Source organism: Cheilinus undulatus, linkage group 1 (genome assembly GCF_018320785.1).
Source record: "Cheilinus undulatus linkage group 1, ASM1832078v1, whole genome shotgun sequence".
NCBI lineage: Eukaryota > Metazoa > Chordata > Actinopteri > Labriformes > Labridae > Cheilinus > Cheilinus undulatus.
In genome coordinates this window covers 19,064,002-19,306,940 of record NC_054865.1, presented here as the reverse complement: position 1 = coordinate 19,306,940, position 242,939 = coordinate 19,064,002, and the positions used below count along the sequence as shown (strand labels likewise).

Here is a 242,939-nt window from a genome sequence, read left to right as displayed (position 1 = left end):
ATTTTCAATCTTTTCTAGGGGTACCATCATTTTTGTCCAGGCCTGTTTCATGAGTTTGTTTTTTAAAATAATTCTGTTGAACCACAATTCAAAAGCAATGTCTGATTTTCATTGGTTAATTTTCATTGAATTTTTATTTATTATCACTTTAGTCACCAACAATTTTGTCCACGTGTGTATCATAGGCATACCATCTGGAAAGTTTTACTGTACATGCTATGATTTTCACATGAATTTACCATCATCTGTCATATTTCAAGTGTAAGATTTATCCTAGGGTTTTTCTTTAAATTTCCTTTTTCTTGTTTTCAAGTCCTCTATCACTGATTGCAACCAATCCAAATTCTACAGTAGTTCATTTCCTTTGGCCTTGTTTTCCTTATTGCACTGGTAAAGAAGAGGGGATTACTACTAAGTGATACTCCTCCTTTTTCCCCTAAACTGTGAAGTATCATATATTGAATTTGTGGTTTCCTTCCTTGCCAGATAAACAGAGAAATCCATTTATCTCATTCCCTTAACTGATCATCATTTACCTCTATTGGTAAAGTGCAAAAGATGTATAATAGGCGAGTAAGTATATTACTTTTGATGGCACTAATCCTTGAATGCTCAAGGAAGGAGACATGTATATCAGTATTTATCTTTGAGGATAGAGGCCCATAATTTGCTTGAGGAAAATTTGACTGACAGGCATCAATGCATCTGTTTTGATCCAGACCAAAAGCTGAGGATAGCTGAAACATTCTTCCTCAGAGTGGTAAAGTAAACACAAAAAACTACAAAGACAGCTTTTTGAATTGCTAGTCATTTTTATTCATTTTTTGCATTGCTGGTACACTTGGAAAGATTCAGTTGCCAGCTCAAGAGAACAATAAGCAACATAAGCCAAGCAGTCCCCCTTCATATCTTCTATCAGGGCAACATGTTTTTAATATTATTTTTTCTTTTGTAGAAGCCACTAGTAAACCATTTGACACAGCTGAGAAGCTAACAGTTACAGTCCAAGGTCTGTAATGATGTCTTTAAAAAAGGCTGCAACAGTTAGGGAGAGAACACAGACAAAAAGCAACAAACCCTATATCTTGATTGTGCAAAGCACATTAACTATAAAAAGATATATATTTATATGTATATACAGCAAACAATTCTCTGTAAACATGTTAAGTATGTTAGTTTTCTGAAAACATGGTGTCATTTCATAAATACAGGCAACATTGGCATCCGCAAACATCACAAAAAGATAACATTCTGGGCTTTTAAATACAGCCCATTGCCATAAAAACCAAAGAAACAAGGGCTCAAAAAACACCCTCATCACACAATGTTTTAGTGTTTAGCATGGCATATTTGGTAACCTTTATAGATAGATGGTGTAGTTCAACTCTGTAGGAAAAAAATGTGCTTTTTCACATATTGGGAGGTGGAAAATAATGATTTATGTAATATGCCTACAAGAATACTAACATACAGTAATGGTATAACATGTAAGAAAATACAAAAATAAGATTAATACTGTCAATGAATTGTACAAGAAAATATTGTATTATTAAACAAAAAAAAGGTTAGGGTTATAGGGGTTAGTGTCAAACAACCGCCAATTAGAGAGGAAGAGGAAATGAATGGATGTGAAGATGTTCCCTAATGCTCTCATCCAATAGGGTGTGTAACTTCACCATTGCTCTATAATCTCAGACCGCCTCGTCTCTTCAGCACCATTCATCTTCTGAACAACGCTTTGGTTGGAAATAATATTCTGCAAGTGCTATCAATACCAACATGGCACATTGTTACTGCTATAACTCTAAACTCTGGTCAGTTGTTGAAAAAGTAGTGTATTTCTCTCAAATGACACCTCTGCAGTGACTTACTATATTTATGCTGAGCCTGCTCAAAGCCTCTTAATAAAAAGAACTAAATATTTATATTTCAACTTCAGTATTTTACAAGCTATGAAACAGTAGATGCTAGCTGTACTCTGAGTCATCTTGCGTGAGATTTGGCAGTTACAGCTATGTAGACACAGTATATTTAATATGGGCAAAATGAGAGCATTAGAAGCCCCTGCCCCCTTGTAATCCGCTCCTCTTCACATACACGCACACACACGCACACACAAACACATGTTCAGCTGCAGAAGCAAGTGGGTGACGGCCGTGCACGTCTCCAGCTCTTGTCTGAGGAGACATCAGCTCAACAGACAGAGAAACAACCACTAGACTGACTGCTGCTAGCATGATGCATGCACCTCTCGTAGTTAAAACATGGCAGTTCAAAAAATTTCAAAATACGTCTCTTTTTCAAATGTGGGATGTCTGACATGGAAAAATATAGTTACAAAAATGTTGAGCCAGTGTGTTTACTTAGATTTAGCCTCTATATTCAGCTTTGAAATCTTCCAATTGAGTGGGTGTGGGCTGTGACAGGTGCAGCTCTGCCCACTCGTCTAACAGAGCCGCAGACCCTCGGTGGCCCTTCACCGAGCACTTGTTAGACATTAGACCGCAATCAGTACTGGTGAAGGAAGGAGGGCCTATGCTCGTGTTTGAGCGGGAAGGATTTAAAGCCCTTGGTCATGGGTTTGTGTTGCTGCTGCTGTTGTTGTTGTTGCTGCTGCTGCTGCTGCGGCTGCTGGGTGAAGGAGGGAAATCCAGAGGAGATGCCGGTGGAGGGGGAGCAGTCGCTGGCAGTAGACCAAACGGGAGACTGCAGCATCTGCATGGAGTCGCTCCACTGGGAGGATGGAGGGATGTTCATCTGGTATAAGGAAGAGCTGGGATTGGGCATTGTGTTGGTGTGGGTGGAGTGCTGCCATGGCGCTTTCGGGGGCCAGGTTTTAGTTTTGCTCTCCTGTGGAGAACAAGGGACATTAATCAGTGAAGTCACAAACATCAACAACCAAGAAATGACATACAACCAGCTCCAACCAGTGATTAAAAAAAAAAAAAAAAAAAAAAGATCTTAAAGCCAAACTTTAACGTCCCATTTGATATTAATTTGAGGTGTTCAAAATCCTAAAATTTTAATTGCAATCAATGCACTTTTTGCATTAAGACTGTTGTTTGATTTTGGATTTTTGTACCGTCTTAGAGTAAGGGTAACTGACTTCTGACCTTTTTGGATACAGACCTGCTTTTATTTTGAAGGAAAACAAGGAACCTGGGTAAATTGAGGATCATGACATGAACTTATCCATGGAAAAAAATCTGTTGTTATGGACTGAAAAATGGAAATAAGGGAACGGAACAAGGTAGATGTTTATTAAAAAAAAAAAAAAAAAAAGGTGCAGATGACTTTTGACTTGTCCACTGATCCGTCTGAGGTTTTTTTTTTTGTTTTGTTTTTGTTATTTTTTTTTTTAAATGAAAAGAGACATTCATGCTGATAGCCCTTGTTACCATGTTCTAAAAATTTTCCAAAACTCTTGTGCTTCAGCCTTAATTACCAGATTTTTCTGCAAGAGATTTGATGTTTAGCCCATTTAGACCTGATGCAATGTTTCCTTAAGAGTGGGTGCTTCCCAAGACCTGAAATTATTTGGGTTATCTTACTCTTTTTAAGAAACATGGCTGTCACACTGCAATATATCTGGCTAAATTGCAGGATTTAACCTCCCTTAATGAAATTTAGCCTCTTGGGATTCTACTCTTGAGGTGACGGATGAAAAAGTTTACAGTTGAGCAGTTAGTGGCACAGACGATGACTGACAACCTGAGTGAGGGGAACAACATAGAGGTGACTATAGTGGTATCTTAGACGATGAGAATAACAATTATATACAGTTTTAAAGTACAGGATTAAAGCTTTCAGATTTTATTATATCCATGTCTCTATCCACTAAGAAGGCTGAGGAATGAAGATTTTAGAAACGTTAGAATTTGGTGCAGTTTTCCAGAAAACCCTCTGATTTTGGAAGGTTGTTTTTCAACAATACTTGGGTTTTGGATAGTGTTTTTTATAGTGACCTTAGGTCTAAATTGGTCAAAACTCACTGTGGTATTTTACTTTTTAACTTGCATTCTGTTAAAATCATTTATGTATTGCCCTTTCATTTTGTTATGCAATCTTTTAACTCTCAAATCTTAAAACTGTAAAACACTAGCTTGTGAAAATAAAGTGGCATGTCCATCAGTATGCGCTGTGTGTCAACATATTTTTAGATCAAATGTACCATCAAATCATATAAATTCTGAATAAATATGTGACAGGATCAGTGTCTCCCTTCTGTTGTTTGGATATTTTTCCGCCGTTTTAGATACAACTATTTATTTATTTAATTTCATCCTTTGTGTTCTTCCTGATCACATAATAACAAATGAGAGACATCACCCAGCGCAGGTTTGTAGTTTAGAATTATTATGAGTACTGATGCTTTATACAATAAAAGTGATTAGCATGTTGGAGTTTCACTTCCTGCAGTTCCACCTTCACTACAGAACGATCAGTGGATCTTTATTTGTAAAGCACCAATTCATTACCAAAGTTATCTAAAGACTCCTGACAAAGAAGGCAGGTCTAGACTGTCTACTGAAGTTTTTCTTACATTTGGAATTAGAGTGCATCTTCTTATATGTAAATTTGCTCCTTCTACACGTCTCTATTTCTGTTTCAAGTCTGTGTGACTTCTGCGACTGCCAGTGGCTCTGCAGTCTAATGCCCTTATGTGGACAGTATTTAATGAAAAATAAGAAAATAAAGCTGCATATATCTGATCAATTACTACCAGACAAGAAATTAAATCCAAACGTCCATGCCCAAATGAAAATGGTTTCACTTTGTAGCATCAGGAAGCACAGTTTTAACACACCAGTGACTCATATAGCAAGTTCTCCTCCACAGGGTTATGACTGTTCATCAGTTGAGACATTTTTAGAGAAACGTCCCGAGTGGATACTGCCTGTAAAAAAGCACATCAATGTTTGCACTTTTAAGAAGCGGAGGGATTTTAATGTTGATACTTTTATGAAGATGTCTTACTCTTTGTCTTATTTAATCTCTTTTAACCTTTTCTTTTATCACTTGGTACAGGTCCCTCAGTATCAAAATCACTACAGATTGCAGGGCTTTTTAAAAAAATCTGTGGCAAAATTTCAGGTTGGACCCTTAATGACATGACTCAGTTGTACCATGATAGGACCTGCAAAAAGGCCCAGTCAGCCATGGCTGATCACAGCCATCCTTTATTTTAGGAGTTTAAACTGTTACCGTTCAGTCGCAAAATCAGCCTGCCAGCATGCAGGACAAAAAGGCTAAAAAACTAATCTGGTCCTGCTGTCATTGGCTTATTAAATGATTGGTTGTAAGACTGTTATTTCTTACTATGTATACTTATTGTTGTATTGCACATTGTGTCTTGAGCTTCTATTTATTATGTTTTTTATGCTGTATTTATGATTGATCTGGGTGTATGTTGGACTGCTGACTGCAAAACAAATTGCCCTTGATGGGAATAGTTGTGTGACCTTGAAAATATGGGATCTTTTTTGTAACATCTCTAAAAATATCTCAAAAATGTCTCTAAAAAGGAAAAACTTAAATAAAAATTTAAATATTCTTTGCTTACAAAAAAGTTGAAGTGTGCACAAGAAGGCTCAATGCACACGTTATATAAAGAAAATGTACCTGGTTATCATCACCGATGTGATGAAGGGGAGGTGAAGGCAGAGTGCACACCTCTGGCTCACCACAGCTGTGTTTTCTGAGGGCAGAGAGAGAAGAAGTTTTTGTCACAGCGGAGCTTTAACATTCTCTTTATGCAACAATAATCATTACGTGGTGAGAAGGTGTGAGGAAAAAGACCATAAGTTTTGTAGGAAACTAACAAGAACATCAGTAATTTATTCAAATGTATTCAATCACACAGTATGGTCCATTTTTTTATAATTCAATGAAGATGGCTGACAGAGACAAATCCTGGTTAGTTTGGGAGTCTGGGACTCACCTCCTTTGCTTAACTGCCGCTACAAGGTCAGGCCCAGAAAACATGGAGAACAGGCTGTCACCATTGGCAGAAGACGTCTCGTCACTGGAGCTGGCTGAGTCCCCCTGATTGGCTGACCAGCTGCTGTTAACAGCATCCCTGCGGACACAACCAGAGGAGTGAGCGCTGTCTGAGTGACACTTTCAGTGAGGTGGGATTTAAAGGTATCACAGGTTTGACACGACAGACCTCTATGACACACTTTAATAAAAATCTGTTCATATGATAAAGTAAAACCTGGCCTGTCATCTCTGAGTGCTGGTGACTAAATTACTGCCCAGGGTTTCTACCACAGCAGTAAAAAGTTTCAGCCTGCCTACTCTCTCTGATTAGTCTCAGGAGGATGGTGCTGTCTCACACTTGTGGGCTGAATTTGATGACTACACTCACTAAGAACGTGGTGAATGCCTCCCATATCGATGATATCTGCTGCATAAGTAATTTAATCAAACGTTGCTCACTGATAAGTGCACAGTGAAACTAAGCTGTAAAATATCCCTCTAGCAGTTTAGCACTTCACTGCTGTTCAAAACTTTCTATAAAACTTTGCAGCAGGGATTTCATACATGTGTATCATATTTTTTAAATTTAAAAACATCTGTCTGATTTGTGAGGTAAGAATATCACAAACATACTGAGCTGGAAACATCAAAAGGAGGGAGAGCTTAGGAGACTGACAGAAACTGCTTGGAAAAACTATTTGTACTGAGTAGTTCAATCAGCATTTAAAATGTGGCACAAAGTAAAAGCCTTAAAACAGATCAAACCAAAGCAAACTAGATCACACTGCAGGTGGCTTCTAATGCTTCCCCATGGAAACATTAAATTAACTGATATTCATTCAATTCAACGGTTAAAATCCAGTATCAAAGCTTTGGCAAAAGCATTAAAGGGGACATATTTTACCCTTTTAAGACAAGTTTATATTGGTTTCAGAGGTCCCCAAAAGCTGGGAAGTTTGTTGCTGAAAAAAACACTCCAGTATTGGATTTTTGCATGTCTAAAGAGCCATCTGTTTCAGCCCTGCTCAGAACGAGCTGTTTCTGTGTCTGTGGCTTTAAATGTTGATGAGCTGTCTGACTCCGCCCCTCTCAGGAAATGGATATGGCACTCCTGATGATACAGTATTACCCTTTTATCCAAAGTTAAGGACCTGACTGGGATTTGAGCCATCAATCTCCTAAAGTCAGCAGGGTAACCCACTCAGCTATCCAGCATCTCAGCTGGCAGCTGAGAGGAAGATCAGGAGAGGAGGGTGGAGCTATCTTCCGAGCGGGGAGGGCCAACCAAACCTGGGGGCAGTGCTTACTCCCCACATGAGTCATGAGGGGAAATTCTGAGAATGGCTTGCTTTAGCACACATTTTCTGAAAGGTGGAGAAAGAGGGGGGATGGATTTTTCTGGTACTTGAGGGGATTGTGGACCGGCCAGGGGGCACTTATTTTTGTTAGAAAAGCCTGAGAGAGTGCCCCCTTTGAATCTTGTGATGCTCTCAGATGCACAAACTTTATTTTTCTTCACTGATCTTCTCAACTGCAACAGAAGAGATTAACATCATTTAACGATTTGTCTTATAGATCTGGAATTAAACCTAATTCATTGAAAGCACTGGGGCCTTCCTTTTTCTCAGTCATTAAGTCCGCATTACAATGGCCCTATAATAATATTACATGTGCTCATTTACAAATCATAATGCTCATAGCTTAATGCTCGTCTTCATAAGCCCATAGGCTACTTGCTGGTTTTAAGTGGTAGGTCCTGTTACCTAGGCGGGGTGGACAAAAGCTGCTGACATAACTTGCACTTTTACTTTCTGGGGATCATCTTTAACTTGTTCAAAATAAAGGTCGGCTGACTATTGGCCAGGCCGATTTGTTTTTTTTTTTTTTTTTTTTTTTAGATTTATTTTTGGGCCTTTTCATGCCTTTATTTGATAGAGGAAGGACAGTGGATAGATTCGGAAACAGGGAAGAGAGTGGGGAGAGACATGCGGTAAAGGGCCACAGGCCGGATTCGAACCCGGGCCGCCTGCGTACATGGGTAGCCAAACCACTCGACCAGCTGCGCTCCCGCCAGGCTGATTATTGTGGTCGATATTCAGCACTTGGCTGATTAGCTGTATCAGTATTTTATTCTACAAATCACCAACAAACTCAAACAGTAAGAAAGTGTACTACTCTGGCTTCACTACAGGTTGTGTTGTCCCCTCTGGCTCTAGCTTCACTCACCAGGTCTCCCTAATGTCCAGCCTAAAACATCTGATTGGCTAGTTCTGATATGACTAAGTCATATTCATCTTTAGTTTGTAGTAATGTCAATTCTTGGTCTTAATAACTACTACTAATCACTAACGGTATTTGACTCCTGGTTCCAATTACCTCCATGCTTTTGAAGTTTGTTTTTCCCTACAGTAAAAGCAACTGGTAAAAATAAAACAATTTAAAGGCCTGTCGAGATGCTTCTGCTCTAATGGCCATATAGAATGGGACAGTCTACCTTAAAGTTTTTCATGCAAACAATAAGGACATTGATTTAATGCATGAGTCATTTTCAGAACTGTATTTAAAGTGTTAATAAGTTGATCTTAATACTCAGATAAGCAATGAGCCATGATTTATTTGGAAAAAAGAAGGCGAATCATAATAAAAACAAACATTTAAATTCAAACCCCTATAAAGCAATAATGGGTTGATCATAGTTTCATAAGCAGATGTTTGACTGGTAGTGGAATGAGGCTCTTAAGAACATATAATTGATTATTAGACTATCTGGGACCACTCCTAATAAATACACAAAAATTGTTTTTGTATAGTCATCAAACATAAGGAAAATAGTAGTTCAAATGATTTTGTAACTACTTGTATAAAAGGGGCCTATAGTAATACTTTAACTGATCAGGGGCTCCAAGCTTGATTTGAATGGTACCCAGTCAGATTTTGTGATATCAGCAATGAATGTTCTGTCTGTCAGCTACTGAATAACGTGAAACATGGCGACTATAGACATGTAAGTACTCCACTTTTGTTGTTTTTGAAAAGAAAACAACTCAGTGCTGTTCTTTGTTCTTCTTTTAACAGAGAAATGTTGTCAAGTTCTGATAAAACTGGCGCTTTAGCAGCATCCATGCTAATCTCTTCCTCCATAACTGCACCAGCTCTTGCTGCTGCTTGTTTACGTCACAACTCTGCTGCACCTGAAAGTACTGCCCCTCTTTGTTGATTGGTCCTGTCACTTTCTAACCAGGCCCATACGGTACAGACGAGAACTTTGCAAGATGGATTTGCCAGTGAAAAACAAGGAAAAGGGTGTATCCATCTGCTTTGCAAGGTTAATTTATACACTGTATGGACAAAAGTATTTGGCTGCACATGTTAATTTAGAATTCAGGCTTTTTAATCAGACCTGTTGCCACAGCTGTATAAAATCAAGCACCTAACCATGCAGACTCCATTTGGAGTCAGTTGGCCAAATACTTTTGTTCGTATAGTGCATCAGTAATCAGTAAAGCAGACAAGAGAAACACATTTTGAATGATTAGTTAAAGAAAAATCTCTTGTAAATGTCATGTACAGATACGTACCCCTCGCTGTAGTACTCTGGGTGGGGCCAGGTCCTGTGCTGCTCATCAGGCATTGGCCAGTTGCTGCGTGGGTTGCTAGGGCGACGGATGTGCTGCACCTGCCGTTTCTGCTGCATGGCCTGACTGACGCCGGCAACATAACGTGCAAACTCCGGGTCAGAGCCAACTGCGCATGGGGGGAAAAAAGGGAGGATAAACACAACTATGAGTTTCTGACACCCTCAGCTTTTCTCTTTCGCTCCCTGGAGCTCAATCCGTTTAGCCAGACTGTTGACCATAGCAGAAAATCACAATGGCCGCAAGTCAGCTCAGCACAATAGACCTCAGCTGCAATCAAAAGAGCCTGCTGCACTGTAAAAATAGCAACTGACACAGGCTAAATTCACCATAATTTGTCAGTGTCAATCAGCATGCAGACAGGAAAAGCTATACATACTGTCTGACCTACATTCGTTATTTCACTTAGATTAAAGTAAAAAGTTTTCTGGAAACTGCTAAAATGGTCACAAGATGGTTTCCTAAAAACAGATTTTGTGTCAGATAAGTCATCAGGATATCTCCACACCTGAATTTTAACTTCAACACGATATCAGAAAATCAAACATTATAGATTCCGGTCTTGAAAGCATGCAAACAAAAATAGAAGTCCTAGGCACCCATTCTAAGCCAATTTTTTGTTTTAATGAGAAAAAAAAAGAAAAAAAAGAAAACAACTCTTGCACAATCTTGAAATTTAATAAATACATGTACAGAAAATGTTAGAGGCAGCTTTCAGTGAAAAATAAGACTTAAGTGTGTGAAGTTTTTATAAAGCGTTGATGCTTTTTAGTGTTACTGAGCAGTAGAATAACAGAGCTCACACTGTTTTAAGACCCATCCTATAGAGAAAAGATAACAATCCTAACAGGCACTAAAGAGGGGGAAATGTTTTTTGATGTAGTCTGATGCAAACTGATTAATTCTCTGAAATCATCAGAGGACTTGAATGTAAACACAGCAGGGATGTCATTGATCCACACTGCCATTACAATGATGTTTTATCCGGTCTATGATAATAATCTAATAACCTCTGTCTTGTAGCATCTTCATGCCTTTATCAACTCTGTGAAAATTAATTTTCTTTTATGAGACATTAAAGATTTGAGTCTAGATGAGTAACTTTTTATACGTCAGCTGGAAACCATTTCAAGCAGCATAATGGTTTCAACTGGATTACACTGACTCAAAGCCCCAATACCCTGCTCTGCACATTGGTCTCCAGGTACGATGAATAACTTACTAATAACTGCAGCGTTAGTCAAAAAAAACACTGTGAATCTGCTTCTCTGAGGTCTTTTATAATAATGAAATGATAGTGTCAGCAAAGCTTCAGGCCTGCCCCCTCCAAACACACACACAAAGCTGACAAAACAGTTTGAGGAGCATTAGAGATGTGAGCAACACTTCTGTTTGGACGTTTCTTCATGACTAAAAAGGATGACAAGCCATGACTTCCCTCAAATAAGAATGAGGTGCAAAGCACAGAGTTATGGTGAGTGTTTCCCTCAGGGAAAAAAGGTATGAATTTCAAAAATTCTTACACCAGTTCTAAGTGACACTATCAAATGTGGCATCATTTTTAGACAAGAGCCCAACAGGTGCTTGTTTTTCCCAGTTTAAAAACAATGCTGCCATTATCTGCTCATGTGGTGTCAGCTATGACTCTCTAAAAGCTTCAGCTTGAACAAACAGTGTGTAAGCCCCTTAATTTTTCCATTTGCCTACTTGTATGCTATTAAAATGAAAAGAATCAACTTTGGCAAAAGTCACATTAGAAGAGAAACAGATCTGGCAGGTACGGTGCACTCAGGGTTATTACAATACCAGAATTTTGAACTTAGACACAATGTTAATGAAACTAATGATAGTTATATCTGTTTTGACACAACCAGAACAAAAAAAAATAAACAGAAGTCCAAGGAACCCAGTATTGGGCAATTTCCTGCTTGTAATCGCCGGTCAGTGCAAGCAGATCCCTGCACACAGTCATAAATGGACAAAATATACAATACATTTGGAAAGTATTCAACCCTGCCATTTTAACTCCCTTAGTGAAATTTACAGTGTTCTTTTAAGGGTCTGAATACTTATGTCAATGTGATATTTCAGTTTTTTCTTGTTAATACATTAGCAAAAATCTCAAAAATTCAGTTTCCAATTTGTCGTAATGGGGTACTGAGTGTAGATTAATGAGAATAAAATAATATCATAAAATTTTTTACTGTAGCATCGGGCTGCAACATAACAATATTAGAAAAATTAAAGGGGGTCTGAATACTTTTCAAATGCACTGTATAGTCAGTGTTTTGGTTTTGAAATGTTGCCAACACATTTGTGCAATTTAAGAGTTACTGTTCACATGTTCTACGAAAAATAAATGTAAATTTTGCAATTTTATAAGACACCCAAAGGAATTGAGAAATGTCAGTATTTGCTGAACTGTGCATTTAAATTGACCTCTCCTCTCACTCTTTATTTTGACAGCTCTAAGTTAACAGCTGTTTGACCCTGTGTGAACAGCTGTTCACACAGGGTCAAATTCCAAAAGATCCAATATGTATCTGATTTAGTACCACATATGAAGGTGGCTTGAATCTGGTGTGAAAAGATAAGATTCAATGTAACTTGTGCTGTTTACACTGTCAGAAAAAAAATCACATATGGGCAAAGACTTAGGTCACTTTTACCTGCAGTGTGAATGTACCAAAAATCTGGCAGGAGATCTGTAGTTTTATCAAGGCTCTGGTGCTATGGATCATTAAAGTAGCAGATGGTATGAGGTTGAAACGTATGAAAGTTTGGAACATTTTGACAATGTTCAGCAACTGTCTGAGAGGAGGGTGTAAGACATGAAAGGCTAAGCTGAACTTTTTGTCATTAAAAACAAACACTTATGTTTAGGATCATGACTTCAAATATCAAGCAAGTTTTTACTGTAAAATAGATCTATAAATAAGCGATAATAACCAAAATGATGCTTTTTTTAACTTCAGTATTGATATGGCCGTTAATGTTCTGAATAATTGCAAATATTAGGAGCAGAAGCATTGCAGGGTTTTTGGAGTAATCCCGTACTAGTGCCCTCAGGGTGCTTTATCTCTACTATTTCTACCATGCTTAATTCATCTTGTGAAACGGTTACATCAGTAGAAAATGAATACAGTAAAACATTAAAAACTGCAGCTGTCCCCCCACTCAAAGAGAGAGAGAAAATGTAAGCTTTGTATTGACTCTAATGCCCTTGTTTCATATGATAAAATATGTCTGATATAAATCTAAGTAAACTGAATACATACAATACTATAATCAATCAATATTAATTAAATATGTTCACAACCATCCACTTTTTCCCATGTTTTACATTATATATTCAATAAAAACTGACAGATTTTTTATACCCATGCAACCTCTCCACATTAGTTGAATCAAACACAGATATAGTTCAAGATTATTGGAAGTTTTTAAACTGGATAAAAAGTAAATAGGCCATTTAAAAACAGGTAGATACAGATATCTGTCTTCATTTATTGTACATGGAAAAATTAAAAAATGATGGATGATAAAAAAAACACCTTCTCACAACTTCTCGACTAAGTTTAACCTGAACTTTGATGTCTATATATTCTATGTGACCGCACCTCATGGGCAATTAAAAGGGAGGTAGATCTCACCTGCGGGGTCAAATGGCAGTGTGTCTCCCAAAACTCCAAACATTCCTTCGCTCTGGTCCCTGTTTGGCCAAGTGTTGTTTCGGGGTCCCTGTGGCTTCTGGCCCAGCATCTCTGACATCATGCTGTCCATGTAGGTGCTCACCAGGCCCAGACTGTACAGATCTGAGCTTAGATCTGGGAGCCCAGGGGAGCTCCACTGACCGATTGGACCCAGAGGTGAAAGCCCTGCAGGGGGACCCTGTGGGGGAGGCTGCTGCCCGGAGGTGCTGAGCCACTTGCTTGCCACTCTTTGTTGTGGGAGGACCTGGGGTGGGGTCTGTTGAGGAGGAAGCTGAGGAGGAGGAGGCTGCTGCTGGCTGATGGGCTGCAGGAGGTGCTGGTAGTACTGCAGGGCCTGAGGGGAGGGCTGCTGAGGTGCAGGAGGGGGCTGCTGCTGGGGCTGGGGCTGCTGCTGTTGTGGAGGAGGGGGCTGCGGTTGTGGCTGAGACTGCTGTTTCTGCACTGATGGTGGAGGCTGAGACGGAGGCAGAGTCTGAGTGGGAGGCTGCAGGGCGTTATGAGAAATAGACTGGGATGTTGGTGGGGGTCCACTCGGGGGCTTCAGTTCAGCAGGGTTTGCAGACGCCACAGAGTTCCTCCTCTTGACCAAGGGTGAGGCCTGCTGGGATTTCCCCATGTTGAAACCTGAGAGAAAGTCAATGACGTCCTGCATCTCCTGGTCAGTGGGCAGGTTCATGCCCTGGTCCTCTGACACCAAACCGTTGGCCAGCTGACTCTGCTGTGGAGAATCCGGGGTGCAGGACAGGCTGCCCATCTGCAAGATGCTCTGGATCCTCCCATCGCTGTGGCCCAGGCTCTTGGCCTTTTCCTCAGAGCTGCTGCTTGTTAGCATGCTGCGAGACGGGGTGCTGGGGATGGAGTAACTTCCACCACTGTTTGAGCTGGATGACACCTTCTTGGTAAACTTGGAAGTCAGCTTGGATATTGTTTTAGGCAGTCCACTGGAGGTCTTAGAGCTGGTGCCTGGAGGCAGGTCTGCCTGGCTGCCAAAGTCTGGGCTCTCCCGTTGCAGCTGTATCTGAATAGTTGGAAGTACCTGCTCTCTGTGGAACGGACAGGAAAGACAGATATTCACTTATTTTTCACTGCACTTATCAGAGCTTTAAACCTGTAGAGTGGTTCATATTACATTGTGTTTCAGATTTTATTGAGGGCTGCAACTAAAGGAAAACCTTTATCAATAAAACAGCTATAGATTGTTTTTTACAATAAATTCATGCACCTGTATAATATATGTCTGTAGGTTATAGCATATCAAAAAGTCCTGATTATTATTGTTATTGTTTTAAATAAATCTTTCACAGAACCAATACTCATCAACTCCAAACATGTAAAGTTTATGTCATATAGAATGAAGAAAAGCTGTACATTTTCTCTTTTTTGGAGAGTAACTCTATGTGTTTGGGGCTTAAATAAGTATGGATGAATAGATGACTAACAGATTTCATATATTTAATCAAATACACGTGTTATAACCTTATATCATGACTTGAGATTTATATTATATTTCTGATTACTATCACTTTAGGACAGAGACAATTTTTAACAGATAAGATCAATTCTCTCAATTTTCTGCACCAATTAATTTCTCTGGTTAGTTGTTTATATTTCTTAAATGAGGAGGCTGGATGTGTATCAATAAATTACTTACTGAAGAAGGGCGGGATCAAAAAAGTCTGTTCTTTGTACTTGATTGATTTCAATTTTTTTGTCTCTGCTTGTTTGTATCATCATTTTTTTACATGTTTGGATAAAATAATCAAATACCAAAACTGCTGGCTATTCATTTTCTTTGAATAAATTTTCCATTTATTACAGCAGCTCCGTGCACAGTCTTCTATAAAACATACCAAGGAAACTGAAATTAACACAAACATGATTAACACACATCATCTGTGATCTGTAACACAAATAACGAGTGAAAGCATTTGACTCACTTTCTCTCCTTCCACCTGTTGATGTCAAACACTGCTGTGTAGAGCACGTCTACCAGTCCGAGGGTTTTCTCTGGGTCCAAGCTTCGCTGGAGCAGGGACATAGTGGCAGGGTCCTCCTTCAGACACCTGCACTCACACAGCAAGACAGGACAAGACATGACCTACAAATCCCAACACACTGTGTTGCACACAAAGGCCCAGGTGCATGTGCTGAAGAGATGAATATGTTAGAAAGGACACTGATTCGTAAGAGATTATTACCGTACAGGCTTTTCATTTAGCTCAACGACTTCTTCAATTTTTATACCTGTCCATATTTCTGTGGCTCAGAGGTGAAAATCAAAGAGACTCCCTTCACCTGCATATCCAGCACAGAGTACAGAGCATGATGCTTCTTTTAAAAAACAAACAATTCTGAATCTGCTTCTGCCATTGCCTCATTTTAATACAACTGAAGTACAGCTGATACAAAGGTGCTGAATGATTTAAATGTAAACTGGATCTTTCATTCACAGTCCTTCAAAGGGGAAGATAATGTGGTTCTAGGACTTACAGGGTTTTTGTTGTCCTTTAGGGAAGCCTTCTTGTGTAAAGCATTAATTAAAAACATGCTGCATTTTCACTCTCCTATCTCCCATCTTTGAATGTTTACTTTAGATATACATTGTCACTTGCTATGCTAAACTTCAATGATAATGTAAGCACAAAATCAAATGATCAAATATATTTGCATGTAACCACATCTTGAAAAGGTTCAATTTTTGTGCCTTGATGCTGGTAAAAGCCAGGGCCGGTGGTACTGTCTTTTCAGGTTGTCTGTCTATTACAAGATCATAGATTAAGAGTCAAGGTCAGTGTTTCTAGTTTCCCTCCCTTGATTGCGAAGAAATTATCTCAAAAATTTTTTGAAGGTTTTTCTTCAAACAATGCACAAATGTTAACTCATAATCAAGGATGAACTGATGAGATTTTGAAGGTAAAAGTTAATGTCACTGAGACCTCAAACGAAAACATCTTTCCCATCATTAAAAACCTTCTAGTGTCACTTTTGTTCTTTATTCCATGCAGAAACATGGTCAATTTCTGGTCAAATTGGCGCTATGCTAGTGCTACGTCGGAGCTAATCCCTGTACTGGAGGCAGGAGGTACAACTTGCTCTCCCCAAATGACACTGACTGGTCCAAACAGTGTTCAGTTCGGCACAAACATCGTAGATTGGAGCTTTTTAATACGGATTTGTCTGATGTCAAAGATGGAGTCTGGCAAATCCATCTGCTTTTCAAGATTAGTGAATGAGTAACTCAGAATACAATATGATGTGAATCATTACAACACAGCAAATCTGCAAAAATCAATATACTGCTAGGCTATCATATTATGATATACCATGAGATCTGATAATCTGAGGAAAATTAAATTAATAAAGTGCAGGATTAATGTAAATATCCACTGCAACTTGGTTTCAATTTCCCGCTTTTCTTTTCATCACTGTCCTACATTTTCCTACTATCAACTTCTTTAGCCAATTAACTCGTTCAGGTTAGCCTCATTCATGTCGTTACTGATACCATATGGAGACAGACTGAGTCAACTGCTAAGAGCATTTTCCTTACAACTCTACTCAAGGGAAATATCCATTTAGAAACCATTTACATGTGGCTGTGGGTTCTTTAAAAACCCAGTTTCTTGATGTGCTTACCATGTAGAGGGAACCTGGACCACAACCTTGGAGCCCTCAAGAGTGATCTGAGGAGCATAGGCCTCCTTGTTCTCAATCTGAGCTGTGTCAACAACCACCTGCAAAGACACAGAAACAAACCTGTATGAGTATCTCCTGGCACAAACACTTTATATAGGTCACATTTCAAAAATAATTAAGCCTCAAATACACTTGTGCAGATGTCCAAGACTCACTAAAAAGATATTCATTTGAGGTACTTATTGTCATCCCTGGGCAACAAGTAAAAATTTGAATGATGTAATTTATCTACAACAAAATTTACAATTTACCATTTGCAGACTTTTTCAGTCATAAATCATGAAAAATTTGGCTAGTTTTATCAAGCTTTCACCAGCCATGCTAATATAAAAACTCAAAACATACAAGCCTTTTTATTTGAGTCCGACATTAAATTCCCACTGAGCAGAGAAAGGCAGTTCAAGGTGAGGAAGCTTGGTGGGCTTAGTCATCCCTTGATAACACATAGGCTCACCTTCCTGCCTGCTACTGGTCAGATTTATTTCTACGTTTCTTTGAAAGTGGCCTTGGCTTCTCAACACCCATGCAACTGGGTCAGCAAAAGGGAGAGAAGGTGGGAGGAGTCTATTTCCTGTATTGCAGGAAGTTACTCTATTGTTGTTAAAATAGCAGGTGTATCCTCGGAAACCCTGGGCTGCTCATGTGAGAGAACCGTAAGTACACAAAAGCAGTCTGCCGGCTATGTTGAAACACATATGAAGAGGTCATTGAGGGTAGAAGGAAGGAGGAAAAGCAGCAAAATAGACACAGTCAAGTTTGTTGCTGCTCTTGGAAAGTCATTAATTGCAGGAAAAAGGAGTTACTGGTGAATGATGATTCCAGGAACAACAGCAGGACAGACAGTGAGTATTGTGTGGATGTAGAATTAAGCCTACACAAAAGAGAAGGCCTGCAAACAGAGGTATGAATAGTGCATGATGGTAATGTTTGAGCATGTATGGAGCGTGCTTAAAGTGTAGAGAGGATACGGTGTGTGTTTTTATCAGTGCACACTGCTATGTGATCTATTTTGAGTGGAGTGGCCATAGGTTCAGATAAGGAGCTAATGCAAAGCGCTCATCTATCATCCAGGGATTGTTTTACAGTTAGCACGGGGCTGGCAGAGCTGGATGGGAACACTCCCTCTGTTTGACACACAAAATAGGACAGACCACACAGAGGAAATAAACAGCAGAGCATAAACACTCTGGTGTGACTGTGAGCTGAGTCCAGCAGCTCACTCACCCACCCACCCTCCCAGTGTCTCTCCTTTTCAACAGAAGAGGGAGGGGGTCTGTGTTTGCAGACCCACCCAGGCGAGCCCATCCTTCACCCAGATGCTGCAGGAATGTTTCTTTCCTTTTGTCTCTCTCTGGTGTTTGTTTACACCTCTGGCCTGCCTCAAAGCAAGCAGACAGATCTCCTCATCTCCATTACAAATCTGATAAACAATGAGATGCAGGTTGCCAAACCCACAGACACACAAAAGGACAGGAGTGGGTAACTGATGCAGAAATGTCAGAGAACAACAGGCCTGTTCATGTCACCATGCCATCTCCTCTCTGCTAATCCTTGGAATCAACTAAACTGTGATGATGGATGTTAAAAAGAGCAAAACACTACATGCAAGAACTTTCTGCACAACTTTTTATCTCAGTCTAACTTTCACAAATAAGATTAACAATGTGAAGAAGAAGGGTCAGAGCTAGTTCTGTTACACTTAGCTAGGGTTGAGTACCATTTGGGTTTTTTTCCGATTCTGGTGCTAAATCGATACTTTTTAAAAGGTGCTGGTGCCCAAACGGTGCCTCAATCAATGCTTTTAAGAGAAGAAACCTGAATAAAAGTCGTCTCTGTGTTGTTAATGATTTAGAAAAAGAAGCCAATAGAACATAAAAGTTAAGGAAACAACTGTAACTTCTTCACCTTACTTATTTTGTGCCTTTCCTTTGGAGTACCAGTGATCGTGTTAGGGTGATGAGGTATTGAAAGAACCAAAATCTGTCTTGTAAATCAGTACAGTGGGTATCGGTGGTGCTGGTACCAGTACTGAGTCAGTAGCAGATTTCTATACTCAGCTCTATACTTAGCAGCTCTCACTTTAAGGACATACTTGTAATAATGATATGCTAAAAAAATTTAAATCTAGGGCAGAAAATTAGCAACAATCAATGCCATTTTTCATGCGTTTCTTTCCATCTACAGATGATTCAGGCATATTTTGATACTACTTGAAATCTAGGGCTGTCAAATTTAATACATTAATGCATTAACTTGAATTCAATTTAACGCCACAATTTTGTTGGTCGCACACACATGCATTCAGTTTGACCCTTAACCCATCATCATCAACCCATTGTGAGATCAGGAAGCCGTTGTGATGCGGTGCAAGTGAACATAAATAGATAAAGGTCAGAGACTTTTGAACGGCAATGTCAGCTTCCAGATCTTGCTAGATAAGACGACGTTATTGGCACCTACTGTCGACATGTACTGAGCTAAAGGTAGACCATGCTGAATTGTTTACAACGGAGACGTTCAGACAAATCTGCAAGCAACAAACTTTAAACAGTGTTTGCTAAATGGGTGGCTAAAGATTGCAGGTTGATTAAAATTGTGAAGGATGGCGTTTTGCTAGAAATAATTCATATCCAACGGCTGCACTTAAGAATACTAAAAGGCTCTCTCGTCTTCGTGTATACTCTCACTGGAGACTTCTCCCAATAATCTGTAGTGTAATTCTTTAATTGTATTTATTATCTCTTTTTTTTAATCCTGTGTTTATCCTGTTATTATCCCACAGGGCTGTTCCTTTGAGCCTTTATTTCCCCTTATGTTAGGTTGAAATTCTCTACTTTAAGTGTGAAGGATCCAAGAAATTATCTTTAAGTAAATCCAAACTCAACTGACTATGTTCTTTATGTACATGTGTGATGTATGAGATCTGTTCTGTTTTAAGCTGCTGAGAACAACAGAGGAGTTCACATCTATCTTTTTTGTAAGACTAAAACAGTAAGAGCTACAGCTAGTATTGGGTATAATGCTCATTGTGAATTGTAATTCAAAATGGTAACTATTATTTTAAAAGATTTACAGTCCAATAAAATCCATTTGTTTGAAAGAGAACAGGCTGAAAATTGGAGAATCATGAGATTACTGGATTGATTTTCAATGTTTCCACGTCTGACAGTAATAATCTAGGAACACAGGTTGACTGTAACCAACTTCTTCATCTCTACTCACCAGACCAGCCTGAGCAAACAGCAGCTGAACAGCCGTCTTGCAGGCTCCTCTCCAGCTGGATGGACAGACTTGGTTGAGGACCTCGGTGACGGGAGAGTCATCCCTGGGGGTCACTCCATTCTGGCCCAGCGCCTCCTTAATGAGCTGCAGCATTGTGTGCTGAGATGACAAAACAATACGGGAAATCAACAAAGGCAGTCAGCTGATGTTACTTTAGACATGTCACCAACTAACAAAAGCCCTCGGTCGTAAACATATCTGATGTGGTTACTACTCAAAACAAAGAGTTAACTTCTTAAACTATCCTCCCAGCAACACTGAACATGATATGATGGATACTTAAATCCTTTTTAATGCCCCTGCACCAGCAATGGGCCATTTTGTGAACGCTTTATCTCTTGAACACTTTGACAGATTTTTTTCAAACTATGCACAACTGTTCACCATGACTGAAGGGGGAACAGATACAATTTTGGAGGTACAAGGTCATGGTCAGCCTTGGTCAGAAACACAGAAATTACCACAGACCTTCTTCTTTACAGTACTTAGACTGTCCTGCAACTGAATACCCAGTGGCAGCATGTAATCTCCAGATGGTAGTGTTAGTTGGTGACTGACATGAAGACTTGTAGGGAGTAAAGTGGTATGAATCTGGTGAGGTGGGTCAGAGACTTTACCGTTTTCAGTTTGAGGTTGTCAGCCGCTGACTCGTTGAAGGAAACTCCTTTGAGGAAATGTGAGCCGATCTGAACAGGGATGGTAGGCAGCTCACACTGGATGGGCTGGGAAGTGGTCTGCATCCTGCCTGCCTGCTGAGCCTCTGCCTCACTGCAGCAGCTCTGAACACACATGCAGCACATTAACACATTAGATACAAACACCAATGAATAACTTATAATTTTATAAATCTTTTAAGACTTTTACTGACTTTTTGAGAACGAACCCACCTGTAAGGCAGCCTCCACAGCTTTGGGGTTAAGATGAAAGCCAGCTTTGAGTGCGTATTCACTATGGCCCAGACTCTCTAGAGCTGCTTTGTAGGCCTAAAGAAAGAGGAAAACAGTCGAACATTGCTTATCTCACTAAGATTTTTACATTTAGTTAAAATATAGTTACTATATTATTAAACATTATTTCAGACTGCATGCATTGCTTGCTGTTAATTTCTGCATAGCTCTATAAGCCCATGGAGTTACAGTGACAATACTTCCCTGTCTTAATCTTTCAAATGACACCTTACCTGTAAAGCATTGTCAATCTTCATGTTGAGCTCCTTCAGCTGGTGCTCTGGTATGGAGGTGTTGTTGGAGCAGAAGAGCTGCTGAACCTGGATGCCTGCCAGGCAGCCGTCCTGGCCCCTCTCTCTCAGCCTGGCCATGGCCTTAAGGCACAGTAGAGTAAAAAAGTCAGGAACACAGCAGTAGAAAATTCAATACCAGTAAATTCAGACACAGAAATGTGGGAACGACTTCAGAATGAATAAGCTGTACAGCAAAAAGTTGGTGAACATTTTATAAAAGCGACTGCTGGCAAGGACGAAAAGGGAGAGGGTCAAATCAAGTGTGGTTATAAAAGTTTGAGCAGGGCATCCCTTTAAATAATGCTAGAATCTCACAAGTTAATAAAAAGTTTTGATAAAATAGAGATACAATGTTGCTAAAAGCATCTGCATGTTTTCGGAGTGCTGGTCTCCTCGCTCTTCAAGCACCACCCCCCTTCTCCCACCCGCCAGCACATTATACCAGGGTCTATCCAGGCCTAGACCCCTCCAGGGCTAGCTCTCTGCATGCCGGGGCTTAACAGATCAATCAGCCCACTATTTTCCTCTCTGCCTCACTTTATTCAACACAGCTCAAAATGGGCCAGTGGGGCTGATTAGCCTGGGGATTAGACAGGTCCTCTTACAAACCGCCTCCCTTACAGCAGTTGGGGTTAAGAAAGGTACAGAATTTAACACTGCAGGTTCACAGACAAACTGCAGCCAGAAAAGAGGAAATAGGAAATTGGGGCTGGAAATCATAAACAGCTGGCATTTCTCAGGAATGTCTAACAAGTCTGCGTTTCACCTCACACAGACAAACGCCATATTTCCGAGTTTCAGACTAGGAAGAGTCCCGGGGCGCCCTGCGACTGCATACCTGAGCTGCACCCTTCCATGAGCGGGAGGCTTCCTCCAGCTCTGTGAGAGGCCCTAGATCAGAGCTTTGGGAGCGGGCGTTGGCACAGCGCTCCTGGGCCTGGGCAAGAGCCTCAGCCAGGCAGGACTGAGCCACGGGCTGGACCTTCTGCAGAGCCTGTGATAGAAACTGGAAATGGACCTGCATCACCGTGAGGAAGCACCGACCCAGCACCTGGAGAGACACAATAATAGATTACTGTCACAACATTCATTGCTGTCATTCTTCACATGCTCGGATGGTTGAGTCAGGGAGTTAGAGACACCTAACAGCGTGGATGTCTACAGGCTACAAAACTAACATGTATGTCCACATGCCTGTCTGATTGGTTAACTGAATAATTAAATTCCTCAGCTGATTTACAATCATAAACTAATAGACAAGAATTTCATAATCACACCAACCAGTTATCTCTGCTCAGACATCTGGTTGGTTTCCGACCAGTTAAACCAAAATCTTCTGCATCTAAGAATCCAAAACAAAACTCAGGAACTCTACATACCCCTTTGCTTCGTCAGTGTGACCTTTTAACATAATAACAGAGACAAAAAGCTAACAAAAGACAAAACTGGTCCAGTCTAGACCAAACACAGTCAACACAACAAGCATTGATCCCAACCAGTCATCGAATATTGTGGTTATGACTGTCTTCATGATTGTGCACAAGTTTATAGGTCATCTGAGAGACAGGCCAAGGACGAGCAGTCATAGCTACAACAGAGGTGTTGTGTGTGATGCTAGCAGTCATGCTTGCAGGCTAGCAGCAGGACTGTGAACTTGTCCCCACATACAAACAAAAGATAAATACGTACCGGCTATCCTTCAAATATGGTTATAAATGTGATAACGTGAAGAAAATCCGTCCAGTTCATTATTTAGCCAAAATTGTCTAAAAAGTTAGCCCAAAAGTATCCTATTGATCAACTTCAGGATTCACATCAATGATGTAAGGTTGGGTGTCAAACCAAATGGAAGATTCAAGATCCCATCTTGTTGAATTGGGGTCATGGAGTGTCCCAAAAACAACACTGATGTGGGAGTTTTCCACTATGACTTTTGGCTGTTCCGAGCCAAACTAAGCTGTGCTGATTTACTTTTCCATCACCAGTTTGGCCACGCCAGGCTGCGCTGAGACGTGCCAAGAATGGTCCTGCTCTTGAGCAGGGCCTAAGCAAGCAAGCCCCGACTCCAAGTATGGTGCGCTGACATCAAATTGGTTCGCAGGGTGCGATTTGCCGGGGGAATTTCCCCCCTTCTGCGTCTGATTTCCCGCCCTCTAATGATAAATTTTCAGCCCATGGGGAGAGATGTTTTATCCCTGCCTCTGCTTGGGCTGACTGACTGCTGCTCTTTAACTAATCTCAGCATTCAGTGTGCGACAGAAACACGTGCTATGTGCTCATACTGCCGTCCGATAGTTTTGCACAGCTGGAGTTCTCACACGAACAAGTGAAATCAGGACAGACCAGGCACAGTGCCAGAATTACAACTTTGTCTGGGTCTACTAATTACAAAAGTTTAACCCTTTCCACAAATAACTTCAAGACTAAAATACTAGAGAGGTTGAAACATTAGCCCATGATACAGACAGTATTAACCCATAAAAGCCTGAAAACACAAATTATGGACAGAAAATTCAAATTTCTTGGAAATGAAATGTTTATTTAACTTTTTTACTGAAATCCAAAAAAATCCAAATTTCCATGAAATTTAACATATATATTTTTTGTATCTCATTTCATACATTAGGTGTTTTTGGTAACTGATAATCCACTTGGGGGCATTTTTATCATTTTATCAGATTGTATTCAGAAGTTTGTTTTTAGTAATTTATAATCATATTGATTAGATAGAGGTATCATAAAAGTATGTATCAAATATGTTACAACAGGCTTTAAGGGGTTAATTAATTACCTGGCGCTAGTAAGGCGTGCAGTTTTTAATTGTCCAATCCAAAAATATGATTGTGTTCATTTCTGCTATCCTAGAGACCCATAAATCAATCATCAGAAGACGGTTCTTTAGCTTCTATGTAGGAGAATTTTCTCTTTTTGCTGATAAATGTGAATTATTGTTTGTTTATTGATTGCAGAAAGAGAGAAAGAGACAGAGAGAATGGGAAAAGAGTGGCGTGCAGCATTGTCAGCCTACAGTTTGATTTTTGCTTTAAAACAATGCAAAGCTAATCAAATCAGACAGTGTGGATGGAGACTGTGGATGAGATGGAGGGCTCAAACCATCACTTCATGAGCTGTAGTTCGATCTTGCCACAAGGTTGTATAAGTTATCAATACTTTGATGCTTTGTTAGCTCCACATGTTGAAAAAACAATATAATCCCTGCACTGTAAGTAAAAAACTTTTTAAAAAAGTAAATCAATTTCATAAGATGAGCATAGGAGGGGAACAGATCCCTGAGAAACCGCAGGGAAACAACTATACACTGTCTCAATTTCACACTTACATTTACTTCAGTTTTCCGGGGTTAGGGTTTGGGAGAGGAAATGACAAAATATTAGGTGCACCAGACTTCTCTTAGTCTTGTATCAAAACTTGTATCAATATCATCTGACTTTTACTAGTATTACTTCAAAGTTTAAAATTCTGCTGCCATGAAACCCTACAGAGACTTTAGGCCTGAAGGAAAAAGCACAGGTATTGCTGTGTCAAACAAATTACATTAACTGTCAAATATACTTGGGGGATTTTAAGTATTGAATGTCCTAAGAAAGAAAAAGGAGTATATTAGATTAAACACATTAAACAGCAAAGTCAGCTGTCATCAAATAATGTCAGACCAGGAAAAGGTGACTCATTCTTCCCTTTTGTTTTTCTACCAAATCACATGAGCTACATGAGCACATTGTCTTCAAAATGCTCCTATCATTGATGATAAAATGTGTCATTAAAAACAAACCAACAGAGAAGATAAGGATATCCTCCTTGTTTCTTACAGCAACTACCATAATAGGAAAGTTAGGCCTACTTCTGTATGAAAAGGCAGAGCAGCCAAGGACGTGTCATGAAGCACAAATCACATAATGAAGCATCTTTTATAATAAAACATCTTTCAAGGGCAGATTTTCAGCAAACTACACATGCCTGTGTTTGCATTTGTGGTTAATTCTGAGCTTTAAACTGATACGAAACATCTGAGAATGAGCATACTGTGTATTCCACTTTGCAAGCCAAAGACAGATGGAGAGCATATTGGGTTGAATATATATGTCAGCGTGTGATGTCTCTGAGAAACAGAGAGGGAAGGGTTAAGTTTACAGAGGACTGAAAAATTGCAGGGAGGAATGAAAACTAAAAGCTATCTGTCCAGTTTCATTTATTAACAACTGCCTGCATCTATAATAACTTCTGACTTTTTTCTGGAGAAAAATGGAGAAAATATTCATCAGAATTTAAATAGTTCCTCAACAGACAAGAAAGAAATATCCAAGAAAAAAGGGGAAATGATTTGAGTCACACTATGTTATTCTGCTGACAACTACTGAAGCCATATCAGGAGCTTGAAGGGTAGAGAAAGATTTCACTGTCTTCTGTAAAAGTCAGAAACAGGATTAAGCCGAATCGTCACTTTTTTTAAAACCTTCTTGAGAAAATTTTATCTTGTGTTGATTTTGGTGATACTTGTCTTTACTGGTTTTGTCCTGCACACGTGTAAGCTGTTTGTCTAAATATTATTGCACATTATTTTAAGATTGAATTTTATAACTAAATTGAATATTTTCAGAAGAAAAAACAGGTGGTTTCTGCAGCATGCTGCTTTATCATCTTACCTAATAGCTAACCCATAGAAGTGGCTTATTTATAGAAGCATATCAAGGCTTGTTTATAGTTTTGTTTTCTTTAGTTGGTCATAAAGAAACTTCAATATTAATTTCAGTCTGTTTCATATTCCGATATCTGATTGGCCAATATTTACAAATCAATCTTAGCTGATACCGATATAGAAGACCCTGTAAAGTGAAATCCAAAGTTTTTGTCTTAACACACTAGATATGTTGTATGGGCCCTCAGCAGGGAATGACCTAGCCCTCCTAACACTACTATTTAAAATCACAGAGCAGTTCATCTCAGTCCAGTCTGTTGTTAGCTGATGTCACTGCCTTTATTGAAAGTTAACAGTCAGTTAAATGCTGTTTTTTGTTCATTGTGAGGTACATTTATCAAATCTATCAGCCACAGTGGTCTGTGGATCATTTAAAGCATCTTAACAGAGATTTGAGACCAAAACAGACCTTGTCTCTTCTCTGCCACAGAGCCAGGCAGCTGGCTCATCTGGAGCAGATTTTACTGCCTCATTTTTCATGATTTTTAAGCTTAAATTCATTAACTTACTGATGTTTTATTTGACTGAAATTTGATTGAGGGGTTCATAACACAGTGACCTGTCATAAAACAAACCTAAATATAGATTCACTTTCACTTTACAGGGTCTTTAATACTGATATTTAAATGTAGTTCAGACTGAAACTTCCTTCCATAAAACACACAATTTAAAGTTTGAGGATGAACAACTAATTGAATTCCTTCAAAAGCATTTGTAGTGTAAGGAATGGTGATGACTACAGAAAAAGACCTCAGCTGATGTTGGTCTGTTGGTCGAGCCTAAAACTCCACTAACTTGCTTGTTCATGCGGCCAAAATTTACAGCTGATACAGGCAGTTTTTATTGCCAAAATTTCAGTTAGAAAAATCAGCTGAAAATTGAACGACAATAATATCATGCATCCCTAATTTAAGCTAATCCATGTGAGGGGTTTTTAGCTGATCATTAAACATTGTGACTGAGGCTGATACTGATATGTCTCTTAATGAGCTTCAGCAAACAAGACCGTCAGTGCAAAGTAGGGATGCACAGATGCAAAGGTTTAACATCGATACTGGTCAATATCAGCTCTCAGACATCGAACACTGGCAAATGGTGTGGGCATTAACTGACAGTAGCAGATGCTTATCTGTTGTGTCAAATCAATTTAATGATGGTATTTCGCACACCCAGCAGACGATTTAGAGAACAGATTTTATGTTAGGCAGACAATGTCAACTGTTGGACAAACTGCTCTGTTTTCGTAGTCAACCTTGAAATGTTGGCACTGTAGAGGTGTTACACAAGAAGAAGTGATGAAAAAAATCAGCATCAGTCATCAGCTAAATTACTATTTCAAATATCTTCAACAGTCCTGATTTATACAATTGGTGTATAAATCTCTAGATTGATCATTTTCATACATATTTTGAATGCCTATGCTTCTATGGCATTGGTGTCAGGTGATACCGTATATCAGGTTTCATCGGCAGCCTACCTAAAATTTTCAAGAACTCTTCAGGAGTGCATGTTTAAAATTTCAGTAATATATTTGACCCTTTAAAGGAAATCTGGATGGTTTTGTTGCAGGGATTTTTAATGAGGAAACACTTTTACACATGTACAGGACAAGGTCAGCAAAGAGACTGGAGGAACTACTGAGCCCACACCAAAACCGATGCAAACCTTAAGTTACTCAAGGATGTTTTTAAACACAGCAGAATTATTCACACTCACACAACTTTAAATATATTTGGATGACGCACATCTCTCCACATCTACTGACCTGAATGACAAAGTATGTGCATTTGTGTGCTTGTTGTGTGTGAGAAAAGTCCAGCTTTAGAGGCTATGTGTTGTCCTGTAAGCAAAATAAGAGAAACAGGACACCACAGGATCTGCCTCGGTCATAGGGTTTTCTGTTTCAGGTACCTGCTGAAAATATCTTGAGGGGTAAGCTGAGTTGTAAAGACAGAAATATGCTGCTGCGCCCCAATGGCAGACAGGAACAACAGGACACAGTTACTTTCATTCCTCTACGCCACACTGAATGGAGAACGACACTGTGCCAATAACTCAGAGGCAGAAAACTTTGTAGTGATGGTTGTTTTCATAACAAGTACATAACAGGATGGAAAGCAAATTCATCATTCTCTCTAGAGTGTTTGAGTAATGACTGAGGAACTTTAGAGGCTGCTTTAACGTTGTGGAGCTTCATGTAAACACACTGTGAGAGACGATGGGCCATTATTTCTATTAGACACCATGCATCAAACTCACTGAAATATTCATTCCCCATCAGTTTGATGATTACAACAGTTTCTTTACTTTCTGTTATCACAACATTTTCTATTAAATCTTAAAACTACCCCTGGCTCAACACTAAGAACAAAACACTTGAAGCCCATTTCCTGGACATGTCTGTGTGTGGTGGCTCTTGATTCCACTGATTCCAGCCTCAGTCCACTCCTTGTGAAGCTCACCTAAGTCCTTGAATCTGATTTGTTGGGAAATCCTCTGAAGGTTGCACTCATCCCTGTTGCTTGTGCACCTTTTCTCTTGCAGTCTAGATGCTTTGGAATAGCCTGCTCTTCCAGCCCCGACCTTCTGTGGCTTACCCTCCTTGTGGAGGATGGCAATGATTGTCTTCTGGACAAAAGTCAAGACAGGAGTCTTCCTCATGATTGCAGTCGTGTGTACTGAACCATAGTGAGAGAATGAGGGCTCAGTAAGCCTTGGCAAATTGGACCACAATATTCTAATATTTTGAGACTGTCCATTTTTTAATTTTTGAGAGCTGAAAGCTGTAATCATCAAAATTAAAACAAAAAAAGTCCTAAAAAGAATTTAATTTGTACAAGATGAATCTAGAATTTGGGAAAGTTTAACTTTTTTAATTAAATCATGGGCAAAAGTGAACTTTTACATTATTTTCAAATCTTTTGAGCTGCACCTGTGTAAGTCTGGGCCTGTGTTGTATCAATCAGTGTCTTGGACAACTATTTTTACCATAAGTGTTTCAGGGTTTAAAAAATTGGTATTACAATCATAACTTCTACACATTTTCATGATAATTCATCAAATAATTGCTGAAATTTTTTACTTTGAACCAAAATGGCAGACCTATTGACCCCTGTCTGAATGTCTGGCAGGATTGATAAAGGCAGACATCAAAACTTCACAAGATATGAAATGTTTGCTTCTGCCATTGAAGTAGAGCAATAATAAAGAAAGAATCTTGAGAATTATTTACAGTATTTACAGAGGTGGGAGAGGAAGCTTCACGCTACATTTGGAAGCAACTTACAGGCCATTTGATGCAAGCTCATACCATCCGTGTTGAGTCTAACGAAGATCATAAGTAGCTCAAACACAAGCGGACAACAATGAGATAAAAAGTGAGTCAAAGTGTTACAAAGTTGACTTCTACAACCAAAAGAGGAGAAAAGAATGAGGCCATGGCTGCAGCGCTAGATAATGGATAACACATGTGATTGGTCGTGCAGTATCCCACACAGTCATGGAAAATATGAGAAATAAGAGCGCAGCAGAGCCAAGACGACCCCTCTTAAGCCCAAACAAGGCAAATCATGAATCTATCAACATTTATACTTCTATTTTCTGAGAACACCTGCACTATATTCTTGCAGTGTTTTTCGGGCTTGTAGTGTTTTTCAGGACTTGTAGTGTTTTTCAAAATTAGGTTGACAACATATGTTTAAACTTATGAAAACAAAGAAGATGGATGGTCCAAGACATCTTTGAGAGAAATTTCCATCAAGAAAAACCCCAAAAAATGGTGAAAAAGAAGACCTCAGTCTCAGCTCCAACTCCTGGCTAGCTTAAAAGCTAACAACTGCCAGTAACTGCAACAGAACACTGCCTGATCAACAGGAGACTACTGAATGCTACCTATTAAGGTAGCATGGGGTGGTGTGTACAAACGCAGCGGCCCAGCACTCCATCACTAGCAGCAAAACAAAGCCCTACACTTACACCAGAACTGACAGAGTGCCCACGGAGTTTTCATCTTTCCTGATAGAGATTATCTGGAGAACGGGGCGCTCGGAGACTGAAAGGAGGAGGACACGGAGCAGCACGGCACCTCCAGCCGGTGGCGATGAGGCTGAGATGACATTGTGTGAGAAGGCGGAAGCAGGGAAAACAAGTCAGGCTGCAGGCTAGGCTAAGAGCAACCCCACAAAAAACCCTACCAAGCATCTTTCTCCTGGGTGCCCACTCCCTCGCCAGCAGGACAGATTTCTAACCACCACTTGGATGACTGTGATTGCTGCAGCAGAGGAGACTGGCAAACGAAATTTCGTTGTGTTTTTACAATGCAATGACGATAAACGACTATCTATCTGTAAGAACACCAAATCTAGGAACATTTTTTTCTCTGAGAGCTTTTCAAGAAAAAAAGGGAGAGTGATCCTGTTATACCAATAAAACTGTTATGTTCTGACTGCTGTCTTGACTGTTAAGAAAAACAGGCAGCCTATCTTGGTGGATATGTCAATCTTGTGTCTTTTTCTATGGCTGGCTCAGAGCCTCTTTTTCAGTTGGTTTCCTGAATCTTCCCTGTACAGAAATTAATCCAGGGGAAAAAGGTCACAGTGCTCACAGTGCCTGAATATCTTAGGACTGGTGACTTGAATATGATGGTGTTTAAAAAACAGACTCTAAAGAAAGATAACCATCAAGATTTCAGTTTGGTTAATAATATTTTAAGGTGTTTATGGACTCTTCCTGGATAGATTTTTTCCTAAGCATACTCTTATTAACATTTTGCTATAAACTAACATAATTAGTGTTTACATTTTGTATTTTTCAAATCAGTAAAGAAGTGCAAATCCCAATCAGAACAAAAGATTGCCCCTATCTGGTGTTGTATACATTATTTACCTGGAGTTCAACTCATAGTTATTATTTTGCTTAAGTTTTAATTGTGAATGCCAACATCAGGAAATGTGGTGTAGTTGGTAGTAGCTTGACTCAGTAGGAGATGAAACTCAAAAGTACAGGTGCAGTTACAAAGGACTAAAGTTATAAAAGCATCTTTCTGAGATGTTGAGCACAGACATGGGTTGAGTATGTCGTCATAGGTTTGTTTTAGCGAAACAAACACCTGAATATGCATTAAAATGCATTATTATACCTTTTAATTCTGTAATACAGCATACTATTATCAAAACATATTGTTATATAAATTTTAGGCCATGTCACCTAGCTCTAACCTGAACTGTTTTTTGGTTAAGGGGCCCAGACCATCCAGCAGACTTTGTGTTTTGTATTTCTTTTTTTGTACTTGAAAGTACATGTAATTTCACAGCTATAAAATGATTGTCCCTGCTGGTAAACTATTGTGCTTGTACATTGTGGAAAGAGGGTTTTGTTGGACAGACAGGTCAACAAGAGGAAGACAGGAACTAAACTTTCACCTAGGTCAAATTCAGGTCAACTTCTATTTTCAGTCCTTCATCGATACGATCCACAGTGACTGACACTGCTTCTTATGGAAGAGTCACTGTCGGGTTTCACAGCTATAAAAACATGTCCAACTGAGACTGACAGATCCTAGAAACCTAGAAACAGCAAAGACAAGACATGAGGAAGTGCTGAAAGTTCCTTCCTGGTCAGATTGTTTCTAAATTGTCTTGTCTGCTGAGATGTGCTCACCAATGACAGTGCAATGCACTGCTCAGTCTCTCATGATAAGCCAAGCTATATCACCAATTAATATGTCCTACCCTCCCACTGCTATAAATACATAAACAATAATAAGTCACCTAAAGAAGAAGGGGTTTTCTTAAACTGAATCAGAATTACAGTGCAGTGAAAACACATGTACTGGTCTACTATTTTTAATTTAAAAGAGCAGTGCTGTTCTTGCTTGAGTCGATTAAACTATTCAAAGTTGTTGGGTGCACAAAAGCTGTCTGGCCATCAAAAATGTTTTAAAGAAATCTTTAAAAGAAGCAAATAGAACACTGAATAAGAAAAGGAAGCCATTGTAACTTCCGTAGCTAAGAGGCTCAGGCAAGTTCATTTCCTGATGCTGAGTCAGAGACAGACCATAAAGGAAAGGTGTCAGTCTGTATGATTATGTCAAAGATGAAAACACACCCTCAGTACAAACACACAAACAAGTCAGTGCAACAAACAAACGACATTCATGTTCTGCTGAAATTTAAAAAAGTCACATACAATATGTAAATTACATTAAGTGCTTTGCACCTTTCTTTGTAGTGGGGGGGGGGGGTGTATTAGGTAAAGGGAATGCTGTTGGGGCTCACTCTACATCAGTGGTTCTCAGCTGGTCTAGTATCAGGACCCACTGCCACATCCTTTTTGACAAATTGCAACCCAAATTTCATAATCAAGTGTTTTTCATGAAAAAGTGGGTTTATGGACTTGAGATGGAGCAAAATATGTTTAAAAACAAAGAAACTAGGAAATGTCCTTCAAAATAAAAGCATATCATACACTTTTTGTCAAATATTTTTTCTAGGCACAGATCCGCGACCCACTGAAAATGGCTTTGCAACCCACTTTTGGGTCCCGACCCACCCATTGAGAACTACTGCTCTGCATCCTGAGCTTTTCCTTGGTTTGACTAAAGTGTAAGAAATTTTAAGAGGTCTTCATCAAAAAAAAATTGTAGCAGATAGAGAAATAATTGACCCGTTTTACTCTGATGTGTCCTATTATCATCTTAAAGAAGATCTCTTTTGGATGCTGATGGGTAAAATTATTTTAAAGCCACAGAGTTTTTTTTTTTTTTTTTTTTTTAATAATTGGTGACACAGTATCCATCATTTTAATAGATGCATGCTGGCTATCTTTACATCTTCTGAATGGGGATACGTAGCATTTTTTAAAATGTTCTTAAACACACACAGCTCTTGAAAGTTTTCTCAAATGTTCAGGACAAGCTGCATGTGAAAATGGAAAGTTGCTTATTATTCACCATGACTTTATCCAGATTTTTCCCAAAGCCTGTGAAAGTTCCCATATAGCCGAGTTAGCCAGTGTTGAGGAGGATTCTCAAGCAGATGGGAGTATTGCTGTTTATATTACCCGACCAGTGAATAACCAAGAGTGATTTTTGTGCGCTTAAGTTGCCTCATACTTTTTTATGCATCTCTATCACTCATTTGTCCATGCTGCAAATATGTAGCAATGATATAAAGTCTAAATCATAACATTGGATGCTGTCTGTACTTTCCGCAAAATGCTTTTAAGTTCACGTCTATCCTCCTAAGACAACCCCCACCTGGAGCAGAATGACAGACATCCTAAGTTTAAACTCAGCTGATTACATATGTATTATGCCCTTTACTGTTTGCCTCATGTTTTTCCTCTCTGCCTTTCCCTTAAAACAATACACAAGTAGCAAGTAAAGTCCTTAGAATAACTACGATATGTTTCACTGCAATCAGATAAGGCCCCAGCTTTACAACCACATTTCATAAAGAAATCAGCAACTATATTAAAAGAAAGCCAAGGGTTTTTAAACCATTTATGACCCAATGGTTGCTTTCCAACATGTTTCCAGTCATAACTTGGATTTGCTGGGAAAGCTCATGCATTTGTCTAACAAGAGCAGCCATGAAGTTGTCTCTGGTCACGGAGACCCTTTCTGTCTGCTTCTGGTCTTCACTCTGTGGTTTCAAACTTACAAGCTTGGCAAACGGCCTCTAAACAAACCATGACATTTTCATGCATACTTGGCAGCAGAGTCACTCTGAGCAGCCAGGGAGCTGGGCTCTGATTGGTTTGTTTGCAGACTGCACTGACCTAACCTTTAAGAGGGTTTTGGTTGAAAAAAGGAAAAGGAGGAAGGGGGCATGAGTGAGGGGGGGAGAAAAGGGGGAAAGCTTCACATACCACAACTCCCAGAACTCAGAAATGCATTTGGTTCTTTTTCAATACCTCATAACATTCAGCTGCCAAACAGCATTCCTCAACCCATGCAGACAAAAGGAAAATCCCTTTTACAGTAACTCATCAATCGCATCATAGACAAAAGACCAGACTAAATTACTAGTAAAAAAAACAGGTCTAAATAACGTTACATACACAAAACTTAGCACAGATGTTAATTCAAAAACACTGAAAACTGATGACTCATCACAATAGCATACAGTCTGTTTCAAATTAAATTGTAAAGCTCTGTACTATGAATAAAAACATTGTTCGGAAATTCTCCTGCAGTAATGTCCTACTATACCAAAATAATATTATTAAGGATACGCTGTGATTTTTCTGAGGTTAATATAACAAACTCACTCAAATAAGGCCTTTGTAAAGTTAAGTATTCAGTGCTTCCTTCTCTTCTTTTACAAAATGTACCCTTTGTGCCCGGGGCGAGACAGCAAAGTCAGTGCCAAACCATGTGGTCTAAACTTTCACAGACTTGGGCTTCCTCTAATATTCATCTGTGCAGATCCCAGACCACAGAGAGTCAGATTTACTGACTGCGGTGCAGAAGTGTTTCCTGTTACTGGCCTAGCCACATCCACTGAGGTCCTGTTGCCCCTCCAGTGTAGTGGCCGCAGTCTTGTACCCAATCACTGTTACATGCTAAAGGGTTATTGAAACATTGATCCGTCAGAGGTTAACACACAGACAAAGCTAGGGATGGAGATCATTAATTTTTATTATTGATGATGATACTCTTATTAATACTCCTTATTGGTCCGAGTCCTTATCAACACCACTATTGGCCATTGAGTCATGTTTTGAAAAATGCAGGGCAGGGTTTTTACATACCTGGGTTTCAATCTCCATCCATTGACAAAACTGCTTGGTTTGCAGATTCTTTTATTTTAGTATGATAATGACAATTTATTTTAATATGAAGGCCCAGCGTTTCTAACAATAAGATTCTGCAACAATGTTGCATTGAAGCTCCATGACCCTTTGGTACTCTTACATTGATTCTGCTACGTCATGATATTGGTGTCCCAGTGTGGGATTTGCATTGTCTTTACAAGGGTTTAAACAAGCTGCAGTAGCTGCAATTATACATACACTCAGGCACTGTTGCTATATGTGATGGTAACGCAGCACTGGGACAACTTTGTCCCACCATTACACCTCTCACGGCATTTACAACCAAGTTGAGATTTTACAGGGACATGAAAATCCCACCCTGAAATGGCAATTTAAAAGGAGCTCCACATTCAAGTTCTGTCTGCACCAAATATTAGTCTAATATCTGTTTTTCTTTGCTTGTGGTTTTCTTCTCCACATGTTTCAATGACAGAATAACTCCCAGCTGCAACATAAGAGTTTGATTTCACTGCTTCAGCTTTAAGTCTGTAAATATGTTTTGCAACATTACTGTTGTGTCTTATGCATATAAAGAGGTGGCTAAGAATCACATTGGGAGCTCCACTGTGTATCAAAAGGACAATAAATAAGCAGATGTAATAGGCAGCATGGGTGTGGTGTACAGCTGAAAATACATCTCCTTGATACTGATGGCACAACCTGAGTGACTACCTCTTAGAGCAGCAAAATCTACAACGAGAATCACACCAATTCCCTCTGTCACAATTATTAATTCATGAATATCCCATCTCAGAGCACCTGTGAATCTTCATTTATTAATCTACCATGTCTATGTCCATCTGAGATGAACCGTGTACAGGCTCAGGTCTGATAGTCTTTAACATGTGTTATCCAACTTGGTTTCATGAACCTCCTGACCTGTCTGACTGCCTGGATTTAGAAGGATGGGGGAGGGAGCAGGCGCTTGAACAACAGCTTTAAGACACACTGTTATTATCACTACTGACTGCTAGCTCACAGAGCTAAGAGACATGCTCTTTACATTATCTTCAAGGTCTTTTCTTTTCCCCTTTAATAAACACTGAGCAGATGCAGACCTGGTTCTTGTGAGAACAGTGACATCCACAGATTCACCAGACTGAAATTAATTAGTCAGTGTCCGGTGTGTGTAAATGTTTATCACTCTGGGACTTTTGGAAATCTGAAATTGTTGATTAATCAGGTGTGACAAAGATGAGTAACTACAGTGTGAAGGACCGAGAATTACAAAAAGTGGATTCAAGACAAAAAACGAAATAAATCCCACACCAAAGCTGAGTCTCTTCATTTCAAGTGTATCAGTCTCCAAATCCGCTATAAAAGTTGCATGAAAAAAACACCTCAGCTACGATGTTTCACATTTTCACATCAGCAGATTCAGTGCAGTGGAAAAATGGTGTGGTGCCCTGTGTGACAAAAGATGACTTTTTGTCTCACATCCTCATTGTTTTTCACACCTCACCTTCAGATCCTGACACTGGCTCAACACTGGGCGTGAGAATCTTATTTGAGCCAGGAAACACTGATTCATGGGGCCAGGCTTCTGACACAGTGCAGCTAAGCATCTTAGCACTACTGCTTGAAGACAAGTCATGTATAAATGAATGTGATAAATTATGTGCTGCTTTACTAATGTGCCTCAGGTTGTATACACCACTTATTCTTTCCAGGAGAGCAAACAGTGGAGATGAATGTCAATATTTGTTTTGCTTGTTGGCAAACAGTCATGAGACTTTCATCTTATTTAAGTCTACACAATGTGACATACTCCAGTACATGAAAAAGTTCAACAAGCTGTTGCAGTATAATGTGTGGGATTCTGTGTGAGCACCAACCTCAACATCCTGCAGGCTGAAGTCGTTCTGGTCTTTGAAGTTGGCGGCTCCAGCGCTCAGCTCCATCAGCATCTTGGCGATCTCAGGCTTTATTGCTGCAGTCAGCCTGCTGGCCGCCTCCATGACGTGTTCCTGCACGTCCTTCAGTTGCATAGCTGCTTTGGAATAGTGAGAGTTCCTGAACACACTGCTGAACAGGTCTGTAAGGAAGGCGCTGGCCCGGCAGAACACGTTGAGGGCATCCAAATATTTGGAGATGCCTTGCTGGATGTCTGCAACCGCAGTGGTGGTACCAGGAGGTTGTGGGTGGCAGCTGCCAGACATGACCACCCCAGTGCCGATAGGCGAAGAAGCTGAGCAAGAAGAGGCCAGGGAGGCGCTCAGGGTCCGGGTCAGCTCAGGCATCTGGTACTGCTGGTGCTGTTGCACTTTCTGCTTGGACCCGCCGAGCAAAAAGCGACGCTTGTAGTCCATTTTACTTTCCTGCGCACTACAACAATACATATGTGGTGCAACAGCACCGGAAGCTGTTTTTAGTTCAGTTTCCCCTCAAAGTGCTCTTGTCCGCTTTACAAAAACACCAAACCAAACTGTCCTGAAACCGCTGAAATTATGTTAAAAGACAGCCCAAGGCTTCAACCTGCCAGAGGCTCATCTCAGTGTGCCTTGAGGAGAGGCAGCACTGACTTGGGTGAGGTTTAGAGAGCGATCAAAAAGACTGGCAGGCTGAGTGAAATGCTTGCATGCAGCCCTGCTGCAGATTCATCAGGCCCAGCTTAAAAACAGCACAAACACACCTCCAGATTCTCTGCTTCCAGCTTCGAACAAAATAATCATATCATGGGAGGAAAAGTCAAAAACACTCCTTAATATACTTAAAGTGATACTACAGCCGTGTTTTAAAGTGCATTAACTTTCCTTCAGTATGGGAGAAAAATCCTTCTTCAATCAGTAAATATAGTATATACACATATGTACATATATAACACAGCCTGCACTAATAAAAGTAGAAAATCCTTTTAAAAGCTGAGAGCAAAAATGAATCCAAGCAAAACGAGACACTGGTCAACAGCATGGAGAAAAAGTGAATAATAAAACAAAAGAAAAACAAGTGATTGCTGGAATCAGAGGATGTGATAAGGGCTCTCCTTGTGCACTGGTTGGTAGAGGAGCTGTGGGAGGCGAGGGGTAGACAGATCCAGTCCGTCTCCAGTCCTCTTCATGAAGCAGGGCTCCACAGGCAGTGAGCAAGTGACCAGCTGATAGCTCTGTTTGCCTGTCTGAAGTCTCCAGCAGCTTCCTGGTTCCCTCCCGTCTGCTGGCTGAGGTAGATATTACTCACTGCGGAAACAAGTGTGCTCCCAGATCTCGCTGCTCTCCGCGGATGCAGATTAGAGCGACAAAAGCACAAATGTATCAGTAAGGCCTCTAGGTCATTTCCTAAGGGAAGAGAGGGCAGAGACACAGATGAGGGGGTTAGCATCATGTCTGAGAGGAAGGATGAGCTGCATTTTAACTGTTTTACTGTTAGACACTAGAACAAGCTGGAGGGCCTTATATTAGTCACTATTTTACTTGCATTTTAAAAAGTCATTAACAAATATTACAGGCACATTTGATGTTAATAATAAGCATCGTTGTTATGTAGAGAGAGAAAAAAACTATAACTTGCTTAACAGGCAACATTTCAAGTTCAGGTCCAAGTGGCTTTATTGGCATGAATGGTAGCCGTTGCTGCCACAAAACAATGAACTAAAACAAAGTACTTGACAATCATGGAACAACTTAATACTTACATAAATACTAAAGTATACATTTATACAGTCTAAAACATTGAATAAAATTAATTTTCGACCAAAACAACATTGGCTGAGCACAGTGAATGCAGCTAGAGAGAGTTTAACTATAATTAATCTGTATTAGGAAAAAAAACCCAGATAAAATGAGTTGTTGATCCCATAATATCTTTAGCCTTGTTTTTGAGAAACAAGACGCCTAGTTGTTATTTTTAAGGAAACAGGGCTTGAGCAACTGCATTTAGACAAGTAGTTTGACCATAAATAGGATTGTTTCCTCTTTTAAATGCTATTGTGTGGTCTGCTTGGTAACAGCTACTCTCACTCACCAGGAAATATTTTCCTTCTTATATTCAATTGGCTAAGGCCTTCATCAGTGTATCAGTGAGAGCTAGTGATCTTTAGTTAAAAGCTGTTAAATCCATTTATTTTTACCCAATTGAGTAGTTACAATCAGGGCTGCTCAATTACAACAAAAATATAATTAGGATAATGTGATTGATATTGAAATCACAACTATCAAATTGACCACTTTGAGTGGAAATTTCAATGATTGATTAATTTGCCTAGTTACCTTGAAGGGCATCCCCAACTCTGTCACAAATTCTGCAAGTTATGTTGCACCATCCCAAGTCTGACTCCACTAAACCAAAGTGGTTCCATTTGACTGAGGTTATTTTACCCTTTGTTAACCAACCACTCCCCTTTCTGTCATCCTCTCAAGTTCTCTCAATTCAAAAACTAACTGGACTACATGTAATAGCTCCCTTTGCTCCTCACTTACATCAAAGTGAGAACTGTTTTGGTGGGAAATGCAGACCCCATGCTGTAGGGGTGGGAATCACTAGTGGCCCCACGATGCAATATTATCACGATACTGTGATATATTGCAATATATACCATTTTTTCAACTGTTAAGCTGATTTAGCATTAGTCTTGCCCTCATGTTTGTCATATTTCTGCAGTGTTTTATTTTCATGTAGCACTTTCTGCAAACCTCATGTGTCATGTCCATCTCATTTGTGCCCTGCTTGCACTCCTAATGTCCTTCCCCTGGTGCTGCCATGTTTGTTGTACTAACTTTCTCCTGCTCTATGAATGTCAGCTCTGCCGACCTCACTGGACAAACCATTGTCCAAACAATTTGTTCTATTTTTCCATTATCATAGACTTCAGTTCATATTGGCAAATAAATTTGAAAAAAAATGTATACCTGGTGGACGAGACAATACGATATATCACCAGACTAAATATCATGATACTATGCTGTGTTGATTTTTTACTCCCACCCCTACCATGCTCTGAAGTAAAAGAAGGGAAGTTCACAGACAGAGCTAATGGTCAACATAAGTACAACACAGCATGTGGCACGGTAGTTATTAAATCTCAATCTAACAATCTTCAATGATGTTTTCATGACTGTGAGTAGTCAAAATCATAACTGGAATTAAAACTAGATTCATTGCCCTGTCAACTGTTCGATCAGGAGTACGCCCATTATAATGCGTAAATCTCTTTTACAAGAGAGTCCTGGCCCAGATAGCAACGCATTAAGTTCCTCATTAAACAAACAGATCATAGTAAGTAGAGATTATATCTATCAATAAATCAGCAGCTTTTAGTGACTTTCAAATCTTGCACCTTAAGTGCTACAGTTTGATAAGACCCCACAGCTCAGACCAAGATGATGGAACAAAGTCATGGAGCTCTTTAGCCGAAGACGGATGAGTTGGAGAAACAGTGTACATAATGGATCCATGACAACTAAGGTGATAGCTATTGACGGTGTTTTGCGTCAGTAGAAATTATAAATAAAAATGTGAATCATGTAGTATGGCTTTATAATGAAAGATGCACCACTGCTCCACCCTTCTATTGTAAAAAGAAGACCACTCAACTTCCTTATAAAAGGCATAATGATGCATGCAAAACCCCATCATTGTTTCTTTTATGATTCCTAAGGCATTTTACTTAAGATAACTTGATGTGTAACATGGATTTAATAGCATCTTTGCTGCATGAAATATGCAGAAATATTTCCCCCACTGACTGAGAGAGGACCAGACTAAGTAATATTTTCTAAACTCTGTAACATGATATCCTAGTTTGGTTAAGAGTTGTGGTTTAAAGTTGTGCATTTCCAGACGATTACTAGCACCATGTCTCACAGTGAGCGTCTCTGAAAAGAATCTGTGGCAGTGTCTGGTTTAGCAGAGCACAGCTGCACAGAGAAATTCCTGTAAGCAGCCATTGTTAGAGAGACACTGAAGGGTCTGTTGAACTATGCATAGTAGGAGTCATCATGCCTTCATTTAGCACCCAAGGGTTGTCCTTGTAAAACTTGTCCTTCTCCATTTGGCCTTTTCACTTGACTGTGAACATTATAGTTATCCAAGATCATTGTCATAGTCAGGGGAAATGTGGCATCACATATGTTTACTGCCGGTACCTGTCAAAGCTCAGACGTGAGTGGGATACATTTTTTTTGTAGCATTTTTGTGAAGGAATACTTACTATTAATAAACAATCATACTACATATACACAAAGACTGTTCAAATCCCTGCATATGTCAATGAATTTGTTGGAAACTTAGAATTAGAACAAACCTAAACTTGTATTTGAAGGATACTATATTCTGTATTTTGGTGTTATATTGTAGGCTGGTTAATGTTTTTGAAGTAAAAAGTCCATCACTAAACCTGACCCTCTGCTCTACACAGCAATGAATTTGATACAGGCACATGTGATAATACAATACTCAATGAGATGCCAAACATCAACATGACAGACTAATCTGTTAGATACAGAGCTCCCTACACAGCAGGGCTATCACTCTCTGGAAAATTTAAACTCTTATCTTGTCGCACCACACTGAAAGCTTCTGTGTTTTGGGATAAGTTACGAAAAGCAACCAAAAAAACTATCACCATTTAGTCCGGTTATAGCCGAGTTTCCCTGCTGACGTTCGCCTGACCTTCAAACCTCACTTCCTTTCCCAAACAGAGGGGTACGCCCAACAAACATCAGCCCGCCCCTCTGTGTCCCCGTCTGTAAAGAGGAAAGGCAGAGCCAAGGGAAACTAGTGACCTCCTCATGAGGGGACAACAGAGATGTGCTTCCCACTATTAACTCTTACGTTACACGGGACAGTAACCGATAAATAAGACATCATAAAGAGAAATCTCGCTCTCAGACCTATGTCCTCAGGCACACTGTAATGGGATGTTTTTGTTGTTCACACAGACTCTGCTACAACACTTTCATTTCAGTATAACTAATTTCCACTTTCCTTCTTTGTTAGGCTATGATCATTTCAATACCTACTTAAAAGCATGGCGTTTTCACCTCACAGATGCTGATGTGTTGTTCAAATCAGTAGTTCTCAACTGGTGGGCATGGACATAGAAGCTGGATGCCAAGATGATTTCTTGTAAAAAAAAATGTTGTACCAAAGAGTCTATGAAGCTCTTTGAAAGCATACTTTTAGTTGTTCCAGTTCTGTCTGTGGTCAAGATGAATAAAAGTACGATAACAAGGTGAAACTTTGTAAACCAACATTTTTTCATCTATAACACTTCTTTTGTTGATGACCGCACAATTACAATATCCTTTGAAAATGCTGAAATTAAAAAAAAGGTTAGCCGGTTAAAGGGACACTTCAACATTTTGGCAAATTCGCCCATTGCCCTAATTCCTATAGTCTTAGTAATAAGTTCGTTACCTTTAGTTGTCGGTGCAAGCTGTTTCTAGATCGGCGCCTGCTGTGCTATGAAATAATCATGGAACATTACCAGATGGAGATCTTTTAAAGCTAAATGCAAAGCCGGGACTACACTCCAGACGTGGCTGCTGCACTGTGTCACTCCGCCCAGTGGTTTACTCAAGAAATAGTTCCGCACACGCACAGCGACCCCCACTGGCCAGGATGGGAATCGATTCAGAGGATTTGCTGAATCGATATTGAATTGGGGGAGGAAATATTGCGATGCATCGATTAATCGATATTTTTACCCACCCCTAATATCCCACCCCTAATATCCCACCCCTATTACTAAGACTATAGGAATTATGGCAATGGGCAAATTTGCCAAAATGTTGAAGTATCCCTTTAAGAATAAGCTTGCAGCAAGGCCAGCATACAGTACAAGTTACATTACACACAAGAGTAGAGTATCTGTATTCTGTTAGCACCGTGGGCTTCAAACAGCCACATCTCTCACTATCGATTCACTTAACATCAAACGACTAAAGAGAAAGAGGCAAATTCTTGAGGTTCACTTGTGTTTTTGAATGCTATTTACATTTTAGCTTAAATCCTGCACTATAAACCTTATATTCTTTCTTGAAAAGCTTCCTATGTTTTTCAGTTGATTAATGCACCACTTGCATCCAAATTTTGTTAGTGGAGTGTTTCGCTTGTGTAGGTCATATTTAGGCACCAATGGTATTATATTACAACTTTAAATAACTACATAGAAGTTCCTCACAGTAGGTTTAAAATATAAAACACAAGAAATATACCTTCAACCAGCATACTAGCTACGTTCTGAGTAAGCTACAGAAAATGACATTTCATCAAGAATAAGATTTCAGTTTGCCGTATGGGCAGCACTCTCAAAACTGTCTGCTTGTTGAGAGTTGTTAACTAGTGCAACAGGCAGTCAGACTTCTAAATCCTAGGGATTACAGCCACAGTGAGGACCTGCCAGGTTCACCACAATGCCTGCTAGTTGACACACTTAATAGGATATTAGCCTTATGAGAGGTAAACAGGAAACCTGAGCTTAGCTAGCCTGAGGCTCACCTCTCTGTTTCTCACACTTTCACACTGCAGGACTGAATTACAGCAAAGCATTCAGAAATACAGAATGAGTATCAAGTTGTTTGGAAGAAGATGCCACAGGTCAGACATGCAGGCCACCAGAGGAAATTTCAGCTTTTACATTTTATAACAAAAAACATGTTTTGTTTGCATGAGGGTTGTTATAGTTAACTAAAACTAACTAAATAACTAAAACTATAACTATAAATAACTTTAGTTAACTGAAACTAAATAAAAACTAAGCTTTAACAAAAACAAGTAAACTAAAACTGTGTAGTGCGCTTACAAAACTAACTAAAATAAAATAAAATAAAAATAGACAAAATATCCTTAGTTTTAGTCTTTGATACAACAAGACTGACAGGCACCTACGCCCAAGTCTGGGGAGTGTAAAATGGCCTGATTTGATTGGCTAAGACTTCCTACAGTGGTAGTTATCGTCTGGAGTTGTATTCAAACATCGACTTTAAGTCAATAAAGTGATAAGGGAAGAATAGCCTGTTTAAATTATTCTAAAAATGTATAATGTTCACTCAGCCCTGACATCTATCCGAAAAACTAAAACACTGAAACTAATAAAAACAAAACTAAAACGAAGCAATTTTGCTAAACAAAAACTAAACTAACAAACCAGCAGTAAAAACTAATAAAAACTTAACTGAAATTGAACACAAAGCTAAAACGAAATAAAAACTAATGAAAAATCCAAAACTATTATAACCTTGGTTTGCACAGCAGCCCCCAGAATCAACATTTTGGCTGACTGCTGGGGTCAGCCCTACACATGGGTATGTATGTGTCTGCCTCCTTGAGTGAGTGACCATAAGTCCACAGCTGTACAGAGTTGCCTCCCAAAGCCATCTGTATTACCTGCCTCCAGTGCATTGATCACTTGGGATGTAGCTTTAGCATAGCGTTAGTTTTACTAGAACTTGTCCACGTTTCTGTGTGAAATAAAGAATTAAAATAACACTGAAGTTTTTCAAGATGTAAAAGATGTTTTCTCTTTTCTGCCAACCTGCTTCAGCAACAGTGTGTGATAGTTATGGGGGAAAGGGTTAATTGTGTTAGTGGTTGTATACAATAGATGCTTGTGGAGTGATTAGCTCGGGCTTAGCTTTAGCAGCAGTTTAGTAAGAACTGGATGTGTCTTTATCAAAATAAGGGCAGAGAGTAACACTGAAAGCTTTTCGTAACAGAAATAAACGACGCTTTCACTCTTCTCCCGGTCTTTATCGGTATAGCTTTGTGATCGGTAGGGGTGGGGTTTGCCGATGTATCCAATGGCTGCTGCTGCAGTAGCTTGGATGAATCTCTAGGACAACGGCAGTTTAACTGGACCTCATTTCTTTTTAAAACAAGAGCAAAGAGCCACACCAAAACTTGTCTTGCCAGAGAAAATGTTTTTACTTGTCCCTCGACTGGCCTTGGCATCCATGTTATTCAGCAAGAAGCTCCGCCATTAACAATCTAAGGCAATGGTAGGCTGTCAGCTCAAGAGTAGCCCATGTGCATGTCAATTTGTCTTGTCCCTCTGATTGGACCATCATTAATATGACAGATGGAACTAGGCCTGGGCGATATGGCCTAAAAATCATAGCACGGTATTTTTCTTGCCTTTGATGATAACGGTATTATTTCACGGTATTACAAAATTAAAAAGAGATAATGCTTTTTAATCCAAATTCAAGCCTTATTAAGCCCTTCTCCCCTTAAAACAAACCTTTGATGGCATACTCAATTTATCTCTAAGTATAGGAACACAGAAAACATGTTTTATTTTTTTTAAGTCTCTCTAGGTTTACTTCTAACTGCACTCCAAGTTTCGCATTTCATCTCTAACCTAATGACGTGTGTTAAGCTGCTAATGGCTTGAACACATTTCCTAGTGAATGCATTTACAATAAAAGCGTTTCGGAAAAATAACAGCTGCGGACTTTTATTTTGAAGAGCCTGACAGAAGTATTTTGTTTTGCACTGAGTTAGCTTAGCTTTGGCTGCCGTACCGGGGAATAGTTAGCTTACAGCAGCTTTTCTGACCCCATTTAACATCACAGCCTGGATTTTTGACTCACTGAGGACTTCGAAAAGAAAGTCATAAGTTAAAACAGACTTTTAAATGATTGTTTATGCCATTGTAAGAGGATGAGCTGCAGCGCTGGCCTCTGCGACCAGCCAAAGCAGCACTTAGCACTTAGCTTCTGTTAAAGCCCCAGGCAGGCTGAAAGAGACGGCAGCTGACTTTGTTGCGGGACAGCCGTCAAACTTTGAGAGGAAAAAACGTGTTTTTGCCTGCTAACTGTGCCTAGTTACAGCGGCACGAGTCCTTCACATTCGGTTAGTTACCTGGCTACACGTAATGCTAGAGCTAAACGTGCTATTGAGTAGACTCAGTCTGTGCTGTGTGGTCACAACTCACTCTCTCCGCCAGCTGTGGGAGTGCGTATGCCTGCCGCGTGCATCACAGCACAACGTAGTCATTTAAACCGTTGATGACGGTGTTGCGGAAATCCATTCCGTGGCAAAAAATTTACCGGTGACAGTATTAATACTGGTTTACCGCCCACCTCTACCAGATGCCATCATAAAAATGATTGGACACAACAGATAATCCCTGATAAATAATATCAGCTCATGACACATAATTTGGCAGATGTTTGTAAACAGCGCCAACATCAGCCAATACCCATGTTAAATTGATGCATCTGTGCAGCCCTATTTAACTATATTTGCAGATGGTAGAACTGTGATTTTAGTATTTGGGATATAAAGGAGTCATACATGTGGCTTGAATTAGTGGATCTTCCTGCTTTTATGAAACTTCCCAGTGGTGTGATGTATCTCCAGATAGAGAACAACAATAGAAGGAGCTCATTAAGTCCAGTGAGTCACAGTCCACTCAGCCTGAAAACAAATCCAGATTTTTAAAGAAAAGTGAGAACAGCTGGCGTGTTACACTATTTCTATATTGTTAACTTGGAAACATTATTAAAGAGAGTCAGTCGTCTACATTTCCCTCCTTGCTTTAGACTCCATAAGCCGAGGTTATCCCGAGAGGAGCAGACATGGCATCAATATTAATGAGGGTAGCTCCACTGGCTGTCAGCCTCCTGGTGTAAGCAAGGCTCACTGTATTAAGAGATTGCACCCAAACAAACACATGTGATAGGAGATTCCCTCCGGATGCACTGGACTTGTGCCAGCACACTTTAATGTCCTTCCTCCAGCGGGGGCTGCTTGAGGCTAATGTTAGCTCTACTTCCCCACTCACCGAACATGTCAGCTGCTCAGCTTCAACAGGAAAGAGGTTAAGGTTTCCTGGAGCAAGCTCCCTGTCGCCAGCAACAAGAACGTCAAACCAAGTATGCCACTGGGTAAGGGGTATGAAGGTAAATCATAGCACCAAGTGTGATTTATCTGTGTAAAGCTTTGGGCAAACAACTGACACTAACAAATAGCAAGAAGGCATTTTTACTGCAATAACATAATTGTAGCATCAAGATCTTAAATGCTTTATGTTATTCACTTCTGTTTTGTGCTGTGATTGGCCATTTAGCACTTAGCTTATCCTGTCCTCTGCATGCAAGTGCAATATTTTCTATCAAAATATGTCATTTAGCTCACTGTAAACTGTCTGAAATATAACAAAAGTGTCACACTTTGCCTTGGAAAAAATATTAAAAAACATCCTTTCAATATGAATGCTTTGAATCTTTGTTGAAACCAACCCAGTAGAAGGGACGAAACATTAAAAATAACCAGTGGCTTATTTTGTTTTAAAAGGCCACTGAGAGGTCTGAATTAAACTGATCTAGTTTCAGAGCAAGTACAAAAATTCACCATAGCATTTCTATATAAATCTACAAGCCTGCAAAACATGTTCTTTTTTTTTTGTTTAGGTTCTCTTTTCCCCTTCAATTAAATACATACACATGCATACAACTACTTTGCTCGGTTTATAAAAGGAACATTAATACAGAGGATAGTGTCGAGTGTATCTGCAGACATCTAACCTCGAGCAGAGAGGAGCCATTGCTCAAAGGCACCTTCACACCAGCTGTTGAGTAACATTTGCCTTTTTTACACACTTTCCCCACAGATTTGACAAATAAATCAGTCCACCTTGTAGTCACAGGCCCACTTTGTAACCTTCAGGATACTGCAACACGTTACACCAACTGCAGTTACTTTTGGATCTGCAGCCGTATCTGTGTGGCTGTCACATCACAGCTAGGTAGCTTGATAGCTGTGGATAGGGCAGCTGTTATCCATGCTGACAGCTCCTTATCCATCTGCCACAGTGAGGCAAACACAGGCCCTGTGACGCTCCAGCCACAGGCCTGACATTAGCTCTCTCGTGAAGTCTATTTCAGCCTCCACGGGCAAAACAGCTGCCCTACAGTCCACACCGTACTGTTTTTAGACTCTCCAAAAGGTTCAGCTCAAAGAAAAAATGCTCTCCCCTACATCTGTTGCCAATGAAGCAAAGGAATGCATTTCCCCAGAACCCTCCTCATGTGGGTTCAAACGAGCACAAAAAGCAGGTCAGGAAAACCAGCCATATGAAGCAAAAGTCTCCTCAAAACAAGTCATATACTCAGGGAAAATACTAAAGAACTAATATAGAGAGGAAAGTTAAATTGGGGCTGTTTATTTGAGAAGTTTCAGTGAAGGCATTCCTCAGAGAGGATAAGCTTCACTAAAGTCTGAGAATCAGCAGACAGGTCGAGGAGGTCAGTCCAAATGACAGGACATGTGCCGTGAGCAACTGTGTGACAGGAGCTGAGCCAGGCTCCTCTTGCCCACTGAACACAAGGAGAGTATTGTGGCAGAGCCTGGTCTCCTCATACCAGCACATTGAAAAAAACACACACTCACACATGCAGCTGCATGACTTTGAGCAAAAAAGAGGAAAATAAAAGGGCCTTGGCCACCATTTATTATTAACTGCAAGAATTGATTTTCTTCCATTGATAATTCTCCTGATTTATCTGAAGCATAGCTGGAGGTTTTTTTTCCTGGTTTGTGGTCAAAGTTGGGTTAATGTTCTAAATCTTATGGTTTTTGGTCCCAAGGGTTGGAAAAAAAACTTACTTTAATACTATGTTGACATAAAAAAAAAGGCAAGTGAAGCCAATTCTGACTAAGTATACACTTAAGATGACTTGTCCTGTAGTAAAACAAACACAAAGCGGTATGAGCTGCTTGTGTTAACACAAAAAGCTGAAGATTTTGCCTTGACTTAATACAGAATCTTTCCTGCTGGCCATTTGATAAAATTCCAACAAGTTCAGGTGAGCGCATCAGTAACTATTTTGGAAATTCACTGCAAGTTAGCGGGGGGATCATGACATTAACGTCCTGTGACCCATCTTTGTCTTATTGTAATGAGGCAACTTCATACTTTTTTTTTTTTTTTTGCACACAACAATTCAGTTCCCACTCACTCATGTTTCCTATTGTGAATATTAGGGATGCACGATATTGGATTTTTGCCGATATCTGATATGCCAATATTTTAAAACTCATTTTGGCCAACACCAATATTTAATTACATTTTTTCCACTGTGAAAAACACTAATTCCATCCTGGACTACATTCTTTTTAAATATTGGTAGTCTGTTTTTGTAGAAACTAACTAAACATTTGATTTTTATCAGAAATAAACGATATATTGCTTTTTTCAAATACAGCCATACACTAATGAAAAACTTACAGTAATGTCTTTGGGTTACATGTGCATTACATGCTTACATGTATTTTTAACAGTGCAGCCAAAGTCATCTGCATCTTTGAGGGCAATAAAAAGCAGCAAAATAACCTGCTGACACTGAGCTCCACAGTGCAAAAAAGAAATAGCTTATAAATATAGATTATCCTGATTACTCAGCCAGTTTGCAGGATGGCTCCCTGACATACTCCTGACAAAGTGCTTTAAATAACAACAAAAAGATTCTTAAATGCAAAAAAATCTAGCTTTAGTTCAGAGCTTAATTATGATTTTAAATTTTTGAGACTCAAGATGAATAGAAAAAAAAAATTCAACTGAAGTAGTTCTCCTGACTCCGCTTTGAACAGCACAAACTAACTAAGCAACCAAGTTTAATGGGCATTTCACTGTACACAGCTCTGTTACAACACAGTGACACCCACATCTCCAATGTTGGAGACACCTCCGTGCACCTTCAAGTGTGCACGGGAGACGGCACACAGAACTCTGTCATTGCTTTTGCATTGTTTCGCACATGTCACGTCAGACGACATGCATGTTCTTTATCTCTATTTTCCATATCCAAAGCATCAATATACATATATCAAAATCAGCCTTAACTGCTGCTGCTGAGTTAGCACTCATGATTGCAGGACAGGCTTTTTAAGAGTGAAATTCTCATCTACCCACTGAGGCAGAGAGGCTCAACATGCTAACAGGATGGACACTTGATGTCCATATATCCGTGGCGAAGCTAATATGCTTAGCTTTAATGAAGAGCTTCTCACGTGACTGGAAACAAAGTTTTGCAGTTCAGGTAAATGCATCATTAGCCCACAGAAGCCCGTTTATTCTACCACGCTGAAAGGCTTTTCATTAATAGCTATAAATTCAATGATTTTTCTGTTCAGCTCCTTACCTTTGGGTAGTCGCTGTTTTATTTTTAAGCTTTTTCGAATGACTTAAGTAGAGGCGCGAAGTTTTGTCATTCTTTATCTTAAGAAACTTCTTGTAGTCATCAGGTTGGCAGTTTTTTAGATGCAAAATTAAACTGGTGGTGTTAAGGGCATGTTGCTGCGCTCATCCACACATAACATGTACTTTACAAGCGATGCAAACAGCTACTTTGCTGTCTTGTTCCCACAGCTCAAACTTCTCCCACATAGCCGTCATGGTGTTTGTTGTTGGCACACGTCCGGCATCATCGCGTGCGCTTCATTATGATGTCACATTATCGGCTGAAATTTTACTATCGGCCGATACCGATATATTGCTGATAATATCGTGCATCCCTAGTGAATATGTCCAATAACATGCTAACCTTGCAAAGTAGGGGGATTTGCCAGTCTCCATCACTGCAAACAGGCAAATCTCGAAAAAGCTCCAATCTACAATGTTTATGCTGAATCAAACACGGTTTGGACCAATCAGTGTCATTCTAGGAGAATGAGGTGGTAGCTATGGGCTGGGTTTAGTTGAACTCGCTTGCATTAGCTGCCTCCAGCACAGTGATTGGCTAGGATGTAGCTCTAGTATAACGTCAATTTTAGCAGAACTTGACCACATGAAAAAAAAGAAGAAAAACAACACTAAAGCTTTTCATGATAGGAAAGATGTTTTTTCCTCTTCTGCAAATCTGCTTCAGCATGAGGTTGTGAGAGTTATGGGGAAAAGAGGTTAGTTGTTGTGTGAATGGTCTGTACATTGGCTGCTATTGAAGAGACTAGCTCAGACTTAGCCACAGCAGAGGTTTTGTCAGAACAAGACAGCATTTCTTTATTAAAACAAGGGCAGAGTGCAATTCTGGAAGCTTTAAATGATGGAAATGACGTTTGCGCTCTCTTCCCGGTCTGCTTCGGCATGGGTTTGTGACTGTTGCGAGTGAGTTTGTCAGTATATCCAATGGCTGCTGCTGTGGTAGCTGTTAGCTCAGATGTAGCTTTAGGAAAGCAGCAGTTTAATTTTCTATACCCAATTTTTCTTTTCAAAAAAAGAGCAAAGATCCACACCAAAAGCTTGTCTCAGCATCAAAGACGTTCTTGCATGTCTCACGACCGGCCTTGGCATCAATTTTATTCATATAAAAGCTCCGCCATTCACAATCTACAGCAGCGGTAGCCTGTCAGCTCAGGAGACATTGAACATACGTTCAATGTTATTTTGTCTTGTCACTCTGATTGGCCCATCATCAATGTGTCAGACAGAATGTTCCTCAAGTCCTGCCCTCCTTAAATGCGTCTTACAGGAGCTTTACTTGATAAATGCAGCATCTAGCAATGCAATAGATATTTGAAACATTTGATCTGGCCTGTCAAGTTAATAACATGCAGTATCATTGATATGAGGGCAAGACTGTTGGACCCCACTTTGTCCTCAAATTCAGACATCTTGTAAACATTTGACCTCAGCATCTTTTTCACATTGTGTCTTGCCTCCACAGACCCCTTCCCTGACAGGGTGAACTTCACGCTATGAGCAATACATGTGGATAAGAAATGTCAGTAGCATGCCTACCTCAAAGTTAATAGAAACTTTCAGGAGTGCATATGTGACAACATCTTTACACTCTTGAGAAATGGTGAAACTTTTCCTGCGGCTTATAAGCACAGTATGTAAATCCTACTGCCAGGGACTCTCAATCAAACAAAAGATAATGAGTGGACATGCACCCACCTCCATCACTTCTTTTGTTTTGAATTTAGGAAGCTATACTCCATGGGGGGTATTTAGTAAACAAGAAACCTGTTTTAATCTCACAGATTAATTTCAAAAAGCTGGTAACAGTGGCCTTCCTGGTTAGCGCTATAAGGGATCCCAGAATGCTTTGGGAGCAGTTCAGGGCATGAATCCAGAAGATTTTGCAACTTCTTAATGGCTTTACTCTCCCTTTTCATGAGAAATTCATCCATGAGACAGAGTTTTACTGTTATGTTAATACATCTTATAGAGAGCAGTTGTTAAAGGGTTCCAAAAAAGCAAGTACGCAGCTGAGTTGGCTGGTTTGTTACAGCACAGCTTAGACAGAATCAGAGGAGTTACATTGTTACGAGGAGGTGGGCTTGGCAATAGAGCATGTCAGAAAATAGTCGTGGTCTGTCACAAATAAGCATCACAAAACATGAATTAGATACAGCAACAGAGAAACAGCTTCCAGTAGCAGTTCACACTTCCCTGTGTAGAAGTCTTTGGTGTAACGTGCAGCATTTCCACGGCAACAATAAACAAGTCATGTCTGTCATGGTGGCTCTGTCATGGGGGCCACCATGACAGGTCGTGTTACAACTATAGAAATTAAGAATTTTTCTGGTTTTGGAAACGGTTGGAAATATTTGAGGTAACATGGGAGAAGTCATTTTTATAAGATTGATGTAGACATCTCAATGCAAAAATTCTCCATATTGTGGCCTTAACTTTTCTTGAATAGATACGGACAAAGGCAAGTACTTCTAACAGTAAGACAAGGCTGATACCGACAGAGAGGCTGGATAATATTAGACGAACCTGTGCTCATACAGCAGACAGTCTAAGTAGCTTATGGCTCCAATAAAAATAGCAGACAGGCCACTCTAACAAAGGATATATTTGGCTGCCAAACAGGTCTGTCACACATATTTTACAAGTGCCTTATTCAAATAATTTTATATTCAGCAAAAAGACAAAAAAATTACTGCGACCACTAGATTATTTAAGATCCCGCCAGAGGAATGAACATAACAGACTGCTGAAAAAACATGAATGTCAATAAATAAGCAGTCCAACCTGATTTGTTCTAATCAGAGCTGCTGTGCAAAGCTTTTGTGCTTTTCAGTATTTGCAAACAGAATTAGCTCAGATATCCCCACCAGAATAGAAGTATACAATAGAGTGTGTGTTTAGTGTGCCCAGCCGGTGGGTTTCAACAAGTGTGAGTGGTGATGAAAGGCCCTGACGTCAGTTCCATTCATGAAAGACTGGTGGCAACCTGTGGGGATGAAAATGCTCCTCTCAGCCTATATTGAGCAAGCGATATACTGAGGTTGCAGGTTGTGCTGCATGCCAGCCACCAGGGCACTGTATTTTTTTAGCAAGGACAAGAGCAAGTTTTTATTCCTCTACTTTAGGCACAATGAGACAGGGCATGAAGGTGCCAGAGAAGTCAGAAAACAAAAACAAAACTGATTATTTTAACAGAGGAAAAAAAATCCACATACAGTATTCCATAAACTGTGATAACTTATTTGTTATTATTAGTTAGATATGGCAATAAACCTTATAATAGAAGGACAAGTCTCCTTTTGAACAGACAGCTTGCAGAGAGTATGTAGTAAATAAATTGACAACCATTACAAAATTAGATAACGTAATGTGGTGGAGTAAAAAGCCATGCCTTTAACCGTAGGTTAGTGATGAATTAAACAACATATGAAATCTCTATCAGCTCCACTCTTCTCTGTCTGGTAGCTGACCCTGACTTCCAACCTGCTCGTGCAAAGGAGAGCAAACTATTTCCTGCAGGGGTTTATTCGCCTCTGATGCACAAGCATTCATGCATCTTACTCTGGCTGTTTGTCTGAGGGGCAAATAGCTGACCACAAACTAAGGCCAAACTGGTTTCCCAGGAGACAGGGGTGAGATTTCCCAGGCTACAAGCCCTTTCCTCCCTTATCTATAAACCTAAAAGCTCCGTCAGTCTGAGTTAGGGCTTGCTTCTTGTTTCCTTTAAAATTAGCCTAGTCGATTTAAGTACACAAAATATGCTGTGCAGAAAAATCATTAAAAAAAAAAAAAAAACAATAAACTGAGCCCGAAACATCCCCTGTTACCAATAAGGCAGACTCCCTCCCTCTGCCACACACCAGAGCAAATAGTGTTGTTAGTTTTGTGCATTCAAATGAAAATCCTGTCATACAGTACAAACACAAACTAGCTCCCCTCACTGATGCACAGGGCTGCAAAACTTGTAGTAGGTGGATTATCTAAGATGATGATGGAACTGCATCCACACCATATTTTGCTTCTAACTCTTAAGCCAGATGTTGACAGCATGCCACAACAAACACAGAATAATATCATGCTCTGTTTTTTGTGAGGGAGATTATTTGGCTTTTGCAGGAAATACTGCTACTTCAGTGTATTTTCATACAATGTAGACACACAAAAAAAACTCCAAGCCAGTTTGTCCCAAAGTCAAAGCTATTTCAAAGACAAAACATAACTGAGTATTTATGTATTAAGTGGTTATGATATAACAGTTCAACTCCATGTAGTTTGTTGTAGCTCTGCCAGAGGTTTGTGTGTCACTAAAATATGCCAAAAGAAAAAGAAAGAAATCCCTGACATGATGATGCTTATGTAAGTTCGACCAACCATGCCAAGAATAACTCAAGAATACCTCTGCTAGGTGTTGTCTGGTGGAGGCTACAAGCTACAGGTAACAATTAGCCACCTTTTTGCAACACCTGTTATCCCTTTGATCCTTGAGAAAGATTGCCTTATCCAAATATCAAACTTGAGAGACAAAATTAATGGCAGCCACACAGACACTGGCATTAAAAAATAAATGCAAAAACTATTTCTTATCTGTTTGGCTCAATCAATAGTAAAATGCAGAAAATATCAGAACTATCAAGTCCTTCAATTAAATGGCTGGATTTACTCACCCCTTCCCCCAGCAGTACCTCTTCTTTATCACCTATATGTATCATCTTAAACTGCGCAGCAAAAGAAATGTTATAAAGCTTTGTTGAAAGAAATGTATCATGCAGGTCTGAGGAGACAGTGACAAAAAAGCACAAGACAGGCCTGCGCTCCACCCGAGGCAAACGCAAACAGTAATCTTGTGACTGTATGTTGACTTCCTCACACAAGCATCCGGATTCAATGTAAGACTAAGGTTAAGTGTTTCAACTGGTCATGTCACAAGTTGACAAATACTGACCAAAAAAAGTAAGGAAACAAATGGAGGCTTAGTACCAGACTACCTGTTGTTACTGCTCAGGCACGCTGTTGAATAAGCTATTGAAAGGAATGAGTTTAAACAGAGACAGGAATTTTGCAGAGCAAAGCACGTATTTCCGTAGTGACACAGCTGTGGCAGATGTCAACATGTAGGTTCAGCGCTGCACCAGACTGTAAACTCAACTCAAACCCAAACATAACTATCTCTTTTAAGATTCTGCTCAAAGTAAATGCTGTTCAACATCCATATGATCTTGACAAAATAAACACATTTCTCTACATTTTCTCTTCAACACAAACTGGTTATATTACTCAAAAACAGACATCTTTCAACAAAATATGATAAGCCGATCAGGAAAACTACAGATATTGTATTCAATCAGCTACATTTAAAAACAGCTTTTCCCTACAAACTGCAAACTATACTTTCACAAAGAATGTGAACATTTAGGTTCAACCAGACAGCAAAAACAAAACAAAGACTCCCTCAATCAATGACCAAGAGCATGACTTCTCAGAAGCTTATAGCCAATTTTACTTTTGATAAAACTTAAAACTCTTTCAATATGATGTAAAAACACTGCTTAAATTGCATATGACTTCTAAAAATAAATGGGGCAATATCTATGTATTAATGCAAATCCAGACAGCGTGCCTGCACCGTAGAGACTCTGAAAGCCATAAATATGAAGTCACTGTGGTACAGCTCTTGAGTTGCATACTAAAATTGTTTACCATTAGTCAGTAGCTATGAATGAAAGTTAAACTTCCCAGATATATTTTTTTGTATGAGCCATGCATTAAGGCGCTATTTATGAATATACTTCTGTGAAATGTATCTGAGGATAAGATTTCAACACCTCTGCTACTGACTCTGTTATCAAACACGACTTCACTCATGCGAACAGATATATCTGCAAACACTTCACATTGCGACATAAATAATCCAGAAAACTAATTAGCTGCTTAATTTTGGGCTTGTTGTGAGATTAACATATAAATCCAGATTATTATTTAGCAGGAAGGTGTAACTGAATCCCTGCTAGCCCTGCTAGCCGGTTTTATCGAAACTCTCCGGGATGGCATGGCCCAGGTCATGGGAATATTATGTCGCAGCTATTAAAAAAAGCCTTTTAACTCTTTGAATACGAACACACATGAAAGTTTTTGGGGGAAATAGCGCATAAACATAGCAGACGAGAATAACATGGAAGCGCTGTATCGCAGTAAGGGCTGATAAGCGATGAACTGAGTCGCTTCATGCCCGAGTTTGACACTCGCCCACCGGCCACATAACACCAGACGCTGGCTTGTTAGCTTTCTAGCTAGCGCACTTTCCCCTTAACCAAGCACCGCTGTCAGTCTAACCTCAACCTCAGACATGAGATACCATGCCAGACGAGCAGTATGTGACACCTTTACCACCGTTTCACTCATTCTAACCTGCATTACGTTTCTCTTCGCCGGGAGACTACCGACTGCAGAGCGTAACTTGCGACCAAGAACGCCCAGTCCCTTTATCGGACATAGTCAAAGCAGGTCGCCGCTGGCTCTAAAGCTCATTAACTCAAACGCCGGCCTTACCTGCATTGACATAGATTTCCGCTGTTCAGACATAAATCAAATCAGGAGCATCACCCGCAGTGCTTATGAGAACAGAAATAACCGATACCGCCAGACTCTCCTCGGTCGCTAGCCTAGGCGGATGCGCCTCATCAGCAGACATCAGACTGGTTCGTACGCTAAAATGTTGAGTGTTTACTTATACGCAACGTCTTGTGAGCAGAAGATCCAATTCAAACACATGACTCAAACTTTTTTTTTGCATGTGCCTGCTATATCAACCACGACGGAATATTTTAAAAATTAAGTCATATTGAGGTGTGTCCGATAAAGGATGCATTACGGTTTCTGGGCAGGCAAGCTACATAGCGAAGAAGCTAACGCTAGCAGCATAGCTAGCACTCTGCGGCACGATTGTAAGCGTTGGAGAAAGAAACAAGCAAATGTAATCGTCCAGGATGTAGTCTAATAAAAGCTAAGAACCACCGTTTTCCAGAGGAAGGTAAACAGCTTCAGTCAAACACAAAAAATATGGTAGTACACGGTAAGTTAAGCAGCACATCGCTCACCAGCTCTAGGTATCCACCCTCTTGACAGCGAATCCCCTGTCTGTTAGCGTGTGTGTCCACTGTCAGACACACAGAAAATAAAGGCACGGACATCCTGTGAAACCTTCAAAATAAAACCAATACTGGCAAATTTCAAAACAATGTTTGAAGGGTGGGGTAAAAAGTCTTATGTGTTTTTGCTGTTGTTGCTGTTTTTGTACATTATTATAGATGTTGTTATTAGAAATGTTACCAATATTACATTATATTATATTACATTATATTAAAATAAATTATATTATATTATAACTTTTCACAACACAGATTCACTATATTTCATTTTGTTTCCTCAGGTTCATTACACATACAGAAAAAAACTTCAGCAAAGAAATGAATCCACAGGGTACACTAAAATGAAGGTAAACACAAAAGTTCCTGGCGCAGGATATCAGATGGGTCAGGCCAGTAACCTCTTCAAAAAAAAAAAAAAAAAAAAAAAAAAATATATATATATATATATATATATATATATATATAATTATTATTATTAATATTATTATTATTATTATTATTATTATTTTACTAACCACTTTGCTGCCTGATTTTACACATGTTTTTAACTGCTTTTTTGTCTTTGCTGCTCGGAAAGCACTTTGTTACTTTGTTTGAAAAACGTCCTCTATAAATAAAGATGATAATGATGATGATGATGATTATTGTTATTATTATTATTATTATTATTATTATATACATGTTAGTTAAAATATTTTGCATGTATCTTATTCTTTTCTCCCTGATCATAGGGTCATGGAAAAATAACAATGAATAGTGTCATACAGACATTGGTCTGTTAAGGTATTACTTCACAATTTTTACTCCAATTCATTAACATGTATCTGGATGCTGGTTTGTTTTGGTTTCTTTGAATAGCATTTCCAAAAAGTCACACTGATGAACAGTGATGAAAGCTGCTCACCAAAGATGAAAAATCCTCTAAAAGTGGACAAACAAAAGTTGCTTGATTTATTGGACGTGTATCACTGCAGAGCAGCCTGCACTCTCTGATTTAAGCTGCCATTCATCAGTAAAAAGAAAGTATTGGACGTTTCTTGTGTCTTGGTATTGATGTGTCAATGTACATTTCTGTTTGCCAATTTCTTCTCCGTGCAGTGCTTTCATGGTCTTTTGAAATGATCAACTTCAATTATTTATTTCTAAAATAATCAGCTTATTTAATTTATTTTAAATATGTCAAAAAAGTCATAGGCTGACCTATTGGGACCTCTCTGTGCCATAAAGGGGCGATTTTAAGTCAGAGACTGAGCTATTTTCGCCCTCTAGTGTTTAAATGAGAACATTACATCTTACACTCCGTACTTTTATAAATAACCACTTAGGGGCGTTAAAGTCAACATTAAGTGGATAAGATCTGCACAAGCTCGTACTTCACCTTCAAAAAAGCTGATTAAACTTTAGTTTATAAGGTCAAACACACAAAAATTATTTGCTAAAATCCATTTCTCTGGTTAATAATATTTGTTGCAGTGCTTTTATAAATATGTTAAAACAACCATATCATAAACTATAAAAGAAAAATACTAAGTAATAAACTGAAAGATACAGTAATAACAGAAAAGAAAATATACAAAAAGAGAGAGACCAAACACATGTAGGATTATGAAATTTAACCATATGAATATCTGTCTTCATTTTACAGTTTATATAAATTTATTAAGAATGAACTTTTGTTTAATTTCTTACCTTTTTAATAACCATCAAAAAGTTGTATCTAATCCAAATCATTGTCTCTCTTCACAATTATGCAACTTTAACATCAAACTATAATATGCTGCCTGTATAGAGATAAGGGATAATGTACATTGTAATGACTGTTTGTGTGTCTCTAAGAAGGATTTACAACAGAAGAATAATCTACCCCCTGTGTCTGGCTATTTGTTCAGCACATTTAACAACACATTATTGTGTTTCCATGTTGTCGCCCCTACCAACAACACACACAGGCTGTAACCCTGCAGGACAGTGTGGAGGTGTGACACACATGAGGCCTGCAGATAGTGTGTCTCTTGTGGGAGGGGCGAGTGTGGATCTAGACTGAATGCCCTTCAAAAAGCTCTTCCCCTAACCCGTTCTGCCCCACTCAGCCAGGAGAGTCGAGCACAGCAGAGCACAGCAAGCCCCCTGACATCATGGCATTCAATCAGGACCCAAACTTCCAAAAACTGCAGGACTGGTACACAGCCCACGCCCTCAACCTCAACATGAGGCATATGTTTGAGGCTGACAAGGAGAGATTCAACAAGCTCAGGTAAGCATCACTTTGCAAGCAATTTTATTGGGGTATGCAGATATTTCAAATGTAAAAAAACAATACATAGGCAGGCATTTCACGAGTACAAAAATCAGTGGTACAACTTGCATGACAATGCAGATTTTATTATCATTTGCAGCCAAGTTCAAATGCCAGTGCAGTGTTACATAATGTTGAAAGCTATAAGGTTAATCTCCATTCATCAATAGAATCATATTGCTTGATCATGTAATTGTTCTGTTATTGGTCACATTTTTTCCATTGATTTCCCAATGTCTTTCTGTGTTTGGACAGCTTAACAATGAAAACAGAGGATGGGGACATTCTTCTGGATTACTCCAAGAATCTCATCACTGATGAAGTCATGAAGATGTTGGTTGATCTGGTAAATCAATTTCCATTTAAAATAAAGGTGGCAGATTTATGAATTCTTATTGTTAGTCCCCTAATATTTAAAAATGATGAGTATCTGGTGGGCAGTAAGGATGATATCCCACCTGTACTTGTTGTAAACTAGAGCTGCTAATAAGAGGAGCTAGGTGTCCTTTATATACAGTATGAGTCACTAGCTATGGAATTGATGGAATTGAGCTATAGGTCATTTCATAACGGTCACATCAATCTTCATGTGTCTGCTGCTCATGTGAACATTTACTGTCTTTTCAGGGTAAGTCCAGAGGCATTGAGGCTGCCAGAGACAAGATGTTCAAAGGAGACAAGATCAACTTCACAGAGGTGCTTTTTGTTGACCCCCAGACAGCTTGAACTTGACCTAAAGCAGCTTTTACCTCTGACATTTATCCCAGTGGGGTGACATTGAAACAGCCACTGAAGCAACATTGACCTTTGCACTTTAACTCCTTTCCAAGTCTTTTAGTGTGAAACAATAAAATACGAAAATAATGAAAGACAACCTTCTTAATCATATTTACCAACAGTAGAAGCAGAGAAATGAAAAATACACCAATACCACACAGCTGAGTGTCAGTGTGTTTGTTCCCGGTGTTATATAAACGCAGGGCCGTGCTGTGCTCCATGTGGCTCTTAGGAACCGCTCCAACACTCCCATTATGGTGGATGGCAAGGACGTGATGCCAGATGTCAACAAAGTCCTAGAGAAGATGAAGGGCTTCTGTCACGTGAGTGAGATGCTACAAAATCATAAAGCTTTGCTCTGCTTTGAGTTTAAATATTTCCTAGTTGTACATTCTAGGTAGTTCTGCTCTTGAAGGTTTGATACAGCTATCAGCAGGCAAATCTGATATTCATAATGATTTTGCAGAGAGTTCGCAGCGGGGAGTGGAAAGGCTTCACAGGAAAGGCCATCACAGATGTTGTTAATGTTGGGATCGGGGGATCTGACCTTGTAAGTACAACTTAAAAGAGGCTGTGGTGAATGTTTTATATTTGTTACATTTATTCACTCCTGATCTCAGCAGCACAACCTCTGATTTGAACTCATTTGAATTGCAGGGCCCCCTGATGGTGACTGAGGCCCTGAAGCCTTACTCAAAGGGTGGACCACGTGTGTGGTTTGTGTCAAATATTGATGGAACACACATCGCCAAAACCCTGGCACAGCTGAACGCTGAGACAACCCTCTTCATTATTGCATCCAAGGTAGCTGCTTTATAAAATAGAATCTTTGAACTGAAAATCCTTCCTGGACTACATTAGGGTTCCCTCCAAGCAAATGCTTTTATTGGATGGTATGAGATGCTCTTTCCAGGTATCTGAGTCAATGTTATGTCAGATGTGGCTTCAAACCAGCCTTCCAGCCTTTGGCACAAGGCATTTTGCAGAAGAAGAAAAGGCTAAGACAGAAATACTGTGCATCCATGTTGTTATGCCATTTTTAATAAGACAGACAAGTAGAGACAGTTTGATTCTTCCACTCATGTCTGTTAATATGTTGTTTTCTAAAGAAACTGTCATTCCTCTTTTGCAGATAGATCTAAACCCAATATAGATCTGGACCCAAAAGACTCTAAATAAGAAAAGGATGTGCAATCTAAGCATGCGCAATATTATCTGTATGATATCAATATCAGCAGAGGTGAACGTTTCAGCAGACATTTACAACCCATGTTTTGGCTATAAAAATCTGCCCATATCAGATGTAAATATTGGCCGTACAAACAAATAAGTTAGTGGAGTTTTAGGCCAGACCAATGGACCTATGTCAGCTGAAGTCTTTTTCTTCATTCATCATCATTCCTTACACTGTAAAATGTGTTTTAAGGACAGACTTGTTAATTTGTTTATCCTTTCACTTTAAATTGTGTCTGAGCTACATTTGAATACCAGTATTGATATCAGTACCAGCCCTATGATTGACTGGCGACCAGCCCAGGGTGTACCCCACCTCTCACCCAGTGACAACTGGGATAGGCCGCACCCCCCCACCCATCCTGCACCCCCGACACCCAACGGAATAAGCGGTATAGAAAAAGTTTCAAGGTGGTTACGCCTGTGATACTAGCAGGCATGAGCTACAGGCAAAGCATTTTGGGAGTGTGGAGCAGCATACTAACAGAAGGCATTGCCACTTTTGAAACCAGCAGATAAATAATAAGCATTGGCATCCAAACAGCTTCACACCTTTTGCTGCACTGCTTTGTCAAAAGTCATTTCAACCTTTAATATGGATACCAAAAGCAAAAAAAGATAGATTATTGTGAAATGTCAATGGATTTTCTCAGTGCTTTGAATGAAGAAGAATCTGATATTGGCGAAGTTTCAGGATTGAGCGATCACTACTAAGGGGATCTTGGATGTGACGGATCCAACAGTGATCTAGGTCTCTTTCTGTGGTTAAAGAGCTGCTCATTGTTCAACGCACTCTAATAATGGATAGATTTGACCCAGTGGCTGTTCTAGGTGTATAGAGATCCCTGGTGGTTCTAGTGTTTAATTGACTCCTCATGTAAATCAGTGTGTTCAACAGAGTGATACCGTTAAATCTGCATAACCAAAGCCAGGAGAGAGTGCCTATTGTATGAAACCTGATGGGAAAAGTTTTAATTTGATTTGACATCACACTGACAAATACCTTTTTTTCTTAAATTTATTTTTAGGTTTTTATACTTTTGCTCAGATAGGACGGGAAATAGAGGGAAACTGCTAAGAGAGAGTGAGGGATATGGAGGAAAGGAGCCATAGGCTTGATTTAAACCTGCAGTGAGCTTTCAGGCCAACAGTTTTTTTAGTACATGGGGCCCATAGACATATCCAGTGGGCAACTGTCACTTTCACTTATAGTCTTAAGACATTGATTTTTTGAGTTATGGTCCTATTTACTGAAAATAACTGATGATAAAAAAGTAAAGCTTAGACTTCCACAGTAATCTGCCAGAGAATTAACAATGTTTATCTACCCGTTTCTGGTTGTTCTGGTTGCAAAAAAATACAACATTGCAACAGTTAAAGTGTTGAACAGCAGGCGATCACAAATCAACTGATGCCATTACATTTGCATCACACCCATGACTTTTATACAGTCTTTTTCTTTGCATAAATGTAGTTGTTTATCTATTTCTGTGATGTTTTCAGTCTGTTTTATCCTTTTTTTTTTCATTTAAAGACATTTACTACCCAAGAGACCATAACTAATGCTGAGTCGGCCAAAGCGTGGTTCCTCGAACACGCCAAAGATGTGAGTATGAAGCATAAAAAACACAACACCAGTGCTGTTAGTAAGCTGGGTGACATCTTCCAATCACACCTCTCTATCATTTAACAGAAAGCTGCTGTCGCCAAGCACTTTGTGGCTCTTTCCACAAATGGAGTAAGTCCTCAGACTTTTTTTTTTTTCTGGTTATACATTTTCTCTCTGTGTCTGAATATCTGATTCCAACTGCCCTGCTTTCTCTGTGTCTCCTCTCAGCCCAAAGTGAAGGACTTCGGCATCGACACGGAGAACATGTTTGAGTTCTGGGATGTGAGTGATCTTTAATACTCTGAGGCAGACTGTGTTCAGCTGGTCCTGTGTTCATGCACAGACTGTGGATGATGTGAGCTGTAGGCAGGAGCTAAAAATAAACAAGACTTTTGACCTGTGAAGTAGGTGGGCCGGGCACTCTGGCCGGCAGCTGCTGGGTAATCAGAAGCTCCTCTCTACAGACACAGTTATTATTGGTAGCGACCTTCTCTCTTGCAGAGGTTACTGTAAAGGCTGAGTCTCACCAAAGGTCAGGGAGCTGCATTTAGTTACATTGTTGATATTTAAAGGGCAACAGCTATAATATGCCCTTTATGTCAAAGGAAAAATGGCTGCCAGTGTTATACACTCATTATATAACTGGAGATACAGTATTATTATTATATTCTTAAGAGAGGGAGAAACTTCACCAAAGCAAGAGGGCATTAAATTAAAGACTAAAGGCTTGGTTAACATTTAGAATTAATATACAGTAATGTGCATATGTTTTAGTCAAAAACTGTGGCTGCAGTAAGGCTTCAATTTGTCAAGTAAGCTGCCTGTGGGCACCATTGGGTGGGAAGGAGAATCGACACAAACCTGGTTGTGCTCTGGATGTCTTTGCAAATTATAAGGGGCATTAGAAAATAGTTTGTTGAGAAAAACAAAGTTTGCTCCTTCAGAATGGAGTAAGGGGTGGATATGCTGAGTAAGCACAGCCTAGGCTACCGTCTGAGCAGGTAGTATGGCAACAGGTCCTTGTCACGATGATGTCCAGATGGCCCAAAAAACACCAAGTGACACATTGTGTGTGACGAGCTTGACTCTGCCCCCTGCCCCCCCTTTTCTCCAGCTCTGGGTGGTGGCACCTCAGGCCAGTGATAAATCCTCAGCACTACATGCCTAAAAATGTTCAGAGAGTGCATGGACAACAACACAAAATCAATTCTTTCTTAATTGCTTGCACCAATTATAACATAAGTTGTCTCAAAATATTACCCTAAAAGTGAGCACATCCACACAAAACTCTTCGCTTTATTACTCTAAGAATGAAATGTGGGTTTAAGGTAAAGTAGATGAATGTTTGATTTTTGCCAGTACCTTCTACAAATCTCATCCCATTAAAAAGACAAAATCTGCTTTATCAGTGAAATATTTGATTATTTTGTCATTTTTTCAGTGGGTTGGTGGTCGTTTCTCCTTGTGGTCTGCAATTGGCATGTCCATTGCCCTTCATATCGGTATGTATGTTTAAAATATTAATTTTTGATTTCTCTATTTTTCAGCAATATTAATTTTTTTTTAGTTCTTTTGCAAATATATTTGAGTATCCAGAGTATCAACAAACCAACAAAATGTGAATAGTAAGCCAACCATATCCTTTGTTCATGGCCCTTCTGTGCTTGAAAACATAAAATCTGATGGTCTGTTCAGAATCTGTGCCCATTGTGACATCATATTGAGTCACTATAATAATAACCTGCCTCTTAACTTGTATCTCTATCCATACATATTCACCCAGACCCACACAGCTGTACATCTGGTGGCATACCCCACAGAAGAATGGGGTTAGAAGGGAGTTTATTTGCATTGAAGAGAAAGGCTGATCAGAGTTGGTTTTGTCTGATGCTTGATGCATATTATATTTTGACCAAAGCACAGCACACACATTCTTTATAGACCACAGGAAATTGTGTTAAGAGGGGGAAAAGAAGACGATATGTCTCCTGTAAAAATTCCATAATAACACTAAAAGACTTGAGTCTGAAAGCAGTCCACATGGACTTGTAGCAACAGCATGCTGATATGGAGGATTGATTGCTGATGCCGATCCGTCCCATGTATTTCCCACATGTGCAGCTCTAAATAGCATCCATATGGGTAGATGTAACCCACTTGGTATCCACGTCCTACCAAAAATTTCCTCCATTTTTCATCAGTTTTGATTCATGTCAAGTTTCTTTTTACTGTTAAGATGAACTATTGTTCCTGAAAGCTGTGATGCTTGATAAGATAATTGAAGACTAAGAGAAATATGTAGTTGCACAAGATAAGAAGCAAGGTTGGAAACACCTGAGGGTAAAATGAGTCAAAAACACCTATCCAGGAATACCCAAATATCTTGAGGTCTGTGTTTGAACCATTTGGAGTCCAAGTACAAACAAGACGTCTTCAGAAAAGTAACACTGATGTTTGTTCCCAGACTGCCAGACTCACTTTATCTGCTACTGATATTGAGTAAAACAACAAAAAACAAACTACTTTTTTCCTCTCTGGATTTTTAGAGTGAAACAGAGGCCTGTAGATGACTGTAGCCGGGAGGTATTATCTGGAAACTCAACTGAACCAAGGCATGATAACAATAGAACAGAAAATTTGTATTTTACTTCTATTTTATGAGGGAAAGCATGACTAATAATTTCCTGGGGGGGGGGGGGGGGGGGGTATTATTATAGAAAATACAGTTGACTACTGAGAACAACAACAGCAAATATGAAATTAACCAAAACCAATCCATGGATCTTCATAGATGTAATCCAGTTTTTGGTGTAAAAGTCTGACTGAATTAAGACTGTGGGGACTCTTTCTGATGACACAGGACTGTTTTTTTAATGAAAATTATCAAATCTGAGTGACTTTTTCAACACTGTTGCCCACGTATGCTTCCCTAAGACAAGAACATGCACCTCTTAGCCATCTACCTCCTACAGATCTGCCCTCACAAGGCCTTAAGATACAGGAAATCTATACATTGTATTTAAACTGAATATATAGGAATTTGTCTGGGCGGCTTTTTTTTCTGGAGAAACAGACTGAATAAACAGTGTTTAAATGTTTTATTCTGTTAGTTAACTTTTCTTTCAAACCTGCTCTCTGTGCCAGGCTTCGACAACTTTGAAAAGCTTCTTTCAGGAGCTCACTGGATGGTAAGCACATCTCCATCTCCTTCATTTCTACACCTCTGTAGAGTAGAAAAACTTTCATATCACATTCACAGACAGAATACATAAATATGATTGACTATCCTGACTCTCTGCTGCAGGACAACCACTTCCGCACAGCTCCTCTGGATAAAAACGCTCCGGTACTGCTGGCTCTGCTGGGCATCTGGTACATCAACTTCTTCCACGCTGAGACCCACGCCATGCTGCCCTACGACCAGTACATGCACCGCTTCACCGCCTACTTCCAGCAGGTCTGCCTCCACAATGCTACAGTCCTTAGAAACTCTAAAGAGCAGAATACATTACTTAAAAGATGATTTTCAGTGTTGAATCTGCTTGTTGAGCTTTCTTAGAGCACATCAAAATGTTATATCACAGGCAAAAGTCCAGAAACAATTCAAGTGCATTTCTGATAAGTGTTTGTTCTTATAGGGCGACATGGAATCAAATGGAAAGTACATTACAAACCATGGAGCACGTGTAAACTACCACACTGGTCCAATAGTGTGGGGGGAGCCAGGAACAAATGGACAGCATGCCTTCTACCAGCTCATCCACCAAGGTCACACCACCAAACACCATCATTTTATCAGCAAAAATATACAGCCATGGTAAATGACGGGCAATGCAACAATATCCTACATTATGATGATAGCTTTTGCCTTTATTTCAGTGCTATATGTAGTTTGATACTCAGTATTTAAAAAGTGCAAAGTAGAACATCAGCTAACAGAAATACATGTTGACGCAGTTCCACTTTGTGTACGGAGATCCCCATAGTACTCATGTCCACTACCACTTGCTCACAGTGAATTTTCCTGAACATTTTCTGCTGCTCTAAAAATTTCCTGTAAAGTCAGGATGAGAAAAACCAAGCATAGAAATAGTTTAGGTAGGACAAAGAAGTCCTACACCCAGCTTCAATCAGCAGACTGGTTTATTGTCTACAATATTCTCAGCCAATCACAGCTCATTCTCTCAACAAGGCGATCTATTTTAATAAGACTTCCTCCACACCAATCCTTGCCACACCAATGGTGCAATGCAGGGATCACACTGCAAATAGCTTTACCTCCTCCACCCTAGCCTCCTCCTTTCTGATCTAAAGCTTTCGATGAGCCCTCGCAATATTCATTTTCTTGATGTAAAGCGGTGGATTGCTGCCAGATTTCATTTTATTGTTTTAAACATGATGTGGCTTTGATTATCTATAATTTTATTTCACTGTGCTCCCTGGAAAACAGAGGTGGACTGTCCATCAGGAATTTGGGCAAATGCCAGAAAGGCCAACGCACTTTTTGCTATTTTGGCCAGTCAGAATGGTTCATTATTAAGCTAAAAATGTGAATAAAAACATGTGAGATTGGCCTAAGTTTATGTTTTAATTTTTCTTCTTTTTTGTGATCTCCTGTGGTGGCCAGGGTAAAAAGGCCAATTTAGGATGGAGGTGAAATTAAAAGTTGAAACAGCAATGCTAGGCAAAAAGAAGATAGACTGGGGATGATGTGCATCCATGTCCACACAGTGACCACGGAGTTCTTCCTCAACCTTTCATGCATGGCTCTGATTGGTCAGAATCTGTCTCCACTTTTGTGTCTTTGACAATAAAGATATCTGATCTTAGTGGGACTGATCTGGTTGAATAAAGGTAAAAAAAACAAAACAAAACATAAAGATACCGTGTGTTGGATTATTTATGGTTAAGGGCCATACAATAATTGAATTATTTTTTTACAATTCTGGTTGGATTTATTCCCTGTTACAGAGATGAACTGTCTAAGGATTTCTAAGGATTTCTACTGATGTTTGTCTGTGTCCCATCAGGAACCCGCATGGTGCCTTCTGATTTCCTGATTCCAGCTCAGTCACAGCATCCAATCAGAGAAAGCCTGCACCACAAGGTAGCACTCAGTTATGTGTCTACATCTTGGTTGAAATGCCTTTTATGAACCTGCAAAGTGTCTAAATGGTGCTGTACAAATAAACTTGCCTTGTCAACATGCATAGGTACAGGATTACTGTCATTCGCATATGTGTCTGAATGAAGATGTTTTTATTTACTGGAATAGTTGATAGCCAAAGAAACTATGACTTTGTTTCTTTGTTACATACAAGTTTGCTTGATAAAGTTCTGATTGAACCTAGAATGATGCAAACCTTAAAATTTCTAGTATCTTTTTTTTTAAATCTCAGAATGAATACCAGGTTTCTTGGACAATAAATTAAAGTACACAAATATATAATCAGTGTAAAATTTTGGGAATTCAAAGACAGTAAAAATGCAAAAAAATAAATAAATAAAAAAATAAAAAAATAAAAATAAATAAAAATAAAAAAAAAACCCAATATGGAGTACAGAGGTGACTTGAGTGTGAACGGCTACCATCTGCAGTCTTGAAACATACACTGTACTGTGCAGAATCTGAAGGCGCATGTGTCTTTGTATGTGTGATGCACCTGTAGATCTTGTTGGCTAACTTCCTGGCTCAGACAGAAGCTCTGATGAAAGGGAAGACCACAGAAGAGGCCAGGAAGGAGCTGGAGGCCAGTGGCCTGAGTGGAGAAGCTCTGGACAAAATCCTGCCACACAAAGTGAGTTTTTAAGTCACTGATGTTATAGTAGGGATTGTGACACATCATTTGATTCAATCTCCTTCAGAGCCCTTAGCAAAGTACCTGTTCCACTATCCTTGGTATTGTTGTTAAATAGTAACAGCTTAGTCACAGCAATGGTTATTCGAACCTAAAAGTAAGATTCGTTCAGAGAAATATCTTATACTTTCATTGGAAGGAAGGTATTCATCTTGTGTCCTGAGGAAGTGTTTACAGGGGCCCACAGTTAGCATCAAAGTCAGAAAGCACAGGAGATAGCGCCCTCAGTGACCATAAAAACATGCAATGGAGTAACTCAAACTTTATTCAGAGGACACAGAAAGAGTTTTACAATAAATATTTCTCCATGTTTAACTCAGGTATTCCAAGGAAACAGGCCAACAAATTCAATCATCTTCAAGAAACTGAGCCCATACACACTTGGAGCACTTATAGGTGAGAGTAAACACTGTTTTTATTGGTTTGAAGACAATTATATTGAAAGATGTGTTAATGATAAAGTGCTGTGCTGTCATTAGTGGTGTTTTTTTTCAGTTGGTCTAATTTAGTTCTGTTGATCTCGAGAGCATGATGCATGTCTATCTTGAGCCCACATGAAAGTGAATAAAACTTCCTGAACCCAAAGCATGTAATGATCTGAAATAATATAATGCATTACTGTGGAGTCAATTCCTGCAGCCTACTGCAAGTTATGTGTAAGTTCTTAAGCGATGGCCTAAGTCCACACAAAATCCTACTTTAAAACAAGTTAAGTTATAACTTAAGTTTTGCCATTATTCATTTACACCAGAAAGATATAAGGGTCACCTTAACATCCAAACTAACCAACATTTTGTCACAGATAATGATGTTTTCGCTTCATCTGACCAATCAGTGAAAGCATTTTTATGTAGTATTACAGTGCTGACTCGCCTCTAAACAGGTTAACAGCAGAAAATAGACCGTTAATAAGAAAATAGACGTTAATACTCAAACAGGACCTAAAATGTATGACAAAACATGTTGATTAGTTGATGATGGTGAAGTAAACATCAGAGATGCTTTGCCACAAGCTGCAACTGCAGGAACTACACTAACTATGGTGATGCAGATCGTCTTCCAAGATGGTATTCCTTGGAGCATCCACGTTGTTGGAAACCCTTCTGTATCGTCAGCAGGGATCTCTGGTTCACAGGTTTTTAACTTAACCTGTACACCTCGCCTTTTATACTATTACTAAGACAATAACATTTGCCAGAGGACATTACACCTACTGGAAAATAGGTGTAAGTTACAACTTAAGCCCACCTTGAAATTATCTCAGTTTGTGCAACACCTTAAATGTAAATGGAGCATGAACTCCATTGTAAGTTGTAACTTAGGTTCAAACTAGCCTACATTTGCACTCAAGCACAGCTTGTGCAACCCATAGCAGAACATTAGGGTATCTAACATTAATTTAATTTACACTGTTAAAATGCACCAACATATTTGTACCCTTTATAATACACATTGTTATAGTTACAGTGTAAAGTCTAGTTTAGCTATAGAGACTGGAGAGTTAACGACATTCCAGGTGAGGACATGGTCTGGTTTGTTGTTTAACATAAGCCAAGTTGAGATTAGCAGTCACTTTCTTTTTCATCATCCCAGCTATGCTGAATTTAGACATGTATTTTTTAGTAAAAGTTTCTGCAAACGTGAAAACACTGAGATCTGTTTGTGACTGGATTTGGATTTAGACTGTTAGAAAGTTGTTCACCTCTTCGCTGGCTTGGTTTTACTTGAGCAGGGCAAATATAGGAGCCAATGACATCACCAGTCTTGATGGGGAATAACCCTGCTCCCCTAATGCTCCAATGATATAAAATCACTGAGCAGTTCATCTCAGTACAGTCTGTTGTTAGCTGATGCCACTGCCTTCATTGAAAGTTAACAGCCAGCTACTTGCTATGTTTTTGTTCATTATGAGGCAAATTTCCAAAATCTATCAGCCACGGTGGCTTACAGGCCAGAAAAAAAAATCATAACAGAGAGATTTGTACCAGAAAACAGTAAATTTAATCTCAAACTTATGTGTCTCTGCTCTGGCACAGAGCCAGGCAGCTGAATTCTAATCAGAAGCATTGTTTTAAATCTGAGAGGATCGTATTCCTCATGAGTGGGCGTGGCTTCAGCGCATTCAACACGCCCACACCATCCTGGAGCAGATCTTACTGACTAATTTTTCATGATTTTGAAGCTTAATTTCACAGAGATGTTGGTGGTTTAAAACACAGTGGCCTGTCATACAACACACCTAAGTAACAATTTCATTTTTAATCTCTTTACAGGGACTTTAAAAACACACTTTTTCAAGTTGAAGTGAATGAAAAGCTGGAATTATGAACCTTGACTGTAGAAAAAGTTATTTGCAAAGCCTGAAAATAAAAAACACTGAAAATTACAGTTTTTTACCTGCAGAATAACTTATTTTCTTGTGGATGTTTTTATATTTTAACTTTTAAGTTTTCAAAAGCTGGACTCATCACTCAAACTGGATTGATTTTATTCTGTGGTAATATTTACTTTACTAAAGGATGTAAATGCTTTTTCCAACACTGAGGTTCAGTTCTGCTACAATCTGCAGTCTGACTTCTGCTGGTCTACAACATACAGAGAAGTGATCAGACTATGAATTAGACAGTCACATTTAAAAGTATTTCTTATATCAGTGTGATTAGATAGAATCAGTAATGATTCAGCATCTGGGAGACAAACAAGTGTAAATTTAGATCCAGTGAAGAAGCTACATCTTGTTGCATGGTAACAGTGAGTATGCACTTTGGACTCCAAACTAAGATCACAGGTTTCATCGTCTATGGCTCCTCTGAGTTTCTTCTGAAATTATTCATGTTTAAACAAACTGCCTCTTATTTCTATAGAGACTGTAATCAATTTTCCTGTTTTACAGCCATGTATGAGCACAAGATCTTCATCCAGGGTGTGATGTGGGAGATCAACAGTTTTGACCAATGGGGGTGAGGAAGTGGTTACACTGCATTTAGTATATACTAACATCCGATAAACTCATAAGCTATTGTTCTATGTCTGCCATTCTTACCTGATATTTGTACCATTTTATTACCTTCAGAATTTTTTTTTAAATTCTAATGTAATCTTAGAAGTTTCCAGAAGTACTAAAAAATCATCCCTCAGTGTTTCTATACAGATTTTTTTTTTATCTTATGAGAGTGTGCAGCCAGAAAAACACAGGGTTTTTTTGTTTGAATGATCCAACAATCTGACAGTTTCCTTTCCCATGCACCCTTAATCCTCTTTGTATCAGTAGGGTATGCAACACACAGTTCATCATGGAGGCATCCACCTTAATCTCAGTCACTTTCATTACAATTAAAACTCACCACAGGAGCTTTAATATCTTCCTTCTTGTGTCTGTTCTCTCTCTCCACACCATCAGAGTGGAGCTGGGCAAACAGCTCGCTAAGAAGATCGAGCCTGAGCTCCAGAACACCACAGAGGTCCACTCCCACGACTCCTCCACCAATGGACTCATCAACTTCCTCAAGAAGAACTTTGCCTAAGTCAAACCCCTGACCCTCCACCCTCATCCTTTACATCATTAACTATGTGACCAGCTTCCCGGGCTGCAGGAGACCCTCATAGGCAGCTGGTTGGGCTGAAGCACTCTGTATGTTTATACTCTCATGATAACTACCATGAATGTCTACAGTGCTGTCTTTCTATGTTTGTTCACTGCAGAGGCTAAAAGCAGACATACTTTTTACTTACACTGTTTTCCTCCTCCATTTTTGGAAACTTATTTTCAGTTATTTGTTCCCAGAAAGTAAGTAAAATATATGGATGCATGTCTGCTTAGGGCTTCCGTAGTTCATCACTGTGAAGGGGAAACCCTTTTGTGTTAATGTGTTGTGGAAGGCAGAGTAAAATATGCTTTCTCTGTCTCCTAAATGTCACCATAAATGTAGTTTCTGGATTAAATATCTTTACAAAACGTCTGTTTCAGAGTCATTTATTTGCAGTCTAAAAAAAAAAAAGAATTTACAAGCATATCACCTGTTCATTTGCTGCTGTGTAAAGAAAAGCTCCTTTTTAAGATTATTTTTGGGCTTTTGACTTTATTTTGACAGGACAGCTGTAGAGAGACAGCTGCAACCAGTGCATTGAGGACTGTAGCCTCTGCTTATGCTTATGCTCTCACTGAGCTACACCAGCAATAGTGGATGATCTTATCAAACCAAATGTTGCAAAAAAAAAAGTCACAGAGTGATACCTAGGCATTTATTTCACATGTGTGTTTGACTTGAAGCAACAAACAACAGTGTAGTTCTCCTTTTTTATTGACATTTTTACATATTTTAAGCACAGTCAATACAAAATAATGTTCCATTATGTCCTACCGTAAAAATACACAAAAAAATAGTTTAGCAAAGGGTCACTAGATGGCAGCAGAGCTCTAGCTGAGTTTACTGGGGTTGAACCAGTCGCCCAGCTATCTACCATTTACTCAGTGGAACAAAGGGTCAAAGCTCAGCCTATCAGCTCTGTTCCTCCCCACAAATCCCCAGACTCCACCACATCCATTTAGAGAGAAAAACAAACAGCTGGACTAAAAAGCATCTGGACCGCAAACCCAGTCCTTCATGGGCCTTTTTGTAACTATAATCAAACCTAATTTGCTTAATGCTTCAGAGTCATTTACCAAAATATGCCTGTGAAGTTTTCCAACAGATAAAATACGACAGCAGTAACTGAAACAGCTCACATAACAAATTGACTGTGTCTATTAACAAAAGTGGAAGATGATGCATTTCTCTCCAGGGGGTTGCGATTGCTCACAGAGGTACAGTTTGGCATGAAGCTAACACAGGATGAAGCTGACAGACTTAGAATTGTGTTTAGGGTAGCACTATCTTAAAAGTGACATATTCACCCCTCCTTCACCTTTATCTGTGTCATGCTTTGGTCAAATATAATACAGATTCAGCACTAGAGGTGAGGGGCAGGTATCAATAATGGAACACTGTGATGTCACATGAGCACTGATTCAGACCAGACCATTAGAGTTTGTGTTTTCAGACACAGGAGAACCACAAACAAAGATCTGGGTTGCCGTTTTCACATTTTGTGGGTCTATATCGGGGTGTCCAAACTTTTTCCCCTGAGGGGCACATCTAGAAATATTTAAGGATGTTGGGACCACTTTAATATCCACCAGGTGAGGTATGTGAAAGTTTGTAAAACCAATATAATGTAGGTTAAGATATGCTTAATGACCAAGCAGACCGAAACGGCTAGCTCAGTCAGGACTACTTTGTCAAGAAACACATGATATGTGACTATAAATAATTCTTTATTAGCAGTTATTAATTAGCACTTATTTCTTTTTTTGGTGTCGGGGGGAGGCAGTGTGGCTATTCTGGGATCCCCCCCTGCACCACACGTTTCTACTTTTCCTATGCCGTAAGGAAAACACACTGATTTAATCAGAAGCAGAATGAAGGAGGAGCTGGGGTGGAGGAGAGAGCGTGTTAGGAGTAGCCAGGTAAGAGCAGTTTAAAAGAGGTAGCATGAAGGGATTAGCCAATAGCGTGCTTAGAGCAAATCAGCCTGCTGACAGCTGATGAGGGCTTGCGTACGATCAGCAGATCTCAATTATGGCAACACCTGGATTAACACTGTACACTTTATTTAGCTGACAACATAAATAGATGGTCATTTCCAGGATTTTGGGGATGCTAGTCATTTTTCATGGGGCCCTAGCTACCACTGGCTCTGCCTCCTGGGGTATTATTTTTGCCATCACTCATCAGGGAGTTAGAAAACAAGATATTGTTATTATTTGGGTTGCCAGTATGTTTACAAGTACAGTGTTGCAATTTTGTCTCAAAAAACATCAATAAATTCTTCTTGTCAAGATGTTTGTTTACAGCTACATGTTCAAATGTAGGCCATATTGCATTTTATTTCTAGAATTTGCTGTGGGCCAATCAAAATTGGGCAGCGGGCCACATTTGGCCCTCGGGCCATAGTTTGGACACCCCTGGTCTTTATACTTCAATTAGAACTCAACAGTGTGGTTCAAGAAGTAAAAATCCTATTAATTTTCCCCATAGCAAATCTGATAATGAGTCATGTCAGAAACAGCCATGTCAGACCGACCTGGAGCGACCTGAATGTGAAATGATGAGTTAAGCCTCTGTAGAGGAAACAAGTTTATAAGATATCAACCTCTTTTTAAGAGCTTATATGCAATCCTAGCTGAAAATACTACAGTACCCAGGTCATGGTGCTCTACAGTCTGTATCCATGAAGTTATATCATTGGTCAAGAGTTGGTGGTCTTTGGGTTAAATAAATGTATCCCAAATTATCATACCATAACCAAAGTTATCTCAAGACACTACCCCCAATGGGATAAGCGATATAGAAAATGGATGGATGGATGGATGGATGGATAGATGGACTCTACAAAGAGGGCAGGTCTAGACTGTACTTTCTGATGTATTTTTATAACGACCCAACATTACAATGAGCTCAGTACTAGCAGTATGATGCCTTGTTATAGTGGTGAGAAAAACCTTGCCTTTAACAGGCAGGAACCTCAAGCAGAACCAGACTCATGTTGACAGCCATCTGTTGAAGCCATGCCAGGGTTTGATAAGGGTAGGGGGCCTAGGGGGTGGGGAAAAGCAGGACGAGAGAACAGGGGGATGTAGATAGAGGGACAAGAAAAACAACACAACAACAAAAAGACAAATCTATGACCGTCATGACCATAAACTCATCCTCCATTTTTAAGGATATGCATGCCTATGACTTAGCGCTATGTGAAGAATTAGCCATAACAATCATGATTGACAGAAAAGGCTAACCTTGCAAAGCCGATAGATTGGCCAGATTCCATGTCTGTCATCAGGCAGATCCCTCTAGCAGTCTCAGATGTTTGTGTCCAGTCTGAAAAAAATTACTGGATCATCAGTTTTGTTTTAAGGAGAACAAGGCTGAGGTAACAGGCAGGCTTTAGGTGTAAACACTGGCTACTGCTGCTGGTGAAGCGCCTAGCTCTGATGAGGCCATTTTTCCTGAACTTGGCTATATTTCTTTACTAAATTAGTGCAAAGAACCACACTGAGAGCTTTTCTGGGCTAAAGGTTATTTTTTGTCTGCTCTTTTACAGTAATTACAGGTATGGAGTAGCTGTACTACAAGCCAGAAAACTATGGCTGCCACACTAAAAGCTTTTCTAGGTGGAGAAGATGTTTTCATTCCTCTCTTGACTGGCTTCAGCATTAGTTTTATTGGCTCATCTGTAAGGAAACAAGCTCACATTATGTATGTTGTTGTTCTGATTGAGCCTTGATGAATGTGAGGGACAGAACATTCATCCAGTCAACCTTGAGAATTCTTGGAAAGCTCTGTCCTTCTCTTGAATGGGAAGTATGGTATGCTGTATCGTATCGTTTTGTAATTTTTCATATTGTTCTGTATCGTATCATGCAATATTTTATTGTTTTGTATAGTCCCTTCTTGCCTCATATCTCACAATATTATACCATATCCAATCTTATCATATTGTAATGTATTGCATTGCATTATGGATATCATATTGTATCGTATGGCATAGAATGGTATAGTTTCTCATCATATAGTAACAGATTACAGTTATCTTCAGTGCTTTCTTGTGATTTGCTGCTTCTAACATAATGTGTTAAATTATGCTAATTTAATTGAACCTCTATCACCTGCAGCCCATCCAAACTCACCTGTACTCATAGATTTCCCATTCAGGATCAGTTTGATGTGCTTCAGACTGAACTCCTCCGCAATCCTGCAGCCAAAAAACTAAACAGCTGACATGCATTATAATCTCACACCTGTGTCCCTGTGTGTACCTGTCCATCACTTTCTGTGAACCTCTGTTTGGCGTGTCAGGTCAACTTAAGACTCAAAAATTTAAAACACTCGATCACGCTTAAAAAATAATGTTCTGATCTTCTATGTGTAAAGAAGAAAGGGAAAGGCTTAGGCAGCCCTGCTAGCTTATTGATGCCAGCGGCCCCTGGTGAGACTCAACACCGAGAAGATGAGGTACATCCACCATGTTTAAATCCTTTATCTAACTGAAAATATTACAGAGTATGAGGACAAACAGAAAGTTTAAAAAAAAATCCCAGACCCCAGACACTGCTGAGTTTCAATGCTGTTGCCAGGCAACAATACTTAACTTCAAATCGAACTTGTCCTTTTTATCTGTGGCTCTGAGATACAGACCAAAAGTGAGTTTGACTGAGTATAGAAAAAGCCTCCTCATTGTGATTTTTAGATAACAATATTTGCAATATTTCCGCAGTCCAGAACCACAGTTCACATATTTTCTCATATTCTGAATTAGTCTGGAGGAGTTTTTATATTTTTGTAAAACGTTTCACATTCATGAATGAACATCTTCACAAGGTGCTGAGTCATACGCTTAATGCTGAACGATGACTCTCCTCCACATTTGATAAAGTCAGGAAAAACCATTAGCAGAAAGTCAACACGAGGAAATAAGTGATTCAGTTTTTGGTTGGCTGGAAAGCAGAATCAAATAGCAGCATAAAAAACGGTCCTGTGTGCGTTCCTGAGATGTTTGTCGAACAATGGCTCCTCATACCCTCACATTCCACTTCATGCTTTGTTGCTCGAGCCTGTCAGTCATTTTTTTCTCCTGGTTTGTCAAAGAGCTGCCCCCTCCCCTGGCTCAATCAAGGTCACAACCTGCCACTTCGGACCGTGAAGTTCAAGGCGGAGTCAGATGAGTGTTCAGAACCGGGTTCAATTCTTATTTCTTATGGCTTGTTAAATGTTTTCTGTGAAGCATGTTCCTGCATTTGTATTCATGATGAGCTGCAGAGCTGGAAGCAGTGTGAGGGTCAGCATCCTCGCATGTAAACAAGCTCAGAAGCTCGTCAGAGCCTCTGAGCAGAAGAGAGCCTGTGGGTTGTATATCTGACTCCAAGATTACTGGAATGATTCTATTTTGCATGAATTTAACCATCCTCTATTCCCAGGAACCTTTTAGGAATATATCCTCCTGGGGTAAACATTCCCTCTGCAAATCCATGACCCCTCCAGCCAGCACACAACACCACATTTCCCCATATCAAACACAGGGCCACGTTCTCCCAGTTTCTTGTCTGAAGCTGCCATTTACAGCAGTGACACGCAAACCCTGCAGGCAGTAAAAAAACAGCCATCGAGTCCAGCCCAGCTTCATTTTTCCCACGACTACTGGAGTTATATAAAAGTTTAACTCAAGTACGTGGGCAGAGCTTGCTACTCAGCAGAAGAGTGACCAGCAGATGTCCCATGAGGCTGCAGCTGACCTCTTGTTACTCAGACCCCATGTCCTCCCTTGAAACACTCTCATTACATCCCCATTGGCCAGATCCTTCTTTAAATGCATGATTCTGGGGTTCATATTAAAGCTGCAACACAGAAAGCCTTAAAAATGCAAGAGTTCTGAGACTGCTATTGCACATATTCGTGACCATCTGGTGAGGAGAAAATGAAGCGCTGCAGCTCTCACCTCTCAGAATATCTAAGAAAACAGTCTTAAGTGAGGAAAAACACCATATTTTGATGATATGTTACTAAACACCACCTAGAAATATTTGATTACTCCATGTTTGAATAATGTTTGGATCTCATGAGCAGTAAGAACTTTCTTAAAATCAGCAGACAGCTGGCTGGGTTTGTCCTCCTGGGATGCCTCCAGGTCAGTGATCTGCTTATCTGTGTGTGGATTGAAGACTGCACTCACTGTCTTCTCCAAAGAAACACAGATATGGAACTGACATCTGTCTCTGTTTCAATATCACAATGGAAGAGATTAAGAAGACAAAAACCTCCCACGCTGAATCCAGCCTCTGTTAGTCTGCTGGTGATGAAGTATATTCACTGTGACTTCTGCTTTCTCACTCTTTAACATCAAGGCTGTTTCTTATTGTTGTCATGCACACACGACTGTGGGATTAAGTCATCAGCAGTGGAGGTAGAATATATTATTTCAGCCTTCACAGCTGTTTAAGAATGATTTATTCGAATGACTCAGTTCAGGTTTCATGAAAAAAGATGTTTCTCCTTCAGAGGATAAACAACAGTTTATTCAGTCTTCTCTTAAAAAGCATGCATGCAGCTGCTCAGCCATGGAATCCCATTTCATGAAGCTTCTGCTGCACAGTTTGCGTGCTTAGACTAACGCTAGTGGATTTTCAGAACTCTTCAGCTATGGAACCAGCAGAGTGTTTAGGCCTTGTCTTGCAGTTGTTGACCCCTCTCTGTGATTTTATGCAGCCTTCAGCTATTTGGTTGAGTTGCTGTTGTTCCTAAATGTTTCCACTTTCTAATATCACTTACAGTTACTTGCAATTACTTACAATATCAGGAATATTCTTCTTGCAAAGGTGGCATCCATTGCAGTATTACGCTTGAAGTCACTGAGCTCTTCAGAACAACCCATTTTGTATCAGGAATGTTTGCAGAAGGAGACTGCATGGCTAGGTGCTTGAATTTATACACCTGTAGCAACAGGTCTGATTGAAACACATGAATAAGATAATCAACAGGTGTGGCCCAATACTTTTGTCCATGTAGTGTATGACCAGATACTGGATTAAATAAATGGGTGAGATGAGTTTTGCAGTGAAGCTGAGCTGGATTTCTAAAATAAATATAGAACTAAATGAATGAGACAACGGTAGTGAACTTTCACTAACAACAGATTCAGAGTGTATGAGGTAATCCTGTGGCGAGCATATTTCCGCCCATTTCCTGGCAGTGGAGCGGTCTGCGAGCTCCTGCAGGAAGGTGTTCTTTTGTGCTGTGTAACAGAGCTCACCTCACAGCCGATCCCCCGGGGCTCCTCTACCTCTGGCTCCCTGAGTCACAGGGTGGAACCCTCACACACATAAAGGGTGCTTTGTGCCCCGACTCATGGAGCTGACAACCAACACCGGAGCGCTCCTCACAGCGAGCATGGTTCAGCCAACAGGAGAGCTCCGTCAGTGGGCAGACACTGCTTTCATGTACACCCACACAACATGAAGCTACATCTCCAACTATCCAACTATCTGTGGCTTATAAATACAGCTGCAGTGGCTGTAACTGAAGCCTGAGACTAACAGGGGGGAAAAGGGTTAGAATTTTTAAACTGGCCTTGTACAAGTTTTATCCTCATTGCTGGTGCAAGAATTAGAAAGCCCTATTACCTTACATTCTTTTTTCTTTCTGTTCAAAAGTTTCACTGAAAATATTTGTGGTAATTACAATGAGAGGATGACTTGATTTCTTCACACTGTGGGGGGCTGAGCCATGCAGCAGTGAGTTTAATAAGCAGTTTAAAAAACTGAACATCTCCTTCTACCAAAACTCACCCACTCACTGCGGCAGGATCTGCAGAGATGACAGCAGCACTGAGTGTGTGGCATGATAATGCTTCATTGTCAAAAAGTCTGACTTGCTGTACAACATTCAGTAGTACTGGAGGAAAAATTAAATGGATATGAATGAATCAATAAATAAATGATGCCAGCAGAAAGGCACACAGATTCTATGAAAACAAGGAGATTGACTGTACTTTATGATCTTTGGTGCTAGTTATATACTCAGCCAAAGTTACGATTAAGGAGCAACCTTCAGTCCTGACACATGAAGCCAGTGTGGAGAAAGAGTAGAGGTTGGACTTCTCAGCTGTGCCTGTGTTGCTTATCTCCTGTTTTGAACTTTCTTCAAGAAATCTCCACTCCATAAGATGTACTTACTAAACAGTACAACACTGTTTTAGTTTCATGGATGAATTTCACATAAGAGAAAAGCTGTTAAAAGTTGTCCTTTTGACTGACACTGTTAGCACTTTCAGAATGCTTAGCAAGGGAGAGAAGTCTGGACTCCAGTAGACCGTAGATCTCAGACGTCCCCTATCACAGACCGTTAGTGTGTATTTTAGAAATACACACTAAAATAAAATAAAATAAAACTTTTGGTTTGTTTACGGTAAGGGTTAGGGTAAAGGTTAGATAACAAAAGTTAAAAGTTACAAACCTGATCTGCAAAACCGTACAAACATTTAATAAAGCTAAACAGTCTGCTTAGTAACCTTGCAAAGCAGATGGATACGCCCATAACCTTGTTTTTCACTGGCGAATCCATCTTGCAAATCTCCCATCTGAACCGTTTGGGTTAGAAAGTGACAGGACCAGTCAGCGACGATGGGCAGTACTTTCATGGCGCGGCCAAATCGTGACGTAAGCAAGCAGCAACAAGAGGCCTGTGCAGTTATGGCGGGAGAGATTAGCGTGGATGCTGCTAAAACGCCAGTTTTATTAGAACTACAAAACGACAAAAGTCATGTAGCTACTGACATGTCTTCAGTCGCCATGGTTCGCGTCATTTCTTGGCAGCTGCACATGTGCACCTCAGTCGCAGCTACGTCACGTGTTTTGTAGCTCTAACAGAACGTTCATCCAATCACACTGCTAGGTTTTTTTCAAATCATCTGCCCTTTCCCAAATGCTTAATATTCAGGTTATCCGCAAAGGGGGAAAACCAAAAAAAAATCCCTCATCCTCTATGAAAACATTCTAGCATAGCTAACGTAGCTTACCTAGCCTTGCTTCATTAGCTGTGTAAGCTAACATAGCTTAAGCACACAAAGCTAATGGATATCTATACTAACAAAGTTACAAAGCTAACATTAGCTACCTATGCTATGTTATCTATGTGTCATATGTAGCTATGTTTGCTAAATCCCACATAAAGTTAACATTACGTATGTGGTTTGCTTTAGCTTTGTTAGCTTGAGCCACCGTTTGGGTATCTAAAACGGGTCTATACATGGACCTCTGACCTGTTCCCCTGTTTTGTTATGAAATGTTGCTTAGTCTGTTTGGAAAGTTATTTAATGAAAATAAATGTCAGACTTTGTTTATGAATGAAGCTGAATTAAAAAACTATTAGACTTGAAATATGTGATACCAGCAGATTATGTTCTGACAGAGAACAGTTTCCTCAGTCTAAAGATTAAATTATTTATCAGAATGATCCAGGCTAGACTTAAAGGTGCAGTATGTAAAATTGGGACTATCAACATCTAACAGTCAGTTCTGGAGTGTGATGCTCATTTCTCTGGTGATAACTGTGGGAACCAATGAAGTTTAAAAATAAATACATGCTTAACTATTATTTGGTTCCTTCTATGGTGCCATAGAAACAGGCAAAATGCAAAAATCCAAGATGGCAGCGTCCTTAGAGGGGACCCTCCCTATGTATGAATGAAAGGCTTATTCTGAGTTAATTTAAAACATAAATTTAAAAAATGTGTTATCAGATGTCAACACTAATTTAGATCAATCTACTTATAAATGTTATGTTTCATTTTAACCAAGCTTGTTTTGCTATATGCTAATAGGCTAAATATTACACACTGCACCTTTAACTATGAACTACCTTACACAGAACAGAGGGTTTTATCCCCTTAGAAGATAAATGTTGATATAACAACCTCTTTTTAAAAGGAGTGGCATCAAAGTTAGTTTATGGCTTTGCTTTTTCTTGTAATGGCTGATAACTAAGCTGAAAGACTGAATAGTTTAAGGTTGTCAAATAAAACTGTGTTGAGTTAAATTCAAAGTCCAAACTTTCTGAGTTAATAGAACACATTTTTAGTTTTAAGTAAACAGTACACAATTCCTTAAAGTATTTTTTGTAATGCTTCTGAAATTATTTGACAATCATGCCTTAATCTGCAGAGTGCAGACCTGTGTAGACCAGTTTCAACAAGGTGAGGATACTGTACTCTGTGGGAGAGGACATTCTGGGTAAAAGTACACCTTGCGGTCTTTCACTGTGGGACTAAATAGTTGAAGATTGATTAAAAAAATGAATTGTCCTAAGCTAAAAGTCCAAAACGGCTATGGTAGCTAGCATGTACATGTTTAGCCTAGTTTTCCCAGGCTCATCATGCATAAAGGGAAGACTGAAATCTCTGGAAGCTTATGCCATTACTATTGCAAAGAACCTTGTACAACCCAACTTTAAAAAATACCAAAATATCCCTTTAACCATGAGCTGCCTCAATCTGAAATAGTGAGTTTTTGTTCTAATATAAGATAAAATTGTTTGTATGATGCCAACCTCTTTTTAAGAAAAACATAGTTTGAGAAGGTCAATGGAGGGTTAGCGTTGGGGTGAATTTGAATGGCAAAATTTACTTGCAGAGCCAGAGCCGTCCTAAATGTGGGTATAGTCGTTATTAAATTCCAATGTAAATATTTTATGTGTTGTACATTTAAACGCTGGCTACAGAAACCTAGGAATTTCCACGAGGTCCCATATTAAAAGGCACATTTACAGCTTAAATAAACATGTTTGCTGCCCAGTTCATACATGAATTTCTCATTAACGGCTGATCTCTGTATTTGTGGGGTGTAAACTTTTCTTTAAGTCACCATGTGACCATATAGGCTAAATTTGCATAATGGGGGCATGGATAAGCTGACTGAGAGGTGGGCACATTGTTTGCTAGGAGGCTTGGGATCCATCCCCACTACACCTCTTCACGTGTTAAAACTGATCAAAAGTAAGGTTGAATTGTTGTTTTCAATGTGGCAGCTGCCATTGTTAAACTAACACCTCTTCAGAAACCAATTGACTAACGCCACTGAGACTACATCCATGTTTCAAACAGTCTGCTGAAATTTTCAGCAGGTATGTGGGAGAGAAGATGATGTTGGTGCTTGGTTGGTTTCATCTCAGAACATCTGGACCAGCAAAAATGTACAACTAGTAGGAGCACTTTTTCTCGTTTTTTTTTTATCAGCATTCAAAACTGTTTTCTTATGTGACCTCTTCTGTTTCTCAGCCTGATGAATTTGACCAGCATAGCTCTAATTATTTTAAAATCTAAAATGAAAGCGGTACATTTGTCCCTCTGCTGATCCTGACCTACACGTTAGAATTACTGGGTAAAGAAATCTTACTTTTTAACTGTCAACTCATCAGTGATTGGGAATCTTTTCTGCAGGAAATTCTAATAAAGACACACAAGACTTTACATAGAAATAACCTTTTCTTCTGTCTTTACTTCGCTGGTCATATAGAGGCATCAGTACTCTCTTCAGTCTTTCATAGCCACAAAAGAAAAAATACTGTCCAGAGTTTTCACTTTTTTTTAATGTCATGGAAACTTCATTCAGTATCTGTTCATCATGTCTGTGTGATATTTCCAGGCATGTTTATGTGTTGGAGCTGTTTACTGTAAGGGTCAGCATCAAGGGAACTGACTCAGCTGTAACTATTTCCGCTGGCTGATCTGTATCTTTTATCATGGGTAAATTCATGTCTGTAATCCTTGGCGTATTATCATAATGATTCTTTGGATAAAGTGTTTTTAGGATTACACTCAGAAGAACTGGAGGCTACTTTTTTTAGACTGTGGTTATCTGACTATCAGATTTAACAAGGCTGTGTGCATGTGTGTAACAGCATTTTACTCAGAGCTTTCATTACAGATCAGAGCAAATATTTCTACTATTATTATCTAATGTTTTGATTTGGAACTTATTTTCTAGTAAAGTTTATGTTATGGAAATGTTGACACACAAAATCCATCACACACAATAAACTTTGTTTCCATTTATTTTAAAGCAAACAATACACGTGGACAAAATTGTTGTGTACCCCTCAGTTAAAGAAAGAAATACCCACAATGGTCACTGAAATAACTTGAATGTATAAAGTAGTAATAAATACAAATTTACTGAAAAGCCCCCTCAAGAAATCTTGGAGGGGGCTTGTCTGCTCTGAGGTTGCCAAAATTAGATTTGCAAATATTGACTACAACTATGATAAAGCAGTTATTAAGTAGTTAATGCAAAGGTCCTTTGATAAGAAAAGCATGCATAGCCCTCTTTTTAGGGTTTTATCAGTGAAACAGTTAAAACCTGTGTTGATTTGGCAGCAGTGTGTCATTTTTTCTTCTCTCTTGGGAGCTCCGCTTTGCTTAGGTGCATGTAGGGGGGGCTCCAAGGAAAAATGGTTGGGAAACACTGAGTTACATACAAGAATCAAGCATTTTCTTCATTTCATGTCTGTAGAAAAATTCAAAAATTGTAAAAATTGATCAAAGTGTATCGAGAAGCCAGTATTGTGATACTCATTGCATCGTGAGTTGAATGCTTATATCCCATCAAAAACAAAACTTCAAACAAACAGAAGAGAAGAAACATTTGTTGCAGTTAGCTACAAAACCACTTTATTGAAAAAGCAGATTGTCATCTACAGTTAAATGATACGTCCCGATTTTTATACATTAAATAACTTTAGACTTTTTTCATGTTTAGATAAATAGATCTAGTTTCCTTTTTTTATGAACCATCTAGGTAATCAAAACAGAACGATACAAAAGATGTGTGACAGACAGGTGTCAAGATGTGCTTGTTGGAACTACCAGTATGAGAAGAACTCTTCCCTTTCCGAGTGATATTTGACAGAAAAATAAAATTAAAAACTAGCCTCTTTATGTACAGGGTAACTATGTGTGTGCTATGCAATAGAAACTGAAGTAGTACTTTTAGAAAACAGGTGTATTAAGACATCTTTAAATGGGATATGCTCTCATCTGGTTAAGTTTTTCCTGGGGGCTGATGCTCTGAAATGCCTCATTCTTCAAGTATGGCACACACTGTTAAAGCAGAGCCCCTATACAAAGCTGAGGTTATAAAATCACAAGGGGAATGTCTAATAGTCTTTTTCTCCTGCTTTTAAAAATATACAACCAGAACAGACTCATTGTTATTACATTCAAAGAGAAAGGACCCTCTGCCTTCAGTTTCGGATTCCATCTCTGTTTTAGACACATTCAGTAGTATTTATTCAGGCCTGCATGAACAGTAACACAGTATGAATGAGAGCTGGGCCAGACTTTGTTGAAAAGTGTCGGAGAATGTTTTGTCATTTAAATACCAGATAGGTGAAGTTTGGATGAATCATCAGCAACTGAAATATTTCCTTTAAACTCCACAGATATGGTATCAGACAGATGTTCAAACACACACCAACAATTGCACACAAACATCTGAGAAAAGGAGATATTATTAACAAAATGCAGTCATGAAAATCATGAGCAGGGCTTGTTTTTCTGGATGCTGCCCTGCAAACACAGTGAGGTGCATGCACCATGGCCCTGCCACTAGTGCGCGTACACACAAACAAACACACAAGCTCAAGCACACTTAACATTTACACAATTAGCCTGGACTGGAAAAAAAGCACATTTGGGATTATGTGCAGCAGCTAAATTTCTGTGTGGTGCAAGATTGAGGAAGAATCGAGACCTGCTACTCTTCATGTACAGGGAATGATGTATTTAGTGCGAATTAAGAAAAAAACATTGACTAAGTAGGGAGGATTGAGACTAGTATTTCTTGCAGCACCATAGCTCACAGTTTCAAGTGTTTCAGTCTTTAGTCGCTGTTTTGCATACTGGATATACACCAAAGACAGTCTATAAATATGGATGACACAGTGGACGCTACAAATGTTTCCAGAAAGCAAAGCCAAAATGTTTGGAGCTCCCCCTGCTGGTTGGATACAGCGTTCATGAGCTCAGCCTCCTCAGTGTTAACAGATGTGCCGTAAGGCATAAAATACATGCCAAATATGTCTCAAATGTATCTTTTATCATAGTCAGCTTTTACTTTACTAGTTTATGCCTGATTGTATGTCTGTTCTAAGAAGCTCTGTTTTAAATAGTTACTTCATGCTATTAGAATGGATGTAAAGCCAACAGCTGTTTTTAAAGGGTGCCTCCTGCAGCGCTCCTTCCTGGATCAAGAGTAAAGGAAGAAGGAAAAAACATAATAAGGACTGAAAGAAGATTTTTTGAACTTTAGCCTTCAGTTGAGACACAAATCTGTGTTATTAAGGTTGTCAAGCTATTTTGATAATATAATATCCTGTATTTTCCAGTGGTATAATCAAAAAAAAAAAGAAAAATACATTTTAAAAAAAGAAGATCTTCAGTTTTATTTTAAGGCAAACTGGAATTTCTCAACACTCTCAATCTTTACGTTCTTCTTGGTAGCAAGATGTTGCCAACTTATTTGTGCAGTTCAGATGCTGTGCAAGAGTTTACCTTAAAAGACAAGAAGCTTCCAAATGTTGGGGCTATGGGACCTCATTTTGTTGCAGTGGTACCAGAACAGGCATTAAAAGTTAATTTTGTATTAGTAACATACAAAATTGAGGAGTCAGAACTCAAAAAATGTCCCTATAAGCTGTTTTATTCTTAGGCAAGGCAGTGACCACATAAAACTGCTTGAAAGGATGTTTTTTGTGTGCTGACTTCTCAATATGTAAGTCTGAACCATAAGAAGTTTATTGTTAGAGTGCTATTTGCTTCCTTAATTAGTAATATATCAACGTTTAAAATTCTAGTTTTATGATAACTTTAAAAAAATATGGTGCCAATCTATCAATGGCCCTTTGTCAATGGGTTAAATGTGTATTCGGGTTAGAGGAAGGGGTGGGGCGCAATAAAGCCATTCCACCAATCAGATTCCGTTGTTTTGGCTTCAAATAGTCAATATCACTGTGCCTGTAAATGGGGTATTTTGGCTTTACTTTTGAACAACAAAAAGAGATCGATACATGTCGTCCATAATTATAAACAATCAATGATACACTCACAAACACACACTCACACACACAGGGGAAAATGTTGAGACTCCCTAAAAACCTGGGTGGGACCAGCAGCTCCAGGTTTTTCATGGACGTCTTCGCATCATATAACAGCAGACTGAATGGTTAACCAGAGCGAGACACACAAACATACTTGTTCTGTCTTAAGGCATGCGGACAAGTGGAGGTTCCTCGTATTAACACACTTTTCTCTCAGTGCTCGTATGACAAAGAAAAAAACACGACAGTGTCTGGGTTGCACTCCAGGAAACAGTGTCCTGAACAGACCTGGAGCAAAAGATATTTGCATATAATCCTTCAATTTGTTTGATTCCTCTGACCCCCAGACGGGCTGCGCAACATTTTCAGAAAGATAAGGGGACATAGAAATACTTCAAGTATTTTAAACACTTATATAGCTTGATCTTATTACCAAGGCATTTTTTTCTGTTTCTAAGTTGTTGCTATTGTTTAAACTATCACATTTATTTTGGCCTGTATCTTTCTTTTTAACACTGTGCATTTTCTCTGACATTTGACTTCTGTTACAGTTGCAAGTCTTCCTGTTCTTCACCACAGGGCCTAAATCTTTGTATTTAAAAACTAATTTCTAGCTAGCTAAGCTCCCAGATTTTCAGATCAAGCTTAATCTTAATCTCTGAGCTCTGCGTGATAACTTGGCAAACTGGTGGCACCCTGGACAGAAACTCAGACTGTGCAACTCTGAAAAGTCCTGTAAAAGAGCAGTGGCAATGTAATACTACATTTATAAACCGCACTGTTAAATAGTTAAGAAATCATTTAGTTTATTCAGTGCTTCACTAAGGGCCATCTTTACTTTTTTTGTTGCTTGCATTTACTGAACACTCTGCACTAAGTGTAAACAAAGACTCTGAATTGAAGGTATGCAGAAGTGCCTGATTAGTTGTGTGTTTTAATTCTGTCTGTATCTGCAAAGAGGTTGGTTGCAAAAAACGTAGTTCAAGCCTTTGGTTCTCAAAAAAAGGGAGATAAATGATGGCAAATGCTTTTTGAGCCAGGTCTGCTCCTACAAAGCCTATGGATCTACACAGCAAAATCACAAATTGTACAAGTGTTTTTATCCCATCTCCAGTCAAAAATATCTCATTACATTTTTTTTGCCACATTTATCAGACAGGACTGTATATTTACTAGTCAAGTGTCCTGAATTGAGAAGTACAAACTAGTTTAGATGTAGAAATGTCATTCCAAAATATTTGTCATCTCCGATTTTGACTGTAAATCAAAGTGGACAGAACAACAGCATTCATAGCTCCACCTACTGACTTGCTGCAGTAAAGGTCATAACCTCCTTATTAGTAACAGGTGGGCCATGTGTCAAAATACAGGATTTAAAATCCATCTGTCCATCCATTGTCTATACCAGTGGCTCTCAACTGGTGGGTCATGGAGCTTTATTCAGTAGGTTGTGAAGGTGTTCCTGGAAAAAACTGTGGTAAAAAGTCTAGGATGTATGGAAGACCTAAGCCGAAATACATCCATACATGTTATTTTTACTCTGTTCTTCCATGATAGGTGTACTTCAGACATTTTCTTATGTTCTCAACCTGTTTAACTCTTTTTCTGAGGAAAACTAGTTTTCTTAACTTAATGTCTTAATTTCTTCAGAATCTCAAGAAAATAATCAAAATGTACACCTTATTACAGGGGATAGAAGAAAATGCAATGTAAGAAGAAGCTTTCGACTGTAGGGCTCAGACTATGATCCATACTGATCTGGTGAATGTGGCTTATATTGAGTGTAATGAGATATTTTTGACAACCAATCAGGCAAAAACACTCACTAACATCTGTGTTTTTGTGGTGTGTGACCAACTGGCAGACATGAATGGGTTCTGAGTCCTGGAGGAGAAATGATACAACAGACCCAAAAATCTTCAGAAGACAGCATGGTTCACCTCTGAGTCTACTGCGAGCACAAACAAAAATCTACATCTATGATCTTATGTGGAAAACATCTGCAAAATATATATTCATATATAAAAGACAATCTATGTGCATCTAAAATTTTCTTTTTCTGTCATAGTATAATCATTATTAAGACACTGCTTGTGAATCTCTCGAGGTCTGGTCTAAGACGTCTAAGTGGAATGTCAGTCGGTCCTCTGCGCTCGTGCTGCTACAGTGCATCGGTTACGTTGGGGTGCTGCAGTTAATAGTTTCTCTCAGCCCTGGTCATGATGCTGGGTGTCCCTTGCATAGCCTTTAGCAGGACTCCTTTTCAGTGTTAGAAGCTGCTCGGAGAGCCCGCTCTGAAGGCACAGCACGCCCACCCTGGGGTCCGTCCTGTCCAGCCAGCACTGGAATGTTGCAGCTCATTCCCTGGCCATCCTGACGTCGACATCAGCAGCGATCTCAGACGGTTTAACCGCTTCAGTCAGAGCACAGGAATGAAAAACAAGTAAAGAAACAGAGAGGAGAAGGAGAGAGAAGAGTTTGTATTCTCCCCTCAGATCTAAAAACCCCTCTCCCTTTGATGAATGTGCAGGGGTCAGGAGGTGTGACGTCACCAGGGGCCTCTGGGTGAGCTGGCGTGTTGGCTTTCAGGGTTAGGCACCCCAGGGGATGGGGGGAGGAAAGGACCGCAGATAGAGGAGGAGGGGGGGACCCTTTTTTCCCAGCCCTGTCATGTGACAGCAGGGCCTGTGGTGGGAGCTGCACAGTGTGTGTTAGCCCACGGCCTGGTAGTTCAGCTCAGATGGCCACACGGAGGTTTTCCCGGCCTTTTTCCTCCTCTGTTGCTGGTGTCTCAGATCACCTGAGAGGCTGGGCTTGGCTGCTGCCCACCCTCCTCCTCCTCACAGCTCAGTGACATGGAGGGGGTAGCTGGGGGGCATGTGGGCGGGGACCTGCGACTGGAGTCGTTGGATGTGGCAGCCGTGGCAGAGCAGGTGGCCTTCCAGTGGATAACAGCGATGTCCCTCTTCATCATTTAGCTGGAGACCACAGTCCTGAAAGAGTGACATGAAATGAACAAAGAATAACAATAACAATAGTAAAACCTTCATCATTGTCAAGTTTATCTCAAAACACAGTTCTACATTTGAAAAAATCCAGTCCTAAAAGAGTTATAGAAGTAGGTTTATCCCTATTTTGGTGGTTCACACATAAACAAAAAAAAAAAACATGAAAAATCCTTTAACTCTTCAGGGTGAGATACATGCGTGAATGCAGACAGACAAACTATTAACCCTGACTTTTTAAAACAAATCTGACCTGAAAATCCCCTTAGCGTCAGACAGAGCTGATGTCTGAATACTGGAGGAAACATTCAGGAACATTCCCAGCAGATGAGTAAGGAGTGATGATGTTAAAAACACAAGACTGGTGAGCAATTGTTGGGATACATGCAAGTAGTGAAGCTCCTTCACACACCTCTTTTGTTGCCACTTTTATTTTTCTACTTATTAATTAATATTGTGAATATGTAGAATTACTTGTGGTACTGATGAAAAGCACACTTCAGCTAGGAACACTCTTGTAATACATTCACCCAATTATAGTAAATATGAACATACTGTTTTACTTGGTGGAGAAGGCTCTGCTCAAAAGATGCTCCCTAGCTTAGTCAAGCAGCATATGCTTTGACTTTTCAGGGAGCGTATGCCTAGAAATCTCCACATGGATGGATACATTAATGACAATGCGTATTGAATACAATAAAATTAGTTAAAAGCAATTAATCCATGGCAGCATGAATCTGAATTTTAGGGTGCAACAAGCTTTATGCTATAAAGGAGGAGGCTGGGGTGGAGGAGGTTAAGGTTTGCAACAGCGGTGTGGTGCATCAGCATTAATGCAAGCAGGGATGAGTGAGAAGTATTTCATAGTTAGATACATCGCTGTGTTGAGAGAAAGATCTGGGATTTTCTGTTGGAGCTGGGAGGCCATAATTAGGATCAGCTGGCCGTCAGCTGATCATGGCTGGGCATATGACTATAGTGTCCTGCACTATATTTATTTTCCAGTATTCCTGCTTGCTCCTACAGTGAAATGCGTATTTGAAGTGGCAACTGAGGAAGATTTCGGGGGCAGCCTGTCCAAAAATTCAAGAATTCTGATTGCATATCTGAAAAAAGGTTCAAGGAAAACATGAAGCTTCCAGCAGTGTGCTGCCACTTGGCATAGCTTCAAACTGATTTTTCATTTTCAAAATAGCAAATCTTGTTGATAAGATATAACACTAACTTTGTAGTTAAAATTAGCTCCATTTGATAAAATTAGGCCAGATATTTTACTCTGTAAAACATGCAGAAGCAGGGTCTCTGCAGGTTTCAACAAGTCAAATTTTAAGACTTTTTAAGACTTTTTAAAGACCATAATAAATACAATTTAAGACCCACTTCACATCCATACTGGCAAAAAAGTAAAAAAGACATGAAGGGAAATAGAAGGCCCAGAATTACTTGCAAAGCATATGTAGGGCCCTATGAAATCTGTTTTATTTTTTGCCAAATTCCATGTTTTCTGTTTTAATGTTTTTTGGAATTCTGTTTTTTAACCTCTCCACTAATTTTACCAGATAAAAGAGTGCCTTGTCTATGTAAATGAGTCAAATGTTCAATAATTTAATAGAAATAACCTTAAATTTCTCGAATAAGGGCCACAGTTGGCCCAGGAGCTGTTGTTTGGATAACCCTGATATAAATTAATTATAACCAGTCTAACAGTCAGATATTTCCAAAATTTCAAGACACATTCACATTTATAATCACGTTCTAACTGATGTTTATAATGTCAATGAAGAAATCCTTCTGTTCTCTCAAACACAGAGTGATAGTAACTTAATAAGAAGGTCACATTAAAGTTAAATGGTTAAAAGTAAACCTGTTACCTAAACTTTTCTTTACTCTCTCAGTCTGTAACGGTGCATGTAGTTTGATTATGCATTGTGTTTTACTCCTGACTGTAACGGTTCTCTTGTCATCTCTCTCCATCCTCGCAGTCATATCAGAGCGCTATGTTAATCAAGACATGTGTTGGCTCGTTGAGCAACCAAAGGGAACTACAGTATCTACAGGATGAATTATTAAGCTGTTACTCAAATTTAACATTATTTAGACTGTGGGACTTCATAAAATCTTGAGTCTGTCCGACTTGATTTTGAGCCTCCGAAGGGTGAGCGGTGCGCCTCGCGTGAGGTGAGGCACGCCGCCCAGGTGGTGTGGCGAGGTAAAATAACTCGAAGCACTGATGAGTTTTCTTGAAGGTGCAACATTAAGTCCCACGGTACTGGCCCGTATGCGGCTACGTGATGTCTGCCAGTGTTTCGTGCAGCCGCTTTGACATGCTGTTATTGTTTAAGAGGGGGCGGGGTGAATGGGGAACAAGTTGTGCCCCGCTTTAGTGTTCCCCAGAGACATATTCCTCTGATATACATTCCTCTTTCTAAAAAAACACAGCATTGCAGTCAAATTTATTCAATTTCCGCATTAAATTGTAAATTCCATTTTTATTGGCCAATTCTGCGATTCCGTCTGTGATTTTGTTATAATAATACATTAATAATACATTTTTAAGACCTTTAAAAATCATATTTAAGACATTTTATGAGATTTTAAGAGAATTTTAGACATTTTAAGGCCTTAAATTCAAATTATTGGATTTTAGATGTTTTAAGACTTTTTAAGACCCCGCGGATACCCTGAGAAGAGTGCTGATCATCTCCCTATCCCTCACTATGTTTTCTTTGAGCTTGCCTCTGCTGAACCTTTCAATTTGCTGGGTTGGTGAATATCACAGAAAACTGTAATTAGAGAGGGAGCAGTGTTTGGTCTTGTTTGTGAGTCAGTGTTCAGTGAGCTGTAGGATGGACTGATATATAAATGCATTTATGTCTTTCATGCAGATGTAAAAATGGACTTTTATGTTTCAGAAGCTGCTCAGCCTGAAGGCAGAGGGCTAAAAATTATTTTTTCAGTGAGAGTTTGTGGGTTCAGACACCTGGAAGGAATGCTGAATATAAGAGGGGCCAGCTCAGTTTGTCTGAATAGGATCTTGTTTAAAGTGTTCTTTCTATATTTTATGAGCTTATGTTGTTTTATCAAGCTAAACACAGCAACAGGGTAACAACCAGAGCACGCAGTAGAGAAGACTTTAATGTACCGAGGTGTAGAAGTGAATTTAGTAAAATAGTTGAGTCTGTTAGAGTCACACATAAATGGAAAAAATACTGATGTTCCCTGGTCTTAGAAGGAGAGGGACTATCTGGAACATTATCACCGATCAGTTTAAAATCCAGCTCTGCAATGGTATGCAGGTAACATGCATGATTGTGAAAGCTATCTTAATGGCATTACACATGCAAGTTTTGGAGCAACATATGTTGCCAAGTTAACAACTTTGTTTTTAGGGAAGGTGATGTTAATTGAATCAAGAATGCCAAAAAACATTCTACACATATAAAAACAGCAGGGCACTAGAGTAAAGGAACACAGGTGATAGATTATCCAGCCTGCAGTGCTGACTTTGGCATAGTGTGACACATACAGTATCGCAAAGGACATAACATATCCTGACATTTTTCAAACATGTTGCTGTCATCACAAACATTTTAGACATATTTTTTTTGTAAGAGGATTAAATGTCTTATTTTCAGTATCTGATCCATTGTCTCTGTTCTGTTTTTAAACAAATATGAGATTTTTTATGATTTACACATTAATAATGGCTGCGTCAGTTAAGGCAGGGTACCTTTCACATTTGAACCGGTACCGTACCGATTCCTGGTACCTGTGAACTGGCACAACAGTACACAACGATACCCATATTTGGTACTTTTGTGTCTGAATAATATGCAATAATAAATGTTATATAACCTCAAAACTTCTGAATTTTAGCTATTTATTTCTCAATATCAGAACACTATTAGATATCAAATATATCAAGCAACATCAAACACTGTTTGTAATGTAGCATCACAAGTGTTTTTACAAATTACTCCAACATGGAAAACCTAAACTACTACTACCCAGTGGTTTTTCTTTAAATTGCACAAATTTAAACTCAGCCCCACTTCCCCCCATTCCTCTAATTTCTCCTCTCGAAAAAAATGTGTGTTGTGGTCCATGGAGGGAGAATAAGTTTAAAACAAATGAATAATAGAGGATGGAGTCAAAATAACTAACTAAAAAAAGGTATGAAATTTTATCAGTTAAAGTATTACAAATGAAAGTAAACAAAGTACTTCCTCTACCATCAACTACATGTACTGCACATCTTCTTTCCTCATGCAGTTCTTTTCCAACAAAACTAAGATCTTTCCCTGGTAAGAGCAGAGTCTGCTCCTCACTCATCAATCAATCATGCGACCGTTCACCCAGAGGCATAACCGAGCCGAAAAAAATTCACACACCTGAACCGTGCACACTGAGCCTGTTACGTTCTATTTGTATTTCCTGCAAAAAATTAATAGAAAGTGGCAAATTGTTTCATTCTGCAATGTAAATAAGCAGTGAGGACGAGCCTGTGGCTCTGTCACTCCTTTAAAATCACTCTGAATCCATCCATCCTGACAGAGCGCTTCATATGGCATCAGCTGTGCCAAGTTGGAGAGATGGAGAGCAACTTTTAGGACATACTCACACTAGGCAGTCAATACTATGCCTTAATCCAGTGTCTGTTAGGCGGGCCGATCTGAATCATCAATCATCCTTGCCATGGTAAACCTTGCACTTCATGTCACAAGTACTGCAGCATATTCTGCATCGTATTTTGAAAAATGGAGCGCTACTTTCAACCGCTTCCTATTCCCGCGTGCAATGCTGCGTTCATGTCCAGCATGGAAAATTGCCTACTCTTCCACTCTCCTGCAGTCACAAGGATGCGTTTAGGTACCGAAACATGGTACCATTTGATTTTACGTGAATCGGTACTCGGGAATACTGACGGAATTCGGTTGGTACCTTTAATTGTACTGAATTCGGAGGATTTCTCTATCTTCTGTTGCATTCATTTTACCCTCTACCTTTACAAGCTTTCCAGGGCCAGCTGCTGAGAAGCACACAGGATGGTGTGTTTGTGGCGATGTGCAGTGTTTGGCTCCATTCTGGTCTCTTCAGACCAAAGAACTTTCTTCCACTTGACCATGGAGTCTCCCACATGCCTTTTGGCAAACTCTAGTCAAACTTTTAATGAGTTTTGAAAAGTGGCTTTCTTTTTGCCACTCTCCCATAAAGTTATTTACATCAATCATGATGTTTTAGGAATCAAGCTTAAACAGGGTAGAAGGTTGTTGTGGATTCCAGTTTCCATGTGCTTTAGTATTTTCTGCACTGGTTAAAAGTACAGAAGCTAAAGTAAACATTGAACTTGTGGAGTATTTGTGTACATCAGGTAGGGATGCAGCCGTGGGCCAGACCCTTACTCTACTGAAGGGATTACATAAACTGACTGGACCAAACTGCTTTTCTACTATCATGATTCAGATCTGCATGAACAGCTGAAAGTTCATGTTTTATGCATGTTTTTGAATGGGTTCATGTGAATATGCAGCTGTTTCATCTGCTCACTGTTGTTTAAAATGTAAATAATAATAATACGAGAAAAGGTGCACCTCTAATGAGTTAAAATAAACTAAAGAACATGATATATCTCTTCAGGATTTAATAATTTACTATTTCCAGGATGATTCAGCTCTGGACTTTTCCCTTCCTCTGTGACCCCCTTCCCAAAACTCAGCTAATGATTACCCAGCTCACACATAATGATCTGATTTATTTTTAAGTGGAATATCAGCCATTCGCAGAATTCTCACGCATCTTTAAATTTGGTATTCAGTGCAGGCAGGCATGGGTTGTTCATTTGTTTCACTTCTGTCACACTCAAACCACAAACATCTGATGGAGCTGAGTGGCAGCATGACTGAGATTTCACAAGTCTGGTTTGAGCAACAAGTCCCCAGCTGGGTTCAGAGCTCAGCACAGGAATGTGCTTTTGTCAATGAGTCACAATGTTGAGCTGTAACCTCGGGTTGGTATCCATCTGTCTGAGCGTGTCTCATTCATTCCACAACAGACTGTGGCGCTGATTCACTAACGCCGCTTCAAAACAGTCCAGTCTCGTCCCACGATTTTGCAGCTCTTGTACAAGTTCATTGTGTCTGAAAGAATGTGTGCGAGAGTGTGCACGTGCATGATCAGGTGTGTGTGGCTCAACAGAGTGAGATGTCTGTGTGTGGGTTTTCTGTGTAGCAGGAAACAGCTTTGTTGAATCATACACTGATACTTAATCATTTCATTGCAGACAGCCAATACTGCATGTGTATGAGAGGACAGATTGCAGGCCTCACCTCACAGTGGTAACACTCCACATGGTAGTCCTTGTCCATAGAAACGACCCGAATGGTTTCCTCTGAGCCCTGATTGGACAAACACAGAAAGAGCCTCACATTACACTTAATCAATGTGTTACACATGTCGGAATTCTCAGCATTGAAAATGTTCTTGTTTACTAGTACTAGTTTGTAGCAGTCTAAGCCAGGGGTTCTCAAGCTTTTCAGCCATGACACCAGAAATAAGAGTACCAGAGACCCCCACTGTACCTGAAGGTGGTTGAACACAGCCATGCACATTTAAGAATAATCATGTGGAGACAAGCCGTCCAAAAGGAGGTATAAAAGGGAGAGCTTTCTGGGGCCCAGCCAAATTGGGGGCCCAAGGAGGTCAACAAAATCATGGTCTATTGTAAAGTTAAGCTGTGATATCCATATTTTATATTTAACCTGAAAAAATAACCACTCTTATCAAGAAAAGTCTCTTTTATAAATCATTTGTGTAGTAAATAGCCCTTTAAAAAATATAAATCTATTTTGTTTAAAAAAAAAAAAAAAGAATTAAAATGGGTTAAAAATTGAAAAAATGGGTTAATAATGGCAAAAAATGGCAGAAAAGCTGATGAAATTGGATCTTAAAAGTAAAAGAAATGGGTTAGAAGTGGCAAAAACTACATCAAATTACAAAAATTTACCAAAAAAGGCAAAAAATGGGTCACAGTGGCAAAAAAAGGCATACACAGTGTTAAAAGGGAATTAAAAATGGCTGAAAAGGCTTTAAATTGGCAAAAATGGGTGGAAATCTGGTGAAATGGAAAGAAAAATCACTATAAATTGGCAAAATAGCATGAACTGAGAAAGAAAAAATAGGCAGATATTGGCAGAAATTGGTCAAACTGGCAAAAATGGGCATATCAGATAGTGAAATGTGATCAAATGGGAAAAATTGGGCATAGAAAGTAGTAAAATTGGGTTAATAGTGGCAATAACTGGTCAACAGAGGCAACATTAGACTTATGTGGCAAGAATTGATTTAGAAGTGTTAAAAACTGGCAGAAACTAGAAAAGCACTCAGAGAGTGCAGACCTCTGCCATTAGACCTATCTCCCAACAGTGAAGAATCCTATATATATATATATATATATATATATATATATATATATATATATATATATATATATATATATATATATATATATCTTTTATAGATAGAAATTCAAATGAAAGTTTTTTTTCTTGAACTTAAATGTTTTCTGATCTGCTCTTGAAGAAGATAAATCTCATTCAGCCTTTAAACACCCACAACAAAGATAGCCCAGTCTGTAGTATCATTATGGTGTCAGGTTGTCTGTCCTTCTGTCTGTACGCTCATACTGGCCCGTTGTTGTGAATGCAAAAATCTCAAAAATGCCCTAATGGGTTTTCTTTAAACTTTGCACAAATGTCCACTCGAGGGTAGATTCTGGAGCTCAAATGTCAAGGTCATGGTCAGCCCTGGTTAACTATGTTTCTGTAAATGCCACTACCACAGAAAACACCACACTGACTGTACTGTACTTTCAGTGTCTGGCAATGGATACCTCATACAACTACCAGCAGGTAGTTTTAGTGTTAGTGCAGTTTTTGTTTTTAAGAGAAATTATACTAACATATCCTTGTGATACTGTCCAGCTTTACTTTTTTTTTATAGATATTTTGGGCTTTTTGCCTTTATTCTGATAGGAGAGTTAAGAGTGACAGGAAATATGGGGAGAGACAGTGAGGGAAGACACGCACAAAACAGCATGAAAACCAAGGAATTGACCGGTCCGTCAAGTTCTTTAGTCTTTTTATATTGGCACCTCCTCTACCCACCGGCGCCAAGCTTGACTACTTTTTGAATAGTATGTTGTCTTTATATGCATGTTTATATAAATTAAGACAATGCCACAAAAGGCCAAACTTTAAAATGTTAATTACTTATTTGAAAAAAACTGAGATTCTCTGATGTTTTTGAATTCTTTTATTCTGGAATAATCAAGACTGTGAATATTTTTACAGATGGCAGATTTGGGTGGTAAAACATAAAATGAAGAAGGAATATTTTTTTCTTTGAATGGACAGCACTAAACAGATAAAGAAAATTTGCAAGAAGAAATCTGCTGCTTACCTGGGCTGGAAGGATGGGTTGGTTGCAGGAGGCACACTTAGGAGCAAAAACCCTGTTCAGGCAGAGAAAACAAATAAATTAGACAAGAAAAGTTCTGTCTGTACACTTTTCACCAGTTAAAAACCACAGCAGAAGCATTTATATAAAACCAGTGTTAGCAGCATTACAGTATCTTCCATATTGACAATTCAAGGCACTTCAATGATAGTGAGTATCAACAGCTTGTTTTACGTGTGATAGTCTTTGACACAGTAGATGTTGTTCTCCACGTCCACGGTGAAAGGCACCCCATCTAAACCTTCTTTACACACCACGCAGCGGAAACAGCCTGGATGGTAGGACTTTCCAAGCGCCTGGAGGATCTGGACACCCACACACAAACGCACATACATGCATATACACACAAAGACAGAAGGAACACAAACAAGCAGAACAAATAGGCAAAAGGTAACAGTGAGACTTGGAGTGATGCCATGATAAAATTCATGCAGAAACCTTGAATAAACCTCAACTCAGCTAGGTTAACTACACCTCTGCTGCTGTATTGATTAAACAGGCTGTCTACACAATGATGGTGGTTTAAGAAACTACACAAGGACATTGTGTTTTGTGTTACAGTATTGATTCTCAAAAACCGGTTCAGATTTTCACTGAGTAATTTTCATCTCAACTGTAAGAAAATGTTAATTACTTCAATCAGACAGAGCAAAAATAGAGCTATGATGCTGCCTAATACAGGGGTTGTGTAAATGTTTACACACAGTGATTGATGAGTAAAGTCATCTTAAATCAGCATAAAAATTTCAACATTTTCACTTGATTTTATTCAAATGGGGCTGTGTTCCTTACATTTCAATGGCTTTCCTTGTATAACAACTTTAAGTCACATTGTATCATAATATTTTGGACTGTATCCCTTGTATCTTGGTAATGAACAAATTCTAAGATCTTATCCGTTAAATCTCAAGAATAATGTTCAAATAATAATACTACAAAAAATGTAATCTAAAGACTAGGTATACAATTTTGAAGTTTCCCCAAACAGAAAAAAAGCTCCAGAAGATGAAATATGAAATAGATCATTCATCCTTTTTGCTCTCAATGCTCTTCTTAGTGAAGCTCTTACCATCTCCATGATGAGGTGACCGCACACAAAACACTTCTCAGCTGTCTGCTGGAAACCAGAGTACTGTGGATGAGAAAAAGCACCAGATTTGAAATCCTAAGCAGTGAATTTCTGATGAAATGTATGCTTCAAATACAGCCACTGCAGCATGTACAGCTTCACAACTGATGCATGAACTTGTATCTACGACCCATCTACAGAGGGTGCTGCTGCGCTCTTTAAACCAACATGAAGTGTTGCTTTGTCTCAGCTGACAGGTCCATCAAGCAGTGGTGACCTGTGGACTCTTACCTAATGATCTTTTTTCATGGGTATTTCTGTTTCTCTGGAACCTCATCCATCATATTTTTACTAAGGTTGTCACAAAACCAGATTGTTAAGGTTAAGATATTTTACTATTACCAGACAAACAATGTTGACCCTGTTTCAGTACTACAGCAATGAAAGAAGAACTTTTAGGCACCTGAAATCGAGTAATTCTTCAATTGAAGCTTTTCAAATTGCAGAAAAACAAGATTTTATTTTTAAAGATTTGATACCTTTTGATACTATCAATCATTAAAACAGAGAGGTTGTATCATTTTAAATAAGTGGCATCAAAATATATCAAAGTACTGAACACTTTAATAACTGTTAATCATACTTTAGATATGTCATTCATGTTTCCTATTTGTCATTAACTGAGCATCCCCTCTAAACCAATTAACGTAGATTGCCCTCTTACAAGAAACAAAACCCCTCAGCATCACATCCACAGCTCCTTTCCCTGAGCGCAGTGATGTAATGAAGGTGACCATCTGCAGCTCTCAGCCCCCTCAGGGTCGTGACCTGATGATGCAAGGGGGGCTTCTAGAGGAGACATGGCTACCAGGTGGAGGTGGGAGGTCAGCGATGAGCAGGCTGCCCCCTGCCCTCACATCCCCGCTCTAGATCTGCCATCTGCCACCACCCTCCCCCCACCCCGAGACACCCCTGGGGTGACAAGCCAGACTTCAAATCTTAGCTGCATGAGGGAGGCAGAAGAAGATTAGTCCCTCCCTGTCAACAAAACTACAGCATCAGTTTATCACTAGCTCCATGGCTTCAGCTCAAATTAGAGATTCTAACTTTGTCGCTTACATGGATGCCAAATAAAGTGGTCTGCATAAGAAGGCGTATGCATGCATCAAGCATTTAATCACAATAAAAGCACATGCCATGCTAACAGCTGTCCATATGGTCTGACAGCTCCAAAAGTGGAGAAATATATCATTTCAATGAAAAAGACACAGTTGTTATGTGAGAGTGTAAACATACATAAAGAAGATATCAAAGACAACCTCAGTTCCAAAAAAGTTGGGGCACCATGTAAAGTGTAAATACAAACAGAAAGCAATGATTTGCAAATCTCATACACCCATATTTTTATTCACAATAAAACACAAACAAACTATCAGATTTTAAAACTGACACATTTCAGTAAAATTAGTTAAAGCAACATTTTAGAGAGGCAGAGTCGCTCTGAAGTAAAGATGGGCAGAGGTTCACCAATCTATGAAGAACTGCAGATAAAATTAAGGAACAATTTCAGAAAACTGTTCCTCAACATACAGTAGCAAAGACTTTGAATATGACACCATGTAAAGTGCATAATATCATCGAACAAGGTTCAGAGAAACCAGAGAAATGTGCACAAGGGACAAGGTCAAAGGTTAATATTGGAAGCTTGTTATCTTGGGTCCCTCAGGTGGACTGCATTAAAAACAGGCATGATTCTGAACTGGAAATCACTGCATGGGCTCAGGAACAGTTACAGAAACCAGTGTCTGTCAACACAGTCCACCGTGCCATCCACAAATGCAAGTTAAAGCTGTATCAGGCAAAGAAGAAGCCATATGTGAACACGATCCAAAGCCATCTTCTCTGGACTAAAGCTCATTTAAAATGGAAAACTGTTCTGTGGTAGGATGAATCCAAACTTGAAATCCTTTGTAAAAACCATGGACACCGTGTGCTGCGGACTAGAGAGGAGAGGGACCAACAAGCTTGTTATAAGCACATGTTCTAAAACCTGCATCTCACCTATGGTGTGGGCAGCTTACACATCTGGAAAGGCACAATTAGTAAATCCTCTATCAGACATGAATGGGACAACATGCCTTTCCAAAACTCCAGCAACTTCCCAGATGTTTACTGACTATTGTTAAAAGGCGGGGTGTTACTGAATGGTAAACATGGCCCTATCCTTACTTTTTTGAGATGTGTTGGAGCCTATATCAATCTATTTCAACAATATATTGTTTATGTTTTATTGTGAATAAAATATGGGTTTATGAGATCTGCAAATCATTGCATTCTGCTTTTATTTACATTTTACATAGTGTCTCCTAAATGTCTAAGGCTCAAATTAGTATTAACCCTGCAAACACATGAGAGAAGAGAGACAGCCCCACTAACTCAGGGACAAAGTATATAGGAGCATTATGATGGAGTTTGAGCTAGTGATGTTCCTAGGGCAATAAACTCCAATTGGATTAAACACTAATTACGTATCAGGTTAGCCTAGTGTCAAGTAGATACAACAGACATTCCAACCTAAATAAAATTATCTGTTCTAAATACTTACATAACTGACTGAACTACAGGCTGCATATGTGCATAGAGATCAATCCTATAAATTGCTGAATTCAGTCCAAACACTTACGGAGGGCTGAAAGAGGAGGGGAAGGTTTGAGAGACTGGCGCTAAAGTGTGACATCCACTGGACATCTAGTTCCTTTAACATGTGCTCTAACCTGTCCAAAATTAAACTCTGGTATCGGTATATCAAGTAAATGTTTGCATCAGTGAGAGTGTTTTAATAAAGTTTTTCACCAGCGTGAGATCCAGTCCAAGCAGAGCTGATGTCCTGTTGTGTGTTTATTCCTCTGTTATTATTTTCAGCTTAGTTTTGGGTATGCACAGCAGAATCGCTGAGCCAAATGCCTCTGCTAACACTTCTGCCTGTGTTGTAAACAAACACCACTAAAGCTGCTTGCTTCAAAATACTGTTCCTCAAATTGCCCCCTTGCTGTGTGACAGAGATTTTACTTCCCCCCTCTCATATGAATTTGTATGTTACTGTAGTTCATTAGATTCTGGCTTTATGTAGCTTTGAATAAACTTGTTTTAACATTTTTATGTTATGCCTGCCATGTTTTTATTCATCCCAGCAATAACAAAAGTGGCACTTCTACACATGGGGCAAACATCAGCAGCAGCTAGGAAGAAGCAACTGAAACAAGTGTTTACAAGAATATTGATCCAAATAACAAAAGCCAGCCCTTTCGATCAGAATTAAGTTTCTTTCTGAGTGGGCCCTTCAGCTTAGTCTCATCTGATTTAAGAGATAACATGAAGCACTTAATTTCTAACCAGGCAATGTCAGTGGTCCAAATAAACAAAGCAACTATGAGGCTGTGGTTTTTCAGTTAAAAACAGGAATTATAGCACTTCCTCACAGATCACCGAGTTCAGCTTTATGGGGAAGTTGCAGATAAACAGGAAGAATGAAAGCATGTGCTGTGAGGTTGTTACAGGAAGCTTTTGTAAGCTCCTTCCTCCCAGTTTGGAAATACTTTCATCACAATTTATTTGAACAGTTTGATCCGAAAAACAGCATCAGATGTTTTTAACGTAGCATTACAACATTTGTGACAGAACATGAGGGCATCATGAGAGCCGGCCAAATGTCTGCCAGGGTAACCTGAAGCAGATGGACCAGGAGCCTGAGAGTTACAGCTGTCCTCCTCCCACTCTTAATTGTAAGTGCCGCAGAGCAGCTCATGGGGTAAATGAGATCCTTGGGGAGATTTCTGGGTAAATTAGTGTGAATTGTAGGGTTGGTGCCAAACTTCTAATTGTAGCTGTGATGTCTGTTTCCTCTGGAGGGTTTTAGAATGCAGCTTGAGATCTTTATCCTTTGCTCTCTGCTCCACCCACGTCTCTGTCACCCCCATCTTTAGTAAGAGATACGGAGCTACCGGCAGATGTTTCTATAACAAAACAAAATAAACATGATGATGACTTACCAGAAAATCCTCCTCACAGTAGACCTTCCCGTTGACGTTGTAGAACGCTTTTCCTCGCAGCCTCCGCCCTGAAAGAAATACAACAATGAGCCTGACATGTCTAAGTTTAGCACAGGGGTTGCAATATTTCTTTAACCTGAAATTTGCTTCAAAATACCAGTTAAAAACCTTTTTTGTTGCAGCAGACATGTAATATATTATATATCATGCAATAATTCAAGTGACATTTTTTAGAACGGTCTTCAAAAAATACAACTTTCTTCATTTTTGTTCCTTTTTTTTTAATATGAGAATTTAAAAAAATATCACTCCATTTAAGACAACAATTAATTTCGAATTTGCAATACGAGTCAAAATCATTACAATTAGATTTTTTTTCACAAATGTTCAGCCCTAGTTTAATCTAATATTCTGTATCAAACTGGTATTGCGACACCTTTTAGGTTAAAGAAATATTGCACTGTCTGCGATTTGAAAATTGCAGCATGCCAAATTGCAATTTAATCTAATCTGTAATTAACTGCCCAGCCCTATGTCTCAGTAATAATGCTTTTGAGTTGCTCAATGGAAATTGGAGGTGATGCTCTTTTTAGGCAAAGCAGATTGTACCAGCAGAGCCTCAATCATTTATCATGCATTACACAGTGAAAACAGGGTATTAAAAACATTACTAGGCATAAAAGATATTCAAGTACAATTTCTAGTGTTTATTAAATTAATCTAAATTCACCTATATCATTTTAATCTAAAGTGAAAATCTCCAGAATGTTGCATCTGATCAATTTAAAGCAAAGTAGGGCATTGGAGCTGTTCTCACAGCCCCGCACGATAGCATGTCAGCTCTGCCTTAAATCTGAAAGCTAAACATAAAACGCGACTGCACACAAATACTAAGAGGATGGCAAAAATTGTATCCTTTGTATTATTTTTATCTACATGTTACTTTTGTAAATATGCATATTAAGTGTGTGGTTAGTTGTCCTATATATGTATTTTGTTAGCAAAATATTCACTTACATTTGTAACTCAATAGAATAACACTAAACATAAACTGATTACACTTAGTTGTTTTTTTCTGTGTACATCCTGTGTTACATTTACTGAACCTCAACCCCCCCACCCCAGGCCAGTCAGCCAGCTACCTCCTGAACTGGCAAACTGTCTGCAGGACCACTGCTGAGTTGTTTCAGAAACACTGCGGTGTGTATTTTGTATTAATTTGTGCTGCGTATCAAAAAAATTACATCTGACTTCTGAAAATCCAAGCCCAATTAAATGACACAGTACGCCTTTCCCAAAATCTCTCTACTTTCTAACCACAACAGTGGTCTGTGCAGAGCAGATGGTTGGCTGAACGTAGGAGACGTCCCGCCACTGCCTCCATTTAATTACTTCAACCATTGATCCCTACAGAAATCCATTCACAACCCATAAACAATCAATACAGGAGGCTGCTTTCTCTCCAAACCTCTCTCCACAATCTCCACTCTGCTCTTCTCCACCCCGCCATTGTGTTTCATTTACAAGACAAACCAACAAAAGCAGACAGGAGGGAGGATGTCTTTAAGTGTGACACATGCCTGAACAACAGCAGTGCTGCTACGGTTGTCATGATACCAGAATTAAAACTTCCATAAATGTTTTGATACCATGGCAACAAAAGTCCTCAGTACCCAATATTGGACAGTGTCTTGGTTTAATTACTAAAATTTGCAGGCAAACTTCTGCAGACTTTCTTAATTGTACAAAAATAGTGGGAACATTTTTAAAGTCTGCAGATGCATTTGAACAATTTAGACAGTGTCACCATCTTTAAACTCTGAAAAACATAAAAATTAATTTGACATATTTATGAGATGCCATAAAGTCTTGATGAATGTTGTAATTTTTAGCCTGTAAATCTGATTGGACCACAGCTCTCTCTTTCTCTCATGGCAGCTTTGAGTCAAATAATACTCAGGGTCTGTCCTGTTTTATTAAAGCTTTTTCACTTTTTAAATAGAGATTAGATTGTTCTAAAACTAATGGAACCAAAAAAGTAACCAAGTATATGACTTTTTTAAATTAATATATACGTGCTGGATCAAATATCATTAGCCATAATAACATGATCAAAGACCTCACCACTGCTGTTAATGTTTGTTTTTCTTAAGATGTCCCATTCCCACTGTTTTTATTCATTATTTTGGACATTTTATAGAATTAACATAAATACAACCACTGGTTGCAGTAGTGCACCTTAGGAACACATCCACAGAGATGTGTCCAAACCACAGCAGGCTCAGGTTCAGCATACTGAGCTTCCAGCTCCAAAAGAGAAGCCTGAATTCCTCTGGGTGAGTCTTCATTCATCACAATCCAAGTCTGAATCCAATCTAAAAAGAAATTCTGCTGCAGGCTGGCTTCTGCAGCCCCCTGCCATGCACCCCTTACAGCTTGCCCATTCAAATTCATTTAACAGCAGCGGTGTCTCTCTGGCAGCGCAATGACTTCACCCGAGCCTGGCAGAAGAAGCGCACAGATCTCATAAATCTGCTGGATTAGTCAGATTTAATTGTCGTCCCGAGCCACCATTGATTTTATGGGTGTCCCAGCATGGGAAATCCACCCCCCTCTCTTTTTAACACTGAAATTTATGCAATCGCTGTATTTCACACACAAACACGGTGTCACAATGCTTGGAGATGGCAATACATTAACACCCACATAAATGGCCGGAGCAGCCGAGGAATGCTGCCCACACAATAGGTGAGACTTTTAAGACTTTGAGACAGAGGAGCAATTAGCATTTTGGTGGTGTGGAGCAAAAAGAAAAGCAGGATTGAGGAAGAACTCTTAATAGACACCGTCTTCAAAACCGCAACTTTGGAGAGGCTAAACTCTCAGGAACAGTGAGATTATAGAGAACAGAGCAGCAGCGGGGGCTGCGAGGTGTTGCTGTGTGCTCGTCTGTGGCCTCTGCTCTGGAGTTTGGGGTCTGGAAGGTGAACACAAAGGCCCCAGCGCTGATGACTGTGTGGAGCGCTGCTAGGGGAGCGGGCCGACTGAGCAAACGGGGACATTCTTTCTGCCTGAGGTCACTAGCTGGTCCCATTCAACCCCCCACACCTCTCCAACACCCGTTCTCTGCCCGCTCCCCTCACCAAGGAGAGCAGGGGGAGGGCTCCATGCCTGCCTCTCTCTCTCTCTCACTCTCCTTTGGCCTTTTGTCCCCAGACGGAGAGCCTGAACCATCGCTGTGCTACAAGTGATAGTACCAGGAGAAACTGTTGATGAGTTTCTAGCTAAAAGTTTCAGAAACCTACAACTCACAAATCTGATCTAGTGTGTTTTTGTTTTATTTAAAAGTAATCTAAAGACATTTAACAGATACGGCTTTTATGTAGCACTTTATAATCTTTTACTTCTTACTGGTTTATTTACCCTATCATTTCTGCATCCTAATCTTTAGTGTTTAAACTATGATTTACAGTATTAATGGTTAAGGTGTTTTACATTAGGGACCCAGGTCCTGATTTGAATACGCCTGACCCTAAAGTTCGTTTCATTTGATCTGTGTGATCACTGTACATTGGATTCAAGCACCATCCCTGAGTCCGTCAAAAGAGGCAGTCTAAAGCACAATTCATGTGTGCTCGAGTATGGTCAGCTAAATGTGAATGCAACCATGCTCGAGTGCCGGGTACTCATCAGTGTTTTCAAAAAGACCCAGATCCTAAACGCATGGACCCATCATCCTCTGAGCTGCTTGATGGATGTAGAGGTAGAATAAGAGTCATAAAACATTTAGAGTAGCAGCATGGACTCCATTATTGACACAAAACTCAAACTAATGTCAGATTTGAGTGTCTACATGCAGACCGCCACCTACTGTATTTGACCGTGAACACACCAAGGTGGTCCATGTATGAGCAAAGTCAAGCAGACCTACTCGCTCACTGAGCAAAGAATCCTACCTGAAATTAACATTACTGGGAAAAACTAATAGTTCTTGTTAATTTTAGTGAGCCCTGTAAAGAAAATGGGAAGTCTATTCTCTCTAATCATGTCTTGTTCAGGCTGAAGTAGTTCTAAAACATCCTGCTGTTGTTAGACATGGGACGTCAAAAGCAGCCTCAAAATAAAAACGTTTACTTTTTCTGCTCTATGCAGGTACCAAAATAAATCAGTGCGTTTTAAACTTCACATCCGTCACTGCCCTCATACTGACATCTGTCCACTGCTCAGCTGTGCTCTTCTACAGTCATGGACGACAGTACTGGCAACCCTGGAATTTTTCCAGAAAATACACATTTCTCCCAGAAATTGTTGCAATTACAAATGTTTTTGGTATACACATGTTTATTTCATTTATGTGCATTGGAACAACACAAAAAAAACAGAAGAAGCCAAAATTGACATAATTTTACACAAAACTCAAAAAATGGGCTGGACAAAATTGTTGGCACCCTCAACTTAATATTTAGTTGCACACCCTTGGGAAAAAATAACTCAAACCAATTGCTTCCTATAACCATCCAAAAGCTTTTTACACCTCTCAACTGAAATGTTGGACCACTCTTCTTTTGCACACTGCTCCAGATCTCTCAGATTTGAAGGATGCCTTCTTGCAACAGCAATTTTGAGATCTCTCCATAGGTGTTCAATGGGATTTAGATCTAGACTCATTGCTGGCCACTTCAGAACTCTCCAGCACTTTGTCTCCAACCATTTCTTGGTGCTTTTTGAGGTATGTTCTAGGTCTTTGTCCTGCTGGAACACCCATGACCTCTGACACAAACCCAGCTTTCTGACACTACATTGTGACCCAAAATCTTTTGATAGTCTCCAGATTTCATGATTCCTTGCACACAGTCAAGGCACCCAGTGCCAGAGGCAGCAACCCCAAAACATCTTTGAACCTCCACCATGTTTGACTGAAAGTACTGTGTTCTTTTCTTTGTAGGCCTCATTCTGTTTTCTGTAAACAGTAGAATGACCTGCTTTTCCAAAAAGATCCACCTTAGTCTCAACTGTCCGAGACTGTGTATAACTTCGCTCCGTATGGTCCGAGCTGACACTTTTGCACCCTGAGTCTGCAGGACAGCCTGAATTTGTGTGGAAGTTGACTGAGGATGTTTATCCACCATTCTAACTATCCTGTGTTGCATTCTTTTGTCAATTTTTCTCTTCCGTCCACGTCCAGGGAGATTAGCCACAGCTCCATGGGTTATAAACTTCTTGATTATATTACACACAGTGAACAAAGGAATTTCAAGATCTCTGGAGATGGTCTTGTCACCTGAAATTCTTCATATTTTTCCATAATTTTGCTTCTGAAGTCCTCAGACAATTCTGGGCTCTTCTTCCTCTTCTCTTCCATGCTTGGTGTGACACACGTTCTAACAAGCTTTAGGTGTGATTTGTAGATTGCCAGCACCTGTTACTTGCCACAGGTGAGTTTAAAGGAGCATCACATGCTTGAAAAAAATTATTTACCCACAGTTTTAAAAGGCTGCCATTAGTATTTTTTGGCCCATTTTTTGAGTTTTGTGTAAAATTATGTTAATTTTGGCTTTTTCTTCTGCTTTTTTGTGTTGCTCCAATGCACATGAAGGAAATAAACAAGTATACCAAAAACATTTGTGATTGCAACAATTTCTGGGAGAAATAGTATTTTCTGGAAAAATTCCAGGGGTGCCAATAATTCGTCCATGACTGTAGTTGTCTTTCTCTGTGCTTCTACCTTAAAAGTTCCACCTTTTGCGAATGATTCTTCTTTGTTGTGTTTTGCTACTCAGGGTTGAGCTGTTGACTGAATTACCCAATACTGCCCCTGTGACTGTCAGTGGTATTGCAGCCCTTCAGTCCGTATCCTTAACTTTAGAGCGAATGGATGACAAATGGCTGAATTGGATGTAAAAATAACCATCCATTCACATGCGTTTCAAACAAAGAGCATAAATGAGCCTTTAGCAGTAAAGGGTCTACATATTTACTTAAGCATTCACAGATACATTTTTTCAGAAATTGCACTCTGTTGTTATCATGCTAGACTCTTTTCATCATCAGTCTTTATTGTTGTTTCATGGCTGTTAGACCACATCTAGAAGCTTTTAAAGTGCTGCCTTTTATTAAAAGCTTGCAAAGCACTTTAATCTGCCATTTATTTAGTCTGAAATTTGCTATATAAGTCAAGTTTATTGATCAATCTTATTTTTTTGTCATATTATTCAATTCAATTTGGTGCTCATGATCTCTAAATCCCCTTTCATCTTCCATCTTTATCACTTGTAAAGCACCTTTGACTGTAAGTGAATTTGCCTGAAAGGAGCTATGTAAATAATTTCTGCTTGATATCAGAAATAACTAAATGAAAGACAGAAAATATACTTATTTTGGTTGAATAATATGCTAATATTTCCATGTGGGTCTGAGCAGGCAAGATAAACACAAAATCCCATTAAACAGCAGCTGAAACTAAAGAAAAATGATATCAAACAACCTCAAATCTTCCCTTAAATAGTCACATAACCACAAAATAATTACAATAGCAACAAAACATAACTAATTCTACTCTGCTGCCATTGTTGCTTATTCTGTGGTCACACTGCAACTGTTGAGGCTTCAGGGCTCTGACCTCTGCTCTCCTTACGCTGACTGCCTGTTATCTTTGTTATGTAGGAATTAGAGCTCATTCTGCTAATGCAGTCTTCTTGAGTGATGGTGTTGCCATGGTGATGGATGTTGGTCTGGTGAAAGGAGACTGATGTGTCGCCAAGGCAAAGGTATTATTCTGCTAAAATTTCCAGAGTGTAGCAGGTGTGTGGGGATTGTTAGTCCACTGTAGGAGACACAGGAATCCACTGGTTTCTATGAATGACCAGTGGACTTAACCCACTGAAAGCTGTGCTGAAAATGCTTTGGCGCTGTAGAGTTATAAAAGGACATTTCTATTCTAGTCCCACTTGAAATTTTCAGCCTTAAGATAAAAAAAAACCTTGAACCAAGATAAATCCAGGTTGTGAGGTTTTTTTTCTAAAATACATTTTTGCTCTTTAGCTCTTGGGTCACACAGGTTATGTAGTCTTTTTTTCTGTGGCTGCTGAAGTTAAATTACACATAGCTTTTCAGCTGCTAAAAAATCAAGAGGGAGAGTTTTATGGATATTGAAGAGGGATGTTTACCCATGTTTTCTGGTCTCAAATGTTTATTTTTGTCCACTTTAAGCTTCAATAAGCTCTCAGTAAAATATGGATTTATTAAACTGCCCCTGATCAATCAAACTCGAGGCCCTGAGCAGATATTTTATTTACTCTATTTTCCTGTGAGAAATAATACAGATGTTTCTTAAGATCTCAACTTATCCTTCTTGTATCCCCAAAGTTGCAACAGCACAAAACAGGCTTCATGATACCTAACCACCATACAATTTTAGCACCATTTGTTATTTTCTAATGTGCATAAAGACATGAGAATAAAGTAAATTTCTGAATACTCCTAAAGAAAGAAAGAAATAAATTACCCTTTTTTTTTTTTTGAAATTCCATTAGCCTGTCTATATTTGTATTTATTTTTTATTGTACTGTGAAAAATCATCATCATTGTGGGCATCAATCTGCAAAAAACTGCATCTAAAATTGTGGAACAGTTTCAGAAAAATGATCTTAAATGTAAAATTGCAGGCTTCGGATATCCCTCCATCCCTCCAACAGACTCAGAGAATATGGAGAAATCTCTGTGCACAAGAGACAAGACTGGAAATCAATATTGTTCCTGATCTTGGGGCCCTCAGGAACAATATTAAAAACAGGCATGATTCTGTATTGGAAATCACTGCATGGGCTCAGGAACACTTCCAAAAATCATTGTCTGTCAACACAGGTGCAATATTTCTTTGACCTGAAATTTATGTCAAAATACCAGTTTTAAACTTTTTTGCAGCTTTTTTTGTTATGCATGACATATCATGCAATCCTTCAAGTGCCATTTTTTTAGAATAGTCTATAAAAAAATCCTACCATCATTTTTGTACTTTTTTCATATTAAATATGAGAATTACAAAAACCCTTCAATGCACCAATTATATCCAATTTGCAATCCGAGATCAAATCATCATAATCAGATCATTTTACAGACTTTTTCAGCCCTGGTTTAAGAACAAAGAAGAGTTTATTGGAGGAAAAAAAATGCAATTACATATTTTCCAAAATCGTTCAGGCCTTGTAATGAATAGGGGATTATTTCAGTTTTCTGTTTAGTATGTAGACAGCATCAACAGGCAGTTATGAAAGGAAGCTGTAAAAATAGGGAAAACTGTTCTGTGGTCAGATGAATCAAAATTTTAAATTCTTTTCCATGGATGCTGGAGGCCATGCCCTGCAGACTGAGAGGAGAGGGACTATCCAGCTTGTTATCCTGGCACAGTTCAAAAGCCTGCATCTCTGATGGTATGGGGTTGGATAAGTGCCTTTGTCGGGGGCAGCCTACACATCTAGAAAGACACTATGCTGAAAGGTATATAGAGGTTTTAGAGCAACATATGCTTCCATCCAGTCTCTCTTTCAGGAAAGGCCTTGACTATTTCAGCATGACAATGCTAAAGCCATCACAACAGCATGGCTTCACAGTAGAAGAGTCAGGATGCTGAACAGTCCAGACCTTTCAGTAATAGAAAAGTTTTTGGGCATCATCAGGAAAAGTCAAGCATAGAAGACCCATGTCTGCTAGAATCCCACATCAGACAAGAATGGGACAATAATCCTCTACCAAAACTCCAGCAACTGGCTCCTCACTTCACGATGTTTACAGACTGCTGTTAAAAGAAGAGATGTTACACAATGGTAAACATGGCCCTGTCCCTACTTTTTTGAGCTGTGTAGCTGCTATCAAATTCAAAATGAATATCATGAACTCGTAAAATGTCTCAGGAGATAAGTCTTTCAATTAGTCTCAGCCCAGGGCAAAACAATGTTAAACTTTAAATACTTCAAATCAAATACAGTTCTAACTAGTTCTAATAATGTTTTATATCTGCTAATCACAACTATCCATCAATAATAGTCCCTGAAAAGTGATACATCTAAACACAGCTCATTTTTTTTCAATCACACAGTGAGGTGTATCATCTAAGATCAGAATATAACTGTAATATTAGTAGAAAAACTTATTAAAATACCATGACTGACACCATGATCCCCAGCCCCCTGAGTACACATGCATGAAAATGGGACTCAGCAGGAGTGCACGCATACACAAGAGCAGCACAGGCACCCCAAGTGAAGAGGATAAGAGAAGCCTCAGTTTTTATCCTAAAATGTTCCAAATCTTTTTCTCTTCAGCCGAGGAGCACTCAGCTTGTGTGTCTGCAGCCAGAGCCTGGGGTCTGTCTCTACTGCTCCATCCGTGTTGTGCGCTTTGTTTTTCTGCATTGTGCTCAGCATGAAATGGCATGAAACGTCTTGTTTAGGTGCGTCTTGGACCAGCAAAGAAACTGGTAATAGAGGTAACTGGCAAGTCACCAGTCGCGGATGAGTGTGTCTAAAATCAGCTCATTCTGGTCTTTGGTCAGTCTGTCAGTGCAACTTCAGCTTTGCAGTATATCCTTGAATTTTTGAATATTAATCTAAAATGTTTCACATTGGGTCAAACTTTTCAATCACACATTCATATGCAGAGGGTTTTATCATTCAAGTGTGCCACTGTAACCAACGAATATTACGAGGATATTCAGTAAATACTGCTTTGCTCCCTCATCCTGCGAGAGAGAGAGTGATACAGAGAGACTGAGCAGAAGCATGCACATGCCTACAAGCAGCAGGATGCATGAATCAATCATGAACAGAGAGGTACTTTAAGTAAGAGGAGAAAAAGCAGGTAAATGACTCATAAATGAATGGCATGAAATGACTCGTGTGGGTTAATTAAAGATTGGCACAGCATGTTGAATATTTGCCTGGCAGGTAAATATTACACATCCTGGCAGGATAAAAATCATCAGATTCAATTCATCCCTCACCTATATTGGGACATGTCTAATCTCTAGCTTTATGAAACAAAAAAGCCAAACACAATGCAATGCAGCAGGCAGACACATGAGTAGTTTTGGCTGAACATAGGGAACAACAGATCCTCTATTATGACATGTTTAGGCCGGCTTTGACTGAACAAGTGGCTAACAGTGGGCGCTGGCTGCAGCTGGAAACCCACAAGCCAACATGTTTGTGATTCAAGCTGTCAGGTAGAGATCTCTCATATCACTTGTTCTCTCCTGAATCTTTACACAACAACCTGCAAAAGTGATGCAAGTGCAATAAAATCCTTTGATTATTTAAAAGCTATGGGCTCACACTGCTTACTCAATGTGGCATCACAAGACCCCTTTAAAATGGACCATTACCTACTGGTCACATCATCATATCACTGGTATCAAGCTCTGGAGAAAATATCATGATGTAATCATTTATACCTCTTTATTTTTGTCCTGCCAATTTAAAATTAGATTTCAACATAGGATTACTATTTTAAACTATAGGGACTGCGCAGAGTGGAGGGGTTGTATGCTTTTTCCAATCTGAAGACAGTCGGTGCTGACATGCATGGTCATTGAGGTTGTGTCCCTCCCCCTACAAGATATCATTGGCAAAATACACAGACAACTCATGCATGTTTATGCACCAATAATTTGACTCAACAAATTAAGATATTACATTACGTTGGAGAACTGGAGAGACTCAATGGCAGAGTGACTTAATGTGACTTAGCGCAAAAAGTAGATAACTTCCAAGGCAAATAAAAAAGGTAGGGATCAACAAGTAGAACAGTTTATTCTTTGATACTCCATTTTCTATTTAGGGTGGTGACTGAGGCCAGAGATTTTCTGTTGTCATTACTTTACTTCTGATGAAATTCTAATTCTTTGTCTTGAGCCTCTAAGAGAGGGAAGCTGCTGGGCTTTCTTCAGGCTCACACGTAAACTAAGAAAGGATTTAGATATAGACCAGTTCTGACCCACACAGGGTCCTATTCAGGGCAAAGTAGACTCATAAAACACTGAGAATCCATGGTTCACCTATAAAGTCATGAGCCAGGAGACTGAATTACAATAAACTAATATTATGGGTTTTTATTCTTAATTTTGATTGTAGAATCAGCAGTGGCCAAGTATCCCTGTGATACCTGCAAAATTATAAAGTACATGCAATTGAAAAATACTTAGTGATAATATTTTGCAACCTTTGACTGACCCTTCACACAAATTAACAACCCTGTATTGTTGGTTATCAGGTCATAATTAAACTGGAACCGGACAACAGCTGATAAAACACACCATTGTACAGGTGTAATTACAGGTGTTCCCATTTTGCAATTTGGCCTATATCAGAATCTGAACATTGTACCGTTATTTTACAAAGGAAAATTCACTTAAAGGTACATTTATCAGGTCAATTAATCTAAATGTGTAATCTTCAAAGTATTCAAGTGTCTGTTATACATCTAAACTTATCACGTTATGAGCAGGTTCTGTTGTGTACAAATTAAATGTCTTGTGTTGACAACAAAAAACAAGCAGAACACTGTCCCCACTGATAAACCAGCTCCAGTCAATGGCATTCTTAAGATTTATTTGCCTCTATAAACTAAAGTTGGGGTTGAGTGTCTTGCCTAAGGGTCACATTGACAAGTGACTGCAGGAGCTGGGGATCAATTCCACAACCTTCTGACTGAGGGACAACCCACTCTACCTACTGAGCCACAGCCATAGAGTTAATCAGAGTTTATCCAACAGGTTGCTTACAGACTTCTGCCCAATAAATACCTCTACTCTAAAACAAACAATTAGGTGTGCTTGATACTAGTAATGAGTTGATACTATCTGTTCAAGCCACATTATTTGGCCAATGCTGATGGTAAACTGATGAATCAGTGCATCCTTCCTACAAAGAAATATCTGCATTAAAGTACAGCTGACAACTAATTATAGCTCAAACGTTAAACTTGAGCCACAAATCTGCTTAAAACTATGTGGTGAAAGCCAACAATGGCAATGGTTGTTTTCCTCTACTCTTAAGAAGAGACCTCACAAAAAAGACTTTTCTCTGTCTTTGATTTTGCATCTTAACTTTACAAAGGAGGGATTGGCCAGATTCCATGTCTGTTATCAGACAGATTCATCATCAGCAACAATCTGAAACGATAGTGTCAGGTCTGCGAACAGAGCCAACCAATCAGTGAGGAGAACAAGGAGGTGGCTACGGGTTGGGTTATGGTCTAGCTGATAGCAATGGCTGCCAGCGTTGTATATAGCATGGTGGCAGAACTGGACAACTTGTCTTTATTAAATAAAGACAAAAGAACTGAAAGTTTTCCATGATGGAGAAGATGTTTTTGCTCTTCTCCTGACCTGATTCCACATTAGTTTGCAACCATTACAGGCAGGGTTTAGTTTGACTGTTAGCCGGTATATACAATGGCTGCTGTCTGTGCAGCGATTCGCTTGGATGTAGCTAAAGTAAAGCAGCAGTTTTATCAGAACTGGGCAACATTTCACCCTAAAAAACAAGAACAAAGAGCCAAATGGAAAGCTTCTCTTGGGATAGAAGAGGTTTTTGCTCTTTTCACCATGAGTCTTATCCACTGACAAACTCCAACGCCCGTTAAAATACGACAGCGCCTGCTGAGGTTTTCCAGAAGACTATGAAATGCAGTGGATATATGAAACAGTCTATCTGGCGTGTGAGGTTATCCTGATGTTATCACAGCAAACTTAACTGTGAGAAAAAATGCATTAAAAATAATTTATTTTTGGGCTTCATAAGGCTGATGGAAGCCATTTTAACTTGCATACATTTTTCATACTCATTTTCAAACAGCGCTACTTCCAGGGCAATATGGACAAAGAAAAAAAATGTTTACATCACAGACAAATCTAAAGGCATAAAGTGTTCATCAGATAATATACAATGATTGATAAAAGATTCTTTGACTGTTGAGCTCCTTACAGGTGTGATCACTCTTGGGTTGTTAACAGAATTTAAAATACATTTTTTAAATGTTTTTACTCTAGCTATACTATCTCCCATAAGTTCTGACATTGACACTGATTTAAACAACATTTCCCTGTTATTCATACAAAGCTTTGTAATGTGTACACTGACAACAAATCAGTTAAATGAGAGGTGCTATTTTGTTCCTCCTGGTAGAATGCAAAGATTCAGCCTTTCTGTGTCTTTGGCAGAGAAAACGGAACACTAGCCAGCCTGCAAGGACAGATAAATGTGCCGATTTGCTTACAAAAAAGCCTCAAATGGATTTTCTACACTGTGCCATGGTGAGGCTGTGCAGGCCTGCAGCCTGAACAAGATTTTAGTATTTTTGGTGACAACTCAGCTGTGAAAGGTACACATTATCCAGCATAAATGATGCAGTTCTCCACTAGAATCAGTAGCATGTATCTATTTTTGAACAGTGATTGCTGCAGCATCTCTGGAGCCAGCTATGGTACACAAACACTCCAACAATGTTTTATGTAACATCTTGATTACAGATTTTTTAACCAATATTTACACCTACTTTGCCCCTCTACTAGCTTTGTGATCCGGGAAAATGTGCAGCACTCAACATCTTGTAAGTTTGAGTAGTTTAAAGATACAGGACATAGATTTTTAAATCACTACCTAAACCTAGTAATTACCCCTTTCAAATGGTCAATTACCAGATAACTTGTTTAACTTAAAAGAAGGCAGCTAATAACCCATGTTAATCCCAAACTCTGCTGCAAAAAAAGCCATTTGAAGTGAAGATGGAATATATGATATTCCTTACACTTTGGCGCGGTTGAATAATTGCTGATTAGCAAAATGGAGTCTAATAATGTGCACAATACCTGGTTCTGTCTGTTAAACAGTGTCTTAAATATGAAACCATAGCAGATGCCAATAAAAGCTTATATTGGGCTAATAATTTACTCCATAAAACATCATCATCAGTCTGGATAAAAGGTTAGTTTTTCACTCTCCAGGCTGATGATGAGACATGGCTCAGGACACAAAGCAGTTAGATATTTACAAGAAATTTTTCAAAGAACAGCCTCTTTCTTTTGGCAGAACACACTGGACAATGACAGGCGAGTGTACAAAGAAGTGCAAAATGAAGACTTTTAAAATTGCCAGCACAAAGCTGATGCAACAACAGAAGAGGGATAAAAGTGTGTCTGACAGAGAAAGCTTTTTTCTCGGATGCTTTCACTGAAAGAATAATGTTAATAATATTCTACTCTGTGGTGCACTGTTATTTTCTCTTCTCCTAGTCAGAGAGCTTTTGGGATTTGAAAGCAGATAAGCTTTGATATCTCTGCAACCGCATTTGTATGTGATTCAAATCACACAGAAGTCCTGCTCATAATCCTCCTAACACCATTAAATCTTTCCACATTATGTTTTTAGGAGGAAAGCGGACTGACCGGTGTACTGATGCAGCTGAAAGTACAGACTAATACACCCCCTCTGCTATTACTGAGATGTCACACAAAAGCAAATGTTCACTGTCAGTCAACTTATAATGCCGGAAAATAGAGAAAATCCAGTGAAAATAGCTTTAGCTGCAGCTAAATCTGGAGCAATATTATGGCAGAGATCCTGGATATCTCTCAGCATCCAGTCTGCCTGTTCTTCATTAAAAGACGAGAAGGAGGAACTCAACTGCAAGGTCAGAGAGGTTCAAATATGACTCAAGCCTGTAGCTCAGGGCTCACTGACCTTCTTCTAATGACAACACTTGTTTGGTTCTAACAAGCTAATGGCTTGTATTACATAAACATTTAGAATATGTCTAATAGGGTTGGGACATCATATTGATACAGTGATATAATGCCATTCTGACTCGTATATAATCAATTTGCTAAAACTAATTGTCAACCTTTTAATTAAAAATACAAACACTACTCTAGAGAGATTCCTCTGTTAATTTGACTCAAAGCATCACTTCATGACTCATAGTGGTGCTCACAATATGAATGAAGGTAATGTGAATGATGAAGAAGATAGCAGTGTGTTTACTACATTACATGATCAAAATGCTGTCACCTTCACTAGTTTGCACCACAATTACTCCTAGGTGCATCAATAATATCTTCATATGCTGGCTCTTGGTGCCAATCATTGTGTCCACGCTGTATCAAAGTGACACACCTCTAGCCAGGGCTGTCACCATGAACTAGTAGTGGCTCCAGCCTTATGAGTGAGCCTTATATTCTGGCTCTACAGCTTGGATGTAAACAAGCACCATGAAGGAAAGCATCTGGTATGAGCAGCACTGCTGGTAATATTTTGATGCGAAAAATGGAGATAGAAATGTATGTAGGCTTCACCAGGATAAACTGGTATATGAACTTGATGGTACATCAATGTGCAATCATTAGCACAGGTATGTGGACGCAAACCTGCAGGAAGGACCTTCGGCTGGTTGTGTTAGCATTGCTGACTGTTTGTTGCATGTTGCGGAAAGAATTCAGAGAGACAGTGCTGTCACCTGGTTACTAAAAAGTTTTCTTTGTGTCCCCAGAGCAGAATCAGAGCACTTCCTCCAGATTGCTAATGATAATTCTGATTCGATATTTCATTTTGGGTTTATGAGGGATTTTGAGAATGCAAAGCAGATGGATTTGCCTGACTCTATGTCCGCATCAGGCAAATCCATCTTGAAAGGCTTCAATCCAAAACGTTTTTGCAGAGCCGAGCACTGTTTGGACCAATCAGCATCATTTAAGGAGAACAAGGCGGTAGCTATGGGTGGGGTTTAGTTGTACTCGAAGCTGTCTGCAATGGTTACCTCCATTATGGTGACTACCTGGGATGGAGCTTTGGCATAGTGTCAGTTTTACTAGAACTTGTGTACAATGGTTGCTAGTGGAGTGATTATCTTGGACGTAGCCACATTGGCAGTTTTGACAGAACTGGACAACATTGCTTTATTAAAAATAGGGCAGAGAGCAATGCTGAAAGCTGACAGAGAAGATGTTTTTGCTTTTCTCTCGTTCTGCTTCAGCATGGGTTTGCAGTCATTGTGGCTGCGGTTTGCCAGTGTATCCAATGGTTGCTGCTGCTGTATCTGTTAGCCTGGTTGTAGCTGTAGATAAGGGGAAGTTTAATCTGAACTGGACCACATTTCTTTTTAAAAAAAGAAAGAGCACAGAACCACCTGAAAGCTTGTCATGGCAGAGAAGACGTCTTTGCACGTCTCTCGACCGGCCTTGGCATCAATTTTTATTCACAAAGAAGCCCCACTATTAACAATCTATGGAAGCGGTAACTAACTCAAGAGTAACGCGTGCGCACAAAGTCATTTTGTCTCGTCATTCTGATTGGCCCGTCATGTGACAGACAGAATGTTCCTCCAATCACCTTCTAATTTTTTTTTTTAAAGTCCTGCTCTTCCCAAATGCTTTCTATGGGAACGTTCCCAGATGAATGTGAAAAATGGTCTCATGTTAAATTAAAATACAGGTGCATCTCAAAACATTAGAATATCATGAAAAAGTTTGCTTTTTCCTGTAATTTATTTCAAGAAGTGAAACTTCCATTCTACATTCATCTCAAACACAATGAAATATAATACTTTTTGTTTTAATGTTGATGACTAGGGATGTTCCGATACCATTTTTTCCTTCCCAATACGATTCCGATACCAAGGTGTTGGGTATCGGCCTACACGAAGTACTAATCCGATACCAGTCTGAACTTTCTGAACAGACTTTTCAGATTTAGAAAATTAACTAAAAAAATTATTTTAGACCTATATTTGACTCAGAACATGGGTCAACAAATAGAATTGTAGATGTGCAGCGTCTCTGTGACCCTAAAGTTGTTTTCCTCCTGATTATTCTTTTTTGGTGCTAAATATTAAAATAACAGAGGGCTGCATCAAAAGCTCCCTCTATCTCTCATTTTTTTAAATACAAACTTTATTGCACGTTTCCAAATACAATATAAAACGTATAACTTGCATATTAACAATTTTTCTATACAGATATTTGCTTGATGTAGTTGTATAAATCATCAAGTGCACTGAACTCTATCTCTTCTTTCTGCTATTTTGGGCAGCACCACGTGATTACGGAACAGCCTGCTATTGGCTGACAGACACTCACAGAGAGTATCAATATGGCAGTTAACATTGAGCTAGAGGTAATAAATGATCGTAATTCAATTAAAATGGATAAAAAGATGTTCAATATCTGGTTTACTGGTGTGGATTTAATCATCAAAATCCCCAAAAGTCACACAAGTTCCAAGCTCGCTAAAAATGCTGCCGCACGGGATTCAGAGGCACCAGTAGCGCCAATGGGAAAACAGAACAGGTAGCTTCAAGAGAAAAAAAACAAGTGAGAGGCAGAGATTTATGGTTCAAAAGTTATTTAACTTTTTATAAACTGTGTCACTTTGTGTCTTGTACGACAGCGCCAGTGTGGAAGACATTTTAACAATCACATTCAGAGAATAACTATCACGCAGACACCATTCTTTGCTGCTGCAGGTCCCTTGGTTCTTCTTTGCTGTGCTAAAAACGGAAGCCTGTTCATACAGTGGTAGTGAAGAAGAACTGATTTCCAGTTTATAGCGCTAACATTTAGCATGGCTAAATGAAGTAAAATATAATGTTAAACCAAACGGTATCGGATTGTGCATAAACTCTTGTACTCGCTGATACCAATACCTGAATTTCAACCAGTATCGGATGCATTTCTGATACTGATATCGGAATCAGAGCAACCCTATTGATGACTAAAGCTTAAGGTCACAAAAATCAAAAATCCACTATCGCAAAATATCAGAATATCACAAAACACTAGTACAAAAAAGAGTTATAATAGAAATGTTGACATTCTGGAAAATGATGCTCATTTATGCACTCAGTGTTTGGTTGGAGCTCTTTCTGCACAAATGACTGCATCTATGCAACATGGCATGGAGGCGATCAGTCTGTGGCACTGCTGGGTTGCTGTAATAGCTACGCTGAGTCTTGTGTTTTTCAGCTTCCTCTTGACTTTCCCGCAGAGATTCGCTTTGGGGTTCAGGTCAGATTCAAACGCAGTAACACCATTGTCAGCAAACCAGTTTCTGGTAGTTTTGGCCTCACTGTGGGCAGGTGCCAAGTCCTGCTGGAAAAGAAAAATCAGTATCTCCATGAAGCTTCTCAGCAGATGGAAGCATAACATGCTTTAAAATCTCCTGGACTCTGGACTTGATAAAGACCAGTGTACCAGCAGCAGCAGATGACATAACACCGCACAACATCACTGACTAAAACTGAAAACACTGGACCTTAGGCACCTTAGATCCTGGTCCACTCTGATCTTCCTCCAGACTCTGAGACCTTGATTTCCAAATGAAATTAAAAATGTACTTTCATCTGAAAAGAGGACCTTGGACCACTGAGTAACAGCTCAGCTGTTTTACTTTTTAGCCCAGGTCTATGGTTCAGGAGTGGCTCAACAGTAGGAACAGTGCAGTGGCTCTTGATCAACTGACTCCGGCCTCAGTCCACTCCTTGTGAAGCTCCCTTAAGTTCTTGAATCTGCTTTGTTTGACAATCCTCTGAAGGCTGAGCTCAACCCCTTTGCTTGTGTACCTTTTCTTTCCACAACGTTTGTCTTATAGACGTCAAGTCAGCAGTCTTCCCCATGACTGCAGTTGTGTGTACTGAACCAGATGTACAGAATGAAGGCTCAGGAAACCTTTGCAAATCTGACTTTTCCACAAAATTCGTATACGTGTAGATAGTTTTTCTTTTAATTTTATGAGCTGTTAACCTTAATCATCAGGATAAAAAAAAAATGTTTTGAGATGTTTCACTTTGTTTGAGATTAATCCAGAATATACAGAAATATATAAATATATGGGTATTTCATTTTTAGGAAAGTCTTACATAGCATTTCATGGTTCTCAGAAGTATGTCTAATTTTGGTATTTGTTCAGTGACCCTTTCAGGTTTGAAATTAAAAAATGACTAAATTAACCAGAACTGAATGTCATTTTGTCATGGTTGATATAAAGAAACTATATTCTTCTGGTATCACTACAACTCTGACTGTGATAAACCTCTCTTGAATAATTTCTTTCTAATATGGCCGCTGTAATTAGTGTGCATGTTAACATACTCGAGACTCCAGGAACATAACAAAGAACATTCCCTGTTTTTCAATGTTCTGATTTCCGCTGTTTGGCAGGTGCAACTGGTGGCAGTGAATGATTTGAGAAATTCAAGCCCCCAAGCTCTCTTCTCTTGCCAGACCTTGGAGAGGCCGCTTGGATTACTGTAACACGCCAGTGAGTCATCAGCCTTGCAGTTGACAGTCTGCTCATCCAGCCCGAAGCAACATCTTTTATTATTTTTATGTTCTACTCAGAGAAGGCGTGCTTATTTTCAACAATACCATGCCTCATAGTCTCACAGAAATATATTTTTACTCAGGCTTGAGTGCAGTTTTGTGGGAAAATCTCAGAGAGGAGAGGAAATGTGCTTTGCATGAAGCAGCAGAGGGACTGAAATGCTTTGTTTGACATGAGCTGTGAGATGGGAAACTATATGCAAATAGTCCTGCTCAACTTTTGGATAAGTATGGTTGCACAAACAGATAGATATTTGTCATTTTCAAAGAAAAAGCCCAAACTCAACTGACCATTTATCTCTGAAACCAGGTCCACTTGTGATTTTGTGTGAGCACATGCATGCCTACAGCTCTCAGAGCGTCTGCTGTTTAATGTGCACCCATCCCAGCAGGCCTGCCCCCTCTGATAAGCAGGTCTGGTACACTTTGTGACTGTCTGATCGAGGTCCTCCAGGGAAGGCCGGCTGAAGTGGAAGGGGGGTAGTTTGCATTCTTGGCCATTTCATGAAAAAAGGGTGCAACCATGGGAGTAAGCCAAGAGGAGGGCTCAATTATGCATGGTTAAACAAAGCCCAAGGCTACCAGCGAGCAGCTATGTCTCAGCAAACTCTGCCTCACTCTGGAGCTCCAGACTCCAGGAGGACTCCACTCAAGAGAGAAAAAAAAAACGGTGAAAGAAACCAAAAAACAAACACGAACACAGGAACCAAGCTGCTGATAAATCACTGGATTGTGTTATGACAAGTGCAGGCACTTTGAAACTAAACTTCTCAGAGGCCTTCTTAAAAGCAAACATTCCCATTCACATAAGGTCAGATGATACACCACAGAGTTTACGTTACAAATAAACCATCTGGAGAGGCATGCCGGCCTGTGAAAATAACAACAGAGACCTGCTCTGAGCTCAGACAATGACTGATCCTGGGTGTGATTTCACCAATAAACTCAACAATAACTCTCCATGAAGCTGCGTTTTTTTGCCCAACAGCCCTCACTAAACAACATGAGCATTTAACATAACTACATCTTCACAGAAGTGACACAGTCATTTGCCATTTTTACCCATACACTCCTGAAAAGATTCAAGAAAATTTCAAGCCAACTTAAATGTAGCTGATCATAATGCACTTCACAGCATAGGACCGTGGATGGAGAAACAGACTCCACTATGACACTATAAAAAGATTATTTGCCTTTATACCAATGCTGCATGTAGTTTGACATTCACAGTATCAACAGCAGAGTGGAGAACAGCATATAGGTGAGCAGAGAACATGATAAGGCAGCTTCATTACAACCATAAAGACACCGGCTGTTTGCTCTGCTACTGTTTTCCACCAGCTGCTCGACATAGAATCACCATCCCCTCCTGTAGCTTGCAGAGATTTCTACTGAATATTTCCTGCTGCACACATCAGTCCCTCTGACTTCACACAGAAAATTTAAACTGTTTTCACATATGCACTTTTGATTTTTTTTTAAATCAACGGGACTGTCCTTGAGATCCACAAGAATTGCTGTTTACACACACACCTCACAATGTCCGACCATCCCTGTTTCACAGGTTTTACCTTCAGGTATATTTTGTTTGAGTCAACCAGTCTTAAGTTGAATAACACTTTCTGTAAACCAAAGTCATTGTGGTGGAGATCACAATTGTAAAACAATTAGCCTACAGATTTTACAACTTTTGCAACACATGCACTTACTGAACTTAGGCACTCTTGAATCTTTTTAAGAAGCAAAAAAATAATTATAATATTTAAAAGACACATAAATATATCATAACAATGATATATAATAACAGCTAATCAAAAAATAATTATTTTTATGTCCAAACACTGAAACTTTTACCACTACATTTTGCCTATCGACAAAACTGCAGTTATTGCTTAATCACCTCCGCTAAGGAGGTTATGTGATTGGGTGGGTTTGTTTGTTTGTTAGTGACATAACTCAAAAGGTTGTGGATGGATTTTCAGGTAATTTTCAGGAAATGTCAGTAATGGCATAAGAAAGAACTGATTTTGGGACTGATCTGGATCACCATCTGGATTAAGGAATTTATTTAAGGATTCTGTACTATTGGGAGATAGGGCCAATGGCGGAGGTCTGCGCTGTTACCACTTTACACCAGGAGATGGCGGACATGAGTAACTTCAAAAGGAGATGAGTCGAAGCGTAACAGAAAGAAAGACAGCAAATTGTAGTGAGAATACTCACAATGCTGGGAAGAATAGAGGAATATTCACCCTCTGCCATGACTTCCAGTCGTCTGGTGAGACCATGGGCGAGACTGTCAGTGCATCTGTTGGCACCAGCAGGCAATGCTTCCACCATGACAGTGTACCCGTAGCAAAGCCAATGCTTTGCCAGACCATGTTTCCACCCCACCGGGGAGGGAGTCATCGACGAATGCCGTTGTTGGGGGCATATGGGAACGGATCCAGGAATATTTTAAGGATTCTTCACTATTTGGAGATAGGGCTAGTGGTGGAGGTCTGTGCTTTTCTAGTCTTGATAATATTATTTTCATGACTGTGGGAAGCTAAGGTCATGATTGAAATTAAAACCAGATTAAATGCCCAGCACTACTGTACCATTAAATCGATTTCACACTGTATTGGTGCAAAATTGGTTTACAGAATGTAGCAAATGTTAGCAGTGCTAGCACGGTTGGCCTTTGATCCTTTTTGCAGGTTAATATTCACATCATCACTCAATGCTTCAGTAACGTGAGTATAACCTGACATAGCCTCTGGACGACTTTATCCCTGTTTTTTATATCATAATAGTGCTAAACTTTGCTGCTCCTACAAGACACTATCAGTACTATTCAAGGTTGTTTGCACTGGGCTAATGAGCACTGTGGCTGCAAGGCAGCAGTTATTAAGGGATACTTCAACATTTTGGCAAATTCGCCCATTGCCATAATTCCTATAGTCTTAGTAATAGGTTCGTTACCTTTAGTTGTCGGTGCAAGCTGCTGCCAAGTTTGGAGCTGCTGTGCCAACTCTGTAAGCAGATGGTATTCTGGCTTTCCCTCATCAAACTCATCAAATACAAAATCCAACAACTCCAAAACACTCTCGAGGACAAGTTGTGACCCATGAAGCAAATACTCGGAACTATTTCTTGAGTGAACCACTGGGCGGAGTGACACAGTGCAGCAGCCATGTCTGGAGTGTAGTTCCGGCTTTGCATTTAACTTTAAAACATCTCCGTATTGTAACGTTCCATGATTATGTCATAGCGTGGTGATTGTGGCTGACAGCGTGGCTGTCTAATTACGTGTATCCCTGTACATAATATCAACCAAAAAGAGCAAAAGAACATACTAGCTGTTCAAATCGAAGCATGATGAATTGCCCAGCCCTACTGAACATGGCTAGATAATCACTTCTAAATTAACTTAACCAGGACTGTTTAAGCAGCACTTAAACGTTAAGCAGGTCAGAGGCCACTTCTTCTAAAGCAAAACCCCACAACTTCAGCAACTGGACACTCAGCATCTGGCCCCCTCTTTCTTCACACACACAATAAATCGGAAAGTATGTGGCTTTAGTTACATGTAAATTATAGGCAGTTCTTCCAGAGCTGGCGGGGGTTGGGCTGGAGATCAGTATCCATGGGAAGTACAATATATGAAAGGAAGCAACCTGGCTAAAAAGCTCTCTCCCGACATCTTCCTCTTGTTTCCCGAGGAAACAGGAGAGGAGAGCCGGGGTCGGATGACAGGGCCGTCCAAAATCCACACATTCTCACACTCAGGCCTGATATACCACAAGCTCACAAAAACTGTAGATTAACAGAGACATCTAAAGAACAAAATATTTCAGTATTTTATATCTTTCAGTGTTAGAAGCCTGTTTCATGGAAGAGAGCACTAACTGTTCTGTTAATGTTCTGAACAGGCCTGAGGATTTTCTTTTTTAAGCAGCAGATGTTTGGATGCCATCTCTGATGATAGAAAAGATGCTTTATCTGCATAGACAGCTGCAACCAAAGCCTACAGCAAGGTTGTTTGATAGAGCATCTTAATCAGTGATGCAGGAGGTGGGGAGACCAGGCACAGACCAAGGAAAAAACATTAGCACAAAATATTTGCAGTCTCCACTATTCTCTGAGAACAAGTTAAGCATCCTGTAGGTCACACAAAGCATCTGAGGGAAATAATTCAAGGATCATACGGATTGATTTTTCAGTCTGCTGAAAAGCACTGGAGCATAAAGTAGCAAACTAACGATCGATTAGCCTGGTTTCTCCACTCAGCACCCACATTTTTGACTTTTTAAGTGTCTCATACAGTATGTGCAGGGCTGTGCTCATTGACGGCCGCTTTTGTTGGCCTGAGAAAATGGTTCAACCACTCACAGCTTTGTCTGTGAGATAAAGATTCAGGGCAAGAAATTTTTTGGGTAAGAAGTAGAGAAGCAGTGAGAGCATATCTGCCAGAGAAAAACTACACATAAGCATGATTGAGAGTCATATAGAGCTCAAAGAGCAACGCCTGAACCAACATTTTCCTAACCTGATCACTGCAAACTTTTCCACAACTTCCATGTGGATCAGATATTCAAGTTACAAGGCATGTCTCATCTATTTTTTTATGCAGATGTTGTGCAATGTGGGTAATGAGCACATGGATCATATAGTATCATATACTGTATAATGTCATAATGGAAGAAATGCTACGCACATCTAATTCTTAAGACAAGTGTGTTTGAAAGCAAGATATCCATCAAACATTTCAAAAGAAACACCCTCACATTGTCCAACTTGTGAAAATGGGAATTTATTTGCAACTTTTCAGGATTTGACCATCGTCAGCCCTTCCTGATTCCTGATGAATGTCTAGTACCAGAACAAACGTTGAGTATCAAAACATTGCAAATAAACACCCCTTTTTTTTTTGCAAGTTGGACAGAGTGCTTGGATAGTGCGAGTTTCCTTTGAAATGCTTGCTGGATCATATCATAACATATTAACATAGCTGCTGCTAGCATAATGTAATGCTGTTCATATTTACCTGCCACCATGGCTGACAATTGTAGGTTGCATGGGTGTTGTATGTGCACTACAAATAAAAACAAATTAATCTGGTAATGACAGAATAGGGGTCCGCGGTATATGAGGTAGATGGTATAAATGATATAAATTTGGCCCAGGGTAGAGATTTGGACTCTACCGACCAATTGTGATAACGCCTGTTGATGATGTCATCATATCTGCCTCAGTGTGAATGGCTTCAAGCACAGAGACCACGGAGCAGGAGGAGCTGGTTAAAAAAAACGGTGCTATGTAGAGGTGGGTGGTAAACCGGTCCCACAGCTGGCGGAGAGAGTGAGTTGGGACACACAGCTCAGGCTGTCGGGTCAATGGCACGTTTAGCTCTAGGATTATGTGTAGCCAGGTAAATAACCAAATGTCTAGGACTCTTGCTGCTGTAACTAGGCACATTTAGCAGGCAAAAACACGTATTTTTTTCCTCTCAAAGTCTGCCGGCTGTACCGCAACAAGTCTGTCAGCCTGCCTGGGGCTGTAACACAAGCTAAGTGCTGCTTTGGCTGGTCTCAGAGCCCAGCGCTGCAGCTCATCCTCTTACAAACGGCATAAACAACCATTTAAAAGTCTATTTTAACTTATGACTTTCTTTTCTAAGTCCACAGTGAGTCAAAGATCCAGGCTTCAATGGTAAATGAGGTCAGAAAAACTGCTGTAAACTAGCCGTATTCCCCGGTTCGGCAGCCAAAGCTAAGCTAACTCAACGCTAAACACAATACTTCAAAATAAAAGTCCGCAGCTGTTATTTTTCTGAAACACTTTAATTGTGAACACCTTCACTAGGAAACGTCTTCAAGTCATCAGCAGCTTAACACACCTCATCAGGTTAGAGATGAAACTTGGACAGAAGTAAACCTAGAGAGACTTAAAAATAAAACATGTTTTCTGTGTTCCTATACTTTGAGATAAATAGAGTATGCCAGCAAAGGTTTGTTTTAAGGGGAGAAGGGGGTTAAAAACACTTGAATTATTTGGATTTAAAAGCATTATCTCTGTTTAATTTTGTAAGACTGTGATATACTACCGTTATCGTCAAAGGCAAGAAAAATCCCGTGATATAATTTTTAGGCCATATCGCCCAGACCTATGACAGAACAGCAAAATTCCATGTTATTGCAAAGCATGATACCAGGCATGATGTGGACACAGTTTGACTGTCTATATCATATTATATTGTTATTGTATTATTATTATGTATGCATCAGAATATATATACTGTTAAGACTCGACATTTTATTAACTATAACCCCACAGACTACATACACGTATTTTCTACGGTGTGATCAACTCTAAGTGTCTCTACTGTCCCGTGGTAAACATTATTCCAGATATAGCATACACCCAAAAAACTGAGTTCATCACATTTCTTTATGTCACAGCTGTCACAGAAGCCTGTACATTAATTGGTACAGTGTAAACAAAGACTGTCAACAGCAACTCCCAATGGCGTTTATATAAAATAATGTAAACACAGTTAAACAAAAAAAAAGCCTAACTATTTCCTTTGGCACAATTCAGGGAAAAAGAGAACTATAGTAGTACAAAGTCCTAGAGTAAGTTCATACTACCTTACTACACTTAGCTTGAGCTTGAAACCTCCTAATGATCTTGACTTTGTGAATGGAGGAGTTATTCTAATGAGGGAGGTAAGGGGTTTGCTCTAGTCTCAGTTTCATCACTCTGAAAACACCTACAATGGACAAATAGAGGGATCTTTACTTACAAAAATGAACACCAACACCAAATCTGAAATTTGTTACTATGAAAATATATGTGGCACTGGAACAAAATAGGAAGTGTCTCACACGGGGCAAAAATGTTCAACCTGTCATGCTGCATGACAATCTCTATTGCATTCAGTCCACAATGTGCAACTTCTGTTCAGCTCTTTTTCTTCCATCTGTTTTAGCTGTATGGTGTTTGCAATCGCACTGCTGTTAAAGTAGCTTAGATATCAGCCAACAGTGATAGTTGTATTTAATTATCCACCGCCCACAAGATGTGCTTCCCATCTCAGCTGGTCTCTTGTCTTTATCTCAGACGTCTTTCATTGAAACTTCAGAATGTTTTATCATACAGTATAGCACTCATATAGCTATAGGATGACCTAATAAGGGAGAAAAGCTGTTTAAAAGGCACCAGGCTGGGCACCACCACCTGCATCACTATGCATCCAAACAAGGGATGCACTGATTATAAAAGCCAGGACTGATGCTGACAACAATGTTATTTTCATTTCTTCTTTAAGGTGTAACAACCCCATAATGGCAAAATTTGCTCTCATGACTATAAAACAGATCAGTTTGTCCAACAGGTCACATCTTCCGCCCAACAGTAAGTCTCCTCTCTACATCAGCAGTTAGCTTTGCCATATGCCAGCATTTAATTGTTAGACCATAACTGATAAACATTGCCAACTGCGAAATGTTCATGTCCACATTAATTTTTGATGGCTGATGCTGGTCAAAAGGGCTGATATGGATATTAAATTGATGCGTCTGTGCATCTCATGGCTGCACTGTTATATGGTGTAGGACACAAACCTCTTTTTAGATAATAAAAATGTATATGAAGTGCACATTTTATAACTGACATGACAGGTTGTGCATTCTTTTTATTCCAGTCTAATCAAAAAGTAATTTTCAGACAGTGGAGCAAGCTGTAAACATAAAAAATATGCAGTTTCTGACATTTCAAATCTGTTTCCTGCACTTCAGAAATGTGAAAATACTCAGATAGCAGTCATAACCTCTATATTCAGAGTAAATACAGAGGACAAATGCAACATTAGCCTCAGATACAGTCCTGCTCTGACCAGAGCCTTGGCCCTAACTTCAGGTAACGCTCGGTGTCAACTTCATTTCTATCCAGCTCTTGAACCATCACATTGGGGAAGTTTTAATCATATTCAGTTCTAGTGTCGGCCATGACTTATATAACTTTACAGTTTTACTCACCACAGGAGCAGCAGGTGAAGCAGTTTGTGTGATACAGGTTCCCCATGGCCTGGCAGGCTTGGCTGGCTCCGTACACTCCCTTCCCACATTTGACACAGATACCTGTCAGATACACAAGGTCAGTGAGCCCATGTTTGCATCCAGAGCAGAACGCTTCAAACACAAGTCGGAGAAAAGCTTCTTGTGCAAACAGTGTGGAAGTAAAAATCCAGGTAATGATTTGAAGCACTTTGTCTACATAATATTACAGCATTATTGTCACTACATTTCCATCTTAATGCCACAACAGAGCAAAACCTTGCATTACTAAATAGCTAATGTTATGTAAGCAGGGTCTGAAGTGTTGATGTTAAACTTCCAAACAGTCAATCAATGGTTGGATATATTGCAACTTTTGATTGATCTCTAACATAAAATTGATTAAAAAGCAACTTTGCCAATCTGTATGTGCAAGAAGAACGATTGACTTGCAACACATATCATCATTGCTGTGTTTCTGTTGTCAAATGTCCTACTGCTTTCTGTCTGCAGATTTTAAAAACCAAAATCACAATGAAATTCAGGGATGTCAAAGACATTGAGCTCTGAAACCGAACAGTGCCAACACAAAAAAACAGCAAGCTCTCACTGCACAGATGTAGGAACATTCAAGATGAAAGGGGCACTTCAAACTTGAGTCTGACTTTACTTCACAAATAATATTTCCTAAAATAATTCCTAATCCTGTTTCAAAACTTCTGTCATTTCCATGCATTACATCAGACTGTTTGAAGGCTCTCTAGTTCAGAAGAATTGGATTTTCTTTCAAACCATATTATAGAAAACAGCAGTGATGTGATGGGACTGTCAGGATGGGCAGACCAGAAAGTAGATGAACCAAAAAATATATAATTTTCTGTTGCTGCAAGTAAAAAACGGATTAACAAGTGGGAAGAATGATATGCTGCAACACATTCACACATGCAGGAGAAAAACAATCATTCTTAAAGTGACTTTTATATACATTTGTTAATTAGCAGGAGTCTTTGTTTCTTTGGCTGTTGATTGGCCTGGCTGTCATGCCCTAGGGATGTATCTTTACCATTATCAGAATGAGTACTGGTGCTAAAACTGAGTTTAAACACACATACATATAAAACAATGCATCTACTCATTATCATTTTACAGCATGATGATAGGCTCTCATTTTCAACCAGGTAGGCACAGATCCAGCCATGTCTGCAATTTGGCTGTAGTTTTACATAAACAAGGGCGATAATAGTAGAGCACACTGCTAAACTTTCAAGAAGAGGGGTGATGAACATCTGATTAAAAATAAACAGTATTTGTAGTTGTCTCAAACCGTAACAGTTTGGTACACATGGCGAGTATGCCGACTGGACAAAAACGCAATCACATATAACAGTATTTTCCCACCAATCTAGGAAGCGGTAACACTTGTGTTTACAAACCAACCAAAAAAACAACCAACAAAGAAGAGGACGAAATTAACAGGCACAGCAAAACACACAAATAAGAGCAGCAAGAGCTGTAGGACTCCTCTCCTCAGTATTTCTGTGCTGTTTTTAAAAAGGCTATGATGTGAAGGCAGATAGGATTGAAGACATTACTGTAATATTAATATATATTTCAGACTATGCGTGGCTATATAGAGAAAACTAGCTATAATTGTCTATCTAAGTGCTCTGCTCAGGCTCTGCTACAACATCCCATCCTGTTACCAACGTACATGAGTGCTGATTTAAATAACTGCACCAGTGGCCAGCTGTTTACTGACAACTATTTGACATTGTCATAGCCCACTTCATAAATCATAAATATGATGCACTGCTGTAGAATGCACTAATTTTGTTTTGCATTGTTAATAAGATATTTGCTACCAAATTCTGTGTTGCTTTTGTTTGCTCTTGTTTTACACACCCCAGGCTGCACCAACTATCACAGGTAATTCAAAATAACACTAAGATGGAACAACTGTAATCTGCACTACTGTCAGGTAAAAATAACAAAAGAGGGAAACCTAGTAGTCTGAATTCAGGACTTTGTGTTGCTTTGTTCCCCAATGATTCAAACCTGCACCGAGCATGGCATATAAATCAATGTATGAATTAAACCATGACCTCTGTGAACCATCACACCCCTATGGTAAGAACCCATATCATGTACTGTAAGTGGTATCAGTGCATGCCTACAAAGGCTATAGTACCCCAAGCCAACGGCCCAGCCTCCTTGTTCACATCATTCCTCAGTTTTCTCCTTGATTTCCAACTCTATCCACTGTTCCATCAAACAAGAAATAATAATCATACATTTTTTTGAAGTTTAAAACTACATATTTAAGAAGAATAAATCAAAGGTTTTCATGGCATATAAATGTACACTGCTAAAGATGCCTCACAGATGGAGATGAAGTAGATTGTCCACTATTTTATATTTTAGCTGTTAAAAGTAGTTAGGAAATATTGAGGTCATGAGTCCAAACGCACTCTCATCTCCGTCCCCCATTAACAAGATTTTTGAGCAGCAGCCAAAAAAACGTTCAAAAGCGCCTATGATAACATCTATGGAGCATTAAAATACACTTACCTCTAAATAATTCCTCTCTAACATTAAATCTTCACGAAAAATAAGATGTTAAGTTTGAGTGTAGTTTCAAACCATTCTTAATCTTTGTTATTTATAATAAACTCCACTCAGAATGAGAGCTTCGTTGGGACTGTGCGCTCGTTTGAGCAGAGTTCACTCAAAGTGCTGCCAACATAAACAAACAACCCCATCACTGTAATTAGACTTTTAATTCAAATGTTGCCAACTATGATTGGTGCTCAAAAATTAGTGACATCACCCTTTACTAACGGAGCCCCTCCCCCATTAAACCACAGAGTGGAGGACACACAACAAAAGAAAAAAAAAACACATAAAGCAATCAAAAAGAAAAAAGGTCACAGCTAAAGCTGAAAATGTTTTTATAGAGCTTCAACTCTCATTTTAAGAGGCTGCTGCAGTGAAGGGATCTACAGCCTTTAAAAATCATCAGAAGTTAATTTACTGTTATTCTAAGGTTTTACAAAAAACAGTTTTCTTTGAAACAGCATGAGGTTACACCTGTGCTAGGGTTATGAAATGGGAAGAGGCTGGTAATACGATACATACCAAAAAACACAAAATACTGGTAATGCACCTAATGTAACACGTATTTGCAACCAATTATTCTCATGTTTCTGTTTCACTCTGCCTCGATAAATATGCAAACGAACAGTCTGTTTAATTTTATTAAGTTGTTACTGAAAGCAGACTCCTACTTCTGATTCAGTTTCTTCACAAGTAAGTAGAAAAATATTTATGTGTTGCTTAGAAACAGTCCAGTTCCTGAGAAGCTGGGAAACTAGTTGTGTCAGTGCAGCAAAATGAATGAAAAAAACAAACCAAAATAATCATCTGTTGTTGCATAATTCCTCTAACCCTTATTTGCTGCACGTGTAACTGTCCTATTAACAGCTGTTTGAACAACCAATTCAAAACTGTGCTGATATCAAGTATAACAGCACTCCCTCTTCTGTGATAGAGCTGTAACACTGCAATAGAGGGGATAAACTGTCATTCTTATTGAGTAGAAAAAAGGGGAAGCAGAGGATGAGACAGTGGAAAAACATGGAAGGGAAAGCCAAAGATGGTAGACAGGCTACCACTGATGTGCTATAGCTTCAGCAAAAATGTCTAAAACCTGGTTTACACTTCTCTGTCCAATCTACGCCATAGCTACTCTTTAGTAGCCTACACCACTGGCTCCCAACCTGGGTTCTAGGCACCCCTGGGGGGACGCCAAAGATCTTGGGGCATGGGAACAGGTCCCTGCCTGCTCTGACATTATCAAAAATAATTTTGTATACACTTTTTTAAAACCATGATTAGAAATATAATGTACAATGGCGGATCAGGGCCCCCTTACAGATGAAAAAACTAAAGTAAAAAGTGATGTGATGACTCTGGGATAAAATCACAAGTTCCTTCTGATCAGTCCCAGTAGAAAGAGTAATTGTATTTGCTCTCAACTACAGAGCTTGTGCAAATAAAACAGCTTCATCTGCTATGATTTTCTTCCATGCAATCAGCTATTGTCGACATTATAATCTCAAAAACTCTACATTTTGGTGCAAGTGTATGACTTTTAAAGTATAATTTTGAGAGTTCTTTTCTTGTAAATGTACAACTTTTAACCTTGAAAATTTTGAGTATTTTCTTGAAAATTAATAGATCCTCTACTTTTTAGAGTGCTACTAGTAGGCTGTCGTAATAATGGACATTTTTCGATTTTCAGAAAGATTTTTCAGCAAGAACCTTTCATAAGTAGGCCTAGTATGTTGGGATATCTCAATGAAAACAATTAAAACTGATTTTTACTGTGTTTATTTGATGTGATTTTTTCCTTATAAAACTTGTTGGAATGATTTCAGAGTGATAAATCCGTATTTTGACATTTCAAGCCCATGTTAACAATCGTTACATCTCTAATTCTGGCATTGTGGCAACCCCAACCACTGGTACACAGGTACCGTCTCTTCTACATGAAAAGTGTAAAACAAACCAGCTTTAAAAACAAGAATGACCTTAACTGAAGACATGAGATTGGAGGGAAACAATGGCTTAAAAGTACCGGGACGCAGCAGCAGACCGACACTCACAAGACGACCTCCGCCGGGGTCACATTCCTCAGGGAGAGCAGGGTCAAAGCCTGGGAGGGGTGAGTCCAGGGTCACAGTGCCTACAGGACACAAGATCTGACTAGATCCTGACAGGGAGCTTCCCTAACCCCCCTGTCCTGCACTCAGATAAATGATTCCTTATCTTTGAAATGACTACATAGCTCAGATGGATTCAGAGCGAGGACACACTTCCTGTGACACATCAGTGGAGTTCCCTGGCTCTATATCTGAAGCATAATTTCCCTTTTGTAACAGCTACAGGGCAGCCTGGGATGTTAGCAGAAATGGATGAAGAAAAAGGATACTCGAAACAAAGCATGGGTTTCATGTCTTCCCTTTCAACTTCAGGTGTTTGAAAAAGAATTAACCAGAATCAAAGTTAATATTGGCATTATCCTCTATAACCTAAACAGGTTACATCATTCACGTGTCCAAGAAAGATGACCAAATAATAAAGGTGAAAAAAAATCTGTGAGTTAGGAAGATGCTTTCTTATCTGCCTGAATCTCTTCTTAAAAATGTTAGTGTGTAATGGGCTATGGAATAAAAAACACAGGTTCATTATTAAAACAATAACTAAAGCATAACTGATGGTTAATCAGGGTAAACAAAACCATTTGTCAAATCTGGCAATGAAATAGACTGAGGGTGGGGCACAGATGGCCTGTTTTCAACTCCATTCTGTGTCCTCCTCTATAAATATAAGGCACTAGTTTGAAAATAAATATAACAATTATTTTAATATTAGTAAAAACAAATGACATCTATACCTGTTAAGAAAACACAGCAACATGAATACAACTTCTCAGAATTCAATACTGTATTATTACTATTTTCAAATCCCCCAAAATTGAAGGCAAATTCCTGCATACACTCTAAATGGCAAAAATATGTTGGTCAGTGCTTGGTACCAAATAGCTGCTAACTTGTTTTTACAATTTAGACTGTGATCCTCCTCTTTTATAGCAGCTTTTGGTTTAAAATATGAGCTTGGCTGTAGGTTAATATGCTCTCTTTATTAAAAATTCATCCAAACACTGAATAAACGCTCCTAGTTAATTAAACATGCTGAATTTTAATCAGGTTGCATTTATTAAATGTTAATTAAGTGAGTCTTTCTGTTGTTTAATTGTAACTTCCCCAACTGCTTTCACTGGTTTGAATAAAGGAGCTCTGGACTGCTTACAATATTAAAAACAAAGATTTAAAAATATCTTCTTTGACGCTCATTACACAGAGATCTACTCACTGCTTAATTTATTTTTCTCCCTTTTCTTCTCCACAGTGATCAAGTTCAACTTTTACTTTGCTGATCACATCCAGTCAATATTGAGATCTCATTTCCCCTTGTAATCAAAACGCTAACTCCTAATTTACAACAGCTGCATTATCATAAACACTTCCTCTCTACTGAAAGTGCTCAGAGCTTAAAGATAATTAGTTGGATAAATAATCCAGAGAGCACAGGACTATGATACAGATAAATTCAAACAAATCAATCACATGGTTCTAAAGCTTACCTTGCTAGGTCAGTTATCTTGTTAGAGATGTGTTAGGAGTGAAATTCCTTCTCCAAACTATTTGGATAATCCTCAGCTTTATATTGTAAATATTAAACATGGCAGAGTGATAACCATTCCATTGTTGAAACACGTGGACATCCCTGTTTGATAAAGGATTTAAATCACATCAGAGTGCCTCAGGCCTTCAGTTCTGACTGCCATCTCTACCATGGACTCCATTTACTACTGATCTGGCAAGTCATTCATTTGTTTTTTGCTGTCTTAACTGATTTTACTGTTGTCTGAATTAGGGATGCACCAACTATGAAAATGAGGGCAGATATAGATGTTAAAGCAATGCACCTGTGCATCTCTATTCTGAATGCTACAAAGAAAATCTCTGATCTCTTCATTTCAGTCTTCAGCACATGCCCCCATGTGCACAGGTATCAGACTTCATAAGAGGAGGGTTTTCAAACAGGAAAATTCTTTAAGATCACCCCTCCTCCCATTTTATCCACAGAAACAATCCATAGCAATGCAGTTACTAAGTAAATGATGTTGGCTTTCAGACTCTGAGACAACTCTGAACTAAAAGAACATGGTTTCTTTATAGATACATTGATTTAGCATCATTATTCCTCTTCCTCTTTTTGCAGATATATGCAGGTTCTCAAAACTGTCCACATTTCATTAGTCCACATTTACTTTACCATGAGAAAACTACTAAAACCATAAATGTGGTTATTATATCTCTTTCCACATAAATGCTAAAATTTCTGAGCTATCTCATAAGTGAGGATGTGGTTATGGTTTAAGAGGATGAAGGGAAAATCTCTGAAGCCCTCTTGTTTTTCATTTTAAAACAGGAAGCTCAATCCCTCATGTGCCCATTTCATAACATGTCCATGTGGCAACAAGGACAGGATGTTGTGCATTCACTGAGGTTAAAAATAAAATCTTTGGATGCACATACGTCTCTTCAACTTTGAAAGAAACACAGTTCAGCTCAGTGTGGGCTTGTCTTTTTACCACCATGCTGATGAGTCTGATGATGAAATAAAAACAGGGGATGAAGACAGTGTCAGTACTAAAGTAGATAGTTATTTCTGGAAGAAGAAAAAATCCAATGAGGAGGGTCAAGCCAAGGATTTTCTGATGCAAAGACACAAGTTATTACGTGATGGCATTAGTGCTAATTAATAACTAAGAATATTCCTTTTCCTAGGAGGTAAGCCACTTAACTTCATAATTAAACATCACTAAAACCCACACAGATAACGCTGCAAAATTTTAAAGGACTGTTAAAGCCCAATTCATGAAACTTTAATGACCACTCAACCTGACTTTATCAGCTTATAGTATAAAAATGAAAACAACCCTGTAGATTTCAGCAGGCTACTGCAGACAAGCCCAACAAATACAACATCTACGGAGGAATGAAAACACATTTTCAGTTGACAAGCCAACTGCTGCACAATACTTTAAAAACCTCTGCACGTCTTCCAGGAGCAATTCAGTGCACACAGAGCGGGCTTATGTATCTCCTCCACTGCACAGCAAACTTGGCTGTGTTTGATAAATCATAAGAAGCTTGGAGTACACAATCTCGGACTGGAAGCAGCAGGAACTGTGAAAGCACACTGTAGTCACCTAGTCCACAGGAAAGTCAATAAAGCTGAAAATACTCAGATCAACAAACACATGAAAGCTAAATGCTGTATGTTGAAAGCAATAGTGCAGTGTAATTTCCCAAACAAGGCTGCCAATTTGACACCACCTTTTAAAATGATACAGTCTCAATCTTTTTCATGACCAATTATGTTGATGAGTACAAAAGCTTTAGGCAAAAACACTACAGATTTACAGTCATATGTTAAGTGGCAGTGATCTTTTCAAATTCAGATGTATGCAAAAGTGTGTTTTCTGTAAGTCTGGCATTTATCATCTCTTTATTCTGTAAACTACTGTGCCATTATATGCTCTCAAATGTTGTACATTTTATTTACTCACAGGCCCAACTAGGGGCACCAGCTGTAAGTTAGTAATCGCTATAAACTCTATGCAGCACATCAGCTTCATACTCTGTAATGAAACTATGTTAAACTGAATTGTCCCAAATTCAATTCAATTCAATAAAAATTAAACAAAAAAATCCCATTATGGTCCAGTTTTTGTGGTTCTTATTTGGGCTGGAAAAAATATTGTTTTACAACTGCGACAGCATATTAAGCCAGCAATGCCACCACTTCTGTGTTGTTTGATGAAAACCAAAACTACAAGTTTAATGTTTTAATGACTAATCTACAACAAAGTCCTGTCTGATATCACCATCAGTATTCATAAAACTGATCTCTATGTGCAGAGTCTGTGTCTCCTCTGCATGAACATTCAGGCTACAGGTGATGCTGCTGACATCACAGATTCACAAGTGTGATGCTCGAGTCAGACACTTGATTACACAACACAGTGTATTCCAGCTATCTGCAGCGCCTCGTTCTGATTCACATTAATATATGGTCTGTTAATGATGATGCAGTGCCAGTGTGGCTCTTTAAGCTACGCTGTGAGCATAAGCTTCACAAGCTCTTAGCGATGGTAATGTTATCATTGCTGTGTCTGACATACTGCAAAAAAATACAGATTCTTAGATGCATCATGATGCAGAGGTGACAGATTCTGAATTGATTTATAAATGTCCAATTATCGATAATTGATATCAATTGATTATTTGGATATTTAATTCTGTGGAGTAGCAGGAACAAAAAGGTGGAACTCTTAAATGCAGTAAGTAAGAGCAAGATTTAGATTACCAGTTGTTCAGCTGTAAAAAAAAATACATTTTATGTTTGTAGTTTTAGATATGTTTCAAGGAAAGGATTCTGCTACCTTCAGTGCAGTTGTAATGTTCCAGTTTAAACACATCTCCCATTAGAGGATAGTGGAAATTTATTTTATCTCTTTTTTTTTTACTCAAATGTATTGTTTTTATTGTGTTTGACACAGTGAGAACAACAGAAATTTAAAGAAGTTTAAAAACAGTGCATCAAAATACATCAATAATCAATTAAGAATCGAATCGTAGCCCTATAAATTGTAATCAAATTGGGCGGTGCCTAAAGATTTCACCTCTTCTGCCTGCACTGTCCATGGATTTTGAATTATTTATGCTAAGATTTGGAAAGACTCTTAGAAAACTATCAGCTCACACCTGCTCACATCTAAAGACAAGTTTTTAGAGTTTTTAGTCACAGCCTAGTCTTAGACTGAGATTTTACAAAGACTGTGAATCTTGCAGGGTCACTATTTACAAGATTACTACTAGATTCTTTTAGCAATTTTTTCCCACCATGCATTTTTTTCCCATCATGCTCAGACAGTCCATATTGGTTGGGACCAGGGCTTGACATTAACTTTTTTGCTCACCAGCCACAGTGGCTAGTGGTTTTGCAAATGTACTAGCCACTTGGTATTTCCACTAGCCACAATTTTGATGTTGAAAAATATGAGCTATGTCAAATTTGGTGCAAAGGGTATGATACAGTATGACACGTGTGCTCTACTTCTCCTGTCCTCTGCTCTTTTCTCCTTTAAACTTTATAGTGGAAATGTCTTCATATGTGTCTAAAATTAATTAAAATACCTGTTTAAATAACAGATGACTTACATTTGGTGCATGAAGCTCACATCTGAAGAACATTAAACAACTGTACTGTCTGTTGTTTAATAATAGATGCAAAAAAAATCAGTTTAGTTTAATTCCCTTTGACTCCAAAGTGAACGGTTACAGACTTTTATCCTTCTGCCTCTGTTTCTGACTGCCTCAGTGAACTGATTTAAAGTTTCAGAGCTTCTCTCATCTTTTATATGTGTTAATGATCGATATAAGGCAAATGATTATACAAACGTATCAAAGGTATTAATAACATTTATTCATTCATTCATTTTATTCAGACACACTGCACTCCTTGGCTCGCACAAGCGAGAGACACACAGCTGGAGTGCACACACAAACACACGGCGCTGACGCGCTGATCCTCTGTGGAGAGAGAGTCGCTTTAAAGCAGAAGGAGAAAGTTCAAGTCTGAGTTTATCCTCCAACATTCTGAAACTTTTTCCCTAAAACAGAAGCCTTCAGTCTAAAATACCAACACGTCAGTGCAAGTGTGTGTCCGTATATGTGTGTCATGTTTATGTGTGTCAGACAGCATGAAAGCCCTTGGCGCTGCCTAAAAACGCACAAACAGATGACGAAACAAGCCACTTTTCAGTTGTTTATGGGGAAATTTGAGGCTGGTATGTGCCAAAAACGCCTATCTGTAACAAGCCTAAATCATAACGGCTAACTGACAAGCACTTTCAGAGTGAAGCATTGTGACACTGATAAATTCAACCCGCCATCGTGGCTAGTTAGAGTCACGCTGCTACCCGGCACGGCCGAAATCCACCCGCATGTGGCTAGATGGCGGGTGTAAATGTCAAGTCCTGGTTGGGTTTCACTGCCGGTGTTTCTTGTTTGTCCATGCCGCTCTACCGCTTTTGTGGTTGTTTGGACCGGCAGGTTTCCTTTTTCCGGTTTTGTCAGAGCTCATCTATCGGTTGTTGATAGTGTTACGTCACTGTGACTCGCGATAATATCAAACATGTTTGATATTATCGCAAGTCCAAGACTAGAAAAAGGCATAAAACAGCGCAGATTACCACCTTAAACTTAACGACAGCGATGACTGGAGCGCGCCGTGATTCCAGTAAGATTCCTAAAATTTACTAAAGACTTCCAGTTTTTAGTCTGTGACCGAAAATCTTTTGCTGTAAGCCCAGCTTAAGTCTGTCCCAGTTTTACAAAATGAAAAGTTTTAAGACTTACTATTGCCTTAACAATCCCAGGTAACAAAGCCTGAACCAACACATATGATAAGTGTGCTTAACTAAAGTAATGTAGCCTAGTTCGGAAACGCTTCATATGTCTGAGTTCACTTCATACTGACACATTCAACTGAAGTGAAAAAAAGTAAAATATCAGCTAACAACAGCTGACCGGCACAGACAATAAAAGTAACAGGATCTATCGTTGGTTTCACGTCAAAGACCAGTGTTATGGTTTAGCGAGTGACTGTGTTAACTGGTGACTAAACAATCATGTCTGGGTTAATAACAGATATCAAAAATGTTAACAGCCCCTTTGTTTTCATTAAACTTGTATCCTCAAAGTACATATTAGACATAACAAATATTTTCAGTGTTTGAAATGTTATTATTACAACAACCACTGACACTTTCAGCTGAAAAATCCCCAGTTAACATGGTAACTTGTTGAACCACAACACCTTTTTCCAGTGACGAGTTTCTGATAAAAGAAGACAAAACATAAAGAACAGTTATAACAATGTGAGATTTCCATATGATTTAATCTATCATTCAGCCCTAGTTTCATTGTTCTGCCCTACATTGCAATATAAGTACTTCAATAATTGCGAATGCAAATGTTAATGCCAGCAAACTACTGCAAAATGTTGCTCAGCCACTAGTTAAACTACAAAAATCCACCATTTCTTAACACCAGCAGAGAGAAAAAAAGGACTTGACTTCAAAAGCAGCAATAAGGAACAGTGAAAAAGATGCAGCAGATAGCCTTTATATCATCAAAGCCTGGAAATAAAACACCATTAAAGGAGAGAGGTCTTCACTAGTGAAACATCTGAGAGTATTTGACACATCAGAGGATAATGAAGCTTTAAAACTTAAAGTAAGACTTTCCTTTAATTAAACAGCTTATCTCATGTCAGCTGCAATTTGTGCAATTAAAGTGTATACAGAGTTAAAAAGAATTTGCAGGGGCACATGGCAGGCCAGTGTGCTGCTGCAACAAGTCAGTGCATGTGTGTCTGCATGCATGTGTGAGTCAGGCATGTGCATGACTACTGCCATTATAATTCTGGGCAGGTGATCAGACTTGACCCCCACCAACTACGTCTGGCCCGCCAGCCAAGATCGTGTGCCAAGTGTCTGGTGTTGCCCGACTCCCCACTGGCTGGTTAATGAAGGGCTTCGCGGGGGAGTCAGGGCGGTGGTGGTCGAGGGAGGGGGAGAAAAGGGGTGGAGTGGGCCGGGCCTCCCTCCCACCCTCTGCTTCTTGAATTGCAGGCCTGTATCGGGCCAGCTGTTGATTCACAGCTCCTTCGCCACCACAACAAACAGAAGGCCACACAAGGGCCGGCTGAGCTGAGCAGAGCAGAGCAGAGCAGAGCCGGGACACTGGCAGAGAGAACTGGCCCCCACCCACCCCAAAAAGACGATCAATTTCTTCACTGTCGCTACGGAAACAGAGCTGTGTCTATAGGGCTTTTTGTAAAGAGAGTCAGACTGTATTCTTTCTTTCTCCTTTTCTTTTCCCTCTCCATCTCTCTACCTCATTCCACCATCTTTCTCCATGTTCCTCCTCCTGCCTTACATCGCTCTCCTCCTTCTCTCACCTGCTTCTCTGGAACAAATCAACAGCTGTCCACGCCTTGCTATGAGCAAGTGCATTAGCTATAAAACAAACCACTGTTCTCTGACTGCGACCATTTGTCTGACTGCTTATTCAAAGGTAGACAACAACTTCCTCTGCACGCCTTCTGTGGCTGCTAAACTTGATGCATTCGATCCCGCAGTCACTTTTTACAAAAAAAAATCCCAGCAAATGTTCAATTATTTAAACCAAGCAAAAACCCAATAAACTCCCTCCTCCAGATGGTGCAAAAAATCCAGACATGTTGCTCTGAATGACCGAAGAGTGTCCGCTCTGGCAGAACAGAAGGTTCATTCAGCGAGGTGCAGCGCTGCGCAAATGTTAGCCATGCCAAGACAGAAATTAGTATTGCCCTGCAAAGCCACTGTTATCAGCCACAGAGGGACCTGTTAGTGGTCATGCAGCACTAGCCGATTGCAAACAGACCTTGAAAAGATGACAAGCCTATAAATAACACCCCCTCTCTGCACTAAAAAAACACCAGCAAGCACTATTTCAACAATTTCCTTGACTCCCAGTTTGAGTAGGCACTCGTCTGATTCAGCATAAGTTACACAAGGAATTTCACGCTGCCTGTGCTATTATACTCTGCTTAATTGTTGCCATGGATAAGTCTTTTATGTTTAGTGAAATTCAAACAATAAAGGAAGGAAAATGCATTAATCAGCTCTATTTTAAAATTTACACCAGCTTTTCCTGCACAGAACTAAAGCCACCTGCATGCTTTTCTCACAGGTAGCAGACATGTGCCTACAACTTTCAAAAACAGTACACAGGAGGAGGGAGCCTGGGTTAAAGAATCACTGGCAGCCATGATTAGTTAGTGCCACACATTTGCTGGTCAGTATTTTATGCATAATTTCAGAAATATTGTTTTCTATAAGGGCCACAAAACCAAACCAGCAAAGCACTGTAAAGCATCTTTACAGTGTAGTAGCTAACTAAAACCTGCTGAATGAGTGGGTTTAAAAGTGAGCTGTGACATAAAAGCATCTTTATGCTGTTTATTCTGCAACATATTTGTCTGTTTGCACACCCTGCAAGTTTTCAAAATGACCCAATGTGTTATCTCCAAATAAACCTGTGATAAATATTACCTACCAAAGTACTCCTTTTTCATGTGCATCTCTAACTCCTTCTCCAGCTCCAAGGTGAGCGCCTCCAGCCGTCTCTCCGCCTGGCTTGGCCCGCTCTCCCTGCTAGGGGTCACCTGGTAAGGTATCTTGAACCTCTGGCTTGAGGAGGCTACTTTAGATGAGACCCCATAACTAAAGGATGAAGGCGACCCCGCGGTCATCTCCACAGTCCCTACCGGCTGTGCTGACTGCTGCTGTGGCTCCGGCACCGCTGACAGCCCCTGGAGATGGAGGCGGTTCTGGATGCCATTTGAGTCCCCAAACTCCTGCAACAAGGTGTCCTCGTGCAAACTGGTGCCCAGCATTGATGACCTGGGCGAGGGCAGCTGCATGTCCGGGTAGGTGCTCATAGACCCCCTGGAGCTGCGTGAACTCCTCGAGCTGTGACTGGAGATGCTGGAGCGGGGGCTGACCACGCAGTTTGCAGAAGTCCCTGGTCTGGCGCTCCCATCCTGGCTGCAGATGCTCGACCGAGGGCTCGGTGCTGGGTGTAAAATCGCCCCTTCTAGGTCATGGTTGCCCCCGGGCCCATACCTGGAGTCCGAGTAACTGGACCTCGGGCTGGTGGTGAAGGAGTACTGGCTGGCTGTGCTGGACCTGGGGCTTGTGTGCCTCTGGTCGTAGCCCATGCTGATCCCGCTGGTTCGGTTGCTGCTCGGCTTGCTGCAGCAGTCGCAGCTGTTGAGGCTGGTCCTGGGGCTGGAGTGTTTACTGGTGTCGCTAGCTGTACTTGCATAGCTGGATCTGGGACTGAGGACACTGTTGCCCTCACAGTGAACTAAACTAGACCTGGGGCTCGTGTACCTGTCCTGACCCGGCACTACTAGACTCGTACGCGGGCTGCTGATGCTGGATCTCGGGCTGGCGTGCTTGCTCTGCTCCTGGGAGGACAGGGATGATGCTAGGCTGGACCGGGGGCTGGTGGCGTTGTATCTCCCGTCGTGGCTGCTGGTGATGCAGACGCTGTTGCACCTGTTGCCGGGCAGCGGTACGGGTTTGTTGAGAGGCACTCCGTCAAATGTAGACCCGGTGCTGTACCTGTGGCCCTGCACCTCCAAGGAGTACCTCCTGTGCCTCTCTGAAGCGCCCGTGTAGCAGGGCAGAGCCACCTCGGATTTGGTGCAGCAGCCCTCCTCAGTGTAACCTGCGTCTCTTTGAGGGGCACAGAAATCCACAGGCACGGTCCTGGTGCAGTTCACAGGTCGTACCGGAGCCGCCGTGTACACTTTATTCGCCGCGGTGAAATTCTCCACAGTGTGATGCTGCTGGTGGAGCACAGAGGTACCATTCATTGGCTTACTTTTATGCTCCGCTGCTACCGGAGCCGAAAAGTCTAAATCGGGGTTTATCACCAAGTCTCTCCTCGCGTTGTACATCCCGTCTTTATAGGCATCGTACAGGGAAAGGTCCTCCATTAATGTACTGGCTCGGAGTCCCAAATCCTCCTGGTAGTGCTCCATGTTGCGCGAGAAAGAAGTTGTGAGTGTGCTCCGCTCGGCGAGCCAAACTAGCGAGCACCTCGGAGCACTAATTGCATTTCACATGGAAATCAAAACAAAACGCCGCGCTACAGCCCTCTCTCATTTACAGAAAACCGCCAACAGACTCAGAAAGCTCCACCGTATGCCGCATCGTCTTCTTCTGCTTTTCTCCCTCCGCCGAAAAAACAAACTCTTTCTCACAGTTTCAGCCGACAGGGATACGTTTGTCAACTTCAGTTTTTGTTAAGTTGAAAGGTCTTTACAGTCAATGGCGCGCTGCGCGGAGGAATTTCCCCTTGTTAGTTTTTCCTCTAGTTTCGCTTATGGTCACTATGCTACAATTCAAAGTAGTCTGGATAATCGGATACGCCATAAATATCCTTTGTATGCGAGTATGAGCCCAGAAAGCGTTTGAAAATCTAAATAAAATGCCGTTTTACACAAGGGACTCGTTCGCGTGAAAGGAATGCGGGGATGGACACAGGATGCGCTGCGCCCCTCAGGAATGTGGTTAATGCTGCAGAGAAACAATGATTGCGACCAACTCAGCAAGGGGCTGCCGGCTCTGAAAGGAGAATAGTTTAGAGAGAAGGGGACGTCTGCATTCATCCCGGGCAGACTAAAATACCACACAAAGCACGCCTCACCTGGTCCGACTCCTTTTACACCAAATATAAACTGCAATGAACTGATAATAATAGGAGTACATTTAATTGAACTTCAATAAATCCAACTAATCAAGGATAAATGCGCTCAGGTCATCCCAACTAATGCATAATCTGCGTAGGTGCATCTGTTTTAAATATGGTCCATAGGGTACTTTTAGGTCAGTAAAATATCAGGAGGGAAAAATACACAGCAGTTAGTCTAAGCCAGGGGTGTCCAAACTTTTTCAACTGAGGGCCACATACAGAAATTAAAAATGATGGAGGGGGCACTTTCATATAACCCACCTTAAAATTATTTGTAGTTAGTAAAACCAGACCATTGTAGGTTAAGATAAATTAATTTGGTATGTTTAAATGGCTATTTAAAGGCTGACAAGGCAGTCATTGTATCGCTATTTGCTGTTGTGATCCATCAAGGGATTTGAAATTAAGATATTATTTTGGTTGCCAATATATTTACCATTCACATTGTTCTCTTAACTCTTAGTCATAAAAAGGGCACATATATAAATTCCACCTGTCAAAATGTTTGTTTACAGAATTGGCATAGTAGCACAGGGTAGTGCTGAAACTAAGAAGCATAATTCAGTCACATTTTCTAATGTGGGCCATATTTTCTTTATTTCTAAATTTTGCTGGACGCCTCTCAATTATGTCTCACGGGCCGCATTTGGCCCATAGTTTGGACACCCCTGGTCTAAACTATCAATAAGGTATCAATATAACTAGGGCTGTCAAGATTACTCGCATTGATCATGATTAACTGCAATCTACAATTAGTGCACTCATTTTTTAATCACGATTAATCTCGTGCTTTAATGTCCCTTTCAACAAACCTTGGTTAAGCTACACCAGCATCTCCCTGCACCCACAGTGATGTAAAATAGGTCAGCCACTGCTCCTCAATGTTAATTTCAGTTAAAAAAAAAAATCTCAGACAGCTCAGTGGACAAGTCAAAAGCAATTTACACCTTGTTATAACATACAATTACCCTTTTACTGTTCACCTATTTCCTTTGAATCCATAACAAGTTCCTTTTTTCATGGTTAAGTTCAAGTAAAAGCCTTTAATCTACCTGTAAAAGTAGCTCTGTATCTAAACTGTAAGTCCATTACCCCTAGTTTAAGACAGTAAAAAAAAAATCTCCAAATGACACAAAACAGGTTCAAAAGCAAAATGGTGAAATTTAAGAATGCAAAAAATGTGTGATTAATCGAGATTAACTATGGAAATCTTAAATCACAATTAAAACACTTTTTTTGACAGCACTAGTTTTAACAGATACAACATAGGAGAGCCTAATGAAAGTTTATGAGCTTTTTTCATGTTTTTTAGAATATAGTAAAATAAATAAAAACTTCTCATCGATTATAAAAAGGCCTTGAATGTTACCTCAACCAAGGCCAAGAAAATAACAGATAAAGGGAGAGCTTTCTTTTTTTTTCAACCTAAATAATTACCATTCTTATCATAGCGATAAACAATGAATTTCATTTATTTATGCTGTAATAAAATATAACCTTTTCTAAAAGGGGGTAATGTTTACAATGTGGATGGGCACTCAACTAAGACCTCATAGCTAAGATATGATGTCCACAAACATCAGGATGCCAGAGAATAAAGTAAAATACACTGAGACAACTTCGGGGAAAAAATGGTAAATTAATCATGAAACTAAAAGGCAGAAATGAGGAGAAACGGTGATGTAAGAGGCAAAAGGGTCAAAAATAAGAAGAAATTTATTAAAAATTGGCAAAAGGGTTAAAATGGGGCAAAAAGAGGCTAAATGGGCACGGTGGTGAAAAGGGACAATAAAGTGTCAAATGGGAGAAAGGAGGCAAAAAACTGGTGAGATCTGGCAAAGAATGATTAAAATGGTTAGAAAGTGTTAATGGCACCAAAGGGGATGAAAAGTGTAAAAATATAATGAGTTAAAAATGGCAAAAATGGGCTTAAAGTGGCAAAAAACAGAATAAATATTTACAACATTAAAACCAAACAAAAGTTTGGCATACTTTTCATCTTCAAAATGAGGGAACTGTTTAAAACGCTGCTAGCACTAATGCTACTGATCCAGGACATGTTTTGATATCAATAAATTACAACGGGGTGGGCCTGTTTACCTTTTTTTCCAGGGGCCCAGCAAATTCTGTGGGCAGGCCTGACTTCAACAAAGAACAAAAGTCACACAAACCACACTTGCCACATTTGCTTTGTTAAGTTTTATTATTAATGGTTCTCCAACCAACGTTTAGTTTCCCTTATTTAGCAGTTCCTAAAAACTTATTAAAGCATGAGGTATCAGCATGTGTTCAATGATGTTCCTCCAGGTATGTTTTATCTGACAAAAATTGAAAGTTTTCTCAAAGAGGAAAAAAGGGATTATAATTCATTTTAAGGGTTTACATTTTATGGGGGTTAGAGTAAAAGGTAAACATGTTTATTTTGCTCTTACTGAGCATGTCTAAAGACTGCAAGTTTTAGGACTGAAGCACCTGCCATTGATTTGGCCATTTTAAAACATGTAAACAATGTCTGAACCAGTCTTGTTAAGGCTTTTTGGGAAATACCCAGTGGTTTTTTTTTTGCATTTAACTGCTCATCAACTTCCAACAAGTGGAAGAAAAGAAAGAGCTACAGCAATTAAGGCAGAAACAAACAGGATGTCTCGCAGCAGTCGACCAAGAGTGGAGCTGTGGGATTTTTTCCCATGGCCTCTGCTTCTGAACCATTGCACCACCTCATCCAGGTTGTACTCCTGTGGCTCATAACCCAGCTCCTGCTCAGCTTTGGCCATGCTGAAGTAATGCGTCACACCAGTTTTGTACACCTCTGTGCGTGTTAACAGAGGCTGGAAGTTATAGAGGGGGCCGATGAGGTGGTGAATCATTTCTGTGAGGAAGGCAAAGAAGTAGATGAGAGAGACAGGAAGGCGCACTTTGGGGAAAGAATAACCTAAGCCCTCCACTAGGGGTCTGAAGAATTCAAAGTTGTTGACAGGCCGACCGTCGGAGATAAAGTAGGCCTGACCTGCAGAGCAGTGTTGCTTCTCTGATGTCAGAGCCTCTGCAGCCAGCATGTGTGCTGACACCAGGTTGTCTACATGGACGAACTCCACCAGACTGTCTGGGTCTCCATAAACAAACCTGAAGATTCCCTTCTCTATGTAGCTGACTATCCTGGGCAGGTGCCTCTGCTCTCCAGGCCCATAGATCCCTGCTGGACGCAGTGCACAGGTTCTTAGCACCCCAGAGCCATCCTTCAGAGCTGTGCCGTTAGCCTTTAACACTGCCATCTCAGCAATAGACTTGGTCCTGGAGTAGTGATCAGGGTGAAGATGAAGAGGTAGATAAGGCAGGCTTTCATTCCCATTCTCTATCACTTGGCCTCCAAACACCACATTGAAGGTGCTTGTGTAAACCAGCCTTGACACTCCAAGCTCAGTGCAAGCCTTCAGGACGTTCTCTGTGCCTTGAATGTTCACCGCCTCAATCAGATGGCGGTTTAGCTGCTCCCTGCCAGACATGCCATAGGAGGCAAGGTGGAGTACACAGTCCACACCAGTGATGGCTTTTTCCACATGTCCATACTCGCGTATATCTCCCTGAACAAACACAATGTCCTCTGGCAGGCCTTGTTTGGGAGGGACTGTGTCAAAGAGAACGACTTTAGCTCCTTTTTTATGCAGGGAGCATGCCAGGCTGTGGGGAAAAACAAATGATATGAATAGATTTCTACAGGAAAGTAAATAATGATTTTTAAATAATAATCATTTTAAGAATTAATACTCTAAGTTCCTCACTGAAGTTCTGTGAATTATTGTATTTTTCCCTTTAATTTGGAAGTTAAGTTTAAATATAGAAGAGTATGCATGATTTTTCAGTAAATGTAAGATGTAATCTTATAGTTTAAAAGACATTATAGGATTCACTGAAAAAAAAACTGAACAGATTTTTAAATGATGTTTTACTTCTTTATAACAGATGTAAATCTACGATCAGTAATTTATTACATGCATTTACCCTTACTTTGGTTAGGGTTAGGGTGGTCTAATAAATTTGTAAAGCACTGCATGGAAGATTGACTTTGTACCCACCAATGATTTATGGATGGGGGAAATGGCTGGCACTTTGCACTTTGAGAGACTGAGATTTTACAATGAGTACAGAGGAAGATCTGGGACACTTTGCTAAAATTTCTTAACAGTAAAAAATAATGTTGCTGCACAATTTTTTTTTTTACTTTATGATCTTTTAATGTTTTACTTCAAGGGGAATTTGCTGTGTATGTGGCAGTATCTCTTAAATTTTTTCTACACATCATTATCGTCATTATCTTTCAAGATGCAGACCTGTACAAATGTATAAACAGGTGTATATTTTGAAATCTACCAAAGCAGTTGGAGCCTATAGGATCCAATCAAACGGAAATGACTTGTGTAACGACGCCATCTTGTTGTAGTTGATGATAACGACAGCAGAAAGCTCCAGGTATCAATATTCTGATTCTGGTTGTGTTATTATAAAAGCAACATTGTGTAATTGTCCTTACCGATAACCAACATATCCACATCCTCCAGTGACCAAATAGCTGTCTGCACGTACAGAGTCCATTGCATTTAGGTTGGTTAAACCTGTGAGTTCATAGGAAAGGTTAACAGTTTTAAGATAAACATGAAATAGTTCGTAGGTTAATCAAATTAAGAAATGTTTAATTGCATACAACACTGTTACTCGAAAATTTAAACCAACAAACAAATTAAAGTTGTTCCTGTTGAGTCAAACTGTAAGTTTCACTGGATACGTTAAGCTTTTATTTTAGTTACCCGCTAGCTTGTATGTTACAAATACGAAAAATGTATTTCAGCATAATACAGCCTCGCAAATTCAATATTTGCTCTCCGTAAAAAGGCTGGCTGGGAGGTCATAGCTACCTTAAATCATTCACTGTATTCTGAGTAGTGTTGGTGACAGTTGCATGAACAGAGAGTAACTTAGTTTAAATACACCAACAGTTTATGCGCAAATTGCTCAAGATAACGAATCTATTTTCGGTACTTACCCTAGCATAAGTCTGGGAGGCAACGATCAAATTATCCGTTGACAGTCAGTCATAAAACTCTTCTGTAACACAGGTGGGAGATCACCGGTGTGCACTTCCTTGGTGTCCTTCTTCTTCGTTCCATTGGCGGATTTCAAACCAAGGTGAATGCTGCCACCTACCGTACTGGAGTATGTAAGGTCATGTATTTCTTGAGGAGTTGTCAATACTGTTGTTGATGTTTGTTTTTTCGTTGATTTATGTTGAAAAAGTGGACCTTTTTCAATTTCACCTCTCACTTTTAAATCAGTTTTGAGCTTTAAATGCAGTTATGTCATGCGTTGTGTCACATGTGAGTTTATCATTAAGAAAATCATTAAGGGAAGAAGAATCTATCTACGGTGCTTATAAAGTATTCCTTGGATGTTTTACCCTTTTATTGGGTTTAAAAATCAATCATGGTCAATATGCCTGGCTTTTTTGACAAAGATTTTTTCCCCCCAAAAAACTATTTTTTGACACAGTGAAAACAGAATGCTACAGAGTAATGTAAGTTGAATAGAAATATGTAATGTAAAATGATTGCATAGAAATTCACCCCCTTTTAAGTGGCTGACCAAATACTACAGAGGTCCAGCCAATTGGTGTTAGTAGTCTCACAGTTAGTGAAATGGGAATCACCTGAGTGCACTGAATGTCTCTCAGTCATTGTAGAATAAAGACACCTGTGTCTGGAAGGTCTAGTCACTGGTTGATCAGTATTCCTGGCTACCACTACACCACAAAGACCAAAGAACACACTAAGCAACTCAGAAAAAAAAGGTTATTAAAAAGTATAAGTCAGGGAATGGATACAAAAAAATCCAAGCCACTGAACATCCCCCAGAGTTCAGTTAAATCCATCATCAAGAAATGGAAGGAATACTGCACATGTGTAAATCTGCCTAGATCAGTCCGTCCTCACAAACCGAGTGACCGTGCAAGAGAGAGGCCACCAAGACACCTATGACTACTCTGAAGGAGGTACAAGCTTCAGCAGCTGAGATGGGAGAGACTCTGCATACAACAACTGCTGCTGGTTCTTCACCAGTCAAAGCTTTATGGGAGGGTGACAAAGAGAAAATCACTGTTGAAGAAAACTCTGGAGATTAAACCTGGACTAGAGCTCACCAAAAGGCACGTTGGAGACTCCATGGCCAAGTGGAAGAAAGTTCTTTGGTCTGATAAGACCAAAATGGTCATCAGACAAGATGCTGTTTGGATGACACCAAACACTGCACATCACCACAAACACACTATCCCCACTGTGAAGCACGCTGGTGGCATCATCATGCTGTGGGAATGCTTCTGGGCAGTCTTGGAAGACTTGTAAAGATAGAGGGTAAAATGAATGTGGAAACATTTAGGAAAATTCTTCAGGATGATGTTATTCAATCTGCAAGAGAACTACGGCTTGGGGGAAGATTTATTTTCCAGCATGACTATGACCTGAGGCATACAGTGAACGCTACTGGAAAGGGTTTACATTACACACAGATTACTGTTACTGTTGTTAATATTTATTGCCTATGAGATGTTATATTGTTTCAGTGTTACTGTGTACCAATGTAATTTAGCAGACGCTTTTGTCCATGCAACATACATCTGAGAGTAAGTAGACAAGCAAAGACCTAAATAGGAGGAAACAACATCAGTAAGTGCCACAAAGTGCTTCAAGTCCAATCAGACACAGATGCTGCCAGTAAAATATTGACCAAAGTACCAAGTGCTGGGTCACTTGCAAAGAGCAGGGTGTAAAACCCCAGGAGTAGACACTGTTGCAGGACAGTGCAAGCCAACAGTAGTTGGGAGACTCATTCTACTACTGGGGACAACAGGAACTTACCACATGTGTTACACTCTCACACATCACCCTTTCCCTTTTAGATAGGAGGGCCCTCTTCCAGTCAGTAGGAATGACGCCTGTTCTCCATGAGAAATGAGAGCAGAGGACGGAGTTTCACCACTAGCCTGGATCCCACTTACACTCTGTGCTTTCCAGCCTTCAGTTTGTTCACCCCCGTTGAGTCTCCTCAACAGTGGGTGTATCACAAGTGGGTCCACACTCACTTTGCAGCATCCATTTGCAGCTCACGGCTGGGAAAATCCGCCCGATACAACTCCTCAAAGTAACCAGATCATCAGTCTAGATCTCTGACTCCTCTGTTAACATCGTGCCATCAGGTACTGCAGGGATATGCGGAGAGGAGGCAGCTGCCTTGAGGCTCCCTGTAATCCAGGCAGGCATTTCTTGTGTCCAAGTGGCCCTCTGCCATCTCACACAGGCCACAAACCTGGGCCTTCATATCCCTCCGCATCACTCTCACTGCCTCTTGCCTCAGGCTCCAGCCCAGTTCAGATTTTCCATCAAGTCTGGCCCTGCGACTCCCCTTAAAGATATCACTAGTTTCCTCTTATATGAGGCCCCCATTCCTCCTCGGTAATGTCTTGATATATATTTGTGGGCAGCAGCAAGGCTACCAGACCTGAAGTCTGCCCAGAGAGACTCGGGCTCTTGAGAGACACCTGGTGTTCCAGAGTGGCTCTGCCGTATATGCCTGTGCAATGCCTGGCTCCCCAAGGCGACCGACATCCAATCTGGTTCAAACAGAGTCAGCCTCCCTGGGGCACCTCAGCTACAATTTTAGGGTTGCGACCTGCAACCTGTGGTCACTACTAAAGAACTGGGGTCTAACCAGGTACTTACTTTATGAGGTGTACCCAATAAAGTGAGCAGTGAGTAAATTTGTACATTACATCACCATAATTTAGCATACTGTCTGCTCTCAATTTAGATGATTTTTGACTAATATTTGACAAAAATCCATGTGTATAAAAACAATCCTATTGGCTTTAAGCTTACTTCATTCATCAGCAGCAGTCTTATTTACTGAAACATAGGGTGGGTAATATTTCAACACAATAGATGACTCTGTCATTAATTAACTACAGAGATATTTACACACAGACATGAACAAACTCTTCAATCCAAGGACAGCTTGTTGTCTAAGCTGCAACTCCGAAATCTCACCTCAAATGTCTCAAGGTAAGATATTTGCATATCAAGCTTATTTTAGATAAATCAGTGAATTATGGGTTGCAGTCATCATTACACTAGTATTTTTAATTTTAGTTTTAGTTTTAATCTTTAAATGTTTAAAGAATGTTTAAAATAACATTTTAGTCTAGTTTTAATCTATAAAAAGTCCTCACAACTTAGTCTTTACTTTTAGTCTAAGCATTTATTTTCTTGCCTAAATCCGGTACAAAATCATTCTAGTGTGTTCTATGCAACCTTCCAAACCTGTGGTCCTGGCTTTCTACCACTGAGAAGCAGAATAGATAGCTGCACTGTTTTTTTTTTTTTTTTTTTTTTTACAGATTTACCCACAGTGGAGAAATATCATGGATTTCGAATGTCCGACGAAGACTTCATTACATTTTGGTCTAGTTTTAGGCATCACAGATCTATTTTTGTTAGTTTTAGTCTAGCTTTTGTCATGAAAAAAAAGGCTGTTGACTAACATTTTTAGTCATAGTTTTAGTCGATGAAATGAACACTGCATTGCACTAAGTTGCAATACAAAATTCTGCTTGTAGAAGTTGAGCATTCGATTAACATTCTTTTTTAATGTGACTGTCATTCACACAGACACATATGTAGGTTAACTTTTGCAGGGAAAACATTATCTTTGTATTTACAAGCATTTTTTAGAAAACTTCATGTTTATTGCAGCCCTTAAAACATTTGCAGGTTAGCCTACACACCTAATGGAAAAAAAACTGCAAATGATAAAGTAGATAATGTATCATAAAATTGCACCACAGCTCGATTTATTGATTTAAGAGAGCCCATATAGGAACACTTTTCTGATGTAACTGTGACATTTAACCATGAGACTAAAGAGCATGGAAATGACTTCTCATGAGTTAACATAACTTTGTTAATGGTTGGTGGCTCTTTGAATAAATGTTTCATCATCATCTGTCAATATAAATATATTTGGGCTGCAGCAGCTCAGTCACATCAGACTTGGGCTGGGAACTAAAGGATTGCTGGTTCAAGCACTACCAAGGTGCCTTTGAGCAAGGCACTGCAGCTTGAGCTCTTTGATGTGCAGCCTCTCACTCTATTATCTCTGCATTAGTGCATGACTGTAGGATCCTGTTTGTGAGTGTGTATTTGTGAATTCCCAAAATGTGCAGGATGTTGGACAACTAGGGATGGGAATGGAGAACCGGTTCTGGTTAAGGACTGGTTCCAATCAGTTCAATCAATCGACATTATTTACATTTAATCTTTACAATTCCCTTATCAATGCCTTACTTCTATGCAGTGTTACTTTAGTTATTTTCAATTCTAGTCTCAGTCTTTAGATTAAAATGCATTAGTTGCATTTTAGTCAGATCTACCCTTTGTAGTTTTAGCCGATGAAAACTCATTTTAGTCTAGTTTTAGTCCATAAAAAATCCTCACATTTAGTCTTAACTTTAAGTCCAAGCATTTATTCTCTTGCCTAAATCTGGTTCCAAACCATGGTTGTGTGTTCTATGTATCCTGCCAAACCTGGGGTCCCTGCTTTTTACAGCTGAGAGGCAGAAGAGATACAGATGCATTGTATTTGACAGATTTAACGGATTTTGAACGTCAGATGAAAAACTAAATTACATTTTTTGTCTAGTTTTAGTCATCTTGACAAAAACGTAGCTTACTTTTCATCAGTTTTAGTTTCTAAATATCTTTTTTTGGCTAGTCTTAGTCTAGTCTTTCTCATGGAAAAAAGGCTGTCAACCAACATTTTTAGTCATTGTTTTAGTCGTCAAAACTCATTAAAAGTCGTTAAAACTGCTTCTATGTAGCTTGAAAAACAGCCTTGCAAGAGGCAGTCAGTGGGAACAGGAACAGAGACAGTCAGAAAAACAGGCTAAAGTGGTTGAAAGTGTGGCTTCATTTCGCAAAAAATAATGCGAGCAGTTCTACATGCAATATCTGTTAAACACTAATTTTCACGCAAGGGATGCATCTTTTTTGCACAAAAACTGCAAATTTTGTGCAAGATTTAAATTAATTTTTATATGTCCAGAGATCTAGGATCCAGAGAATGGCTTTATTTTCATTTTAAGGTTTTGTTTTGTAAGGAAAATTAGCAGTAGTATTATATTCTCATTTAAGGTAGCAATCAAGATTGCAAATTTGTTAGCATTGTTAGCATACCTGTGTGCACTGTCCCTGGAAGCCGGTTCATTCAAGCACCCTGATGACCTGGGGTGCCTGAAGACCTGGTTGAAGGGTTTATTAATGGCTTTTGTTTTAAATGTATGAAGGGCTGTAACAAAAGTCAATCAAAATCATGTCATGTCTTGTTTTTAGGAGTTAAGATGAATTTGGAGGAGTACTTCAGAAGAATTGGCTTCCACGGCTCTTTTGACAAACCTGATCTTGAAACACTGAAGTTGATCCACAAACAGCACATCATGACAGTCCCATTTGAAAACCTCAGCATGCACTGTGGGGAGAAGATTGTCATGGACCTGGAGATGATCTACGATAAGATCGTGAGGAACAACCGTGGGGGCTGGTGCCTAGAAAACAACTACCTGTTTGGATGGGTGCTGAGAGAAATGGGCTACAACAGCACAATGCTCAACTCTCAGTGTTTCATGATTCCCCTCAATGAATATTTTCCTTTTGAGTCTCATCTCATCCACAAGGTGGTCATTGATGGAAAGGATTACATAGCAGATGTAAGCTATGGGGTGTCTTGTCAAATATGGGAGCCCCTGGAGCTCATCTCTGGAAAGGATCAACCTCAGGCGTCTGGCGTGTTTCGTCTCATTAACAAGGGGGATACCTGGACGCTGGAGAAGACCAGAAGAAAGCCAAAGGTCCTGGATCCAAACTTCACCAAATCAAGTCTGCTTAACAGAGAGGGAACAATGCCCATCCACCGCTTCACCTTGACACCTCGAGAGCCAGAGGATTTCCTTGAAATAAACGACAAACTCCAAACAGATCCGAATTCACTTTTCAGGAATAAGTCCATTTGTTCTTTGCAGACGGCCACAGGGTTCAGAGCTCTGATTGGTTGGACCTACAGTGAGGTCACGTTCAAACCTGAGGAGGGTGTTGATATCTTTGATATGAGGAATGTAAAGGATGAGGAGGTTGATGAAATCCTGAGGGAAAAGTTTGGTCTGAGGCTGCAGAACAAAGTGACGTCTGTAGGAAACAAATCGTGGTACACGCTGTAAAGATCCTGCATGTTGTGATTTTAATTCACCATAAACCTGTAAGGATTAGACTCTGACCACACACAGCAGCTTGTTCTAATGTTGACAACTTTAATCATACTCTAATCATGATATTCACAATAACATGATGTAGTTATAGGAGAACTAACAGAAGAGCACTTTGAATTTGTCTATTTAATCATTAAAACTTTAGGCAATGAGTAATCTGTATCATGTAAATGTGTTAATGTGTAATAGACAGCTTTATATATTACAGATTACATATTATCCAACCTTTATTTCTTTTGCAAAAGGTGATACTTGTGGATGATTGAATGATTCAGTGTCAGTTGTCTTTTGAGGGTCATCTTATGTATTGCTGTTTGATGGGGGACCCTTTGGAGACTGGATGCCGCCCTATATGGGAGTAACTAATGCAGATCCTCTTAAACAAATGATCCATTAACGTGCAAATACCAACAAAAATACAGATAAGCTCATTATTCAAGTCTTGTAATGAATATGCTGTTTTTAGTGATATTCTGTTGTTGAGTTTGTATTGATTTCATTGTTTGCATGGTTTTTTTAAAAAATAATTTGTATTGTACATTTTTGCATCTTCCTGCACATGTACCATATAGATTAGCTCTATAGCTGCATGGCCCCTGTCAAATAAACTATACTAAACTAATTCAAAGGCAATTGAAGCAAATAAGACCACCAGATTTAAGACTGCACATTTCTTAAACTATTATTTATTTCATATCATTTTCACCAGGAAAACCACATTGAGATCAAGAGCCTCATTTTCAACAGTGTTCTGGCCTAGACCGGAGTCAAGGAGTTACCTAAAAAAAAAGCATAATAATTATGCTACTCAATGACAACTCCAAGGCACCACTGTCTAGAAAATTCTGTCAATGTGTTGGAAATCGCCACATACAGTCATTAAACCACTGATGGCACCTGCTATCAGATATATTGTCCCTTGAGCTTTCTGTTGCATGGTCTCATGATGTTAAAAAACAGCAGGATTAGGTTTTTCTTCTTAAAAATTGCATACTGATGGCAGACCTCTGAGATCTTAATGTGGTGTGCTCCTTTAAATTGTCTGTAATATTTCTTTCTTTCTTTAATCAAGAAAAAGCATTTCTGAAGTGTTGTTTGGCTCTACCACATTTTCAAAAGGAAAATTGACTTGTGATTTGGGAAATCAGTTGATTTAATGTTAACTGTGATTTATTCATGTTGGGGATGTTGTTGGTGTCACAATCAATAAAGTCAAAGAGAATAAAGGATTTTGTGTTGTTTTTTAATAACATGCTTTCATATACAGAAGCGAACCACACTGCCGTAGATGCCATGACACTGTTAACAGAGATTATTCATCATTTCTAATAGAGGTGTTGATTTGGGTGAGTTATCAGGCTTTAAGGGGTTAAGCATAAAGATTGTCTAATATTAAATTACAAAAATATTACTAGAAAAAAAAACATGGGAGACCAATATCACAGCCACAGTGGAGAGAAACACAAGGAAGTAAAATTAGACATGACACAAGGGACAAGAACTGATCCCAGTACACAGTGGTGCAGAGGTTTGCCTCACAGCAAGAAGGATCCTGGATTAAATCCGGTCAGAGATGGCCTTTGAGTGTGGAGTTTGGTTTCTCTCTAGGCACTCTGGTCTCCTCCCACAGCCCAAAAACAGGCTCACTAGGACAATTTCTGACTCCAAATTGCCCATGGGTGTGAGTGTGGCCACTTATTTTCTGTATGTCCGCTCTGTGATTTATTGTCGACTTGTCCTGAGTGTTCCCCGCCACTGGCCAATGAAAGCTGGGATTGGCTGGACAAGGTCAAAGTCACAAGGAGCGCAAAAGCAACAAAACAAAACTGCAAAACCAAATCAAGAGGACGAAGCAATAAGCTGAGACCTCGTGAAATAACATGTCCTGGTAATGGAGAGGAACTCACAGATGCTGTGTAAGTAAGTAAGTAGAGTTTATTTATAAGCACTTTTTACAGACAGCAGTCACAAAGTGCTTTACACAGACAAGAAATACAGCGAATAAAAGCGATGAATTTGAGATCACCACATGACCCAATAGTCAGAGCAACAATAGAACAACACAGTAAAAACAGTTCACATTACATTAAAGAAAAATCCTTTAACCAAAAGCCTGTGTACTCACATAAGGTCCAGTTATGAAGTTCAGTGAGTTTATATTTTGAATATTAAGGAGGGCTGTGACTTGCTGTTGATCATATTTACAACAACAAATCACTCGTCTTCCAAAGCATTCAAAACACGGTCTCTGCCATCAGTTCTGGAAAAAAAAAAAAACATGATTATAAAAACAATAGAAATGAAAAACGGTTACTGATAGTAATGAAACAGAAATGTATGGAAATATAAACCGAACGTAACATTAAAATTGCACTTTTACACTTTATTTCCCGTTCATAATCTTAATCCGAATACCCTGGTAAGTGAGGAGCCTTCAGAATACACATTATAATGTTTTATTTTTTTCATTTGTGTTTCATATTTCGTTATATGTGTTATATGTTTGAAGTCAGAGACAAAAATGAGACTACATCACATGCACTAGAAAGACACCACAAATCAACAAATAATTAACTCATATTGTAACACCATCACCCAAAAATATGTTATATACAGTATACCAAAGTGATAGAATGCATTGCATTGTTATATAAAGCACACTAACAATATTCACATGTTTGAAGAATATACTATTAACATACAGACTGTGTAAAACCTTCAAAGGAGTTCAATTTTGATGAAAGACTGATGTATTTGTTGCTGTTTTACTTTACATGCATGCACCACTTAGTTACTATTTACACCTAATTTGGTTGTACAGCTGTGAAACAAATGACAACAGAGGCACCTTATTCTGAGTCCTGTGGATTTGTATCTGACTGGAGATTTATTGATTGTAAAAATCAGGGCAAATGCTGATACTGAAATTTCAAATAACATTTTGGCTGATCATCAGTATGGATACTGATAGTTTTGCTGACACTTCTTTTGGTTTAACACTCAAAATGTTGACCATGACCATGAAAACAGGTCAAAGTTTGTCAAACAGGTTACATCTTTTGCATGAAAAAAAACAACAACATTTAAATAAGAAGTCAGGTTTTCTATACGTCACTATTAAAATGATGTGACACCACAGATTTAAATCTGCTCCTGACATCTGTTTGTGCCAGGTTATTTGCCAATGTGCAGATGTTTGTCAGCAGGGCCGATATCACCTATGATGATGTTGAATTTATCACAGATGACTCACTCTGACTTTTATTCCTGCTCTTTACCCTGTATTTGCCTTTTATCTTTACTGTCCTGTAAAATTAAGCCAAAGAAAGAAAGAAAGAAACTCCAGCTAATCTCCTCTAACTATCTTGGCTTTTATTTCACAGTAGATCAATGTAAAGAATAAAGAATATTCTTGAAGTACTTAGTAACATTTTAGTTTTACAGAACAAACTGATCTGATCTCAAATAAAGCAACAAAAGGTTCCCTTTCATGGCTAAGTAACAGAATACTAATGCTACAAATTGAGAAGAGCTTACAGATCAATATTTGCTGTAATAATCCTTTCAATGACAGCTTCATACATTTTCACTTGCCCTCCACCAGTTTGTGATCGCTGTTGGGTTATAACACTCTTCAGATGAAAGGTCAAGCAGCTCAGCTTTGTGCAAAATATCAGCAGAGGATCACCAAACCCCTGTTGAGCTGAGTAAAAGTGAATAGAACCTCATTTACTAAATAGAATGAGTGGATCTGAAGTTAAACAGACTGGAGACAGAATGACTCACATACATCCGGATTTAAGTCATATTTGTCATTATGTCATAGTTGGAGTGTCTGTTATTTTATTAAGGACCACTTAAATTATTCATTTCTGAACTCCACTTAAGTTAAAGCATTTGAATTCTGTTGTTTAAAAATGAATATGAATTTGTTTTCATGACATTATTTACCTCAACTTTAACTTCGAATCACTGCCTGCATTTCTTAGATTTTGCAGTAAGTGGCATTAGGTCTTGAAAAATTGGGGAGTTTGGACTTCGGATTTGACTAAAAGAACAAAAAACAAAAAGATAGTGCTTTCTTCAAAATTAAAAACAAAAGACTTTTGCCACTTATTTTTTGTCCTGCATATAAACATCTGTGACCCACTGAAAATTGGCTTTTCAACCCACTTTTGGGCCTGGCTCACAAGTTTTGAACCGAGGATTTACAGTATAACACATAACTGCATTATTTAGTTTTCTTCATTTTCTGCCATTGAAACACCTAAATGACAATATTTGGTCTAGATTTTAGTAAATTGGCTAAAATTTGGCTTACAATAGAAAAAAATTTTGTATTATTCAAACATATTTGTGGAAAAACAGGAAAGCAAAGCTAAACACATTTAGTTTTTCCTCAGAGCTGCTTGTTGTCTCTCTATCACACACAAATACACGAAAAAACATGTTTGTTATAGCTTACTCACCTGTCTTCTGTTTGTATGAAATTCTGGATATCATTCAGTCTAATCTGGTCCATCTGTCTGCACTACCAGCTCTCTCTCAGTCTTTCTCTGTCCTTTATAGCTCAAAGGCATCTGACCAGAGAGCATCATGACATCACAATCCCATATAGAGCCTTATAGAAATCTTTTTCCCCAAAATACACGTGTGTAGTGCTATCTTTGTGCTGCCATGAAATAGCCTCCTAGGAAGAACTCTCTCCATCTTAAAGGGTGTTAGCTTTGCCCCTGCTGAAGGAAAAAAGGTGTCATTTCTGGTCAATGACTCTCATTACACTTCACTTATTGTTAACATCCAGTGTTTGCTTTGTTAGTGTACTTGTACCATCTTTTTTGATACAGTTAAACAGAACCATCATAAGTTTCACCTTTAAATGAAGCCTAATAACATTTGTTTTGACTGACTCTTCTACAGAGGCATTAATCAGATCTGCATGATGAAAGTTTTATTCTAAGCAGGGGCGGTTTTAGTGATTTGGAGGTCAAAGGCAAAGACCAATATTAGGCCCCTCCTATTAAGCTAAAATCAATCATAGCAAGTAAAAAAAATACTTGGAAACAACTCTTTTCAGGTAATAAAGCAGGAGAACTATCGGCCATATCCAAATCTGACATAATCAGAAAGAGCATCATTACTCATATTCTAATATTTACACATTTTTAAAAAGTCTCCAGGCCAGGTGTAAACCATAAAAATAAAAAAACTACATATTTTACACTCACTTTTGGAACAAAATAAGTTCTTCTTTTACTTATTGAATGCCAGTTTATCACACAGTAATCCACCCATTTATTGTTGATAGCATATTGGTATCCACCTCTATGATTTTGCTTGATATGAAGACATTTCAGGCCTTTAGAGGGGCTTGGACCCCCCTGTTAGGGCCAGGGATCTTCTCATGGACTATTTCGGTGAGTAAAACTCTGTTCAAATGCTGCTTTTTCACTCTCAGCATCTTATTTACATCCTTTATAAACATCCTCCATCTGTCTTCTTCTGCTAACCTGAAGCTGGGTCGCAGTTGCAGCAAGCTAAGCAAGTGAACCCATACATCCCTCTCCTCAGCAGCATTTTCCTGGCTTTCCCAGGCCAAAATGAGATGTTTAATCCTGCCAGCAAGTCCTGGGTCTACCCCGGGGTCCCCTACTAGTTGAGTGCGCCTGGAAGACCTCAACAGGAAGGGAACCAGGAGGCAGGCGTCTGTACAAACTCAACTGGCACTTCAAAAGAGCAGTGGCTGGACTTCGAGCTCCCAGCCACCCTTCTGAGGAATCTCTTTTCAACCACTTGAACTTGTGATCTCATTCTTTTGGTCATTACCCAGAGTTCATGACCATAGATGAGGGTTGAAATGAAGATCGACCGGTAAATTGATTGTCAACTGATCAAAATTCACATTTTAATCAGTGAAAATAATTTCAGACTCATGTCTCGTATTTGATGCACACCTACTGTGTAATGTTGAGGCCTCTTAACACATGAGGCCCTAGGCAATACCCTCGCCTAACGGTAAAACCGCCATAAGTTTAAGATGGACTGGGTTGTTTCTGTCTGCCTTTAAGATGGGCCCAGTATAAGGACTATCCTTTATGTTATGCACGAGCCTTTGACCATTAGGGAAAGGCATGCAGTTGCCTCAAGGAGCCTCAAGATATAGTCACTATAGGTACACAGCAAATAGAAGGCATGGGTCTAAAATCACTTTCAGTGATTAAGAGGTGTATTTTGAATATCATAAGGGTCCATTAGTAATCATTCAATAATTATCATTCACAAAAGTTGCAGGGAAGAATCCCAGGCCCTACAGTAAACAAAACAATTACAGTAAGAGTGCTTTACAGAGTTTAAAAAGAGCACTGGCAATGTTAAGAGCATTAAAACACATCACATAGAAATAACTGAAGACGTTAAAAAAAGTTAAGTGAATTAAAGTTAGGTAGATCTCTACAGACATATTGAAATAATGAACTGGTGGATTTCTGTGTGGTTAAATGGCATGCAGGGCTGCACAGTGGTTCATGGTTAATGCTGCCACCTCACTGCAAGAAGGTTCCTGGTTTGAATCCAGGTTCAACAAGTCCTCTCTGTGTGGACTTTGATGTTTTCCCAGTGTATGCATGGGCTCTCCTTTGGTACTCCAGTATCCTCCCACTGTCCTAAGACATACTCATGAGGATGATTGGTGACTCTAAATTGCCCATAGATGTGAGCATGATGGCTGGGATCAGCTCCAACCCTCTGCAACACCAGATGGGATAAGAGGTATAGATAATGGATGGATGTTACTGAAAAGAGATGCTTTAGAATATTTTGATCCAGCGCTGTGATTGGTGAATGAGGGAAGGCCTCGTCTTGCTCTTTGTCCAAGTTACTGAAGTTGAAGTAGCTAAAAGCGATCACGCTAGCTACGACAAACGCCCGCTTCCTGATGTGTTTGATAAATTGTTACCTTTCATGTGGGGTAAAAATAGAAAAAGGGTCGGCAAAAATGGAATCATTAGGCAGAGGTTTGAGGTACTTATTGATTTATAACTCAGTGTATTTTCATTAAATCTTCATTGACAACAGATTATTTTTCATATCAGTGGTTGTGAGATTTCAATCACCCTGACAGAAATGAAAGAACTTCACTAAAGTTCACACCAAACTATTGATCACCTCCCACAATTTTCTCCTTCAATTTCTGTGCTGGCGGCAGGCATGTAGTGACAGAAAAGTCACACCTGATCTGAGACTGAGCAGCGATGTGACGGAGCCGACTGTGAATGTGGAGGTCAGAAATAAAAAGAAGCCCTCAGACCTCAGAGTTCTGTTAATCATGGCCACAGGAGGGTTCAGTATCGGGTGTGTATGGAAAACACGGTGGCACAGAATCAAATTATCAGGGCTGTGCTCAGACACATTAGAGTGATCAATCCACTCTCACATTAAAGTTTAAGGCTGTGAGGTGTTATTTCATCAATAATCAGTTATTTAGTGGGAATTTTTCAAAGTGGGTTCTTTGACATCACTGTACTACATGGAACCTCATTTCTAGCCTGAAAGTAAGGATAAATGTTTTTTTTTTTTTTAAGTAGCACTCAAAGTTTGAAAACATTAGTTTGTCTTTTACATCATTTCTGTCAGTGTGACCGTGACTTTAAATCTCATAATTTAGACCTTTATTGTCTTACAGTTTTGCCTTACTCAGAGATTATATACTCAGATATCATATAATTATTTATATGATTATATCTGTAGTGAATAACTAAATAAAATATTTTCAGAATATCCATTGTTCATCACAAATTACAGATTTTAAAACTGATTTTAAGATAATGATTAGGAGCATCATGCAATTTCCCTCCCCTGAAATGTTTGAACTTAATCAAATCATATCATATTTTCTCCTTTTGTTGTTTTTAATCACATACCTGTATTTTAGACTCTCATGATAATTCTTCTTTTTATTCAATTCTTGTAACTTTTGATGTCATAATCCTGACCCTTTATTGCAAAATGTTGCCATTTCTCTTGCATTGCTTTTTTCCTTTATGATTACTTTAAATCATGTATAATTGCAACTTTTTGATTCAAATTTAACTTTTTTCCCACCACACAATTATGACCTCTGAATCAATTGTTTATTATAATGCCTTTATATCATTCCTAGATTTATTTTTCTTCATTTTTTTCTTTTTTAATCATAATCTGGGATTTTAACTTCTTATCTTAATTTTAAACACTTAATTCATTTTTATCCAAACAACAACAATAAATAAATAAATAAATAAATAAAGAGGCCCACACACTCCCTTTCAAAAAATAAATGTCAGTTTCCTCATTCAAATTATTGCCTTTTGTATCTAATATTTTCATGGGTGTAGATGTCTCTATCTCAGTTAACTTTGATTTGTAAGCTGTTTATAAATCTACAAATAGAGAACAACAAATGATAACAAGGAAGCTTGAGGAAAAACTTGAACAAGTTTTTTTTTAGTTTTGATTCTTTCTAGATTGTTGTGATAATGTTTATTACTATGTCTTGCCTCAGCTGATTGAAGCAAAAGAAATTTCATCAGTTTGAGCATTTAAAGAAAGGTTTAATAATGACCCTGTGATATTTTGTTTAAACCTAATTTTGTTTAATGACAGAACAAAATTGTGTCATTTCATTACATAAAAAAATCCCAAGGATGGAAGGAAGGTATAGCACTTATGAATGCACAAGACTAGGGACATTTGGGACTGCGGTCTATTTTTGTTGAGCAGTGTGATTGAGGTAGGAATGAAAGAAAGTTTGAATTGATTGCTTTTATATTTACAGGCTCTATAGCGCCTCCCTGAGGGGAGTAGTTCAGATTCTTGAAATAAAATGTGAGAAGGGTCGTCTAGGATCTTCCGAGCCTGGTGTACTACAGTTTTTTCATAGATGAAGTTCAAAGACGGCTGTTTTTCCTCCCAATCACTTTCACTGATGTTTTTACCAGGTTGTTTTGGATAACCTGGTAAAAACATCAGTGAAAGTGAGGAGGAATTGTGTTCTGAACAGAGTAATTTAGTAGACTTACACATACATCACATGTTGCTCAAACTAGTTTTTAAGACAGCTATGATCACATTGTACCCACATGCATTCAGTATACCTTGTAACTGTTTTCTACTTCATGCTTCAACAAATAGATTAGTCTATTATAGCGTTACAAAGTCATTAAGCAGACGCTTTCATCCAGAGAGGCGTAGATCTGACAGGCAGACTGGTGTTCCAGGAGATAAGAACCTCAGCCCATGGGCCCAAACTGGATACTGATGATCAAGCTCTGACTGGTACTCCAAGGTCATCTCTTGTACCAAAGTCAGCGATGTAATCCACTGAGCTATTCAGTCTGAGAAATCGAACTGCATGGCACACAGATATGCCTGGAGGCAAGTCTAGGTGTGCTGCATTTATTTGTTACATTGTTACTACAGTCTACACAACGACTAAATACTGTTACGTGTGTTATTTTGCATGGATATGAATATGATGGGTCTTGAGATTTTGCTGTGGTTATTTGGTGTGCTTTGTAGATGCTGACTTCAACCATGGATATTAGAGTTTTTACCCCTGTCTCAAACATTACACAAAATTAGAAATGTCCTTTTGCACTGAGAAAACTCTGACAGTACAAAGAAGTGACACTGATTGCTGACTAGAAGTACATGGGAAGTAGGTCTCTGCTTTGAGCAGCAGATGGCGCTGTAAGCATGTGGTGAACAAGACCATGTACCGGGCTCTCTTTTACATTGACTTAAAACATCAATATTACAAATATTCTTATTTAAATTTGACTGTAAATGATTTGTTTATCATTGATACCAGCCTGTCTTTTAGAGTTAACATATTAATATTTTCATGACTATTCCACAGTAAAAAAAAGAGTAAAAAAAGTTGTATCTAAGCTATAAAATAACCCACCACTAGCCTGGACTGCAGCTCCAGTTAAGGGGCCTGCCCTTCCTGCTCACCTCCTAAATTACAACCAGCACAGTGGATGGATGGCATCTAATTAAAAACAAAATTGTGTCTAGGCTGTGTCAGGTTAATCTGGCATATCAAACAAGAAATACATAGCCACTTTTCTCATAGACATGAAGATGTTGACTAAGATAAGGTTACCACACCTTACCTGATCACACTTTGCAAACTAATTTGACATCCTTTACCTGCAGAGTACTGCATGTCACAAAGTGCAACATATTTTGACTGTGATGAAATCTTTCACATGGCTGTTAAATACGTCACATCCAATATGGTTTAGTTTAGCTGTTTTCAATAATTTTGACTGTTCTCTGAATGTCTTACCTTTAGACGAGTGATCCATTTACAATTTAAAATTCAGGTTAAGCATCAGGGAAATTAGTCATAAGTAAACATCTCTAGAATAACCATTGTTCTCTGTTGTGTCAAAGGTAGCTGTTATCACAGAAAAAAAGTGGGCAAATTAAAATGAAAAGATGCTTGTCTGCTTAGGGATGCCATACATAAAGTGGTTGTTAAGAAACTTTCAATTCAATTTATTGTTCATATAAACTTTCAGGTGTAAAAAAGTGTTTAGCCCACAGAGGACATCCTTATTTTTATTGTAATTTTTTTCTTCTTTTTCAATAACAAGTATATTTTGGTTGTATATACAACACAAGATCTGATATGTATTTTAGTAACTTGTGATTACATGACTAGCTGTCCAGTGAAAAAAAGTAAGTTTGAATTTTGTCATTGTCTCAATAACATTAGCTAGTTATCTCAGGGGGAAAACATCTAACGGCATCCAGAGAAAATTAGTTAAATGAGTTGTTCAACGGAGTAAAATACAAAGTACGGGTATCCTCTTTGGGCTTCCATAAAACACATTTCATTTGCTCTGATTTAATTTCATTTTCGGTTTACAGTTTGAGTCATTTTTTTGTAAAGCCTTGCTGTTATTTTAGTTTCAGTTAACTGAAATGATTTTCAGATGTTAGTTGGAGTTATATAGTTTTTCTGCAAAGGCTTTCAAGTTTTCTGTTTTTATTTTTTCTATTTAGCTTTAGTTACAACACATTTCAATTTTAGATTAATTATAATTTCATTTGGTAAGGTTTTAATTTCTATGTAGAAGTTTGTTAAAATGTTGTTCTGGTAAATGTCTGGCTGGCTGGTTTAGTTAACTTTAACCTTGGCGTGAAACTCAATTCACTTATTTGTTTGTAAGGCCAGTACTGACAGCTGATAGGCTATAGACAGATTTTTATAGTAAATTTATCGGTTGTAAATGTCAGCAGTAATGTTTCTATCTGCCGATACAATACTTACATTTTCAAATTAATATCTGTCGATATCACTTCGATTTCATGCAAATAATATTGTGCACCAGAAAAGAGTTTATTTGTTTTTCTAAAATTTAAAGAAATTAAGTTGTTCCCTCGACAGATAGATAGCTAGATAGCTAGATAGGCAGACAGACAGATAGATACTTTATTTATCCCAAGGGAAAATTCGAGATCTTGAGAGAATAAGAGGTGTTTACTTGTTATCACATACAATTGTGCAAAAAATAGTAACAATATATGTCCGATTAGAGCTTCCGTACAATCTGAAACGTCGCCTTATGTCAGATAAAATAGGAAAGTCATTACAGCACTTGCTCATCTAACAGGCCAGAAAGTAGTCCCTGAAAATGACCCGTGCGGTCTTTTTTTTCTGTATTACAGAGAATAAGGGTTTTATAATCAAAATCAGCTCCAGAGGGAAGTTGCACAAAGGCGTCCGTCTTTCACCAGGAGCTAAAACAAAGCGCACATGTGGCCGCTGGCTCCGCCTCGGCCATGTGACAGTGTGCAGGCTGACTCAGCCGGCTCGTCATGTAGCGTCAGTCTGTAGTCGCACAATTATGAAAAAGCAACCTTCCGTTGGAGCTGCAGCCGAAGCGGATCTCTCCAACGTCCACCGGGCTTTCCTTCCAAGGCTAACCGAGAGCACCGCCGATAGATGGATAAAAGCCACGACACAGCTCTTCCTGAGTCTCAACGGTGAAGAGAATGGTGAGTGGTCCTCTTTTTGTAGATAGCTGTTTTCCTTTTGATGTTACAGTCCTGGAAATTAGCGCTCAGCACCGTCGTGACTGATCGGGGGGTTTAGAGTGGCATGCTGGCTCCTGTCTGTCAAGTACCCTGCACGGACCCTGGTGACATTTTGCTGTGTTTGTTAACTGCGTGGCTGTACAGCTAAAACACTCGGACGTAATAAGCCAAATGTACACGGTGACTCACTGTCTTGCAACAAAACCCTCAAATCACACACGGGCGTCACGTTAGCAGGCTAAATAGCTAGCTCGCTAGGTACTCAACCTAAGCTAACTAGCTAAGGCAGCAGCTGCGGTAGCTGGCTGATGTTAGCAGCGGTTTCTTTGGCACAGGACACCGAGACAGAGCTCCTCTTCACCACACAGTCTCATAGACTCAACATAGATAAAAGTGAAGCTCAGAGGAGCAGCTGGAGCTTGTTTAAGACACATTTCTGCCAGCTGTCTCAGATGTTGGACAAGGCTCACTGTTGTTGCCAGTAACACGTCAATGCCACCTTGAGTGGCTGCCAAGTCTGCTCAAATTGAATGCTCTTTATTCAGTAAACTTAAACGATGTTTAAATAGTGCCTTTATCATCTCAGCCCTTTTGTTTGACCTCTGTACGCACACTCAGTCCGGCTGTTTGCTTATTACTGGGGGTAAATGTGAAAGGCCTTCTGCAGACAGTGTGAGACAACATTAGTGTTTTTAGGTTGTAATTTCTCCTCTTCCTCTCCGTGACGAGTAAGGTCTGTGAGTTTCCCCCTGAATTTCCTGTCTGGTCCTTCTCTGGTCTAGCAGGCTGAGGAGCTCAGAATGAATGGAAAGAGGAGAGGACTTGTAGCCAGAAGATGTGAGTCATGTTTGACCACACTGCCTTGTTAGTACACAGTGGGTAAGAGCTGGCTCACAAAGGCTAAATACCGATTAGACTGTGATAGAGATGTCACGATACACAGATTGTAAACTGTGATACAACATCAAACAATATTGATACCTGTTTCAGTGCCAGGGCAACAGAAAATAGAAGTCTTAGGCACCCAATTGGGGTAATGCATTGTTTTTAATGTCCAGAAATTGCAGGCAGACTCTTGCACATTCTTCAAATTGCACAAATACATTGACAACAAGACTGTACTCAAACATTGCCACCATATTTGCACATTTCAGAAAGTGTTCAGGACTTTTCTTGCAGTTTTCTTCCTTTCATACTCACCTGTAGTTTTTTTTTTAAGCTTTGGTACATTTTGATATTATTAGTCCTTAAAATAAAAGTAAAAGTTTTCTAAAGTAAACAGATGAGACTCCCAGACGATTGAATTTCCCTTCGGGGATAAATAAAGTTCTTGTATAGTATTGTATTGTATTAAAAGTGCTTGTAATGTTTGAAAATGAATATCAGAAAAGTATATGAGATTAGAAAACCTTGGTAATGTAAAATAAACCTGTAACATGAGAGCTTTCATTAAATTGTACAAAATAATAATCATGTATGAGATAGTGTCATGCATTTTTAGTAATAAAACTGATGCAAATTGATTAACAAATTGCAATGTTTGGTGTTAGTGATGCTAATAGATGAAGAATTAAGTTTATGCTTAAAGCTCATGTGAAGTCTTTGGCTGCTGATGGACTCAAATCACATATGAGCTACAGAAATAAGGAAGACAGTTTCTATGTTGTTCTTTTAAATGCGGGATATTGGATTTTTTTTTGGCAATGTCAGATATGCAGAAAAGAAGTAAATTCATTTTTACCTACACATATGATTATCGATATCGGCAATTTATCTTACTGATAATCAGTAAAATTAATTAATCAAAGATTGCGCTACTTTGGCTTTACTGCACGGTGCGTCTTCCCCTCTGGTGTGTTTTTCACTCTCCAAAGTCTCATCAAATGTGCTTCACACGAAACAATCTAAATGCTATTTTGTCACTCTGTGCTATTTCTTATGCTGGTAGAGGTAGGGCTACGTTGTTTATTTTCCTTCATTTTTTGATTATGCAGCTTTACTTTTGCTACAGTAAGTATATTTTGTAAATTAAAATAAATGCAAATCGGTTCCAGATGTTGTTTTTGGTCTCTCAAAATACTAATAATCTGCATTTGCCCTGAAAAACCAAAATCCCCTAATACCTACCCGCCACCCCTGTTGCAGTGTAGAAGTCATGAGGAGTAATAAAACAGTGCTTTTAAAAATACAGAGAAACATAAGAAAAAAAATTAAACAGCCTGCTTTGTCCACAGTGGGTGTTGAAATGAACACAGTGCAGGTTTTTACTACAGAAACTAGTTTATCCTTTTGTGTCAATATGAAGCTTGTAAAATTTACCTCTTTCCTTGTGATTATGATGTTTTGTGTATGAATGTCTCTACATAGCATCTTCATATGCTGGATAGTGTGTGGATTTATTATCAAGCTTTGCATTCTTGAGTTAATTGGACTGCTTCAAGTACATGCCAGCTTGGACTCTGGTTTATTTTATTCTGGGAGAAATCCTGACTACTTTCCCTCCCTTCTAATCTTGAAGGATGAGATCTGTGATCTTCATTGATTGGACGTTAGGCAATATGTTGTTCTGTAAGTCTGAACTGAATTGGGAAAGAGAGCGTTAAGGTTTTCTGCAAATTTATAGTGCAAATTTAGTTAGCATGAGAATTTTTGAATCCACAATGAAAAATCTTAAATCCAGGCCTTCTATGTTCAACTGCGCCAACTGATGACTTTATGATTATTTGTGATTCACTGTATTAGTTTAAGTGTTTTTGTACATCAAACTAATAAATAAATTTATTAGTCCACCTGTCATAAAAACGAGAAAACATAAATATTTTAGAAATCTTCAAAAACTTGTTTAAAACTAAAAATGTTATTGTTGTTTATTTGGCAAATAAACTGAAACAACTAGTCATTTTTCACACATAATAACCAAAAAATGTAATATTTTGTATGGCCTCCTTTGGCCTTGATAACAGCTTGCATTCTTGCTGGCATTGTTTTTATGTCCACAGTCTCTTTTGTTATTCAGGGCTGTACGTTAACTTTTTTTGCCCATAGCACTGGTGCTACAGAGGTTGACAGTCTTGTAGCACAGAACAAAAACCTGTAGCACAATATATAATATGTTTGTTACATCTCCAAAACCAACATGTAACCAAAATATATGCTTAGTCAATGAATGTACTTGGAAAAAAACCCCAAAACAGCCTAAATTACAGCTCTCATTAATGTCTACCAAAGCAAACAGCCAATCACAGAGAAGGATGCTGATGGTTCATCTCCACATTCAGACACAAAACAAGAGCAAACTGCAGGAAGCTGACTAACTTTACAGAAGTGTGATGCTTGAAGATGATTAGAGTAGTATGATTTAGAAATCAGACTCTGAGATCAGACAGGAGCAAATGAGCTCAGTTTGTGCTGCTATTTGCTGCTGGGATCCTTTTGTTTGTATTCATCAATTGTTTTTTACTTTTGGCAGGAACAACAGACTGTGTTCATCCTTTTAACTTAAACTTTAGTGTGTTCTAGAAACTAAAGTATGTTTCTTTGTTCTTCTTTAAACTGTGTTTCAAAGACTGAAGTGTTAGGTCTAAACTACATAAATAAACCCCAATATTGTGCATTCCTAGTCAAACTAAGAAATATAGTGAAGTTTTATGTTCTTATGTGGGCCTTTTTTAATGGATTTCTTGGAAGCTAATTCAAAAGGACCAAGTGCCACAGTTGGCCCACAGGCCATAGTTTGGACACCCCTTATATATTTACTGATACTCAGAGTAATAGGAAACTGTTTGAAACATTATTGTAAATTAATTAAACACTGTTAGAGTTTGGTCCATATTGTACTATCACACTGGGTTCTGACGTTTATAGAGCTAATGTAAATGAACAGACACTCTTTTCTGTCTAACAGTGTCATGATAACATGAGTACTATTGGAGTTCAGCGGTAATTAAAAAAAAAAAACACTATCTCCAAATCGCGTATTTACCCTAACAATACACTAGGGCTGGGTATTGTTAAGAACCTCACGATTCATATGATTTAGATTCTTTAGGTTGCGATTCGATTCGATATTGATTTAAATGCTTCAGTGTCGATTCAGTAAGAAGTAAAAATGCACAATTAGCCTGTTGACAATTTTTTAATAATCATTTTCATGCCCATGTGAACATATTTGGTAAGTCACCTCACATTTTTGAGCAATAAAACATCTGAAAATAAAAATCTGCACAATAGTAACTTATTTGTGCATATGGAGTACAAAAGTAAAAAAAACATGACAGTTCTGTATAAACACTGAAAAAATAAAGTGCATGTAAACTTAAATAATATTTCTGTCTTCTTGGAAATTGTGATAAACCTCACATAACATGGTTATGGTTGGTTGTTGTTTGGTCGAGTGCGGCCTCCGTCCATACAATGTGAATCAAACGCACAACGACCCCCACTGGCCAGGAGGTGAATCGATTCAGAGGATTTGCTGAATCGATATTGAATTGGGGGAGGAAATATTGCGATGCATCGATTAATCGATATTTTTACCCACCCCTACAATACACACAAAGTTTATGTTTATTTGTTTCAAATCAAAAGGACCATCATGCATTGAAACTAAATGAAAATATTACTATTATTATATTGTCATAGTTTTATATCTTGCTGATGGTTTGCAAGGCATTTTGGGATGTTTCTCATACCACTTGGCTTGAAATGTGACTCTGGAAAGTCGCAGTTTGAGATCACACTTATCCCTACCTCTCCATTCCAGCAGGCATCAAGACACATTAGCCCTGGGTGTGAACATGCAAATCGTAGGGAGTGGGCTAAATGGTAGGGGCAAAGGGTGCATGGGGATTAAGCCCAATTGTATATCTGAATGTTGGCATTATTGCTGCTATGAAGAGAGATAAGAACAAATAGTTTTTAATCTGGATATGATAACCAAGAAGGTAGTGACATTCATTGTCCATTTCACTCAAACTGAACACTCGGGTATATGTCATTCACCATGTTGTGGCATGCAAGATGAGGAAAATATCATTACCCTAATATAAATGTACAGTATTGATATGCTCCCTGCTGTGCATTCTTTGATTTTGCTAGACACCAGGACAACTGTTGCCTGTCTCCTGCTTTACTTCCCACAGTGCACGCCTGTGCTGATCACATGCCCCGGCTTACCCCTGGATGATGAGAGAAACTCCTGTGCAGCTACTCTGATTTCATAATAGCAAACTGATTTAAAGCCAAATTATTTGATCTGTGTTGTGAGGTTTATTTTGGCACCAACAAACTTTTATGTAACAGTGGATGGGTGAACCGGTCACTGGCTCAGGCTATAGTGCTTTGTGGGTTGGTAGAAAAGGGGCTTGCATCACTGAATGTTGCCAAGTAGAGTCAGTGTTTGAGCTAACGTGTGTGTGTTTGTGTAATGGTTAGTGTGTTTCAGCCTGCTGAGTAACAGTGGCATGCCTCACAGACCTCTCTTATCTCACGCTTCTAATCCATTTGCACCGCACACTTGCCCTTTTGACGATGACCGATAAAGTTTTTCCATTGACCCTGAACGGTTTCACAATAAGATTGGTCACACTCTCAGTTTGTTGATTTTATGAATGGAGGGCTCCCCTGTAGTTCCTCTCCACCTGATCCCCCCCCTCCAAACTCACTCTGCAGAGCTGTAGCTCCTGATTACGGATGCATCTGACTTGTGTGTGGCAGTATGTTTGATATTGTGTGATGCAGTTATTGTCTGACATATGAAATGTGAGGTATGCGTTTGTAATTCTTTAAGAAGACATGCTCTTTGTTATTTTAACAGAGCAGTTTTGAAGCAGTAACTTGGCACCCCCTCTCCTTCTATCTCTTGCTCTTAAACAGGTATAACCTCAGTTTTCATAGGCTCACATTACCGCGAGCACCAGATGTTGAGAAGAAGAGCCATCATCACATGCTTTACATTGCTAGGTTATAGTACTGCTTGGAGGCAGGACTCGGGGTGGCATGTCAGCATGTTATCAGCCCATGCTGTGCAGCCTCTCAGAGCTCTGCCCCGGGGTTACAAGTGTGAGAACTAGAGAGCCATCATACTTTGGTCTCATGACTGCATGAACTGACTCCACTGCTACGTGCAGCTTTCCAGGAGTTTTATCAGAAGACCCTAATGAACCATTCTGTAAATGTATCTGTTTTATAGGCCGAAATAAACTACTGTAAGATGTGGCAAGGGTGACAGATTGATAAAGATGGTTGTAGTGGAGCTAATAAAAAGCCAGATCTGACTTGCTTTGACACCATCAAAAAATGAAATCCTGTGCAAAAGTCAAATGATTTGGCAGATAATTCAATGGTAGCACTTGCCAGAATTGTGTGCTGCTGAGATGCAAGTTAGATTTTTGTGAGTCCTTAAGGTTACTTTTTTTCTGAGCCTCCTTGTTGGTACCAAGTTGGAACTCATTCATTTTCTGTTAAAAATGTGTGTCCTTTTTTTGCCCCACAAATATTCATCCATGCACATCCAAAGAAAAAATACAACAAAGGTGGCTTTGAAACAAAAATGGTTACATCTGTTAGAAACTCTGCCGGGTGGTGAATTAAGTCAGGTTAGTTTGGTGAGATAAATTTGCCATGAGACACTCCTGGCATTAACAAGACCATCACATCCACTGTCCAATCAAACATCAGTGAAAACGAAACAGAGTAAAATTATTGTCATAAAACCTAGAAACTATAAAACATCCACAGAACCAGAGATTATTCACCTTTTTTACTTTTCAGAAAAAAATCTTGATGATCACTTTTCCTGTGATCTCCTCATAAATTACTCCAATTCTGTTTAGATGTAATTGATAACGGCTCAGAAATGAACAACCCCTACGTCTACAATCAGAATTTCCCAACCAGGGTGTCGGGGCATTAGCTGTCCCAGTGTAAATAATCAGACTCGTTTCATATGCCTTCTTCCTGAAGCCATGTGCTGGGTCAGTAAATGAATGTCAGTAAGCACTGTGCAAGAATCATGCAGGGACTTTTAAATTAAGTTTGGCAAGTGTGGTTTTAAGGTCTACACAGCCATTCAGTAAAAATATTGACATTTTAATTGCTTAAAGAGAGTTATTAGAGATTTATCTTGTTAATTCTTTTACTACATGAATCCCCAAGCAGTCATAGGGTTATCAAATGTTGTTTTTTTGTCTGTACATTTTGACTGGGGCGACTTATGATTTTTTTCAAATACTTAAGGGCACACTGATAGAAAGAAGTTTGAGAAACGCTGGTCTATAATCAGACTTGTAATAACTCTCTGGTCTGTGCAGGACTACTGCAGCTCCCCTGTGATGTGAGCTAATGCAAAGAGAAACAGTGGGGAGGAATTAAGGTTATAGCATGGAAAAAAAGCCATGACAGAGCTTTAGCTCACTGTACCGTGGAGGATGCCCTACTTTTGTGTTTATGCTTATAGCTATAGCAGTGTACCAGGGGTTCAATGCTTATTCTCGGTATCGAATCTATAACAACACTCAGTATGAATAGACATCTTGCTGCTGTATTCATATCATTTTTTTGGTAAATCCAAGCCCAGTTTTTTCATTAAACCCAAACCTGAAGTCTTATCTTCTCTTGCCACTGTGAAACCCCTTGCAAGCCACATCCTGCCTTTACACATTTTAAGAATTATCATATCATATTAAGAATTATTTCCCCCTACAAAGACAGGGGCTTTATTTTTGTCATTTCTCATGTACATATTGACATTTTTCCTGCCTTACATTTGGCCCCTGTGGATTTAAATTAGAGCTGACTTTATTTTTTTCATTTCTTTACAAGAAAAATATGTTGTGTTTTACCTATCGGTTTAAAAATATTGAGATTTGATTTTTGGTAACTGCCTATACTCAGTTTTCAAAGTTAATCAGGGAGAAATTTCATTGGTCTCTTGCTGGTTCTCTGAGAACCACTCTCTTCGTTGACTGCAGCGTTGACCCCATATCCTCTACTCTGTCTAATGGATAATAGAATTGCCAAGCCACATGTTATCTCAACCCTGTATTTCATCAGACAGGGCCAGAGGAATGGCGGGTTGACCAGCCAGCCTTAGTTCACTGTTGGAACAAGAAGGAGGGGGAAGGAAGAGCTCAGCTGGCAAGGTCTCTGTACTCAGAGTGTCTGGATTTTGTGTGTAGAGGCAGTGACGGTAGTCTGAGACTCTAGCTTGTCTCTTTCTATTCATGTTGGTGCCGATGAGCATAAACACACACACACACACTTGCCCATTAATGAAGTTCATAGCATCCACAATGACTGACCTCAGGAGAGATGGAAAGGTGTTGGTTTAGATTTCCTACAGGAACAGGGTAATCATAAAACCTGGAGTTTAGAGAAAGAAGCAGGAGAGGAAGAGGGAGGGGGTGAGGAAGTGTGTGCGTTTGGCAGGGTCTCTAAAGTGCTCAAGTCCTTTTGTTGCCTGACATTCCCAGGTACCATGGTAACAGGTTAGCAGGGCAGAGTCCTCCTTTATCTGTTTTATTAATGCTTTGTTTGATCAAGTTGGGTCAGGATAAGAAACCAGTGTTTAATTTTCTTCTTAGTTGCTTTTGTTTGTTTTCTTTTTCTGGTGTAACATCACTTCTGCAGGTTCTGCTGAGTCATAATAGAGAGAATTTAATTTCAGACACTGATCACGTCATTAATTCAATATACCAAGGAGCAAAGGGGAGTCAGAGACCAGCTGTACAATATCACATCAAACATGATTTATAAATGTTACCTAGGCAGCAGTTTGCTTTGTTTGATTAAGCTCATAGCAAACATTAACATTGTGCAAGATTTTATCTGTTGTCTAAAACATCTTACTGAAATTTCTGCTGTCAATTTCCAGTATACTTATAACACGGGATCTTCTTAGGCCACTGGTTATTTCAAATTCGGTTGAACACAAATGATAGTTGTTTAGTTGACCTGTAAAGTAATAAACACTCAAACTGTCAAAATCAAACACAATTAATTTGATACAGGATCCTATTGTAAGCTAGTAAACATTATGTGTCTAATGTTCTAGATGTTAACACTCTCTTCAACCCTCCCACAGGTTAATGTTTACATGCATGTGTATGTGCTTACTGATTACTTCAGTCAAGCAAAGGTGTCATCAATTAAATTCCACAAGGTCAAATTCAACACAGTTTCTTCAAAGGAAATGTAATTTCATCTAACCTGTGGTATGATGCTGTCAACCTCATATTAAACATTGAAAACAACTGTCAATTATGATCTGGAGGTAATAAGAAAATTATAATAATAAAACAGTTGTATTAAAATTAGGGCTGGGACGATTCACTTTTCTCCCGATTCAATTTTTTACGATTTTTTTAGGTGCCAATTCGATTTAAATTGCGATTCTACGATATTGCCGATTTTTGCAATCTTTAGTTAGCTTTTTAAACACCAGTGAAAAAGATGAATGATAATGATGCCTACAGACTATATCAGAAAAAATACACATCACATGTGTATAACGATACATCACAAAATATGTCTAACTAGAGAATACAAAATAGTTATAAAATGGTCAAGTGCAGGATTTCTCAGTTTATTCACAACAATTTAGTATCAATTTCACAGAATTTGACACAGACTGAGCTAAATACTGAATATGAAGTGCATAAAGTCTATACATATGTGTGTAGTATATATATGTATAACTTATTATGTAATTTTAAGTTAATATCGAATTTAACAATGTAGAATTAAGCTATTTAAAAAAATATATAGTCCTGCATCATCTCGCATTTTACTTATCTTTGTTCAATCTGAAGATGAGGATTTTCCCCATTTGTTGCACTGAATTAAAATGCTACCGTGATTTTTTTTTTTTTTTTAAGAAAAGGGAATAAATTATTATAGAGTGAATGTACTTCAATCCTTTATATTTCATATTTTATCAGTTTTTTATGTCATCACATAATGTGTTTGTGGAGGGAGATTATGGGAGACGAGCTGATCGTCACGTCCAGCTTTAAGACTGATGGACTGTGTTTTGCGGAGGGCATGACGGGACAGGCCAGTATTTCTTTCTTGTGTTACCGAAGCCGTCATTCTTAACGACACTACACGCGACAGGTCCTTACAAATAATACGACTGTGATTATGGTTGCATGAGTAGAGACCAGCGGTAGCTTCAACAGGCTTGTTTGTTGACGTTAGCCGTTAGCTGTAGCGCTAACGCGATGATGCCTAACTTATAGATTCGTTGTGTTGTCTCAGTATTTTACTCTGGCTTGGCATATCTTGCAAACGACTGTCTAACTCCTGTCTAAGTTTGTGCTGTCGTTAATGTTTTGGAAGCCAAAATAAGTCTACACATCCACTATGAATGCGGCAGAAGTCGCTCTGCTGGGTAGGTACAAGCAACCGGCTCACGCAGACCGGAAGTCTCGTGTGATCTCGTTGTCTCAAGAGAGAAGAGGCAAGTGTCAGCTGCCAGCTGGCGATGCCTGCCGCCAACTAGCGGTCAGGGGGTGAAATTACACCACAAACTACCGCACCAACAAAGTGAATAATTAGCTTATTAATTAAATATCGATACTACATTTTAAAATATCAATACAATATCGCGCCAGGAAGTATCGCGATATTTCAGTGTATCGATTTTTTGTCCCACCCCTAATTAAAATATTGCAATAAATTAATTTCTTGTTGAAAGTTGAGGCTTGTAAGGCGTTTTTAGAATAAAAAGTAAGCTACTTGGAAAAAGCTCTTTGATGTTGATTTCCCTCTCTCTTGTTCTTTAAGATATTATTTTTCAAAGCCAATTTTTAGATCTATAAACAATGACAATTGAACTGCTTTAACATCTAATTTTCTCAATCTCTCCCTTATCTCAAGTTTGTGAAAGAAATGATCATAATTCATCCTGTTAGCGTTTTAAATCCGAGCTGAAATCAGGCCTTCATCAGACAGCCCCAGAGTCATGAAGGCATTTATATGACAACTTAGAACCAGAACACCTTTAAGGGAACGTTGTTGGTCTGAGAATGATTGTTTTATTGATCAGATTAGGCTCTAAGTTTATTTATTCTCTGTCCTTACATCAGGTGTGAGTCAGTATTGTTGCTCAAAGATGTGCTTTGACTTGTTAATGTTTGACACTACTGCATTTAATGATCGTGAGCATATTAAACATGTGAGGCATGCTGTTTTTTAATCCACCTGTGGGAAGAATGAGCATAAAACAGTTCAATCTGGATTAGTTGATTAGTCTCTTTTTTCATTGTCATATTTTCTTACATCAAAGCACAGCATCTCCACTTTTCCCATCTCTCTCAGTTTCTCCGCTGTGTATCTGAGACTCCTGCGGTGGCAGGCTGTTCTAAGACCCACTATCTCTACTCGCCGTGCCTCATCTACAGCCAGGCGTACACTGTGTGATTTTCATCCAATTCAGACACAAATTTGAGTCACACAACTCGCTTGGAAGTTGCTCCGACTTTTAGTTGGATCATGCACTGTTTGTAGTTCAGTGTACAGAAGGTTACGACCGACAACCACGGATGACTATGGCCCGACCAGCTGCTCCTGATTGGTCTATTGGATTTCTGGCATGTTTGATGTTTTGGTCATACGGCTGTACACTCTCATGGTGAAAGTAGAGTCACGAGCTGAATCCTCAATTTTGAGGCATTTTTCCTTTTTAAACTGTCAGACAACATCCTAAATCACCATGAAAACAGCAGGAAGGACTTTCTGCCCACCCACAAACCTTCAAATAATGCAGATGGTGATACTGTTGGTGTGTGATTGAGAGTTGACATGAGAGAGGGGGAGGGGCTGTGACTACATGCCACTTCAACTTCAGTATGTGGGACTTTTTAGTAGTAAATTCCACACATTTCTGTCACAGCCCGTCACAGCTTCACTCGTACAGTGTGAACACTCAGGTAGAGCACGACCATCAGACCATATAGTGTTAGCACATAAATCGTGCACAATGCTTGAGCTTTGTAAGCAATTCAGTTGCACAGTATGAGCTGACTTTTTGCCATGACTGTTGCAGAGTCAGGTGGAAATCACAGTGCATGCCTGGCTTTAGTGAAGCAAGGCATACAATCTGAACCTAATCTGAGTGGCTTAGTAGTGTCGTATGTAGCTACTGTAAAGATAAGACAAGATGCTGTGCTGGTCCAAAAGCATTACTATAAATGTTAAAAAAAAAAAAAAAGTTGCACAGGTCAAAATGAAACAGCATGTCAAAATAAAATAACAGGAGAGTACAGTACAGATAGGATGGAACCTGTGTTTGAATCCAGACTGCTGTCTGCTCATTAGTGACCTCAGGTTTAGTACTCTGTGTAATCTTAAGGTGACACAGCCTACATATGACTGTATCTAGATCACAATGTTGCCAAGCAACACGATCAGTGCTAGAGCCCGACCGATTTATCGGCGGGCCGATTATAGCGTTTCACAGATTAATCAACATCGGCCAAAATGTAGCCAGTATATTAACTTTTGTTGCTCCGTGGGGATTCTCTCTGCTCCTGTCCATCTGTGTTGTGTCTCAATGCTGAACTCACCCCGAGCCTGTCCCCTTCCCCTCAGATGCAGAGTGCAGCAGCTCTCCCTCACTCAGTCTTTCCAACTTAGCGACTTTGTCGCTATATTTAGTGAGTTTTCAGACCCCTCTGGCGACTCTTTTTCAAAAAAGCAACTAGCGACAAATCTAGCGACTTTTTCTGGTGTTACTGTAGAGTTTTGGAGACTTTGACTTGAAAGCACGTATCGTTGTTGCCCTTCTCACTGAGCAGCGCTGCTGCCGTGGGCCTCTCCCCGTCCCTAAGCACTCACAGGTAGCCTCGTCCTCACGCAGTTCGACTGCAGCAGAGTAGAGGACTAACGCTCATTTCAGACTGGGATTGTGTTTTGCTGCTCACATGTGCCACGCGTGTCAACTCCGGTTCCAAAGCAAAATTAAGTAATCATACGGTGTTTATCTTTCCTGTGACATATTCTACCAGTGTGGGACAGAAAGTTTCACTAATAGTAGATCTTTAGAGAACAACTTAATCATAAAACAGGCACATTTAAGCTTGTGGCCTTCCTCAGGGTTATCAAGAAACACACTGTAAACATATTCTATGTGCATATTTGCCACAACGATGTAAATATGGCTCTCCATTTATCATTTTCCTGTCTAATATGGTCCACATCCACGGTATAAGACTATTATACAGCATTTTAATGCTGTCTAAGTTGCACCTTTGTGAAAGAAACAAAGATAAACTCAACTGGTTTTTCACATGTCCACATTTGTGTTCATGTACAGTATATATCCTGTATCTATCAATGTTCTTATTTTATATATTGGTGAAAATATCGGTTATCGGCCAATATATCGGATATCGGCCGATATATCGGATATCGGCTTTTTTTTGTTTAGCCCCCAATATCGGTATTGGCATTGGCCCCAAAAATCCCATATCAGTCAGGCTCTAATCAGTGAACTCATCAGTGCAGTCGTTGTACTCGTGGAGTAATTTTGGTTGGCCGACCACTCCTAGGAAGGTTCACCACTGTTCCCAGTTTTCTCCATTTATGGATAATGGCTCTGACCGTGGTTCCCTGGAGTCCCAAAACCTTGGTAATGGCTTTTTAACCTTTTCCAGTCTTATAGATTTCAATCACTTTGTTTCTCATTTGTTCTTGAATTTCTTTGGATGATGCATTTCTTTTTGAAGTCTTGTAGCCCACTTCACTTTGTCTGACAGCTACTATTTTAGTGATTTCTTGATTCAACAAATCTGGCGGTAATCAGGTCTGGGTGTGGCCAGTGAAATTGATCTCAGCTTTTAAAAAACTGTGGTTAATCACGGTTAACTCATGATTTAACAAGGGGGGCAATTACTTTTTCACATAGGGCCAGATAGGTTTTGATTTTTTTTCCCTCAATAAATTAAATAATCATTTAGAAATTGCATTTTGTATTAACTTGGGTTGTCTTTGTGAGATATTAAAACTTGTTTGATGATCCAAAACATTTAAGTGTGATACATATGCAAAAAAATCAGGAAACAGAAAGGGGGAAAACACTTTTTCATGGCACTGTAAGATATTTTAGAATATGTACAGCTAATTTAAGATTTGTAAGATAAATTGGTCAGTAATACTAATCAGGTTCCATTATATAGGGTTAAGCCTAACAAAATCTTTGATACTTTTTGATACCATGTCTTAGTCAGGGATACAGTCATTATTTTAATGTTCGGTAGTTGAAAATGTACTAAACAGTTATCAATGTCTTATCTTTGCTTGTATCATACTGAAATTAAAATATCTGTTTTCTTGTATCACATCATTTACAAGCTATACCTGTAAGCTTTAGTTCATAAAACTTGCAGGGAAGTATTTTGCAAAGCAGATAATGATGTAAAATTCAAAGTTTCTTAGTATGTAGAAGTATACTAGTGATAAACAATGTAAGTTAGGCCTGCATATGCAAGTTTAAGTTTAAATGGTACTTTTAAGCAACTAATCAGATACTTGAGTCATGTTTGTCTTGTCCCAGCCCATAATTATTCCTAAGTAGTGCCGTCAATATTTTCACAGTGTAATCAGGATTGCTTATGTCAGGTATAGACACACAACATGCAGAATTTAGACCTTGATATGAACATTTACACCTATCTTCATGTGAAGCCGTGTTGTAAATTTCATGGTTGATGATAGTTTGTGGCCGTCTGTTAATCTGGATCTAGTTTTTAAGGCTTTTTCCATGGAAATGAGTTTAGAAATAAAGGAAGCCTCTTGAATTGTAATTGCATGCCCTCTGTTGTTGGGAGAGTTTTTGTGTGTGCTGCATGAATCACAGTTAGTGGTGTGTCTTCAGGAGAAAACTAGGTATATATCATTGAAGACTCTGCCCATGCACTAATCCTCTCTCACACCCCCGCCTCCCTCGTCCTTTTCTCCCCAGCGTTACGTATAATATCTAGTTTGTCTCAGACACATTCATCTGCCCCCTGAGTGCCTTCTTACAGATTAACAGTGGATGGAGTTTGGAGGCTGCAACTGCTCACTGATCGCTCAGCTTTTAACTCAGGCCGGATCTGTATGGTTACTGTAGACTTTGAGACCTGGAATCTGTGGTCAGACCTTTTGTTTTTTTGGAGGTACGGAGGCAGGTGGAAGTTTGTAGCTGATGATCCAGTGCTCAGGGGAGACTGTGGTGGCTGTGGTTTTTCCAGGAGATGCATGAAGGAGTCCTGCTATGTTCCTGTACAAAGCCCTTAAACACAGAGATGAAGAGGAGGACGTCCAGGTATTCAAGCAGCGGCTCTGTGGGATGACCTGTTTGTTTATTTTTTCTGCATTGAAACTTGAGGCACTGTGACTGGCACTGTGTCCTTTAGGGATCGATAAAGATGATTGAATACCAGAAGCTTCTCCTTACGCACAGTCACTTTAGTTTCATTGTGCGCTATCTTCAACACCGTGAAGATATAGAATTGCATCATTTGCAACTAGATGCAGCTTTTCCATGCGTGCTGCTGTTGTAATACTATTGTTCGAGTTTCAGGAATAGTTGAAACGCTTTAGTGGGAAGCAGGTGACTGTTTGCAGGTTTCCCTCTTAGTGCTGGGAAGGATTAAAGTTGCTAATCTCTACTGGGTCTCTCTCTGCTGTACTTGGGGGAAACAGGAGGAATAAATTGAAAATTCCTTTGTGATAAATCCCTCCTTTTAGAGAATACGGATTATTTATACCAGCTCATAACGCTGGCAGGCACCTTTAGCTTAGGTGCCTACTGAACTGTAGTTATAGAGTCTTTTTTATATATTAAACATTTTAATCCCTTTTATTTTTACAGATTTAATCTAAGATTAAGGAGTTACAATCTCCTCTTGCCCTTTAGGGCTTTTTTATGTCTAATATTTTCAGAGAAAAGGGTTTTCACTGAAATATCAGATATTTTAATTTATTTCCATGTTTTTTCTCTTTTGTATTTGTCTTTTTTAAACAGAGTGGATAAATGTTAGTACTGAGTGCATTAGAAACTTGTTATTTTAATTTCTACAAGGGGCAGTTGACTCAGCGACTTGGGTTAATTAAGCACAAACATAACAAAGCAGCAGGAACCTCGACTGTCATTAACTGCTTACATTGTTTCTTTTTGTTCACAGTCCCAGAAACCCTGGATAGAAAGCACTTTCACCAAGAGGGAATGTGTGTACATACTTCCAGTGTCAAAGGACCCCCACAGGTATGTGCTCCGACTCACTGCAGAGAGCTTTGTGGTGATAGCCATGGAAACGGTGTAATTGTACAGTGTGCATTTAAACACGGCTCAAACCCTAACCACTACTCTCCAAAGAGAAAATGAGTCTGTTTCTACATAATTTTGATGTTTATGTCTGTGACTATAATTACAGCGTTAAATGTGAGGGAAGACTAGGGATCATGAACTCGTGTGTCATATTTTTTCTGTATTTATTTCTTATCCAAATCATGATGCAACTCTCAAAAACATTTCTGTTGTTCGACTTAGTAATATCTAAACTACATTTTTCAGTTACTAATATGCCTTCTTTTATTTTCTTTTATATCAACATTTTAACAATAGTAAGTACATACAGTGCTTAACAAATTTATTAGACCACCACCTAAAGTAAGGTTTTTTGCCACAGCTGCCCTAAATTAACAGCATTGGTAATTACCAAAATTTTGGATCATTGGATCAGCTGGATCATTTTTTATATTTCCGCAATGGTTAATACACCAATATGTAGAAGCTCTTTAACCCAAATGGTATTTTTAATGCTAAAATATAATTATTAATGTTATCCATGAATTTTCAAATTTACTGATTTACAAAAAACTGAAAAAATAGTAAAGCAAATTATTATTTCTTGATTAATATGTCAAATTATAGTTATTTACTTGCATTCCTGAATAGAAAAATGAGTTTTAGTGGTTGAATGTTCCTCATTCCTGTTCAAAATGATAAAACGTGGAGAGCTCACTGAAAATGAAAGAGTCTGCATTAAAGCACTTCATGATGCTGGACGGTCTTCTTAGACAAATATGACAGGTGGAGGGTGAAGGGTGAAGGGTGCTCAACAAATAAATTTGTTGAGCACTGTATATAGTACAAAAAAAGTAGTTATAGATATGCTTTCTGTAAGGTCTTCATGTTAAATGAGCCCATGTATGAAAAGGGGGCAGATGAACAAAAAAATTTAAAGCTGCAGTGCATAATATTTAGCCCAGTAGCATTTAGCAGCACTAACTTGGCAAAAATGAAGCGATATTCATGAGTAGGCCTATCTTAATCAGTGTTTAATAACCTGAATATCTAATTTCTTTTTTATTAATTAGAATAAGCCTTTTATTCATACTGAGGAAGGGTCTCCTCCTCCAACTCCGTCATCTTGAATTTTTGCATCTTGCATGATTCTGTAGTACCACAGAAAGGATCAAATAATAAATACACTATTCAAAAAAAATTTCCTCTGGTTTCCATTGTTGCCACCAGATGTGAGCATTGCAATCTTGAATCTGACTTTTAGACGTTGCTAATATTTCCAATTTTACACACTGCATCTTTAAAGCCTGCCACACACACAAGGATTTTTAAAATCTTAACCTTTTTTTTGAGACCAGAGTCTCAGCCTGGTCTTGACTCTCACAACGCCAAATCTTGCGTAGTCAAATGTGACTTTACAGCGAAGAAGCTACTGTGGTTAGCTGTTAGCTACATGCTAATTCCATTCAGTTGCAGTGTCAGCCCAGCTCCAACCCTTGTCAGTTTGTCTGTTGTATATTTTATTGTACACGTTATAAACACTTTCTATTTTGCCACAAATCTACAAGTTGTTCCTCCATTTCTGACATCCATCCTACTTTTTCGTTGCTGCTTACTACACATTGCCATGGCTGCGTTTCGTTTACTTCCTCCTTCAGGCAGCTTGCTTCCTGATTGGATATTGCCCCTTTCATTGCTCGTGTCTGTTCAGCTGTCGTCCGCTCACACATCAAGATTCTTGGCAGTTCATACTGACTCGATTTCTGTTTTGATATTTTAGAGCTCTATAGGCCAGCATTGCACACAGTAGTGAACACTGACAGGAGTCTTTCACTCCCACATTGCAGTTGATTGGCATTGATGGGCTGTATTAAAAAAAAAATCAGATCAGTTAATTTTTATCTGAATGCTAATTTTGTGCACTGTTACATATTCTTTCTGGTGTACATGCACAAGTTTTTAGCCTTTCCCATCACATATGTGCACATATTTTATTTTGAAAAGGACTGAAGGTCTGTCCACAAAATTATGCTGGCGATCTAGATGGCCATCCCTCCCTGACTCATGTATGTTTTTTTGTGTGTGTGTTTCTGCTCTTTTGACTGTATTCATCAGCAGCACGTTGTATGAAGACACTCCAACAACATCACACCTTTTGAAAAGTTTCACGAAATAATCTGTCGTCAGGTGGGGGAGCTGCCTGTTTTAAGTAGGGATGTCCATAGTAAATAATTGCAAACAGAATTGCAAAATTGCAAACATATCAATGATGGTAGCTCAAGTGGGCATAAAGTAAGCAGCTACAAGAGCTTAGCTGAGCAGAGGAAGGACTGTTCTCTTTAAAGTTAGCAGTGCTAACATCGCTGGCCTTCGACTCTATTTGTAGGTTAACGTCCACACTCCTGTGTGGAATATTGTCACTGCTTTGGTTATATGAAGTATAATCTGACAAAGCTTCAGGACAATTTCATCCCTATTTTCTTGATCAAAATAGTGCTAAACCTTGCTGGTTCCACAAGATGCCACGAGTTATCTTTTGATCATATAAAAGTACAGAGCATTGTGGCAGCAAGGCAAGTCACAAAGATTAACTACAATGGCTCCTAGTGGTAGGCAGCCATGTTAAGACTGGCCCAAACTATTGATTTTTTTGGTCTTTCACGACTGCACCATATCACACTACACAACTAAAATCTTAACCCATCTTATTGGCCGGCCTGGTCACATTACAAGAGACCCTGACAGCTCATTTTGCTTGTAAAAGAAGAAAACAACAAACGAGAAACAATTATGGATTAGATTATTGATAACTATGTGTCAAGAGTGGGACAGTATGAACTGGCGCAAGAAAAATTTAGACTTGATGGTCTTGTTGAATCGTGGTTGTGGGGTGTCTTGGATGCATCGTTAATTACATCACACTAGAAGGAAGAATTGGTCCCAGGGTTTGACGATGAGCTCCAACACTGCAGTTGAGCCATAATCTGGCTGAATTTGTGTAGCCTGAGCTGGCCTTTAGACGTTCGGACGCCAGCTAATAGCGCTTATCCCAAGTGTTCGGGCTTATTCTTGATGAGTTAGCATATCACAACCATCATCCAAGAGAACATGTGTGCAGAAAGGTACCAGCAGAAATAAGGTACAGAAAAATGTTAAAATGACATTTGAAACGTATTTTTTAACATGAAGCATCCCACCTAAATCAGTGCATGTACTGGAGGACATTTACTGGAAACTTGAGGATGTCTTTCTTGCCTGCAGATGTTGAATATATACAATTTAAAGAAACAGAGAAATGGTCAGCAGATATACATGTTTGACTTTAAATACACATGTTTTGCACACCAAGTATAATCTATGTTTGGGAAACACTAATGGACATCACCACAGATGATACAGAGCCAAAAGTTTCCATTTAGCCATTTGTATCTGTTAGATATATTGTTTTTGAAATTTGTTTAAACTTCCTTAATGTTTTACATGTTTGTATCCCTCACCGCAGCTTTTTCCACACATTAACTCGCTTTGTTGTGACATTGAAGTTTCTCTTTGGTCCTTGCCGCTTTGCTATTTACATAAATACTCATCATTCCCTGTATTCTGGGAACTGATACAAACGTTTTGTCTTTTTTTCAAGTGTAGCAGGATTTTTCATATGGCTAGCAGGAATCTTACAAAGTGGTGTTGAAATTTTTAGGGGGACTTCTTATTGGCTCAGCATGTGGGTCACTCATTCACAATGTGCAATGTGCGTGATAAAACTCATTCAAAGGTAAAGCAGTTGGTGTAGTGGTCACTTTGTTCTTAAAAAACACCCTTTCACATTTTTGCTCTCACAGTTAAATGTTCTTATTGTTTAACAACGTTCTTTGTGTGTAAACCATTTCTGTCTCTAGTTACTCTTTCAAGAAGCAGCATTCCTTTCTTTCTTCTCATAAACTCACAGTGATAATGGATAACCCTTCCCTGCAGTTCTCTTTCGCATAGATTATTTGCCACTGGCTTTTCTTCACTATTTAAAGTATGTGCTACTGCTCTGAGGATGATTCTGAGGTGTTGTTGAACATGGGCTCATTTCCCATCAGACCACAGGCCTGCATGTGACTGTGATCAGAGTGAGAGCCCCCTTGGCAGGTTTCACAACTCGCTCTTGGTTAAAGGCCAATCTAACCGGGCGGCCTGCCCAGCTCAAAGATAACCTTCTTTTATGTCCTCACATAGCTTTGTCTACTCAGAAACTGACTCCTACTAGAAGAGATCAGACCATTTTTACTGTCTTTGTATCTTTTAAATGGTGCGTTAGATTATTTAATTATGTGATAATTAGATTGTTGTGAAATCTTTCCAGATGCCTTCCAGGATGCCAAATCTGCCAACAGCTAGTTCGGTAAGTATTTTCTTGGCCTTTGTTTCACTAATTGTTTCTAACCTGACGAGTGACTGTACTCCAAAAAAAAAGGCCTTTGGGTAAATTCTTTCACAGTATAGACCTTCCTCAGGAAACAATTAACTTCCAGGCTTTGTGTGTCAGGATGCACACTCTCGCTATTCAGGTAATTTGAAGGAGGTGAAAAAACAGAAAAGCCCAAGTTGCTGATTAATTGTAATAATAATAATAATGATAAATTAAAATGGCACATTTAAAGCATGGCTCACATACAGACTTCAACACTTCCAACCATATCATCATGGCCATTACCTGCTGTGGTTGGAAATACTATATATAAGGATAGAAGTTATAAGGTTAATGCTGTGGATTGGGATCACTGAAAATACAAGCTGTCTCAAGCTTTACAGTCTCATTCATCAAAAATAAGTTTATTATAAAACAGAACCTTTTTATTTTAAATTCTGTCATTTAGAGCAGACTGAGATTCTCATTCAAAACCAGTTTCTACTTATAACAAACAGCAAACTTTGCTTGCGGGAATGTAACATAACCTAGAGTTGTTAACGTAGGCTTTGGAGCAGCTAGCATTATGTAGTAGCATTTGTGGAGACCATAGTCTCAGTTGGGTTATCCACCATTTTCTCAATCCTAGCTTTTGGTCATTCTAGCTACAGGCAACGAGGTGGAGAACCTGAAGCCTCCTGGCAAACAGCAACTACTGGCTTGTCTGTCAAGATAGGCTTGCCCCTAATTATGGACATTTATGCATGATTCTTGGCCTAAATATAGTCAGAACAGCCAAGGTATAAAAATAACCTGAAATAGGCCTGTACAGTATAGCCTAAATATCACATGGTATTTTTCTCGCCCTTTACAGCACCAATATCATGTCACATCTGTTGTATACTTAAAACAGCTCAAGTGTATGCACTACTACACTGCTGATGATGTTGCAAAAAGATATTCAGTAGAAGAAATTTTACTTGTGTCGATATTGCTGTAGGTTTTACCCCCACTAACCAGGCTTACTTCTGGTGTCTATGTGGACATTTTAATACGCGTGTTGATAATTATTTAATTAATTAATTAATGGGACTTCTTTGGTATTTGCAACCAGTCTCAAGAGGGTACTTGAGGAAGTGCAGTTTTTTTTCCAGGTCTGTATTAGCTTCAGTTTTCAGCTCTCATTGTAGAGATGTAGAGTGCTTTTTATGCAGTTGGAAAAATACAAACTAACGCTCTAAAGCTTTGAACTTACTACAGTACATCAGATGGCAGAAAGCTTCATAGCTGGACATAAAAGTTTAGATTCTGGTCTCTAAGAGTGGTTAAGTTTCTGTATTTTTTTGTTCCCAAGATTCAAAAACTTATATTCAGGAGATTTTACACAGATCTTTGTCTCAGCCCAGTTAGTTTCTTGCCTCTGAATAGGTTTGTTTTAAGAAGGTGTGATTCAACTGTACTGTTTTTCTAAATGATACTAGGATATCCTAAGGATATGTTTTTCAGAAGGATATTAAAATAGAATTGGTCATTGTACTTTATTTTGAAATCATCCTAATCGCTTTTAAGGTGCTGCTGTGGGCGGCTGGTCCGGCAGCATGTTGGCTTCACAGCCAGCTTGGCCACCAAGTATTCGGATGTGAAGCTGGGTGAAAACTCCAACCTGTCCTTGCCCGCAGTGGAGGAGTGGTCGGTGGAAAAACACACAGAGGCGAGCCCCACTGACGCCTATGGTGTCGTCAACTTCCAGGGAGGGTCTCACTCCTACAGAGCCAAGGTATGAATGAAAACTATTCTCAGCTGAAATGCTTATCTGTCATATATCAGCAAAGTTTTGTGCCAGCATGATATAAATTGTGGGTGAAAAACAGCTTTGTATGCTTTGTTAATGTTTTCATTTATTTTGATTCATATGGACTTACTGTGAACACTTGAAGAGTATATTTTACTTGAGTTAAAATTGAAGTTAAGATATAACAATATGCCCTTGTCAATTACATGGCAACAAATCAAATAAACAACCCAAGGCACCTCAAATATTTTGACTGCCTTACATTTAGAGCTAAATATGTGATGGGAAGAGTTTTTATATTCTTAGAAATTATGCAACTGGGTGCAACTATAAAAAAAACCCTTAAAGCATGAAAATATGTATATATATTTTTGAAACAAAGGAACTTAAATAAGCCCACCTACTTAAAAAAGTATACCTTATCTGTAGAGGGCCACGCCTTAAAATGTTTTAATAAAACATTGTCAATCAGTTTATTTTTGATAACGTCATAACCATGTCAAAATATTTAAACAGGAGTCCCTAATATGTTTATTTCCTCTTCTTAATTTTGAGGTTTCTCCTGCTTTTCTCTCCTCTGTGTCCATGTGAATCCTGACTCTGTTGTAACTGTGAAAATGTTGGGCAGTATGTGCGTTTGTCCCACGACACTCGGCCGGAGAGCATCCTGCGGCTGATGCTGAAGGAGTGGCAGATGGAGCTTCCTAAAATCCTCATCTCTGTCCATGGTGGAGTTCAGAACTTTGAGCTGCACCCTCGCATCAAGCAGGTAGTGGGGAAGGGCCTCATCAAAGCTGCAGTCACCACCGGGGCCTGGATCCTCACTGGAGGTGTCAACACTGGTATGTGGCTGATTATAGAGATTATTTAGCAGTTGAATCTTGTTGTTTTCAGCTGTTTTTCTCCACAGCAAGCACTTAAATACTGCAGACCTGACAATTAGCACTTTAGCTCATTCAGGTTTAGCAGGCTGCAGATTCTTTCAGTCACTGTGATGCTCAGTCATTTTGATGTAAGCCTGAAAGCACAAAGAAGTGAGATGCAAGCAGTGGAAGGGGCTGGATTGTCTTTTAAAATGTTTTTTCTATGTTTATTATATTGGAAAGCTGCTTTATACTTACCCTAATAGCTTCAATTCTTTCCTGACAATGGGCCAGAACTAGGTTGATCCGTTCATTTCCAGTCTGTGTTTGGATCTACATGTGTGTAATGTGTTGGCAACAGAGTTTATGCTACACTAATTTTTGTGTCCTACCAAAATGGCCAGCAGTCCCCCTGAATTCCAGTTGCTGTTGTTTCAAACAACTACTGGACACGTAATTCAGATAGCCATGTGTGACTGAGCGCCGACATTTAACAGCAATAACACATGATATAACTAGAAAAGCACTTGGAGAGCACAGGCCTCTGCCATTAGCCCTATCTCCCAATAGTACAGAATCCTTTAGAAAATTCCTGGATCCAGAAGGTGATCCGGATCACCTCCAAAATCGAATCAGTTCTTCCTTATGCCATTTCTGACATTTCCTAAAAAGTCATCAAAATCTGTCCATAACTTTTTGAGTTATGTTGCTAACAAACAAACAAACAAACTAACAAACCCCACCGATCACATAACCTCCTCGGCGGAGGTAAAAATGAGATATTGTAATACAGCTTCATGTCTGTACTAAAGCGACATGAGTCCAAGATAATAGAAGTCAGGCCCCACAGTAAACTCAAATTGCTGTTATCTTGTTATTATAGCCTGCTTGACACCTATAACAAATTGTCAGACCTTACAAAGTTATTTTGTTTATTATGTGTAAATCGTTTAAACAAACATAATGAAACTGGTGAGCTTTTCCTTGCACACATGCAGTCAGTTGTACAGTATACGCCTACATTTAACATATAAATAACACTTGGCTAATGTTAGCTGTTAGCTAACAGCTCAAAGCATTTGGTGTTTTTTTTTTTTTAATGCTTCCATTTATATTTCATACAGAAATGTAATCCAGTTTTGGTAAAACTGATGCTATGCTAAAGCTACATCCGATGCAATCACCGCATGGAGGCAGCTATCATAAACGGCTTTGAGTACGACTAAACCAAGCCCATCACAATCCCTCCTTTTCCCTAAATGACGCTGATTGATCCGAATAGCGTTTGGTTCAGCGCCAACGTTGTGGATTGGAGTTGTCAAGATGGATTTGCCTGATGACAGACATGGAGTCTTGCAAATCCATCCAAGGTTAATGCGCCTGTGAAACTGTCCAAAAGATGTTACATACCGCTAACGTAAACTCTGGTGGGCATGACTACAATATTTGCAAAACCAATGTTTAATCAAGGCTTAGTGATGGCTCATAAAAGTATCCTACAACCAGCTTTGCTGTATAAAGCACTCCTTGATTTATTTTGCCAAAAACAAAAGAAGAGGTGTTTTCATTATAATGAACAATTTCTTTAAACTCTATGGAACTGTATTTTATTTACAGTTAGTTAAGTACAAGTAGGAAGAATGTTTGGGTCAAATCTTGCGTTGCCTCATATCAAAAGCCTGACCTCAGCCTCCAGCCACCAGTGGCAGGCCATTGCTCGTTTTAGCCTTGTAGCCAAGCTCAGGTTTATTGTCAGGACTGAAAAAGTCTGAGGTCTGCATATCATGTTATAAAGAAATTAACTTGGTCATCACTGTGTGAGCCAACCATCATAGTAGTTTAACATGTTATGTATAGAAAAGGGGAAAAAAAGCATAAACATGTCAGCTTTTGTGATGCTCTGTCTGCTAAAGGAGAAACATTAATAGTAGCAATGATGATGAAATATTTATAAAGAGTTTTTTAATCCAAGGGTTAAAATGAATAGAATAGATGAAAAATTAGCTCTAGATCACAAATAAAGAGGGAATTACTGCAGGGCTGAAAATGCCAGCAGTGGCACTTTAAAGTTAAATAAAACTAGCCTAAAAAGGTTTCAGATGCTTTTTGTACTGACACCTTTGTCATTTAGACTGAAAAGGAATGACTTAGGGGGTAAAAGATGTATTAAATGAACAAAATGTTCCATCAAATTGTGAATTTTTAAGCCTTTATTTGTGAGTATTAGTATTATGGCTTTTAAGAGGACATAGCAGCTGAATAACTTTTACTCTCACTCTTACTGCTTCTTTACAGATTCTCTAATGAATACTTACACGCACTTACTTCGTGCACAAAGCTGCACAAACACAGAGCCACCATCAGCGTGATGCGCTGATGTAGCAGAAGTTGTAATACCAGGTCTAAGCGTGTCATTTTGCTGTGTGTTGGGCTGAGGTGTGTCTACAGCCACAGTGTGGTGTTAAGATGATGTGGTCTGATCATAGTGTTTAAATCATTACTCACACGGTCAATTACCCAGACCAGTGATTATGTTTAATACCTCTTTGGCACCCTGGCCAGCTGGGAGGGTCTCCTTGCTTACAAATCACTGCTGAACCAATAAGATCCATTAGCTGAAGATTGTAGCTCACAGGAGCCTTAGGGTTAATGTTTTTGTTGTGGACTTGCCCCGATATGCTGCATGTTGGTTAGAGCACCTACAGGGTGTCAGCCCTTTCATTTTATATGTTGCGTTACGGATAAGTGATTTTAATTTTCCTTTTCTTTTTTAAAATTTTCACCTGACAGAAAGTGAGATCTGGCTGAGGTTAAATGGCAATACAAACTTGAAAAACCTATTAAATATGAAGAAAGTTTTCTGATTGATTTTGTTTCCTACTTAAAGGTGTGGCCAAGCATGTTGGAGATGCTCTCAAAGAGCACTCCTCAAGATCATCAAGGAAAATTTGCACTATTGGGATTGCACCCTGGGGAGTCATTGAAAATAGGAACGATCTCATCGGTAGAGATGTAAGAAACAACTCCTTCTGAACAGATAACCTCTCTGACTTCAGAATATTAAGTTGCTTTATGTTAGCATTGCTTTTGTCATTTTCCTTTTGTTTCCCCCCACTCTATCCTCTACACAACAGATCATCGCTCCATATCAGACACTGCTGAACCCTCTCAGCAAACTAAATGTTCTCAACAATCTGCACTCTCATTTCCTCCTGGTGGACGATGGGACTGTGGGCAAGTACGGCGCTGAGGTCAAACTCCGGCGGGACCTGGAGAAACACATCAACCTCCAAAGAATCCATGCACGTAAGAAAAACAAAAGCTCAGTAGACTCGTTTTTCATCCCTTAGTTAACTGAGAAGCAGCAGGTTATGTGGAATTACGTTAAGATCTGCAGAAGCAGACTGGGGATCCTCTGAAATAATGCAATGATGTGTGTTTTGGGCAACAAACAAAACTCATCCTTTACTGATATTCTCACTACCTCCAAGTCACTATGAAACAATTGGCCCTTCAAGCCATTCTCTAGCTGGAGTTTTTTTTTTTTTTTTCCCAGGGAATATTCCTTTAATGGTATTTGCTCTATGGGGCTTCTGAAGTTGTACATCAAAAAGAAAAAACTTCACATTAGACATAATTCATAGGACACAGTCCAAGCTAGAAATCAAAACAATACCTCCTTCTGACAAGAAAAAACAAACTGAGACTCTGGGGTTTAGCTGATGCATAAATTTTTATTGATGTGCATTAAACATAAAAATATCACTGTTTGTTTGAAAGTTGAGCAACATTCAAGAGTAAACATAAGGGCTGTTATCCCATGTAGTACTTGTTTGAAGTTTGGATGGTTCACCAACTACTGATGAAGACAGTTTAGAAGGTTTTTTTATAAGCTTTTAATTCAGAAGAAAAACTTAAATTAAATGCACATACATGCATGATTTGAAATACTTTGTAGTCAGCAGAGGTGGAAAAAGTACAAGAGTATGGTACTCAAGTAAAAGTACAGTTACTCAGGTTGGAACTTACTTAAGTAAAAGTACCATTTTCAAAATGTACTCAAAGTACAGGTACCCAAAAGAACTACTCAATTAAAGTAATCTGAGTAAAGGTAATGAGTTACTTCCACCCCTGCACTATGTGTAATAGCAACTTGTCCTCCCAAACTGTTCAGATAAGTCAAAAGCCTGTATCATCAAGTGTCCGTTTGTTTCTGCCTTGTGAAAACAAGGAGATAACCGTGAACTGGCCTTTATCATTTCAAGCTTTCTACAACTGTCATTTGAATGATTCTGTGTTGGAGGAATAAAATAACCTGAACCTTGATTATAAGCACACTCTCCGTTTTTTTTTATAGGAATTGGTCAGGGGGTTCCTGTTGTAGCCCTGATATTTGAGGGGGGGCCCAACGTGATCCTGACTGTCCTGGAGTATCTTCAGGAGAGCCCACCTGTCCCTGTGGTGGTGTGTGAGGGGACGGGCCGTGCTGCTGACATACTCGCCTACGTCCACAAACAGACTGAGGAGGGAGGGTGAGACCACACAAACCAGCACACCTACTCCTAATACCATGCATGAACAGGGGCAGGAGGATGGCTGTGGTTGATGTGCCAAAGCTAATGCCATTTAAATCCTTTTTTTCTTTTGTAGGGGAAATGAAGAGTTAGGTCAAGGTTTTAACAAGTGTTTTAATGAACATTAAATTCTGTGGCTAAAAATAGACAGTCAAGTTTGAAGATTTTAAAAGCAACATGTTTGTATCTCAGGTGAATCATTTATTTAATCCTTTTTTTGCCATGTTTAATGGCGGGGTAGCTATTTATTCTCTTCTATTTCTGTCCCTGAATGACTCTTAACAAACAAACCACAGCATGGTCTGTATAAAAAGAGTAAAAAACACTTGAAATTCAGTGCATTTAAAAGTTGTTTAACTTGCAGTGCTGGTTTGACTCAGTTTGTAAAGCAGGTGTCTCGTGAGTTTACGGTCCTCCTTGGACTTAATGGAGAATTGAGTCCTCCACCTGTCGCTATATGATGGATGTTGTCACTTATTCTCTCTGTCTCTCCACATTTCCTTTTCCCTCAAGTTATCCCAACAAAAAAAAAAAGGTTACGTAATTTAACTGGCCATTGCATTTGTGTGACCACATTTTTCTAGACTTTTATTTGTCTTTGCCTTTATTTTGATAAGAAAATTGAAAGTGAGAAAGTTGATATAGTTGGAAATCAGAGTGGGTGCTGACAGAAGTTTGAGGTCTGACCTGAAGCCAGGCTGACTTCTTGAAGGACTAGACCCTCTGCAGATTTGGTGCGACCTAACCACTTGGCCATCAGCGCCCAATGTGACTACAATTTGTAACTGCATTGAGAAAAACTGCACTTGTTATAATTCAATGATGAACACCACCCTGACCAGCATTTCTGCTTTATTTAACATTTTTATATGTACATTTTTTAAAGTATGATTTTACAATGAAAAAAGGCTTTTTACATCTATTTCATAAGACAGGTGCGTGGGAGGTCCATGTGTGCAATAAAAAAATCCAAGAAAACTCCCACACACTGCCTAAGTTGCACAAAAAAATTATTTATTGTAACGTTTTGGTAGAAGACAGTCGTTGTGATTTTGGAAAATGTGATCCTGACAGTCCCAAGAATACACACAGTGGCTCTTCATACAAACCATGTAAGGCTGTGTACACACCACATGCATAAGAGTCTTCTGTAATCATCTTTGAATTCCATGAACCTGCACATTTCAAACAGTTGTGATGAGATCTTTGCATAAACTACATTCAGTAAATTATTGATCAAATAATACATTTGTCTGAATGCAATCTGATGGGTTTCTATTGGTGTTTACTTCTTCTCCTGAAAAAAGGCAGTAGAGTTAAACAGACTCTCTGTACTTAATGTAACCAGCAGACATGGCAGCCCTCACAGACTTAATTCTGAGATCATGGCAGAAAACCTGCAGAGGCACCAACATAAGTGGTATTAAGAGAGGCAGAAAACACAGTTTGCATAATCTCAATGCCATTTAATTTTGAAGGTTTCTATGTAGGGTAAGCCACAGAAGGTCAGTGCTGTGTATTGACATCCACAGTAGCAGAGGCAGATGTCTGCTGTCAATAAATCAGTTCTTTCACTGGGTGTTTATACTGGGACAAGGACAGTTGTTCAGTTAAATTGCCTCATCAAGTTGTCACTCAGTGGTATTGTGCATGCAAATACCATGTTAATTTTGTTGCTGTTTCTGTCTCAACCTCCCATCTACTCTCTGCCCCTGTTGTTTATACAGCATCTTGAGAACAAGTGTCATTCAACTTTGAAGATGTATGCAGCTGATGCTACAGACAGACACAGAGGAAGCAGGGCAGCAATCCTCTGTGTCTGTTGTTGTGATGTTTGGATTTTGCTCCCTAATGAAATACAAGGCTATGAGGGTTGAAATTGAGCGTCTCAGTACTGTTTCTCCTACGTTTCTTTTACAGTAATCTTCCTGATGGGGTCGAGACGGACATCATAGCAACCATTAAGAAAACCTTCAACTTCAGCCAGAGTGATGCCATCCATCTCTTTCAGACTCTAATGGAGTGCATGAAGAGCAAAGAACTGGTAAATTCATGAACTATGAATTTTCAATCGATTTGTTTTCCTTGTGTTTATACGCTGGTTCTCATTCATATGCTGCTTATATGGGGCAAAGGCAGAGTGATTTTTGAAGTTCGTGCAACCCATCACAAAAGTGTTAAGAGATACAATGGAAAATTCAGCACTTATTAATGAAAAGAACTGGTTTGAATCATGCTGTTTATTTTTCTAAATTGATGCACCGCATATAAATACTCTTAAAACATCTGGATAATGTTGGTTCGAACAGCTTAATAAGTGCTATCTCGTTTCTTTAACAGATCACTGTGTTTCACATCAGCTCGGAGGAGCACCAGGACATTGATGTCGCCATCCTGAGGGCTTTACTCCAAGGTTCGTGCATGACTTCTCTCTGAACCTTGTTTTCCCCCAACATTATGAGAGTGAAAGTCATACAGAGTTTATCCAGTCTATTCCTATGCAGAGATTGTTGCCATTGGGAGATTAAAGTTTCAAGACTTGGTAATGTTTTCCTTCTGATATAGATATGCTTTGAGAACAGACCTGCCCCCTTGTGTGGCCTCATCTTTGTGTTTCTGAGGGGATCATGTTGCTCACATTCACAGGGCCTCCTTTTTCAAAGCCTGCAGGTCTCAGTCTTAATGCTTATAATTTATTCGGCAGTCTTTTCAGAAACAGATAGAAAATTGGCTTCAGTTTAATTTTCAAAAGGGTTTGGAGAGTTAGCATCCTCTAAATGTTGTTAAAGGCAGTTGAAATTAAAAGCAAGAGCAGCCTCTTTTTTACTCTAACTACAATTCCTTTGAAGAAGATTTTCCTTCTAAATAAGGGTGTTGTGTTTAGTGTGAGAGGGTGCTCCAAATAAGTGCTGGTTGTTTGACCACATTCCGCTGTTTGTAGACAAAAGCAAAAAAATTTGAAAGTGACGGCATCTGATTGTTACTGAAAAGAAAAAAGGTTAAGACACTGAAAAGACAAATTGACAGTGATTGAAAATGCCCACCTAGGCAAATATTTGCCAGCCTCAGGCAGCGTCATTATGGTAAAAGAGTAACTCATCTTTAGATCACCTCCAGGACACAAAGGCTCTAAAGAGCCACAAGCCTTATTCACATATGGACCAGAACTCCTTAAATTTTTCAGAATGAGCTGCATGTGTGAACACTGAATTTTTTCAGCTCGACTTTATTGAAATTTATCTTGCTAGTTTTGGAAGAAGTCATGGTAAGCTGATCTGAGAACGCAGCAGAAGAAACTTCTTGGTTTTGTTTTCTGCTGGACTCAATGTTCTTTCCTACTCGTTGGTTGACACTGTGAATACTTTCAATAACACATGATGTGGATGTGCAGTGCGTTCAGACCCTTTCACTGATTTCAGCTTTGTTATGTTGCAGCCTGATGCTACAGTCAAAAAAGTTCATTTTCATTTTTATGAATTGACACTCAGTACCCCATCACTACAATGTGCAAACAGAATTATAGAAATTTTTTCAAATGTATTAAAAATAAGACCCTGAAATATGAAATTGACATAAGCAATCAGACCTTTTACAAAAGCACTTGAAATTAACTCAGGTTCCTCCCATTTCTCTTGATCTTTCTTGTGATGTTTGTACACCGTGATTGGAGTCCAGCTGTGATAAATTAAATTGATTGGACATGATTTGGAAAGGCATACACCTCTCTGTAGAAGGCCTCACTGCTGATGATGCATATCAGAGCAAAAACCATGTCATAAGGTCAGAGGAACTGCCTGCAGAGCTCAGAGACAGGATTTTTGACAGGCACAGATATTGGGAAGGACACCGAAGTTTCTGCTGCACTGAAGGTACCCAAGAGCACAGTGGCCTCCTTGATTGTCAGATGGAAGAAGTTTGGCGCTACTAGGACTCTTCCAAGAGCTGATCACCTGGTCAAACTGAGCAATCAGGGGAGAAGAGCCTTAGTAAGAGAGGAGGCCAAGAAACCTGATGGTCATGCTGACTGAGCTCAAGAGATCCTGTGTGGAGATGGGACGAAGTTCCAAAAGGCTTGATCTTGGCTCATTGTAGAGAGGCTAGATAGAAGTCTCTCCTCATGGGGGACTGATTATAGATTAATGAGAAAAAAGTGTTTTGTTTTGTTTTGTTTTTTTAAATTGTAGCATTAGGCTGCAACATTACAAAATTGAAAAGGTGAAGGAGGTTTGAATACTTTCTGAATGTAGTGTAAGTACAAAAATATGCAGCAAGATTTAGGGGCAGCCTGTCCTGAAATTTTCTGGAAAACTTCAGGACTATATTTTAGGACTTTCAACAGCCAAATGATATAGCCAGCCTGCTGGAGGACTGAAAGCTTGCCCCTCTGAACAAAGTGCCACACAAGTAATAAGAGGGCATCTTGGTGTCTTTGTCCAGGCAAATTTGAGCCTCCAACACTGCAGTCTAGTCAAAATTTAAGGAAAAATGTGTTGGGAATCCAGTTATGAAAGAGGAAAACAATTTGTTATTTTGTCATAGCTGCATGCATGATTTCTCCACATTAAGGAGCTTAGGTTTATCTTTGTGTAGCAAAAACATTGTTAATCCAAAATTATGGCACCCTTTACCATTACCCTGCTTATTTTGCATTCATAATAGCAATTTTTGGAAAAAGTTACAAGACTTCAAGCTTCGCTTCAAGAAGGAAGCTTTATTGTTAGTTTCACTAGTGAGCTTGTTAGCTTACAGAGTAAGACACTGTAATTGTTTTAAATTTTTAAATCTGTTTTAAATTTTGAGTAATGCATTTATGTTTACTGCTTAAAAGTGTGTTTTGTGCTGCTTCAATGTCTGTCTCTCAGTGATCAAGTTCATATTTTAGCATACATCCACTATTATTGAGATGGCTGTTCTCTAGCTATGTATACTCTTTTCTAATAAGTTGTGTTTTGCAGATAAACTTGTTTGAATTTGGTGATTTCTGTACATCAGGTCCCCTCTGAGATTATCATAAGGATTCAAACATGTTACTCTTCAGACAGTGGTTATGATTGTTTGATTCAGATGGCTCCTAGAGGACAATAAGGCAGATTAGTGGGAAAAAGAGCAGCAGACTGAACAGGGATTTACTTTGCAGTCTAAGCTGCTGTGATGCTGTATTAGGGTGTAATTGAGTGTATTACTGCCCAGGCCCTGCTCCCCTAACCCCTCTAATCCTGCTAGCTGGCTAACCAGAAATACACAGTTAATAAAGCTTTACTTGCATGGGAAATCATATCTTTTTTTAGTCTGTGTGTGTGTTTTAACCCATGGCTCTACTCATGTATTTCAGGCACAAACGCAACTGCCTTCGATCAGCTGGTCCTGACTCTGGCCTGGGACCGAGTAGACATTGCCAAGAATCATGTGTTTGTGTACGGACAGCAGCTCCTGGTACGTCTGCGTGTTTATTTGTGTATCTTTTTGTGTGTTTGTGTGTGAGCCGCAGCCTTCAGGGTTGTTTGCTATGCTCAGCCTTAGTTCCAAACCTTTGGACTCACCCACAATGACCCCAGAATCTGTGCTGACCACAATCTGCCGGCTGAAGAGCCTGGGGGACTGGACTTGGGCAGGCTGCCATGAACTGCATGTCTTAACTGTAACATGAACCTTATGACAGTTGTCTACTTAAGCTGCCCTCAGCGCTCATGTTTATTTTAAACTGGGGAACCCTTGCATGTGCTTGAATGAAGAGATAGCTTCTATCTGTCTATTTGTTTTTTTGTTTTTTTTTTTGTTTTTTTTTTGTGGATTTGGCAATATTTTTAGTTTTCTCCTTCATTGTGTTTGTTTTATAAACCATGGTTTACTATGAAAATATACTTCATACCAGCGTGTTTATCCTTGTTTGTGTGTTTAGGTGAGCTCTCTTGAGCAAGCGATGCTCGATGCACTGGTGATGGACAGGGTGGACTTTGTCAAGTTGCTCATAGAAAATGGTGTGAGCATGCACCGTTTTCTGACAATCAGTCGGCTAGAGGAGCTCTACAACACGGTAACTTTAAGAAACTTGTTCCAATTGAACAAGAGTTGCAGTACCACAGCTTTTTCACAACCTCATCCATCACCTACAATAACGACCTTTCATATAACATGCTCACACAGCTACACATTAATACATACATATTAATGCACATTACCCTCCTCTCATTCCTCTGTCTCCTTAAGGCCAGTGAAAACGTCAGTTTTCTTCCTCCCTCTCTTTTTTCTTCTCACCTTTTTTTTGTTTCTTGTTTTTTTGTCTCTCTTCTGGTTTGTTTGTTTAAATTGCTATCTTGACTGCATCTGTCTTTTTTTTTAAACAGTACTGTCTTTATTGTATCCTTTTCACATTTTTGCACAATAAAAAAGGAACATTCAGTCTCCTAACGCTTCCTATATCTTCATTTATTTTAGAAACAACCTTCCAATAATCCAAACCTCCTCCACCTGGTTCGGGACGTCAAGCAGGTAGTGTTGGATCTAATAATGACTTAATGGTAATACAGTCTATTCAATTAATTGATAATTATTATTTTTTTTTTTTTTACAGAGTCACCTGCCTCCAAACTATAAGATCACTTTGATTGATGTTGGCCTGGTTATTGAGTACCTGATGGGCGGGACTTACAGGTGCAACTACACCAGGAAACGTTTCAGGATAATTTATAACAATCTCCATGGCAGCAATAGGGTGAGTTCTGTTTCCACTCCTTGCTGCAGAGTTGTACCCATAAAACTTTTATCAGTGTTTAAACTTCCTAAATTGAATTCAGTTTCAGGTAATATAATCCTGGCATGTTGTTTGTATGTTTTAAAAACCTGACCTCCAATGCATGATGTCAGCTACAGTCAAATGTATTACAGACTGTGATAAAAATCAGATATTTATTATTTTGTACAGAGGTCAGGGCGCCACACAGCAGGTCCTGGTTCTCATCTGAGGAAAAGCCACGAGGCTTTTAGCATGCAGGCTGACAAAAAAGAGAAGACAAGGCACAACCACTTCATCAAAACTGCACAGCCGTACAAACCCAAGGTAAAGTCTTTGAGCTATTTCTCCATACTGACACCAGCCAAAGATGGAGGTGTCGTGTCCGTCCTTCCCAAGAACACTTTCGGGTTTTTTCCCACTGACTTTGCACACATGTACAATCTGACCTGAGGGTTAACAGTTCAGATATTGGAGATCAAAGGTCAAGGCCATAAGGCCTCATGTTGATACCTTGCTCATAAGATTTCCATGAATCACACCACTGCAGTCCTCCCCATTGTTCCTCTATTGTACTTTCACTGCCTGGCTACTGTATACCTCATGGAGGCATATAACAACCAGGTAGTAATTATATTTTAACAGAGAGCGTGGCTGCTTTTTGAGAAGGATTAGCTGTTTCCTTTGGATTAGAGGTGACTAATATGAAAAAAAAACATTACATTTTTTTACGGCTGGATCCCAATCTCGATTTATCGTTACTCTATTCATTCCGATTTTCAAGGCTATTCTTAAAGTTAATGACCAAAAAAAGTATTTCCCATATACATCATAGTTTAAATGCACAAATAGTGCATGACCAAACATTTTCACCAAAATAAAATTATGATTTAGTTGTCCTCTGTTTAAGAAAAACTGTTTTTAGTGTTCATCAGGCACAATTTTACACATATATTCTAAAATCCATATAAAATTATATATATTAATTCTAGAACATGGATTATACACATACAGCTGTAGCTTTATATGAGTAGTCTGTTCATTTGTAAAATTATATGACAGAGCAACATTAGCTTTGTTTATAGACCAGTAAGAATGACAAAATGAGCTGACTTGAACAGAAGCCACAATGGGATAAATTTCTGTGGTACTCGCTTAAGCAATGAAGAAATAACCTTTTATTTTGATATAATCTAAATTTAATTCACAAAGAGTTCAGGAAACCGTTTATTAACTGACCAGGAGAGATGACTAAGTGTCACTTCCACGCCTGCCTGCTGCGGACTGACAGAGACAGAAAGCTGAAGGATCACTTACAGTAGCATACACATAAATAATGCATGGAAATCAATGATCAGACTGTCTGAAACATTTCTGAAACAATGAACGAGGTCCAAACCCCACGGACATCACTGTCTCCCTCTGTTAAAAGACTCCAGTGTAATAAAGTTTCACTCATGATGCCGTCATCTCGGACATGTGGTCATGCAGTGAAGACTGCGCCTGCGGTGTCTCTCGTCTCTCACCTGTTTGACTCTCAGGATGCAGTCTCTTGAGATGGTCAAAAAAGTTTGCAGACAGTCTGCAAAATCACCGCTCAGCAAAAAGAAAGGGGGCGAGTGAACATAGATTTTCTCAAGTAGAATGCAGTTCTCCCGACTTCTCAGGTGTGGCAAATCACCGATACAATCTATTTCTCCATGATCTAAGATTGGCCTATCACTCACCCCTAATTCTGATCTGACATTTTATAACCTCTGCGTAAAATATATACAGATGGCTGACGTTGGAAGGGGTTTGTTTTTGCAGAATGTGGAAAAAGGCTTGCTGACCATTTTCACAAATTTAAGAACTGACCAGACGCTTGGCCTATCTTTTGGTGCAGGATCAATAATGTATTGTACTATTTCTTTTAGCAGCTAGCAAAAAAGCAGCAACACCAAAATGGTTACAGCCCAAACTTCCGACAAAGACTGGCTGGATCGATATCATGTCTGATGTCTAAAGTATGGAGAAAATCTGTTTTCCTCTAAATCAGAGGGCGGTAATTTTCTGCATTAATAGGATAAATGAATTGAGAGGCCATAGCTGAGCTTCTGTCATGTATACTTGGTTGTTTATTCAACAGAAAGGAAACATCAATATGAACAACCAACTTTATGTCTTCACTGTTATGAACTTGTTTCTTTTTTTCCAAGTAGTTAAGAAGGGCTGCTTTTTGGAAGAGAGTACGGCTATAAGAAATTAACCTCTAGGCTCTCCCTCTGCTGTTGAGGAGACAATGTTAAATTAAAAAATCTATTTTGGTCTCTTTACCTCTCGTTCCCTCTCCTCCAAGCTTGAGACTACCCAGGAGCAGAACAAAAAGAGGAGCAAAGAAGAGATCGTGGACATAGATGACCCAGAGACGAGGCGGTTTCCCTACCCTTTCAATGAGCTACTAGTTTGGGCTGTGTTGATGAAGAGGCAGAAAATGTCACTCTTTTTCTGGCAGCATGGTGAGGAAAATATGGCAAAGGCACTCGTGGCCTGTAAACTCTACCGAACAATGGCGTACGAGGCTAAGAAGAGTGATGTGGTAGACGACACCTCAGAGGAGCTCAAGGAGTACTCAAAGTGAGAGAAATATGAACTCTGTTTTTTATTCCGCCTTTAAGCACAGGTATGAAGTTAATCATCCATGTTGATTTGTTTCAGTGAGTTTGGAACGTTGGCAGTGGACTTGCTGGAGCAGTCGTTCAGGCAGGATGAGACCATGTCCATGAAGCTGCTGACTTATGAACTGAAAAACTGGAGCAACTCCACTTGTTTGAAGCTGGCTGTCTCCTCCCACTTGCGGCCTTTTGTGGCTCATACCTGCACCCAGATGCTGCTGTCAGACATGTGGATGGGACGCCTGAACATGCGCAAGAACTCCTGGTACAAGGTTCATGTTCCATTTCTATTTTATTTTTGGTTCAAGCACACACCTGAGGTGGTAAAGGTGCAGGAGTCAGAGCTGGGACTCTATTTTCAGTGACCGCTGGGGCTCAAGAGTGTCTGTACGATCTCTGGGTGTAATATTCAACCATTTTGTAATGGTATTGTAGTTATGATCAGTGTGCAACTTGTGTTTTATGATGGTCTGCTTTAAGTTTCTTTATTTCAGCAAATCAATCAATCCATTCATTAACTGGACCAACAGGAGCTGAAAAAATGCTACCATTAATTCATAAAGGAAGTGTGTTAAAAAAGTAAAAATAAAAATGGAGGAAATGCATAAAAAAGTAAAAGCACTCACAGATAATCCATAGAAAATAAATTAGAAGATAATAAAACACCAAGTAATATAAAAGTAAATTGAAGAAATAATGATATGGAAACTTAAACACAACTTATTAAAATAAACTGGAATAAGTTGACTCAACACCAGGAGACGATCCAAAGCAATAATATTTGAGTAATGACTATTTAAAAACAAGACTAATGCTGTAATCCAGTTTTATTGAACATAAACATTTGTCATTGTCTTTCTCCTTCAATCTCTTCCCCTCCTGCATAAGCACAGTGCTGCATCCAGGTCTTCCACTGATCAAATCAGTGCAGTCTCAGAACTTCTGTCGTTCTTTTCTTGACTTCTAACACATACTCCAGATGTACTCCTTTAAATGCAGATTTGATCTTAGCAAAAAGGAAAAAGTCCCATGATGCTAGATCAGGTGAATAGGGACGGTTACCAAGCACTGTTATTTGTTTGTGGGACAGAAACTGCTTTACTGAGAGCACAGTGTGAGCTGGGGCGTTGTCGTGATGAAGAATGAAATTATTTTCTACTACAGGGGTCTCTTTCTTCATACTTTTTCCTCACAGTTTTTCTAGAACCTGTTTGTAGTAGAGTTGATTCCCCGTTGACCCTTCTGGAACCCACTCCTCAAAAGTGATACCCTTAATGTCAAAGAAAACAACATGGCCTTGAATTTGGACTTGCTTTGTTGGACTTTCTTCATCCTTAGTGACGATGGTGTTTTCCAAAGCACTGATGGCTGTTTTCTTCCAGGATCGTATTGGAAGAACAAAGTTTCATCACATGTAATCACTCCCTCTAAAAAAATGTAGGTTTCTGTATAAATTTTCATGCAAACTTTGCTGAACTGTCTCTTCAATGGAGACCATTTCTGCTGTCATTCTCATACTGAGTCGTTGATCATTTCCTGCGATTTGTGCAGGGATCCCAAAACACCTGTTGCTTTAGGCATCCTCTCTGCCTTCACAAAATCTTGTGTGCCATTCAATCACACATGCAGTGTTCCCTGTATACCTCAGTTAATGTACCAAAAGATTCGACTTCTGTTTTGTTCAGTTTCACCAAAAATTTCAAGTTAATGCATTGCTGAACTTTTAAGCTAATCATTTGCCAACACCTTAGCAAAAACACTTCAGTAGTTAGCAGTGAACTAAAGATGTCATTTATTGGAAACTTACAGCAGTTGTTTGTGTACCAAACCTTTAATATATAACACGCAGTGTGACTGTGACCACAGGGTTTAATCCTCATGAAAGCAGTCTCATTATTTGATAGCCATACCTCATGAAATAAGACTAAAAGATAAAGATTTAAGACTAAAATGTAAAGTAAATAAATTAATAAATATCCATGAATAGAAAAAAATACACTCAAAGACGAGTTTCAGTTAAAACTTGCCTATAAAATGTGAATGTGTTCTAATAACAAAAATAAGGTGTCAGATTTGATTTATGTTACTGAAGATTCTTTAGCTTTACTCATTTTCTCCCAAAGTGCTTTTGTAAATATGAAAATACATTAATAGAATATTAGCTACATCATGATAATTGTTAAAAGATGTTTTCTCCTCAGTCTTGGAATTATATTTATAAAGATTTGATTCACAGTTACTGAACTATTAATGGATATGTAACATTCTTTCTTGTCTAAAGAAACATAACCAACCAAGATGTTACCCTTCACATGTGTGTGCTTATTGTAGACTTAATTTTTAATATAACAGGGAGTGAATAAAATCTTGTGGTTTCACCTTCTCAGGTCGTAAATGAATTTATTGAAACACTTTGGATACAGAAGTGTGTTTGATTCCAAATACTTCATTGACAAGTTTAGCTGCATTCACCCACATGTCTTTTATTTATCTCTAGGTCATTCTGAGTATGTTGTTTCCTCCTGCCATCCTACTTTTGGAGTATAAGTCCAAGGCTGAGATGGCTCACATCCCTCAGAGTCAGGATGACCACCAGATGACGATGGAGGACAGCGAAAACAACTTCCAGAACATCGCAGAAGACATCCAAATGGTTCATTTTTCTAAGTCCTCCTGGTTATCTACTATGTTTTTTTTTCTCTTTTCAAATTTTGGTGTAGTCCTTCCTTCATGCAGTCTGGCAATTTTAAATTAGAGATAGAAAACACTTGAGAGGCTGACTGTAAAAGCCATGGCCGTTATCTTTGAAATAATTAAGCAGATTCTGATTCTGGTGTTTTTTTATTACTTTGTAGTTCTTTGTGTCAGTTTTTCAAACTAACAAACTGCATTTGACCATAAAAAACAGAGTTTGTTCAACAGGTGAATTTTCAGGTGTACTGGCTTTCCAGCATCAAATCGATGCAACACAACTGGATACCTACTGGCTGCTGCTTGCAGCATAATTTTCTTACAGTCCACTGTGGACACATCAGATGAGCGGCGCTACTCTGGGGAAAGAGAAATCCATGCCTTTGCACTGCAGAAGTAAACGCCACACAGGAAAGACAATCTCGTCTGAAAGCTGTTAAATGCATACTGCTGGCTTCTCCAGAACTAAAGAAAAATTCCCTCCATTCCCAGAGGCACAAAGGGTCATCAGACGATGATAGGGGATGACTGGGCAGAAAGTCTTTTATTTACACTTTTTTTTTTTTTTAAACAGTCGGTCACCAAAGTATGTTAAAATGTATCATTTTAAAGATGTTTTATTGAAATTATTGCATTATAAATACCCATATTTTGGCTACCTCATTAGGCCATACTGAAGTTCAACCAGTACATCAGTTCATTCCTAGAAAAAATTGTGGTCTTATAATCTGATGAGACTTTAATGTCAGAAAAAGCTCTTACTTTAGTCAGAGCTAGTACACAGTTTTTGTTCTGTAAGAAGAGGACTAGAAAAATTGGGCTTAAAGTCCATTTTAAGTGTCATTTCTTTGATTCTACCATTATTTGTTTTGTTTCTGTCTTTTACTGTTCCTCCCACTCTACTCTATGTTGCTTTCTATACATCTGCCCTGCTGTCTTCTAATTTGAGCCCATTTAACCTCTCTGCAGGATGTGTTCAAGGAGGCCAGATCCCATGACCAAATGGAGACAAAGAATGACATGGAAACTCACATTCGCTCCAGAAAGTTGCCCTTAACCAGGAAAATTTATGCCTTCTACCATGCTCCCATCGTCAAGTTCTGGTCCAACACGGTATGGAGATGAATACACAAACATTGAATCATCTCTACCCATACACAAAATATTTTTTTATGGCTATACATAATGTCATCACCCCTGCTCCCTTTCCTGCAGTGAAATCTCCTAACTGTATTATGCTGCATTCACACATAAGCTCTAAGAATTTTTGCAGAAATGTTACTAGTGGTTTTGCAAGAAAATTCAGGTCAAATTCTGGGGAAAAGCTTGCATTCACTTATGCCACTCACCTGAAAATCTCTGCAAATATACATGAGTTTTATGCATGACTATATCATCAGTGTTTTATGGGACTGAGTAAGTGGGTACATGCTTGCATAGCACCCCCTACAGGAAAGCTCAGGGGACATGGTCATAAAACATCTCCAAGTTAAAAGCATTGGTATTCTTATATTCAAGACGCATTCAGCTGTGATTGCCTCTCTAACACCTTGAGAGAGTTTGTCTTTTAGTTGCACAGCATTGGGATTCCTGGCAAAATTTTAAGTCTTTACTTTGTTTGCAGCTCATTAAAAGTTGTTTGTAAGTGGGAGGCATGTAAGGGAACATTTTCTTCTCAGTACTCCTGCTGGTTGACTTTTTCAAAAATCATTTACTCTTGAAGAGTTGGTGGTTGCAGTAAGAAGTTGTTTTTTAACACTTTCCTTGGAATACACACAAACCTGTACAGACACGTTCACATTTTTTCACAGGATAAAACTCATTGTCTCTGATTTGCTCTGATGTTTATTTATAAAGACAAGCCTGAGGCTGGTTCTCAGGAGCCTGGGAGCCATCATCAATGGCTCTATATGCAGAGACAGAGCTCTTAAACAGACTGATTATGACTCAGAGGAGCTGATAGCATCAGTGAAACCACAGCTCTGCATAACACAGCCTGCACTGCAGCTTATCTACATCTGTTCTACCTGTTTGCATCCTAATATCAGCACAGAGACACAGCACTCCACAGTGACTGACCCATCAGATTTGAGTGTTAATGGCTCATTTTCCAGGTCACATGTAAATGATCAGCAATTCTGTAACTTTAAAGCTGATCAGAGAAACTTGGTGTGTGCACTTGTAACTCACCCACATTTTAAACTTTCCCACGGTTTTCAGTACCGTCGACCCGTGCCTGAAACAGAAATGAGCCCTGATGTTCAAATTTGTCCCAATGAGGAGTTCATGGACTTCTGGGAGGCATCATGTGGCATAAGTTAAATTTATAAAAGCATTACAGTTTTCATTGAAACATGTGTCTCTGAGGTCTGATCAATAATTTAGTTAATGACCTTTATTTAGAATAAAATAGAACTGAGAGACTGTATTCACGCTTGTGTTTGTGTTTTGATACCACTTTGGGCTGAGTGCTTACATTCTGTTTAAAGCAGAAATAGTTTTTCATGATTTTAAACTCAATCAGAACAAAGTAAAGGAGCTCTAAATATGATATTGACATTTTATCTGGTTCAGAGCAAAGTAAACAAGTTATAGGTGTGAAAGCAAGCTAAAAGATCATTAAAGTAATTACAGATAATCCTGGTGGGGCTGTATAAAATCCAGGACTACCAGATGACACAGTGAACTCATGTGAGATCAGCAGAGTCAGATGTATGCTTTCTTTGGGACCATAACACATTTTTTAGTAATTCCACCAACAGCGCATTTGATATTTCAGCCCTGACCAAACAGAAGGACTCCCTGGAGCCTCACTGGCAGCAGAGCTACAAAAACATAACTATGCAGACTAGAGTTGTCACAATACCAGATTCTTAAAGTTGGAAATGATATGAGTTAGCATTAACCTAAGGCCCTTCTTTAAAACAAATCACACTTTCCTTCTTAAAGCGCTTTTAGGACATTAGATATATGTAAAAATTTTAACTATAAAAAAGAAAATAAATTTTTTGGTCCTTAACTCCAGTCCATGTCATGTATAGCATATGTGAATTCATTTTTATTATTTTAACCCTATAAAAGCGAGTTTACTTACATAATGCCACATTTTCGCAGGTGCACCTGCATGAACACATTAACGCACATGGCTGTATTGTTTACACTGTCCTCTGCAGGGATTGGCTGCTTCTTGGTTCCAAAACTTTTATTTATGATGCAGACATAGAGTAAAGGTCACACTTATGAAAGGGGATTTTTAATCACCTTTTATCTTTTCACTTCAAAGACATAAATCAAGGAAAAAGCTGTGAGAATTGTTGATTATACAGACCACATCTTTTTGCGTGCAAACACACACATGCAAACGCACATGCACATACCTTGAATGCTTACTAATGTAGGAATTCATAGAGGCCATTTTCAAATGAATAATTTTGGTTTTTAACCCTCTAAATCTCTATAACCCTGAAAGTAGCATTTTGTGCCAAATAATGTAACCTACTGTAAGTACCATATGATGTCTCTGCACATCAATCATATAGGACATGAGTGAATCAGATGAAAAACTCTAAAAACTACAATTTTGAAGTGATAAGTCCAGGATGCATTCCTAATATAATCAAATTAATGTTTTTATACCATGGCTATGAGATACAAAAGTACAGTTTTTCTGACATCCATATCAAACACCCAAAGTAGTTTTAGTTGAAATAATTAATTCCACTGGCCTACAATCACTGTTATAACCTATCAGTTCAAACGAGGTCATTATCTCCCACAATGCCTCTCTGCAAACATGGAAAAATGACTGAATTTGGCGGCATTTTTTGTGTGCAATTATTTTTACCTCTGAATGACTGAATTACAGAGGAATTAACAGGATTTCTTATTTCTGTATTGAAATGGCAGTAGAATGAAAATAAGTGGTTTTAATGGTAGTCAATGTGTTCCAAAACGGGCTCCAGGAGGGAGAGTGTGAGTTTTTTGTCTACATAGTGGAGAAATTTGTCAACACAGTGTGGATGCTGAAATTCCAAAAATTCATTAAAAAATGAACATCTTTGTCAAATATAATCATCTTAGCATGTTAACTGCCAAAGTGAGAGCAAAAAATACAATTGTTCAGTGTTGACTGAGGCTTAAATTTACCACAGTTAAATGATAAAGCTGGATGATGAGTAGGAATGAAACTGATACCAGTTTTAATGATAACATGATAAAAATTTTCTACAGTTACCATACCATTGACATTTTTTTGTCTCCATTAAACCTTAATCAGTAACCATGCTACAACATCAAGGTGGATAATGTCTAAACGGCTTGCTACATGGGCTCGTTTACTGAGGTAAATATGGATAAGGGCATACAGTTTGACCACGGACTTGAAGAAAACTTGAAGGGATAGGACACACTGCTGTCCCTCCCCTGCTCTCTCGTCTGCAACACTGCAAGTAGTCTATCTTCAACTGTCAGCTTGGAAAAAAAAAAAAAACACAAAAACCTCAGACTGTGGGAGTAGCATGCACTCACTAGCTGCTCCTCATCTGCTCAGATTGCTTTGAAAAGTTCTCCCAAACTTTATAGCAAGCCCACTTTGTAATAAATTGAATCCAGTTTCAAGATCGGAGTTGACATCAGCATAATGGACGTTAATTAACTCACCTAGCAAGCCAAAAGATGGTTATATTGCCATGTGTTCAAGGTCAGCACCATAAATATAGGTGAATGTAAATTAAATGTCATGGGTTGTTAAAATATAGCATCAGAAAAAGAAAATTACAGTTTTGATGAGAGACTTGAAATAACACATTTTCTGATTTTTTAAGTGATACGAAAAAGATATAACAGATGTTAACATGGCCTTTTAACTTTGTAATTCAAGCTCTACGCTGCTTTTTACCTCTGTTATTGTTTTGTCTTTCCACTAAACAATAGAAAAGTATCGAGTACACTAAGTCTTATATTTAGTGATTGTGATTAGATTAATTGTGCAGCACTAGTTTAAAGCTTTTTTGTATCAAAATAGTTTGTAATTATTTTGACCAACCTTTTAACAAAGTACCTTTGTAATGCACATTTGAGAAGGCTTTCGTGTTTATTTATAAATGATAATAATGTATTTTGTTTCTGATATAAAACTTATTTCAAATGATCAACCAATTTATGTATATTTTCATCAAACTGCCTCATCTAAAACAGTAGAAAAAGGGGCCTTTTTGCGTAATGGTATCTTGACTTAATGTAGCAACAATATCACTTATCATTGCAACTTTCAATAACTTTAGTTAGTTTAGCTCAGTTGATAGAGCTGGTACAAAAGCTACAGTCCTGGTGCATGTTTTGTGCACGTCTTTCCCCACTCTCTCTTCCCATATTTTCTGTCTCTCTTCAACTGTCCTGGCTAATAAAGGGGAAAAAGCAGAAAAGTATCTTTACAAAAATAGTTGTTGGTGAAAGAAAGTAAATGTTGCTAAGTCTGAATTTCACTTGAGACTGAGAGGAGAATGCCTTTTTCTCTCACATAGCCTGTACCCACTCAGCAAACCACCAGCTGAGCTCAGAGGCCTCAGTCAAAGGGGTCGACTACTTGCTCCTTACTCAAAGAGCCACTATAAGGAGCAGCCCCTTCAGAGGGCCTCAACTGACCTCATCTTAAAATAGATAGACCCCTGTCTGAGACTGTCTGGATTTAGAGTTTTCATCCACATCCGTTACAAAGTTTGTAAAGTATATGTTGCTCGCAGTTTAATGTGTATTTCTGCATTGTTTATGAGTCTTTTTTTGAATATCTTTCATTTTCAGCTCTTCTATTTGGGTTTCTTGATGTTCTACTCATACGTCGTCCTGGTGAGAATGCCTGAATGGCCGTCACCTCAAGAGTGGGTGGTCATTCTCTACATTTTTACCTCTGCCATCGAGAAAATTCGAGAGGTGTGTGAAGTAAAAGTGTCAGACTACTTAAAAAAAAAAAAAAAAAAAACATCAGTTAAACATAATCTCATGTTCTTCAATGCTTTCTTTTTTTCTTTTCTAGATGTTCATGTCAGAGGCAGGAAAAATAAGCCAGAAGATAAAGGTGTGGTTCAGTGACTATTTCAATGTGTCAGACTTTCTGGCCATTGTGACCTTCTTTATTGGTTTTGGCTTGAGATTGGGTGGAGGTGATGCCTTTGTCCCAGGGAGGACGGTCTATTGTCTCAACATAATCTTCTGGTACGTGCGACTTCTGGATATCCTGGCTGTCAATCAGCAGGCTGGACCATATGTAATGATGATCGCCAAAATGGTGAGTCTTCACCACAGTTGCCAGATGTAACTGCAGCATAAAGCTACAGGAAGTCTAACATTCTTGACTTTTGTGCTCTAAGCTTTAACCTTCTCTGCGTGAACTGAACAAAAAAGTACTGTACATTCTGCTATTGTATCATGCACATGTCCATGCCAGTATTGCAGTTTAAATAGCTTTGTGTGTGTCAGTTTTGTGCCTAGAGTTGTTACTAAAACACTTAACTTAATTTTTATCCTTGAATCCATTACTTCAAACACTTCCTGCAGCATTAGTCAACAACATGATTGTACCAGGTATGGTAATGTACACTGTCATCCTGAGCAGCCCCATCCATTTTAGAGAACTTTTTCCCTTACTGTGCTCCATGTCCTAGCTTTACCATGTACTTTGTGGGCTTTAACTAATAGCCTGCCCTTTAGTGTAGTTGCAATAAATTTAAAGCTGATCGGCAGACACTTAGCATAGCTTAGCTTAGTTTATTAAGAGGACTGGAAAAGATGGATTTACGGATGAAAAGATCTCTTAAGCAGCAGCTGGGACATTTAGTACATTTCATATTGGTATCTTGTTTATTCAGTGTTCTCAAAGTGATTTTTTGTAAGTTCTGTGAGATTCAGTACTAAATTTCTCCATTTATGTTTTATCTTGGTGCTGTCTTCAGTCAAACATGTTTAATTGTTTTGCAAACCATCACACTTATATTTACATTTGCACAACTCTTCAATTTTTCAGGAAGTACTGTAGTACGTCATAAATATGATAATTCAGTTTTTAAGCTAATAATCACGCCGACAATTTTGTGCATCCCTAGTACGAACAATATCATAATCTGTCAGAGGTGTGGCGAGATCTCGTGCCACAAGATCTCACGAGACCTAAATGTCATAAGATCTCTCGTCGTGGTGATAAATGTATCCCTAGATTAACAAGCTCAACTGCACTTGCAGCTGGTCTTTAAAGTAGTCAAGCGACCAACCCCAACTGGAATTCCTTGCTAGCATCAAGGCTAACAACCATCTCACAACTAGTTAGCTAGCTAATGAATAATCTAAACTATAGCTCCCCTTTCACAATTATAAAGGTAACAATTGTTTTGTTAAGAATACAGTTTAAAAGCCTAGAAGAAAAATATGGAGAAGCTGAATATTTTCAGTTTGACATGAAATACACAAAATGTCCTCTCAACCCAAGTTTAGCTGTCCTACTCTAAAGAAGTACCAAATTTTGGGATACAGCCCCCCTCTAGTGGCCAGATATGAGCGTGACAATCAATCAGTGTGACAGCCAACCCTGTTCTCCCCTAAAGAAACAGAACACAGCTGATCCTCACCTGTGAATCACCGCGGTCATTTCCCTCCACACACACTCATTTGGCTGTATGTTGATTTGCATTACTTCCTCAACTTTGCCTCCTCTCATTTCCTGCTGCTGTTTTTTTAATTTCACCCCAACCGTCACTAATCTATCAGCTGTTGGCTGCATGTTGAATCAGTGAGAAACTTGTTGTTAGTAACGTAACAGCCCGTTATACATTTTAGTGGTAAATTTGATAGAACTACTAACTCCAGTCTGCAATAGAGTGCTTTGTTCGCTCCGAAAACCAGAAATATAGTCACTAAAGATATAGTCACTAATAAACATGCTATTTGATCTCTGACACACACTCACCGCTAAATAAATGAGATGTGTCTGTCAGACCACATGAAAAGATCACAAAATGATTTCAGACAAAACATACCCTGCAGTCAAACATCCCTTCCTGCTTTCCAGAATAACCATATCCATATTTGGGTAAAACCAAGCCCCAAAACTGAATGGCAGTACATAAAAAAACAATGGTAGCAATGCAATCAAACGCTAGTGTGTTGTGTTTTGTACTTCAAACAATCTAAAAATCATAATTTATGATATGCTTTTCATCCTTTAAATGATGAAAGAGTGTAAAAGCAGAGCTCTGTGGTTCTGGGCTGAATGTAAAAAAGAGTGAAGTGGTCAAATGTGTGGCTGGTGTTGTGCTCCTTCTGGCTTCAAGACAACAATTGCTATATGGCAGCAAGAGCTGTAGTCTATCTGCAGGTAAGCTTCTTAATTATGTTTCAAAAGTTAAGAATCACCTGATAACATGGCTGAAATACACATATGAAATATAAGATGTCAGTTTATGACATCTCCTGTCACAAGAGGGGGTTGTTTTTCCAGTTTGAAGGTGAGAGACTGAACAGGCACTGATATACACCTATAACAGTCCTTGCTCAGAAAAGTCATCATTTTTATGTTGGTGTTCATCCGATGTGGGCTTCTTATAGCCATTACACTGTACATTTTTCAGATTTTAAGCTTTTGACTAACCGAAGAACTGATCTTTCATATTCACTACCATTTATTTTGATGAAATACTTTCACCCAGTAAGGGACAAGGTGGGCATTGTTCACCAAATAACCAGCATGGATTGCTCTTTTCAATGGAAGATTTAGGTAACAGATGTAAATGTAGTGAGACAGATGTAATAAGGGTGTGTGCATTTTTGTTTTAACCCCAGGAAATATTGTACCCAGGTAAACTTCCTACATGCTAGTCAAATACTGTAAGAAACTTTTAACCCATTAGTCGTTGTGTGTCTTTTCTTTTAGGTGGCCAACATGTTTTATATTGTGGTAATAATGGCTATTGTCCTCCTGAGCTATGGCGTGCCCAGGAAAGCCATTCTGTACCCACAAGAGGAGCCCAGCTGGACGCTGGCTAAAGATGTGGTCTTCCAGCCGTACTGGATGATGTACGGGGAAGTGTATGCTTATGAAATCGATGGTAAGACCAATGAGGATGGTAGTGAAGATTATGAGGGTAAGAACAGTTTTATTTAAAGCTTCTCACCACAGCATGATGGCTGATTGTCACTCAAACAATCACTAGAAATCAAACCCACAACGGTCGAATCATTGCTCCCCCTCACAGCGTCCTTCAATTAACATGGGTCACACAGAGAAGCAGTCAGCGCAGATTTCTCTGGGGAGGGCGGGGCTTTTTGCTTCACCACAGCATCAACCGCCTCAGCTTAAATAAAATCGGTCTTAATGATGTGATCTTTACTTGAGCTGAGCGCATTTGAAACTCTGGTGGAACAAAGCACCTGGCTGTGCCCCATTACCTGAGCTGGCATCCAAAAGGTTTCCCACACTGTTGAAATTCATCACAGTTTATCACTTTGTATACAGTTTAACAGGAGAAAAGGGGAGAAAAAACTACAAAAACATTAATCTTCACAAGAGTTTAGTTTAATTCCTTCTAGTCATTATACTTGCTGTGATCTTTTGACGCGTTCAGATAAATTTAATTTTAAGACATTTCAAACTAAATAAAAGGCCCTGAGTGCTTGTATTAAGTAAAAGTTGAGCAAAATTTATTAAATTTCTTGACATTATTTTTTCAAAAAAAGTGAGAGAGATTTTGCTTCCTTCATTGGAAGCTTCACTATACCCATTTCCTTTTAAAACAAGGATTGTTAAAAAGGAACAGACTACTCATTGTGATGAATAAAGCTGTCACAGGTGAAATATAGTAAAAGTATGTATAGACAGTTTTACAGTCAGCTGTAACCAACAGTGCACTGATGCTATTAGCTTAAACATGAATCAAATAAAATTGAAACAAGCTTCTATACTATATAAATATTAGCTCAGGCATTAACGGAATACCAGGGCGATTTAAGTAGGAATGCGCCAATCTTATACTGGTATTGTAGTTGTCCATTATTACTTTAGAGTAGCTAAATCAGGTATACGTAGCTGTTTTCACACATTCACTCCTGAAAATTTTGAGAATTTCCCACAGCCAGCCCCTGAAATTTTCTGGAGACGTTCTTTACACATGTTCCTTTATTGCAATGGTTCACAACCCTTTTTCCATAGGGCACCCCTACTTGTACCTAAGAAAAGCTAAGCCCCCCCAGACCCTTTTGGAAAAAGGACACATCAATTCAATTGTTTTCATTGTCAAGATCCCAACAATACAAGCCCACATACACTTGTTTTTGACAAAAGATCCATGTATAAACTATCCATTATCATGATATGTATGAGGGCCACAATAGAAAACAAATAAAAGAGGATCTGTTAAGTTTCAAGAAAACAAGACTAGGTAAAAACCTAGTATATGGCTGACCGCAACTATCTGGGATGCCTGTTGAAATACCTGGCTGGCAGAGTGATTGTGTCATTATTGTTATTTTTGTGAGCCAAATTTATTGTGGCTTCTTAAATGTACGTAGCTACATGCTGCCCTCCCTCTCTCTGTCTCTCCTCTTAATAAAGCACTTTTCTGTGTACATATGAAACTCTACAGAGACGTGTCAGAATTCACTGATGGGGACAGACAGTGTCACTGGAAATTAATTTTTTTTGTCAGATTTAAGTCTTTAATGGTAGTAAGTTTATACTAACAGTAAAACACTAGCTGTTATTGAAGTGTTTATTCTAAAATAAAATAAAAACTGCAGCAGGTTTTATGAACATTCCTAATTCTCCTCAGACAAGTGTGTAAGGGTCTTTATATGTGTAAAATTAAGTGTTGCTCTCAGTGCTAACTGTGATGAAGAAATGTGTTGGTCTGGCTAAGGCCATGCTAACGTTCGGCTAGCACAACAAGCAACCCTTCCCCCTTTAACTTTCACCACTCACATTGAAGCAGGTTGGCAGAAGAGCAAAAACTCCCTTTCTGTTACAGAAAGCTTTTAGTGTTGCTGTCTTCCTTTGTTTTGATAAAGAAGAAATGTCCAGTTTTGACTAAGTGCTGCTGTGATTTTGAGCTAAACGCTACATGAGCAGCCATTGCACACAAGAACTGACATAAAAAGTTACATTTTCCCCACAACTATCACATAGTTATGCCAAAGCAGCTCAGCAGAGGAGTAAAAACATCTTTCCCAACACGAAAAGCTTCTTGGGTTGTTGTTTTCTTTGTCATACATAAATGTGGTCCAGTTCTGGTGAAACAGAGGCTAAAGCTGTATCTGAGTATTTAGAGCAGTGGAGGCAGCCATGACTGTGCTTTCAGCACGAGTAAACCCCGCCCATAGAGCAACTCTGTATGGATGAGCCATACATGATGTTAACTACAGCCTAGTTAATACAGTGGAGGCAGCCATCACTGCCAGCATTCAGTCCAAGCAAACGCAACTCTCTAGTATATACCTAATTCAAAAGCGACAGTCAGTCAGTCAGTCAGTATAGGGACAGACCCATCTGTAGGGCAGCCCTCAGCGGGCAGCCAAAAATAGAAATTCTCAAGTTTAAAAAGTCGGGAATTTACAAAAATAGAAGAAAAATGACTTATAAGTTGAAAACGTACATGAACCAAAACTTAGGATTTTATAGGATCATAAGGTCCAAAAGTAAAAAATCTGACCACTGTTTTCAGTTTTTTTCCCATAAGTTTTTGACTTTACACAGTTTTTAACTTGGAAATTTCCATTTTTTTCAAGTAAGTTTCCAACTTTTTAAACTCTGCAACTCTTGAGTCTGTTTTCTTGTAGTTTATAATCGCAACCTTGTCCCTAAAAATTAGGACTTTTTACTAAAAAATTAACAGATTATTTCCATTTTTATCTTTTAGGTTGGCCCTTATGCATTATGTTTCTAATCATGATTAGAAAAAAATGTTTATCTAATTTTGACATCAGAGCAGATTTTGGCATTCCCCCTTAGCCAGGGTAGCCTTGGCCCAGGTTCATAAACCACTGCTTTAGTAGGAAGTTTTTCTTGTTGTACAGGCAAAGGGGGAATGTGCCAAGAAAGCAGACAACACACAGTCCAATAGTGTAACAGTTGACTTGTTAAGTGTATTTGAGTGTATTTACACTATCAGCAAAAGAGCTGAAAACATACTGAAGCAGTGTCATTACACGTGCCGGACTGCACCAGTTGTGTGGCAGTCAAATAATTACTTCGTCAACCCCTCCCTCTCGTTTACTGTAAAATTTCCTGAATATTACCCACATCATTCACACTGTAGTTCACCATCTTCACCAGAAATGTAACCAGTACAGGGGCTGGCAGAAAAATCACGGCTGGGATGAAAGTTTAAGCTGTTTGTTCACACGTGCAGCTCATCCCAAAAATTTCTGGAAAGTTTCAGGAGTTTTGCTTGAAAAAGGCTCACGATTACTTGATTGATGCAGCTCTAGTGCTAATTGTGTACATTTCTGTATGTATGTTCATGTCCTAAAAGGTTGCTCCTCTTCACAGTTTGTGCCAATAACACTGAAGATTCAGTGAGGCCCCTGTGTCGGGCAGGAGTGTGGCTGACTCCTCTCCTACAAGCAGTCTACCTCTTTGTACAGTATATACTAATGGTCAACCTCCTCATCGCGTTCTTTAAGTAAGAGCACCACTCTTCAGTGCGAAATATGGCTGTTTCTAGGACAAACATTTGATAGCCTCTTACCACATCTTTACTTTCAACTTCCTTTCTCCTCTCTCTCTTTTCCAGTAATGTGTATCTGCAAGTCAAGTCCATTTCTAATCTGGTGTGGAAGTACCAGCGCTATCACTTCATTATGGCCTACCACGAGAAGCCTGTCCTCCCACCCCCCTTCATCCTCCTCTGTCATATCTACTCTCTCTTCTGCATGTGTAGAAAGAGGAAGAAGGAGAATACCTATGGACCAAGTAAGATCACCAATTTTACACACTTTTGCAATAAATATTTACTGTTTAAGAGCACATACAGTATTAGAGGTTTTAAATAATTTTTGTCAAAGAAACAAAACATTCATCAAAGTGTTACTGCTTTACTGGGCAAGTTCAAGAGATCACAAACAGTAATGTTTTCATCTTTGTTTCTCAGAGCTTTTTCTCACAGAGGAAGACCAAAAGAAGCTTCATGATTTTGAGGAGCAATGTGTGGAGACATACTTTCATGAAAAGGATGATCAGTTTCACTCGGGGAGTGAGGAGCGCATTCGTCTTACATCAGAAAGGTAAATCTGTTACTTTATTATTCAGCAGAAAGACTGGGGAGCTGAAGCAGGGGACAATCACCAAAATGTGGAGTGATAGTATAGCAGCATGAATCTGGTGGTTATAAACAGATTGGCAGCCTAAATCCCAATAATATCTTTATTTATAACCCCCTGATGGATTACTGTAATGATAGCAGCGGCACTGGCATTCCTTTACCTCATCTGCTCCATTTCAAGGTCTGATTTACAAAACATTTGACAATAATCATCTTCAACCCAGTTTGAGCTTGTGTTATGTCTGAAAGGAGAGATGAGCTGACATCGTCTCCCATCTCTGCATGGGGTGTCATTCTCTTCCTGACCAGGGCTGGAGCCAGAGGTAACTAGGGCCAATCAGGGCCCTTACTGAAATCTGATTGGCCACCCCAAAATCCTTATGATTGGCTATTTGCCTCGACACTCATTATGTAGCTACTGGAGCTCATCCAATCGCTTAGCTTGTCTGAACCAACATTGGATTGGCCTTACTAGCTTTAATAACCAAAAGGGAAAGTAAATGAAAGTGGCCCCACCATCCTTTTATTTTTCTGTGTGTGGACCTCAGTGGAAAACTTTTGGACAGCCCTGGTATAAAGCTATAAAATGTGAAATAAAATGTTTGCTATGAAGCAGGTTAGACAACCTAATGAACACATATTCCTTTTATAAACATCAGCAACAGGAACACTGTTCTGTGGTTAACTGAGTCTGATCTTTGTTTTCAGGGTTGAGACGATGTGTCTGCAGCTGAAGGAGGTCGGAAACAAGGTCAACTTTATAAAACGCTCTTTGCACACGTTGGACTCGCAGATTGGCCATCTGCAGGACCTCTCAGCTCTGACTGTGGACACTTTAAAGACCCTTACTGCTCAGAGGGCATCAGAGGCCAGTAAGGTCCACAATCAGATCACACGGGAGCTCAGCCTCTCTAAGAACATGGTCCCCAGCATTGCCCCTGTGGCCACAGACACTGGCCCACACTCTAAATCGTCCGTGATATGCAAACGCAGTGTGGGCGCCTTCTTCGGTTCCTCTTTCCCCCAGGCTGGAGCCAACATTGCAGACTCTCTGTTTGGGATTGGTGTTGGGGGAGGGGCTGGGACGGATAGTTGCCGGAGAGTTGGGCCCAGCCCCGGAGCAGGACTGGGGCTGGACCCCAACCTGACCCCAGCGTTGAGTCCAGAGAGGAGGGGGTTGTTTGGGCTCGGGCACCTTGCTGCAGAGGCTGGCTCCTCAGGCAGTGCCGGCTCCAGTGCCTTTGTCCAAAGTGCTGTGGCCATTTCCCCTCCGGAGCTGCGTCTCCGAGGCCACTCTCTCACACAGAGTAAGCTGACCCGTCCACAAGAGCCGGGCCTTTCCGACTCCCCATCCAGCCTGCCCAATGTGCCCTCTCCTGGAGCTCAGTTCCACATCAGCAGCACCCCATCCCAGCCCAGTGGCTCCAGCCACCCAGAACTCGCCCTAGCTGGGCTTTACCAGCAGCCCCTCCAGCCCGACAGCACCACAGTTGAGTTTGGGGCATTTGTAGGTGAGTATGAGAGCGTGCGTGAATCTGGTGTTGATGAGAAGATAGATGAATTGGATGAATCCTGTGTGTGCGTGTATCCCACTGTTGTTGTTGTGTCTAAGACTTCTGGCTCTGCTCGGCCTGCCTGCTTACCTGCTTGCACTGCAAAGCCTGAGAACACAGAGGTGTCAGGGAGGGGCGAGAGAGGGAGGGAGGGGAGTTGGGGCTTTGTGAACGAGGCGTTCCTCGACGATGAGGGCAGATCAGGCTCTCTGATGAGACAGACCACAGACACTGAAGTCCCACTGGTTCCTGAGGCTGATATTTCACAGAGTGACGCCCAAGACAATCAACACCTGCCTGCATGTGCACATACCCCTGCTGTGGTGCCCAGGGAACCCCACAGACGAAGGAGCAGGGGAAGGTGTAAGTCTGGACCACCTTCCCCTCATTCACCATGCTGTGAGGGTCAAAGTGAGTTAGAAGAACCCCTTGAAATGAGGAACACGCCAAGAGAGCCAAACACAACAAGAGGTTTGAGTTTAAGTGGAGGGCTGTGTCTGCCGGGTGCTTGGGATGTCCGTCTCCAGATCTCGATTCATGCCGACCTGCTGGTGCTTTTTCTTTTCTTTTCTTTTCTTTTCTTTTCTTTTCTTTTCTTTTCTCTTCTCTTCTCTTCTCTTCTCTTCTCTTCTCTTCTCTTCTCTTCTCTTCTCTTCTCTTCTCTTCTCTTCTCTTCTCTTCTCTTCTCTTCTCTTCTCTTCTCTTCTCTTCTCTTCTCTTCTCTTCTCTTCTCTTCTCTTCTCTTCTCTTCTCTTCTCTTCTCTTCTCTTCTCTTCTCTTCTCTTCTCTTCTCTTCTCTTCTCTTCTCTTCTCTTCTCTTCTCTTCTCTTCTCTTCTCTTCTCTTCTCTTCTCTTCTCTTCTCTTCTCTGTGTGTCTGTCTGGACTTTTGGTCCAACGGTTCTTTCTTTGTTCCTGAGATGTTCTTAGGTTTCCAGGTACAATGTGAATGCAGCATGAGTGATTTGCTTGGATTAATACCCAGTTAGTCTGGTAAATGGAGGTTGGATGGGCACTTTTCCCTGTAATGTTTAAATTGTGTTGATTTTTTAAATTGTGTTGATAGTTGGAATGCTTAAAATTACTGGGAAAAAATTCACTATTGGAGTAGGTAACATATCACAGACAATCAATTCTTTGATCCTCTGATTGGATTTTATTTGAGGGGAAAATGAACAGAGCTTGGCACATGTTTACTGATCCATTTATCTGTTGATCATTAATGAAGGCCTTTAAGTCTGTAATTATCGTTATTAATTTGAATAACAGTTATCAAAACCTTGAACTTAAATTCTGTTTTATTTGGTGTCATTTTCTAAGCATGAGCAATTTGCCTCCAGCATTTTAGAGGGCTTACTGAATAACTAGCAAAAATTTCCAGGGTGCTTTTTAATGAACAAATTTACTGTTATCAACCTTCAAGGTCTTTGTTAATGGTTTAACAACATTTTTGATTAACTGTGCCCATCTCTGGGAACCAATGAATTATCAGAAAAGAATATATGGTCATAAATTTCTTTAAACAAAGTGTCAAATAGAAAGGTATAGAGTAAGCTGGCTTAATGACTTTATGATCATTTAATGAAAATGATTTTGTTTTTAGGACATAAAGACAGTGTGGACCTCCAACCTTCACCACCCAAAGAGACCTCCAGCAGACAGCAAAGCCCGGCCACACAGATCAGATCCCAGGTGTGTGTGTTTGAGGAAAACCATTGATATTCAGTAGTTTTTGGGTCAGTTCTTACATTACCATGCTCATGATAATTTGAATCGTTAATAAGATATCTCCACAAAAATACAGCTAACATCCATTGTAGATCAAAGATCGAGAGGGCTCTGGCTACAGACCGTTCACTTGAGGCGCTGTATATCTCAAAGCAGGAGCCGTAATATGCTTATAAAACATATTTCCAACTTTAGATTGTTTTTAATTCAATGTTATTCATTAACAGTCTGGTAGTTAAATTCATGAAATAACCACATTGCAAACATTACAGACTAAGAAACATTTGAAAAATAAAAGAGAGGAAAAAGGTCAGTGGTCTAATCTGGGATTAAATCATAGATAGACCTGTTTTATAAGTAGTTAGATGAAAGATGGCTCACTTTGGCTTTGTTAGCTTTAAATAAAGCTAGCATAGCAATGATAACTATGCAATTCATGTCACTACATAAGCCAGTGTAGCTAAGTTAGCCTTAGTATTGTGAGCTTTAGCAAACATAACTAAAGTCAATAGCTAGGTAGGCTGCAAGCCATTCCAGCCATTGAGTGGCTGAAAGCCCAAACTGGTGACAGAAATCAGTGGAGAGTTAGCAGAAAGAAAGCCACAAGATATAATTTGAACTAAAAAAGTTGTGGTCTAGTGATGTCCGATGAACAGAGCTGTTTTTATAGAAAAAGAACAAAATGTAATGAAGTCCATCAGTATTTATCAAATATTAAATAAAGTAGCCTTTGTAAATTATTGCAGTTTCTTTCTTTTGGTTAAATACTGAAGTTGTATCTGATGCTCTAACAGTTTATATAACAAAATATGAATGTCGACAGTTGTACCATATGAATCAGTCTCATTAAAGAAGGACAACAAGGATTTCACTGGTGTTAAAACTGAACTAGATTTGGAAAGGCAGTTGAGGTACGTTGACCTCGTTTTGAAATACATAGCAAAATTTTCCAAACAGAGTTAACAACTACATATCGATTTTTTTACAGATTGACTTAAGTAAAAAGAAGTAAATGAATCAAGGAAGTACATGGAAACAAGTGATGTATAGCTTCTCATTGACAAAATTTTCAAAGTTAATTCGGTAGCATAGCTACCTGGATAATAGGGGTGAGAGAAAGAATCGATACAGCATAGCATCGCAATGTTTTGCATGGAATTACTGTATCAATTCACATCTGCCAAGTGTTGATTTTTTTAAATTAATGGCTATTATGAGGTGGATTCTATGATACCAGAAAATTGAAGTCAGTTGCTCTCCCTTTTGTCCAGTCAGGTCAGCAGAGGCGACAGTTGTAAAGCAGGTGAACATTAGCAAAACAAATATGGCAGCAAAAGGGAAAGAGCATTAGGAATGCAAGCAGGGCATGAACAACATGGACATGACACATGGAGTGTGCCGCATGAAAATAAAATTCTGTGGGAATACGACAATATTAGGGCAAGGCTAATGCTAAATCAGCTAAACAGTTGAAAAAATTGTATAGATGGCAATATATGGTATCGTTATACTTAGTGTATTTGCAAAATGTTTCTGAATCACGATGATATTGTATCGTGACTCAAATATTGTGATAATATCTTACCATGGGGCCACTAGTGATTCCTACCCCTACAAGATAACATACCTACGTAGCTTACATAGCTGCTTTGTGTTGTTAGCTTTAGCTATGTAACTCGTTATCTGTAGCTAAGTTATCTGTAGCAACATGAGCTTTAGCATTCGTAGCAAAAGCCAACTTAGCTACACAGATAATAGGTTATGTAGCTTACAAAGTTGCTTTGTAAGATGAGCTTTAGCTACGTTGCTAACAGAACTATATAAGCTATGCTGGTTGTGTTGGACTGTTATCATGGAGGACAAGCTTCTTCCTGTCAGCTGATTGTTCACTCTGCTTTATTAAGTATTTTATAATTAAGTATTTAACTTTTGGTGTCCTAACTGTTACCTTATTCCTGACCCTAACTCTAAACTTAGATTTAATCCGATTTTATTTTGAAAGTTTTTGCGTATTTCAATTCTGAGATATACGTTGTCCCAGATGAGCAGTCTGTGAGAGTGTCAGAGATCTGCACCCAAACAGTCTTGCACAGATCTTCTTGACACTGTGTATAAAGCCAATAAGCTGTTAGATTCCCTCATTACCTTAAACACATTAGAAATTATCAATCCAAACTTCCCTCATAAGCATGTAATTTAAAAGTCTTCCCTTAAGGAGAGACCTGGCAAAGCTCAAGTTTTTGTAAACCTGTATCATGATGATGTTCTTTCGGCAAACTTTTCTTGCTTAAATTGTTAGAAAAATACTTTGGGCTTGTACCACTGAAGTGAGCGGTGTCTTACATCCTTCCAACAGTGGAACTGGGTCTCATCAGGTGATCGGTGCTACTCCGGGTAAAAAATAAATTTAGAGGTCTTACATTGCAGACATAAATGAAAAATGAAAAAGAAAATCTTGCCTGGAATTAATTTCATGCAGGCCACTGGCCCCATCAAAACTAAAGAATTTTTTGTTTCAGTCTCCTGAGGAATTAGATTATGATGGACAATGACTGCCAAAGGGTTTAGTGTTACACATCTCCTCAGCATCAGATTCTCTTTTTTTTTTTCAACAATATGACACCTTCCACTATTTGGTTAGTAGGACTAATCAGTTCATAACCTGGTGATCTAAATCTATAATATTCTTATGCATATATATTTGTGTATAGCACAATCACCTCGAACTGTCAATATTTATCAACTTGCTGAATACAAAGTCTGTTATTATTGTATTTTTGAACTTGTATGTACTTCTATGTATTTTTTCTGACTTAGCCTTATCAGCTAAAATTTTTTAACAACATCCATCTGTAAAAGGCAAATTTCTAACTTTGCCTTTTTTTACTTTAGCATCAGCCTGAGCCTCACGGTCACATCAGAGCAGTCAACTCTTACGCTGGCTTCACAGAGTTTGACAGAAACCCTGCTTTTCTCCATCCTGACTCCAGTAAGCTGACGCATATCACAAGTAATACATGAGATTGACTGCCAAGAATACCGTAGCATCCCTTAAACCAGCAGAAGATGCATTTGCAAACAGTTTTCAATTTTTCAGCAGTGGGTGGTAATAGCTCTGTCTGTTTCTTTAGCTCTGACAAAGAAGGATAGAAGCAGAGTGTCTGCTGAAGATATCCTCATACATGAAGACCCCAGAGCTGCAGTACTGGTGAGAAGAGTTTCTATACTGTAATGCAAACAAAATGCTCTGTTCTGTAGAGTTTTATTTCCATAGACGACTTTGTTGATATTTCATTCAGTCATTGTTTAACAACTTCTCATTTCTCATCAGGAAAGAGTTCAGGTCAAATCAGCCCAAGCCAGCAGCCTGTAAGTTTCATCCCACTGGCAAACAAGCATTATATATACACACACATAGAAGACAAGCACTACCTTTTTAAATCAAAAAGGACCTGTATAGAACAAATGACAGTTAAACCACTTTGTACCATTTTGCTCTTTTCCTGCAAAATCACTTGTAAACATAAAACAGAAGCTGCCGTTTATGTATTAATTTGCATCTGATCTCTTAAATTAATGTCCTGCTGTTATCTTTCTCTCTCTCTCTCTCTCTCTCTCTCTCTCTCTGTCTCTCTCTCTGTCCCTCTCCCTCTCTCTCTCAGACGACCTCCTGAAGAGACCCTGACTGGTAAGAACTTCTGCCTACATGCTTTGGCTCAGTTAAGCTTGATTTATGCTTCTGCGTTGCGCCGACAGCGTAGCTACGCATAGCTTTCTGCGTCGATGCAGACCCCTACGCCATAGCCTGACGCGCACCACCAAAAACTCCTTACTACATGTTGTGGCGACGCAGACCACAAGGGCTGTGATTTGTCCGCTCAAAACGTCATTTCTTCGTCCAGGTCCCTCATTGGGCGAACCAGTGTGGTAAATTCACCCGTACTCAGCCTCAACTCGGTTAGTGATCGTACAGACCACCTTTGCAAACGTCTTCTCTGTTGCCTGTGCTTCAACATTTGCACCAAAAGAATTTGTTTGTCGATATTGATGAGCTCCAACTCCAAACACACCTGCTCCACCATAAGCGAAAGATAAACAAGGATTCGGATGTGACCCCTCTGAAACCACACACACACACTTAGCCACACACCCCTAGCGGCATGGCGGTGAATTGCAGAGCAACACATTCCCTCGATGCAGAACTTCGAATGGTCAATGACTGCGTCCATTGACGCAACACAGAAGCATAAATCAGGCGTAAGACTTGTTCATTCTAGATCAACTGCTCCAGCAGCAGTGTTATCAAAGTGACATTTGACCTTTTAGTTATCTTTTAATGACATTAATGCATGCTGGTGAGAGACTCGATCAAACATTTCTACAATTAGGAGGGCCAGGTAAGCTCAGTGGATTCAGTGTGTACAGGGAATAGGTCATCAGGACCAGAGAGCTTAGCCTCCCTCAGCACCCACACCATACATACATCTACTAACATCAGACAGGAGTATGACAGAGACGATGAAGAGTTTGTCAGCAGTAGCTGACCTAAAGTGACTCTTTTGTGAAGAATGTTACTGTATGTATGGTTACACTTACACTCTGTATTCAAAAAGTATTCAGACCCTCTTCACTTTTAATTTTGTTATGTTGCAGCCTGATGCTACTGTTGAAAAAATCATTTTTGTTATGATTAATCTACACTCAGAACCCCTTCACAACAGTGAAAACAGAATTGTGGACATTTTTGCAAATTTATGAAAAATAAAGACACTGAAATATCACGTTGACATTAGTATTCTGACCCTTTGCAAAAACACATGAAATTTAGCCCAGTTCCTCATTTCACTCAGATCTTTGACTCTGTAATTCTGAAATGGAAGAAGTTCTGCGCTATCAGGACTCTTCCAAGAGCTGGTCACCCAGACTGAGAAATCAGGGGCAAAGGGCCTTACTAAGAGAGTTCACTCTGCCTGAGCTCCAGAGATCCTGTGTGGAGACGGGACAAGGTTCCAGAGGGACAACCATCTCTGCAGACCTCCACCGATCTGGGTCTTAGGGAGGAGTGGCAAGACAGTTGCATGGCTTTCACATGGAGTTTTCACTAACTCCAAGCAAGCTTAGACTGAAAAGAGGGTTCTGTCTAGCCACTCTGCCGTCTCTATGTAGACCACTGTGCTCTTGGGTACCTTCAGTGCAGCAGAAATTTTTTGTAGCCTTCCACAGATCTGTGCCTTGCTACAATCCTGTTTCTGAGCTCTGCAGCAGTTCCTTTGACCTCATAGCTTGGGTTTTACTCTGATATGCATCATCAGCTGTGAGGCCTTTTATTGAGAGGCCTGTGCCTTTCCAAATCAAGTCCAATCAGTTTAATTTACCAAAGATGGAGTCCAGTCATGGTGTAGAAACATCTCGGCAAAGATCAAGAGAAATGGGAGGAACCTGAGCTAAATTTTAAGTGTTTTTGCGAAGTTTCTGAATTCTTATTTCAATGTGATATTGACATAAGTAAAGTTTTCTCGATTGTAGCATCAGGCTGCAACATAAGAAAAGGACAAAAGTGAAGGGGGTCTGAATAGTTCCTGAATGCACTGAATGTGAAGATGAAAGCTTCATCCTCCTGTTCTTCTGTGGTTTCAGCTGCTGTTTCTCTCTATGCACCACGAAACACCCAGCTTGGAGCCAGAAAGGACTGTGAGTGACTAAAACTTGCTCACCAAACATATCAGTGTTTTATACACAGTGATCACTGCAGAAAGAAACAGAGCTCACAAAAATGTGGACATTAAATTTTTACCATCAAAGCACTTAGTATGTAAACTCTGCCACCAGGGAGCGCTCAACCACAACAATTACACAATATGATGAGAATGGACCAACACTGCTCACCTTCGTTCACCTCTGCTGTTTACTTCCTGTTTTAGGACTCAGTTCATTGCTCGTGCATTCTGTTATATACCAATAATAGTTGTTCTGACATGCACATGTTGAATTAGAAATACTTTTCATTCATCATCTTAGCACCTCAGAAATGTTGCTGTGCAGTTTCCCATTGTTTTGAACCAGAATATGTATCAGGAAATTAAAAAAAGAAATCTACACATGAATACATGATAAAAAGGTGCAGTCATTTTACACAGAAAGACAGGTTAAATATGATAATAACAGGAAAGGCTGTTTGCATTATTGTCAGAGTGATTATGATGAATAAACTTACCTCCAGTGTCCTATTTATTGTTTATATGAAAAGAGCGATACATTAAAATAAGTAAAGATTGCAGATGTTATGACTCAGAATTACAGCGGCAGGATTAAATCCAGTTTCCAACTATAACCTTTTTTGTGTCATTTAACCTCGAGAAAAGACATTGAGACTCTGTGCACTTAAGCTTGAACCGTCCTTTCTTTTGAAGTAGCATAGGGACATCTAGTGGTGAATGCTGGAACAACCTTGACTAATTTTGTTAAATTTATGTTTGTAATTATCTTCTGTAACCATTTCATGACATGAATTGATACAATGTAACATTTTAATCTAAACGTTTTTTTCTCCTCAGCTATTGGCTCACCTTTCAAGCCCATGGAGAGCTACCAGTACTCAGGTGAGATTTGGAGAATAAGTAACATTGTTGTGTATAAATGCATAGAAAAAAGCTTTGGTAACTATTTTGGAAATCTGCATAAAGTCATCGAGACTGTCTTAAAGTGGATATGATTAATATTTTACTGAAGGGGGAGCTGTTTCCAAAAGTAATTGCTATTGTGTTCTGCAGCGATCTGAACTCATTGTGAACTGTGTGTGCTTTTCCTTTTCTTCCTGTAGCTGTGGAGCGCAACAACTTAATGAGGCTGTCTCAGAGTATCCCCTTCACACCTGTGCCCCCTAGAGGTAGGTGTGGGTCACAGTGCATTCTCAGACATGTCAGGCCAGGTGAAAATGTCCCACGTTCCTGAGAAGTGACAGCAGCAGACACTTTGAGAATGTGAAAGTATGAAGCCGTGTACTAGATGTTGTTTCTTTCAGTGGTCGTCTTGCCACACCTGCAGGTGTTTGCTCATGAATTTCCAGGTTGTGACTGTGTAGGTGTTATTAGTATCACATTTCAGGTACATCTCACTACTCCAGTATCTCTCCAGTTATTGGTTTGTGCATGTCACTTTGACTCTGGCAGTGTAAAAGAACTTTCACATGAAAGATATATACTGTATGTTGCTTTAGATTTTATCTTTACCTGCTCTTGTATTAGAGTTTAATAATACTGTTTCCATGAGTTGTGACATTGCGTAAGGTGTGAATCCCCATATTAATATGATAATAGCACAGCTTTAATGTGTCAGATGTTTAACCAGAGAAGTTGTATTGCTTTTAGATCATTTTATGCCATTTTAAAACTGATAGAATAATATGTTTCAAAAAAGATGGGTCAAAGTCATAATTACCATTTTGTACACGGTCTGGGTGGATTCTTAAAAAGTTTTGAAAAGTCTTATTTTTACCAGTGAGAGGTCTTGATTTTTAGGAGGCACATTAACTAAGACTTGTCTGTATCCAGTCTTCCTTTTCTAGCCAGCATCATGATTCTGATCAGTCTTTTTTGCACGTATGCTCAATAATCAAGGATGTTTACCGCAGTGTTTCCTGTACAAAGACTCACTGTCTGTGTCAGCCCCACCCCTCAGTGTGAGCAGAGAGGAGACTTTAGTTTAAAGAGATATTGGCAAAAGAATTTAAAATCAGAAAAAGAAATGAAATCAGCCCAGAAGAGAGGACTAATTGTTGATAAAGGCTGCCCCAGAAAACAGTGGAAAAACAATGGCTACAACATGATAGCTGTACAGTTAGCATCAAGAGGTCCCTGTTCATATGCTAGTACTCCTTCACTCATTTTTGCATTTCCTCCTCTTTCTCTGTATTTTTTGTAATGTTGAAAGTATATAGGAAACCATTCTTCCTTGATGTTGGATTCCAGCTTGTTCTATATTTCATACTGCTACAATATTAAGACTGTAGGCAGGTTTACTGGTCTATCAGCATGACTTTTAAACTACAGAGCCAGACTGTTCTGAAACATACAGAATGAGTTTGGCATTGTCTTCATGAAATAAGCAAGACTTGCCCTGATGATAGTTGTCTACTTGGCAGCAAAGGTTGCTCTTATCCTTGTACATGGTTGGAGCCTTCACAGATGTGTTCACAAAAGTTTCCCATGACACCAGTGCACCCTCATACCATCATAGATGCTGGCTTTGGAGCTGGAAGTGCAGATATAAAGCTGGTTGTTTCTGCTCCTCTTCAGGATGGAGGCTGCTCCTCAGATTAAAACAATATTCTTAAATTGTTGAGCAGCACAGTCTTTCACATTGTGGCAACACTTCCCATCCTTACTTTAGATCTACTCAGCCCCTTTGGGGATGATCATTTCATACCAATCATGTCCCTACCTGTTGCCAGTTAACTTTAAATGTTGCGAAATGTTCCACCAGGTGTTTGTTATTTAGTATTTTATAACTTTGCAGGTCATTGTTGTCACTGTCTGAACTGTTTTAACTGCGTTGCTGGCATCAAATTCAAAATAGGTGTACAATTTTTTCAAACCATAGAATATGTCATTTTAAGGTTGTTTCTTTGTGCTATTTTCAATTGAATTTGGAGTTTCACTGTTTAGAAATTACACTGTCTTTATATTTCCATTTTACACATCCTAGCTATTTTGGAAACAGAGTTGTAATCTAAACACAAAAGCTTGAAATAAGAGCAGTGCTTTCTAGCTGATCATCATAACACAGTTCATCTTTGAGAAAACCATGTTCCTGTTCATGTTTCTCACTAGACAGAGGATGAAAATTGGCTTGTTTTTCATGTCACTGTCAGGGGGAAACTTGAAACTGCTTCCTCCTCAGATCACATTTTCCCTGAAGCCATATCAAATTCCTCATGTGACCTTACTCAGTTTGTTTGCCCACACATTACCTATTCTTATCATATAAAGCTGAAAAAGCAGGGAGTACACAGTACAAGATAATTGAGTTGATCTGTTTGTGTGATAATAATGATGATGATTTAAATTAATGAAGTAGATACTACTGTGCATATGAAATTAAAGTGGATAAGAGATAACTAATATGATATGAACTCAGACTTTTCACTCTTCAAATATCTATGTCTAACCCTCCCATGATGCTTTGTTGTCTGTCAGGGGAGCCGGTGACTGTGTACCGACTGGAGGAGAGCTCCCCCAACACAATCAACAACAGCATGTCTTCCTGGTCCCAGCGCGGCCTCTGTGCCAAAATAGAGTTTCTCAGTAAGGAGGAGATGGGCGGAGGACTCCGGCGGGCCCTCAAGGTGCTCTGTACCTGGTCAGAGTACGACATCCTGAAACCAGGACACCTGTATATAGTCAAATCCTTCCTTCCAGAGGTGGTCGAGACCTGGCAGAGCATCTACAAAGAGGACACAGTGCTGCACCTTTGTCTCAGGGTACACAGCACAAGAGGACACACACATAGTCACAACACATGCAGGGAGACTGGGATTCCTCACAGAACTGGTCTGACCTGTACAGGAGGAACATACTGTTAGTTTGATGGATGTTTTGATAAATTTCAGCTCCATAGCTGTTGACTTTGCTTCAAAGCCTTTGATTTTGCTGTGATGAGAAAGCTGCACACATTGATAATTTTACTGAAGCATAAAACCAAGAGAACTTACCAGAAATGGAAATGATAAAACACAGAGCTTTTCCCATCAAACAAATGAGCTACATTATGAGATATTTTGAATACCAAACTCAAACCCACACCCAGTTTTTATCAGTTGTGTTATCTAAAGGATACTAATGCCTTGTGTCACTGCAGGAAATACAACAACAACGAGCTGCTCAGAAGCTGACATTTGCCTTCAACCAAATCAGGCCGAAGACCATCCCTTATTCACCGAGGTAAGAGTGAACACAAGAAGGGAAGCAGATCACAAATCTTGTAACAGCTTCACTGCATATTAGATCTAAGGATTTTATTCCCTTGTGTCTTTAAAGAAATAAACATGTAACGACTTGTCCTTTTTCTAAGCGCACAAAAGACTGGTTACCCTTGAATAGCTTTCACAAACATTTTTCATTGGGTGCCAGTAAACACTTCTTCTTTGCCAAGAAGTTGAGCCCACCTGACAGGTTTGGCATAACAAGCTGCTTATTAAACAGGACCTGACAGACAGCTTATGAAGTACAGTAATTTATGTGCCACACCTGTCAGGCAGACTGATCTTACAGCAAAGAAGTGCTCACTGTCTTGTAAATAAAGTTTTAGAATAAACATTTACGTGTGTATAGAAAAGTGTTTATCTTTATTTTTAAAACGCTCATTTGGAAGCAAAAAAGAGGGTTTGTGCTCCTTTTACTTCAGAAAGGATGCTATGTAGGTCACAAATTTTGCTTAGTTCATTGTGGTTGGCAAGGCTGAGAACATTTGCCTAGAGACAATAAATCATGGTATTTTCATATCGAAACCATCCCTCCTCAGCATGAGGAGATCCTGTCTTCTTGTTGCCAAACTTGTTTGAATCATTGGTTTTGCCTTTCAGTGCTTAAACAGCAGACAGCTAGCTAAACACATAGATAATGGATTTAAGAATATTAATGAATAACAAAATAATTTGAAAACAGTGTTTCAGTGCTGAAATGCTGCTGACTTATTGGTGCTGTTTAGTATGTGTATATTTAGTATATATTTAGGATTTCTATGGTACTTAAAACAAGAAAGTCACACTTTGGTGCCTTTGACTTGTATTTTTGTTGCCATTGTATCACAACATACATTATTATCATTTGCTTTTCAGTAGAACTATCAAATTTAAAGATTCTAATAATCAAGTAAACAACTGATGTCTGTGGACAGAACAGTTTCTGAGCATGCAGCTCTTTAATTGATCCTTTTTTGATTATTTCTTTACCTGGCATTAATCACATTTATTTGCTCAGTTTTGATTAGATTACCTTTTGAAGGCAGGAGAAGCATGGTTGTTTAGTATGGATGTGCCAAGACCTTTTGCCATGGGATCTCAGAAGACTAAAATGTCACAAAATTTCTCATCAAGGTGAAATATGTCTCACAAGATTTACTTTCTTCATCGTTGGCCAAAACAGGCTGCCATGAAGTGGTCTATTTAAGTGAAAAGTGCCCTTTTATTGCTTCTGGGACTTTAAAATTCGTTTGTGTGGCAGGTAGTAAAGAAACAGAGCACAGCTGATCCTCCCTCTCCTGTTTGAAACAGAGCTGATGCCCTCACCCTTCCACACATGCATGCGCATGCTCGTACGAGCTGCAGACTTAGGAAAATCAATGATCTGTGATTGTGTGATGTGATCCATTGTTGCTAAGTATCTGTGCACAATCAGTGAGGTGTGTAGTGTTTAAGTAGTTCATAAATGCACGCATATTCTCACAGAGTGACAGCCTACAAAGTAACAAAGTCTGTTACTTCATATCATTTATGTAACGTTATTACATTTGCAAGGAATTTCATTGCATTTGCAGTAGGACACTTCTGTTACATTTATTGGAAATGTATTCCATTTGTGGGATTATTACCTGAAGAGATGCTGATCTGTGTTACGTATGTGGGCAGTTAGTCTGTTTGCAGGTGTAACACACCCCATGTATGCAGGCGTCCTGGGTTCAAGTCTGGGCTGCGTTTTTTTCCTGCGGGTCTTCCCACTCTCTTATCCCTGTTACCACCTCTATCCAGTGTGCTCTTCTGTAATGATAAATGCATAAAAATTCCCAAAATGAATCTTAAGAACCAAAAAATTGAAGATTTTGTTGTTGTGAGAACAAAGCCAATATTTATCTACCCTTAGCAAAACCTATGGAACAGTGCCACAACAAATCTTTTGCCAAACTAGACACCTATCTGAAAAATAAAAATTAAATTCATAGAGGAGACGTGTTAACTAAGTATCTATTCCTGCTGAACATACCCTGAAATCTGACTTCTGTGTGTTTGTGTTAAGGTTTCTGGAGGTGTTTTTGCTCTACTGTCACTCTGCTGGACAGTGGTTTGCTATTGAAGAATGCATTACCGGGGAGTTCAGGAAGTTTAACAACAACAATGGAGACGAGACCGTCCCAACAAACCTGCTGGAGGAGACCATGCTGGCATTTAGCCACTGGACCTACGAGTACACCCGTGGAGAGCTGCTCGTACTCGACCTGCAGGGTAAAAAATAACCTCAGCACACTTACACATGTATATCAGTACGGAAATCCTACAACTGTGGTGAAGGAAATTTAATGGATGTGTTTGTTTTTATTGAAACTTGTGTCATTTATGAGGCATCAGCCAACCTTAAAGATTAGGAAAGTGAAACAAAAAGGTGAATTGCTTTTGTTGGTTGACATGCTTTCTGTGTTTTGTTTATATAAACACCTGATTACCAGTGTGAACATGGATGTTTTACAGTTGATGTCATGATGATGACACTTTCATACCTCTCTGTAGGAGTTGGGGAGATTCTGACAGATCCATCAGTCATTAAGAGTGGTGAGAAGGGGTAAGTAAAGACACTTGCTGAGCATTTTTGTGCTACAGTATTATAAAGTTAAAAGAACCATGTAGTCAAAAAAATCATCATTTCTGGTTATGGAGTCACTGAAGTGGGTGGGTTAGAAAAATGTGCTTAGTGTGACTTCTTCTGACTTCTTTTACATATTTTTGTTTAATTGACATTACTTTGTGGAAATCTGTTTGACATTAAAGATGTTTTTTGACCAAAAGTATATTGAGCACGATTGATTTATAAAATCAATTAAAGGATAAAACATGCAAGGGGTAAATACTTTTTATAGGCACTCTACAATGGAGAAATACTTGTCAAATCAATAAATCATGACAGTTATTATCAGCCTGGCACCACTAATGTATGGGACTCATTGTAATTTTGCACTGATGTTTTCCTCTGTGTGACTCTTCCAGGTCTTATGATATGATATTTGGGCCTGCTAACCTTGGGGATGATGCCATTAGAAACTTCAGAGCAAAACATCACTGCAACTCCTGCTGTCGGAAACTAAAACTCCCTGGTGAGAGAAGTTACACAGCTGCTGCCTTGTTTCCTCTTTATTTTTTAATGAGTGAGACCACAAGAGTGATCGAAGTCTTTCAGATTTAAGGATGCATGTGCTTTATTTAAAGAGCCTATCAAGATATTTTTAAGGATATTCACTGCTGTAGATCACCTTCACGAAAACAATGCAGAAACTACAAAAATGCAAAAACTGTTCAGTTTAGAGAGCAGGAGATAAGATCCAAGTCTAACATGATTAATCTTCCACATCCTCTAGACCCATGTTGTGTTCTCTTCTTGTTTGTCAGATCTAAAGAGGAATGACTACACACCAGACAAGGTGATGTTCCCACAAGATGACCCTCCTAATCCAGGGGGCGGGGTCAAAGAGTCCCGCCAATCAATGAGGCTGATGCTTTAAAACCAGAGACGCTGATTGATCACGGGGTGACACTGTTCTGACCCAATTAAGTCAAAGCCAAGGAGCTGAGAAGCATACCCAATCAACTGGAAGAATCACACCTGAGTTTCCATGGAAACCAGTGCATGCAGACCGTGTTATGTTTTTGTTTGTCCCACCAAAATGCTGTGTCGAACTCAATTCAACCATCTTAACTTTTTTGTGTTTTTATTACATCAATAAGGAAAAAAGTTTTAAACTTATTTTGTTATGAATTTATATATGTACAGTAAATATATATAACTATATATATATGAACTGGATACATTGACAGGTACCATATCATTGCAGAGGGTTTATTATTTATTGTGAATTTTGAGAAGTTGCCTTGTTTTAACTAAAAAAAAAGTCTAAAAGAACAAATCTAAGTGCATTGTATATCTGTTACAGCAGCTGCAGAGAGGACAGGCTGCTGACGCTGAGTCACTGCAACGCCGCAGTTTGCCACCACATCATTTTTATAAATGTATGAAGACTTGTATCACAACTTTTTGTCTTGTAGTTAATGAAAAAATTACACGATTTCAAAAATCTTGTAAAATATGGGCAGATTGCAATGCAACTTTTACAGAACAATGTATGTAATTTTATTGTATTGAAAGTGTGTCCACCAAAATATCGCTGATAGTTTTTATTGTTACAAAGGTACTATTGCTATATCTTTGTCATCAACTATTGTATGAGCAAATAACAATCTTGTGTATCTTATAGATACTGTTATTTGGCATGAGCTGAACAGATTAAAATATTTTATTCAGGGGAAATGACAGACGTGAGGGTATTACTGTATACATTTTGTACTGGATATCATTTTAAACAAATAAAAATATTAAAAGCTTCAGCGCGTTTGTTCTACGCTGCCTGTGTTTTTTATGCTTATCAGCATACTACTAGCAAGATAGGGATTGGGTATTTGTTTGCTGATGTGCAAATTCCTGTTAGGTGTAGGCATAGCTGCAGTTCCCTAAATGGCCACTTGAGGCAGGTTCCAAAGGTGAGTCAGACTCCATAGAGCCCCATGTTATTTGGATGAAAGGTGAGTTTAACCAGCTCTAAAGTGGTCACCCTTTGAATTTATTTGAGCAACAAGTTCAACATTTGCAGCTGTATGATCATGGGGAAATATTTCTATAAACAGACTAATATGGTTTTTCTGTGAAATACTTAAGATGCAAGGTGTAGACAGGTGGAAGCTGTATTTTGCTCTGCACTTCGAGTCAGGCAGGCCACACACTAGATGATTTTTTAATCTTAAATGATTTTAAAACCGTGGGAGACCACAAACTTCAGGACAAATTGCAAAGATTTTTCATCTTTAATCCTCTGAATGCACACACTAGATGACTCAGCCAGACTGTCAGATCACTGGAGACCGCACACCTGCCGACTTGCCAACAACCTCACGTGATCACGTGACTTCAGAAAAAAACAAAAAAAAAACAAACAAAAAAAAAACACGGATGTATGTCGATACCGTCATGCTGTCTCTCCATAACAGACTGTCCTGGCGTGTGTTACAGGTGGAGCAACAATCATTAAATG

At 39.2% G+C, this 242,939-nt stretch overlaps 6 protein-coding genes across 12 annotated transcripts; 3 read left to right on the top strand and 3 right to left on the bottom strand.

The window, feature by feature from the left end:
* Window positions 1-806: 806 nt before the first annotated feature.
* On the bottom strand, window positions 807-57,373 carry LOC121507528 (granule associated Rac and RHOG effector protein 1-like). 4 transcript variants are annotated; one of them, XM_041783952.1, is made up of 14 exons: window positions 57,316-57,373; window positions 36,918-38,357; window positions 22,387-22,599; window positions 21,489-21,629; window positions 21,196-21,291; window positions 20,926-21,087; window positions 20,249-20,407; window positions 16,967-17,064; window positions 15,268-15,393; window positions 13,271-14,373; window positions 9,561-9,726; window positions 5,942-6,079; window positions 5,623-5,698; window positions 807-2,850 (listed from the first exon to the last, which is right to left on the bottom strand). In XM_041783952.1, the coding sequence occupies exons 2-14, from the start codon at window positions 37,419-37,421 to the stop codon at window positions 2,509-2,511; spliced, it is 3,324 nt and encodes a 1,107-aa protein (XP_041639886.1). In that variant the 5' UTR covers window positions 37,422-38,357; window positions 57,316-57,373; the 3' UTR covers window positions 807-2,508. The 4 variants fall into 4 exon arrangements, with proteins under 4 accessions (XP_041639886.1, XP_041639902.1, XP_041639879.1 ...); XM_041783968.1 differs by lacking the exon at window positions 57,316-57,373 and adding an exon at window positions 57,233-57,251; XM_041783945.1 differs by lacking the exon at window positions 57,316-57,373 and adding an exon at window positions 54,886-55,038.
* Window positions 57,374-59,446: 2,073 nt separating this feature from the next.
* On the top strand, window positions 59,447-73,094 carry gpib (glucose-6-phosphate isomerase b). Its single transcript, XM_041786965.1, has 18 exons — window positions 59,447-59,620; window positions 59,918-60,008; window positions 60,290-60,358; window positions 60,643-60,762; window positions 60,906-60,989; window positions 61,097-61,243; window positions 63,207-63,278; window positions 63,366-63,410; window positions 63,510-63,563; window positions 64,723-64,783; window positions 66,426-66,469; window positions 66,586-66,738; window positions 66,920-67,049; window positions 68,312-68,388; window positions 68,951-69,079; window positions 69,460-69,535; window positions 72,033-72,099; window positions 72,540-73,094. Exons 1-18 carry the CDS (start codon window positions 59,502-59,504, stop codon window positions 72,661-72,663), a joined length of 1,662 nt encoding a protein of 553 aa, XP_041642899.1. The 5' UTR covers window positions 59,447-59,501; the 3' UTR covers window positions 72,664-73,094.
* A 12,276-nt stretch (window positions 73,095-85,370) lies between these two features.
* On the bottom strand, window positions 85,371-147,402 carry LOC121508378 (WT1 interacting protein). Of its 2 annotated transcripts, XM_041785186.1 has the most exons (8): window positions 145,661-147,402; window positions 131,844-131,945; window positions 104,457-104,524; window positions 100,408-100,470; window positions 99,513-99,643; window positions 99,282-99,333; window positions 97,151-97,219; window positions 85,371-90,812 (listed from the first exon to the last, which is right to left on the bottom strand). In XM_041785186.1, the coding sequence occupies exons 1-8, from the start codon at window positions 147,153-147,155 to the stop codon at window positions 90,660-90,662; spliced, it is 2,133 nt and encodes a 710-aa protein (XP_041641120.1). In that variant the 5' UTR covers window positions 147,156-147,402; the 3' UTR covers window positions 85,371-90,659. The 2 variants fall into 2 exon arrangements, with proteins under 2 accessions (XP_041641120.1, XP_041641129.1); XM_041785195.1 differs by lacking the exon at window positions 131,844-131,945.
* Window positions 147,403-150,066: 2,664 nt separating this feature from the next.
* On the bottom strand, window positions 150,067-153,023 carry sdr42e1 (short chain dehydrogenase/reductase family 42E, member 1). Its single transcript, XM_041789426.1, has 3 exons — window positions 152,907-153,023; window positions 152,397-152,478; window positions 150,067-151,546 (listed from the first exon to the last, which is right to left on the bottom strand). The coding sequence occupies exons 2-3, from the start codon at window positions 152,456-152,458 to the stop codon at window positions 150,448-150,450; spliced, it is 1,161 nt and encodes a 386-aa protein (XP_041645360.1). The 5' UTR covers window positions 152,459-152,478; window positions 152,907-153,023; the 3' UTR covers window positions 150,067-150,447.
* Window positions 153,024-158,303: 5,280 nt separating this feature from the next.
* On the top strand, window positions 158,304-159,176 carry LOC121514049 (arylamine N-acetyltransferase, pineal gland isozyme NAT-10-like). The gene has a single exon (XM_041794117.1). It carries the CDS (start codon window positions 158,304-158,306, stop codon window positions 159,174-159,176), a length of 873 nt encoding a protein of 290 aa, XP_041650051.1.
* An 11,641-nt stretch (window positions 159,177-170,817) lies between these two features.
* trpm7 (transient receptor potential cation channel, subfamily M, member 7) lies at window positions 170,818-242,252 on the top strand. 3 transcript variants are annotated; one of them, XM_041791320.1, is made up of 40 exons: window positions 170,960-171,272; window positions 187,481-187,560; window positions 191,951-191,989; window positions 193,565-193,772; window positions 194,416-194,629; window positions 197,538-197,662; window positions 197,785-197,956; window positions 199,008-199,182; window positions 201,145-201,268; window positions 201,565-201,637; window positions 204,557-204,657; window positions 205,124-205,258; window positions 205,660-205,713; window positions 205,796-205,936; window positions 206,147-206,281; window positions 208,293-208,570; window positions 208,652-208,880; window positions 211,106-211,261; window positions 212,269-212,412; window positions 217,099-217,227; window positions 217,331-217,582; window positions 220,217-220,391; window positions 223,826-223,958; window positions 224,070-224,248; window positions 224,427-224,559; window positions 225,306-226,108; window positions 227,752-227,840; window positions 230,769-230,886; window positions 231,008-231,084; window positions 231,208-231,245; window positions 231,539-231,564; window positions 233,514-233,567; window positions 234,431-234,475; window positions 234,697-234,762; window positions 237,071-237,354; window positions 237,732-237,814; window positions 239,885-240,090; window positions 240,373-240,424; window positions 240,847-240,953; window positions 241,246-242,252. In XM_041791320.1, the coding sequence occupies exons 1-40, from the start codon at window positions 171,270-171,272 to the stop codon at window positions 241,356-241,358; spliced, it is 5,748 nt and encodes a 1,915-aa protein (XP_041647254.1). In that variant the 5' UTR covers window positions 170,960-171,269; the 3' UTR covers window positions 241,359-242,252. The 3 variants fall into 3 exon arrangements, with proteins under 3 accessions (XP_041647271.1, XP_041647254.1, XP_041647262.1); XM_041791328.1 differs by having other exon boundaries at window positions 170,961-171,272; window positions 230,769-230,865; XM_041791337.1 differs by lacking the exons at window positions 212,269-212,412; window positions 217,099-217,227; window positions 217,331-217,582; ... (17 more) ...; window positions 240,847-240,953; window positions 241,246-242,252 and having other exon boundaries at window positions 170,818-171,272; window positions 208,652-208,873; window positions 211,106-211,248.
* The last annotated feature ends 687 nt before the right edge of the window (window positions 242,253-242,939 follow it).

Excerpts from the sequence above, each read along its gene's own strand:
- LOC121507528 (XM_041783952.1), bottom strand. The coding sequence starts at position 37,421 with ATGTATTGTTGTAGTGCGCAGGAAAGTAAAATGGACTACAAGCGTCGC. Across the intron at positions 17,065-20,248 it reads TGTTTGCTCAGGCTGGTCTG|GTGGTTGTTGACACAGCTCA; the intron begins GTGAGTAGAGAT and ends GTGTCTTTGCAG. Across the intron at positions 2,851-5,622 it reads ACATCGGTGATGATAACCAG|GAGAGCAAAACTAAAACCTG; the intron begins GTACATTTTCTT and ends TGTTCTCCACAG.
- gpib (XM_041786965.1), top strand. The coding sequence starts at position 59,502 with ATGGCATTCAATCAGGACCCAAACTTCCAAAAACTGCAGGACTGGTAC. Across the intron at positions 59,621-59,917 it reads GAGAGATTCAACAAGCTCAG|CTTAACAATGAAAACAGAGG; the intron begins GTAAGCATCACT and ends GTGTTTGGACAG. Across the intron at positions 61,244-63,206 it reads TCTTCATTATTGCATCCAAG|ACATTTACTACCCAAGAGAC; the intron begins GTAGCTGCTTTA and ends TTTCATTTAAAG.
- LOC121508378 (XM_041785186.1), bottom strand. The coding sequence starts at position 147,155 with ATGGAGCACTACCAGGAGGATTTGGGACTCCGAGCCAGTACATTAATG. Across the intron at positions 100,471-104,456 it reads ACTGTGAGGAGGATTTTCTG|TACTCTGGTTTCCAGCAGAC; the intron begins GTAAGTCATCAT and ends TCTCATCCACAG. Across the intron at positions 99,334-99,512 it reads TGTGTCAAAGACTATCACAC|GGTTTTTGCTCCTAAGTGTG; the intron begins GTAAAACAAGCT and ends CTGCCTGAACAG.
- sdr42e1 (XM_041789426.1), bottom strand. The coding sequence starts at position 152,458 with ATGGACTCTGTACGTGCAGACAGCTATTTGGTCACTGGAGGATGTGGA. Across the intron at positions 151,547-152,396 it reads TGTGGATATGTTGGTTATCG|CCTGGCATGCTCCCTGCATA; the intron begins GTAAGGACAATT and ends TTTTCCCCACAG.
- LOC121514049 (XM_041794117.1), top strand. The coding sequence starts at position 158,304 with ATGAATTTGGAGGAGTACTTCAGAAGAATTGGCTTCCACGGCTCTTTT.
- trpm7 (XM_041791320.1), top strand. Across the intron at positions 217,583-220,216 it reads TAATGATGATCGCCAAAATG|GTGGCCAACATGTTTTATAT; the intron begins GTGAGTCTTCAC and ends CTTTTCTTTTAG. Across the intron at positions 234,476-234,696 it reads GGAGAGCTACCAGTACTCAG|CTGTGGAGCGCAACAACTTA; the intron begins GTGAGATTTGGA and ends TTCTTCCTGTAG.